Here is a 288,358-nt window from a genome sequence, read left to right on the forward strand (position 1 = left end):
CACCTTCGGCCTCCTGAAGGCCAGGTTCAGGTGCCTCTATATGACAGGTGGATCCCTATTCTACTCACCAAAGAAGGTGTGCCAGATCATCGTGGCCTGCTGTATGCTTCACAATTTGGCTTTGCGACGACAGGTGCCCTTTCTGCAGGAGGATGGTCCAGATGGCGGTGTTGTGGCAGCTGTGGAGCCTGTGGACAGTGATGAGGAGGAAGCAGAGGAAGAAGGCAGTGACAACAGGTACTCAGTCATCCAGCAATATTTCCAGTGACAAACAGGTGAGAAAACATTCCTGCCTACTACAAGTACTTTTACACTTCTACCTCTATCCTGTCTGTCGATTTCAACCAGTGTATGGTCACTGAGTTGTCATTTCCCCTTACGGTTTCACAGGTGTGGTTTTTAACGTGTGTCATCTGCTTAGATTTCTCATGGACTTGAGATGTGTGACATAGGTATGTTGACATTACATTTGAAAAAGCATTTTGTCACTGTCATTGCTAATACACAATTTCGAAATCACAGACTGACTCCAGATTGTTTTGTGCTTCAAGGGTGTTTATTGAAGTGCTCAAAATTGGAGGGGGTAGTAAAATGGTGAGGGGGGATGGTGGAGGAATGTCCATGGCAGAGTCCAGTCTATTAGTCTCACAGGTGCATTGCCCATATGGGCATAGGAAGTGGAGCTGGGGCAGTTCCAATATAGACAGGGTTACAAAGTGGGACAGTGGTTTGACAATCAGGGTGGTCCCATTTCTTGGAGGGGGTCTTGGCATCATGCTCTGTCTTGTTCCTGGATCTCAGGGACTGCTTGCAGGGTGGTTCTCCGTCTGCAGGGGGGGGGTGCTGGTGTGGTGGTCCTGTGGTGGTGCCTCCTGTCCACCAGCGCCGGCGGAGGTGGTGGGTAGTTCATCGTCCATGTTAGTGTCAGGGGCCTCTTGTAGTGCCACAGTGTCCCTCCTGGTGTTAAGTATTTCCTTCAGCACCCCTACGATGGTGCCCAGGGCGGAGCTAATGGTTCGGAGTTCCTCCCTGAACCCCAAATACTGTTCCTCCTGCAAGCGCTGGGTCTCCTGAAACTTGGCCAGGACCGTTGCCATCGTCTCCTGGGAGTGGTGTAATGGTCCCATGATGGAGGAGAGGGCCTCGTGGAGAGTTGGTTCCCTTGGCCTGTCCGCCCCCTGTCGCACGGCAGCCCTCCCAGTTCCCCTGTGTTCCTGTGCCTCCGTCCCCTGGACTGGGTGCCCACTGCCACTACCCCAAGGTCCCTGTTGTTGTTGGGGTTATCCTGGGTTCCCTGTAGTGGTGGACACACAGCTGATTCACGTGTACTGGGGACGGAGGTATGGGCCCGCATGGTGGGTGCTGTGCTGGTGTTACCAGAGGGTAGAAGGTCTGTGGTGGGCTGTGCCTGTGTGAGGGGAACCGACTGTCCCGAGGTCCCAGATGGTCCGGGCTGGTCATCTAGATCCAGTTGGACAGAGCTGCTGTCATCACTGTGGGCCTCTTCTGTGGGTGGGGTGGAGATGTCTGGACCCTCCTGTCTGGTGACGTTGGGTAGTGGTCCTGCAGGGGTGTATAAGCATGATTATTACATCTGTGTGTGTCATGGTGTGCAATGGGTGGGTGACCATGTACCCCAGTGCTAGCATTCCTGTGTGGGGGCTTGTGTGATGCTTGGTTGAGGGTGGTGTTATGGGTATGTGCAGTGGGCATGCTTTAGTGATGGGTGTCCATGCTTTGTTGTGTCATGCAGGGCTTGGTGTTGGGATGTGTGTATAGTGTTATTAGTACATTTGTGAGGAGTTGGAGTGATAGGGGAGGGGGCGAGGATGGGGTTCTGTGATAGCATGCAGGTATGGTGGGGGATATGATAGTTAAAGGTTTGACTTACCAGAGTCCATTCCTCCACCGACTCCTGCGAGGCCCTCAGGATGCAGAATCGCCAAGACCTGCTCCTCCCATGTTGTTAGTTGTGGGGGAGAGGTGGAGGTCCGCCGCCAGTCCGCTGTACCCGGATGTGGTGTCTTGAGACCACGGAACGCACCTTCCCCCGTAGGTCGTTCCACCTCTTCCTGATGTCGTCCCGATTTCTTGGGTGCTGTCCCACTGCTTTGACCCTGTCGACTATTCTTCGCCATAGCTCCATCTTCCTAGCTATGGAGGTGTGCTGCACCTGGGATCCAAATAGTTGTGGCTCTACCCAGACGATTTCCTCCACCATGACCCTGAGCTCCTCCTCCGAGAACCTGGGGTGTCTTTGCCGTGCCATGGGGTGGCGTGGGTGATGTGTGGGGTGGTGTATGTGGTGATAAGTATTGTGATATGTAGTGGTGTGTGGTGTTTTGTGCGTGTAAGTTGTGTGGGTGATGGTGGTGAGTGCCTGTGGCTGCTAGTTTGTGGATGGTGGTGACTCTCTCTGGCCTTCTTTCAGAATTTTTGGTAGTAGGGGTTTGTGGGTGATATGGGTGTGTGTGTTATATTGTATTGGGTGTGTGTATTTCGAATTGTCCAATGTGGCTGTGTTTTGTATATGTGTGTGTATTTTGAGCGCGGCGGTGTGTACCGCCAATGGAATACCGTGGTTGAAAGACCGCCGCGTGGGTTCGTGGGTCGTGATAGCGTGGGCGTATTTCTGTTGGCGTGATGGTGGAGGTTTTGTTTTCGCCAGTTTATCACTGACCTTTGGTATGGCGGGCTTGTGTGGGTGTCTGAATTTTGTCGGATTTCGAGATGTGGGTCATAATAGCTGTGGCGGAATTCCGCAGCCGCGGCGGTGTGTTGACGGTGTTCTGCACGGCAGTAAGCGGCTTTTACCGCCAATGTTGTAATGACCCCCATGTGATCAGAGGAGAATGAGTGAAAAGTGGAAGATAGCAATCACTGTTAAATATTTGTCTTCAAAATTGATAAACGACTGCTGAAGATTCAAACATATGTTTCTGCTGCTTCTTCCTCACATGATAGGCATTTATTATTGGTTCTACGTCCCCACTTAAAAAACTCAGCTGGGCATAATAAATCCAAAATTGAAAAAGTAATTTTATAATGTTGCACTTAACATTTGAAGGAGAATAAAAGCTGGCAACACCGTTGTGGGGATTGTTGAATCAAACTGTCACTGACTTCGATAATGAGCTGATCTCTCTAATAGGTAACCTGTGTTTCTATATCATCCGTTCTAAGATTGTTAAATTGGGTCTAGCCGTATGTTTCCTAATGTTGTCATTTCCATTAGTTAAAAGATCTGTCAAAGGGATTTGATCTATATACATACATATGTTTGGACCTAATTTTATTCTAAAATCTTGAAAATATGGTATTTAAAGAGATCCATTTTGGGTAAGTGAAACCGGTCTTGTAATTGTGTAAAAGGGGGGTATTATCCCATCCAAAGCTGTCCTAGTGGACTAATCCCATGGATCTTTATTATTGCTATTATATTTACCAGGCTATTATTATCCACAGAATGGACAAACTGTAATCCACTTACCCTTGGACAGTGGTGGGCGAAATATTTTGACTGTTATTATTAGTTGGTTCTATATAAGTAATAAAAAGGTAGAGCTAGACAAAAGAAATTTCAAATGATTTGGGGCCCACTAGAGGTTTAAATGCATATGCTTTCAAGTGGGAACTCACCTATAATCAATTTAGCACTATTACTTTTGGGAGGCATAGAGTTCAGGCCTTCCGGTCTAGAGTTCTCACACCTATCCCATAAAAATGGCATTCTAAGGAAGTCAACTGGCTGGACTCTTCTTATTTTCTATGCTTTCAAGTATGCCTGGAATAATGTATTTGAAAATCAATTGTTATTTATTTGATTAATAAACTTCTATTTGCTGACTACATTCTGTAATGAGATTAGTATTTTAATAAATTAAATTTATGACTTAGATTATTCTTAATTTACTTTCATAACAAAAAAAGTAATGAGTTGTGTCCATGACCACAATGCACGTGGTAGTCAGGTCATAAGTTGGAAGCACACCTAATATTCTAGAAAGTAGCTAATTCATATTCATATAATAGAGTATATAAGAGCAATGCAATCGCTAGAAACTGCATAGTTGGAGCAGGTTTGCCACATTCACTTAATGGACTCTAGCCAAAGGTAGGCACTTCAGGGTGCTACCGCAGGCCCCTGGGGTAGCGCCCTGAAGCACCTAATGTTACAGAGTCAGGGTGAAGCTGGAGTCTTCGATAAACCTCTTAGGGGCTTATTTAGAAGCCCCTTGCATTGCTGATGCATCACTTTTTCCCATATAAAAAGTGACGCACCGGCAGCGCAATGTGCTTGTAAAAAAAGCCCCTTGTCCAAAGTAAAACTATCTGATTAGCCAATCAGGATTACTTACTTTGTGAGGTAATATCTGATTTAACCTGCCACAGAAATGATGTACCTTGAAATGGGGAACCTTTTTCAGAACTAGGCAGAGACACCTCCTCTACCCAGACATAAACCATGCTAATCTCCCCCAGTGCTTGCTGGCAGTAATACTAATCAATTACAGGGTTGGCCAGGCCAAAGTCAGAAAATATTGGGGTAATGGCCAAATTCACTAGGCACTGGCAATGTCCTTGTTCCATCCAGCCCTATAAATAAATTATTTGTGGAATACAAAGTTGGCAAGAAGCACCCTGGGATCAACAGCATTCCCATGATTCAGGGACTCCCTGGGGTTCTTCACCCTAGTCTGTCACTCAACCCAGTTGCACATCACAAAGTGATGAGGCGCTACAGCACAATGTGATGAGGGAGCCCTGAGACTCCCCTATCTCACAGATATTCATAGGTTTTAGACTAAATGGGGAGGCCCATGAAGGTTGAAATCCCACCAGATTCACAATATCTGTAGGGGCCTGAAAACACCTTGACTCCCACCTCCCTTCACCCGCATGTTCTAACATAGCAGGAGTTTGGAGGGCTGCAAGCAGAGATGGAGTTGGGAGAATGCATGCGCTGGCCTGCCTTGTAACTTTGAGTCAGTGGAAAAGATGGTTGAACCCTAGCAGATTGTAGCTCCCTCTTCCAAGGTTTAAAAAGGGGTGTTATTTCCTCTACAATAATGTGTGGGTTTGTGAACTTAAATATATTCTAAAATACCTTTTTGTGTGTTTTGTTTTCATGGAAACATGATATTCCGATTTAGGTGGGGCATTGGTAATTAGAAAAGCTTCTGGTTATCTTGACACTCAAAGGACGGATAATTTTGGCACATGTCCAAGCCATTCAATGGGTAAGTGTTTCAAAGCCAGGAAACTCCTTTTCATTCACTGGGAACAGTGATATTCAAATTACTGACACACAAGAGCAGAGTGTACCTATGTTTTACTAAGTCATGATTACACTATGATGTCTCATTTAGATTCGTATTTGAAGTAATTCTCACTCCTGCGCACATAGTAGCCTAAATTGACAGCACAATTTTTCACTAGTAGGGGCCTAATTTAGAGTTTTGCGGACGGGTTACTCCATCACAAATGTGACAGATATCCCATTCACCATGTTACAAGTACAATATATCCAGTGGTGCTTGTAATATGGCAGGCAGGATAACTGTTACATTTCTGAAGAAGTAATCCATCTGCCAAATTCTAACTCATGCTCTAAGTTGTTAACAACTTGTTCTGGGAGGAGATCTACTCAGTGAGGAAGTGGTAACATGAATGAAAACATCCAGGGCAAGATTAGCCAAGATCTTTGCATTGCTGTGCCGAAAAATGCAATGTTGTACGAATCACAAAATATGGTTCAACACCATATTTCCTCCATATCTCCCAACTATGATGTTATTGAGGAAACTTGTGCTAACAATTCTAATTTATTGTGGCACTAAATATGATTTAGCATTGTGCTGTATGTCAAGGGCAATTGAGCAAGTTCTCACATGAGATTTGTACTCGCCCTCTGCAACACCTGAGCACAACCACTGTAGAAATCTGGCCATGCATATCTTGTGGGAAGGGTTCGATCAAACCCATTTTAAAATCCCCCACATTTATTTACTCAGATGCACATGTCACAGACATTGAAGAGGGTGCAACAGGTTTGTTTGAAGTTTCAAAGCCAGTTATCCAGGTGCTTACACCACACAATGTAACGCTGACTCCTCCTGAACATTTTTTTGGGGGAAATCATCTAAGTTTGTCACTTTTGTAAATCAATGCCAGTTCCATTTTATGAGCAAACCCATGTGTTTTCCGAATTACCAATCTCGATGTGACATTCATCCTTTCCTACCTAGGGCAAATCGCAGCTACATGGTCAATTCAATTAGTAGAAAAAGAAGATCCAATATTATATAACTACACAGAATTTAAAACCAAAATGAGGAAATTGTTTTATAAACATACATGTAGCAGTCTATAGAAACCTAACTATTGAATTTGAAACAGAGAAACAAAAAGATTTTACCACCTATTTGACTGTCTTTAATAGGCTAATGGCAGAATAGGGTTGGACTAAGAAGAGAACTTCTCTATTTTATAGATGATTGTGAAATGAACTCAAGGATTTGCTGGATCAGTTGGTAGACCCATCTGATGAGTGTGATGAACTGATTGACCTGGTTGTTGGACAAGACCACTGATTGGGTGTAAGAAAAGCTGAACCAGGGAAAATAGACTCTAGAATCTTTGTAGCTTGAGAGAAAATGGCAGAGAATAAGGTGATAGAGGAACCAGAACTGATGCAAATAGGTCGATTCCCTGGTCCCCTTGAGAATGAAGAAAGCTAAAAGCATAAAGACAAGAGATTATGGTAAAGCTGGTCATTAACTTAAAGATTGCATTAGTAAGCCTAAGGAGGTGTCCAGGACAGTATTCTCAGTCACAAAGTCAGCAGAAAATGTGTAAGTCTGGTAATTGTAGAGACCAACTTACCGGGTAATTTGAATGCAAGGGTCTTCTCTGATTTAGGAAACACTAGTTGTGAACTCCCCATCACACATTTTCGCATGTCTGTATGTTTAGAATGGGAAATGAATAACAGCATTTCAATTGTTCTATTAAATAATTCTGGTGGCACTTTATTGATGCATCTTTCACAAAAGATTGGATATCCCTATCATGTCTATGAACAAGATGGAGAATATTCATACTATAGTTGGGAGAGAAATTTTGTCTGGGCCAGTAGATTCGCAAACCATTGTTTTGATGTTAAAAATGGCTAAGGGACATCAGGAATCAATTGGCTGTGATATAATAGCTGCCCCCCATTTCAGGCTATCCTGGGGGGTAGTTTGGCTATCTCGGCATAATCCAACTATAGATTGGGTTTCTGGGATGCAGCCTTCCTTTCCCTTTCCTTCCCTTCATTGCCAACAAAACTGTTTTCAAGAAACTCCTATAGTGTAGGAAAAAATACAATTTACAGTGGTGAACAATAAATTAGTGGTTCCTGTGGAATATCAGAATTTTAGGATGTTTTTGATAAAAAAGGGCAGGTGTTTTACCTCCTCACAGACTTTTCGATCGCCAGATTGATCTGCAGCCTGTGGCTCAGTTACTAATGAGGAAGAAAATCTTCGTTTGAGGAAGTATTTGGATGAACTTTCAGAAACTGGGTTCGTCCATCCATCCTGCTCTCCAATGTATTTGTGTTTTTGTCCCTGAAAAGGAATGAGAATCCCAGATTTGTATTGACAACGGAGCTCTTAGCACTGTTACTATTAAAACATGTATCTTTTACCTTTGTGGTATCAAGTGAAAAATGCCACTATCTTCTCTAGGTTAGATCTTACAAGGACCTACTATCTGGTGCAGGTTAAAAAGGGTGTTAAATGATGGACTCCTTTCCGCACTAAGTTTGGTCTTTTTAACTATTTGATGATTCCCTTTGGGCTTTGTAATGCTGTAGGATTTCAATTATTTTGTCAATTAGGTGTTATGAGAATACATTGAAACCTTGCTGTTGTGTGTATTGATGATATACTATTCTTTCCTAATACACATGAAGAACATGTTGACCATGTTAAAACATTTTGAGAAACCAAGAGAACATCAACAGTTTGCCAAGTTCGAAAAATTCATTTTTCATGTTGAAGAGGTTGAGTTTTGGGGCTTTATCATCTTCCCAAAGGGAATGCAAATGGATACAAAGAAAGTGGAAGCCATTAAGGTTTGAAAATCCCCTCAGTCAAAGAAGGAGGTATTGTGTTTTTAAGGGCTTTGACAACTTCTACAGATGTTTTATAAATCAGTTTCCTGCTTTAGTCTCTCCAATTACTAGACTCCTGCAAAAGGGGTGTTCTTTCACTGGGAAGTGGAGGCTGAGAAGGCTTTTCAGGCCCTTAAAGAAAGATTTGTCACAGCCCCAATTCTTAGGTATCTAGTGCAAGCACAGCCTTTTGTAGTGAAGGCAGATGCATCTCAAACTGCAGTGGGAGGGGTTTTATCCCAACATCATTAGCTTATTGGACAGTTGTACTCAGTCGCTTCCTACTCACAGAAACTGAGTGCTTTTAAAGTTAACGGTTGCGGAGAGGGAGCTTTTGCTTATTAAATTTGCTTTTGAAGAATTGCAGGTTTTGTTTGTTGGGAGCCCTACACACTGTAACCGTTCTTACTGGCCATCACAATCTGCAGTTTTTGAGATGTGCTAGGGTCTTGTTGGCATGTAGACACAGATTTTTTCCAATTTTGATTTTGTTATCAAGTTTCAGCCTGGAAGAAAGAATGGGAAAGCAGATGCCTTCTTTCGTTATGGTTATGAGTCATGTGAAAAAATTATTGATCCTCCCCATAATTCCTGCTGATAAAGTGCTACAAATTGTAACTACTCCAGACATTTTAATTCAAGTGCAACAGGAACCCAACACAAAGGAAAGTAAAGAAGCCTAAGAACAAAACAGCATTGCAGAAAAGGATCAGCTACACTATGTCAAAGGGTGTTTATATTTGCCGGCCCGTAATCTGCAGGTACAGGTACTTGATTTGAGTCCTGCTATTAAATAAGCTGGTCATCTAGGTGAAAAGAGAACTCTTGACCCGTTATGTAGAAATTTTTGGTGGCCCATCCTAGTGAAGTATTCACAAAGATTTGTAGCCACATGTGCTATAAGTGCTCAGGTTAAAAGTGTACGTGCGGCCCCTACTGTACTACTTTTGCCTATTCCTGTTTCTCCGCAGTCTTGGCACACAGTGCTGTAGGGCTGAAGGTGGCGTAGGGACTTGGCTTCTGTAATTTGCACCTCACTCCCACAAGATTTGCACAGCCAACTTTCTACAGTGGTTGTGCTCAGGCATTCCAGTATTATAGGTCTAAGTTTAATATTCTTGTCCAGATAATCGTTGGCTTCATTCTGCAGGGAGACTAACACTGCAATTATGTTAGCCAGAGAAGCCCTGCAACCACCAGAGAATTGGAACAAACCTTAGAATGAAAACAATACCCAGGGGAAAAGGAAGGGGAGAAAAACACAAAGGCAGTATTCACGGATTTCTTCAAGGTAACTGCTAGACTTCAAAGGATCCTTCAGTATTCTAAGTACATCATGTGTCTAAAAATATAATTTGAAAAACGTTTTAGAATTTTCACTGCTAATACATGAATTCTTCCAAACACTTTAGAGACAAATGATTTATGTTTCTTACTTAAAACCTCCCACTTTCCCTCTTGTGTTTTATGATAGGAATCCCATGTATGTATTGTAAGCCCAAAAAAAACGGAAGTAGTACTGAATATTGAATTATACAAACACTCACTATCCTAATTAAGTGACCCCTAACTTTAGCTCAATAATATCTCATTATTAAATCTTTCTGGCAGCTAAGAATTACTTAATTCCTAAAAATGTATCTCAAAAAACTAAAGAAAATGATACAAAAAAAGTATTTTAGAAATATTGAACTTTCACTCTTAAAAATTATGGCCCTCATTCCAATGTTGGCGGGCGGCGGAGGCCGCCTGCCAGAATTCCCCCCTCCGAAATACCGCGCCGCGGTCAAAAGACCGCGGCGGGTATTACAAGTTTTCCCCTGGGCTGGCGGGCGGTTGCTGAAAAACCGCCCGCCAGCCCAGGGGAAAACGACCTTCCCACGAGGATGCCGGCTCGTAATCGAGCCGGCGGAGTGGGAAGGTGCGACGGGTGCAGTGGCTGAACCGCCGCGGTCAGAATGCTCGTTGGCGGTGCTCCCGTGGTCGGTGGCCCTGGCGGCCACCGGCCGCCAGGGTCAGAATGACCCTCTATATCTAATAATCAGAACGTTTTTTCAATGTCTTTTCTTTTTGAACTGATTCTACATGTCAGTCTTCATTAACTGTATTTTCTCTTTATGCACAATCCACAATATCCAGTCAGCTACTAGTGAATGCTTTTTTTGTACCCTGTGTCCCCACAGAAATATGAAGAATGAAACAACCTTCGAGAAGGAGTTGAAGAATCTGGTGACAGACAGCAGCTCAAGACAGCAACACCAACGTGGGAGTCTTTCCACAGGTGGCTGTAAAGATAGCACAGTGGCCACAAAACTGAAAAAAGTAAGGAAAAGTAAGGTTGTTAGGGAATCCAGGTAAGTATTAATTTAAAAACTCAATTACAGTCTCCGACGGGTTCCCGAGCACAGCTTTTATGCTTCCATGCTTGAAAACCCGACTGCGTTTAGCACAGCTGCCAGGAGGCAGGCCGACGCAAGAGACTAGACCCGTTTATACCGCATCGACCCCGCTCATCACATCCTTTTTCTTGGTTGCAACACGCACCTGAGACAGGGACACAAAGTGCCACCTTGAGACCCCCTAGTTCAAATCTTTACATGCAGACAATAGTTCATGTGTTAATTGCATAATTTCAAGTAAATTGTATGTTTTATGTGAGGAAACATCACATGATTTTCCCTTTGCCTGCGGTCTAGACTTGTGTGAAATTCTAGGGTTATTTGCACTGTTTCAGCATCCTTAAGTACAATTTGCATGAATCATCAAGGTCACACGTTATCCAATGCACACCATTTCGCACTGCCCTCGCATAAACATTTAGGTGCAAAAATGTTTTTGTGCACAAAACAAAATCAAGGCTTCTCCAACAAGTAGCTCTCCTGTGTGCTGCACAGCCTACTTAAGTAGAAGCCTTTGCTTCTTGAATTACTATATGTATAGCAATATGGAAAAGCATGTATTTGGGACGAAGATGCTGTATTTTCAGAACTCATAAGCTGATGTTTGGAGAAAAATGGTTACATTTCTATTTTTACTTTGGTGCCAGGGACATTGCGGCTATGGCTGCTACGTATTACCCATGAAAAGGTATTGTGAATTGATAAAGGGGGTCATTACAACATTGGCGGTAAAAGCCGCTTACAGCCATGCAGAAGACCGCCAACACACCGCCACGGCCGCGGAATTCCGCCACAGCTATTACGACCCACATCCCGAAATCCGACAAAATTCAGACACCCACACAAGTCCGCCACACCAAAGGTCAGTGAGAAACTGGCGAAAACAAAACCTCCACCGTCACGCCAACAGAAATACGCCCATGCTATCACGACCCACGAATCCATGCAGCGGTCTTTCAACCGCGGTGTTGGACAATTCAAAATACACACACCTGATGCACATACACACACCACTCCCACACACCAAATACAATATAAGACACACACCCACATCACCCACAAACCCCTACGACAAAAAATTCAGAAAGAAGGCCAGAGAGAGACACCACCATCCACAAACTAGCAGCCACAGGCACACAACACCATCACCCACACTCCTTCCACTCACAAAACACCACACACCACTACATATCACCACACCTATCACCACATACACCACCCCACACATCACCTACACCACCCCATGGCACGGCAAAGACACCCCAGGTTCTCTGAGGAGGAGCTCAGGGTCATGGTGGAGGAAATCGTACGGGTAGAGCCACAGCTATTTGGATCACAGGTGCAGCACACCTCCATAGCTAGGAAGATGGAGCTATGGCGAAGAATTGTCGACAGGGTCAACGCAGTGGGACAGCACCCAAGAAATCGGGACGACATCAGGAAGAGGTGGAACGACCTACGGGGGAAGGTGCGTTCCGTGGTCTCAAGACACAACATCGCGGTACAGCGGACTGGTGGCGGACCCCCACCTCCTCCCCCACAACTAACAACATGGGAGGAGCAGGTCTTGACTATTCTGCATCCTGAGGGCCTCGCAGGAGTCGGTGGAGGAATGGACTCTGGTAAGTCAAATCTTAACTATCATATCCCCCACCCTACCTGCATGCTATCACAGACCCCCACCCTTGCCCCCTCCCCTATTACTCCAACTCCTCACAAATGCACTAATAACACAAACCACCCATCCCAACACCAAGCCCTGCATGACACAACAAAGCATGGACACCCATCACTAAAGCATGCCCACTGCACATACCCATAACACCCCCCTCAACCATCATCACACAAGCCCCCACACAGGAATGCTAGCACTGGGGTACACGCTCACCCACCCATTGCCCACCATGACACACACAGATGCAATAATCATGCTTTTATACCCCTGCAGGACCACTACCCAACGTCACCAGACAGGAGGGTCCAGACATCTCCACCCCCCCCCAACAGAAGAGGCCCACAGTGATGACAGCAGCTCTGTCCAACTGGATCCAGATGACCAGCCCGGACCATCGTGGGCCTCAGGACAGTCGGTTCCCCACACCCAGTCACAGGCCACCACAGACCTTCCACCCTCTGGTAACACCAGCACAGCACCCATCCAGCGGGCCCATACCTCCATCCCCAGGACACGTCAATCAGCTGTGTGTCCACCACTACAGGGAACCCAGGATAACCCACCACCCCAACAACCACAGGGACCTGGGGGCAGTGGTAGTGGGCACATGGTCCAGGGGACGAAGGCAAAGGAACACAGGGGAACTGGGAGGGCTGCTGTGTGACATGGGGCGGACAGGCCTATAGAACCCACTCTCCACGAGGCCCTCTCCTCCATCATGGGAGCATACCACCACTCCCAGGAGACGATGGCAACGGTACTGGCCAAGTTTCAGGAGACCCAGCGGCTGCAGGAGGAACAGTATTTGGGGTTCAGGGAGGAACTCAGAACCATCAGCTCTGCCCTGGGCACCATCGTAGGGGTGCTGAAGGTGATACTTAACACCAGGAGGGACACTGTGGCACTGCAAGGGGCCCCTGACACTAGCATGGATGATGAACTGCCCACCACCTCCGCCGGCGCTAGTGGACAGGACGCCCCGCCACAGGACCACCACACCAGCACCCCACCCCCTGCAGACGGAGAACCACCCGCAAACGGTCCCTGAGATTCAGGAACAAGACAGAGCACAATGCCAAGACCCCCGCCAAGAAATTAGACCACCCTGATTGTCATCCTACTGTCCCACTTTGTAACCCTGTCCATCTTGGAACTGCCCCAGCTCCACTTCCTATGCCCATATGGGCAATGCACCTGTGAGACTAATAGACTGGACTCTGCCATGGACATTCCTCCACCATCACCCCTCACCATTTTCCAACGCCCCTCCAATATTGAGCACTTCAATAAGCACCCTTGAACCACAAAACAATCTGGAGTCAGTCTGTGATTTCGAAAATGTGTATTAGCAATGACAGCGACAAAATTAATTTTCAAATGTAATGTCAACATACCTATGTCACACATCTCAAGTCCATGAGGAATCTAAGCAGATAACACACGTTGTAAACCACACCTGTGAAACCGTAAGGGAAATGTACAACTCAGTTACCATATACTGGGTGAAATCGACAGACAGGATAGAGGTAGAAGTGTGAAAGTATTTGTAGTAGGCAGGAATTTGTTCTCACCTGTGTGTCACTGGAAATATTGCTGGATAACTGAGTCCCTGATGTCAATGTCTTCTTCCTCTGCTTCCTCCACATCACTGTCCACAGGCTCCACAGCTACAACAACACCGTCATCTGGACCATCCTCCTGCAGAAAAGGCACCTGTCGTCGCAAAGCCAAGTTGTGAAGCATACAGCAGGCCACGATGATCTGGCACACCTTCCATGGTGAGTAGAATAGGGAACCACCTGTCATATGTAGGCACCTGAACCTGGCATTCAGGAGGCTGAAGGTGCGTTCGATCACCCTCCTAGTCCGCCCATGGGCCTCATTGTAGCGTTCCTCTGCCCTGGTCCTGGGATTCCTCACTGGGGTCAGTAGCCATGACAGGTTGGGGTAACCAGAGTCCCCTAATAGCCGCACCCGGTGCCTCTGGAGTTGACCCATCACATAAGGGATGCTGCTATTCCACAGGATGTAGGCGTCATGCACAGAGCCAGGGAACATAGCATTTACCTGGGAGATGTACTGGTCTGCCAAACATACCATCTGTACATTCATGGAATGATAACTCTTCCGGTTCCTGTTCACCTGTTCACTCCTGTGGGGGGGACGAGAGCTACAGGGGTCCCATCAATGGCACCTATGATGTTGGGGATATGTCCAAGGGCATAGAAGTCACCTTTAACTGTAGGCAAGTCCTCCACCTGAGGGAAAACGATGTAGCTCCGCATGTGTTTAAGCAGGGCAGACAACACTCTGGACAACACGTTGGAAAACATAGGCTGGGACATCCCTGATGCTATGGCCACTGTTGTTTGAAATGACCCACTCTCCTCACATGTCCCAGCGGACTGTGCCTAGGAATGACAACAGCGACCACAGAGTCAAACAACGCAGAGGTATGTATCCACAGTCTACACAGAACACCATTCATACACAAAATCTGGCCTGTATTTGTGTTGCGCGACAAGGCCTAGGTCTATGTGACGCAGTTGGTAATGAAGCCATGTGGGCCCCTGAAATGGCGGCTGCCTGACCTCTAAAGTGGGACAATGGGATGTGAGGTAACTGTGCTGGCGTTGTACACCGTCGCGGTAGGCGGTCGAAGATCGCGGCGCAATGCTGCATTGGTTAACATTGGACCCTATGGGTCCCAGGAGCCAATGATGATGTACGCCGGCGGTGATGGTACACACCGCCGCGGACGTGACCGCCATTTTCTATCTTTTCAATCACTCGATACCTGATCTTCGACAGGAGAGGACCTACACTGCAAGTGCTGCAAGTGCTGCTGTGACCTCGGTCTGGAAGAGACAATGGCTCGTGCGTCTGGGGAAAGGACCCCTGCCTTCACTGCAGAGGAGTTGGAGAAGCTCGTGGACGGGGTCCTCCCCCAGTACACGCTACTCTACGGTCCTCCAGACCAACAGGTAAGTACACAGGGAGCACGTTGTATGGGCTATGCCTGTGTGGAGAAGGCTGGTTGTAAGAATGAAGGGGGCACAGTTCTGCGTGCATGAAGGACTGTGAATGCATGTGCCACCACAGACGGAGCACCCACTGCCGGAAAAGATGGGAGGACATTTGCCGCTGGAGCAAGAAGACGGCGGAGGCTCAGCGGGGGATGCCTCCCAACGTGGGAGGGGTGCCTGTCGAACCATGACCCCCTGATGTTCCGGATCCTGGCAGTGGCCTACTCTGAGTTGGATGGGCGCTTGAGGGCATCACAGCAGACACAAGGGGGTGAGTACAACATCATTCAGCGGACTTTGCGCGCAGTGAAGGTGTCTGGGTGGGGGAGGAGGGCTGTGGGTTTCCCTAGGCCAGGGCGAGTGCCGTAGGCTAGGCCCCTCCGTAATGCAGGCCATGTGACACCCCACCCCACCTATGTAGAGTGCCAAGTACAGGTATACATGCCCCTGTGTCATCTATGTGTGCAGATGTTGACCATAGCCATGTAGGACATATCCCAGGAATTGCATCTGTAGAGCCCAACAGCGCGACGTAGTGCAGGGGGCTGCTGTGTCTGTATTGTCCGCCAACGGTAGCGGTAAGCCATGCACTCAACCTGTCTTTCTTCTGTTGTCCCCCCCCTTTTTGTGGTCTCCCTGTTCTTGTGTGCATCAGCATCATCAGGCGGAGGTACAGTGGCACCGGAGCACGAGGGAGCTGCATCCCACATGGCCATGGAGGGCCACACCACGGACTCGGAATACACCAGTGGGACGGAGGGCGAGGGGAGCCTCATGGCGGGGACAGGATCAGCAACCAGCGTCACGGACTCGTCCTACGATGGGAGCTCCCTTGTGGTGGCAGCAAAATCTGTGCCCACCACTTCTACAGGTACAGCCGCCACCCCCCCTACCAGCACCGCCCTCCCAGCAGCCCCTCAGCCTTCGCCCCATGCCCGCTCACCCAGGAGGGTGGGCATCACCTTCGCCCCAGGCACCTCAGCCCCTGCCCCTGTCACCTCTGCTGCCCTCAGTGAAGAGGCCATTGACCTCCTCAGGTCCCTCGCTGTTGGGCAGTCTACCATTTTGAATGCCATCCAGGGTGTAGAAAGTGAATTGCAACACACAAATGCATTCCTGGAGGGCATTCATTCTGGTCAGGCTGCCCTTCATCGAACCCTGCAAACTCTGGCCTCAGCACAGATGGCAGCCATTGTCCCTGTCTCTAGCCTCCCCCCTCCAACTTCCTCCACCCAGACCCAATCCCCTGTACCCCAGCCTATCCCAAGCACACCATCAGACCAGCCTGCACACACCTCACCACACAAGGGAAGCTCAGGCAAACATAAGCACCACACATCCCACAGGCACTCAAGCAAGCATCACACACATACAGACACACCAACATCCACTGCCTCCACTGTGTCCCCCTCCTTGTCGTTTCCCTCCTCCCTCCCAGTCTCGTCTACACTCTCACCTGCATGCACTACCTCTACAGCCACTACGTCCCGCACCAGCACACCCACCACCACACCCCGCTCACGTGCAGTCACCCCCCCAACTCCCATTTACACGTCCCCTGTGTCCTCTCCCAGTGTGTGTGTGACGCCCCCTCCGAAGATACACAAACGCAGGCACAGACCCACCCAACAGCCATCCACCTCACGACAGCCTCCAGCGCATGCACCTTCACCCAAAGTCACCAAACGTACACCTCCTACAACCACTACCTCTTCCTCCACTCCCAAACCCCCTCCAGCTGCCCGTCTCAGTGTTCCTAAGAAACTTTTCCTGGCCAACCTTGACCTCTTTCCCACCCCCCCTCCAACTCATAGGTCCCATACTAGCACCTCAGCCAAAAAATCGCCGGGACCAGCGGTGCCTGTCACGGGTATGGGGAGTGCACCGGCCACCAGGCCAGCCAGTGTGGCACGGAGCCGCAGCACAGCCAGTCCCCCCCCTGTGAAGCACCAGAAGTTGGACAGTGCCCGGCGGGAGAGGGGGAAGACTCCAGCCAGCAAAGCCGCTCACAAGGGTCCCGGGGGTTGTGTCGACTCAGCTGTGACTCCTCCCAAGGTGGGGAAGGGGCATAAGAAATCTCCGAAGTCTGGGAGGGGCAGCACGGCGGAGAAGACCGCCATCATCCCCGCTGCCCAGGAGGCCACCGCCAGCCCAATCGTCACTGGCCAGGAGGCCACCACCGGAGTCACTGTCCTGGAGGCCAGCCCAATCGTCACTGGCCAGGAGGCCACCGCCAGAGTCACTGCCCAGGAGGCCAGCCCAATCGTCACTGGCCAGGAGGGCCCCGCAAGCCACAGCCCAGCTGACCAATGAAGGACCGCCAGCCACAGGCCTGCTGGGCAATGAAGGACTGCCTTGGCAAGCACCGCTGAACAGGCCAGGGACCGCTGAACAAGGCAAAGGCCGCCATGGCAAGCACCGCTGAACAGGCCAGGGACCGCTGAACAAGGCAAAGACCGCCATGGAATGCACTGCTGAACAGGGGAAGCACCGCTGAACAGGTCTGAAACTGCCAACTCAAGCACCCCTGAACAGGGCAAAGACCGCCATGGAATGCACCGCTGAACAGGGCAAGCACCGCTGAACAGAGCAGAAACTGCCAACTCAAGCACCGCTGAACAGGGCAAAGACTGCCACGGAATGCACCGCTGAACAGGGCAAGCACCGCTGAACAGGTCAGAAACTGCCAACTCAAGCACCGCTGAACAGGGCAAAGACTGCCATGGAATGCACCGCTGAACAGGGCAAGCACCGCTGAACAGGTCAGAAACTGCCAACTCAAGCACCGCTGAACAAGGCAAAGACTGCCATGGAAGGCACTGCTGAACAAGGCAAGCACCGCTGAACAGGTCAGAAACTGCCAACTCAAGCACCGCCGAACAGGGCAAAGACCACCAAGGCGAGCACCGCTAGCCCATTAGCGGCAGGGGCAGTGACGCAACTGGGACCGTCACGGGGTGAGTGCTGCACTCCGGGCACCAGTCCCCCTCCAGAACCAGTGGAGACATGCATCCACTCCGTCTGTCCTGCACAGGATGAAGCACTCTGGGCACCAGTCCCCCTCCAGAACCAGTGGAGACATGCATCAACTCCGTCTGTCCTGCACAGGATGAAGCACTCTGGACACCAGTCCCCCTCCTGAACCAGTGGAGACATGCATCCACTCCGTCTGTCCTGCACAGGATGAAGCACTCTGGGCACCAGTCCCCCTCCAGATCCAGTGGAGACTGTTATCCACTTGAGAGATTGTGGCTTTGCACTCCCCAGGATGGTACAGTAGGCAAACCACCCACTGTAGAGGCTTGTGAGACTGTGGCTTTGCACTCCCCAGGATGGTACAGTGGGCAACCCACCCACTGTAGAGACTCGAGAGACTGTGGCTTTGCACTCCCCAGGATGGTACAGTGGGCAAACCACCCACTGTAGAGACTTGAGAGACTGTGGCTTTGCACTCCCCAGGATACATCAATGGGCATGGAGCCCCCTCGTTGATCTAGCGTGGTGCACTCATCCGGCTGAGGTGCCCCCCCTTCCCTTCCCCCTGAGGTGCCTGTTGTATTTCTATCTGATGCCCCTGCAGTGCTCTCTCCGTTTTGATCAGGTATCTAGTGTGGGCTTCGCCCATGCATTTTGGGCCCAGTGGTCAACGGACAATGAATGGTGCATTACCTGCACTACTAATCGTGGTATATATTTTGTTTAATGTGTAGATATATATGTATATATTTGGTTACTGTATTTTGATATATTACAATGGTTCAACTCATTTCTTTTGTCTTTGCATTCTTCCGGGGGGTTGGGGGTTGTTACTGTAATATTTGGTTATGCATTGGTGTGTGTTGTAGTGGGTGAGGGTCGGGTGGGGGTTGTGACGTTGGTTGTGTGTGTCTCTGTTTTTCCCTCCCTCTCCCCTATGCCGTAGGTGCAGTACTCACCGTTGTCTTCGCCGCCGGCGTTGATGATCGTCGTATAGGAGCAGGAAGACTAGTGCAGGAAGAATATGGAGTTCCGGCTCCATGGTGTCGTCGTTCCTCGTGAGGTGTGTAGAGGTGAGCGTTTTCCCTTTGAAATGGCTGTTTCCGCCGTGTTTTTATCTGTGGTGAATCCACCCCGGAAAAGGTGGCGGATTGGCCTGTTGTGATACTGTGGGCGGTACATTGTCCTCCGCCTGTCTGTTGGCGGTGACCGCCGCGCTGTTTGTCTGTACCGCCGTGGCGGTCGGAGTGTTAAAGTGGCTGTCTTTGTTGGCGGTTTCCGCCACGGTCATAATTCCACATTTTTTACCGCTGGCCTGTTGGCGGTTTTACCGCCGCTTTAACACCGACCGCCAGGGTTGTAATGACCACCAAAGTGTTTTACACATTACTACTGGCAATTCTACCAGATGTCCTGAAGAGATCACTGCTGATAATTTTGCATACACTGGTCCCTAATGTAATCTTCTCTGATATGGTCACTATTACAACACTAATTTTAGTAGCTCTGGATGATTTTCATTGAATATATGTAGCTCTTTTTACAGTAAAGCTTGGATCCCTGACCTACTCAAAGCTGCAGTTTGCTCCTCATTGTGTTGCAATGTACTTTTTATTGTTACAGGCACTCCCTCTAAATAAATCTGGGCTTCAGACTGGTAGGGTTACTTCAAATGAAAAAGAGTTAGATACATAAATATGACTGAAAAACAAAACAAATGTACACAATTTCTTGTAAAACATTTAAAGCTTTCAGGAATTCAGTCAGGTGTGGAGATAAAATGTCAGGGTTTACTTCTTAAAAATAGAAAGTGTATTAATTTAGCTCAAGAGTCTAGATTCAAGATATCTATTTGACTAGTGAACGTCTAGACAAGATACTGGATTGCACTTTATTTGTACATTTTGCGCACTAGCCCGGGTACGTACCCATCATTACAAGGAAAAATTGTTCATAGAAAAATAACTTTAACAGGTCCAAGTCAAAAAGAAATTAACTACTGGGTTGAAAAAGTGCTATGTGAGGTAAGAGTCTTCGTGCGGACATTGGTATGTTCCAATTTCTATTTATTTAAAATACATGCCCACAGTTTCTTCGGAATCCTCCTCTCCTAGCGTCCTTGCCGCAACTGTCAAACCGGTCGCTGCCAGAACGCTATGAGTATCTGACCATTCTCATCTTACATTCTACGTTCATTTCAATTCCGCCTATTTCATCTTCTTCCCCCTTACAACAATAAAACTGAAATAATTTACCTCTAATACATAACATAGTCTTGAAACTTTCTTGGTACTTTAATTTCTCTCAGCCAAGAAGAAACAATTATAGAATGAGCTGTCTGATGTGAATTAATTCTTCTTGAATATTTACATCCATAATATTATGGTTGCCCATTTTCGCTTGCGGTTGAAACCAAGTTTGCCAGTCGCAACCATCTTCCATCCGTCTTTTACTTTTAATAATGTCTGCTTGCTTTGCCGAAATCTTAACCACTTGTCTTTTGTTCCACCAACCTTTCCCATCAGTAGAACAGATTTTTTAAAAAACTTTCAACACATGCAAGGGAATGGAACATTTTGAGACTCATTTATGAACTTTTCCAGGATTTTTGATCAACACCCAATCTCCATCCTGGAAATCCACTATGCGTGAAACCTCATCAATATTCTGCATTTCTTGCTCAACACCAGTTTTATTTCTTAACCAAGTGGGATTTAAGCTTGTGTGTACACTGCGCCCTCTTAACAATTCAAAAGGTGACTCTTCAGTTGTACAATGTGGAATGATATTATAATTCCACACTTTCTCTCTTAAGAACTCCTTTCCATCACGTCTTGAAGTAAGCGCTGTTTGTATCCCTTCCTTTATAATCCTGTTTGCTCTCTCTACTAATCCATTAGACCTAGGTGAATACAATGTGTGATGTCATGTCTTTTCAAAAATGTTGTCATTCGTTCTGAAACAAAGTGAGTCCCATTATCAGTTACAATCACTTTAGGTGCACCTTCTATTTTAAATGCACTTTCCAAAAATGTGATGGCAGAATTTGTACTAGGTGCCTCAACAAACGAATGATAAATCCATTTAGAATGATGGTCGATTAAAACTATGAGGTATCTAATATCAGAAGGTAACACCACAAATGGTCCAGAGAAATCCAAGCCTACCTTTTCCCAAGCACTTACAGGAAAAGGAACAGGTTGCAGGGGATGTCCATTTGTCTTCCAGTGTTTATCTGAGACTAAACAATCAGGACAATTGTCAATCACAGATTTTACATTACTTTCCAAGGATGGCCACCAATAAAATTGTTTTATTCTTTTACATGTTTTAGACATTCCTAGATGCCCCTGGTGCGCTATCATAATCAAATCATGTCTTATATCTTCTGGTGGAGTAAATACTTCTCCACGCATCACTATGCCATTAACTACTGATAATTCATCAGCTATTTTGAAATACTTCTTCAAGTCATTAGGTACATATTTTATTTCAGGCCATCCTTGTGAAATATATTGTTCTATTTTAGATACATTTGCATCAGAACGACATGCTTCTACCCATTTTTTTTCTGTAATCTTGCCACTACTTTCTTCAATTGCATCTAAAATCGCAATCACAAATTCTGTATCATCTAATACTTCTGTATCATTATCCTCTATTGCCACCCTAGATAAGCAATCAGCCTGAAAATGTTTACTTCCATATAAATGTTTTACATCAAAATTGTAATCCTGAAGTTTGAATAATAACCACACCAATCTCAAAGATAGGTTGCTATAAGTTATACCACAAAGAATATGGTTTAAGGGTTTATGATCTGAATACAGATCAAATTCACATCCCCATATGTATACCTTACATTTTTGAATTGGCAATACAGCCACCTGTTCTTCTCTTTCAATAGTACTATACAGTTTTTCCGATGGTGTAAGTGTCCTTGATGCAAACCCAACTGTTTGTTCTTTATTATTGACCCATTGACTCAAAACTGCACCCAAACCTGTTAAACTGCCATCAACAGTGATTATACACTTATATTCAGATTTATAAGGTTGCAATGCAGGGGCTTCAATTATAAATTTTTTCAAATCTTTAAACGTCTCTTCCAATTGTCCCGTCCATTCAAACTTCATTCCTTTCCTTAACAACATTCTCAACGGTTCTACTTTTCGTGAGTACCCTTGTACAAACCTTGCGTAATACTCAGCAAGGCCTAAAAATGACTTAAGACTATCCCTGTCCTTTGGCGCTTTTGCTTCCTGTATGGCACTTAACAAAGAAAATTGAGGTGTTATGCCACATGATGAAATTGTGTGATCTAAGTACTTTAGATCCCTTTCCCCAAACTTGCATTTGTCTCGCCTTACCGTCATTCCAACTTAAGACAATGTTTTTAGCACTTTCTCCAAAATTTGGTTGTGTTCATGAATATGTTTTGCATGAATTAAAATATCATCTTTCTTCCTGCACACCCTGCATATCACCAAATAACTTGTCCATTACTCTCTGAAAAACGTTTGCAGCTGATGCCAAACCAAACAGAAGTCTACAGTACTCAAAGGCTCCAAGCGGTGTTATGAAAGTGGTAAGTTCCCTAGAAGTAGATGTCAAGGCAATCTGGTGATATGTAGAACACAGATTTAACAATTAGAAAATTTCCGCCCCACCTAAGTTTGCAAACAACTCTTGAATCTTAGGTATAGGATGGCAATCCACAGCAATGTTCTTATTTAATGTGCGCAAATCAGCACACAATCTGAGTTGACCTGACTTTTTCTTAGCTACAATGATTGGAGAAACCCATTGAGAAGATTCAGTTGGTTTAATGATATTTTGTGAACACAAATCTTGTAATGTTTTCTTCAAATACTCGCTTATACTAAGAGGTACGCTCCGTACTTTTTGAATAACTGGCTTTGCATCTGATTTAAGTCTAATATGATGTTCGAATCCTTTAACCAGACCTATTCTTTCCTGGAAAACATTTTCAAATTTCTTACAAATAACCTCTACATCATGAGAAATTGAATTCACACTTACAATTTGCTCTTTAACACAATCAATTCTGTCAGAATTGCCTACTCTAATTGGATTTTCAGAACCAGGGACTAGATATAAACCCATCTTGGCTAAGTACTTCCACCCAACAATGTTTTTCCCTTTAATGGCAACATATACTTTCAAATTTGTACTTTGTCCCAAACATTCTATATCAGTTGTAAAATACCCACGCATCTCAATCTCTTTCTCACAAAAATGCCATTGGATTTACATCAGAAGGCAACAATTGAATTTCACTTCCGTACATCTCTAAAAATGTAGAATCTCGTAAAATGGTTATGGGAGAACCTGAATCATCCATAACCTGTATTGTAACATTATGAATTTTTGCATCCACCACTGGTCCTTTAATGCTGCCAGTTTCAGTAACTGAATTGCATTCCACAGCTAGTAGTACTCTTTTTTGGTTTCAAAACTATTGTCACTGGGCTCTCTACTGTTCACTTTAACATTAGTCTTATCATTTCTACACACTACTTGGAAATGACCAACTTTTTTACATAACATACAATGCTGTGTTAGCACTGGACAAGTAGGATTATTAGCAATATGACTCTTGGATCTACATCTAAAACATTGCATGACTTGTTTTCTCACAATTTCCTTCCTGTTTTATCATTCATACTGACAGCGCATAATATTTGTGCAGACTCCTCTAATAAGTTTACAGGAACCTCTTCATTTAGAGCTTTTGAAGAAATCCTGGAGCGTTTGATACCTTTAACTAACTCAATTACCTCTGCAAGTGTAGGATTCCTACATGCTAGTAGTCTTTCTTGAATTTTAGGTGAATAACAATTAAAAACAAATTGATCATGAAGCTATATCGATATTTGCCCCAAATTCACATGTACTCTTCTACACTTTCATCCACATTCTGTTTTATTTTTACAAATGTATGTCTCTCAAGCAAAATGCTTGGTTCTTCACTAAGCCTTTCAAATATTGATCCAATTCCGCTGTGTTATCTTCTGCTTGCCCTCTGATGGTATTCACAACAGGTAAATTAATTGTCAAACACTTCTTGAGCAGCCTGTCCTAAACTACCATATAATAAAGCTAATTTTCTTGCTGGAGAAAATGGAGTTGCATCTATTGCAATGAGATTGTTCTGAAATAGCTTAAACCAGGGGTTCTCAAACTTTTTAAACCGGGGGCCAGTTCACTGTCCCTCAGACACTGTTGTGGGCCGGACTATAGTTTGAAAAATATGAACAAATTCCTATGCACACTGCACATATTTTATGCAATGAAGAACTCTTTTAATCAACATAAACGTATTTCAATGGGAAGTATAGGCCTGCTTTTGGCTAATGAGATGGTCAATATCTGGTTCGATTTGTCACTGCTAGTCGTAGCAAGTGATGCATCAGTTAGTCTGGATCTGGTTGGAGATTTAAGATGTTTCATTCGGGAAAAAGTCTGTTCACAGAAATAAGTGCTGCCTAAGATGGTTGCAATTTTGAGTGCATGGTTCCTGAGATTAAGATATGTCTAAAAGGGGAGAGATGCATAGAAATTAGTAAGGCTGCTTAATTTGAATGCTTCTTTCAGAGAGTCACAATTCTGTAGTTCGGCCAATTCCATTTGGTAAATCGGATCAGCAACTTCAATGTCAACAGAAAATGGGTTCCTGAAAAGCTGTATGTCCTGTTCATGGAAATGAAGCTCTTTAAATCTAATTTGAAACTCATTTTGCAACATTTCTAGTAAATCCACACATGTTTTGTTTAGAAATGCAACTGCTGGTTTTTCCGCCGACAGGTTTTATGTGGGGGGGAGATGGCAGAAATTTAACTCCTTCACTTGTTTAATGAGGAGGTCTAATTTTACTTGAAATGCTTTCACATGTGAATGAATACCACCGATGACCTTCCCCTTTCTTTGAAGTTGAGTATTGAAACTGTTGAGTAGCTCTGTTATATCTGTCAGAAAGGCAAGGTGCCATTTCCAATCTGCATCTTTGAGCTCTGGTACTTCTTTGTTTTTTGAAAGCATAAAATCAGAAACCTGTGGAAGTAAGTCATAAAAACGTTTCAAAACTCTCCCTCGACTCAGCCAATGGACTGGTGTGTGGTACAGAATATCTTCATAGGCAACATTTAGCTCAGACTGAAACTGTCTGTGATTTAGTGCATGAGCTCTGATGAAGTTAACACAAGATACCACAATTTTCATGACAGAGGCCAACTTCAGTGATATACAACACAGTGCTTGTTGGTGGATGAGGCAGTGTATGGCTATTGGATGTGAATGGTTGTGTTTGTCCATCTCTTTCTTAATGCGTTCAACCACTCCTTTCATAGAACCCACCATGCTAGGAGCACCATCAGTTGTCACACTGGTTAGTTAAGCCCAGTCCAGCTCCAAATCATTCACAGTTTGGCAAACTTTTTCATAGATATCCTCTCCTGTTGTTGTTCCTTTGATGCTTTTCACTGCAGCAAGCTCCTCTGTGACTTTGAAATAATCATTTGTCCCACGAATGAAAATTAGAAGTTGTGCAGAATCACGAACATCATTGCTTTCGTCGAGTGCCAATAAACAATAGCAAAGTGTTTTTGAGGAGTTTTGCAAATGCAGATGCTAATTTTCCCCCATTTCTTCAATCCTTTGTGTAATTGTAGGTCCTGAAAGACTCACAGCACTAGATAAGTCAGCCTTCTCTGGACACATCTCTTTGGCAACAAAAAGAAGACATTCTTTAACAAATTCTCCCTCTACAAATAGTTTGCCAGTGCGCGCTATGAGCTTGGCAACTTGAAAACTTGCTCGCAATGATGATATATTTAGTTGCTTTTGCTTCACAAAAGTATGTTGCTGAGTTGTCAATCCATTTTTTCAGTTTTCATATTTTATCTTTTCTTACTTGTCCGACCAAACAATCATATTTATCTTTATGTTGAGTTTCATAGTATCGATGCAACTTGCATTCGTTGAACACAGACACTAAATTCTGGCTCTTTCTTTGTACTGCGTGAAAAAGTAATTGTAAGTCCACTGTTGTTTGAATACCCTGCACTCAGAGCCAAATGTTCTTTTTGTTGACATAATGATTTCCTAGGGATTGAAAATTGCTATTAGTAAAATACCAATAAATACACAGCTACAAAAGAAATATACCAGCAATAATGACTAAACAAAAATAAAAAAAGTGAGCGCTCAGCAGTAACGCAAATGGTCAGCGCTCAGCAGTAACGCACAAGCTCACTCACTAGCAGGCACACACACACACACACACAAGCTCACTCACTAGCAGACACACACACACACAAGCTCATTCAGTAGCAGGCACACACACACACAAGCTCACTCACTAGCAGGCACACACACACAAGCTCATTCACTAGCAGACACACACACAAGCAGGCACTTGTCACAGGTGTAGGTAAAAGGTGGCCCAAGTATGCTAATATTATTAAATTGATCATAGCAATTTCAGTTTAGAGCCGAGAAGACTGAGCTGATAATCATCCCCCTGGGAAGTGGAAGTACAAACCGTGCCTCGGAAATGCCCTAATTCTGGGAGGCCCTTGTGTCCATATATGACCTATATATTCTGGATACGACCAATGCACTTGAGAGCATTCAGCAAGGTTTATAAATAATTTCCAATAATTTTTAAAGAATTACCCCATACACCCCATGGGTGTCATGCTTCATCACTGTCCTAGCTTGCTTGGCAAGGAAGCCTCTAATAGTGGACAAGCTTCCTACGTTCACAGAAAGCACTTATGGATGGAGGGTGGGGAATGGGATCCAGTTAATGCAATACATCAAACATACAGTAAACATCAACATTTGTGTTATGCCCAATAATTGCAAACACCTTGTAGCAATCCATTTTGCTGGATGCAAATAATATTGACAAACAGACATATACATTCACATGCTGACATACATGCATATACATACTGACATACACACACACACACAGGCATACATACATACAGATACATACATACCCACAAACATACATACACATACTGACATACATACAAACACATAGATACAGACATACATACAGATACAGACATACATACTGGCATACATACATATACATACATACTAACATACCTGCATATGCACACAGCTAATTTTTCTTACCTTTTTTTTTTTTTGCAGGAGGGTGGTTGTGGCTCATGGAATTCAGTGTGGCTTTCCTGTCCTCGTGGCTTGTCTCTTCCCTTCTGCGCGGAGGGAGCCAGGAGGAAGTGGCCAGCCGTCACTTCCTCCCAGCATTACTTGGGCCTGCAATTTTTTCATGCGGCCCGGTCGCGCTATATGCAGCAGCGCTGACCGGGCCCCACACAAGCAAAGGCTTGTCTCTTCCCTCCTGCACAGAGGGAGATGGGAGAAAGTGACCAGCCATCACTTCCTCCCAGCATTACCTTGGCCTGCAATTTATTAATGGGGCCCGGTCGTGCTATATGCAGCAGCGCTGACCAGGCCCCAGACAAGCAAAGGCTTGTCTCTTCCCTCCTGCGCGGGGGGAGCTGGGAGGAAGTGACCGGCCGTCACTTGCTCTCAGCATTATCTTGGGGCAGCAAATTTTTAATGGGGCCCGGTCGCGCTATATGCCACAGTGCTGACTGGGCCTCAGACAAGCAAAGGCTTGTCTCTTACCTCCCGCGTGGAGGAAGCAGGGAGGAAGTGACCGACAATGCAGGCAAAATGTCAATTACTTGTATATATATGGCTAGAACATGTTGAAGAAATGCTTCCTGTTATTTTGAACAATTTTTAATTCTTCATTATAATTATTTGTAATTCAAAGATAACGCTGAATCATATAAACTGCGTGGAAAACAGTGCGGGTGTCTCCGATAATGTTGTTACTAGGCGATGAGGAGCGGTCTTGAAATACGTGGCCTTCAGGAATGTGTTGTCAAGGAACGAAACATGCCAGCTTGCAATGTTGCTCGAAGACGAATCGAGAAAGGCGAAGAAAACAAACTTTAACTGCTGCGCGTGTACACGCGCTAACTTCAGAACGATAAAATTGAATTGGGGCGCACCATCTACTCACTGCGTGGTTCCTTTGTAAACTCCGAGGCAGCCGATGCTTAAATGAAAAACTTCGTCCTTGTGGACATGTAAGGCTGAAGACTGCTGAAAATTGTTGCCAATATGAGGTAAGAGTTTTCGTGTGGACATTGGTATGTTCCAATTTCTAATTATTTAAAATACATGCCCACAGTTTTTTCGGAGTCCCCCTCTCCTAGCGTCCTGCCCGCAACTGACAAACTGGTCGCTGCCAAAACGCTACAAGTCTCCGACTATTCTACTGCTTACATTCTACATTCCTTTCAATTCTGCCTATTACATGCTACTTGAGAATTAGCTTATTTCCAATTTGCAGATCTAATGATTACAGCTGCAGAATGGTCAATGACGCAATGAAAAATACAGTTTGCTGTGTCTCATGTAAATAGCAACGCATGCAGTGAAGATGGCGGAAAAGGCGCTGTCTCCCCACAAGCAAGGTAGCAAATGTCCTTGAAAGACTCTGCAGTATTTCTCCTTATCGTGAAAAAGTCACCCTCACAGACATTCTTCCAGCACATAGGTGGCAAAACTCCCACTTCCGAAAAAGGCTCACAGTAAGCAGCCACAAATTCTAGTCCTCACCTATACTTGACTGATAAAGCACCACTAACTGGCGGTGAATCAACCAAACCAAGTAAAAGGATGCTAAGAGCAACACAATGTTCCTACCTTTATGTCATTTTCATATTTTGAAAGAAGAGTACTTGAAAATGTTAGCCCGAGGCCCGCTTAAGACTGGAAAATAAGGGCCTGCATCTGTACTTTTTTGCTGTGTACATTTGCATGTAATTTCACATGTTCTAGTTTAATGAAATGTAAATGCATTTCCACATGACGATATTAGGTAGAAAATGTGTGACTAGAACTTTATATCTATAAATTAAAATTTTCAAAACGTTAAAAATACAAAAAAAAGTTTGGAAGTAAACATACTTAATATAATAATATCAGTAGGTAATAAATATTAACTATTTACCCACTATATATTTAATTTAAAATACATTTAGGAAAGTAAAGCCGACCCCACATCCCAAATGTATGCAGTTTCCCCATGTTTTGGGGAATGGAATTAGAATAGTAAATCTCATTCTCCTTCAACTCCCTCACCCTCAAGTGTAGGTACTTTCACCAATGTTAGTGAATTTGCAGTTAGAATAAATGCTCTCCCCAACATATATATAAGTTTTACCCAATGTCTCTAAGACTGGAGTCAGTACAGTAAATCTGCCCACCCCGACCCCCCACATAATTGCAATTTCCATAATGTTTGAAAGTCTGGAACCAAAATATTAAATATCACTCTTCCCTCACACCCACATATATGCACTTTCCATAATTTATGAAGGACTGAAGTTAGAATAATCCATCTGAAACCCAAATATATGCACTTTCACCAGTGTTTGTAGGACTGGAATTAGAATGTTAAATCAGGCCCCAAATTTAAGCAGTTTCCCCAATGTTTATGAGACTAGCTAGAATAGTAAATCTCATCCCCAAATATATAAAACTTGCTCTGTGTTTATGGGTCTGGAATCAGAATAACAAATCTACCCTCATCCTCAACTCCCAATATATGTAATTTCCATATGTTTTGTCGAAAGCTAGATATGAAATCTAAATATAACCTTGTTAGACCTGACAGCCTTAGGGTGGTCACCCCTAAATTTTTGCCTGCCTCACTCCATGTTTTAGATAGTGCTTTTGCTGGGTTTAAGACTCTGCACACTTTACCACTGCTAACCAGTGCTAAAGTGCATATGCTCTCTCCCTTTAAACATGATAACATTGGATCATACCCAATTAGACTATTTAATTTACCTATAAGTCCCTAGTAAAGTGCACTATATGTGCCCAGGGCCTGTAGATTAAATGCTACTAGTGGGCCTGCAGCACTGATTGTGCCACCCACTTAAGTAGCTCCTTAACCTTGTCTCAGGCCTGCCATTGCAAGGCCTGAGACAAGGTTAAGGAGCTACTTAAGTGGGTGGCACAATCAGTGCTGCAGGCCCACTAGCAGCAACTTAAGTTTCACTGCCAATACGACTTGCCAAGCCTAAATCTCCCCTTTACCTACATATAAGTCACCCCTAAGGTAGGCCCTAGGTAACCCATAGGGCAGGGTGCTGTGTAGGCAAAAGGCAGGACATGTACCTGTGTAGTTTCCATGTCCTGGTAGTGTAAAGCTCCTAAATTCGTTTTTACACTGCTGTAAAGCCTGCTCCCTTCATAGGCTAACATTGGGGCTCCCTCGTATAATGTTTGAGTGGTAGCTGATGATCTGAAAGGTGTAAGAAGGTCATATTTAGTATGGCCAGAATGGTGATACGAAATCCTGCTGACTGGTGAAGTTGGATTTAGTATTACTATGTTAGAAATGCCACTTTTAGAAAGTGGGCATTTCTCTGCACTTAACTTCTTCTGTGCCTTACAATCCACGTCTGACTGGGTTCAGTTGACAGCTCCCTTGTGCATTCACTCAGACACACCCCAAACACAGGATACTCACTTGCATACACATTTTGAATGGGTTTTCCTGGGCTGGGAGGGTGGAGGGCCTGACACTTACATGTCAAAGGACAGTAGCCTGCCCTCACACAAAGGACTGCCACACCCCCTACAGGGACCCTAGCAGACAGGATTGAACTGAAAGGGGACCTTGTGCACTTCTAAGCCACTCTTTGAAGTCTCCCCCACTTCAAAGGCACCTTTGGGTTTTTAAACAGGGCTTTTGTCCCTACAAACTCAGACAATACTGAGTAACACACTCTACCTTAAAGACACTTTGTGGAGAAGAGAACCTGAACCAGAACTTGCATCCTGCCAAGAAGAACTGACTGGCTGCCCAAAGTACTCACCTGTCTGCTTTCTGTGAAGGACTGCTGCCTTGCTTTTGCCCTGCTGTTTTGCTGCTCTCTGACTGTGGTGAGAAGTGCTCTCCAAGGGCTTGTATAGAGCTTGCCTCCTGTTCCCTGAAGTCTCAGGACCAAAAAGACTTCATCTCTACAAGAAGGACTCCTTGTGCAGCAAAAATCGACGCACAGCCTGCCAGAAACAACACACAGCCTGCATCGTGGTGAAAAATTCACCGCACGCCGAACCGGAACGACCCAGCCTAACTTTACAATGAGGAAATCGATGCAGCGCCAGCCTAGTGACCAGAAATTTGACGCACGGCTCACTGGATCGACGCACAGCTGAGACGGAATGATGCAGCCCGACTTCCAGAGAGGAATCGACACAGCGCCTGCAATGCTGTAGAAATTTCCAGGCAACGCCCACCGGATCGACGCAGCACCTGTGACTTCGTCCTGTCAGGGCCGGAAATCCATGCATCATCCCCGGGGAGTCCGAAAAACCCTCAAACCGAAGAAGATCCATGACCGAGTGCCATAAATCGATGCACAGCCATCCCTGTGTGAAAACTAAATGACGCATCATGGTGTGTGGCCCGAGAAATCTACGCACACCTCCCTGTTTTCCACGCACCTCCTCCTCTGCGATTCTTTGCAGAGATTTTGAACGCAAACCAGGTACTTTGTGCTTGAAAGAAGCATTTATTGCTTTTAAAATACTAAAGACACTTTATATCACTTTTACAGTGATATCTCAACATATACTTATTGAATCTTAATCGTTTTGACCTGCATTTTATCAGATAAATATATTTTTTTTTTTAAACACTGTGTGGTGGTGTATTTTTGTGGTGCTATACCATGATATTGCATGATTTATTGCACAAATACTTTACACATTTACTTCTAAGTTAAGCCTGACTGCTCAGTGCCAAGCTACCAGAGGGTGGGCACAGGATAACTTGGATTGTGTGTGACTTACCCTGACCAGGGTGAAGGTCCTTCTTTGGACAAGGGGTAAACTGACTGCCAACCAAAGACCCCATTTCTAACAAACCTCTTTCCCTAATATACATGGGGCTTGAGTTGGAATAGTAACTGTCACTCCCTAAATATATGCACTCCCCCCTTATGTTTGTGGGACTCGAGTAAGAATAGTAAATCTCATCTCCCCAAATATATGCACTTTCACCAATGTTTGTGGGATTAGAGTTAGAATAGTAAATCAGACAGTGCCCCATGATCCAGACTTTCCAAAATATTTGTGGGACATTTGATCTGAACCCCTGAAAATATGCAACTTCCCTAATATAAGTGGGACATAAGTTAAAATAGTATATCTCACCCCGAGAACCCCAAGTATATGCACTTTCCCCAATGTTTGTGGGACTGAAGTTAGAATATTAAGTGTCACCCCACCCCCCAGTATGTGCACTTTCCACCAATGTGAGACCGGAGTTAGAATATTAAATGTCTCCTGCTTAATATATGCACGTTCCCCAACATTTGTGGGAACTGAATGAGAATTGTAACTCTTCCTCCTCTACCCACCCTAACCCCAAATTGAAATATTGGAATAGTAAAGCTGACTCATTTTATTTCTTTAACAGCCCCAATTTGAGATGACTGGAATTAGAATAGTAAATATCAAACCACTATTGCATGCATTTGCCCCAAAGTTTGCTTGCTTGAAATTATAATAGTAAATGACAACACACCATCAAATTCTATATTGTTTGATGTTTGAAGCTTGCAATTAATTAATGATATTTTACAATTTTGTTTTTATTTTCCTTGGTAAAATTTTGTTGTAGTTTAAATGTAAGAATTACTTTACAGATGTTTGTTATTAATGAAAGAGTTTTTAAATACATTATTATTTCAATTATTTACAATGGTTTAATGAATATTGAGTATTTATATTGAAATACATTAATACACATTTAGTTTTATTGTATTTTTCATATTTATTCACCATTAGATTTTTCCATAGTCTTAGTGATTTTTTTTTTGTTTGTATACTTTAAAGTTAGTATTTTCATGAATATGTTATAATTATGTATAAAATGCCATTACAAAAAACTGGTTAAATGTCACTTTAGAACCAGGCGCTCCTCACAAATTATCTTTTCACAACAATTTCTACCTTGCTGAATGTCCAGCTTTAAGAATGGAAGTAGGAGTGGCACTGGGGTTTGCTTATTACTAATTATTACTAATTGCTTTTGGTTACCTTACATTCTTTGGTACTTTTGCTTGGGAAGAGTGGAATGTCCCCAACATTCATCACAGTTTTGCTTTTTAATCAACTTACCTATTTTAGATATACATAGATATGATGTTTTCAGCTCTTTGTCGACACTGGGTGTTATCTTTTGAAACTCACATTACTGGGCTATGTGATTTAATCATTCATGCAGAATCCACCTGTGTAACCTGAGGAACAGTTCCGCTCTCCAACACCCAGACTGCCGGATTAGTGTAGTCAAACAGATATCCCTTTCTTTTGAGGCTTGTCCTTCTGGGATACCTCTAGATGAGCTTGTAAAGTCTCTCACCTGAAGGATGATTCATGAGCCTGCGTGTTAAGTGTAAGTGGTAGGTTTGCATTATAAAACCAGAGCCTGTTTGACTGTGTATTCTAAGATGTGTCTCTTTCTAAGAGCTCATAAGGTAATTTCTGTTCAGCTCTTATGTGTGAGGACTTAGCAAGTGAGATAGCTCAGCTGTCGGGTCTGCACTTCGAAGTTTGTTTTGCTATTTTAGCAGGGGTGGCTGGCATTAAAGAGCAAATGGCATTGCCCCACCAACAATGGGCTGAATGAAAAATCCACCAAGCTGGTTTAGCAAAATGCTCAGTGGTGGTAAGAGCCAGACAGAAACCTGAGACACATTTTATTTAAGTGCAAAAGTGGATGTGATTATGCATGTGACTGCCCGGGTGAGAGATTATTTGCCCTGGAGGCACAAGGCAGTGTTGTGACATCAGACTGGTGACAGCAGCATTTTTTATTGCCAATTAATGTTTTTGAGAGTTGAGTCCTGTGGCCAGGGGTGGGGTTGAAACAATGCCACAGTCATGATAGGCAGGACTGACCAGGTGTCAACAAAAGTGTGAGCCCTCCCAATCACCAATGCTGGTATAGTTCTGTTTGTGAAAGGATGGGCTGGGGGAGGAGGCCACAGTGCATTCGGCACATATTGTTGTGTAGGCCCTCATTGTCCTAATGAGACTACTGGATTTGGGTGGCAGAATCACTGGTGCTGTGGGGGACTGAGGGGGTTATTCTAACTTTGGAGGAGTGTTAATCCGTCCCAAAAGTGACGGTAAAGTGACGGATATACCACCAGCCGTATTACGAGTTCCATAGGATATAATGGACTCGTAATACGGCTGGTGGTAAATCCGTCACTTTTCCGTCACTTTTGGGACGGATTAACACCTCCTCCAAAGTTAGAATAACCCCCTGAGTCTACACCCACACCAAGTGGCACCTGTCGGCCTAATACGGGTTTTGTTCTGGCTAACTAACAGTGCCTCATCTCATCAAGAGCAGGGATGATTGGGCAACCGAGTGCATGACACAAATGACTCCTCAGGGAAATTGTGGTCACTCAGATCATATCCGTTTCTCTCAGTTACATTAGTCTCACATATGCAAGGACAATCAGAGGCAGAGTACAGTTCAATAAGGTTTTATTGAAGTAACTGAATCTTAGATAATAAAGCATGTATTGCAATAACTAGGACGATGAAGCATGACAGGATTACAATTGTGATAAGGAGAGTGAAACATAAAAATAACGCAACCATGTTGTCACTATAGTTTTTTAGAATACTTTCTACCTAGACTATGTTAGACCACAGCATGTTAACCTCTAATTCTGCCCTTCAGGTTCCCCTGGGAAGACATTATCCCTCATACCTGAGCAAGAGGCCTGTAGTCAACATAAGCAGCTGCAGTGAAGCACTCAGCAATCAGCATACAGTCGTGGTCATCTGGCTGGAATCTCCCTCTAACGGTCAAAGTAGTGTCCTTATAATAAAACAGCTGATGTTCCAAGAAAGGATCACCATGTGAGAGTGTGTATGTTTCTGTGAACATTAGAGACAAAGCCTACCACTTTTGCCGGCAACCTATCCTACTGCAGCCTTGAGAAAAGCAGAGAGTAAAAGAAATGTCTTGTTTAAGAATGCAGTACTGGCGTAGGCAAAGAACAGCTAGATAGAGAAAATAAAACAAGACTGCAAATGTGGCTATTGTTCAAATAATAAAAATGAAGCTGACTAAAATATATCTAGTTAAAGTGCACAGCGGCAGGCCTAGTTTGCTAAAATAATGTGTATCAAACTATAGCTTAAATGGCTACACAACATTAGGAAGCAAACTGAGCACTTCAAGTTGTTCCACAAGTGCAACCTTCATTTAACAGTGGGCATTTCGTCCCTGACGCCTTACCTGCCTCAGAGCAGTAGGAAACCAGGACTGCCTACTTGACCGCCTTTTACAGCTGCCTTTGTGGATTGGACTCTGGCTGCATCTCCGGCAGGGTAGGCTCCTCCATTAGGGCGGATGAGTGTCACCTCCCCCCCTTGCCAGCAGCGGCAGCTGTAAAACCTTTAAAAGAGAATGATAATAAACTTTGCTTATTATCTTTTTAAAGGGGTGGGGCCATGTCGCTGCACATGTATGTTTGGTCAGCTGTCTTGAGCCGGCCTGGAGAGAGCCTGCAAAATCTTGATGCTGCTTTGAGCAGCACCAGGATTGGCCACAGGGCAGGCTGGGAGCCTGTGCCTGCAGCGAGACGGAAGAGAGGAGCGGAGCGGCGAGGAGCGAGGTAAGTGTTGTTTTTTAAATTTAATTTATTTTAATGTTTAATTAATTTTAAGGTTCACCCCCTACCCACCCACCTGCATGAAGCCCCGCCCCTTTCACGCCCGTGGGCCGCTTCTGATCCCCAAGCCCACCATTCTCCATTGATCTGCTCTGCTGGTTGCAGGGTGGGACAGCTGGACAGCTCAGGTAAAATCCTAGCCATCTGTTCATGTTTTAAATTGAGTCTGCCCGAACTCGATACACAGAGAATTCTTCTGTATTTAGTTGTTACATCTTTACTTTTTTGGTTTATTTTACTAACTCAGTGATCATTATAGCATCTCTAGAGCCCATTCGAAAGTGTTTTCTGCATGTATTTGGCAACTCAGTGTTCTTTGTGTCTTGTGCGGGTTTGCATTTTTTTTTTGATGGGTTTCCTCGGTCCTCTCAGCTCATTGGGTTTCCATAGCTTATTTCAGTTTTTTTGGTATTTTTGGTTCCTTCACTTTCCTTGGTTTATGTTCTTTCTCCCTGGGTTATTTTAATGCCAAGTCCTTATTTTCATGATAGTTTCCAGTATTTCTTTTCTCTTCTCCCTCAGCTTTCTCTTTGCCATTCATGGATGTTATCTTGTTTTCAGTGTCGGTCTGATTTCCACCCATGGTGAACATGGTCTGTGAATTATGCTCATAGGTTGCATTAGGCACCTGCCATTTTAAAATGATTCACCACTTATAAAGCTGGCAGTTAAGGAATACATTTTGTTTACGTATGTACTGATAAGGGGGAAAATAATGCCTTGTTGTGACCTTCCTAATTTTCCAACCGTCTGGGACATTGAAATGCCAGCATGCCAGTATGAAATTGAACCTGGCCAGGTGGTATCCCTACAGGTAGGTGATAGGCCCTACATGGTTAAAATACCCAGTTGTACAGCCCCCTCCCCAATTATATTTCAAAAAGCTCTGGCTCCTGCAGTGTCAGAAGGAGAACATCCCTGCTCTGCCCCCAACTGGCCCTTCGGAAGGATCACCTTCAGCGCCGCCTCCCGAACTAAGGCAACCCCCAACATTGTTCCTCTGTTTAGCCTGCACACCCCTCCCCAACGCACTGCAGGAGGAGTACTCCCACTGGACTCTGCTTGAATGAGGGGGTGGGGGGTTAGTGCTGCTGCACCTGAGGTCTCAGCTTGCGCGCAGGGTAGATGTTGGAAGCCGGTGAGTGTTGTGAATGTATGAGTGAAGAGTGTGTGTAGCCTTGTTACCCCCACTTTTGGCCTGTTTGTGAGTGTATGTCAGGGTGTTTGTCACTGTTTTCACTGTCTCACTGGGATCCTGATAGCCAGGCCTCAGTGCTCATAGTGAAAACACTATGTTTTCAGTATGTTTGTTATGTGTCACTGGGATCCTGCTGGTCAGGACCCCAGTGCTCATAGGTTTGTGGCCTATATGTATGTGTCACTGGGACCCTGTCACACAGGGCCCCAGTGCTCATAGGTGTGCATGTATATGTTCCCTGTGTGGTGCCTAACTGTCTCACTGAGGCTCTGCTAATCAGAACCTCAGTGGTTATGCTCTCTCATTTCTTTCCAAATTGTCACTAACAGGCTAGTGACCATTTTTACCAATTTACATTGGCTTACTGGAACACCCTTATAATTCCCTAGTATATGGTACTAAGGTACCCAGGGTATTGGGGTTCCAGGAGATCCCTATGGGCTGCAGCATTTCTTTTGCCACCCATAGGGAGCTCTGACAATTCTTACACAGGCCTGCCACTGCAGCCTGAGTGAAATAACGTCCACGTTATTTCACAGCCATTTTACACTGCACTTAAGTAACTTATAAGTCACCTATATGTCTAACCTTTACCTGGTAAAGGTTAGGTGCAAAGTTACTTAGTGTGAGGGCACCCTGGCACTAGCCAAGGTGCCCCCACATTGTTCAGAGCCAATTCCCTGAACTTTGTGAGTGCGGGGACACCATTACACGCGTGCACTACATATAGGTCACTACCTATATGTAGCTTCACCATGGTAACTCCGAATATGGCCATGTAACATGTCTATGATCATGGAATTGCCCCCTCTATGCCATCCTGGCATAGTTGGCACAATCCCATGATCCCAGTGGTCTGTAGCACAGACCCTGGTACTGCCAAACTGCCCTTCCTGGGGTTTCACTGCAGCTGCTGCTGCTGCCAAGCCCTCAGACAGGCATCTGCCCTCCTGGGGTCCAGCCAGGCCTGGCCCAGGATGGCAGAACAAAGAACTTCCTCTGAGAGAGGGTGTGACACCCTCTCCCTTTGGAAAATGGTGTGAAGGCAGGGGAGGAGTAGCCTCCCCCAGCCTCTGGAAATGCTTTCTTGGGCACAGATGTGCCCAATTCTGCATAAGCCAGTCTACACCGGTTCAGGGACCCCTTAGCCCCTCTGGCACGAAACTGGACAAAGGAATGGGGAGTGACCACTCCCCTGACCTGCACCTCCCCTGGGAGGTGTCCAGAGCTCCTCCAGTGTGCTCCAGACCTCTGCCATCTTGGAAACAGAGGTGCTGCTGGCACACTGGACTGCTCTGAGTGGCCAGTGCCACCAGGTGACGTCAAAGACTCCTGCTGATAGGCTCCTTCAGGTGTTAGTAGCCTATCCTCTCTCCTAGGTAGCCAAACCCTCTTTTCTGGCTATTTAGGGTCTCTGTCTCTGGGGAAACTTTAGATAACGAATGCAAGAGCTCATCCGAGTTCCTCTGCATCTCTCTCTTCACCTTCTGATAAGGAAACAACCGCTGACCGCGCTGGAAGTCTGCAAACCTGCAACATAGTAGCAAAGACGACTACTGCAACTCTGTAACGCTGATCCTGCCGCCTTCTCGACTGTTTTCCTGCTTGTGCATGCTGTGGGGGTAGCCTGCCTCCTCTCTGCACCAGAAGCTCCGAAGAAATCTCCCGTGGGTCGACGGAATCTTCCCCCTGCAACCGCAGGCACCAAAAAGCTGCATTACCGGTCCCTTGGGTCTCCTCTCAGCACGACGAGCGAGGTCCCGCGAATCCAGCGACTCTGTCCAAGTGACCCCCACAGTCCAGTGACTCTTCAGCCCAAGTTTGGTGGAGGTAAGTCCTTGCCTCACCTCGCTGGGCTGCATTGCTGGGAACCGCGACTTTGCAGCTACTCCGGCCCCTGTGCCCTTCCGGCGGAAATCCTTTGTGCACAGCCAAGCCTGGGTCCACGGCACTCTAACCTGCATTGCACGACTTTCTAAGTTGGTCTCCGGCGACGTGGGACTCCTTTGTGCAACTTCGGCGAGCACCATTTCACGCATCCTCGTAGTGCCTGTTTCTGGCACTTCTCCGGGTGCTACCTGCTTCAGTGAGGGCTCTTTGTCTTGCTCGACATCCCCTCTCTCTTCAGGTTCAATTTGCGACCTCCTGGTCCCTCCTGGGCCCCGAAAGCGTCCAAAAACGCCAAACGCACGATTTGCAAATAGCAAGGCTTGTTGGCGTCCTTCCGGCGGGAAAACACTTCTGCACGACTCTCCAAGGCGAGTCGGATCCGTCCACCAAAGGGGAAGTCTCTAGTCCTTTTCGTTCCTGCAGAAACCTCAGCTTCTTCTGTCCAGTCGAAGCTTCTTTGCACCCGCAGCTGGCATTTCCTGGGCATCTGCCCATCTCCGACTTGCTTGTGACTTTTGGACTTGGTCCCCTTGTTCCACAGGTACCCTAGATTGGAAATCCACAGTTGTTGCATTGCTGGTTTGTGTCTTTCCTGCATTATTCCTCTAACACAACTACTTTGTCCTTAGGGGAACTTTAGTGCACTTTGCACTCACTTTTCAGGGTCTTGGGGAGGGTTATTTTTCTAACTCTCACTATTTTCTAATAGTCCCAGCGACCCTCTACAAGGTCACATAGGTTTGGGGTCCATTCGTGGTTCGCATTCCACTTTTGGAGTATATGGTTTGTGTTGCCCCTATCCCTATGTTTCCCCATTGCATCCTATTGTAACTATACATTGTTTGCACTGTTTTCTAAGACTATACTGCATATTTTTGCTATTGTGTATATATATCTTGTGTATATTTCCTATCCTCTCACTGAGGGTACACTCTAAGATACTTTGGCATATTGTCATAAAAATAAAGTACCTTTATTTTTAGTATAACTGTGTATTGTGTTTTCTTATGATATTGTGCATATGACACTAAGTGGTACTGTAGTAGCTTCACACGTCTCCTAGTTCAGCCTAAGCTGCTCTGCTAAGCTACCATTATCTATCAGCCTAAGCTGCTAGACACCCTATACACTAATAAGGGATAACTGGGCCTGGTGCAAGGTGCAAGTACCCCTTGGTACTCACTACAAGCCAGTCCAGCCTCCTACATTGGTTGTGCAGTGGTGGGATAAGTGCTTGAGACTACTTACCACTCTTGTCATTGTACTTTTCATAAGAGAAAAATATACAAAACAAGGTCAGTGTATATACACATAGCCAAAAAGTTTTGCATTTCCTCTTTTCACTCTTTTCTAAGTGCTGAAAAGTACTTCTAAAACTTTCAAAAAGTTCTTAAAAGTTTAAAAAGTTTTTTTTCTGTCTTTCCAAAAAGTTCTGAAAACTTTTTTCTCTTTTTCTATCACTTTAACTCCCTCTAAAAAATGTCTGGCACAGGCCAAACTGTTGATCTGTCCAAACTTGCATATGACAACCTTAGCTGGAAAAGAGCAAGGAGTCTCTGTATAGAGAGAGGTTTGAGTGTAGGGAAAAATCCTTCCTTGGAACTGTTACTTAACATGCTTAGAGAACAGGATAAGGCCATAGGTGCCCCATCTGTTGAAAAAGTACCTAATAGTTCCCAATCTGATTCAGGGACTCCCCCAGGAAAAGATTCAGGAAAGAAACTTCCTAGCCTGCCCATTACTAGACAATCTAGCATAGATGGTAATGATGATGAGCCTCACCAAATAAATAGTGTTGTCTCACATCATAGCAAAAGCATTTATTCTCACCATACTGGTAGTAATGTTTCTGTTAACCAAGCTGTTAGGGTGGCTTCTGTAAGGGACAGGTCTCCTTCTGTTCATTCCCATCATAGCTCTGTTTCTAGAAATGTCCCTCCCACCAACCCTGATGACAGAATGTTAGAGAGGGAACTCAATAAGTTGAGGGTGGAACAAACCAGACTGAAGCTTAAAAAGCAACAGCTGGATTTGGATAGACAGTCTTTTGAATTAGAGAAGGAAAGACAGAAGTTGGGTTTAGATACCCATGGTGGCAGCAGCAGTATTCCCCATAGTCATCCTGCAAAAGAGCATGATTCCAGGAATCTGCACAAGATAGTTCCCCCTTATAAGGAGGGGGATGACATTAACAAGTGGTTTGCTGCACTTGAGAGGGCCTGTGTTGTACAGGATGTCCCTCAAAGGCAGTGGGCTGCTATCCTATGGCTATCATTTAGTGGAAAAGGTAGGGATAGGCTCCTTACTGTGAAAGAAAATGATGCCAATAACTTTACAGTTCTTAAGAATGCACTCCTGGATGGTTATGGCTTAACCACTGAACAGTACAGGATAAAGTTCAGAGAGACCAAAAAGGAGTCTTCACAAGACTGGGTTGATTTCATTGACCATTCAGTGAAGGCCTTGGAGGGGTGGTTACATGGCAGTAAAGTTACTGATTATGAAAGCCTGTATAACACAATCCTGAGAGAGCATATACTTAATAATTGTGTGTCTGATTTGTTGCACCAGTACCTGGTAGACTCTGATCTGACCTCTCCCCAAGAATTGGGAAAGAAGGCAGACAAATGGGTCAGAACAAGGGTGAACAGAAAAGTTCATACAGGGGGTGACAAAGATGGCAATAAGAAGAAAGATGGTGAAAAATCTCAAGATAAGCATGGGGATAAGGGTAAAACCAAAGATCCCACTTCAAATCTTAAACACTCTTCAGAGGGTGGGGATAAAACAAATTCTTCCTCTTCTTCCCAACCTGCACACATTAAAAAGCCTTGGTGCTTTGTGTGTAAAAACAGAGGCCATAGGCCAGGGGATAAGTCCTGTCCAGGTAAACCCCCTGAGCCTACCACCACTAATACATCAAGCTCTAGTGCCCCTAGCAGTAGTGGTACTAGTGGTGGGACTGCTGGCAACAGTCAAGCAAAGGGTGTAGTTGGGTTCATTTATGGGTCCATAGTAGAAACTGGGGTAGTCAGTCCCAAGACAGTTTCTGTCACACCTAGTGGCACTGGCCTTGCCACACTGGCTGCTTGTCCCCTTACAATGGATAAGTACAGGCAGACAGTTTCAATAAATGGTGTTGAGGCCTTGGCCTACAGGGACACAGGTGCCAGTTTCACTTTGGTGACTGAAAACCTAGTGCCTCCTGAACAACACATCACTGGACAACAGTATAAGATTATTGATGTCCATAACTCCACTAAGTTTCTTCCCTTAGCTATAATTCAGTTTAGTTGGGGTGGAGTTACTGGCCCTAAGCAGGTGGTGGTATCACCTAGCTTACCTATAGACTGTCTCTTAGGTAATGAACTAGAGGCCTCAGGTTGGGCTGATGTAGAGTTTTATGCCCATGCAGCCATGCTGGGCATCCCTGAGGAATTGTTCCCTCTCATTTCTACTGAAATGAAAAAGCAAAGGAGAGAAGGCCTGAAAACTCAGGAACCCTCTCCATCAACAGGTAAAAAGGGTATCACAGTATCCCCTAACCACCCTACCATTCAGGATACCATTCCTGTGGTGGGAGAAACCTCTCCTGGGGTGGCACCTGTTCCAAGGGAATCATCAGTTGGCAAAACTGAACTCCCTGAGGTGGAAGTACCTCTCTGTGGGATAACTAACATTGGTGAGAAAAAGAGCACCATTTTAGTTAACATGGAGCATCCCTCCAACCCTCCCAGAGAAACTTTAGTGCAGAAACTCTGCACTGCCTCACAACACTTAGGACAGCATCCCTGCCCTAGTGTGGAGCTGATAGGACAGCATCCCTGCCCTGCTCCAACCCAAGAGAAACAGCATCCCTGTTCTCTCTTCCAGCCATATGGACAAAGTTTTTGCCCTGCTATGGCTTTTCTGAGACAGCATCCCTGTCTGGCATTTCCATCACTACAAATAGGTTCAGTGGACAATTCCCACTGCTCTAAACTAAAACTTACTGATAGAAACTCTGAAAATACATCTTCACATTGTTGCTTAGCTAAAAAACTTCAAACAGGGTGGTTTACATCCCCACAGGGAAATAACCATATAGTGGATGATAAAGGGAGTAACCAGTCTATTGCAGAGCTACTCTCTACTTATCACCACTTAGACAATAAAGTCTCAACTGGCCAAGGTTAGCCTTATTGTCCTTCGTTTGGGGGGGGGGGGTTGTGTGAGAAGGTAGCCTCTTTCTAGCCTTGTTACCCCCACTTTTGGCCTGTTTGTGAGTGTATGTCAGGGTGTTTGTCACTGTTTTCACTGTCTCACTGGGATCCTGATAGCCAGGCCTCAGTGCTCATAGTGAAAACACTATGTTTTCAGTATGTTTGTTATGTGTCACTGGGATCCTGCTGGTCAGGACCCCAGTGCTCATAGGTTTGTGGCCTATATGTATGTGTCACTGGGACCCTGTCACACAGGGCCCCAGTGCTCATAGGTGTGCATGTATATGTTCCCTGTGTGGTGCCTAACTGTCTCACTGAGGCTCTGCTAATCAGAACCTCAGTGGTTATGCTCTCTCATTTCTTTCCAAATTGTCACTAACAGGCTAGTGACCATTTTTACCAATTTACATTGGCTTACTGGAACACCCTTATAATTCCCTAGTATATGGTACTAAGGTACCCAGGGTATTGGGGTTCCAGGAGATCCCTATGGGCTGCAGCATTTCTTTTGCCACCCATAGGGAGCTCTGACAATTCTTACACAGGCCTGCCACTGCAGCCTGAGTGAAATAACGTCCACGTTATTTCACAGCCATTTTACACTGCACTTAAGTAACTTATAAGTCACCTATATGTCTAACCTTTACCTGGTAAAGGTTAGGTGCAAAGTTACTTAGTGTGAGGGCACCCTGGCACTAGCCAAGGTGCCCCCACATTGTTCAGAGCCAATTCCCTGAACTTTGTGAGTGCGGGGACACCATTACACGCGTGCACTACATATAGGTCACTACCTATATGTAGCTTCACCATGGTAACTCCAAATATGGCTATGTAACATGTCTATGATCATGGAATTGCCCCCTCTATGCCATCCTGGTATAGTTGGCACAATCCCATGATCCCAGTGGTCTGTAGCACAGACCCTGGTACTGCCAAACTGCCCTTCCTGGGGTTTCACTGCAGCTGCTGCTGCTGCCAAGCCCTCAGACAGGCATCTGCCCTCCTGGGGTCCAGCCAGGCCTGGCCCAGGATGGCAGAACAAAGAACTTCCTCTGAGAGAGGGTGTGACACCCTCTCCCTTTGGAAAATGGTGTGAAGGCAGGGGAGGAGTAGCCTCCCCCAGCCTCTGGAAATGCTTTCTTGGGCACAGATGTGCCCAATTCTGCATAAGCCAGTCTACACCGGTTCAGGGACCCCTTAGCCCCTGCTCTGGCGCGAAACTGGACAAAGGAAAGGGGAGTGACCACTCCCCTGACCTGCACCTCCCCTGGGAGGTGTCCAGAGCTCCTCCAGTGTGCTCCAGACCTCTGCCATCTTGGAAACAGAGGTGCTGCTGGCACACTGGACTGCTCTGAGTGGCCAGTGCCACCAGGTGACGTCAGAGACTCCTGCTGATAGGCTCCTTCAGGTGTTAGTAGCCTATCCTCTCTCCTAGGTAGCCAAACCCTCTTTTCTGGCTATTTAGGGTCTCTGTCTCTGGGGAAACTTTAGATAACGAATGCAAGAGCTCATCCGAGTTCCTCTGCATCTCTCTCTTCACCTTCTGATAAGGAAACAACCGCTAACCGCGCTGGAAGCCTGCAAACCTGCAACATAGTAGCAAAGACGACTACTGCAACTCTGTAACGCTGATCCTGCCGCCTTCTCGACTGTTTTCCTGCTTGTGCATGCTGTGGGGGTAGCCTGCCTCCTCTCTGCACCAGAAGCTCAGAAGAAATCTCCCGTGGGTCGACGGAATCTTCCCCCTGCAACCGCAGGCACCAAAAAGCTGCATTACCGGTCCCTTGGGTCTCCTCTCAGCACGACGAGCGAGGTCCCGCGAATCCAGCGACTCTGTCCAAGTGACCCCCACAGTCCAGTGACTCTTCAGCCCAAGTTTGGTGGAGGTAAGTCCTTGCCTCACCTCGCTGGGCTGCATTGCTGGGAACCGCGACTTTGCAGCTACTCCGGCCCCTGTGCACTTCCGGCGGAAATCCTTTGTGCACAGCCAAGCCTGGGTCCACGGCACTCTAACCTGCATTGCACGACTTTCTAAGTTGGTCTCCGGCGACGTGGGACTCCTTTGTGCAACTTCGGCGAAAACCATTTCACACATCCTCGTAGTGCCTGTTTCTGGCACTTTTCCGGGTGCTACCTGCTTCAGTGAGGGCTCTTTGTCTTGCTCGACGTCCCCTCTCTCTTCAGGTCCAATTTGCGACCTCCTGGTCCTTCCTGGGCCCCGGCAGCGTCCAAAAACGCCAAACGCACGATTTGCGACTAGCAAAGGCTTGTTGGCGTCCTTCCGGCGGGAAAACACTTCTGCACGACTCTCCAAGGCGAAAGGAATCCGTCCACCAAAGGGGAAGTCTCTAGCCCTTTTCGTTCCTGCAGAAACCTCAGCTTCTTCTGTCCAGTCGAAGCTTCTTTGCACCCGCAGCTGGCATTTCCTGGGCATCTGCCCATCTCCGACTTGCTTGTGACTTTTAGACTTGGTCCCCTTGTTCCACAGGTACCCTAGATTGGAAATCCACAGTTGTTGCATTGCTGGTTTGTGTCTTTCCTGCATTATTCCTCTAACACGACTACTTTGTCCTTAGGGGAACTTTAGTGCACTTTGCACTCACTTTTCAGGGTCTTGGGGAGGGTTATTTTTCTAACTCTCACTATTTTCTAATAGTCCCAGCGACCCTCTACAAGGTCACATAGGTTTGGGGTCCATTCGTGGTTCGCATTCCACTTTTGGAGTATATGGTTTGTGTTGCCCCTATCCCTATGTTTCCCCATTGCATCCTATTGTAACTATACATTGTTTGCACTGTTTTCTAAGACTATACTGCATATTTTTGCTATTGTGTATATATATCTTGTGTATATTTCCTATCCTCTCACTGAGGGTACACTCTAAGATACTTTGGCATATTGTCATAAAAATAAAGTACCTTTATTTTTAGTATAACTGTGTATTGTGTTTTCTTATGATATTGTGCATATGACACTAAGTGGTACTGTAGTAGCTTCACACGTCTCCTAGTTCAGCCTAAGCTGCTCTGCTAAGCTACCATTATCTATCAGCCTAAGCTGCTAGACACCCTATACACTAATAAGGGATAACTGGGCCTGGTGCAAGGTGCAAGTACCCCTTGGTACTCACTACAAGCCAGTCCAGCCTCCTACAGTGTGCCTGTGAAAGAGTTGTGGGTGGTGTGCCTATGTCAGCTCTGGTTGTGTGACTGTATGAGTTCTATGTATGAGCAGTATGCCTTCTTGAGTGTGTGGTGAGAGGTGCGAATGCACTCGATGAGCGGAAGGATAGGGTGAGCAGTATGCTTGTTTGACTGCAGGGTGAGCGAAGCAGTGCACATCTGTGAGTGCAGGTTCAGTGATGTGTTTCCGTGACTGCAGGGAGAGCGGTGAGGCTTTGAAAGTCCTCTGTACCATTTAAAAATATATATTGTAGCAAGCAAGCTTTCTTGAAAGTTATGCTGAAATACATCATGCGCAGCCATTTTTCTCACATTTTGTATATATATATATATATATATATATATATATATATATATCAGTTGTCTACAGCTGAAGCTTGTGGCATCTGTGGCACAGTTACCCTTATTATGTAAGTTAAGGGCGTGTAAGATCCATGTGAAATGAGATATAGCTCTGCTTTCCAAGGCTAACATCCCTAAGAACTGAGGAATAGAGAATAGCACTGTGTGTGCTGTGCCTGGTCGTTTTTTTGTATGACCCCAGGGCTAGCTCTGCTGTGTAATGACCGAGCCTGTACGTTCCGTATCACCTGAGGTATAGAACTACTGTCTAAAGCCAAGCCTGTGTAACCTGTGGGATAGTCCCGTAGTGTCTAGCCTCTCACTGTGCGTTCCGTGTCACTAAGCCCAAACAATTACTTGAGGCGGGGAGGGGCTTGAGAGGGAGACCCTCTCAGAAGCATGGTCGCTCGACAGTACCATTGCTTGACATCAGAACTCACCCTGACACACCTTTCAAAGTGCTTTTCGCTTAACGTAGTTTCTCTGTAGCATAACTGTTTTGTTTCGGCTTTTTATTCACAATATTAAATATGCGCTTTCTTTTTTAAGAACCACGGGACTTTAAAAACGTAAATGATGAAGAATGGAAAGGTAGTTATGAATAAGTCTTGTATTCATGCCAAAAAAGGCAGCAAGTTTTATCAATCTATCCCATACCTGCCAACTGGTAGCCCTCTTCGCCGTTTCAACCGCCGGCAGCAGGCCGTTTTGTTGTGATATTAATGGCAAAAACACTCTTCCGATCATTTAAAAAAAAATCAGTCTTTCGCCAAAGCATTGAATTGTATTTTCCCATGGGTCGTCTTCTGAACATTGTTTGACCAAGGCCGTTTTTGTACCATGTGTCTCTTTTTATATACTATAGTTCGTATGTTCATTTAGTCCTTTAGCCTGGCATTTTGCTCCCTCTGCTGGTGCATTGTTGAATCTACAAACGACTACTTTCAATTCTTTAGCAGCCCAGGTGCAGCGTAAGCATTACAAAAGAAAGTGGAGTAAATTCTAAAATCTATTTTATTTTCAAACAAAGGACAGGAGCAAAATTAGAAATTGGCGATCAATTTTTAAAAGGAGTACCCATAAGTACTGGGGATTCAATATTTTATTTAAGGTTTAGTAAAAAGTAAGGACACGTAAAACAAGACAAATTGAGTTAGGGTCATTTGTGGTCAATAAAAGGACATACTGTGTCCATATGATGAACGTGTCCTGCTCCTTCAGAGTTTCTGAGGGCAGTACAAAATGTGGATGCAAATGCCTGGGCATTTAATAAGATTTGCGCGAAAAATCAGATTTCTGGAAGAATCTGGACGAACAAAGATCTAAAGTAAAACGTTTACAGGCACCTCTACTCTTTTGCCTGTATACTGCGGACGTGCTTGCCCATAATTTTCTTCCCAAGCTCGACGCTTCACGAGTTCTTTAGTATCCGGATTGGATGACCAGATTTTGAAAAAAAAAATATATATATATATATATATATATATATATATATATATATATATATATATATATATATATATATATATATCCTCTCTCTCTCACTAATATGAAGGATCAGAAGAAAACAACAGCCAGCAAGATCCCAAAGGATACAATGAGTCACAATAAAATGTAATATCCAAGAAAGAAGTGACTCAAACAGATAGTCTCACTACCTGAGGAAGGCAGAAGTCAAAACATTGCAGTGAAAATATATTTTTATTCTTTGGTGAGACCTCTGTTTGAGTCACTTCTTTCTTGGATTATACATAACCACAAGCAAGATATATAGACAGATATATCTTTCTGAACACACAGAGACAGCCTGTGACTGACTATCATACATTTTTAAGTAAAGTATTTAAACATGGTTTATCAAGTATATTGGTGCCCAGCACAGACAAATTTGTTCTGAGGGTTAAACACTTGCTCTTTTTTTATCTCTTCTGAAGGCTTCATTTACAATAGATTAGCATTGAAAATTGATGGAACCTCCTCCTTGGTCCTGAGCTAACTTGCAGGAAGTGAAGCGCCCGCTAAACTTCCTCTGCGCTCCCTGAAACAAAGAAATTAATCAATAAAGTTGTTTCAGATATTAGAGGCTCCTGTGGAAATGAAAGCCTCTTCACCATTGTAATCCTGAAATGTAAGAACAAGTCTTTGCAAAAACCGGGACATGTATTTAAAATTGTCTAACGTGTTAGGGTGCAGGGACAGACTGCTCAAAACAGGGACTATCCGGGGAAATACAGGACGTCTGGTCACCCTATACCTGGATGATACTGTGTTTCTAGACAACACCATGAGCCAGATCTATCAAGCCTTTGTATATGTGAAGTGTCACCATAAATAACCAAACCAGGGCAAAGACATGAATTGGGATTTACTCTCCAGTAAAAATCCTGATTTGCGCTGGAATGCAGCCCTAAATTTACACAAAGTAGAACTGTGCGCTACTTTGAGCAAAGGGGCATCCTATGGGTGGTTCGTGGGTGTTCTCATGCAACCATCCATGAGTTTTGATGCAAAGCCCTATCTACTGAAAATGATAGGCAGGGTTTTGTGGCAAAAATGTACACCTCCTCAAGGCAGGCTTAACATTGGAGAAAAGTTTCCTTCAAACTTTTTCAACTATGCATATGTGCTGCATAGAACATTATAAATGCAAACATGGAAAATCTTTAAAGTATGTCTAAGCATAGTATTTTGTACTGAAGGATATCCTTCCCATACAATGCCTATTTTGGACATTGCACACACACCCTTGCACTATGGTGTGAGGGTATATGCAAGACTGCTTAATGATCGTTAGCACAGAGGTAGGGAGAAATAGCACCCTATCTTAGTAGATATGACTTTGATCTGCTAACTTCCTTTGACGCAATGCAGTAGCTATGTTGTTTTAGTGTTACTTTCCAGGGCACATCACATTTAAAGTATATCCCCATTCAATACTTTGTGCTGTTTTGCTTCACTTTTTGTGTCTCTGCACTAATAAAAAGCCTCTGTAAATTTGGCCTCCATTTTCTTGTGTTTAGGTGGCAACTCTCCCAAATACGTAAATAGATATTGACTCATGCTCTGGTAGAGTCATCACATTTTGTGTGTTGAAAGATGAAAACAGCGCCCTTCTAGTAAAAAAACTATGTTTTAATACTTTCCCCACTTTGTATGTGTGCTGTACAGTGCATCACAAAAGCAAAGTTTGAAAGGCTTTATGAAAAAACTTTTCTCAAACCTTATCCGAGCCTCAAGGGAGCACATGTTTTTGGTGCAATTTCTTGTCTACCAATGCTAGTAGATACAAGCGTGAATCAAAGCCCATAGATGGCTGCACCCATGGAATGCATCCTTGATACAAAGTACTGCAAAGTAGCAATAGCTCTACTTGTGTTACTTTAGGCAACATTTCAACGCACTTGAATCCAAACAAAACATTTTGCGCAAGTTAGACATAAACTCAGCTCAGTATTGATAAATTTTTCCCAGGGTGCCTAACATATGGCATGGTCATGGGGTTCTGTATAACCAATGTCAGGACTCAGTGCAATTCGGCCTTTATAAACATGGGCATCAAGGGTGAAAATTTCCACTTCACTTTATATAGTCTTGCACTACTTGTGAAAACGCCCTAATATGGTGCTCAGATGGGCGTATCCGATCTTAGGCATCTGACCGGTTAATTTATTAACTGGGAGTCCGTCTCGACAATTCTTATACTTTCAAATCTAGGTAAATGAACATGTGCCGTAGGCTGAGCCAAAAAGTGAACGTTCAGGATCTGTTTTTTAAACCTTACAAATGCTCCTGAGTGTCAAGGAAAGAGGCCATGGGTTCGAGACGACTGATCCGATGCACAGGGCCATAATCAAGAAGTAGCTTATGGGCAATACAGAAGATTTTGATTGTATCTGCTTCTTTCCCGCCTGCATCAGTGAATGCATGATATGGTCATATTGTTTGAGTCCAATGATGAACTACATGGTGTTGCACCCTTTGTCATTTGTTGATTCACTCACATGTAGGTACTTTTACAAACAGGTGAGATGGCAAGACTGTCAGTGCCAGAATATTTTTTTGGGTGCGGAGTGTTTGAGGGAAGATACTGTATTACAGAGACAGATAATGGGCAGCATTTGTAGTCACAGCATTCACTTGATAGCTGATGGAAATATTCTTATGAAGAAAAATGTCCAAATGATGTACCTTAAGTTTTGAACTAAGTGTACAGCTTGTGGAACCATGTCAGACAAGGGGTTAAAAAAAGGATTGGTGGTGCCAACCAGGACCGTCTCAATTAAATTGCTGTTCAGACAAAGCTGGTTTTATTGCAGAGATCTCTTAAGAATTATCACTTAATTTGATATGAATCTGTGTTGTGCACATATATCGGACTGTAAATGTCATTATCTAGACTATAAGCCAATGGAACCAAGTAGATGTTGAAGAGGACAGTAAGAGGGTTAATCCTTTTAATAGCATGGAAAAGACAGGTCCTAATTGACTCTGATGAGTATACTGTGTACCTGGTATGAGTTGTTCTGCTGACGTAAGCAGTTTTTGCCAGGCGGAGGAGTAGGATTTCTTGATAAACTGTGTTAAAAGTATAATAACAGCATAAATGTACGCTTTGTCCATGGCAGCTAAAAGCTGTTCCCTTACGTTTATGGCAAGAGCATGCTGTGGAGTTCCACAGGTGTCACCCTTTTATCCCTCTGACGTTTAAAATCTATGGCCCATATTTATACTTTTTGACGCAAAACTGCGCCAACGCAGTTTTGCGTAAAAAAATTTAGCAACGGCTAACGCCATTCTGAAGCGCCATGCGGGCGCCGTATTTATTGAATGACGTTAGCCGGCGTTAGCCGCCGGCGCTGTCTGGTGTGCGTTAAAAAAAATGACGTACACCAGGCAGCGCCGGCGTAGGGGGAAAATGGCGTATGGGCGTCCAGAAATGGTGCAAGTCAGGCTGAGGCAAAAAATTCGCCACAACCCGATTTGCGCCATTTTTTTACAACGCCCATCTCCCATTGAAATGACTCCTGTCTTAGCAAAGACAGGAGTCATGCCCCCTTGCCCAATGGCCATGCCCAGGGGACTTCTGTCCCCTGGGCATGGTCATTGTGCATAGTGGCATGTAGGGGGGCACAAATCAGGCCCCCCTATGCCACATAAAAAAAAATAAAAAAATACTTACCTGGACTTACCTTAATGTCCCTGGGGTGGGTCCCTCCATCCTTGGGTGTCCTTCTGGGGTGGGCAAGGGTGGCAGGGGGTGTCCCTGGGGGCTTGGGAGGGCACCTCTGGGCTCATTCTGAGCCCACAGGTCCCTTAACGCCTGCCCTGACCCAGGTGCTAAAATCCGGCGCAAATGCAGGTTTTTTAGTCCCGCCCACTCCCGGGCGTCATTTTTGCCCGGGAGTATAAATACGACGCATATGCATCGCAGTCATTTTTTAAGACTGGAACGCCTACCTTGCATATCATTAACGCAAGGAAGGTGTTCACGCAAAAAAATGACGCTAACTCCATGAACTTTGGCGCTAGACGCGTCTAACGCCAAAGTATAAATATGGAGTTAGTTTTGCGTCGAATTTGCGTCGAAAAAAACGACGCAAATTCGGCGCAAACGGAGTATAAATATGCCCCTATGTATTTTGAGAAACTGTAAATTATTATGGTCTGGTTGTGCAACCTCACTGTGCGATAATTAAACAATTTACCATCAGGTCTGTTTGTAAAACCACAGCTCAGTTCTAGGTATCTGTGGCACAAAGCAGTCAGGCTTTATCATAGGAAGAGTGTAAAGCACTAAGAAATACCAAACCATCAAAAAAGAAGAAAATGTGACACAATACAAATCCAACATCATTTTTATAAAATAGGTTATATTTTTGTCTTTTAACAGACACCTAAGGGACAAAAATCCACCAGAGCGATCCAGAGATATGAATAAAAAAAAACACTACCTTTCACTCCATGGAAGAAATCATTGTAATCGACCGTGATTACGGTTTAGGGTTAGCCAGAAAAAGCATTTTTGGGGTGTTGGGCAGCAACTCCAATTGGGAGCCAGTCACAGGGACCAACAGGTCCAGGGGAACAGTAACCTATCTCTTTTAACTGTATCCAGTCCAGTTCTGAATCCCTAGGTTGGACCACTATTGATGTCAATGGGGGTGGTCCGGACACAAGGGATACAGGATGCTGAAGTTGCTGGGGATGCTGAGCTGGTGTGGGTCTTCCTGTGGCCACCCCTTGGTCCTCAAGCTTGGGGGTTTGTCTTTGGGGGATTGATCTCTCAAGGGGCCCAGGTGAAGTCCAGCTCAGGGCCAGTTACCACTGGTCCACTAGTCTCAAACAAAGTGCTTTCTTTTAAATCAGATTAACTGCATGGCAGGGTGACCCGAGCACACTGACATCCTTCACAGGTCAAGTGAACTCAGGTCTACCCTCATGGGGGTCCGGAGTCAGTCACCCATGCTGCACCTCAGCAACCAGCAGTGGGCATGCTTCTTGACGCTGGGCATTCAAGGGTGCAGGCTTCTCAGCTTTTGTGGCCCCGTTGCTGTAGAAGGGAGACAACCAACTGGCTCTTGGAGTCACCTGTAGTGTCTGGGACAGAGTCCTTTCTTTGTCAGTCCTCGGGTGCAGCAAGTGCAGTCCAGTCTTGGATGCAGCCTCTCTTTACTAGGCCCAGGGAATAGTAGGGCAGTCCTTCTTCGGTCTGCCACTCTTAGGCTCACTACATGCCTAGAAAGTGGCAGTGACTAACTAGCTAAAGGGCTACTAGCCGCCCTCCCATTGATGACGACTTCTTGTGTAGTGTGGCATTGAGTTATCCCAGAAAGAGATCCTCCCCACTCCCAACATGAGCAGACTCTTTTCTTGGTGCATGGAGCTTCTAGCCCACCCCAAAGCTGTGACTACCTGGTGGTACACTATACTTGGAAAACCGGTTTGACAATGGCTTTTCCCTTTCTGTTCAAGATGCAAGCCTGTCTGCCTGAACAAAAGAGCATCTCCTTCTTACTGTGATTAGCATGTGTCCTTCACAGGTAACTTCCCCTTTGAAGCTTGCAACCACTCTGGCCGTCCTGCCAGGAGGAGGTTATACCTTTATTCCTCTTCCTGAGACTCGTTACAGGAACAGGAAAACCTAGGCAACAAACTGGCAACTTTCTAAAGCTGTTATCCATAAAATAGTTACATTAAATTCGACTTCAGGTACAATACAACAAGTCTTCATTAGTTGTGGTTCGCGGGAGGGAAAAGAGGTGGGGCGGAGCGGCACGTGGCAGGGAGGGTCCCAAAAAAGAAAGAAAGAAAAATAAAACGTACCTTTTTTTCCAGTGCCACGCCGCTCCATCAGCTCTGCTTCGTCGTTGCAGGCTGCAGGCACAGGCTCCCAGCCTGCCCTGCGGCCAATCCTGATGCTGCTCAAAGCAGCGCTAGGATTGGCTGGGATCACCCAGCCAGGGAGCTTCCAGGCAGACTTGGGAGCTTGTGTACACTCTCTCCGCCCGGCAACACAGAGCCAGGCTGGAGAGACCACAGTGCACATGTATGTTTGGCCTGCCCAAGACAGCCGGCCAAACATACTTGCGTACTGAGGTGAGTGCTGTGCATTCCCACTCCATCCACGTCACACTTGTGGCCCGCCCACTTTTATAGAAACAACATAATAAAGTGAGGCCCTGATTTATACTTTTTGACGCGAACCTGCGTTAGCGCAGGGTTGCGTCAAAAGTTTGCTGCTGGCTAGCGCTATTCCTGGACGCCAGCTGGGTGTCATACTTAAGGAATGACGCTAGCCGGCGGTAAGACCCAGTTAGTGTCAAATAAATGATGCCAACTGGGTTGGGGAGGCGTAGGGTAAACAGGAGGTTGTGCGTTGAAGAATGGCGCTAGTCAGGTTAGAGTCAGAAAAATGAAGCTAACCTGACTAGCGTCATTTTTTGACGCACAACCCCATGGACATGACTTCTTTTTTAGTACAGACAGGAGTCATGCCCCCCCCTCCCCAATGGCCATGCCCAGGGGACTTTGTCCCCTGGGCATGGCCATTGGGCACAGTGTCATGTAGGGGGGCCCAAGTTAGGCCCCCTATGGCACTTAAAAAAAAAAAAACTCACCTGGACGTACCTGGGATGGGTCCCCCCATCCTTAGTTGTCTTCTAGGTGGGGGTAGGGGTGGGTGGGGGTGTCTCCGACCATGGAAATGACCCCACAGGTTCCCTAACGCCTGCCCTGACCCAGGCATTAAATAATGGCACTAAGCGAGTTGAGCAACATTATTTAAGGCCCTCCTCCTCCTGTGTGTGATTTGTGCATGGGAGGATAAATAAGGCGCTAAGGCCTTACAGTCATTTTTTGCCCGGGAATGCCTACCTTGCATCCCATTGACACGCGGTAGGTTTTCACAGTAAAAAAATGACATTAACTCCAATATTTTGACGCTAGACGGGTCTAGCGTCAAAATATAATTATGGAGTTAAGTTTGCACCGGATTTGCATAGAAAAAATGAAGCAAACAGAGTATAAATATGCCCCTGAGTTTATTATGTTGTTTCTATAAAAGTTTTGCAGCTCCTGCTGCTGGCTGGGGGGCAATGCTCCTTCGCCCTAGCGGAGGAGCGGTCCCTGCTTTTGATACCTTGAATTATCAGATTTAGTAGTCTCATACAGAAGTTAGCACTGCTGAGTCGTTAACATCCAATTCCATACTAGCCAATGGGGCTACAAGCCTAACTACAGTAAAAACAACAATGTGGGGATTTTACTATCTGGACATTTAAAGTCGTCAAAACACCTTGTTCTTTTTTACAGAATGCACCCTGCCTTTTGAGCTTTAGGCCTGCCTTGGTTGTGATTTATAAATATTAAAAAGGAACATTTAGGCTCTGCCAAAGGTTGAAATGAGAAAGTCGAAGTAGCAGTTTAAAAACCACTCTGCCAGATTGCAATGGCAGCCTTGGAGTCATGCTTTGCCACACTCATGGTGACACAATAAGTGCTTCAGTCCACGAAGGACATTTATCTTACAGGCCCTTGGGAATTAAAATATATCAGAAGATTTTAGGAGCAAAGCATTGGAATATGAGGAGGCAGTGACCAGGGAGACACACTATTTGGGCAGGTAGGTGGTAGCTAGGTGCTACAGGGAGGGAGACAAAGGAGGCAAATCTCTGGCAAGGCTCCTCAGGAAACCTTGGGTCAGTGTCTATATCATGGAACTTATTGACGATCAGCAGGCAGTCCACACAAGTACAGATGACATCCTACACACCAAGACCAGTTTTTACACTGACTTATATTGCATATCCACAGTACAGGACTCTCCTGTCCTACATACATTTTTGAATAATATACCCCTCTGGCTGGACCATATCCGTCATCAATACCTCAATGTGCCTTTCACGGTGGAGGTCATAGTACAGGTCATCCAGAATATGCATTGGGAGAAAGAGCCAGGCCTAGATGGATTAACCAAGTCTTTTTTATAAGGAATATGCCCAAATTCCCCAGTCTACATTTGCTAGCAGTACATGATGAGTCAATTCTGTATAGAAAACTGACACCTTCTCTGCAAAAAGCAGTCATCGTCACCATACTGAAAACTGGTAAGCCATTGAATCGCTGCGACTCATATGGGCCACTCCCGATGATTAATATTGATAATAAAATCCTTGCAAAATTTAGGGCAACACACTTACAACCTCTTCAGACGGACATCGTTAGACCTGATCAGTCAAGCTTTATTCCAGGACGCTTGCTCCACAGCACATGACCTATGCACCATGTTTCCACCCATACATTCCAGCCGCGGTTCTGCTTGATGCCACCAAAGTGTTTGATTCCCCAGAGTGCCATATCTATTCCAGCATTTGGGTCGTTTCTGGGTTAGCACGAAGGCCCATAATTAGGAAAAATGACGCACAACTGCACTTGCACACTTGTGCTTCATTTTTCTTAATGCAAGCTAATGCCATTCCCTAATGTCAGCCATGCGCCATATTTAAGAAAAGATGCACAATGGCGCTACAGAAGGGCTAGCGTCTCAAAAAAAGACCCTAGCCGGTGACGGATGGCATCAGGGGAAAAGGCGCTAGTGAGTCAAAAATGACAGTAGGCTGATTAGCGGCGAAATATCAGCCGCTAGTCAGCCTAGCGTCATTTTTTCACGCACAAGCAGCCACTTAATGACTCCTGTCTAAGTATAGACAAGAGTCATTACCACAACCCCAATGCCTACCACAGGGGACCAGTGTCCCCAGGACAAGCCCAACATACCCAGTGCCAGCATGAGGCCCCCAGTGGCATACCACACACATACAGTTACCTGGGATGGGCTCCCCCCTCCAGTAGTGTCCCTGTGGTGTGGGTGGTGGTGATGCTGAGGGTTGGGGTGGGCATCTTGGTGCCCATTCAATGGTGTTTCCCCGTGGAAATGGGTCTAACAGCACATTAACGGCTGGTCTGGCCAGGAGTTAAATAATGACGCTAATCGGGCTTAGCACCATTATTTAGGTCCGACTCCTAGGTGCGCGTCGTTTCAGCATTGGGAGTTAAATATGGCGCAGGGGGGCTAGTGTCATTTTTAGGAAGGGCATGCCTACCTAGCATCCCATGTCGCAATGAGACGCAGCGTGGGTTGCCACTTCCTAAAAATGGCACTAACGCCAATATTTTGACGCTAGAGGTTCTAGCGTCAAAATATAAATATGGAGTTAAGTTAACGCCACTTTAGCATCAAAATAAATGACGCTAAGCTGACGCTAACTTTCCTTCAGTATGGGCCTAAATGTTTTCATTGGATCAAAATACTTCACATGCTACTTACAATACATTTTGGAATCAATGATGACATCACTCCTCCTTTCCCTATTTCTATGGGCACCAGACCGGGTTGTCCATTATCGCCCACCCTATTCACTATTGCGATGGAACCCCAAGTTGCCAGTTTATGGCAACATCACTTAGACACAGGACTTGCCTTTACTGCCAGAAGGGTACTAGTTTTCAAGTATGCAGACGATGTTACATTAAACACTGGAGGCCCTCAGGACAACATCTCTCCTATAATTCAAGAGATCGTCAGATTTGGCGGGCATTCAAGGTTTTCATCAACTGGTCTAAATCTATTTTAGTTCCCTCACAGTGGTGACAGATTATTTTGAATCTGAATATCAACTTAACTGGGTGACAGAGCTGGTCCATTATTTCAAAATATGGATCAGCACGAATACTGACGTACTTTAGAGGACGAATTACAGCACGTTATTTAATTGGCTGGAAGAACATGTAATGGTCTGGTCCAGACTGCCACTATTTATGGCAGAGACATCTGCAGTTGCCGAAATGGTAGTTCTCCCCAAGTTTCTCTACCTGTTTATTAATATTTCCCTTCCTCTCACAGTATATTTTCTCAAACAACTCGTTTAGATATGGCCTGGGCCATCAAACATCCAAAAGCTCCTTCCCCTCTGGGTACTGTTTTGTACCTGTATGCCCAATGGCCTTGAGCAGTGAGTGACATCATGACCTGCATAGTGTGGGCATGGGATAGGCTGCACCTGTGCACCTGACTGGATTACCTCAAAGCAGGGAGCATACCGCTGGCCAGGAACCCCATGCTCCCCGCATGGAATGACGACGGTGCTTGCCATCAGGTACAATGACTGCAGCTCCACAATAACATGGGGGAACTAAAGTAGCCATGCAGCACCTGCAAAAGAAGAGGACTAAGATGTATGATGTCCTAGTTGCGGGGCATGACCTCTGCAGTTGACCTTTGATCCACAAAAGAGATAGGCAAGCTGTTGAATAGGTTGCAGGGACATCGTCCGACAACAAACAAGGTGCCTTGAGATGCCCTCTGGAATTTCCTGCATTGATGGAGACCAGCGGGGGAGAGCAGCCCAAGAGAGCACGGAATTGTCCTGCTGTTCTTAAGGCGCTGTTGTGCACAATCTGCCTTATCCCCCCAGAAGTCTGGCTCCATCAAAAGGCATGTCAATTAGGGAGGACTGGACATCTCCAGAAAAAAAACCATTTGCCTGCATTCAGGCATTGCATCAGATAACTGCGCTGGTGTTAATGACATGGCAAAGCAGTCCAGTTTCTGAAGTCTTCAAGGAAAGTGGCAATATTTCACTCTCCATTCCCAACATGAGTATAGAAACCCAAGAGGCATATAATATTTGAAGAGCCAGGCAAGCAAAAGAGAACAAATGGTTACCTAAGATGTCAATGACTTGCCATCCCTATCAGGTGGAACTGAAAGAAAAATGCTTTGGTTGATTTTGCTAGAAGATGCCTGGGGATGTTGCGTCATGATGGATGGATTCCCAAAGGCGGGCCCATACTATGGAGCATTTGGCCAGCATAATGGACACCAGAACAAGGCTTGGACCAGTCCACAGTCAGGCAATTACTCATTGTCACTGACTGAAAGCAAGGGCTCTGAAGAGGAGCTCCAGGTTTCAAATTTTCAGTTATTATGCTGTCTTTGTTGTCAACAGTAGATGGATGCAAGTCTTGCACCTCCACAGCCCTGTGAACCACTAGTGCGAAAGAGGTCCTCTGTGATGGGACACAATAAAGAGTTACGGTCATTTTTGGGTGATATGTCTAGGTGGTTAGTATTTTGTAAATCTAAATAGAGGCTTTCATCTTTATAATGTGGAAGAAGAAGCTGATCTGGTGCCAGATTATCGTCTTGGACTTGCAGGTTCTGATAAAGGCCATGGTCAGTGTCTGAATTGGAGCCGAAAATGGCATTCAGCTTCCTGTAGTATTGACACAGAGAAACCAGAGCAGAGCTCTCAAATATCACAAGTTTGTCTTTAATAATCTTAGATTGAGACAGAGACTCAGACTGCAACAAAGTCGGCTCTGGTTCGGAACCAGCGCAGAATAAGGAGCTAGCTCCAATCCAGGACTAACCAGCAGGGTTTGTGGCAACCGAGGCAAAACATAAGCGGTGCCAGTATGGGGAGAGGGTGGATGGAGTAGTTGGAAGAGGCCAGGTTGTGCCAGGGAAAGACCCACTGGTGGAGTCCCACATGGAGACCCCAAATGATCCATGGAGCCCAAGGGTGTGCCGTAGGGAACTGGAATCACTCAATTGCCTGGGAAACTAGGGAAGCATGGTCTCCAAGAAAGGAATCAGCTATTGTCACAGATGTAACCAGACCTTTGGAGTATCAACTGCATGATCTCTCTCTACAGCAGGAGCAGCAGGCAGGGAACAACTCCCTTTTTTGATTTCTTATGTTTCACCATGACTTATTCCGCAATTTCGATTTGGATTTACCTGATGATGGTGAACAAGACATGGACAGGGATTGCAAACTACTCTAGGACTTTGGGCTCTCTTAGTTTTCTGCCATGCAAATGTTGGTCTCACAGTCCATAATGGCCTTCAGGTCTATCCGCGAGCATTTATTTTATGATATCCATTCGTGCTTGATGCCAAGGCACCAAAGACAGACACTATCCAGGATTATGGCCAACATCTGCTTTTGACACTCACAGCATGGGTTGAAGCCTGTGTGTACGTGTTATATGTTATTTGGAAGTAGTTACATTACATACAAAAAGCTGGGAGCAAATATTAGATCCACAGTGAACCCATGCAACAAGACGAACTGATGATGCACAGTCTCCATGAGAGCCAACTACTACTGCATGGGAGATATTACAAGTTTCCAGATCAAGGCATGAAGGATTCACAAGGTGAAGACTCTGCGGTTAAAAAGTATCCATCAGAAATGATGATATCGGAAGTGGCATTTCTTTTTCCTGTCTTGGAGTTTACTTTTTATGCAGATAGAATAGGATACGCTCTTTGACTAAATTAAATGTTTAGTAATTCTCCATGGAGAATATTTTACAAATTTCAGAATTTGTTTACAAAAGTGTCAAAATTTCAAAGGCTTTTAAAATGCATTTGAAAAAAGTTACTTTTACCTCCTACATTATACTTTGCCAACATTGATTTGTAAAATAGGCATCCAAACTACGTTTATCTTTTTTCCATATTTCCTCATCCCAGTCCTTACTTAATTGAGGCTTTAAGCCTTCTGGGACAGACCACCCTAATTTATGCAACTATGGACATTATAGACATATAATATAAACAAATAACAACTGTATTCCCTTTTCATTATGAGAGCTAGGCCTGCTCACCATTCGATAATTATTTTTCTTTGTTTCTGTCCAGATACATGATCCCACGAAGACTGTGAAATGGATGTCCTTTCCTGGCCATGTGCCTTTCCTGCTATTCCCTTCTTACCTAAGGTGCTGAGGAAGATTCGGAAGGAAGAAGTATCCGTGATATTTGTTGCCCTTTCAGGCCTCATCAACATTGGTTCCCTTCTCTTTTCAATCTGGAAGTAGCCTCTCCCCTCCACCATACCCTCAAGCCCTCTCCTCTTCAATTTCTTACACTATCCCATCTAGCTCTTGCTCGCCTTCATCTCACAGCATGGAAGTTTTAGAGGATACAGCTTTAACTCCAAGACTGCTCTTCTAAACCTTTACTTTAGATATTCAACAATCGCAGCTTTGAGATTCGGGTAGTTCAAATTCCACATTGTGCGATTATTTCCCGGTTTTAACATTTCTTAGAGAAGGTTTATCAAAGGGTCAAGCACCCCCCCCCCCCTGCTTTGACTCCTTGGCAGGCTGTGATTTGAGAATTTTGGTTGCCTAGAGGTTTCTTGCAATAAATAATTCCATTACCCTCTATGCTCCAACAAAGATTTCAAAATAGAAACCTATACTGCACTCTTTGATCCTGCATTTGGATCTTCCCACAATCTTAAAATATCACCAAGGTCTTCCTTTTGAACCCTCATTTTCTACTCCTCTCTCTTGGTTGCCAACTGAGGTGGCTTTTCTGGTACCTGTTACTCCTACTTGCAAATTAGGTCAGTTAGGTTCACTAGTCCTCTATCCTCCTTCCTTCAATTCTTTCATCATTCTTTGACCAGGCTCAGGTTCTATACTAAAAGTTCTACCTATTTTTTACATCTCAGGAAAAATGTCATCCAATATTTCAGGCCCAGGCCCATTGGTGGAGCCCCACATGGAGCTCCCAACTGATCAATTGGGCCCAAGGGTGTGCCAAAGGGAATCAGAATTACTCAATGGTCTGGGAGACTCAAGGGGCATGGTCTTTAAGACCAGAATTGGCTGCTGACCAATGTGTAATTGGGCCATTGGAGTGTCCACTACATGACCTCTCTCTAAAGCAGGAGCAGTTGGCAGGGAATGATTCCCTTTTGGACTTGTCATGTTTCCACCATGACTTATCCCTCAACTTACCTGATGGCTAGCAAGACTGGGACACGGATTGGAAATTACTCTAGGACTTTGACCTGCCACTCTTCTAGTATTCCACCATGTACAGTTTGGTCGTGCACTCCTTGATGGCCATTGGTCTCGCACTCCTTTCAGGCCTCACCAACATTTGTTCCATTCTCTTCTCCGTCTGGGAGTAGCCTCTCCTCAGATTTCAAAATAGAAAACCTGTACTGCACTATTTGATCCTGCATTTGGATCTTACCACAATCTTAAAGGTTTATCAAGGTCCTCCTTTTAAACCTTTACCTTCTACTCTTCTCTCTTGGTTGCCAACTAAGGTGGCTTTTCTGGTACTTATTACTTGTGCTCAAAGATTAGGTCAGTTAGCTTGCCTAGTCATTTCTCCCCCTTCCTTCAGTTCTCTTCATCATTTATTAACCAGGCCCAGGTTCTATACTAAAGATTATATCTATTTTTACACCACAGGAGATAGTCCATCCTATATACTAGCCCCAGAATAATTCAAATCCAGATTTATTCAATTCCTAGATGTTTCCAGAACTCTTTCAATTTATTTGAGAAGATTAAGGGGCCTAATATAGAATTTGCCAGAGAGGGTGCTCAGTCTCAACCAGTCTATTTAGAGTCAGCTGTCATAGTTCTGCCAGCACAGCCACTTTCGTCACTGCTAATGGAAACCTTACAATGATGGTCCAAATGACTTGAGGCCGTCGGTGTAAAAATATTTGACCTGTCTGTCCTATCTAGAGCAGATGGTCTGATGTACTTTCTTCTGTAAAGGACCTCCCAGCATACCCTGTTTGTCACTAACAGAAAAGTGAACCCCACACCCTGGTAGCAATATCCCAGGGAGGAGGGGGCTTTAGTATTTTAGTTTACAAAACAAACTCTTGCTTTGGGAGTTTGCCTTTTTGAAACAAATAAAGTTTGCTGAAAGGCTGCATGAAATATGGCGACAAACTTTAAGTGTCTTCAGAGAAGCTGACACGGCAATAGCTCCTTTAAGATCACAGAGAATCCCACCATGCCAGATCTCTAAATTTAGCAGACAGTGGACTGCCCCCCAACTTCTGAGGCCCTCGATCTTTTTATTCCTCTGAAGCTTTATTTTAAGGCGGAGGTGCTTCAAAAAGGGAAAAATGTCTAGTTATTATAAGAAGATGGGTGAGACTAACCATATTCCAAGCTTACTCACTTTTTGGGTCTGAAGATTAATAAAGAAATCCCAAGGAAGTTTCACAAGATGTACATTCACATGTTGAAGCTAAAGGAGCTCTACTTCCCATCTGGACACTTTTGTTTCCCATCATCGTTTTGAATTTAAATTCATGTGATTTTGCCTCTGGCGTTCTAACAGGAGGTTTGTTTGATTTGTCATTTTCTTAAAAAAAAAAAAAACCTTGTCTGCAAACTAAATGATTTTATTTTTGTGGTGTCTACATTTTTAAGGTTGGGTAGATACTGCTAAGGACTGCTACAGGAAAATGGATGAAGAGGTAATAAAATAATTACTTATAGGTAATCTTCATTAGTCTATGTTTTTCTTGTCCAGTTGTATAGCTGCTCTACTACTCTAATAAACCTTTTATTTTTATTTTCATTTTCGATATTTAGGCCAATTGTTTTACTTTTTGACGCAAACCAGTGCCGGCGCTGGTTTGCGTCAAAACATTTACCGCCGGCTAACGCCATTCCAACGCACCAGGCGGGTGCCTTATTTATGGATTGATGTTAGCTGGTGCTGCGGCCTGGTTAGAGTAAAAAAACAAATGACTCTAACCGGCAGTGCAAGTGTAGGGAAGAATGGGGGTTATGCATCAAAAAATGGTGCAAGTCAGGTTAGAGTAAAAAATCATAGCTCTAACCGGACTTGCGCCATTTTTTGACATACAACCCCCATAGAAATGACTCCTGTCTTAGCAAAGACCATGGAAATGAGCCCAAAGGTCCCTTAACACCTGCCCTCACCCAGGCGTTAAAAAACAGCGCACATCAGGCTGTGTGCCATTTTTAAGGTCCACTCCCTCCTGTGTGTCAAAATGACGCAGGAGTATAAATAAGGCGCACAGGCCTTAAAGTCATTTTTGGGATGGGAACGCCTACCTTGCACGTCATAAATGCAAGGCAGTTTCCCGCATCTAGAAAATGGCGCACACGGAGGAATTTTGACGCTCGCGGGGTCGGGCGTCATAGTATAAATATGGTGTAAGGTTTGCGCCAAATTTGCGTCAAACTTTTAGACGCAAATTCGGCGCAAACACAGTATAAATATGCACCTAATTATCTAGAGAATTGGCTGTTCCAGCTGCCAGGGTAATGAAAAGAGAAGATGCTGTTTGTGTAGTAGAAGTCTTTCTTCCCAACTGTATATACTATTCTGGTCTGTCCTAGGAGGCTGAAAGCCTCAATTAAGTAAGAACTTGGATAAGAAAAAGCTGGAATCAAAGTAATGAAGATTACCAGTAAGTAACAATTTCAATGTTGCCAATGAGATTCACTGAGTTAAGATCCTGCCTATTTGTGTGCCTCACAAGTAAGGACTCAGGCCAAAAAGTACCATTATGTAGGTGGTGTGGGTTAGGTAATATGTGAAGGTATTATGTGCTGGGATATAAAGCAAGTGCCGTACTTAGGAATATATTGATAATGGGCTGACCGTGCTCCAGATCTGACAGAGTTTTATTGTTGACAGCTGGAATGTCTCAATTCAAGGTCTCAGCTGAACAGCTTTGGAACTTCATGGGCCATATTACCCAACATGCCCCCTAGATGCAACAGATGTTTGTGTCTGCTTTTTGCACCCCTGGTAGACTGGTATTACAGAACAAATGTTGTCCCTTCTGTAACATGGATTAAATGGATTTTGGCGGCTTAAAACATGTGCAACCGAGAGGAGGGGGTCACCTTATTTCCATGGGGGTGTGGCCCCATGCAAATAAGAGAACACTTTTACAACTGCACGACATTGCTGACGGGGCACAGAAGCAAAGAAGCTATTGAGAGGCACACAAATGACACATTACATATTAGGTGGTGCACAGTCAGTCTGCCCCAAGTCTGAGTTCACAACTTGGGATGCGGAGCTTAGAGTTCCCAGGATTCCCTCAGGCAAAGCAATCACACACGGTACTCACCTCTAAGGGGATCTCTGCCCCTTCTTGAAACTGTGGTCAGGTCCGCTGACTGAAATATAAGGAGTACCAGCAAACCCAACAGCTTGTCTATCTTTCACTAAAGTACTGTTTCCAGCACAGGCATGCATTGGGGACTGTGCATTTTCGGAACCCAGACACACTGTTCCCGTCAGCGCAGGGTGTACCAAAGGTGCACTCCAAAGCAGACTGGGACACCGTGTCTAAATATGCGATGCAGCCCAAAGGTGGAGTCTTGTGTTGGTAAGTTAAGTATACATGCACTTAGAGCTTACTATAAATATTACAATTTCTGAACATGAAGAATAAATTAATTTAAACATATGAGCAACGTGTGCCTAATCTGTCATTTTAATACTGGTGACAAGGTGTATGTGGAACAGTAACACTGTGTATGTGATGGTTACACAGAGAAGTAATGCATGCGGCGAGGGGAAGACGCTGCAAGAGATATGAATCTCTGACTGGTGATGAGAGATTGGAGTTGCAATGCAGGGTGTGACTTCTGCATAGAGGAGAGATTCGTGGCTGGATCACTGAGGTCCAGTCTGTCTAACTAGTTAGGCAAGAAGGCGCTAGCCAGCAACTAATGTCCAGAGTAGGACTTGAGCCTAGAGTGTGCCAGCTGGTGTGTACCATCGGAGAATGCCAGCATGTTTTGGAGGATGAACACAAGCGGGTGTGCTTTTGTAACAATTCCTACAAAGGAGATGCCTTCTGCCCTTAAAAGGACATTCATTTGCATGGATCTGCATGGACTGGCGCTATGGACTCACAAGTGTACCAGTCGTACTGCTGTAGTGCATGAGCGGCTGCGTTGTCAGGTACCCCGCTCTGAGGAGAGGCGCAGCTGTAGACAGTGTCGCATCCAACGCGTGTTCCATCACATGTTCTGTCTCTGCAGCCACTCTGTGGTTCATGTAGGAAACCGGAGCATGATGCAGTGGGCACTTGGAAAGCACAGACTCAGTGACAATTGAGCTTCAAGAAGGCCCACTCGTATAAGAGTATGATGTAGTAGACGCCATGGCCCATATTTATACTTTTTGACGCAAAACTGCGCTAATGCAGTTTTGCGTCAAAAAAATTAGCGCCGGCTAACGCCATTCTGAAGCGCCATGCGGGCGCCGTATTTATTGAATGACGTTAGCCGGCGTTAGCCGCCGGCGCCGTCTGGTGTGCGTTAAAAAAAACGACGTACACCAGGCAGGGGATATGGGGCTTGGGCGTCAAGAAATGGGGCAAGTCAGGTTGAGGCAATTTTTTCGCCTCAACCCGATTTGCGCCATTTTTTTTTCACTCCCAACCCCCATAGAAATGACTCCTGTCTTAGCAAAGACAGGAGTCATGCCCCCTTGCCCAATGGTCATGGCCATGCCCTAGTGGCATGTAGGGGGGCACAAATCAGGCCCTCCTATGCCACAAAAAAAAACTTACCTGAACTTACATTAATGTCCCTGGGATGGGTTCCTCCAGCCTTGGGTGTCCTCCTGGGGTGGGCAAGGGTGACAGGGGGTGTCCCTGGGGGCATGGGAGGGCACCTCTGAGCTCCTTCAGAGCCCACAGGTCCCTTAACGCCTGCCTTTTGCAGGCTCTAAAAAACGGCGCAAAAGCGGCCGTACGTCATTTTTTTTGACCCGCCCACTCCCGGGCGTGATTTTTGCCTGGGAGTATAAATCCGACGCACATGCCTCGGAGTCGATTTTTTAGACGGGAACACCTACCTTGCATATCATTAACGCAAAGTAGGTGTCCACGCAAAAAAATGACGCTAACTCCATGGACTTTGGCGCTAGACGCGTCTAACGCCAAAGTATAAATATGGAGTTAGTTTTGCGTCGAAATTGCGTAAAAAAACCCGACGCAATTCCGGCGCAAACAGAGTATAAATATGCCCCCATATATCTTTTACTATTTACAAATAACACGGCCTCGAGGGAGGAAATATTTACATTGCTTGAGGTGACGAAGAACCATGGTGAAATGGAAGTGGCTGACATTTTCATGTACCAATGTTGTACATTAGTTTAATAGGATGGAAAAGACTAAGGGGCCAGTCTGTCTCCAATGTCCATACAGCTAGACTTAGTAATCATATAATGAGTATTACATTGCATGACTGTAGAGTAACATGTTTATGGCTTTCAGGCCAGATGTTTAGATTATTTGTGCCATGTTTTTACTTTGCTATTTGCCTCCACTGGGCGTATTTTGACATGGAGTGGTTGAAGCCTATGGTGATGTAAGACTTTGTTAATGTGTTCATCTGTGGACACGCAGGCTTTCCAGTAGTGTTTAGCATGTGAGGATTGCACCTTACAGTATGTGCCTTTCCTCATTTTGTGATTCGTCTTCTATTGGTGGCATATGTCACTGCATCCTCTGATATCTGAGAAATGCCCGATTTCCTTTCTAGTGTTAGTTTTATGTATTCTGGTTGCATAATTTTTAATGATTAAGGAATTGTGTGTCTGGTCCCGTACTGGATGTACAATAAGGTTTTACATTTCGCAATGATATCTTTAACATTCTCCGTATGGCAAACATAATCTATGGTATGAAATGTGTTCTGTATGGTCTTATTACTATATTGCTGGAAGTAGAGGATGTCATCATGGTTCTTCTTTGCATTTTGTTTCTTCTAGTTACCATAAGAATGTACTGTTACACGGATTGTCATACCACCATTAACCATCCCAGGCTGTGACTTTAGTGGTTGTTGGTTTTCTTTGTTCAAGAAGGAACTGGTGATGTATTGGGGTATTCCGGAATGGTAACGAGCTGTGATAGCATGCCGCTGCCTTGATCTGGGATGCTTGGAATGTCGGGCTGAGAATGCTTGATGTCAAGCAGTGTTACAGTGCCTCAGTCAAGGGCTGAAAAGACGTGGAGCTCTGAGAGGAGTTTTTGTTTGTGAACTGAGCCATTGTGAGAAAAGACCTTAATATGATTTCTCTTATTGACCATGAAAAATGAGGTAACATAAGCATATGTGCAATCCGTAGACCATCTGTGAATTTGAATCTTTAAGTAATAGTAGTAAATGCTCCAAGAAGAGCAAACTATTATAAAGCAAATCCAACCAGTCGTATTTCTGTTGTGAATTTATGTTTGAAACATTTTATTGAAGTTTCATCGCACACTAAACAAAGATCACGGAAGCGGACATTACATAATTCATGATCAACATGAGGTATTGAGGTTTAAGTACCAACCGCTTTCTTTTCTTCTGAGGTATAAACATGTCAACACTAACAGAAATCTCCCTCACCACCCCCAAACATAACCTTATTGGGTAGCAATCTGCATTCCTAAGGGCAGATAATGCTCTAGTCCCTCAATAGGTCTAACCTTCCACTGCAGGCAAGTGCAGAAGCTCACTTTCCCAAAGAGATAAGGTCAATATCCGCTGTGGCTGCATTGCAGCAGTATCTTACTGTTCCAGATGTTCAGTCAATGAACACAAAGGAACTATAAAGTGACCAGATAGGTCATATGAGAATTCCCCCTCTTTAAGGGTAGTCCAATTTATGATGCCATCTTGTCTAGGAAGGATATTCCGTTTGCTTCCACCTTGCTGCTCTGTTTCTTCACCACCATTAGCATGTGACTCGGAAGGACCCAAATCTACTCTCTAGATATAGCTTTTAACTTCACCGTGAGGAACTCAAAGCCCCAGCAGTATGATCTCCAGGGCCTCCATTAACAGGCACCCTGAAAGTATTTTAATTTGACTAAAGCTCCTCCTTCAGGAAGTCATTCTGTCTAGGACAAATTCACTATATAAGCAAATTCTAACCTTCTGCCTTCCTGCACACTACCAGGTATATGTCAGGATTAAGGATTAGGATAGAAATACCACTTGCACTTTTTGGGGGCCCCCTCTATCCTTTGGCACTGTCATAATCTTCCTCTTCACTCTTGTCCATTCCATACAAAATGATCCAATTTCCTAACTGATGTCTGCCAGCACCACAGCCTTGAGTGGAGACCAGTTGGCATTAAACAGGGAATAGGTAATAATGATGACTAAAGATCTTACCCAGAGAGCCAGGTAAATGGATAACTAGATCGCAGTGTTAAGATGCAAGAGTCTGGATGAGTTAAACTAAATACTTCCTTTTTCCCTTCTTAATTTTAACCTTCTCAAAATGAGCTAAGTGCTACAGCAGGGCACCCAGAGATGTTTTTGTTTGTTCTGCATCAGAAGTAAGACAGCGGGAAAAATAGCAATTTCTCTTAGGCACTTCTTAAAATTGACTTCCAAAGCCACTTTACTGTCATCTTCAATATCCAATAGTTTCTTGGATTCTTCTACTGACATTTCCTTCTTCATGTTATTAAATTGGAAACCATCTGGGAATTTTCAGCATCATCTTTATCTGTTCTGACACAAGTATGTTCAGATTATATTGGTGTCTCTTTGCTAGCATTGCATCTGCAAGGTCTTGGTACACAGCCACTTGACAGACCTGGAGTAGAATGAGGGAGTGTGGCCCACCTGCTCAAAGAATGTGTTCTTTCATTGAGAATGGCATTGTCACCACCTACCTCTTGGTCGAGCAGTAGCTTTGTTCAATTTCTTCCCCTTAACACGTATACAATAAATGGTGACAGGAAGACTTTCTTTTTCCCCAAATCATGCTGGAAGAGTGACGGATACAGCAATCCACATCATCGTCTTCACCCCCTCTCTTACATATTTGATCCTTATACTGTCCCTTCGAAACCTGCTTTCCAAGTCGGCATGTTTGTCAGTGAGGTCTTTTACCTGGGACTCCAATGAACAATCAAAGTGGTCACAACATTGCTAATTTCCAACAGCAACTGGAGTAGTTGCTTTACAGCATCCGCCCACAAACCCAAACCTTGCATGTCACTTAAGTTAGGTGATACCATGTCCCCAGATCAAGTAGGGTTGGAACAGCCTCTGATAAGGACTGTTCAAAATCCTTTTTAGTTTTGCCAAGGACAATAGCGGGTCATCCCACATTAGAAAAAAATCCTATTTGGCAGCCATGTTACTGCTTTTGTCTTTAGTCATGTTTTTTAGGGGACAGGGATGGTCCATTTGTTTGCACAAGAAAACAGTAAAACCTAAATTGTTTCAGCGATTTGGTTGTGTGCGGTGCCATAAGATGCACTTCTTGGCAGCCAAATGAAGCAATCCAGAATTGTTGTCACCAACTGATTAGACACCTGTCTGGTACTAATAAGAAAATGAAGAACAAAGCAATCATTTATTGTCATCTTAACTGCCAGAGCCAGGAATCTTAGCATTCAATGCACACTGTGTCTTGCTTCAGCTGTGGTAATTGTGGAATCTAGCAGGACACAGATGCATGAGCCAGGACCCGGTTAAGCCAACAGCACATACCCAGTACCACTCTCACAGAACATGAAAGGTGTTAAAGTTATGTTGTCTTAGTTGGACTCTTGCTCTAGGCAAGACTGCTGGCTTAGGGATGACAGCACTTTTGTTTGTAGGCGACTGGGCCAATCATACAACAAGTCGCAATTGTCAGCACAACCTTCCTGGCTCACAACCAGTACCTCACCAAAATCCAAATAGTACAAGGTAATTTGTGGCAGTCTTTACGCATGGACTCAAGAGTGCGACATCTCAGGGGAGTCGTGGTTAAACGGACATTACCCTTTTCTCACATGAGCAACAAGTCTCAGTCACACACAGGCAATGAAGGAGATGCAGTAAAGTTTTCAATAGGTTTTATTAACAAGACTTCAATCTATTGTAAATTGCATGGGCTGCAATGATTAGGATAATAATGAACAATGCAAGAAACAGAATTGTAAAAACAAGAGTCATGAATATAAAGACCCCCCCACCATCTTGCAAAAACATGAAATGTGAAATAAGCCCTTCAACCCTAGCGTGCTGAACCTAATCTCTAACCTAAAGAGACCTAGGTGTGTTAAACCTAATCTGCCAGTACCATGTCCATGAGAAGAGCCTCCAACCCTTGTTACCTTGGAATGAGGTTTCTAGATCAGACTCAGTGGGAAAACAAAGGCTGGGTCTGCATCAAGGCGACGTGTAGCATTGATTGTATCAATGGCATCTGGTAGGAATCCCTCTGATAACATTGTCTTATACAGATCTGGTAGGACCCCTGACGCAGGTATGTTCCCAAACAATATATAATAAGGCATGCCTGGGGCAGCAATTATATAAACAATCCCTGAAAAGTACATTATGTTACTGTCACACGTAAGTAGGAAAGTACTTGATGCGAATACCTACATATATCCATTGTCTTCGACGCTGATAGTGACGCCTTCACAGAGTGGCACTGATAATGTGAAATCAAAACAGCTTCCTAACTATAAACATAGCAGCCATTTTGGAAGAAATAATTAAATAAATGTGCTAAAGCAGAGCAAGCTAAGTAGGTTGAAAGTCACTGGGTACAGGCCTGCAAGCCAGAAGGCTAAGCTATCTCCTGATTCTCAATAAAACCAAATAGGATCCACTGCAAAGTGGGCCAACTCAAAAAAGCAGCCCTGTAGTGAAGTTAAACAAATCCGCATGAACCTACTTTTCAAAAACATAAACGACCTTGAAAAATAGTAATATTTTTTCTGCATAGATTTTTGAAACTTTGCCCCGTCTTTTGCTTTAGAAAAAAGCTTATAGAAAGCAGAAATCAAACTTTCCACAACTTTGCGCATTCTGAAACAGTGAGGATGAGCTACTGGCTGAGTTGGAGCATATGTATAGAAATTCTAATGCTACATTGGATCTGTCCACTCTCTGTCCTCTTCCATCAACTGACAAGCTGTGCTCACCATTGTCTCCACTGCTGAGAGGTCCTAAAAGAAGAAAATAAAAAAGAATGAGTATAATAGAACCCATATTATAAAATCCGTCTGCATTCTCATATAAGCATTATGCCCCTGCTATCCACATATGTCAGGACCCAGCCCTGGACTGTGATCTGGTTCTTCCAACAGAAGCCATTTCAGAATGCAACAGCCAAGTTGCTGAAGAGGTAAGTGAGCAGAACCACAAGTCATACCTGGATTGAGTGAGCTGCAAGGACTGGGATTGTGATAGACACGCTAAACATCTCACTGTACCCTGATTTGTTGCAGATTTATTCAGTCTCAATAACCCAAACAGTTTTTGTCAACCATTGAAGATTGTCCCTTGTTGAGTCATGACTTAATCCCTAACCCCATGATAGGGATCATGGTGATAGCCTGTCCAATATTCAAAATGATCATCAAGTATTGGCCTTCTCTGTATACAAAACTGCCATCAAGACATGATTCAGTCAGTAATATTATTCAAAGTGCCCCATGGGCGGAATGGACTGGTGTTTTCATCCCCGGGGCAGACATTGCAAAAGTGGCACATCTACCCTGGCATTCCCCCAGTTGCTTGAAGACCTTGTGTGGCCCCATGCAAATTAGGGAACCCTTTGCACCTGCACCCCCAACCATATTACAGACGCAGACCTAGGGTCACAAAAGTTGCTGCTGGAGGGTGTGCTGATTGTGCAACCCATGGAGGTAGTAGACAGTCAGTGAGACCCTTAATGCTGCCACTGGGAACAGGGAAGTGGGATTCTCAGGAGCCCCAGGCAATCCTCTGCAAGTAGGTACCATCAGCAACTGCACTCACCTGTATGTGGATCCCTGTACCCTTTGAAAAATAGACCAGGTCTTCTCCTGAAGTAAAAGGCAGACTGGCCGTTTGAAAGAACCAGTCCGTCTTTCAGTGATGCGCTGTTCTGGTGTGTGTTTTTGCTTACACTGTGAGCAGTCCATTGAATGCAACAGGGTGCACTGTATGAATGCATGTATGTGGCATCTCTACTGCACAAACATAGCCAAAAGGCAGCAGTGCACTTTACTTGGTCAAAGACAAGGATAAAGTTTACGAGTAATTGGAGAGGATGCAGGGTAATGGACTGGTAATGCATTGTGATGAAGTGTTCTTTAAATATTTGAATCTTTAATTCTTTATGAGATTGTATTAGCATGGGGGGTAATCCTGATGAATATCAGGATGTTGTTCTAGATCCTCTGTGCATAGAGGGATGGAAAAAGTTCTCTCTTTTTTTTTTTTTTACATTAGGGACCAGATTTATTAAGCTCTTGTGTTGTCCTTGCGTCATGCAAACTGATGCAAGGTGACACAAGTGGTTATGTGACATTTACAAATTTATGTAAATTTATATTTGTAAGCCCTGCATCACTTTTCACCTACAAAGTAACACAATCCAACGTTTTATGCTGCCATGGATTACCCTACATTGGAGAGACATTATTGGGGGAGCATGGGTGCTCCCGCCCATCCACCCATGTATTTTTAGACAAACCCAGAATTACTAAAGTCAGTAAACCCGGGTTTGCTCCACAATGATGTGCCTAACTAACTTTGGCGCAACAAGGAGAAGGAAAATGTTATTTACCCAGTAGACATCTGTTTGTGGCATGTAGTGCTGTAGATTTACATGCTTTGAATAAGTCCGCCATCTAGTGTTGGGCTCGGAGTGTTACAAGTTGTTTTTTTAAGAAGAATATTTTCAAGTCACAAGTCAAGTGACTCCTCCTCTCTTTAATAGTGCGCATGGGCATCGAGTCCTTTGTTAGATTGTTTTCCCGCAGGCAGGAGAGGTAAGAAGTGTATTTATGTATCTATATAAATACATATATACTTTTTTTTAAAGTGAAAAAGACATGTACATGCAATGTATACACATATTTACAATATTTTATACTACAACAACTACACGCTTCCGGGGAGGAGGGAGGATGCATGTGACTCTACAGTACTACATGCCACAAACGGATGTCTGCTGGGTAAGTAACATTTTACGTTCGATGGCATGTGTGGCTGTAGATACACTGCTTTGCATAGACTGTAAAGCAGTCCCCTCCAAATAAGTGGTGGCTAGACTGTAGGAGTTGGAGTAGCTTTAAAAAGTGTCCTAAGAACTGCCTGACCAATGTTTGCTTGTTGTCGAGGTAAAACATCTACACAATAGTGTTTAGTAAATGTGTATGGTGTCGACCAAGTAGCAGCTTTGCAAATATCTGCTATTGGAATGTTTCCTAAAAAGGCCATAGAGGCACCTTTTTTCCTGATAAGTGTGCTTTAGGATGTGCTGGTAATTGTGTTTTAACTTTGTGATAACAAGTTTGAATACACTTGACTATCCATCTACCTAATCCATTCTTTGAAACTGGATTACCTCTATGAGGTTTTGAAAAGCTACAAAAAGTTGTTTAAATTTTCTAAAACTCTTTGTTCAGTCAATATAATAGATAGGAGCTCATTTAACATCTAGTGCATGCAGAGCTCTTTCAGCAATTGAGTCTGGTTGTGGGGAAAAAAACAGGTAACTCAACTGACTGATTAATTTGAAATGGTGAAAATACTTTAGGTAAAAATGTTGGGTTTGTCCTAAGAAATACTTTATTTTTATGTACTTGGAAAAAGGGTTCTTCTAAAGTGAACACTTGTATTTCACTGACGCATCTTAGTGAAGTTATAGCTACGAAGAAGGCCACTTTCCATGAAATAAATTACAAAGAACAGGACTGCATGGATTCAAATGGTGGAATGATACGTCTAGTGAATACATGGTTAAGGTTCCATACTGGAGCTGGTGGAACCCTGGGTGCAATAACTCTCTTAAGTCCTTCCATAGATGCTTTAATTACAGGAATTCTGAACAAAAAGAAATTTGCTTTCTGTTTTGGAGGTAAGCTGCTATGGCTACTAAATGAAGACTAATAGGGTAGTATGCTAAATATGCCTGTTGTAAATGTAGCAAATAACAAACAATGTCTTGTACTGACAGTTTGAGCCGATCAATGTGTTTAGGTTGACAGTAATGTACAAAATGAATCAATTTTGCAGCATTACACTGTCTAGTTGTAGGTCTGCATGCCTCTTTAAGAATGTTCATACATTCCGACGGAAGTTATAAATATACAAAATGTATGACTTCTGGAGCCATATTGCAAGATTGAGTGTTTTGGGGTCTGGATGTCTGATTTGACCTCTCTTTTGAGTCAAAAGGTCTGGTCTATTGGGAAGTTTGTGATGGGGAACCACAGACAGATCCAATAAGGGTGTGAACCAAGGTTAACATGGCGATGTGTAAGCTACAAGGATCATGGTGAGTGCTGTTTGTTTCAATTTGCGTACCAGAAATGGAATGAGTGGGAGACGCGGAAAAGTGTAAGCAAATATCCTGACCAATTCATCCATAGAACATAGCATTGCTCTTGGACTGAGGGTGTGGGTATCTGGATGCAAAGTTTTGGCATTTTGAGTTTTCTACAGTGGCAAATAGATCTATTTCTGGTGTTCCACAGAGGTGAAACTATTGGTAAGGTTCTTGTGGGTAAATTTCCAATTTGTGGACTTGTTGCTGCATCTTGCTTAATAGGTCAGCAAACCAATTGTCCATTCCTGGGAGATATTCTGCAAGTAATTGAATGTGATTGTGAATCACCCACTTCCAAATCATCTGAGCTAGAAAGGACAATTGAGATGAGTGCCCCCCCCCCCCTCCTTTTGCAGATAATACATAGTTGTTATGTTGTCTGTACGGACTAACACCACCTTGTGAGAGGTTTGTGTCAGAAATGCTTTGAACGCTAGGAGGACAGATAGCAACTCCAAATAGTTGATGTGTTAAGTCTGTTGAATGGGATCCCATTTCCCTTGTATTGTAAAGTTGTTGGGGTAAGCTCCCCAACCCATCTGTGATACATTTGTGAGAGTAATCTGAGGCACAGGGTCTTGAAAGGGCCACCCTTTTGAAAGGTGGGTGAGATTCCACTATTGCAGAGAGCGGTGAGTCTGGCGGTCCAATAATACTAGATCCTAAAGAAGACCCTGTGACTGAGACCACTGACGAGACAGGCACTGCTGTAGTGGATGCAAGTGTAGTCTTGCATGGGGAACACTGGCAATGCATGAGGCCCCCATCCCCAATAGCTGCACCCCTAGTTTTACTGTGTAAGTATGATTCTCCTGTAATTGAACCAGGAGATTTTGAAAAGCCTGAATTCTTACTGGGGTTGGATATGCCAGTGTGAATGAGTGTTCAGAATTGCTCCCACGAAAAGGGTGTATTTGTAAAGGCTGAAGATGGGATTTGAGATAGTTTATTGCAAATCCCAGGTTGTGTAGAAGATTTACTGTGTCTTGAGAATGTTGCTGGCGTTTTTGGATGGTATTGGCTTTTATCAGCCAATCTTCCAAATATGGGAAGACGTGGATATGTTGCCTTCTGAGAAATGCAGCTGCTACAGCTAAGCATTTTGTGAATACCCTTGGGGCTGTTGATATCCCGAATGGTAATATTTTGAATTGATAATGTTTTTCGGCAGTGACAAATCGAAGATATTTGAGGTGTGCTGGATGTATAGAAATGTGGAAATAAGCATCTTTGAAATCAAATGCTGTCATGTAATACCCTTGTTGTATTTGAGGACTGACATCTTGCAGAGTGACTATATGGAAATGCTCTGAAAGTATGTATAGGTTGAGAGGCCTGAGATCTAGAATTTGTCTTAAAGGACCATCTTTCTTTGGTATGAGGAAGTATAATAAACATACTACTAACCCCTGTTGGGATTGGGCAACTGGTTCTATAGCCCCTTTGAGAAGAAGGGTTTGTACCTCTTCTTTTAAGAGAATGAGATGGTCGCATGAGAGTTTGTGAACACGAGGAGGTATATTTGGTGGGGTGGAAATGAGTTCTAGACAATAACCATGTTGGATAATTGATAGAACCCACTGGTCTGTGGTGATATTGGACCATTGGGGATAGAAGTCTGCCAGTCTTCCTCCGACAGGAGATGTATGTGCTGTGAGGATTTGTAAAAAGTCACTGTCTTGTATTAGAGGGAGATACTCTTGAGGCAGATGTTTTACCTCTCCCTCTATTATTTGTGCCTTTATAAGATCCTGTAGAGGAACCTCTGTTGTAAAAACGTGTTCCTTGCTCTTGTTGTTGGTTTGCTGGTTGTTGTTTTGAAACCACCCCTAAATTGTGGCCTATGAAAATTACACCTGTTCGTGTAGTTAATAAGGCCCCCATGGCTTTAGCTGTTTTAGAGTCCTTTTTAAATTTTTCGATAGTGGTATCTACCTCTGGGCCAAATAAATGCTCTTTGTCGAAAGGCATGTTCAAGACTGCCTGTTGTATCTGTGGTTTAAATCCTGAACACTTTAACCATGCATACCTTCTTATAAAAACACTAGTGTTCACACCACGTGCTGCTGTGTCAGCTGCATCAATGGCACATCTGATGGAATTATTGGAGATGGCCTGTCCCTTCTGCAACTATCTCTTGCCCTCTTTTTTCATGTTCTTGTTGAAGATATTTTAATAACTCCTCTATCTCATCCCAGTGAGCCCTGTCATACCTCGCCAGGAATGCTTGAGAATTTGTTATCCTCCAATGATTTGCAGCTTGAGCAGCCACTCTTTTGCCCGCTGCATCCAGTGTTTTTCCTCTCCTTATCTGGACTAGGAGCATCTCCTCTTTCGTGCTGCACTTACCACTATACAGTCTGGCGGTAGTTGTGTTTTTATGAAAGTTGGATCTGAGGGTGCAGCTTTATTTTTCTTGTGTACCCTTGGTGTGATTTGTCTTGCCCTAACAGGTTCTTTGAATATGTGAGTAGAATGTCTGAGCATGCCTGGTAGCATGGGTAGAATCTGAGACTTTTTGTGTGTATTGGTTAGTGTGTTGAAGAGAAAGACCTCTTCGATTGGGTCTGTATGAATTTTGCACATTATGATACACTGCTGCTCTTGCAATAACTTGGTTGTATGCAGACGTATCCTCAAGAGGGGAAGGCCTTGCTGGATAAAGGTCAGGGTCGTTAGGGATAATGGGGTCTGGATCATATATATCCCATGGATCCACATCTTGTGGAATATCACTTAAATCATCTCTATGAGGTGATGATGATGATGCTTGTGGAGAGTCGATCCCGAAACAGATTGGGATGTGGTTGCCTGTTTGGTTGGAGCCAAAGGCATTTTTGTCTATCAATTTCAGTGCCAAACCAGAGGATGGGGCATCCGAATGTAATTTTCAGATCCTACCATGGGCAGAGGGCAGTGAAGGCCAAAAGACCAATTTAGAAGTCTTTTAGAATGTCTTTACTTGGTGCAATGGTGCTGGTGTACGCACGTACTGCACAGTTGGAATGGATTGACTCTCAATGTCTGAATCTTGGTCCGACTCAGAGTCTCGAATGGAAAAAGCTGCCTGGTGTCTGACTTCCTCCTGTGCGTGCACTTCTCCGAAGATGTTGGGGGTGTCATATGCTGATTTCAACACCATTTCTAATTGATGCGCTCTTCAATCCCAGAGGGTCTTTTCGGATTGAAAAGACCTATATGTGTCACAGGTCTCCTCTTTATGTTCCGGGTCAGGCACAAATTACACACCAAGTGTTGATCCGTGTATGGAAACTTGGAGTGAAACTGAGGGCAGACTCTAAACGGAGTACGTTCCATTAGCCTATCATTCTCCAACTACATTTGTCGAAGTAGGTTCAAGAAGGGCGTGGACACCCCTAATTGCTTTAAATCGACCCCGACGATAACATTTGGATTGATTCGTAAAAGTATGGAATACGCGATCGAAAACTATACCGACTTTGTTAGAAAGATGGAATTTAAAGTTCGAAAGATACAGAACTGAGATTCATCGGAGCGAGAGGAAATGCGTCTGAACCCGTTGGCAGAGGGAAAACAATCTAACAAAGGACTCAATGCCCCTGTGCACTATCACCGAGAGGAGAAGTCACTTGATCTGGTGACTCAAAAATATTCTTAGAAGAAAAACAACTTGTAACACTCCGAGCCCAACACTAGATGGCAAGCCTATGCAAAGCATGTGTTTCTACAGCCACACATGCCATTGAACATATGTTTATTTTTCATCATTAGTTACTCTTTGCATGTGTGCTGCATTTTGCAGCACAGATACAAAGAGGAATAAGCCTCCAAGGATTGTTTTTTGCAGGAAGGTATCTCTTCATGCACAAAAAGTACTCTGCCTGCAATGCACACACCATTGCTCAGGGTTGCCTGTGCTGGCACAAGTGTGCCAGCAAAAGGAGAAAGGTGAACAGTGCATTATCTTTATCAATATTGTGCAGTTCTGCTCAATACAGCGCATCAACTTGGTGTGCTGCGTTGCATGAAGTGTTTGTAAATCTGGGCCTTAGTCTGCAGTCTGATGGTGATCTAGCTGCAGGTGTGCCATGAACAACCAGAGATGTTGAGCTTGTCTGCAAGATAACCAGGAGAGCTGGTTGTAACTGCAGTGTAAATGATGTAGCTGGTTTTGAAGACACTGCGCCTGGCAAGGGGAGCCAGTTGAGTTGAATAGGGGTTATGTGATCACATTCCTTCAAGCATTGGATGAGATGTGCTGGGTAGAATGCTTCTAAAGTGTGCCAGTATGGAGTCTGATAGGCCATGGAATAGGTCATCACCACCATCAAGAAGCACGAATAAGAGGGCTTGAGCAGCAGTTCTGAAGTCAATTTCTGGAGGAAATGATTTGATTTTCTTTAGAAGAGTGAGCCGGTATCAGTCTCTGGCAATGTGTGTCTTATGTGTGAGGTAGGTGTACAGGGTGAACCCAAGTGACTTCACATTCGGTGAAAGCTGTGGCTCGAAGCCATCAAGATACATGTCATTGATCAAGGCTTGTATTGTATCTTATTTGTTGTTCTGCCAAATAACTGGAATTCTGTATTGGTTGGGCTGATCTTCGTGTAGGTGGTGGACATCCAGTTCTGGATAATGTATAAGGTGTTGCATGTCTGAAGTACAAGAAACTTTCAAGTAGAGTGGTATATCATATCAATGGTATAGCATATTGGTGTATCTTAATGCTGTGTGACAGCATCTTAATTTTCTGACTGGGAAGTGAGGGAACTGATTAGATCTGTTTTACCTTTCTTGCTACCCAAATCGCTAACATGAATGAAGGTATCTGAGAGGACTCGACAATGCCCGATTTGCCCAGCTTTGATGTGAAGAGAGTGTGGGTGAATTAGTTGGAAATTAGGCTGTTATAACGTGAAAATATGCTTCATTCTTTGGAACTGAAAAGAAGCTAAGACCACGTGAATACGTTTGCCTTTTTCAATTAGTTATTTATATTTATAAGGCATTCACAGCCATTTTGTATGCCAATGTCTTAGTTAGGTCTGCACTATATTGATGCTGCTGACGTATTTAGCCTCCTTTTACCATTGACTCTTATACGCGAGGATTCACAATGACTAGCTCAGCATCACAGAATTATCTGTATATTTTGAAGGTCCTCTTGATCATTTTTTTCATGAGAAAGCCCTACAACTACTGAAACTCCTACTGAGTTTAAGTTTCTGTCACGTACCTCTTCCATTGCTACTTATAGGACAAACAATGCTTAGAAAGTCATGTTCTGCAAGAGGGGGGTAGTGTTATTTGTTCCATCTGTCAGGGAGGCGAAGCACGATCTGGCTTATTTTTGCAATAATAAACATTTTAGATTTCATGTAGGTGTGCAATCACTTTTTCTTTCTCAGCCCGGACCAAGTTGAGTGCTGGTTCTCAATTTCGGGTCAGTTCTGAGGAAACAGGTAGAAGGAACAGTTTCTAGATGCTAGTTCTTAAAAGAGGACAAGGTGGGTGTGGCAGTCTTTCAAAACCAACCTCTGCGAAGAGGTGTATTTCTCTCTTCCAGCTGGAATCTAGTTTGTTCTTCCACTGCGTAAGATTGAGCTGCTGCTCCTCTGCTGATTTGTCTCTGATTTTACCATTCCAAAAGAATCATTTATTATTGCCTTCCTCTAGTTTGGTTACCCGCCCGTTTAAGAACTGGGCTATTGGCAGGTTGGAGCAGCACTGAAAACTAACCAGTTATGCTGAGATCTCAAGGAGTGGAAAGGGCTTCTGTGAGGTAAGTACTTAGCTCGACGCAGCTTAATCCTAGGAATGGATTTAACACAGTAACCTTAGGCAAGAGAGATTGACCCAACATCCTGTTTCTGTAAAGCTCTGGGCCTGGACCTATGTCTGCTCAAGGTTCTTCCTCTCCCCTGGTTGCCACTGAACTGCTCTTCTTCAGTGTCACACTGCAGGCTCCCACAATGGGCCACTTCGACCGATGTTAGTGATGCAGAGAGCTGCAGTTTTTCAACTGCCATCGTAGTGCAGAGCCATCGCCCCTCCCCTGTGAAAGGTCAATGCCCTTGTAAACTGCTGCCCAGACACAAGATAGCCCTCTACACAGGATGGAGGGACAAACAAAGGCTCCACTGCATCTGTGAGGCCACTTGTTCCCAGACCTCCATGGTGCACACGCACCACCTATGACACAAAACATAGGTGAATGCTGTAGAACTGCTGAACTTTCACAGTCTAAACCCAGCGTACATCACTTCGACTGCCCTGATAAACCAATGAGCCAGTTTCCGAATGTATGGGCTTTCCTCTCTGCTGCATAGTAGAATAATATGTCAGAAAAAGTCAGTAGTCCCTGACACGGTAGCATTGAGATTTATCTGCTAGTTATCATGTATTTACTGAGCTAGTAAGTTTAAAGTCAATTAAAGCGCAGTATACACTGATGAAGCATCTATTGAAAAGTCTGAGACCGAAAAAGACTACAGAGTGTTACTGAAAGGTGAAGCTAAAGCTCACAAATGTGGCTCTATGAGGTAGCGAACATGGCAGGTATGTGAGAGGGATTCAAACATTACATGGATGAGACAAATCAAAGACACCGGAGGAAATATACTATCGAGTGATTCTGTGGTTGCACACGTTTTTATGATCTTTTTCAGATGTTCTATCGGAACCAACAAATAGGGACTGGACAGGAAATGGGGAGGCTTGTGGGTGACCAGCTTCTACAAAGAAAAGATGTAGAGGAAAACAAAATGTCAGTTTCGAAGCTGACTGAGGAAGAAGTAATTGTAGCATTGCCTCAGGTAACTAGCACGCAAAGTACCCAAACCAGATGGAGTTCCGGATGAACTATTTAAAATATCTGCAGACCTTGAATGGGCCACATTTTGGCAATGCTCCAAGTGGCTCTCTTATCGCCCTATAACACCTACTCAGTATTGAAACTAAATTACGGGCAAATCATCTAATGACAGTTATGGAGCAAGCCTATCAGGTATACCAGGCTGTTTTTGAGCGGAATACTTGTATTTCTTTATTGAGAGTTTATTTTTTATTTTTTATAAACAGACCCCTAACCACCATGTGGAAAACTCAAAGCACACACAGTGGAACCAGTGGTCGACCTAAAAATATCCAGTACAGCCACGGGGAAACGCCAATATTATCACTACTCAAGGAATGAATAGATGATAAGACCTTTTACTGTTGAATTGTCCAGAGGCCGAGTGACAGGCCTCTGACTGGAAAACTGGGATACAATTTGTATAGGTAGTTACTGGGAAGGTGGGAATTTTTACAAATGCCTTGGAGAAAATGCGTGATGTTACAGCAGTAATTTTCCAATCTGAGGTGGCTCTTTAATAGGTTCCTGAGGCACGTGCCTTGTTGAAGAAAGATGCGGCCACCCTATCTTTCATACCTGAATTGAAGGGGTGACAGAAATCTTATTAGCCCACGGGTATGACTGTTAAGAACAAAATGTATGGTGATGCAGTTCAAACTTTGGTTATTTTCTGTCTTGTGAAGAAGTCAGAGGGTTTTGAACACTGTCCTTTCCTTCCTACAGGTCGAGCAGCATAGTTTTGCCCTCACTGGAGTTTATTGAAGAAAGTAATGGCGTCGCCAGTGTTGAGTCCATTAATGCAATCCAAGTGGGCTATCAGCAATGTAGTAACAGCAACATCCCCTTCAGTTGACGCAGGTGGAAGAATGCACTTTTGCACATTGCATTTATTTGCTTGGAGACAGAGAGATCACTAACAAAGATCAACTCCAGATTGGGTGCTTGATTCACCATACTGGGGGTCTGCCGGGTGCCCAAGTCATCAGGCCTCGCTATGGAGATTGAAGGGCTGGCAATAACCAAAGAGGACATTTTCATTTTTCCACCATTAAGGCCTTGCTAGTTATTCTGCATCCACTGTGAATATGACAGTTCAAGTATCTCGGAGTGGTAGTTTTGTGATATACAGAGGAGTTTCATAATTGTAACCTGGGCAAAATATTCTGGAGGACAACGCACACTGTAGGAAATTCCTCCTATGGGCTGGGAAGTACTCACTGTTCCAAAGTTATAATACGGCCAAGGTTTCTCTCATAATGTAGAACAAACCGTTATGGATGCTAAATGATATCTTCAAGAAGCTTGATGTGGTCCATGGGCAATTCTCTGGGATGGGGATGCACCCACGATAGCATGATTCATGTTATTTAAGAGTGTGCATGAGCGTGGAAATACGCTTCTCAGTAACCATATATGGGGATTCCAACTAGTTGTGATTTATGATTCATCATTCACTTCTCAAAGGAATTTGTGCTGACAACTGAGCCAGTACATCCTGGGGAACAAGGGTTTTATACATGCGCTATATGGTGGAAAGATGCTAACCAAACTTCCTAGTCCTTCTGTGGCTACAATTAAATCATGACTGATAGCCGCACTCCTGGTGGGGAGAATGTAGACAGGGACCAGGGAAACCCGGCTCTAGGAGATGCAAGTCTGTTGGACTCAAAGAACATGGAGAGATTTACAAGCTGGGATTTGAGAGGGCTTCCTAAATAAGGAGGTTTATATGGACCGTGGCCTTGAAAATTATTGAACATTTACGTTTTGGCAAGAGACATGATTTGGGTATCACACAACTCTTTATGTTTTTACAGGTCCACCATACCCTCTGAAAACATCAGTGTTTCTAGTAAGTTCCCAGATTTTTCACAGAATTAGGACCGCCTCCTGTCGAGGAAAATAAAAACTGTCTCGTTCACATACAGAATGCTAATGGCCAACTCACCCGGTACATTGACAGCTAAGGTTGGAAAGAGAACCGGGAAAGCTGAAAGACTCTGATTCAGAAGAGTTCTTGATATATCTTCAGAGGCTTACAATTAGTGCTGGGTTCCGATTAAGAGAAGTGAAGATTTTGCACTACACAATAGTTTAGATGAATAAGTTTGAAAGAGCCACTCATGGGTTCTGGCCAATTCGATATCTTTGTTGATAGGATATGGCAATGCAATGGAAATTGGTGACCACCATGGAAGGGTGCAAGGAATGTAGATCGATTTACCTGGTAGTACGATCATTTTTTGGATGTGGGATGAAAAGCACCTGCAAGGGTAAAACAAATCTCTGGTGGATTTGGACATTGTAGGGGCACAGAATGACATTGCATAGAAGGGGAGAACTACGTTGGCACTGACAGTGGGAGGTCAGTCTTCGAACATGGAAAAAAGCATGAAAGGCAAAAGGATACAGTATTCCAGTACTGGATGACCCCACAGGTTTGTGGGCAGTGGAAAGTTATTTTAACTTTGATTCTTCATCACCGTTTTACCACAGATGTTGATCATTGCATACATTGGGGCATTGAAGGACGAAAATGGAAGTTCTAGAGCTTCTCATTTTAAGAATGTGTGACCACTACCCAGGTTCAAACTGCTTATGCCAAACGTGAATTTATGTCAATTTATGAGGATATTATTTTCGTGTATATTAAATTTATGTGAACATTAAAAAATGAATGAGAATACTAAGAAATTAAAGTACTAGTAGCTCTGTTGTGATGCTTAAAATCGAAGATGTGTGCACACCTTGATCTTATTTTTGGTTCTGGCACATCGATTTCTTTTGAGAAGCCATCTGGTTTGTGTGGGTATCTATTGTGGAGTTGTTCAGATTGGCTGACTGCCTCTCCGCTGCACACAGCCATGTGCTACCTGGCATTTGAAAGTGTTATTGTTACAGAAATGGCAAACACTGTTTTGCAATTGAGTAATCAATCTGAGGCTCAAAGCGCGACCTGGATTACACACACCGAGCATGAAGTGGAATGTGCACTACTGACCGTAACAGTGTGCAATATGTACATATTACCCATTTTCTAATATACTGACCAGCCAATGAGAATGAGGAGAAAAAAAGCAGGTGCTTCATATATGTATTTGTATCACACAATATCTGCTATATGGGAGATGTAAAAAGTGGTCAATTTTACCTTCAGTGCATGCCAGCACATTGTGTCATCAGGAAACCGAGGCTTTACTGTGATTTACAATTCATGTTTGTTAGTCAACTTGACTTTATCTGCTTAGTTGTTTTTTTAAAGAAAAAACACAGAGAAGGCTGATAGACAGTGAAAGGTGTTTGAGGAGGAAAAACGGGCACCTAGAGCATTACTAGTTAATGCACCAAATTTGCAGTGTTTGTCACCATACACTATTTTAAAATATGTTTCCCACATCTCAGGCCCATATATAAATGACAGACCCCTTGTATAAACACTTGTATGCGCCATATCTCCTATATGCTTCACGGACTCAGAGGCCAAGGTCAACTAGGAACTTTTTGAAATTCCATCCTAGTGTTAGGGATCGTTTATAATAGCAAATACCTCCGTTAAAACTAGGGAACATTGAGTATCTCAGAAGAATAATTCTTAATCTCAGCCTTTCCTGATCTGAGGCCCTTCTCAAAATTTGCCTGAAGCGTGTTGTAAACCTCTTCTGTTAAGCAAAAAGAAAAATGAAAGTTGTCTTCATCTAAACAACAACAATGATGAGATAAAGTAAACAATATTTTTGTGTTCATAAGTTTCAAAGAGTCTCCATGACACTCTTTATTATCCGCAGGGACAGACGAGGTTGTAAGCTTTATCCTTTAACACAGAGATTAAGACATTAATGCAACTCAAACTAGAATTGTAGGTTTTGGTTGCTCCCACAAAGAAAGAGAAACAGTAAAGAGTACTGCTTAGGCAGAGCCTGCCATTTTGTTGCAAAATCATATTGTGGACTTATGATTTAGAGATTTAGACCTAGAGTGGTTTGGTGCCCGCACACTGCAGACCATTTGTTGGCTTTCTTGTCACTCTTTTGCCAGCTTCTTATTCCTGTGCCAACTTGTTCATTTTTTAGCTGCCATTTTAGCTGCCACTCCCATGGTGCAATGCCTCTTTACCACCTCTTTTGATTGGCTGGCTTATACTCCTTGCTTTTCAAGCACTACTGTTGTCTTTTGAGTGACGCACCCCAGGACAATGCATGTGTTCTCCAGCTGTCTCCTTCATGTATGTTCCTCCACCTGCAGTCTGTGTTGCTCTCTGTAGCCCATGTGCTTCTCCCAGTTCCCTCCATGTTGTGCTCACCCTAGGGTACAGCCCCTGTTGTATTCTTGATGGTGTGCTACTCACCAACTTGCACCCTGTTTCTCCCTGACCTGGTGCTTTTCTATCCACTACTGCCCTCCAGGTTGCCTGCCCCTGTTAACGCAAATGTCTTAATTAGAAATTATTAATGAGTGTCTATGTATTTTATAATCATGAGTTCTTAGAAAATAATATAACGTAGAAAAATAATGTGCCCTTTTGAATTGTGACGGAGAATGGCCACCAGTGTTCACGAAATGAACTAAATGAATGATTAACACATAAGAAATATTGAAGATGTATTAGATTAATGTAGTAATATGTCATACTAAAGGTTATGAATTATGTTTTGCTTATTAATTGTAGGTCTTAACTTAGAAAGTGTGTTGGCCCAATCTTGCAAGGCCTCATGCAGAAGCTGTATTTCTTGGCGGTTGATGAAAAATGCTGACAGAGTGAACTAACTGTTAAATGCTCATTGTTTTAATAAAATGATTAGCAGAAACTTTCCATGAGAACCAACGTCCAGGAGATGAGGTTTCTCGTAAAGTAGCGATTTGTGTGTAATGTGTGCTAGATGTACTTTCCCAGGACGCGAACAATGAAGACACTGACTAGAGAAGAAGATGTAACAATTTTGATACCTAACGAGCCGGATGATGAGGACATCATAAGCGGACCAATCAACAACGTGTGAAGAGTGAAATATTCAAATTCATAGATTTGGTACATGGAAACTATTGGATAGAGTAATAACGTACAATTAATTGACTAACTGGAAATTGGGGATAGTTTGAGTAACTTCGATATAACAACGTGACAGAGGGAAAAGATTCAGAATAGATTCTAGGCAGACCGCTGATGAGAAGAGATTTGAGATTCTGTCATTGGGCTCATAGTCTCTGACTGAAAGCCTGATGTGTTGCTGAGCGACTGATGACCTGGAGACGAACACTGATTCTATTTGCTGACACATACAGCGGATAGGTAGATATGACAATATGACTGAATGTATTTTTGTGCCTTTTCTTTCTAGGTACTAACTGCGCTGTCTAGTTGGTTTTCTTTAGCTAGATGTTTTCTAAATTCTTGCTCTAAATTATTTTGTATGAAGCCCCACATGCTGATGCTAATTTGGGTTAGATGAGGGTCTCCTACCTGAAGATTGACAGATACAGAGACAATTGTTTGACAAGCTGTTTTGGTGAACTTTATGGATAAAGCTGATATTTTGATGCCAATTCTATTATTGATTTGTGCTAATGCTTTAGAATTAATTGTGTTACAAGCCTTGATTAGATTGTGTTTCTGGCATCTGTTGGCTAATTAATACTGTTCGTATATGCATTTGAATCTAAAGTTGAGCATTAATCCATATGACTTAGTATTGTAACCAAAGGGAAATAAAATTACTAAACTTTACTAAAGATGTGGTTATTCATGGCTGAGAAGTCATGGTGTGTGAAGATTACTGACTAAATTGATCGTTGATTATTGATTTGACTAATGATAATTGTTTTTTGGGTAATGATGATTGTGTATTATGCTACAACTCTGGCAGGATTTTTCTAGGCGAGTCAAAAGATTAATCGACCTATACGTGTCTTTCCTAGTAAGTTCACTTACTAAGGCCTGATGCGCTAACACCCCCATCCTCCTTGTCTCGTACCTGATGCTTCTCCTCACCACCTGCCCCCCCCATGTTGCTTCTCCACAACCAAGCCCTCGTTCTCTTTCACCCCTTGCTACTCCACCCCACCCTACTTGTTGCTTCTGTTCCCCCGCAGCCCACTGTACTTTCCCTCTGGAAACCCGTGCCCTCTGTGCAGCCCCCCCACCCGTGTCCTCTATGCTGCTCCTCCCCCATGTGTGCTGTGTTGCTCCTCCCCCACCTCTTTTATGCTATTTAATTTTTTTTATTTACTGATCAAACTTTATAAACTGAAAAGGAATGCTTGTGTCATTTTGTAGGTGTGCACAACTAAAAAATGATACAACCACTTTTTTAAAACTTTGTTTTCTTTAGCCATGCTGCACTGCATCAGTAATGCTGTATAGCATGGCTACAAACCACTGGCAAAGCCAATAGGTTCCAAAGGCGAGACCTATTGGCTTTCCCAAAACTTGTTTAGAGGGAGATATCCAAGGGGCAGGATATGAAGTAAGACTATGCTTTTGAAGCTAAAGGCTGGTATCTTGAAGCTGAACAAAATGCCTCCTTCAGTTAAGACAAAATTGGAAATTATATTCTCTTTTACAGCATAAATATAAAATTTTGCCCAGATGTTGCAAATCATGTAATTTATTTTACAGCACTGATAGTCATGCCTGAACTAAAAAAAAATTTTTAACCTCGAGTGGAGTTCTAAAATGTGTTGGAAGAAAATTCCAAGTAGAGGTCACAATTTTAATAAAAAACCTAGACAAAATGTATTGCATAAAATAACACACAACTTATTTCGGTAACCCTTATTCTAGCGTATTCTCTATCTAACTACAGGTTCCTCAACTTTAGAATATCCCAAGGTACCAGACTTGATCGGAAAGAGTTTTCTAATAGCCCCTACCCTACACCCCAGAAGTGACGACTATAGACGAACAAAGGCACCACCCATGGTGTACGGACAAACTAGCTAATTACTTTTGGCAATGCTCCTTCTTCTAGAAACTCTAGCTGCAGATTCCTCACCTTCTGAATATTTCCCAGGGTCAGACTGCAACCCGAAACTTTTCAGCAGTTCTTATGCGCCAGAAGGTGGTGTCTTGTGGCTCCGCATTGACACCATTCCACATCCGGAAACGATGTGCAGAGCCTATATGGTGCCACTCCTATGTGCTGATGTCATTTGTTTTCAAGACTATTGTGCCCTGAAAACCAGAGCCCCAAAAGCAAATTGGTTGACAGTGTGCAGATTCCCGGACTTGGGATCTTATTAAAGTCCAACCCCAGGACTTGGAAGGATGGAATGGTTGATGAGGAATCTGAAGCTAGACAGATTCTCTAGCAGAAAGAGAGTTTCCGAAGGTAAGCAAATTGTTCTTCTAGTAGCGACCTCTAGCTGTAGATTTGTCACCTTTTGAATAAATACCAGAGCAATACCAAAGGGGAGCAGGACAGTGGATAAACTCAAAACAGGAAGTCCTGCAGAACCAAGTGCCCTTTTCGTTGGACTTGGCTATTCGAGGAGGGTCAAGGGAAAAAGGGCACCACAGTCTATCCCACTATACTGCTGGGTTCCCTGTTGGGGTGGGACAGGCTGGCAGTAGGGAAGGCCTCTATTGAAGCCATGAAATGAATGATGGATGTGCTGCTGGTGAGGGTCAGTGGAATTGCTTAGATAGGAAGCAGTAGCCCTAGTCTCTTCAAAATGTTCGAGGGCCGAGTCAGCCTTGTCCCTGTACAAGTGAGTCCTATCAACTGGATGTTGGCCAAGAACTCAGTGTATTGTAGAAACACATGCTGGGGCATGGCGACACTAGTGCCTATGGCCAGTTATAGAGTCGGTGATGTCCAAGCCACAACAAATCTTAACCTTTGCCACATCAGGACCATTCTGGATGGCCTGTGAGAGAACAGGGCAAAGGTCTTCAGGAACAGGGGGGAGGACTTGTGTCACTGAGTCCCAAAGGGTGTAAGTGTAACGGCCCAGTAACTGGAGGCATTGATTGACTGCAGTGCCAAAATGTCAAAGGAAAATAAGAATTTCCACTCTCTTAGATTCCCTGTCATGGTGAGTGCTAGGAAAAGTGTTAGGGTTTGCCTGGCTAGTGGAAGCCTGCACCACAAGACTCTCTGGACAGGGGTGCTGAGAGAGAGAAAAGTTGGGTTGCTCAGGACAGGGCGGTAGCACCTGGCAATTTGTCAGTAACTAGAGGGCTGGCACAGGCTTTAGCCCAGACCCCTAGGGGGGTTTCAGTGTCCAAGGCCACACTGAATGGGAAGAGGGGTCAGAAGCAGTCTGGCCAGACTGCAGGTGTCTGGTCAGGATGTTCGCTTTGACCTCTATAGTGGGAAGGTGCAGATCGAGGACTTCAGCTGCCCTATGCATGACCTTAGAGTAGGAGGCAGATTCTTCAGTAGTTGGGCCAGGGGGCATTGGTCTACCCGAGCCTGCTATGGTCGTGGGCGCCAGGGCCGGCATTGGTACTGGAAGGTGGAAGTGGCTCATAGGGTCCTCCTGGTACTGAGGGTGAACTCACTGGTGGTAATCCAGGAAGGAGGCCTCTCAGCTCTGTGGGGCCAGAGGCATGCCAGAAGGAGTCAGAGAGTAGCTGTGGTGGGACCAGCTGTGGAGTTGAATCCAAAGTCGGCTGACTTTGGGAGCAGCACCGGGATGTCAGCGCCATCCCTGTGCATCATCAGGATAGTGGAAAAGGCAAGGAGCAGAAATTCGCTTTGAATTCCGATGGTTTTTGTGCTTGCCTGAGGACTTGGAGCAAGATGAAGACTAGACTTACGAACAGCTTTGTCTACTTTGGGAATTGGAGCAGGATCGGGTCTTTGACTTGGAGCATGTCTTGATGGGGTCCCAATGCTGCATCTTCCTGTGCTTGGTAAAATAAGGTTCTGCCTCATGTTTCGTAATGGCCTTCCAGTTCACTTGACGGGCAATCTCCACATGCTTTGGAGTTGTGGCCTGATCCTATAAACCACAGCAAATCTGGTGGGGATCTGTCATAGAAATTTGTGAAGAAGTTCGCAAAAAAAGAGGTCATTGAAAGAGAAGCTTCAGATCCATGTCTGGAGGCGAGGAAAGAAAGGAAATGATGTCAGATTGCAGGAGTGGCCCATATATAGGCTCTGCATGTAATTTATGGAGTGGAACAGCATCAGTATGAATAGCAAGGTGCCACCTTCCTGCTTGCAGAAGCATTGCTGAAACATTTCCAGATCCAGGGTGGCACTTTAGGACTATTCGAAAGGAGGAATCTACAAGTGCAAGTCTCTGTCAGGAATCAGTTTCTTTAAGGTCATCGTCTGCACCATCGGAGCCCAAAAAATGATTGTTTTTGCCAGTGTGCAGATCTCTAATTTGGGACCTTTATAGATGCAAAAGATTTTATTCCACAAAGATGGGAAGGGAGAAGGTGGTGAGAAATCTGTGCTTACATAGAAAATCCACCAGAAAGGTTAATGCAGACACAGAAGAGAAAACAGTCAAGTGACAATGTCAGAAATGCTGTGCATTATATGCTGGCAGACTAGGAGCTCAAAAATGGCACTAGGGGAAGGTTTTTGGCACTTGATGGTCCTGGACAATTAGGTTTGGTTCTCTGTGTTTCCCTCTTACTCTTGTATGCTTTCTGGAAGAATTGAAGGTCTTGAAGATATTTGATAATGTTGACTCTTCACCAATCACCTTCAGCGTTAAACGGTTAATTTTGGAAACATTGAAACCAGATAACTTTGTGGGGCACCAAAGGCCAGAAGTCACTCTGGATTACAGATATTATGTGGTTTTCAGAAAGTAGGCTACTGACCACATCCAGGTTCGTATAAGAGCCTCTGGAAGTCTGTGTGCCATGTTTAGTGTCCAGTGGAAGGTGCTAGAAAGTTAAGACCACAGGATATTTTGAACAAGGCATATGGCACCAGCATATCGTAAGTAAAATATCATCAGACAAAAATACTGGTCCAGATGTACATAGCGGCAGGTTTGCGATTACCAAATAGCGAATTTTTGCAATTCGCTATTTGGTAATCGCAAACACTGCAATTCCCAGTGGGTTGCAAATAGACCTACCTCATTAACAATCATGAGATAGGTCTTGCTTTGTGAACCATTGGGAATTGCTAAAATCACAGACATGGGGGTCTGTTGGGGTCAGCAGACCACTGTGTCTGTGATTACTTTTAAATAGAGCGATCTTTTTTTTTTAAATATAGCCCCATTATCCTTAAAGGAAAATGGGATGTATTTCAAAAGGAAAAATGAAAAGTTTCACTTTCATCTTTTAAGAGTAGGCAGTGGTCCATGGCACCTGCGATTAGGTATTAGGAAGGGATGCCCTAAACATGGCCCTTCCTAATATCGACTCGAAAACCCAATTTGCAATTCGGTAATAGGTTACTGAACCGTAAATATGGCTTTGTACATTAAACAATGCTTTTTGTGATTGTAAACAGCACGATTCTGTGAATCTGGCCATTTGCGACCTCAAAAAAGTTTTATACATCTGGCCTACTGTGTCCTAAAGTTAGTTTGCGCAAATATTCCAGTCAAACAATATTCCTGCTAACAGTATTCTGACAGGTCAACTGGGTGCTATGACCTTCCTGCACAAAACAGCCATGAGGCAAGAGGGTCTGTGGTATGGAAGAGGTCTTACAAAAAATGTGTACATTGAAACCAGTAGAAATGACAACTAGTGACAGAATAAAACATTGAAAATATGTTATTATTATGTGCTGATTTTGTCCCAATGCAAACATGGCCGTGAGGGAGAAAGGAGGGGGAAAAAAAATACAAATTAAACAGCCACATCTAAATTTCCACCATAGGTAGCGAGGCACAGGTATGGGGTCAAACAGCGAATGCTGTATAACAGTAGAGATGGATTACTGAGGTGTTGACTGCAGCACACAAGGAATAAGCAGTTGAAAAGTAGGATCCGTTTACTCTATTACCACAAGGACATCCAAACAAAAGTTTGATGTCAAATTGGTAATGGTATCCGTAGAGCCTGTTCATGACCTCTGGTGCGAATTTAGGGCATTGTTTAGGCTGTGTCTGATTTGGTGCAAGCAGGAGCATATTACCTTGCCTCGTGTCCAGGAAGATATGGCCTGCATGGCAGATTGCCTTGACTGATTTTCTACGATTCAGAGCTTACATACATTGTTGAAGAGTTAGCTAAACAGAGAAAGATATATTTTTATGACAGTATGCATTTCATGGAAGTTGAAGCTTCCTGTTTATTCTGGTACAATCTGTTGATAAACATAATGAAAACAGTATACATCATTCTGACTACATACCTGCTGATCCTCAAAGAAAAGTAATCTGAGCATTTCTTTGAAAGTCTTCTTAAAGACACAAGGGTCTTCACTGTTTAAAAGTCCACTGGGATCAAAGCAGACACCCTGCGACAGAAAAACAAGGATACAATTGAATTCCCATGGCTCAACAAAATATAGTGACAGGGTCAAAAGTGAAGGCACCTTATGTAATCAAATCATAAGCAAGGAGGCCCGAGTTTACATCCCCTGATCTCATTTTCTCTAGGCTGCCTTTCAGTATCTTATAGTAGTTTAGCAGAGATGATTGTAAGTTTACTCCCTGAGTCCCATCTTATCAAAAAAAGATCTCCAACGTATCTATCTAACTGCAGATTTCTCACCTCGTGAATCTCCTCCAGGTGCCAGAATGGATCTGAAACAAATTGTGGAGGTTCTCCTGCACCGATACGTGGAGCCGTGGCTCCAAATCATCGCCAACAGCTTCCCCGTAAGTTATGTCACTAAGGCCCATATTTATACACTGTTTGCGCAGGATTTGTGTCATTTTATTTTCTCGCAAATCCAGTGCAAACTTAACTCCATATTTATATTTTGGCACTAGACATGTCTAACGCTAAAATATTGGAGTTAACGACATTTTTTTCCCACAGAAAACTACCTTGCGTCAATGAGATGCAAGGTAGGCGTTCCCGGGCAAACAATGCCTTAAAAGCCCCAGCACCTTACTTATCCTCCAGTGCAAAAATCACGCATGGGAGGAGGAGGGCCTTAAATAATGGCGCTAAGCTTGCTTAGCACCATTGTTGGACTTGGCCCTTTTACAGGGTCATTCCCCAGACTTTTTGCTTTTGCCTCCTTATTTTTCAGACCTTTGTTTGCTGACGTTTTGACTCTGAGCACTTTTTCACTGCTAACCAGTGCTAAAGTGCATGTGCTCCCTCTTACAAATTTGGTATGATTGGATTATACCTGATTGGCATATTTAATTTACCTATAAGTCCCTTGTAAAGTGGTATCCCTATACCCAGGGCCTGTAAATTAAGGGCCATATTTATACTTTTTGACGCAAAACTGCGCTAACGCAGTTTTGCGCCAAAAAAATTAGCGCCGGCTAACGCCATTCTGAAGCGCCATGCTGGCGCCGTATTTATTGAATGGCGTTAGCCGGCGTTAGCCGACCGGCGCTGCCTGGTGTGCGTGAAAAAAAACCACGTACACCAGGCAGCGCCGGCGTAGGGAAAAATGGCGTTTGGGCGTCCAAAAATGGGGCAAGTCAGGCTGAGGCAAAAAAATCGTCTTAACCCGATTTGCGCCATTTTTTTTTGGCGCCCAGACGCCATTAACATGACTCCTGTCTTAGCAAAGACAGGAGTCATGCCCCCTTGCCCAATGGCCATGCCCAGGGGACTTCTGTCCCCTGGGCATGGTCATTGGGCATAGTGGCATGTAGGGGGGCACAAATCAGGCCCCCTATGCCACAAAAAAAAATGTAAAAAAATACTTACCACATCTTACCTTTTCTTCCCTGGGATGGGTCCCTCCATCCTTGGGTGTCCTCCTGGGGTGAGCAAGGGTGGCAGGGGGTGTCCCTGGGGGCAGGGGAGGGCACCTCTGGGCTCATTCTGAGCCCACAGGTCCCTTAACGCCTGCCCTGACCCAGGCGTTAAAAAGAGGCGCAAATGCGGGGTTTTTTGCCCCGCCCACTCCCGGGCGTCATTTTTGCCCAGGAGTATAAATACCACGCACATGCCTGGGAGTCATTTTTTAAGACGGGAACGCCTACCTTGCATCTCATTAACGCAAGGAAGGTGTTCACGCCAAAAAATGACGCTAACTCCATGAACTTTGGCGCTAGACGCGTCTAACGCCAAAGTATAAATATGGAGTTAGTTTTGCGTCGAATTTGCGTCGAAAAAAACGACGCAAATTCGGCGCAAACGGAGTATAAATATGCCCCTAAATGCTACTAGTGGGCCTGCAGCGCTGCTTGCGCCACCCACTGAAGTAGCCTGTCAAACCTATCTAAGGCCTGCTAGCACAGAGCCTGTGTGCGCAGTTTCCTGCCACAGGGACCTGGCATCTAAATTTACTTGCCAGGCCCAGAACTCCCCTTTTACTACATGTAAGTCACCCCGAAGGTACGCCCTAGATAGCCCTTTGTCCCCTGGGCATGGCCATTGGGGTGGTGGGCAGAAAATGGCGCTACACTGCTTAGAGGCATTCTTTTTTGCCTCTAAACAGTGTAGCGCCATAATTTGGCGCACAAGTCCCGGTTCCCCCTACACCTCCCCAGCCCTGTTTGCGTCCTTTACAAGGACGCTAACAGGGCCTTAGCACGGGCTAGTGCCATTCCATGAATATGGGGCCCGGCCAGCATCATGGAATGGCGTTAGCCGGCGCTAAACTTTTTTGCCGCCCATTGGTGGAGGGGCATAGAATAGAAGCTCTTTAGCACCCAAAAGCATACCAAATGAAGTCAGAGTTGGCCGACCCTAGCTATCAAAGCCTGGATGAAGGGCACCACTGAAATGAGGTCAGCACCAGGTGACAGAAAAGCGAGGAGTGGATATGACAGCACCAGAGTATAGCCGGGCACTGGGCCTCTGTCCAGCTGAGCAAAATTTGAGTTCATAGATGATGTCAAGATCAGAGCCAAGAAGTGACTTTAAACAGATGAACAGCCCCAAGGTCGAGACAACGCAGCATGGGAGGAGCACTTCTCCATCAGGTCGACGTATGAGGGTACGGGGGCATCATGAGAAAGAGGACCTAAATGAGATCTGCCCTCGCTCACCTACATGGTCCATTGGAGTGTCTACCTTCCACCCACCTGAGTCTGCAGAGGAAGGCTCAAACCAAAGAAGATCCTGGATGGCTCTGAGCCCAAACCCTTCTTTGGGGAGGACACCGGAACAGGGAGATACAAAGGAGGAGCCCAACCCGCCAGAAACAGGATCTCCAGCATTGCAAAAACCTTGAGAACAGAAGAAAACCTCAAAAGCAAGTACATTAGATCAGCACCACAAAGAAGGGAAAAAAGCAGACTTACTTCTGACAGTCGGGTGGCATTGTATAAGGATCAGTAATGTCACATCTAGGAAGGTGTCAGATTAGACATGGAGCCACTGTGCCACATGCCAGCATGGGACAGCTATTGAAAAGTTTTCTAGATCAGTCGGGCGCCAGAAGAGATTCATGATGTGAGGAATCTGCAGGTTAACTTATTCATCAGAAATAATATCTTCAAAATAGAATCAATTTTCTTTCCCCTGGTTCGCTGTGTACTGCATGATTGCACTTTTCTGTGCTCACTCGTTAAGCTGTTTGAGGCTGTTGAAAGTTATGCTGAATAAATATCTCCACATGGGTGGAATCATGCAGGGCATTTCCAGTATCTGTTATTAGACTGAACAGTATGCTGTGCAACGAGAATTTCATTCTGCCCAAGCTTTTCTATAAACACAAAAACGGTAAGTAGGGAAATCTATAGACTGTTTTCTACAGTATGTACAAAAACAAAATGTTGTGCACAACAACTAAGGCCCAGACTAAGTGTTCATACTTTCCAGTGTCAACTCCAACAATCCCACTAAATTCAAAACCACTGTTCCATTCATAAATACATGTTGGGAATTAAACAATTGTTTGTCGATGGTATAATACCTGGGGTGTATAAATCATGTTGGTACCATCATCCTCAGGATATATGTTGTTCCATTTGCAATATCGCATGTAGCTCAAGAACTCACCAAAGAGCTTCCCTTTTTCTACAATACATCTATCAGGAGGCGTGCCCACTGCTGAAAATAAAAAGAACAAACAGGACGATGTTTGAAAACCTTACAAATAGTAACTCTCCCTTTAAATTCATGCACCATCATTAAGGTATTCACAACTCCAGATAAGAGTGAAAGTACACGCACATTCTACTTCCTTTATTTAAGCTTATATTCCATACAATAACAAAATTATACCAAAACTACTCAACAAAAAACATAAAGGATTCATGGATGCGCTGAAACCTCCAATCACAATCCTCTGCTTATATGTTCAGGCTAGTGGCATCTACAGCAAACTGAGACAAGGGGGCAGATCTACCACTTTTGACACCTGCTCTAAAATCTTCCTCACATCGCAAATTAGTTTTACGTAAATTGACTACTAGCTGCAAAGAAAGAAAATATTGCTCGTTTTTTATTCAAAGTAAAGGTTTACTTGCCTACAAAAATGCCGGTCTTCCAGCAGTTACATGAGGTTTGAAGTGACCGAAAACAGCACACGAACTGACAGCTTTGTTGCCCTGTGGCTGTTGCTCTGTAATCTAATGGACATTGAACAAACGAGTATCCAACTATATAGATTATAGAACTGTACTGCAATTTGTGAGACAAGTGGAGGCATCATCTGAGTATGTTTTCTTACACAAGTCCAAATATTTCTTCTTTTATATACCGAAGTGTCTAAGCACTCTTGGCGCTACAGATTTTTATTGGGTACTTTATCTTTTAATCTACAGCCTTTACTAACAAAGTTTTTATGAAATTTATGAAGGTAGCCCTATCTCCATCGTACTCACTTCATTGTCTGGGTCTCGGCTTTCTAACCACAGAAATGCAGACAATAAACTTCCATTGTCTGGGAAACTATTCTTGCCCTCCATCTTGTATCAAGCTAAACCAAGGGCATCCAACATGGATCCTACTGGCTTCATTCACTACTCAGTCTCTCACACACAGCCCTACTACGCAGTAGACATGCACAAGGGATCTCATTGGAAAGTTGGAACATAACAGAAGAACTTGGCTAGAGAGGGGTCAATAGGCCACATTCTCCATGGCACACATTGTTTTGTTATTAATGCCATTGGTTTAGCAGTTGCCTAGCAGAGGCAGATCTTTCACCAGTTTCCAGTGCCTGTCAAAAGTATCTAAAGTAGCACTATCTCACTGGCAAATAATGGCAAATAATGTTTCTTTCTTCAGTTTTGCATCCTCCTATTGCATGCTATCCTGAAAAAGCCTTTTCTATAGTACAAAAGCCCTGCATGAACATTGGCCCTGATGACATCTGACTGTGGCTTCGCTTTGTTTTCTTTCAAAGGACCCTATACTCCATCCTCTGCAATCCTCCTCCATCGAACTATGGCCTACTCTAAGTCACATGCATGCTTGCATTAGTCTCTATCATTATAGTTCTCCAAAATGCCCACACCTCAGTTCCTAGACTACAACCGCTATTCTTTGCAACCTCACTTCTTCAGTCTAACAACACCTAATCTTCTCTGGCCTGTCTGTTAATCCCACCAATTGCTTGCATGAGGTTACATACCATTCTCTAGTGATTGCATCTTACCTTATCAATTTAATCTACCACAAAACTGGAGAAAATGCATTATATGTTCTCCCCTAAGAGCACATGACTAATGTCAATAACCAAAAATAACCAATAACCACCAGATTAGACACTGACCTTGGGTTCTGGAACAGTGTAACAATCAACAACGTCTGGTCAGGGGTAGTGAGGGCTATGCAAATGCAATTGCATACAATACTGATGCATTTTGTTGCTTTCGTACATAGGAATAGAGCAAACACACTATGGCCCATCCATATCACATAAAATATGTTTTTACAAGAATAATTAGTTTCATGGCATAGTACATACTGCCAAATGAATTTCCTCATGAGCTGTCATTATTGTAGCATAAGACATATGTGGCATAGGGTAGTTAAGTGATGTTTCTGGATCACATTGATGATTAGAGGAGAAGCCAAATTTCAAATGTAGGTCATCTGGTCACTTAGCCCGCAACATAGGCCTCACAGAAAATCACAATGGCTTGTGAAAACATCACAAAAATTTGACTACTTAGGAATCGTGTTTCTTATGAAGTAAAATGTTAAACAAATTTGGTTCATGAATAACCTTGGTTCTAAAATTAATCAACTGATTTTTATATGTAGGCTACTTACGCAAAGAGAAAAGGAGAAAATTGCTTTTGACTAGGATTCGCCAATGTCACACTGCAAAATGCAGCAAAACGTACATTTTGTTCCTTAATAAGCGAGCTATAAGAATAGTACAAAATCAAACTGGTCCTTTGCTTGCTCTTAAACTAATCGAATGTAATGTACACAATTATCTAGTCTTACGACAGTGCAAAACGTGTTACTGCCCGCCCAATGCCTCCATGCAGAGCGCTTTGGAGACATTCCTAAGAGTGAGACCCCAGAGTATGGAGAATTACAATAGTCTAGCCAAGCTCCGATCACTAATGCTCAGGATTTGTCAGACAAAAATGGGAAGATGGGCTTCAGTTTCCCAAGCTGAAAATTACAATTGCTTGCAACTACGATGACCTGGAGCACCAAAGAAGTATTAGAGTAAAAGGTAAAGACAAAACTGGAGAACACTGAAATTGTAAGAAGTGTAATGACTGATACTGAAAGTCACCATTTGTGATAAAAAAATTAGCTCAGTTACAGTTGAAGATAGTTGGAGGACGACAAAGAACTGTGCACATTTTCTCTAATTTATGCACATGTATAAAGATTTCCATACTATAGTCTGGAAAAGCACTGGATGCTCCTGAGATAATGTACTCATATTAATTAGGGCTGGGGGAAATTGTAATTAGGGGGGGTAATTTACCACACCTACATGGGTAGTGCAAAATGCGCCATGCTAATGTCACTGGTGATGTTTTGTACTTAAAATAAATAAACTAAACACATAATTTTGTTCAAGTGACTAAGTGTTCAAAATTCCAAGCTGCCCTGGCCGACCTTATGAAGGCTCACTTGAAGCTTCAAGCCCATCAAGGGCTCCAGGAGGCTAGATACATTCTCTCCAATATCTCCTCTGTCACTCAGTGTGAACAGATTACAAGAATGGGTACTGCTCTGGCAGGCGAAAGGTGAGGATTCCAAGACCTGGGGTCTGTGTTCCGGTCTGCCATGCCTGCAAAGTGCCTGGAATTGGGTCCAGCAGGCCTGTGGAGGACTTCCATGCTTTGGCAGGTGAAGAAGCTGTTACTGGTCCATGGGCGGGGGAGGGTGAGGCTCAGAGCTCCAGTTGACCCTAGGGTGGATGCACCTGCCCTGCGCTCCATTCTCCCAGCCACTGTGTCACAAAGGATACTGGTTGGGGGTTCCAAAGACCCGGGGAGGGCTCATCTGCTAGACTGGGTGAAGTAGCTCTGGCCAGGCACCAGGTCAGAGCCCCAGATGACTCAGGGGTGGAAGCCCTTGTCCTGGGCTCCATTCTCCAGACCACCATGTCCTGCAACCCTGGGATGACCTCCCCTACTTTTCTGGGTTAATAAGCTCTGACCAGAATCCGGGCCAGAACTCCAGTTGGCCGAGAAGCTGTAAGCCCTCAGCCCTCAGCCGTGTGCTCCAGTCTCCCGCCAGCCTTGTCACTTGCAGCCCAGGACGGATGTTCCACAGGTCTGGCAGCACTCCCTTGCTTCCCTGGGCTACCGTGTCACTTGGAGCTCGGGACAATGCCCTGCAAGTTCGAGAAGGTTTCCGCTGCTTGCCTGGGTTTACAAGCCCTGACCTAACCCGGGGTCAAAGCTCAAGCTGGCCTGGGATTGGAAGGCCCTGGGCTCCATTCTATAGGCAATCATGCCCCCAAGTCTCCCTGTACTTGTCTGGGTGAAGAAGCTCTGACTGGGCCTCAGTTCACAGCTTCAGCTGGCCCAGGGGTGGAAGCCATCAGCCCTGGGCTTCATTCTCTGGCCCACCATGTCACTTGGAGCCAAGTACAAGGTCTGGCCGACCCAGGCAAGGCTACCCTGCTTAGCCCGATGAAAAAGCTCTGATCAGGCCCCGGGTCAGAGGTCTAGTGGACCCTGGGGTGGAAGACTCCAGAACTGGGCTCCCTTCCCCAGCCTACTGTATCACTTAGGGACCAAGACGGAGTCCCACAGGCCTGGGCGGGGCACTCCTGCTTCGCTGGGATAAAAAACACTGACCAGGCCTGAGTCAGAGCTCTGTGATGCCTCCTCACAGCCCCCGGTCTGTTGCCCTGCCCAGGCAATGGGAAAAAGACCTATCAAGCCCCTTCAAGGGCATGCAGAAACTGTTCATACGACATGGTGCTACCAGATTGCCATCCTTCAAGCCTGGCCATCTGGTTACTCTTGGACCAGCTATCTGGTCATGCATACCAAAGGAACGATTGGGTCACAAGATGGCTCTGGATAGTAGCCATGAAATTCTGAATCTGCTAAGGAGTGTGTAAGTCACCTGCCGAATCAACTAGCCCTGAAAATATAGAGAGCTAGAGCATCAGACCCATACCTGGCTGTCCCCTGTGCTGAGAACCAGGGGGTCTAAGCTACAATGTAGAGGAGGGTCGCTGTAGTTCACATGGAAGCCAGGGTTGAGGGCCCAGGTGGAGCTTCCATGGGTGCAGATCTAATTAGTGACACGCCAAATAGATGAAGGAGAGTCCCACTTCTCTATCTACTATCAAGCAGAACCACAGTCAAAGGAACAGGTTTGGCAGATTCAGCAGGAAAACTTTTTCTCTAGAGCTTGGCTCCATTCTGGCACTGTGAAGAAACATGAGATATGTAGGAAAAGTGTGAGGCCATTGGACCATCAGTCAAATACTAAAACTCTTACTACTGTTTTTTCTTTTACTTACCCAGTGAGTTGGCGGGAGGTGGGGGGCGCGTGGGTCTCTCGCTTCTAGAAAACTTCTTCAGGCACAATGACAGGTGGGGAGTTTGACAGGGTGGTACACCTGTCAAACGATAACACACGTATACAAAGGCAATCTCAGGTAGGACAGAAACCTCCCACTCAGCAGGAGGACAAAAGCTCATTTGATTTCAATTTTCAGTATGAATACAGACCATGAAAGTAGGGCTTCATAAACCTCTGACTTTTTGGGTTTCAAGCAGGAGGTGTCAGAAAAGTCACAACAGGGATAACCGGCTCATTGTGGCCACGCACTCATAATAATGTCTCTTCTTGATCCTTCAATGTCAGTTCTTCCTATCATTTGGAAGCAGAATTCACAAAGCATTCCACCTACTAATAGGGAACATGAGCTGGATTTTGAGCGTTGTGAGAGAGGCTAGTTTTACCCTACTGGTGATGAGTTGTTGGAACAGCAATACTATTCATTACAACAAAATTGTCACTTCAGACATTTGGTGTACCTGCTTGACTGAAGAGCCAATGGGGTGATGCTACCATATGTGGGATTATGACTAAACAACTTTCTGTCAGAATCCCCTCTAAACCATAAGGATGCTGCAATGCCATGGAGAGACTAAGGGCTCAAAGAGCTGCTTGCTTGAGAACTGGAGCACGAATGGAAAAGGGCATTCTCCATCGCCCTTAGAGAACTGCACGCTTGTGGGGCACCCGTGCTAACACAACTGCAGATGGTCTGATTCTGGGTTAGGGTTTCATAAGTAGCAGAGCAGCTACCTCTCTGTGATCTATTGAAAGTCAGAGCCAAGCTTTTTACTCTGACTGTGGCCAGTAGTGTCACAGGGAGCCACCCACCAGTGGAGTTGTTGGTGGATGGCTCAGTGCTTCCTGAGCGCTGGTCTCTTGATTGGCTGCCGCATGGGCACTCTGGTTGGTAGATCGACCCAGGCCATCAGACTGCCAGACTGGCTGACCAGATTACAAGTCGTTGGCTGCCCACCAGATGACCAGAGGGCTGGCTGGCACAACTAACCCTAACTTGTGCCCTCCCCCCCCACTGAGTTTTGTAAGGCTCCAGTTTGTGGGAGCTTAATAGTCAAGGAAAACAGCTTCCCAAGCAGACCCAAGAGGTGAGGGCAGGCGTCTAGGCCCTTAACCTTTCTTAGCTCCCTAGGTTTGGGCACAAGGAACACAGAGGCCCGGGGGACCCTTAGCCAATGGGCTGGGGTGACAGTCCCTTCCCCGGGCATACATATTGGCTGCAGACTGGGGAGAACTCTTGTGTCCGTCCGTGGTATGGAGCTGAGATGGGACACCTGTGATGGCCCAGCCACCGGGCAGATCCTAGGGCAGGATGGAATTGGGTGGGGGAGGAGTATGAGGGTCCTACAAGCTAAACTGCTCCAGTAATTTCCAATGAGAGGCAAGTGAAGCCATGGTGTTTGTCTGGGAAGCCCTTTTCCTGAGGGCTAGGGCTACAGGAATCAGGCATGATCACCTTCCCAACCCAGAACACGGTGGCATCAGACAGCGGAGAAGTCTGGGTCTTCTGCTGGCTGAGCATCTCCCATAATCCCCTGTGAAAGGTGGGTGAGGCTGTTGCTTTCACCAGGAAGGCTGGGTTCCTGCCACCGGGCTCCAAGCACCAAGCACAGTCAACTTCTATATCCAACTCAGGATGGCGTTGCGTCATGGAGGAATCTGTGGCACTTGTGGGCTGAACAGCTCCCATTACCCCTGTGAGATGCAGGCGAAGCCATAGCTTTCACCTGGCAGACGTGGTGCTCGCAGGCTAGGGTTTCAGGCACTGGCAGGGCCTCCTTCCTTAACCATGGCAGGGTGGCATTGGACTGCGGAGAAGTCTGGGGCTCCTGCAGGCTGAACAGTTTCTGTAATTCCCCCATGAGAGGCAGATGAAGCCATGGCTTGTGCCTAGGAGGCCCTGTGCCGGCAGGCCAGTGATGCCAAACAGAAGAGCCTGCCCAGAGCAGGTTGGCACCCCAGCCACAAGTGTTTGTTAGGTTTCAAGATGTCCACCAGTTTGCTTGTCATCTTCACTTAGGCAGAAACAACACTAACGGTGTTTATTCTCAAGATAAATCGAGCCAATGACCAAGTATGGGTGTGCCAAATCAGTGAATTACATCACCACAAAACAGGCCTATTTGAATGATGTCCAGGCCTAATCTCAATATGAGTTTTAAATAGTTTTAATATATTTCAGAGGAAGAGTAAAAAACATAATTGTTAATTAAATAATAATATCTGTGTTATATCTGCCTGGGATGTGGAACAGTTTTAGCTGCAAATATCAATTTCTGCCATTTATTTATCACAACTAGATGCATACTACACTATGGACTAGAAGTTGTAAGCCTTGGAAAAAGCTCTATTTGCACTGTGCATATCACACCCAAGCCAATATCACACACACCCACATACTAGTTGCAGATCTTTCCAAACATGTAAAACATTAATGAACCAGCATAATAAGATTTTGTATGTGTTTGATAAATGAATTTATTTGTACTTTTCTCACCTTTTCATTATTAGGTGTTTTAGACACAGACTATAGATAAAAAAGTAAAGATTCGGTTGAAAAGGAATTTGGTTTGAAACTTTTGTCTATAAACTATGTTTTGATGAAGTCACATTAAAAACTCACCATAATATTTTATTGCATATTGTGGTATAAAGAGTGCTATGACCATGATCTGTGACCATCCCTTATTTGGAATGTAATGTGTGTAGTGAATAGTACAATGCCTAGGATCGGTAGCAAGTACTCTGCCCCACACATTCCGGACTGGAGTAGTAAAAGTAATTTCTGCAAGGCCCAGGATGCGGCTGTAGAAAGAAATACTTTATCCTGAATGAAATGTTGATTTCAAAAAGTAATTTTAACAATGTCCTTCAACTAAAAAGACACAAGCCCCCATCCTCTCCGATAGGAAACCCAACATCTCTACAAAATACAATAGGTGTATGAAAAACAACAGATACATGATAAAAGACACAAAAAAGAAAATGGTAGCTGCAATAAAAATGTCTTTGAAATACAAAACTGAATGAAACAGAAAAGAGGTCTTCCAACAGCAAATATACTCTCATAAGAACGAGAAAAGGCTTGCCTACATGTAAGCGTGTTCTAGCATGAAAGTGTTGATGAGCAGAAGGGGAGCACAGCAATGACGCTGGCAGAGAGAGTGCTTGGCTGGAATATTGTGTATGGTGAAACCAGGGAATAACAATGGTAATAGGTAAAACAATCTGTGAATAGAGGTAACTACATATTACATAATACAACGTTCAACCACTGGATAGAAGTATTCAGGCTGCCAGCACTTTAAATGATGAGGTAGGTTTATTAAAAAAGAAAAGGCACTACATAGGGCAGCACCAATGTTGCTCCACTGTGTTGTGCTTGGGGGTGGGGAGCAGCGCCGAGCCATATTCAGTAAACATGGCCTTCTGCAACTCTCTTCTCCTGCTTGGTACACAAACATGCTTCTTAGTATCATGCACACACCTTTGCACCTATTGTAAAACTGTATGTGTGACAGCTAGCACAGGTTTTGACATACAAGGATACTCTTAGGTTTTGTACTGGAAGGGTACCTGAATCACAACCATTTTAGAATACCTAGATTCAGGCCAGGATGCACAAAGGTTTTAATAAAGGTAAATAAACAAGCATGATTTACAAATTAGAGAATCAGAATTGGAGGAAAAGCATTCTAAGACTCCATAAATATCTCCAATATGTTTGTAAATTGTGCCAAACATTGACTAGTCATCTTCACTGAAGAGCTCTTTCAGCTGCGTTTATTGAAAAAGATCACTAAAGATACTTTCCCCTTTAAGACTAAGGACCTCATTTGGAGTTAGGCAGACGCGGTATCCTCTGCCACAAATGTTGTGAAGTACCCTGCCCACCAAAGTCAGAAGGACTGTCATGTTTCTGCGAGCAGTGCCACTGCCGGCTGTACCAGCAGAAACCGTACACTGACTGCCTAGGACATGGGACTGACAGTGGAACTACCTCAGACCATCGACCCTTTTTACAGTGGATGGTTTGATGTACTTTTTTCCCATTTGAAAACTGCCAAGGAAAGCCAGTAGGTCCTGAATATAAACAAAATGACACCAGGATCCTGGCAGAAATCTTCCAAGGTATCACAGTCATTGGCATTCTGTGCTTTTTTTTTAAACAAAAAGGTTTGCTCGGCAGCAGCATAAAACGTGGCAACAGCTCAGTAAACTTTCAGGGTCTTCAGTGGAGCCGCCTTCAAAAGCACCAAGATCGCTGCCACAACAGCAGATATCTCTAAATAAGGCAGGTGTAGTCCACCAAGGTGGCTGAAGTAATGATGCCTAACACTCTGGTGGCTGGTGGGAAGCCCACCAAACTAAATAAGGCCCTAAGAAATTGATGCTGTCAGGGATTGGTCCTTTGGGAACTTCAAAGAACAAAGGAGCCAAATTAGATTTGTCGAAATGAAGGTACACTTTAGCCAAATGAATGTTGCACCTCCTAGGAGCGTTTCCTGACCAGCCTCCAAGGTTCATCCCCTTATGGCTTCTAGCTGAAATACGCTAACAACTTTCTTCTTTACACTTCAGATGTAGGTATCCATACTAATAAATCAGAGTCAATCAGCGTTATGGCTTTGTGACAGACTCAAGGTCACAGGTTAAACTTGTTCAAACACTCTCTTTATTAGCATCATCAATTGTGTTATTTGTCATTCATCAGATTTGCATACAGGCTATATCATACTTTTGAACTAAAAACAAGGGGAGTGCACATCAAAGATCTTAAAATTTAACTATGCAGATGAACCTCTATGGTGAAACCATCTTTTCACAATCAGAAACAATCCCAGATAGCTACCCAAGAGCAGCATAAATTAACATTTTCTTGCCTGCATCCCGTGTAATATTGTGGGTGGTATTGACCTTCACCAAACACGAGTGGCGAGGGAGTAGTCAGTCACCAGACAAGCAACGTCCATAGGCCTTCCAAGAAGAAAAATATCCCAAAGACTATAATGAAACAAAAAAATGAAATGTTCTCTGTTCCTTCACAACTTTAGGAACCCAAAGGAAGGTGGCAGCTTAAATGACATTTCTTTTCAGTGTCCTTCACACTGTCTACACGCATTTTAACATGCATGGTGCTCTGGGAGGGTCTCACCTGCATGTGATGAAGAGGTGATACCTGTGTTGTTTACATTCCTAAATTATGCAGCTATATTGGACAACAGGAATTGGAAATGGCAAACTGCTGTACAGCCACACACTACCACACTCTGTACAACAGTGTTACCTGAAACATGGCGGTCTTCCATCAAGTACAGTATGGAGTCATTTCTATCATACAGAACCGCATATGGAACTAACATCAACGGATGGTGTGGAAGATAAAGGAAGTTTTGTAATAACTTCTTCCAGTTCGAGATTACTGGCACCTGAGGAAAGAAGAGAAAGGATGAAAACCTATGTGAAATAGAACGGAGGATAAAAATCATGTATTGCATATCACACACATCTGAAGTGATACAGTAACACATTTCTGCTGCTGTCGTATATATAGCTATATGGAATGTCCATTACCTTTGAATGTCCCTTTTCATAAACAAGTCCAATCTTTGTGTTTTTAAATATTTTATTTGATGATCAGGTAAAAAAGGTCAATCGCAAAATGATTGTCATGGTTAAAGGTTCAAAAGATTTACATATAGCAAAATTATTATTCAGTCAAACAATGAGAAAGGAAGCCGCACAAGCTAATAAAGGCTACAAACGAAAAATTGGTCTGACTCGTCACACCAAATATCCCTGGATTTTTTAAGGGCCCCGATTCTTTATGTGTACAGTTTTTCCCACTGCTTAATCTGCTTCATTTTGCTTGTCAAAGACTCGAAAGTGGGGATTTCTGGGGGGCTTCCACTTTTGCAATATTAAATACTTGACAAACAAGGAGGCAATATAGGCGTATTGTTGCTGTCTCAAGCTAGACTGCCTGTGTGGGGATGACATACCAAATAGTGGCTCCAGGAGGTTTGGGGTTACGTGAACCTGTACTTTATTGCTAATTTCTGAAAATATTTTATTCCAATAGCGAGCAAGGGCATTTACAACATACATCCAGCCAGTCACCTCTGTCATATCCACATCTGAAACATGCAGCAGAGTTGGAAGGGTACACTTTCTGAATGTGACTCGTGGTGTAGTATAGCAGCCATTGGGAATAAAAGGCCATTCTTTTAAAATGTGCTCAGCGAATGGCTTTATGAGCCATTAGATTGTAACAGCCCTAAGAGTTCAGATCTATCTTACACCCTGTGGAGGTTGTAATCTTGTGCAGTGCTGCGGGGAAAGATCCTTCCCGCAATTGCTGATGAAGCAGACGGTAACAGTTGCCTATTCCAAAGAGTCTGTTCACAAAATAGGCTTTACTGACACTGTCCGCAAGTGGAGTAGTTGTTATCTAATTGTGGCATATATAATGACAAATTTGCAGATAGGAGAAGGTTAGCTCGGCAGAAATAACAGAATTACCAGTGGGTAGCTGTTCCAAGGATTTCAATTTTCCAGCCAGCATAAAATTGCTAAATCTAGGGAACCCTGTCTTTTTCTATTCTTTGATGACTCTGGTTTCTAAGGGTATCCATAACCACGTGAATTCTCAGGGGAAATTGAATTTCTTCTTTAAATTTTGTAAATCTGCGCACAAGAATGTGTGGGAGCTTATATCTGGTACACTTGGGCAACTTAGGGATTTAAAAAAAACACAGATACCCAAATGTCGGCTCCTTGCAGCATTCACTGAAGATAAAAATAATTGGAACTGAAGCTGCCTAAATGAGTCAATCAAAGAAGGCTACTTGATAATACTGTCTCATGTGCAGAAGTGGCAGCCTTCAGTCTTCTATATTCAAGTGTATTGTCGTGAAATTGGTGCGGGCCTTCTTCCCCTGCCATAAAAAGTAATGTATTGCTTGGTCTATCTCATTGACAAAAAAGATTAGTGAACTTTAACTATGACATTCGAAAAGGTGAAAATGAATAATGGGAGAAGGCAATCTCTAATTAAACCTACACACCCCATAATGGTCAAGGGCAGGAGTTGCCAATGGAGCAATAGACCTCGCACCTTATGAAGGGTGGTAGTGTAGTTTAATTTGAAAAGATCAGCAAAATTATGTGCAACATAGATTCCCAGGACGAGTAACAGAGCAGTGCTGCCTCATTTCAATGTGTAGAATTGAGGGAGTACGGTTGAACAAAAGGGCTTCAGACTTAGCATGATTAACTTGTAACCCCCAATATCCATGAATGACTGGATTTTAGGAAATGCGTTGAGGTTGTTTTGCTCTTCGGCGCCTAAATAAAGGGTCACATCCTCAGTGAAGAGCGTGATCTTTAGTGCTCCTAGGAGGGGGCTCTTAATATGAGGGTCTTGCCTTAATACGCCTGCCAAAGGCTTGATGAAGAGGGTAAAGAGGTCAGGAGACATAGGGCAGCCTTGTCTTGTACCTCTTTTGATAGAGACCTACAGCTTGTGAGTTGACTAAAATTTTTGCTTTCATACAAGTTTTCCAATAATTGGACTAGCTTTGAGGGAAATCCGAAAGATAGCAGAATAGCGGACAATACCTCCCACTGTACGAGATTGAAAGCCTTTTTGGGATTGAGCATAATAATGGTTGCCTTAATTTTACTGTTTGAGTCATAGTCAATTGACTGCACTAGAAAACTGGTGTTGGATAAAATCGACTGTGCGGGCAAAAATCCCCTTTAGTCGTAATGTTCTACAGTTTGGGCTGCTGGAGCTAGCCTAGATGCTATAATCTTAGCAAAAAGCTTGTAGTCACGATCTGATAGGCTAATCGGATGGTAGGAGCCAGGTTGTTTGGGTTTCAAGAAAGCTGAAAATAAATTCCTCCGTGAAGGAGGCAGGTACCTCACATCCTTCCAAGATTTAACTGACTAAAGTGGCCTGTATAATGCACAAGCAACACTTTGCCGATTTGGCCAAGTTGCGTGACCCTTAGATTCTTAACCTCTTTGAAGATTGTTTAGATGGACTCATTATTACTTTTTCCCTTCATGGACCAGGTTAGAAACTGCCCGGCGTGCTCGCTTTCCTTGTAATATTTCTGAAAGCAAGGGGCAGATTTATGGAAGAGAGCACTGAGTGCAGCGCCACTTTCCCTGTGCCTCTTAGAACCTCCCTACCGCCGCCATGTGTGCGTCGTATTTAAAATACGGTGCACTATGGCGCGGAGTAGGGGGCAATAGCGTCATTTCTCATAGTGCTTTTGATGTACTCTTCGGGAGTAGTGCCAAAATATTGGCACTACTCCTGCACAGTACATAGGGCCCCATTCTAAAGAATGGAAGCCCCCTTTTAACGCCTGCTTTTGAGCAGGCGTTAAAAGTGCCGTAAAAAATGGCCAAGTTAATCTCATCGATTTCCTTATGCCATTTTTCCGGCTCCCCTACCGGGGGAACGCCCCCTTTGCATACATTATGCCTGGCACAGGCATAATGTAGCACAAAGGGTTACAGAGTGGCGCAATGCATGCATTGCGCCACTCTGTAAATACGACGCAGTGATTTCGGCTGCGTTGGGCCACATTAACATCAAAAATAATGACGTTAGTGTGGTGCAAGGTGGCAGTAGGGCATCATAAATATGCCCCCAAGTGTTCTGGTTAGCTAAGTCCCTTCCAGAAATGGAGCAACATTGGGTCTTTAAATTGGGGACTCACTTTCATGATTTAAATGATGACATACCATGGTTGACCTTTTCCTCTACTCGATGAGTACTTTAAAAAAAACTCTGAGTCATGATACTCCTCCTTTGTTTCCATCAGTTCCCTACCCTTTAGCCTATTTTACCTATTTGGCAGTATTTCACCTTGGCTTGGGCTCTCTTTCTGTGAAGAGGAGGCTTTTATTTTTTGACTCAACACACTGATATTCCATTTTTGGTCATTTTCCCGAGTGGCTACTTTGGTATCTACCCTGGAATGCTCCTCTTCCCTTGCCCCTTTTTGACTATCTTCCACCACTTATTGGATTACCTTCCCAGTTTTTGTTTTTGTTCTTTACCAGTATGTATCCATGGAGATGATTTCCTCTAGGTTCTGTGAGCACCACATATGTTTCCTTTGCTTGGGATACTTATCCTTATTATCCACTTTTTTACCTGTGGTGAAGCAACAGAAGTTCGTTGTTTTCTTATATTTTTCTCTACATCAAAAGATTCCCTTGGTTTTGATATATTCTTACCAAGCAGGACAAACGCCAATGATTGGGCGTTGTAGCCAATTTGATACTTTCTATTTGCATTGATTGTGGTGTCTTGGGCGACACGACGGCAGTCCATCGTTTATTTTTCACTTGTTCGCCGTTATGAGGGCCTTTTGGCCCCTTTTCTATTTTTACTACTGTGTAGGAGACCAACCACCTAGTAGAGGTAGTACGATGATAGTCTGTCGTTTTTGTCTACCTACACGCCTCATTTAGGGATCAATGAGTCCGTTTACTCTGTCCGTTTCCTGATTAGGAGGCCAGCCTTCTTCAATTAGGGAGCGCCACGGATTGGGCTCTCTTCCTGACGTCCTACCAATTTAACCGGGAGCCGCGTTCGCTTCTACACTTTTCGGGAGCGTGGCCCCGGGGTAGGTCTCCGGACTTACTGACGTCGTCAAGTAGTGAGTAATATGAATATTTTTTTATTTACTGGTGTATCTCCATTTAAGACCTTGCAACTCAGTTATGGCAACTTAGCGCCTTAGAGATTATGCATACTTATTGATTTGGATTTGCACCGTGACTGTTCTCTATGTGGTTCACTTACTTGACAGGCATCCATGTAATAAGCGTTTTGCCTTTATTTTGTGGCCATATGTGGCCACAGGGACGCCTCTGATGTTCATATTACCAACGCATGAAAACTTTTTTTGCTGACATTTTTTGACCAGGCAGTGCAGTGGACGGCTTTAACTGCATAACGTTAAAAAAAAAAAATGCCAAATGATTTTTTGTTGACTTCACTCTCAGAGTAGTTCTTTTTGTTGCACAACATACAACTACTTTTATACATTAGGTCCTTTCCTATGACAACAGAGTGTGTTTTTTTTGTCTTTTACCATTTGTCCTTTCCAGACACAACGTCAACCTAGTGGCAGGCCTTGTCCCATGGAGCATACTCTCTAAATTAGGATAGGTAAGCGGTGTCCTGTTCTTATCTTTGTATTTTTTTTACGGATTATCTAATGTGATAAAATTATTACATAGGTTGGTCTGTGTCGAGAATAAACATTGCCGGAAGCACAGTAATTTGTAATTTTGAGTTTATTCTTCAAAAGACACAACCTGGCATCTGGCTACACCTCCACATCCGGCCAACTCCGCCAACTGTCAACCCTAGAATCTCCGCAACCTCCCCCTCCGAGAACTTATGATGCATAGAACCTAACATGCATTATGACACATCCTCTCTCGTTCACCAACAAATTACAAATAAGAAATAACAGAAAAATAAAGAGATACAGAACAAAACTATGAAGAATAAAAATGATAACCCGAAAATGGCACCCCTAAACATATCACGGCGAGGATAAGCTTTTACAATGGAAAAAGCGTAGTTCACCTAATTAAATCTTCCAAGTAAGACAGTGGTTTTCTAATCCTCTTCTCAAGCATGGGTACCTTCACACTCTCAACTGAACCACCACCATATTCATTTTGTACCATCATTCAACGTTATTCCTCTTTTCTCCTTAACAACTTCATCATCATCCATAAACATTATTCCCGAACAACCTTCATCACATTCCATACCAGTCATCCCATCAATCATTCAATTTTTTTGATATAAGGCTACATTTCTGAAATTCCACCTTTCACCATTCTCCAAAATCACAAAATAAGTACTGACTCATTGGACCCTGAAAGGACCCCTGAACTTAGTCAAACCTCCTTATGTCCTTCCCGACTTCACTTTGACCCAGTCTCCCCCCTTAACTCGCACACTAGTTTGTAACACACTTTTCTTGGGCAACTTAACCAAATCATTGGAAACTGTCTGATTATGCAAGATTTCCGTCAACCAAGCTGGCACTAACTTGGTGCCAGATAATCGCTCTCTCATGTCCACAAAAGGAATCCTCTGGGTAACACTATGTGGCATGGTACGGAGAGCCCACACCATGATTAAAACTGTTTCTTTGACATCACATTGGTTCGTTAATGCTAATTGCAAAGTTCCTTTGAGTAGTTTAACAGCTCTCTCAGCCATGCCATTCCCTCTAGGATTATATAATGAAGTGCATGAATGCCTAACTCCCCAAGCCTTTAAAAACTTTATCATGTCATGTGAAGTAAGTTGTGTGCCACTGTCTGTAATGAGTACCAGTGGAGCTCCTTCCTCTTTAAAGATTTTTTTTTAAACTCCAAAGGTGGGTTTTGTAGTGACATCTCTTAAGAACTCAACCACCAACCACTCTGAGTGAATATCTGCAACCACCACTGTGAACTTCATGTCTGGAGGCAATTCCCTTAATGGTCCAATAATGTCTAAACAGATAGTATGCCAAGTCTTTCCAGGCTCCTCTAAGTGTCCACCTTCGCACTTCTCTAGAACCAGTCTTTTCTCACTCTCTTTGCATAAGCAACAATTTCGCACCCATTCCTTAATTTGGTTGTCCATCCCTGTCCACCAAAAGTTTGCCCTCACCCTCCTGGTGGTCAGTCCTTGACCCAGATGGCCCTCATGGGCCTGCTGAAAGATCCGGAAACGCAAACTCACAGGAGGAACAAAACAATCACCCTTCATAATCATAACCCCACTCTGACGCCTCAACAGGCTCAATCACACCATCTTCCAACATCTCTGCTAACAATTTCTTCAAACCCTCATGAACTGATAGTGGTACTCGCCTTAGCTTGTGCTGTGCCGGGGTGGCATTTGACTTTACTTGTACTTTGTGGACATACCCTCTAAGACATCCCAACTTCTTGATAAAAACATTTTTTGCTTCAAACAACACTTTCTCCAGGGAGAGTTTACCCACAACCAACACCTGATTATGAGCTCGGGGATTCAGTATAATGTTCAAATCAAACTGATGCATCCACCCCAGGATTGACGGCCCCTCGACTGATACATACACTTTAGCTTGGGTACATCTTGAATCATACGGTATACTACCTTCCATGTACCCCAAAATGTCTATGGATTCACCTTTATACCCCCCTGGGTTTATGTCCTTGGGCATAAGTTTAACGTTCTGCCACAACTTTTTGAAAACACAGTTGGGTATGATAGTGTACATGGATCCGTAGTCCACCATTAGTTCAACCTTCCTTCTACACACATTAACAATTGCTGATGGTCTAGACAACCTCCCTTTCTCTTCCATAAAGGCCAATTCCCTGGTCTTGAGACTTTCCTTTACTACCAGAACCCTGTCAGTACTCAGACTTCCCATTGCACTCTCAACCACTCCCACACTAGAACCTTTGTTCATTTTGCACACTCTCGCATAGTGGCCTTTACGACCACACCTCCTACACAGTTTGTTACTGGCAAAACATTTCTTCGAGTCAGAATCATGAAAAATGTTACTGCAACAGCTACAGTCCCCTTTGCTCCTAGCACCCAACAAATTGTATTCCCCCTTATTACTGGACGGACCATAGTCTTTCTCCTCTTGATTGCACAGACTTCATTGTCAACACTGTCCTGTTGATCCATGTTGGCCACTGAAACATCAGCTGTCTTGTCTTTTTTATTAAGGCCCTCATTACAACCCTGGCGGACGGGGGAGAAGTGGCGGCGGAAAAATAAATGGAATTATGTCATCTGCCACTTCTCCACTCCGACAGCCAGGACGGTGACGACCGCTGGGCTGGAGACTTCGGTCTCCAGCCCGGCGGCCGTCACCAGAACGCCGGAGGTATCAGGACCCTGCATACCGCCATGGATTTCGGGTGGTTTGGAACCGCCACGAAATTCAGGGCGGTAGGCACTATCAGTGCCAGGGAATTCCTTCCTTGGCACTGATAGGGGTCTCTCCCACCCACCTCCCCCACCCCGAGTCCTCCCCCCACCCCCCACCCCTCTGCCACCCCCCAAAGGTGGCAGGACCCCCTTCCCCACCCCCATCCCCACCATGCACATACACACATCCCCTCCCCACCCCCACCCCCAACATGCACATACACACATCCCTACACGCATACATACACTAAAACAACACATACCCGCACACATACAGACATGCACACAGACTGACCCACACACATTTCCCATACACACAACACACTCCCCGCATGCATACACGCACTCACACACCTCCTCTACATACTCACACGCACACCCCCATGCACGCACACAACACACAACACCCCCACCCCCTCCCCTAACGGACGATCAACTTACCTTGTCCGTTGATCCTCCAGGAGGGGACGGGATCCATGAGGGCTGCTCCGCCACCAGCACCCCGTCACCAGAACACCGCCTCACCGAATCATGGGACGTGATTCGGTGGGCGGTGTTCTGATGACGGGGCGGTGGAGGTGGAGCAACCTCCACTTCCCCGCAGACCGCCAGTATGGCTGCTGGCGGCTCTCTGTCCGCAAAAGGAGAGAGGACTGCCAGCAGTCATAATACGCCACGCGGAAAACCACCTGCACTGGCGGTCTTCAGCACGGCGGTACCTCCGCGGTCTTGAAAAAAGACCGCCGAGGTCAAAATGAGGGCCTAAGTTCTTTCATGCACCTTTGCGATTGTTCGATTATCTTAGCCATTTCAATGGCCTCCATGACAGCGGGGTCTTTTGCTGCCCAGAGTCTCTCTTGTATTTTCTTCTCCCTGCACTGCACAGTTAGCTGATCCCGGATCAACTCCTCTGTCATATTACCAAACCAACATTTAATAGAAAGCTCTCTTAGGGGGTTATTCCAACTTTGGAGGAGGTGTTAATCCGTCCCAAAAGTGACGGAAAAGTGACGGATTTACCACCAGCCGTATTACGACTCCATTATATCCTATGGAACTCGTAATACGGCTGGTGGTATATCCGTCACTTTACCGTCACTTTTGGGACGGATTAACACTCCTCCAAAGTTGGAATAACCCCCTTAGTCTGGCCACAAACTCATCAATGGACTCATGTTCCCCCTGAGGCTGTGTATAAAATTTATATCTGGCCATGACCAAGTTAACTTCCTTTGCAAATCGATTCTCCAACCTTTTCACAGCTTCCTTGTATATGTCATCCATAGGCTGACCATTAGGGCCTAATGCTACTGGAAAGTACTTAAAAATTCGCTGCCCTTCATTGCCAAGAGCACTAAATAAAATCGCTTTTTTCCTAGCCGATGAAAAGCTCTGACCATCAAGTGCTATAATGTAGTTTTCTAAAATTTCAATCCAATCCTCCCAACAAATGTCAAGCTGGCCTGCTTGCTGTCGGAAAAACGGTGGTGTAATAATATTCCCAACATAAGCCATGCCACCACCAACTCTGTCCAATAAATATAGTCTTTGAAAATATAAATGATGAATACTCCTCTTATTACCTTTTCTTTTCCTTTCCTTGTTGTGACATGGCCACCATAGGTAGAATAAGTTAACAGCCTAGATTAAAATATAAGTGCAAACCTGAGTTGAGTTTTCTTACTCTCCTTTAGAATAAGCAAGTTAGATGGCCGCCACAGGTGTACACACACCGAAGAAAGTGAATGTAAGTGCAAACCGGAGTTGAGTTTTCTTACTCTGCTTTAGAATAAACAAGTAAGATGGCCGCCACAGGTGTACACACACCAAAGAAAGTGAGCAGTCAAATCTTCCGGCTCGTCCGTGTGAACCACACGTATCAACACGCAGCCTTGGCGAAGCTCTTTGTGTGCAGACTTTTTTTTTTCAAAAATAAAAGTAAAGCAGAGCACACCCCTGACACTTGTGTAGGCGAGCTCCGACTCTACAGTACCTCTGAGTGAACGGTCGCCGCATGCTTCTCTACCCAGCAAACGTTGACGATGACTTAGCTCTGATGCTATTTCTCAACAGGAACCAGAGGTAAGTGGTCTTAGAGAACAGCTCCACGGCAATCACCGCCGCAGACTCACAAATTGAAATCAGGAACCACAGATATGCATCGTTCTCCCCAGCAATCGTCGAAGATAGCTATGCGGCAATTGCCGCCGCCAAAGCACTGTGTAAGTGTCGACCGCTGGGCCGACCCAGGTTGTGCCTTCAAGCTCGTCGCCAAAAATGTCGAGAATAAACGTTGCCGGAAGCACGTTAATTTGTAATTTTGAGTTTGTTCTGCAAAAGACACAACCTGGCGTCTGGCTACACCTCCAACTACGGCCAACTCCGCCAACTGTCAACCCTAGAATCTCTGCAACCTCCCCGTTCGAGAACTTATGAGGCATAGAACCTAACATGCATCATGACAGTCTGTTACCTCCATAGTTCCATAATTTTGTTTTTTGTACCAGTTGAACTATTGTAATAATATGATGGCTATGCTTTATTTTTTCATCCACAGGCTCTTCTATATCACATCTATTTGGTGTGAAATTATAGTGAGTAAATAATTTTTTTTTTTGTTTTTCACTAATTTCTCAATACTTGGCACACTGTCCATTGAGTTATTATAGTTCAGGAGAATGCATTGTTGTCTTTTGATCCTGAAGAAGCGCCATATGATCCGATTAGACTAATGTGAGGCGTGAAACATGTTGACCTGTCCTGGTGGAAGCAAGTTTCCTCCACCTCGATTTCAGTAGAGTTTGGGTACATTATCGCCTGTTTACTCTACATTGTTTTTTTATCTTGTCCAGGATTCTGCTGCGTTCAATAAACCAAGGCTCCTGCAGAAATTTTAACTTTTCTGTTTCTTTTCTCCTGTCTGTTACTTGGTCTTTGCCAGTAGGTTTGAATGTATTCCTATGTGCTTTCCATCGTGGCACATATCATCAGTGAAGATCTCCAGCCAAGTGCCCCCTAGTGGGGCCTGTCAGATATTGCAGCGCCTTTCTGACGAGGAGCTACCCTATGATGAAGCATGACATCTAATATGATGTGTGAGGGTTCTAGCTCCTATATATAGAAGTGCCTGACAATGTTTCCCCTACCTATATCCTTACTGGAACAGTGTATTTTTGTTTAATATAACTAATTCCCTGGACATATAATAACTCTTTAAGTTTTGCTTGCTTGTGAGACCTTAGCTTTAGACGCTGAAGTACAAAGTACAGAGTGCTTGCTAACAGCTTGATCGAGTTTGCATTGTAAGGCTGCGGCCTCTTCTTGTCTTAGCTTATTAACTTGGGCCTTAAAGGAGACCGCTTCACCCTGAAAAAAAACTTTTCAGGCTACTCATACTGCAAACGTAGAAGCTGTGCCTATATTCCTAAAGAAAAATTCCTCAATGTCTGAAGGCAAAATCATGACCCAGCTTTCCTCTGTTAGCATTTACTTATCAAGTAATCATTGGGGCTTATCAGTCCGAGGACCATTCATTGATATGTCGAGAAAGGGGACTGAGTAATCAGAAAAAGGATTCAAGAGTATGCCTGACCTATTTCTATCCCATTTGTGAGATATTAGGAAAACGTTAATTCTCTGAGCTGGATTGAAACACCTGGAAAAACAAGTATATTCTCTCCCTTTGGGCTGATCGATCCATCAGGGGTCAACTAAAGCAAAGTCTCTATTGAGTTCTGCAAGGAAGAGTGCTTCCCTTGGTTTATTTTGCTGTTTTTTCCTACGAGATATTAAAGTCCTCCTCCCCAATGATCAGTAGACCATTTAGTGGGAGTAGAATATTGTAAACTTCCTTAATGGAAGAGAAATCATCCTCTATTGGACCGTAAAAACGAACAAGATAGATAAACTGATTATTGGCCACAAGACTCACTACTATCCACCTGGCCATAGGGTCTTTCACCACCTGCAGCACCTCACCTGAAAAATCATGAGTGATCAGGATAGCTACCCCCCTAACCACCTCAATGACTGACACGCAGAATGAGTGAGTGATAAAGTTGGAAATTTGAAGTTGCTTTGCCAGAGCCTTAAGATTGAGTCTCTTGGAGAAAGATGATCTGGGTCTTGGAGAAAGATGATCTGGACTTTGGTTGATGTAGACCATGCCAAAATGGACCTAAACTTGGTCCAATTGTTAATGCTGTTGGCATTACAGGAGACTGCCCTAAGGCTTCTAGAGTTTATAATGAGGGGATTCATAAAGGCTAGGCCGATTTCCTCCTGACCTGTTCAAAAGCTAATTGAGCTTGCCCTGACTGAATGTAGAAGTTCAAAATTCCAGCTGAGGCCATTCACTGCTAGTGCTATTTGGGACAGCAATACACTTGTGGACTTCTCTACCAGAACTTTGTTTTAACTAAGGTGACCCTCTGCCCTCCTCCACTCTGCACCTAGAGCCCCAACCGTCCAGGGCTCACTTGGGAGCAGCCCTTCACCCACCCTACAGTGCACCCCCCCCACCTCCACTTACTCACCCCACTCCCTCCCATTACTCCTTGATGAGTGCTCTGACATGGCACTTTTGAGACTGTCCACAGGGGTGTCTAAGTATGTTGCAGTCTGCTATGTAACCAATAAGTCAAAGCATACATCCATAGCTAATTTCGGAACATTACATCATGCACTACATACCTTCGCCCCACCCAGCTCCGTTTCTCAAGCTTTTTGAGTGGAGTATAGAAAGTCCTTTGCCTGGTCCACAGAGTGAAAGATTTCTGATTGTGCCTTATACAGGACTTTCAACGTGGGCTGCTGGAGAATCCTTGCTAGGGCCCACTGATTCTTGAAATTGTTAATCAAGCATTTAAGCTCCTTATGTCGCCTGGCAGCGATTATTGACATATCAGAAAAAAATATGAAGGAGTACTTTTCTGCAGTATGATATGTTTTATCCCAAATGGCATTCAACTGAATACATTCTTTGACTTGAAAGTCACTGAAATTCACCAGTATGGTCCGTGGGTATTTGGAATTTGAGGGTTGTAGTGCAGGGACAAGGTGTGCCCGAGTAATAGTAAGGTTTATGTTTTGGGATACAGCTTCTGGCATACATGCTTGTTGATGAGTTCTGTGATTAATTTGACAACTGCCGGGCCGTATTCATGGCACTTGGGTATCCCAGTAAACCGCAAATTAGAACAGCACAATCTATGTTTTGAGGCATCAAGTTTCATTTGTATCTCAGACAATTCGGATTGAAGTTTGTGGGTTGTGGAATCCTTTGAGGGTCGTGGATTCCTTTTTGGGCCCAAAGTCCTCTTGGTCAGAGACTCTTTGTTCCACTTGGGAAACCGTCGAGGTAAGAAATTTGATTTTGGCACTGATATGGCTCAGTTGATTGTCTTTTTATGGGCTTTCTCTTGGGAGAGGAGATCTTCATTGCACTCAGTTAATATTTGATTCAGGATTGCATCTACTGGAGGTGCCTGAGCCGCGACTGCCCCAGGGTTTTGTGATGGTGCCGTCACCTGTGGTTGTGGGGATGTAGTATCTTCAACAGCATTACTACTTGCCCTTTGGGTATTTTCAAATGTCTTCTGCGAAACTGTAATGGGTGAAGAAGTTGATAGGGCTAATGAAATATGCTAAATCTTTTCAGAGTTCTTGCTGGATTTGCAATTCTTTCTGGCCTCATTTTGTACGGTCACACGGTCTGGCACCTCTCTTTGTGGTCCCTTAGAGCTGGTGGCTGAAAACATGGGATACACTGGCTGTCTCTTAGATGTTGCAGTGTTGCTGAGCAGGGATCCACATAAGGCATTTTTGGAGCTAAGACACACCACAAGATAGTTGTCTGAGGTCTTCCCTTGTCGAACTCCTCCTATGGCAGAGTCACAGGTAACAGCTCTGGTGCTGCAGGATCAGTAAGGTCGGCTTCAGCAAGACCTTCCCCAGAGACAGCCTGATATTGCAGCGTTACTGCTGCCCGTTGTCCATTTCCTGAGGCTGCTGGTCTGGCAATTTGTCAGGGGAAGAGATCTGCTGAACCATTTCTGAGGCCTGAAGTCTGTGTGTCAAGGTGGATGTGAAGTGGCTGTGGTGCTTATTGCTTCTTACAGTCTTTCCAAGCGGGCGTGTTTTTGCAAAGATATCTTGTGAATATTGATGCATTTGTTACTGATGACAGGTAATGGAAGCTTGTGAGGTAAGTGCAAGTTAGGTGACAGACAACAAAGCTCAAAGTTAATCTTGCAAGCACACTAAGAGAAACATCAGTGATGTCCCAAGGGGTCACAAGCCACATCTGTTGATACACAGATCACCTCTGCAACACTCCATAGGGTCACGTCCCCTGCAGGGGTGCCTACTGATCCCACCCAGGCTGCTGAACTGTCTGCAATCACCAACTTCTTATAATACTGGAGCTGCTGTGTATACGGCTGTACAATTAGTTCTGGCTGCGTTTTCCTCTTATGCTGTTTATATGCTGATTGGCAGCTGTTCCTTGCTTGCGCGACCTGCTGCATGCTTACTTGCTCTCCCTTCACCACTTCACCTGTTTACACTTGCATTCTTTAGGTGTTGGCATTCGTTAAAAAGGCTTTAAAAAAACCAATAAGCCACTGAACAGCTGCCATATGCAATGCATTCTTTTTTCATAAAGGGAGTGCCCCTGCTTGTCTTCCAACCCCGTAAGAGCTGCTTTAGGTACCATGTTAGCAGAGGGGAAAAAGGGCTGCTAAGGTGCTGCGGCACTAGCAACAATTGTAGCAGTACCTCACCAGGCTTGACCTCCCTGACCTTCTATCAGTGTAGGCTTGATTCATTTGATGGAGGCTGAAGAGTGCGCGGAGGCAGCACCGCAGCGATTAATCTCGTCCCACCGGATCTGTGACGCTTCAGTTGTAAATTATGGGCTGCGGCACAAAATGACAACAGGGAGTATGCCAGTTTACTCCCTGCAAGCGGCTCCCTCTAGATTTCCTCACAAAGCTCCGGAAGGAGCAGGCGAGTTGGGGGAGCAAGGTCCTGGCAAGAACTGAACTTTCCGGGAACAGCCAGATGCAGCGAATTACACACCAGCCATCTTGGTCGACGCCGTCAGCCACCAGGAAGCAGTCTCAACCACGGAGCATGACAGGTGGTCTACATGGACCCCAATTTTTACACCCACTTTTTAATAGACTATTAGCTCAAGACTGGTTGGTCCTAAGGCAGCATCAACCCAGAAATGTCAGTCAAGTAATGTGAGAAAATAATTTTTCATGACTAAGAGATACATTAGTGAATAACAGGTTTTTACTCTTAGTGAGCCGAATTTAAAAAGGTCAAAGTTGTAGACCTACATTTATGACCATAAAATGGCTCCATATATGCCTGATAGCTATACAAAAGTTACTACTAAAGGTTTTATAAAAAAAATACCTTAAAAATATCCTTGTTGAAGCTTCAATACAATGGGTTGTTAAACTTATAATGAAAGGTCTAAAAACACTTGAAATTCCCAAGCCAGAGGCTTACCAACCATGACTTAACAAATGAAATAAAAAATAACATCAAAGTCATCACCTTATACATCAATGATAGTATCAATGATGTCACAAACAAGTGCGCTTTTACAAAAATGATTGCAGGTATTGGAAGTCCAAACTTTCTTCAGCAGACAATGACATCTATAGGCTGATAAAGATACTGCAGCCTTTACCTGCATTTTCGGTGTGCAAAGGTATGCTGACTTTTTTCCTCTCCCTAGATTTAGAACAAGGATAGCTAAATGTTGATGGCGATACATCTGTTCTACAACAGCATTCTATGTTTTAAAAGTTATCTTTTAATGCAACATGCAAACAGATTAGCCTTTTTTCTCTGTCTAATTTGTACGAGACATGGAAAACGGTACTGCAGCCTCACAAAGACATGCAATGTTTGTGAAAATATATTTAAAATGAGAGTGCCAATGCAACAGCCTTTCTTCTACATACATTTTCTCAGAGATCATTTAGATGCTGACAGTTAACTAAACTGCAGAAGGCTTTTAGGCGCACACATACTCATTGTGAATACGCTTGATGTTGAAAGAGGTATTGTACTCTTATGGCAGAGTTAGGGGCATATTTATACTTCGTTTGCGGCAAATTTGCGTCGTTTTTTTCGACGCAAATTCGGCGCAAAACTAACGCCATATTTATACTTTGGCGTTAGACACGTCTAGCGCCAAAGTATGAGTAAAGAGCGTCATTTTTTTGCGTGAACGCCTTCCTTGCGTTAATGAGATGCAAGGTAGGCGTTCCCGTCCAAAAAAATTACTGCAACGCAAATGCGTCGTATTTATACTCCCGGGCAAAAATCACACCCGAGAGTGGTCGGGTCAAAAAACCCCGCATTTGCGCCTCTTTTTAACGCCTGGGTCAGGGCAGGCGTTAAGGGACCTGTGGGCTCAGAATGAGCCCAGAGGGGCCCTCCCCTGCCCCCAGGGACCCCCCCTGCCACCCTTGCCCACCCCAGGAGGACACCCAAGGATGGAGGGACCCACCCCAGGGACATTCAGGTAAGTTCAGGTAAGTATAAATTTGTTTTTTTTTTATATATTTTTTTTGGCATAGGGGGCCTGATTTGTGCCCCCCTACATGCCACAATGCCCAATGACCATGCCCAGGGGACATAAGTCCCCTGGGCATGGCCATTGGGCAAGGGGGCATGACTCCTGTCTTTACCAAGACAGGAGTCATGTAAATGGCGTCTGGGCGTCGTTAAAAATGGCGCAAATCGGGTGGAGGCGATTTTTTAGCGTCAACCTGACTTGCACCATTTTTAAGACGCCCTAACGCCATTTTCCCCAACGCCGGCGCTGCCTGGTGTACGTGTTTTTTTTCCACGCACACCAGGCAGCGCCGGTCTGCTAGCGCCGGCTAACGCCATTCAATAAATACGGCGCCCGCATGGCGCTTCAGAATGGCGTTAGCCGGCGCTAAACTTTTTGACGCTAAACTGCGTTAGCGCAGTTTAGCGTCATAAAGTATAAATACGGCCCTTAATATCTACAAAGAAATGAATGGATTACGAGTGCAATTTCAGCGGCCTTTTCTATTTGAGGACATCTATATGTTCACAGTGGTACACAGCATTACAGCTACACCTTTTGCCTTTGAGAGTATGAACTAGAAGTTCTTCATCTTCATGTACTGTAAAATGTCACGCTAAATCAATGCTTTCACTCGTCATGTAGGGCGTAAAGGTATAAGCAATGCTCTGCACATTTATGGTCACATAGATAACAAGAAGCTTGGGGCAGAGATATCAACAATTCAGCAGCTGGGGTACTGGGCAGAGGAGTGAGCCGATGGCTCATTTTCCTTGCCTGAATTATGGTCCAAGGGCCCCTTGATATGCCACTGTCATAAGGCTATGTTAAACAGATATGGTTAGTCCATTCAAAAACTTTTTTTATTTTGTTATTAACTGTCGCCCTATATGGAGTTGCAAAAGTTGCTTTTTCCCTTTAAAAAAAGTTTTATTTGATTTTTATGGTCATATTTGCGTACAAGGCCCAACGGGCTTGACAGTATTTTACATTGTGGCAGGAAAATAGAAACAAAAATATACAGATAAATTTAACAGCTAACAGCTGGAAGGCAGAAAAATGTTAAGTCTAAGTACAAATAAAATCAAAAGAAGTCAAATGATGACAGAGTGAGGAGAGGAGATATACAGCACATATCGATGGTTGGTCTTGGAAGATCAGCTGTAGCATATGGAGAACAAACAGAATATGATAAAGCCTCCCTGAAGCCTAGAAAGCATAAGGAGATGTTGAAATCCAGAAATCTGTTGGAGAGGGGGTGTGGTAGCCCAATAATGAAAGCAGTTATAGACAGATTAATGCAGAGAAATGTAGGGATACGTTTCCAGACTTTGGGAGCACAACCAGGAAAGGACTGAGACAGCTGCTTGTTTTTTAAAAAGCAAGAGGTTCACGAAAGAGAATGTTAGAGCTTCGGAAGTAAAAATGATCACCAAGGAATTTAATTTTGGGAGAGGGGTAGCAACGGAAGGCAGAATGAAGGATTTTATGAACCAAAGCCCATATTTGTACTTTTTGATGCAAAACTGCGCAAATGCAGTTTTGCGTCAAAAAGTTTAGCGTCTGCTTGTGACATTTCAGAGTGCCAGTCGGGCGCCAAATTGATGGAATGCCGCAAGCTGGCGCAAAGGGTGGGGTATTAATAAAAAAAAATGACGTTAGCCAGGTGAGGGTGGTGGTATGGGACAAGGGGGCTTTGAACCAAAAATTATGTTTGGCTGGTTACAGGCAAAAAAAATGCCTCTAACTGGCCTAGCTTCATTTTCTGACGCAAAACCATCCATACCACATCTCCTGTCTTAGAAAAGACGAGAGTCATGCCCACCACCCAATGGCCAGCACAGGGAATCATTGTCCCCTGGGCATGGCCACAGCACCCTGTGCCATGCAGGGGCCCCCAAGTTGGGCCCCCAATGACACTTTAATTTAAAAAAAAATACTTACCTATACTTACCTGGGATGGGGTCCCCCATTCTTTGGTGTCCCTCTGGTGTGGGTGGGGTGTTCCTGGGGCTTGAAGAGAGCACCTGTGGACCCATTCCATGGTGTTCAACCATGGAAATGGGTCCACAGGTCCCCTAATGCCTGCTATTGACCTGGCGTTAAATAATGGTTTAAAGCAGGCTTTGCACCTTTATTGAGCCCCTCCTCCCACCTGTGCATCATTTTAGCACGGGGATGAATTTGTGGCTATGGGGTTAGCACTATTTTTTAGATGGGAACGCCTACCTTGCATCTCATTGACACAAGGCAGGTTCATGCATCTAAAAAATGGTGCAATCTCCGATATTTTGACGTTAGGCAGGTCTAATGGCAAAATATAAATATGGAGTTAGTTTTGCCCCGAATTTGCATCAAAAAACATGATGCAAATTCGGTGCAAATGGAGTATAAATATGCGTCTAAATACATCAAATTGAAGGCACTTCTTGCCTCAATCAAGAAGCAGACAAGGGTAATAGAGTGGGGTGATCTGGTTGAAAGGACGGCTGTCAGACATATGGTGGGTTCCTGCACACAAGACAGCTTTCAGAGGAGCAACCTGGATTTTAGGAAAGCCAGTAAGAATGGAACTGCTATAAGTGAGTGTGGAGAGACGTACAGATTTAACAACAAGAAAAAAGACATGTTCTAGAATGAAGGGTCTGAGACCACTAATTCCAGTGTGAAGGTAGAGTCCTGAATCAAAGAAGAAACTGAGAGATATGATGCATACAGTAACGAAAGAAGTGAAGCCATGATTGTATAAGATTAGAAGAGTATAAAGGAACAATGAGAAGAAACTGAGTTGTATTCAACTTTTTATAAGTTTATGTTTCACTGATGAATCGTCCAAGTCTGGACTTTGCCAAGTTGATACCTAAGAGAAAGATGTTACATGGAGAGAAGTATTTTAGGTACAGCTGTCATCAGTATATGTATGATACGTTTTGTGGAGTGTGAATGTGAAATCCAAGAGGTTCTGGGTACAAGCTCAAGAGGATATGGGTGAGAATCAAGCCATGGAGGTACTTTGTGGAATCGAGGAAATATTGAAGCTTTGCTAAGGTTATGGAAAAGGCTGGAGAGATCAACATAAAATCTGGTATGAAGGCTGCAACTGCTTCCTTTGCTGAGTTTTTTTAATCTCGTGTTAATCCGTCAAGCATTTTTGAAGAACTCCTCAGATAATAAACTTCGTACTTGTATAGCGCACTACTCACCGTTAGGGGCTCAAGGCACTGTACGCATACCGCTATGGAACCCCTCCTGGCTTTTCCCTCTGAGATGCCCACTCCTGGGCAACCTCCAAGGTGAAGCCAGGCATCCCAGCGCTGTTGGGGCCATTGTGGAGATTAAGCAAGCTATTGCCCAGAGTTACAGAGTGGGACCCATGAATTAGATTAGGCACCAATGCGAGAAATATCAGGTCCAAGGAAATTGAGCCCAAGACCTGCCGAGGCAGGAATTGAACCCTGGCCCCGGGCCAGATTTCTGCATGAGGGTCTGCCGCTCTAACCATTGAGCCACACTTCTCCACTAGAATAGGTTAAGAAATTATACCTGTTTTAGGCATGAAGCTGTGGACGTCTGTGGACTTCAAAATTCAAATCCAAATTTTGGAATTTGATTGGAAGTTTAGACTACAAGCTGATATTTGAAGTCCATGGACTTCTGTAACATATCATTGCGCAACTGAGGTCTGCAAACCTGTACAGAGTTAGCAGAACTTGAGACAGAACTAAGGGCCAGATATATCAAACATTTTTGCGATCGTAAACGGCCCAATGTTTGAGATCGCAAAAGTTTTGGTATCCAATTTGCGATTCGTAACTTGTTACCGAATCACAAATTGGATTTGACACTATGGGGGTTATTCCAACTTTGGAGGAGGTGGTAATCCGTCCCAAATGTGACGGATTTACCACCAGCCGTATTACGAGTTCCATAGGATATAATGGACTCGTAATACGGCTGGTGGTATATCCGTCACTTTACCGTCACTTTTGGGACGGATTACCACTTCCTCCAAAGTTGGAATAACCCCCTATATACCAATTCGGTATTAGGAAGGGGCATGTCAAGGGGGTGTCCCCTCCTAATACCGAATTGCAGAGGCATGTATGATTATTTTGTGAATGCAGTCGCAAAACAATCGCAGTTACCACCAATTTCAAATTGATGGTAACCCATTCGCAAAGGGGAAGGGGTCCCTAAGGGGCCTCTCCTCCTTTGTGAATGTATGCAAAAACATTTTTAAAGAACAAGCAGTGGTCGTACGGACCACTGCCTACTCTTAAAAAATTAAAAGAGAACTTTTCATTTTTTATTTTTTAAACGCACTTAAAAAAATATATATATTTAAAAGCAATCACAGACATGTGGTCTGCTGTGAGCCCAGCAGGCCACCATCCCCTGTGATTGTAGCCATTCGCAATGAGTCGCAAATTGCGACCTACCTGATGAATATTAATGAGGTAGGTCCGTTTGCGAGCCCTTGAGAATAGTGATTATTTAATTGCGAGTCGCAAAAAATCGCAATTTGGTAATCGCTATTGGAAATAATGATACATCTGGCACTAAATCCCCGGGGGGGTAAATAACCTTCTCTACAAAACAAATACACAAATTTTTATTTATGGTGTTCACAGATTTAACGAAGATAAGCACGTTTTTGGCCAACTTCCTAATCCTCGTGTGATCCCAAAATGTTCTCATTAGTGTCAAAACTCAGCTCAAGTCAGCAACTGAAAACAACAGTGAGTGGTGTACCTAATGGGCATATCCACAGGCGGCCCCACAATGTAGCTAAAGGCCACACCCTATGCCTGCTATGCAGAGTCACAGGCCATGTATAGTGAGTACTGAGGCTGGGGCATTAAACAAAGGGCATGGCCAATGGACACACTCTGTGACCTGTGGGCCAGACTGGGCAGTGTCCTTGATAGGCATGCCCTGGATATTGTGTTTGGAGGACGGAGCACTCTCAGGCCCTTATAATGACTCAGGTGGAGCAGTATGATTCAAAAGTGCTCGGTATACCCGCATCTGTGATTACAAACTGTGGATCATATGGGCCCAGTTTTACTAAATGTGATTTAAAACTCAGTAGCTTAATATCAACCATATCATTTCTGATACCATGTGTGAGGTGATGAGCAATGCCTTATCCTTTGTAATGATTGCCTAGCTGACTGTAAGTAGAAAATTCAGTTGTTTTTTTGGTTTTGGATTGTACCTTTCAGTTGATGAAACTCTGCTTCTTTGGTCCACACTTGAAAGATACAAATCTAGAGTTAACATTTCAAAGACATATGACACACATGCTGGAACACTCTATCCTTCTCCAATATCCCTGGCCTAGTTATACTTTGTTATATTTGACCTGAAAAAAATCAAAAGGTAGGTGTCTGCTCTCAAATGAACTGTGTCTGTAAGACGACATCTGAACAAAAACTCACAATTTCTTACATTTTTGGGCAACTCACTATAGAGATGGTTTTATGTACTGACTGGTTTCATGCTGTTAGGCAAAAATGGGAATATACAACCAGATTGCATGTATAAAATTAGGAATTGCTCTTTTATCACAATGTATTTATCTGTGATTCAGTTTCAAGGATAAAATTATTAATGAAAGGGAGGAGATGCTTCAATCGTAAAATTTTAACTACACATTCGAAGGAGCCAAACAATGCTTGATTACAACAAACCCTCTGGCCATGAAGATAAATGTGGCTCATTTAAAATAATGCGCAGGCGTTCCTGCTGAAACTGATGCGACTAATTCTTTACCAGGAGCAGCTGACTGAAGAGCTTTCCGGGTATTCCACTAGTATTTGCCACTGAGACAATCAAAGACATGAAAACAGTAAACACAGATGCTAAAAAAACACAAATGTTATTGCTTAAAAAATGACTTTTTTTTAAACAATTGGCGAATCCACAGCTTAGGATTAATAAATGTCAAACACAATTGTACTGTAACACTTAAAAAGACTTACCACCACTAAATGGAGGCACTAAGGGCCATATTTATACTTTTCGACGCACAACTGCGCCAACGCAGTTGTGCGTCAAAACATTAAACGCCGGCTAACGACATTCTGAAGCGCCATGCGGGCGCCGTATTTATTCAATGACGTTAGCCGGCGTTAGCCGGCGCTGCGGAGTGGTGTGCGTCAAAAAAAATGACACACACCAGGCAGCGCCGGCGTAGGGGAAAATGGAGCTTGGGCGTCAAAAAATGGGGCAAGTCAGGCTGAGGCAAAATTATCGCCTCAACCCGATTTGCGCCATTTTTTTGGGACGCTCAGACGCCATTAACATGACTCCTGTCTTAGCAAAGACAGGAGTCATGCCCCCTTGCCACATTGGGCATAGTGGCATGTAGGGGGGCACAAATCAGGCCCCCCTATGCCACAAAAAAATATATATATTACCAGCACTTACCTTAATGTCCCTGGGATGGGTCCCTCCATCCTTGGGCGTCCTCCTGGGGTGGGCAAGGGTGGCAGGGGGTGTCCCTGGGGGCATGGGAGGGCACCTCTGGGCTCCTTCCGAGCCCATAGGTCCCTTAACGCCTGCCTGACCAGGCGTTAAAAAATGACGCTAAAGCGACTGGACGTCATTTTTTTTTACCCGCCCACTCCCGGGCGTAATTTTTGCCCGGGAGTGTAAATACGGCGCACATGCCTCGGAGTCATTTTTTAGAAGGGAACGCCTACCTTGCATATCATTAACGCAAGGAAGGTGTCCACGCTAAAAAATGACGCAAACTCCAAGATCTTTGGCGCTAGACGGGTCTAACGCCAAAGTATAAATATGGAGTTAGTTTTGCGTCGGATTTGCGTAAAAAAAAACGACGCAAATCCGGCGCAAACAGAGTATAAATATGCCCCTCAAGCTCTTGTCTACATGGGTAGCATGCTTCATGGTGTGATTGGAGGAGCAGTCTTTGTTCTGATTCTATGTTGGAAGTGTTTCTATGTCCTGCGTGAGGACCACATGGTTGTTATTGAGTTACGGGACGCGGTGTGCAGCAGTGTCATGGCTGAAGAAGTGTGAGAGATAGGCACTTGCAGATTATTGAGCTGTGATGGACTAACAAACACCAAATTTACTACAAAAAAAGGTGCATACCTTCACTGAACACATGTAAAACAATTAGAACCGGTTTGCCTTTCATTTTCGGGCACAGCCTCGCTACTAATCACACTTTTTATTAGTTATAAATTAATAAAAAAATAATATTCATGCAAAGGTTAGACACTCAGAGATAGGTATGCTGTTTAGCCAGCTCGTCTAACACACGCTCTTCTCACCACTGCACTACAAAGCATCGGAACCTTTGTGGAAGAAGCAAAGGCTGAAAACATTAAATCACAGCTAGATAGTACAAGCATTGACAAAGCCATTAGCTTTCTGGGATTTATATGCCAACACATGCAAGTACAAAGTTGCATTTTTGTGTGCTATGTCTGCATGCATCAACAACAATAAGAAGCCAAACGAGAGAGAGCAAGGGAGATGTAAAATGTGTCTTGCATAGCAACACATGCACTCCATTGTATGTGAAAGGGCACATGCAAGTAACCAACAGCATTAGGTGAAAGTCGAATTCTCCTCTGTGCTGAGCCAAGAGGTGATAGACAAATTCTCAAGCAAATGACTGACAGAGGGATCAAAAAGCGAATTGTTAAAAGAGATGAGTCTAAAATGCACCTTAGGGAAGGTAGAAGCATAGGGTTCACTGCAGTGCTTAATTTGTAAATCAATACGTGCCGGTCCCCAAAGCCCTCCTTTTAAACATGCGGTTGCTGCATTTAAATGTGCGAGCATAGAATACTGAGGCGGCGTAATCCTGAAGACATCTCGGCCTCTTCAATCCATTTAAAGCCACTCACTGCGCCTTCAGCTCACTCTTTCAGCTCTCTGCTTTCTACCTTTGTGACGCTTTTTTGTTTTTATCTTCCTCCGTCTTTCCCATATGTGTCTTTTGGTCGCTGTAAATGCTTGAGGCAGAAGAATAAGCGCCGGCCCTCAAAAATAAGTGCCAGTGCTCAGCACCGGAAACAATAAGCACAAATTAAGCACTGGTTCACTGAGACAGCTGCACTGTCAAACCCAGACCTAAAAACAGGGTATTATTTTAATTAGCACTTGTAGCATCATATCTAAGCCAATAACAAGTGTCGCTCAAATGCACTCATTTATATCTTAACCATGATGCAAAATTCTACTCACCAAAGTGGACTTCACCATCCTGACCACAAAGTGTGAGATAATACAGATCCATGCTCCCTCAACCTCCCGCCTGCCCTTATCCATCGTTTAATTCCAACCTTCTCTGTAACTTCTTCCTCAACATACGAAATTTGAGCAGGATGAATATTTAAGGGTGACAAGCCACACATAAAAATCCTCTTATGTGCCTTAAAATCAAAAGTACTCCCTCTCTAGAGAAGTAGGTATTTTCCTTCCAGACCCCTTCTCTACTTTCACCTTGTCCTTATACACCGCTTTGCTCACCGTCTCCTTTCCATAGCCATCTTTTTCACTCCTAACCCATGCTCTCTGTAACTACTCACCCCTCATTTTTACGCATCAGGTCTTTAAAATGCCCATCCTTTTCTCCATTTAGGCCTTCATGGTCTTCTGATATATATCCACCACTTGCCATCTCTCTGCCATTTACTCATTCTCTCACCCTCTCTTTTTATATATCCCCCCCTTCCTTGCCATACCTTTTATATCATATTCTTTACAAATATAACCTCTATCAACTACATCTCTCCTTACCTATCTTCCCCTTATGTTTTACAGCATATTGCTGAACTTCATCTCCTCTCCCTTCATTTCCTCTCTTTAACCTTTGCTATCTACTAACGCATCCTTTCCTAACCCATTCTCCCCTTTATTTAACTTTCCTTACCCATCCTCTACTTTCCTCACCCTTTCTTCCCTCACCATTGCTGTTTACTTCCCTGTTCTTTCCTTTCTTTACTCATCCTCTCCTCGCCTTACCCATCCTAACTTCTCCCATACTCTTAGCTTTACCCATTCTCTTCCAGTATATCCCCTCCTCCCATATCATTTCCTTTGCCATCTTCTCTCAAGTACTCAATGGTTTCGTTAACTACTTCTTTCTACACCTTTTTCCTCTCAGCTAAATCTTCGTTCTTTCACTGTTTCATCTGAGCGGCCTGATTTGCCCAGTGCATCTCCTGATCAGCTTCACACAGGGCTAAATGAGACACAGTGAATACTGAACGTTTGCGCTTTGTTCAACTATAACAAAAGGGAAGCACTAATGCAAAGGAGGGGCAATCCATGGATCGAGGAAGCAAACCTTTACTTTCTGTTTCAGCTAATAGGAGATATAATACTCTGACATACTTTAGTGATATGGGTTAATGCACTCACCTAATGAACACAAGGGACTATCTGCAACCCAAAAAGAAGGAGGCAGAAACTAAAGGGGAAGAAGCAAGTGCAGGAAGGGTGAGCCTAGTAGAGGAATGAAGTAGGAAGGAAGAAAATGGCAAAAGGAAGATGAATGAAAAGGGAGGAAATACAAGTCATAAGAAGAAACAAGCATTTTCAATGCAAAGGGTCTCGCATTAGCTCGAGTTAGAGCTATTAGCGTTGTAAAGAAAAAAAAATGCAGCGCGATCACACTATGTAAAATGCAGAGCGATCACGTTGGGTGGAAAATAAACAGATAAAGTAGTCTGGACACCATGCTGAAAAAATCGAGCCTTGTATGTTTTTAGTAATTTACCGGTGCTGTGTAGGTGGGCTAAACACCAGAAAAGGCATGATGTATGCATGGCTTTCACATATGAAAGCAAGCAGATTTTAAAAGGCAATCCCACGAACCAATGTAAGTGACTGACGTGACATCGGCGTGGTTTGAAGCCCAAAAAGAGATTACAGAATGGGACGGAGTGCTTTGCGCTCGCCCATAAAAAGGGATAAGCAAAAACGTCAGGAAAGAGGAAGAATGAGTGCTGAGAAGAGAGGAAGAAATAAACATTGGCATAGCCAATAGCTCCCACCTTTGATACCTATTGGCTTTGCCAATACCAATTGGCGATGCTGTACAGCACTGCCAAAAGGAAAATGAGATTTTAAAAAAGCAATTACGCAGCCACTAGTAGTCATACGTGTATCACCACACAAGCACACCTATATGACACGGGCCTCATTTTATTTAAATTTACCAATCCGTAGTCAATAGAAAAAAAATGAAAATGAACTAGCACAAAAGTGCTTTTTCAAGCAAGGGAATCGCAGCACTTTGCTAAAAAATTATTTAAAAAAATAAGAACAGAAGGGGGAGAAAAACACAGGCAAAGGGAGAGTACCTGATGGAGGGGGGGGTAGAAGACACGCACACAGGTGAGAGAGCAGTGGCGGTTCTTCTTCAGGAGCGTTTGAGCGTTACCCTGCCACCTGAGACCTGCAACAAACTCTATAGAATATCAACATTAATTATCTCATATTGCCTAGTCTGAGTCAGTTGCAGTCACGTAGGTCAAGAAGTGTAGTCCTCCTCCTTGCACTCTTCAAGAGTGTGAGGAGGCTGCTGTAAGAACGTGCACGTCAGGTTAGGCAAATATTTGGGCACTGCCAAACCGACATGTGCACTCTGAATAGAATATCTATTAGAGAGCCAGGTGGACAGTGACGATAGCCCCAATTTTCCGATGGAGCACTGAGGTGCCCTGCCCAGCCAAAGATCCGGAACAACGCGTCCGGAACCACACCTGCGTTGTTCACGCAAGCGGAACGACGTTTGCCTGAACAAGCAGGTCTTTTTCTCTGCCTTGACCACGCATGTGCTGAACAACACACATGCGTGGTTAAGGCAGAGAAAAAGGACGATCCATTGGGAGAGGACGCATCAGGTAAGTGGGGCTGAAGCAGTGTTGGGGGTAGTTTTTAGAGGCACGGTGAAGGGGTTAGGGTGGTTAGGTTATTTAATTTTTTTAAGGGGCGGGGTGGGGTTGTCTGTACTATGGTTTTTAGGGTGGGTTGGGGTAATTTTGTTTTTAGGGGCGGAGGTGGGGGTCGGGTAGTTTTATATTTAGGGGGTGGCGGAGTTGGGTTTTTAGGGGAAGGGGGTCAGAGTAATTTGGTATTTAGGACGGGTGGGGAGGTCGGGTTTTTAGGGTCGGGATGGGGGGGTCAGGGTAATTTTGTATTTGGGGGTTGGGGTAATTATGTTTTATGGGCAAGTGGGGGGTGGGTTTTTAGGGGTGGGGGTCGGGGTAATTTTGTATTTAGGGCAGGTGGGAGTTCAAGTTTTTATGGGCGGGGTGAGGGTTTGGGGTAATTTTGTATTAAGGGCGGGTGTGGGGTGGGTTATTAGGGGTGGAGGTGTCGGAGTAATTTTGTATTTAGGGTGGGGCGCGGGTTTTTAGGGGAGGGGGTCGGGTAATTTTGTATTTAGGGTGAGTGGGGGGTCAGGTTTTTAGGGGCGGGGTGGGGGTTGGGGTAGTGTTGTATTCATGCCGGGGGGCGGATTTTTAGGGGTTGGGGTAATTTTGTATTCAGGGAAGGTGGGGCCCAGGTTTTATGGGGCAGGGGTGGGAGGTTGGGGTAATTTTGAATTTAGGGTGGGTGGGGGCAGGTTATTAGGGGTGGGGGGTCGGGATAATTTTGTATTTATGGAGGGGACTGGTTTTTAGGGGTGAGGATTGCGGTAATTTTTTATTTAGGGCGGGTGGGGGGTGGGTTTTTTAGGGGCAGGGTGGCGGGAGTTGGGGTAATTTTGTTTTTAGGGGTTGGGTTGTTTTGTTTTTGGGGTGGGGTGGTTTTAGGGCTCAGGTTGGGTGCGGGGTATCAGGGTAGTTTTTAAGGGTGGGGGTAGGGGTACCTCTGTTTTTAGGGGGGGGGGTTGGCATGTGACAACCATGCATGCCGTTTCCACACATGCCTTTACTAGGCATGCCTTTACAATGAAAAATCGCTGTAAAGGCATGGGTGGTAAAGGCATGTCTGCAAACAACGCAGTCGTTGTTCCGACCGCGTTGTTCAGGCATGCATGGTTGCTGAATGCGTTGTTCCATCATACAACCGGCTGAGCAGGTGAAAAGCAGAAGCTGAAGATCCGCTAAACAAGAATAAAACTCAGAGCAGGTTTGTTTGGCTCAGGAACAGTGTGTGCGTGGACAGAAACACACAGTTTGGAACCCAGCTCCAGGACCGCTGCAGTAAACATATTTTCTCCTAAAAGGAAGCTGAGAGAAAAGTATTTTATTTTCAATATGATAATATGTTGTTACACCAAGTTTGTAAATGGGGAACTGGACTCAAGGAGGGAAGGGTGTGTAAAGGGAGAAGAAATGAGGGAGGACTGTGTTGATGACTGTCTTGAGGGGGTGACTGCCAATGTATCCAAAGTAACAAGAATTTATCATTTAATACTGTCATGCAAGAAACTAACAAAGGCCACTGTTATTTTCAGCTTACAAAAAATAACTAAATTATTACTTACTGTTTTACACAATTTTTAATCACAAAACTGAGTGCAGATTATTATGTGTACAATATGGTGGACATTTTTAGTCAGATGTATGTGCAATGCACCACATGAAATGTGTTCCAAAATAATAGGGAGTAATTTGTATGCCTTTCAGTCGTTTACAATTTGACATTTTTGCATCATGCTAAGATGTTCTTATATCTTAAGAGAAAAACAAGTAAAACAGTACGATCTTATTTTTAAATACCTTGAGGAAATCAAACAATGTAACCTTGTAAACTATGAGTATTGCTGCCTAAACCAAAGGTACAGACTATACAAACGCGCTAGGCTGTGCTCATTTTAAGAACTAAAAATTGGAAAAACATAAGTTGCTTTAATATGGAACACACGCGTGAGCCTCAAACTTTAAAGGGACAGGTGCAGAAGGTGAATAACTCCATTGGCATCTCGAACTGACTTACACCCTGCAGCAATTCCTCACACCACCGCTCACTCACTGACCAAGGGATGAGTAGGGTGCTTTACCTCTGAGTGCGCACCTTCGTCTTCAGTAATAAAATAAGCATTTCCCACAACACAAGGTATGTCGAGACTAAAGCATAACATTTCACAGAATTATTATTATAAGCATTCTGACAAATCGATGGTTGTGTAAAAATATATTACAAAGTGCCAATAGATTTTTAATTTTCTAATGAATCCTACGCTATTAAAAATATTTCTCATTAAAGAAGGTAGGCCTTTAATCATGGGTTCAATCACAGAATCGAACAGTCTCCTACTTGAATCCCTCAGACCTTTATAACTTTTGTGTTAATAAGTATAATAGTTGCAACCAATTATTCAGCGAGAAAATTGCCAACCAGACAGCCTTCTACCTTAGTAAAATGGTTAGGTTTGCAAATACTTTATTGTAGCAATTAGGAGGAGTGTATGTCTTCCATGACACGTGAACGGGCAACTAGGTGGTGGAACCCACTGATCTGGGCTAGGAAGACACTGGCACCTACAGGCCAAGGCAGTGGGGTCCTAACACCTCTCCATGTATTTGCTGTACATTCCGCAATGAGCGTGCTTACCTCTAATTGAATATTTAGTCCAACTGACGACAGAAAAAGAGACAGGGCAGAAATTTGCCCCCAGGGGTAGTCTTTCTTTCTAGCTACTCTAGTTTCTGTGTACATGGAGTTTATGCTTTGCGAAAGCATTCGTCCTAAATCTGCTTCCCAGTGGCACAACACAAAGTGACCTTGCAAAATGTGGTGAAGAGCCACTGAGGTTCCCACATCTCAGTAGGGTGGGGTTGCTTAAACGATAAAGCCTCCCAATACCTCATGGGCTACAGAGGCCCAAATTATGCCCATGCACAGCTGCACCATATTACAGATTCTACTGACGCAAGATGGAGTGCTGGAGGTCATTAGGAGTGCTGGTGTTGAGAGTTTATCGTCAGTTTCCAAATAACAAAAAATACGTTTGCGTGTCTTTTGGCTCTGGGTGCCCATAGAAGCCAAAAAGTAGTAAACAGAGCCTTAATGCCTCAATAGTAGTCCACATTACTCCCAACGATAGCTCTTGACAGTGAATTCAACCAATCACTGTGAGGGCGAGCTTACCTTCTCCGCAGCGCAACTGTCCTCATTTCTCACCCTGGTTTTCTACAACACTCTCATGTATCATAAGTGCTGCCTATTCATCTCAGGTGAAGGTTTACTTTTTAATCAAAAGCCTTGGGAGAAATTTAACAAACCTTTTAAACTCTGCTCTTCCTCTGCCGTGTGTAACAGAATGAGGACAACAATTTTATACATGTATGGAGCCCCATCTCCTAATACCTCAAAGCACTTTACAAATAATCTAGGATACATAAAACTGCCATGAAAGGGCCGCCAGAACGGGGGTGGAGACCATATACATCCTCCCCCAGGTGACTCGTATAGCCACCACGTCCAGCAATCTCCTTGAACTTTTCAAATGGCGGTTCTTAATCAGCATACAAAAGGGGAAGGCCTAATCGCCTCCTACTCCAAGGATCTCAAATTTTAATTACAAAAATATCCTCCCCCTCACGCTGCCACACTCCTTTTGGGCCTAAGAGTGCCGAGGAGTGATGGGCTCTATTAGGCCAGGAGCTGTCAGCAGGATTGCATGTTAATGACAGTGCTTAATATTCATGAGTAAATATTTTAAAGAAATAATCACAGGGAAAGAGCCAAGCGTCTGCTGAGATGAGCAAGCGAGCCACATAACTTCCCTCATTGAGCTACAGGAGCTGCAGAACAGGAGGAAAAAATGAATATTAATTTATCATGATTAGGCAAATACAGCAGGGAGACGCGTATAATGAAGGAGGAGGCTAAAAAAGATGAATATGAGCAATAAAATTAAATAAAGGAAACCAAATGGAGCCGTTCCACACTTCTTTTTTTTAATTTGCTTTGCTGATTTCTATCCTTAAAATTTATGAAGTCAATTACAAGATGATGCGGGAAGTTCCTTAGAACTTTTCTCTAAAGTCTTGTCCCTGTAATCCCCGACGGCTTTCGTCGGATTGAACCAAAGGATACTGATGCAGCAAGCGCTGAAGACAAACTAAGCCGACCATTCACGCTTGTGCGCACAACTCTGTTTCGGGTGACACCTAACTATTTCCCCACAACATTTTGCAGCACGGCCTGGCGGGCATTAGCGCGTAACTAACTGCACCAGCCCAAGGGCACCAACCACACCTGGTTGTTGGAATGCGTACAACTCTTAAGTAACTGCTTACCGGAAATGCGCACATTGTGTTCACGAGGGAGGATGCTACTGTGCCAAAAGACTAATAAATCAAAACACACCGCATGTCAGCAACATAAATATAATGTACAAATGTAGACGGACTAAAGTCCTTTAGAGGCTTGTGTAAAGAAGTGCCCCTCTGCAGAATAAAAAAAATGTACAACCTCAAAGTTTCGAAGAGCAATTAAATGTACCCCTTCCCACTCACATACCTACAGCTGACTTCTAAATTAAGGGTAGGCACCTGCATGCACAAGTGGTCTACCTGTCCCTCATTTTACAATTCCACAGCTAATTCACAGGGACGTTGTCTTGAAGCACATCACCACGTCTCATGCAATTACCTGATGCCCTTAGCACAACGCCTCTTAAACAGGTTTGACAGAAACAACACACTGTTCCACTATGCACTTCGAAAGTATTCCCAGACACCCGATGCAAATCGTAGTCCTTACTGACCGAGTCAGCGTGGGAAGGCCAAATACATGTTACAGTGCAATACAGATAGTAGGTGGAATTATTATGTGCCTCTGAACAAATACACTTGGAAGAGAGTACCGTGCGTGCTGACGCTTGCACAGTGTCACGCCCACTGGCCATCGCTCATCTCGAACAGCTGCGCCTTTAGAGGTTGCCCTACTTTATGGAGACCCTTGCTGTGTGTGGCACTGTTCCTAGAATGTATGCTTGCCACTCCCTCGACAATGGTGCACATGCTAGTGGTTGCATGTGATAGAAAGGCACTTTATGAGACGGTGATGGGGTAACATATCACCAGTCATGTTCTGCTTTATTGAATCAGGGCTGATGACTTGAACGGCCGGGGGACTAAGAACATGAGAGATGCCTTAAAGGTAAATGCCACTCATGTAAGACTCTCCCCTGACCACGGGGTACAGATCACCAGGCACAGAAATAATTAAAGGGGGAGATAATTCACTTTAGCCATCTCCTCTTTATGTTGTGAGGGGCAGTTCTGCACAATTTGGCATCATTCCTATATTAGCTGTCCAATAATGAGTGTTTGCTATGGTGTGCAGAAATCTGCACGCGGCTGCACTGTCGCTTACCGTGACTGGAATATGCCTTTATATGGCCATCGACAGTCTTGGAAGGCTGAAGTGAGCATCAATCATTTCTGGTGAGACCAGCAGGATTTCGTAACCAAAAGGCCTAGATATCTGATAGTTGAAGCATTTGTTTCTGGTATGTCTGGGATGTAACCTATGCCACATGGTGAACTATCACCAAGCAGCACTTCTACGTTACTTGTACAACTGGACTACGCGAGAAAAGGAAGGCAGCTGAATGATGGATCACACTTTGAGTGGGAGAAGACCGTGAGAGATAGCGAGGCTGCCAAAACCTCAGCAGAGCTGTTTCCTCAGTCACAAAGGCAAGACCCTCGCCCTCTGTGCAACCTGAATAGTGATTGCTCTTTTCCTTGTATTACCTACGTTCCAGAGTCCAACGCCATCACCTATTACGTTTACTCGGTTTATGTGTTGTGTTTTATCCTTCTTAATGTAGTTACTTTTTATTTCCTAGTACAGCAGAGCTGAAGGGGAGCCTTCATTTTGTGACAGGGGCGACTAAGCTCAAGTGCGGTGATTTTATTTGCCCATTTGTGTTTTTATTAGATGAAAAAGCGTTATTTGTCGCAAACGACGTCCACCCTGCAATTCAGGCTTTATCTTCGCCAAGCCCGCCGGCAGACGTCCACGCGGGACATGGCGCTGCCCTGAAGATGCTGGCCAAATATTCATAAAACCTCATCTTTTGTCATACATAGTGGAGGCACTCCCCACCCTACGACCTTGCGGCAGATACTGCAAACACATCACTCTTGTAACCCCCTCTAAAAAATGCCCGGACTCTTGTAGAACATGTAACATACAATTACATTATTTAAGCAATATGGTCTCACACCTTCACCACAGCCCTCTATGCCTACAGGTCCAACATTAGAGATACTCAATCATAAAACTGCTATGGTCGCCTCTTATGTATTAAATGTACAGTCCATACCCAAACATAGATACAAAATCTTCAATTGCACTGAAACCCACACACTTGATTTATTGTTTCTTACTGAAACATGGCTGGGGAGGCCTTTGTCCCACACATCCAAGTTCGATCCCCGCAAACTATCGCATATGCTGGTGCGACAGAGCCCCTGAAGCTGGGATGTGTCGCAGTGCTTTCTGGTTCCATCCTTTCTTGAAAACTCTTTGAGGACACCACAGCCGGAGTCAAGGGACTCTCCTTTTCATTACAACTCTGCCCTTCATGTAAAATCACAGGAATACTTGTATATCGCCCCACTGGCTAATGCAAAGATTTTTGCAATGATCTCTGTCCACCTGCTTCTTTTTTATCGTTAAACTAGCGCACTGGATAATCCTTGGTGATCTTACATTTCAACAACCTCACCACCCTCGCTCTCAAAATCTCATTGATCCCTTAGTAGTCGTTGGTCTTAATATCCTTCCTCACACGCACATAGGGCTGCACGTATTTTAGATTCCATGTTCAGCAATACCAGCTCAATTATCACTCATTTTCCTTGCACACTAGCATGGTCTGACCATGCTGCTGTCCTGTTTTCTATAATTTATTCTTCACAGTCCGGCACTTCTGTCCATCGCCCGCAGCATCTTCATTAAACTTTGAATACAATTAGACAAGTCAATCTGACTTCTGCCTTGGATTGATCCATGGAGATAAATCCTGCTAACAATAATTCTATGGCTAGCGAATGCAGCAACTAGCTTAATAAAGCCTTAAACCAAGTCGCCCTTAAACATCATTGAAGCCTAACAGAAAGCAACCTGCAGCCACCTGGTACTCAGAAAAATGTAAACCTATCAAGTAACAAGCTATTTCTAATTATAAGTTATGCATAATTGTGGCTAAAACAGGTTATTTTACCACTCTGGCAGGATCTCCTAAATATCCCACTCGTGAGATGTTTTCTATTGTAAAACAACCTAGTAACCCTGAAACGACCAAAAATTGTATTCAACCCTCACAAAAACATTGTGATACTTTTGCCATCTTTTTCAGAGAGGAAGTGTATAATATTTTTCTATCTTGTCTGAACCTACTCTATTAGACGCAACTGACCTCTTTATTAAGCTCTCATCTTCTATTTGCACTTTGTTAAAGAAACTTGCCTCTGCATCAGTCTTGTGTCATCCTTGAGATTTAGTTTGCCTTCTTGTCCATGTCAACCTCATACAATGAAAATAATTAGCAACTCTATTGGGCCTGTTCTGACCAACCTTTACAATCTTTCATTGGAAACAGCGCCTGTGCCAGCCACTTGAAAATCTGCCATCATCTCACCTTTGTTGAAAGATACCTAAGCAGAACTGCCTAATTTTCGTCCCATTTCTGTACTGCCTCTTCTAGCCAGGTGCTAGAGAAAGCAGTACACTCTCAGCGCTCTTCCTAATTAGAGACCAATGACCTTCTGCACCCTTTGCAATCAGGTTTGACGCGTAATCACAGCACAGAGAACGTCATACTTACTGTCACTGACATCAGATGCGTATTGGACAGACGTGGATCTGCTACTCTCGTCCTATTGGACCTTCCAGAACCATTTGATAAAGTTTCACACATTGCTCTCAGATCTAGACTGACTTGTGTATTAGCCAATGTTCGACCTGGCAGCCTTTGGGTGGTCTCTCCTAACGTTTTGCCCCTCCTTCCCAAGCTGTTGATGTGTGCTAGACTCTCTTTTTGATACACTGGGCACTTTACCACTGCTAACCAGTGCTAAGGTGCACGTGCTCCCAAGTAAAATGTATGTGTAATTGGTTATTCATGATTGACATATTTGATCTACTAGTAAGTCCCTAGTAGAGTGCATTAGAGGTGCCCAGGGCCTGTAACTCAAATGCTACTAGCGGGCCTGCAGTACTGGATGTGCCACCCACATTAGTAGCCCTGTAAACATGACTCAGACCTGCCACTGCAGTGTCTGTGTGTGCAGTTTTAAACTGCCAATTTGACTTGGCAAGTGTACGCACTTGTCAGGCCCAGACCTTCCCTTTTCTAACATGTAAGGCACCCCTAAGGTAGACCCTAGGTAGCCCCCTGGGCAGGGTGCAGTGTTTGTTAAAGGTGGGGCATGTACTTATGTCTGTTACATGTCATAACAGGGAAATACTGCTAAATTCTGTTTTCACTGTTGCAAGGCCTATCTCTCTCATAGGTTAACATGGGGACCACCTTTACATATTCTTAAAGTGCAGTTTCCCATTGAGAGCAAATAGAAATTTGGAGTTTGGGGTCTCTGAACTCACAATTTAAAAATACATATTTTAGTGGAGTTGGTTTTTAGATTGTTAGTTTGAAAATGCCACTTTTAGAAAGTAGGCATTTTCTTGCTTAAACCATTCTGTGACTCTGCCTGTTTGTGGATTCCTTGTCTAGGTCAGTTTGACAGTTGGACTGTTTGTGAATCCCCTCTAGGCAGTGGGACAAAGCGAGCTGGAGTGTAGCCTGCATATCCTGATGAGCCATCTGTGCTAGAGTAGAGGGAGGAGTGGTCACTTACACCTGAATGGGCTGTGCCTGCCCTCTCACAGTGCAGTCCTCAACCCCCTGGTGTGTGTCTGGGCCTGGCCTGGGCAAGGCAGTATCTTGTGAACAACAGAGACTTTAATTTGAAGTATTCCTACTTCAAAGGCAGAAAGGGGCATAAGTATTGGACCCAAACCCCCTGAAAATTAGATCACTTCTGGAACCAAGAGGAAGCTCTGCCAAGGAGAAGAGCTGAGGAGAAGTGCTGCCCGTGCCTGTGACTGTGCTTTGCTGGGCTATCTTGCAGTTGCTGCTTCTGCCTGTGAAAGGGGACAAAGACTGGACTTTGTGGTATATTCCTGCTTTTGAAGAATCTCCAAGGGCTTGAACTGAGCTTGCCTCCTATTCTGAAGTGTCAGGGCCATCAAAGGCTTCATCTGCCAGCACCTGGACTCTCTGCTGAGACTCCTGTCCTGTCAAGTGGTGTCCTATAGAGACCCTGGGCCCTTGAAAGGTGAAGTTGGCAGACCAAGAGCTAAAAATCCACATACAGAACGCCGTGCAGGGAAATTTTTGACGCACCATCTGCAACGCGGCTGATAAAAGAAGTGCTGCCGGCTTCACGGCTAAAATCGACGCTCCAACTGCATTGCTTCATATTTTAACTTGTGTATGTTGGATTTATGTTGTTTTGGTCTTGTTTGATTTAGATAAATATTTCCTATTTTTCTAAACTAGTGTGGTGTCCATTTTGTAGTGCTTTTCCTGTATTACTGTGTGTGTTGATACAAATACTTTACACATTGCTTCTGAGTTAAGCCTGCCTACTCGTGGCAAGCTACCAAAGGGGTGAGTGGGGGTTAACCAGGTGTGTTTCTCTGGTGCCCTGACTAGAGTGAGGGCCCTTGCTTGGACAGGGGGCAACCTGACTGCCAACCAAAGACCCCATTTCTAACAGCCAGCTTTTGCATGGTTAGGTTGTTTTTGATAGGAAGATCCCAGACAATCAAGGGCCTGATTTAGAGTTTGGCAGAACGGTTACTCTGTCACAAACGTGACAGATATCCCATCGGCCGCATTATGATGTCCATGGGATATAATGAAATTGTAATACAGCAGATGGGATATCTGTCATGTTTGTGACAGAGTAACCCTATTCACCAAACTCTACATCAGGTCACAATGTCCCTGTTTCTGTCAGGCCCTTTCTCACTCCCCTCTGGGGATCCTCAAGGTTCATCCCTCAGCCGCAAACTTTTCAACATATACCTCCCTCCTCTTACCCCACTAATTCAGTCTTTCGGCTTTGAAGTAGTAACATATATAGGTAACACGCAAATAACTATGTCTATCTCTAAAGACATAGGTATCACCAACACCACCTTCTGTAGCTGTTTGTCAACAGTTGCCAGCTGGATGAAACAACATTGTCTGAAAGTGAATGGGGAGAAGACGGAGACTATTAGTTTTGGAAAAAAACTCATCCACTTTGTCTCCTCAGAGGTGGGATGATGACTTCATTACTCGCCTAGTTCCTCTGAATACAGCAAAAATTTGGGTGTCAAATCTGACAACCAAATAACTTTCACCAGCCAGATTTATCAAGTTGCTGCAAGAGATTTTAGGGACTCTTCTTACAAAATGTTTCCTTTCTTACCTGTAGCATCACAGAAACTGTAGTTCAGGCCTTAGTTACATAGAGGATAGATTATAATTATTCACTCTATCTTGCCCTTCCTCCTCATCTCATGCAACTACTTCAAACTGTCCAAAACGCCTCTGCACAAACTATACTTAACATCCCCATGTTAAGGATGTTAGTTTGCAGCACATCTTTACAAAGACTTCCAGTAGAAAAGCACACCACCTTCAAGATTCTTATTCTTGTTCAAAAAGCCCTCCACAACACTGGCCCCCTTCCACTTAAAAAGGAACTTCTCCCCTACTGTTCTGTTTGCAATCTCAGATCTTCCCATCAGTCACTCTCAGTCATTCCCAAAATTACACTAGTTTTACAACCAGGTAGATCCTTTTACTTTACTCACACCAAAACTCTCAAATTCTTGTCAGCTTGATATCCGAAAAACTCTTTCCCATCCCTTCTTTAGAAAACGACTAAAAACTTGCCTATTTCTACAATCTTATCAACCTGTCTTAGATTCTCTCTGATTGATTTTGTCTGTGCCAGGACGCCCTGTAGAGCAGCTGTCGTGCTTCAGAAATATAATTTCATTTTTTCATTCTTTCATCCATCCACCAAGGGAGTGGGTCTGACTGAGTACAGGCGGGTGAGACCCCATTTCCGTCACCATTCACCGCCCTCTGGTAAAACACAGACTTTACACCAGGCCTAGAGAGAAGAGAGATTGTAGCTTAGAGGAGGGTGCATCATCCAGAGATATCTGTAACGAAGGGTCAGATAAAGACATCTGTACAAGTAAAGAAGGACTTTGGACTGGGAGAGGGGAAGAGATTCAGATATATGCAGGTGAGACACTGGGCCCTGATCCTGGCAGTCAAGAAGCAATCAACTTGGCAGTTTGTGGCATTTACAACTAAATCACGTTTTTAATTCTTGTATGGCTGAATGCAAGCTTACATTTCAGAGGGCACTGGAGGTAGAGCTCAATGTAAACGTGGACCAGGACCAGTGGGATGATCTCCTAGGTAGTGCAATTAACTTTACAAGTACGAGGGAGGGAGACCATTTACAAGATGATATATAGATAGTATTATGCTGAAGAACTCATTCGCTTATTTGGCAAAACATCTAATTCCAGATATTGGAGGGATCTGGGGTGGGGGTCACACTCACTCATATCCTGTACTTATGCCACCCACATCACTCACTTCTGGTAGGAGTTGCTACAAACAATAGAGGACGCCCCAGGATCGAACTTGGCAGCCTGTCCTGAGGTAGGGTTCCTGGGATGCCCATCGCAAACTGAATACCCACTGCACTCAAGGCACTCAAGGAAAAGTAAAATCATCTCCCACTTGCTGTTGGCGGCAAAGCACATGATCCCTTTGGGGTAGAGGATGGAGAGAATACCTATTCAGGAGACCTGTTTGCGTAAGTTATGTTGGACCTTGGTAATGAAAAATATAATAAAGGCAGTGCAGGGGGGGGACACGACTTCAGAAAACAATGGAGCATACCACTAGGGTGCTGAACATCCTGGAGCTGGGGCAGGGGACAGGGGAGGAAAGTGGTGGGTTTGATAACGTATAAAGGATAACGTTTATATCCTTTAGATGGTGATGTTCAGCTATAAGTTGTAAAACTCACATAAAAATGCACTGAAATATAAATCAGATGCTTGGAGACCAGATCAGCTTTTGGCTATGGTAGTTACAATGGCACGTTATCTTTGTGAAGTGCTTTATCTGGTTTGAAAACTGGACGTTTTTGGACCTACTAGCTGAAGTAATTGCCACCTTTCACACACAGCGCATCATTTCATAGAAGCTCAGGCTTTAAAATGATTTATTAATCATCACGGCTTTAAAAAAATTACCATCCTATTGAAATGTTGGTAGCAGAAAGGAGTTAAAATGTGAAATATGTCATACAGTTCTCTCACCTCACTAGCAAAGGGAACTGCCTCTTCTCAAACGTCCCTTTATTAGGTAAAGCCTATTAGACAGAGTGTGCCCTGACTGTATCAAGACATATTGTGGGCTCCCCAAGAACATACAGGAGATTGCAATCCATCCATTGCTTACAATTGGTTGGCTTTCTTGTCACTAATTTCCATGCTTCTTATTCATGTTCCAACTTGTCAATCTTGTGTTTGTCTCTCCCATGAAGAATAACCTCTCTACCATCTCTCCTGATTGGTTGGCTTCCCCGGTTTCATTGCTTGCTTGTGAAGCACTACTTTTTTTTCTTTTTGGTAAAGCATTCCATGAGAGTGCATGTTTTTTCCAGATATGCTCCTTGTGTGCTTCTCTTCCCCTGCAATCCATGTTTCTCTGTTGCCAGTCTGCTTATCTCACCCTCTTCATGTTGAGCTCACTCTTGTCTTCCCCCGTTGCTCTCTCAACTGTGTGCCTCTACCCCATCTCTGTTGCCTGTTGCTTCTCCTCCCCATCCCCTCTGTGTTGCTTTCATCGGCCTGCACTCCATGTTGCTTCCCCCTTTTCTATCACCTGTTGCTTAAATTTTCCACCCCTGTGTTGCTTCGCCCCACCCGCACACTCTGTGTTGCCCTACCCACACCCTCTTTGCTGCCCCTCTCACACCCACTTCAAAAAACACTTTTGTGTAATCTTTCTTTCATTTCAATTGCAGATCCAACTCGCATTGCAGTGTTTTTTCTTATTTAGCCATGACACAAAGCATCAGGGATGCTGTACAGCATGACTAAAAACCATTGGCAAAGCCTCTCAAAGGTGAGACCTATGTGCTTTGACAATGCTTGTTCTATATGGTAACTATGGTAGTAGAATTCATCCTTCCTTCCATCCATCGCCTTTTTAGTAGGGGTGGATGAAGTTTAAAACTTCACATGCAAACTCGGGCGATAGCGCTAAACTTTTCCAAATTTGCAGTTTGCTGAGTTTCCTCATCACATTTTGCTAGTGGGTGAAGTAAATCGCAAAGGAACATTTTTGTGAGACCATTTGCTCACAGGCCTCTGAAACCCTGCGAGGGAGCATACTTCCCAACAATCAAAATTTGCATCATACATACTGTAAATGCAACCAGGGAAAAAGTTCCTGTATCTCTAAAAAAAAATGGCAACTATGGCCCTCATTACAACTTTGGCGGGTAGCAACCACCGCCTGCCAAATCGCACTTCCGCGGTGGCCATTTCAACATACCCGCCGGCCCAGCGGGGATGTCGGCCGCAACACGGGAGCCAGCTCCAAATGGAGCTGGCGGTGTTGCGGCGGTGCGCCGGGTGCAGTTGCACCCGTCGCGCTTTTCACTGTCTGCTATGCAGACAGTGAAAAGCTCCATGGGGCCGTGGCAGGCGGCCCCTGCACTGCCCATGCCAAAGGCAACTCCCCTTTCCACCAGCCTTTTCATGGAGGTTCCTCCCATGGCGGGAGGGGGGACTTATAATCCCCTGGGCAGCGCTGCCCTGGAGGATTACAACCGCCGGTCCCGGCGGTGCGACCGCAGTGCTTCTGCCGCAGTCGTAATTCCATGGATTGCACCGCCAGCCTGTTGGCGGTGCATCCGACGAAACAGCCCTGGCGGTCTTCGACCGCCAAGGTTGTAATGAGGGCCTATATCTTTAAACTGAAATCCCCCAAAACAGACACTGAGATTCTGTCCCTCTATAGACAAGCCTCTAATGTCCCATGCTCAAGCAAAATGCTGGAAAGTTACTCACCTAGGTGACATTTAGACAACATGGAAGGACATAATCTTGTGCACAACTGACAGTCGGGGCCAACTGACCAATTAGGAGAAAAGTGTATGGATGATTATTTGTTATCACTGCAAAAAACTGACAAACTTTTACTGTGATCTACCATAAATGGCACTTACCATTATAGAGACACCTATTTGGAAAAATACATTCAATTGAGCACCATTACTGCAACTCTATGAAATTGATATTTTCTATTTCTTCATTGACTTACTAATGCATGTATTTTTTCTATTTTTCCATTACACATATGTCTACAGTTAATTTAACCGAAACCTATTTTTACTTGAGCTGCAATTAGGTTTATTATAACTGTAAAATGCTTCAAACTTTTATAATATCACAAATTAAATCTTTATTATTTTAAATAATTATTTTTAACTTTAAATATTCAAAATTTGCCACGTGAAGTACATTGAGCAGCTATTTTAATGTATGAATATATGAAGCATTTACTACCTATTATTAATTCACATACTATACAAGAATTATAAATAAGAATGCGATATATTTCTATTAATGATTCATAAATAGATAATGTAGAATATATCCAGTTACCATGTTTTCAACTGTTCACTTTCAACGAAGAATAGTTTTGAAAAACACACTTTCCACATTCTTTTTTCTTTTTCCAAAACTTTTTTACATTCCTATGCTCGTAACGTAAAACAACATTTTGCCGTTTTATTATCACTGGAAATATAAGTCTCAGTAATGGTGTGTCAGAGTAAAACTGTTGAATTTGCACCGACAGCAAGGGACAGCCTTCAAGAGCAGCAGTAGTTCTCTTGATACGCAACAGCTGCATACGGCACAGGTAACCACATGATTCAGGTAAAAAAAATATAGGCATGCTTAAGAATCAAAGGCATGGCTTTGGAGTGAAACCAACATTTCTTCCTAGATCGTGGCCAGCATATCCAGATTGTGGGAGACGAATCCACCTACTGCATAGTCTTATGCAACTTTTCCACAAAGTTCTGCCAAGCCACCTCTTTTGTTCAGGACATTGGATTTAATCATACAGTCTTACAAGCCGCAAACCTTGCTACTGTATTATCAAAAGTGCCCCAGTGGCATAACACACGTGCACCTGCTTTTTCGCATCATGGCACTTTGGTATGATAGAAAAGGCCACAGATGCTTGGGCCCCTTCTGTAACACAAGGGCCCATTCCCCTCATGTGCACTGGGATGTGGCCCTTGCACCACTCTATTTTATAAATGCAGGCACAGACGCAAAGGAATTGGCAGGGTGTACAGACTGTGTACCACACAAAGGTGGCATACAGTCAATGCACTCCCCCAAGGGAGCCCCTAGGAAAGGAGGAAAAGCTGACATCCTCCTCCCAGACAGCCATCTGCAGTCGAGGGAAGTCTCTGACTGCACTCGCCTTCATGGGGGTATCTGTCCACCCCCCAGTTACCACCTACACACTGACAGGCAACGGCAACTTCAAACAATATGTCTTTCACTAATGGATTGCTCCCAGGCAGACAAGAGTATGTGGCTGCACTGCGGGCACAGCATTCATTGTGACAGGGTGCACTGACCTGCCCTGCACACAGTGCACCAAATTAGAGACCTTCGCTGTGTGTGATGTGGGCCCTGATGTTCACATCTACTATCACCTGTGTTTCTTTTTCAACAAGGAATCACTATCAAGTCACATGTAAATGATTTGGTACATAACCCCAAACTGCAATAATATAAAATTTCCTAGCTTCAGTAACAGAAAGCTTCAATTCTATTAAGGACACAGAGGCGAGGATTATGCACTTTCCTTTCTCCACTGTTACACAGCAGCCTTCATAACAGCAGAATTTTCCTTTCCTAGAAACTTTAAGGAATGATCAGAAGAATACAACCAAGATACAGCTAGGGAATTTATCCCAGTAAGTGTTACTTTTCATATTTTGAGACTAAGTGTAATGCCAGAACTGTGTCTTAACCAGCATTTCTTGAAAAACCGAAACTGTGGTTTCACACCTTAAGGCTTATGAAGCCATCACAGAGAAGATTCATCCGGCGGGGGAACGTCAACTCCTCATTTAACTATGTAAACCATATAGGGCAGTGCCATTCCCCACTATCGCCGAATGGGTACGGTATGTCATGCAAGATGCTGCTATTGACATGTCAGTCTTCAGTGCACACTTTGCGAGAGGCGCCATAGCTTCCAAGAACGTCTCTTTGGGGGCTAAGCTGGATAACTCCTTTCATGCAGCAAAGGTTAACTGAATCCACGTTCAAGACGTTCTACTTCAAATCCTTACCTAACAAGGCCACCACGGACATCAGTAAGCTTTGAAAAATCATAATCATCGTCTCCAATCCTGACACAGAATATAACATTTCCTAGCTTTAGGAATGGAAAGTTTCAATTCTGTAATGGCCCCTCCCGAATCAGTATACTTCTGCCCACCCTAAGTTGGGGATACAATGATCTGATGAAGGGCTATGTAAAGCATAAGAATAGATGTTACCGATTTTCAGACCTATAATCCTGAGGGCCCCTGAAGGGAAAAAAGGAATTAGTCACAGCTCATTTCACTAAACCGCCCTATGTCCAATAAAACATGCCTAAATATCAGTATTAAGCATACCAGAGACAGCACTTAATTGTCCTGGCTGCTGAGCAGCGAAGAAAGAGGGGGCATAAACAGTCAGGACAGACTTAATTATGGACTCTCTTTACTGTTTGGTTATATTCTTCTAATCTTTCCCTAAAGTTTCTGGGAAAGGAAATTTTCTGTTTTTATGAAGGCTGCTGTGTAATAAAGTGGAGAAAGGAAAATGCATACCCCTCATATATAGAATTCATACTCAGAATTACTCTTCCATTTCTCCAAATATTTGACTGAGCAGAGTTAAGAAGAGCCATGTTGTTGGCAAGGAGGTTCTACTGCAATACTGAATACACCAATCATCCAAAACATATAATCAGCCATCATAATGGGCAGTCCATTATTGCCACTTAGGCACATCATTAACCTTCCAACACTTCTCATTTCACTCTCCGCCCACACTCCCACTGCTGCGTCACCATCAGAAAACCAAGAAATGTGCCAACTCCTGGATTCAACCACATGCCTTTCTTCCATACTAACCTTTTATGTATGTTTAGAAAAGACCATCAACTTACTTGTGATCTGAAACGGATGGAATGCAGAACACCAGCAGTACACAACAGTCCATTAATCAAAATAACTTAGTAAATAAGTAAATAACTAAATATTATAGCTCTATGGTAAAAATGGAGAGATCTTTCGCCCTCATATGCAAACCAATTAAAGGCGGCTTACACTCCCATCACAATAGAAATACTAGAGGCTAGCTACGTTCTCACATATTGACCTGGTAGACAGCATCAATCTGCTGAGATGTAAGTTGGATGTGGGGGTCTGTAGATCTTTTAAAATGGCTTTCGTCAAGTAGACACGCATATCTCACACTGGAAGCAAGGAGTTTCAGATTTGACAGAGTACACACATTTACAACGGATGGCCAGTAGGCAGCCTTCCTAACTTGGGACACAGATAAAATGTTTGCACTTCTTAACTTGTGAGCCAGGCCTGTGCCACAATCAATCCTTAGTCATTAGCTGGTCATGGGGACAGTAGTCACTAATGTTGACAGGAGGTACACTATAGGAGAGCCACACATCCAACAGAGGTGAGTACCTGGCTAGCAAGGAATATGTTCCAAAACCTGAAAAACACCTGATAGCGGACAGAGGAAGGAAATGAACCCAATGCTTACATCTACAGTTACCTGCCTTTCTTTTTCAACAAGGAATCACTTGCATGTCATATACAAATGATTCCCTCAGTTCAGTGTGTAGGTCTTTCTCCCTCTCCCCCAACCTCCAGCTTCAGGAATGCCAGCAATATACTTCCACTATCTAAGAAAATAACCTCACCTCCCTCTTGTGAAACATGTCAGGCTTGGGGCATCCAAAATGGACCCCAGGGCTTTCGTTACTCTGGCTTATTTAAACACCAAGCATGTAGCACTCAGGCCACATATACAAAACAAATAACCTTGGTTGTTAACGCTAGGATCCTTTTCAGTAAGTGTATAGAAGGTGGAGTGTACATGAGTGGGCCAGTAGGCCTCCATCCAGTGACACCCATAAGGAGTTTCAACTTTGGATCGATATGCTGCCACCAGAACTCTATGTGCTAAAACAATGACAAGGTCATGAAGCCAACAGTCAGTTCAATGAGGGCACGCTTGGTGCTCCCCTCCAGGTCACAGGACTAGTAAAGAACCTCACTCATGTCAAGAGACTGGCCTATGCCTCTTTGCACATACTAGATCAGTGTGAAGCATTTGCCAAAATCAAAACTCACGATACCACTTGGGCACTTGGTGCAGGGGAACATGACTGTACCCGATGTACGAGACATTCCCATCCCAGCACAGCCCACACTCCTCGCCAGCTGGCAGGCACTCCTTGGGAGCAGCAAAATGACAAGGTACACCATTTCATTATGACTGCTCCCTGCGCTACACCTCAGACTTATATTCAAACCTCTCTTGGTCTCTTCTTATAAGGAATGACCTGTTGCCTGCATCATGCTTCATCAGAAACCACGGAAAGCTCCTGAATAATTGTGACTGGGCTCCACAAACGTTTCTGACAGGCCTGACAGTTTTCAAATTGAGATGCATAGTAATTTTACTGGTGCAAAAATGAAACACTGTTCAACCTGGTATGTAACATCAGCCCAGTACCTGTACACCTGCAACTTCCTGGAACAAACCCAGCTGTGAGATTGCTGAATAATAAAAGTTCTGTTTAAACTATATTTGCCTTTGGTGTTTTAATCGGTGCAACAGAGAATAAGGGATCAGTACAGTTCCAAATGCTAATATATGTTTCACTTCAGCCTGTAGAAGTTGAACTCATCTGGAGATCGTCTGCTCCCTATTGCCATGGACCCAGCATTATTTCATTTTAAGGCTGCAGCTTGTTTTGCTTAATTATGGATCTGCCACATTTGGCACATAATTCATCAGCGTCTGCCTAATTTGCAGATTTTTGATTCTAGTTGAAACGATCAAAAGTTACTAAAAATGCACCGACGTGCTGCAGCACAGTAGAAGGCCCTTTCCAAAGATTGACTGGTCACCTTTCAGTACTTTATTGCTGTATTTGAGAATCAAAGTGGTAATAAGAAGGTGAAACATTTGCTAAGACAGTGGGCCTGATTCAGATTTTGGCGTTACTCCATCACAACTGTCACAGATATCCCATTTGTCAAAATATAAATCCATAGGAAATAATGGGATATCAGTCACTGTGCTGACGGAGTAACCCGTCCACCAAACTCTAAATCAGGCCCAGTGTTAACAAGAATGAAAATGACAAAATACTGAACTAATACTGTCGTAAAATATAGCGCGTTATGCTGCATAATTTGCCTTTTCCGCCCACGTAGTTTTGCTGACTCTGCCACATAATTTGGTTCTCTCCTGCTGCTGAATTCTGGTGGCCTTGCCTATGGTTTAGTAACCATGCCAATCTTAGGGGTAAATGTTCTCACAATTCCCATTCCAGTGCAGAGCACACCAACAATTTCTCTTGGTTGAACCCACTGATAGGCAGCTGAGGGCTTTGGACTTCTCTAAGACCCTCCTCCCCTGCAAGACCACAACTCCCAGCAGCCTCCGCTACTGGGAGGAGACCTGCAGCTGTTTTCCCGCCACCAGCCCTATTTAACTGGGCTCTTCCTGATGCGTTCGGACGGTGCCTGGGCAAAGCCGGGCCAAGGGCTTGCCCATCAGCGCCCATCAGAGCCCAGAGAAGGATGGGCTAGGTCACCCCTCTTTCGCCACAGTTTTCAGGTAAAGTCACCCTGCCTTCATCGCTACCTCACAGTTCTTTTCCATGCCTGTGCTAAGCATCTGCCCCTCTTACTCCCTGGCACCTGTTCTTTCCTCGGCTGCTAGCTTCCCTACAGTGCGCTCCCCGGGCCCTGGCAGCCAGTCCTGCTAGGCGTGCCCCTCCGTGTCTGCCTACCCACCCACTTCCCTGGCAGCATGCCTCTGTCCCCGGCCTCTCCTCCTGCCCACAGTACCACTGGTACCCCCGTTACCCTATGGGTAAGAGGTCCCCTGTGCCATTGGTTCCCGCTCACCCTACCCCCGCGGTGGCCAGTACCACTCCCTATCTCCCCATCTCTCCAGCACCCCATCTCCCAAAGGCATGGAGACTGCAGTGCGACCATGCAGCAGACATGTGCCGAGGATACCAACCACGCCTCTCCAATCAGACATACCGCATCACATACACCTGCCAACATAGAAGACGCGAACCTCAACCGTCTGCTGATTAACACATTCTCATTCGGAAAATATGCCACATAAATATGGGACACCATTACGACCCATGCCCTGGATGCAGTTTCTAATCACAGAAACCTGGCTGAATCCTGCATCCACTCCGAATATCACTACAACCACCCCGAAGGATACAACATCACGCACTCGGACTGATCCAACAGATGCAGCAGAGGCATCACCCTAATCTACAAAGAGAACCTTGAATGCTTATCCACCACAGACAACTCTAACGCCTTCATGGAGCACCTCCACTTCCTACTGTGAACAAACAGCAAAACCACCATCAGACGCACCCTCACCTACACATCTCTGCGATTCCGTCCTGCCTTCTGCAACACAATCCCTGACTTCATCACACCTTTTGCCATCGACTTGAATGTGTAATTAGTCCTAGGAGACCTCAACTTTCACCTGGAGAACACCGACAACGCCAACACGGCTGACCTCCTAGAAACCACAGCTAACCTAGGACTCAAGCAGCTTGTCACTGACCCCACCCACAACGCAGGACTCTCACTGGACCTCCTCTTCTCCGCCAGCAACAGAGTTACATACACCCACACTGAGGAGTTCACCTGGCTGGACCGATCACTACTACATCCATTTCATCATCTCAGAACCCCCCCCCCCCAACAACCCTGCCTCCACTGCCAGCGAAACACAGCACAGCTGGTCAAAGGTATCACAGCAACAATGGACCAATGCCCTCAACTTCTGCCTACCCACCACCACCAAAGACACAGAACAAGCGGCGGAAAACTTCACAAACTGGATCAAGGCATGCACTGACGAAGTCGCACCAAGGAAGCCCACCATCCCCAAGAAATGAACACAACACCCCAACTGGTTCACGGCAAAAGTGAAAACCCAGCAACATGACTGAAGACAGAAGAAAAGAAGATGGCACACCAGTAAGATCCTCGAGGACCGAAAATGATTCAAAGATGCCCTCAACCGATACCACCACCTCCTGAAAAACACCAAGATGACTGTCCTAGTCACCTGCATCAATGACAGCTCCAACACCATCAAGGAACTCTTCAACATAGCCATGCAGTTTACCAACCCCTCGGCAACAGAAAAGACCATCACACCCTCACAAGCTCTGTGCAACACCCTTTTGGACTTTTTCCACACCAGCTTACCTTGTGTAACACCCTCATTGAAAAGGAAACAGTATCCATCATGAGATCCATTCACCCCAGAGCCCAATCAGACCCCTGCCCCACCACATTTTCAACCTCAGCAATCATCCCATCAGCAAAGAACTCACGAAGGTCCTCAACTCCTCGATCACCACAGCCCACTTCCTCCAGAAATGGAAACATGTCAACGTGAAGCCGTTGATGAAGAAATCATCCACGGACCGAGAAGGACCCAAGAATTACTGACCCATCTCCCTGCTCCCAATCCTAGCCAAGGTCATCAAGAAAGCTATTAACATCCAGCTAACCAGACACCTTGAGAACAACAGCCTTCTGGACCCTCCAAAGCCAGCTTCAGAGCAAACCACAGCACAGAGACAGCTCTAGTCACATCCACAGATTACATCACAATGCTGCTAGACCACAAACAAACAGCAGTCATCATTCATCACCCTCGATCTCTCGGCAGCTTTGACACTGTATCCAACTACACACTGATCAACAGATTTGACGAGATCTGGAATCAAAGGAGCAGCCCTCAAGTGGATCACCTCCTACCTCACTGGAAGGATGCAGAAGATCATCATTCTGCTCTACTCCTCGCTCTCTACGAACAGAACCTTCAGTGTACCTCAAGGCTCATCCCTCAGTCGAACCCTCTTCAACATATACATAACACCCCTGGCCAACATCGCCAGGAGCTAAGGACTCGCCATCATCTCCTACACCGATGACACCCAACTCATCCTCTCCCGACAAACGACCAAACAACCATTAAGGACAGGTTTCAAAGATGCAAGAAGGATTTGGCAATTTGGATGAACAACTGTCTCAAACTCAACAAAGACAAGACAGAAGTACTCATCTTCGGGAAAGGCAAGGACACCCTATGGAACAACGAATGGGGCCAGCTGAACTTGGCCCTACCCCCAAACCCACGGTACAAGCCCGCAACCTCGGCATCATACTTGACAGCCAGCTATCCATGAAGAAGCAGTTCAGCACTGTCTCCTCTGCTTGCTTCCTCGCACTCCGAATGCTCAGAAAGGTCTTCAGATGGCTACCACCCAACACGAGGCAAACCGTCAAGCTAGCACTCGTCACCAGCAGGCTCGATGACAGCAACTCCATCTATGTAGGATTCACCACCCAGCTCATGAGGAAACTCCAGACCATCCACAGACAGGCTTATCCTGGACCTCCCAGACAGACACACATCACTCCTCACCCCAGGAAACTCCATTGGCCACCAGTTGCAAAGGGATGCCAGTTCAAGATGCTCACCCACACTTACAAGCATTACACAACAAAGGACTTACCTACCAGGGAACTCCGTTCCAGATCCCTCTACCTAGCAGCTATCCAGTGTATCCGCCAGGCATACAGTGTAGGCCGCTCTTTCTCCCGCCTGGCGGAGAAGCCCTGGAACACCCTCGACCTGCACCTCAGAGCCTCTCCATCACTCCAACAGTTTAGGAAGGACCTCAAGATCTGGACGTTCAACCAATAGGAACAGGCAGCATGATCGCAGAGCATGTACCCACAGCACCTCGAGACCCTCACAGGTGAAGCAGCCACTCTATACAAATCCTGATTAGAACAGGAGACTCAAGTCTATTTCCTGCATCATTAATGAGAATATTAAAATAATATGGGACACATTTTACAATGCTGAGGTTTTGCTCAAATTGTGCTGTCAGTTTTCTTAATCCTGACCACACACTACAAAACCACATTTGCAAAACCCCACAAATAGCTTTCTTGCGGATCATGATCCTTTAAGTCATACGTTCCCTTTTTTCCAACAGAAAATAGCAGTTCTCCTGCACTCCTCAGATAAAATGGAAAAATCCTGTGATATTTGTCAAATCAGGCTTCTTTTTTATTACCTACAATCTAAATGGTTTGAAGGTAAATGTTTGAAAGTACAAAGGCGTGAACATCAGTGAAAGTACTTCTGTTTTTGGGGGACTGCTTGATTGATGCTTGATTGATGAAGATACCTCAGCCTTTCATCCTTCTGAGTAACAAACATGATGGGTTATAGTACTGATGCAAACTTTGTAAGTATTTAGATCTTCCATAAGGGGTATTTATGTGCACTGTAACAGTCATTAGGTCTCTCCTACCAGCACACGCTGTTTTGTTGTGAAAGACCTATTGTGGGCTTACCAAGAACTTACAGTGGACTTAAAGTCTTCCCATTGCTTACCACTGGCTGGCTTGATTGTCACCCTTGTTTCCTTGCTTCTTATTTGATGGCCTTCTTGTGTTTGTCCGACCCCTGGAGCATCGCTTCTTTGACAGCCTCTAGACTGGCTGACTTGTGCCCTTCCTCTGCTCACTTTTAGGAAACTACTTTTTATGTCTTGCTTACTAGGCAGCGCAAATGTTCAGGTTGCAGACGACCTACTGTGAACTTACAGAGGGCATACAGCCTGCCACATGCTTACTACTGGCTGGCTTTATTGTCTCTCTCATTTGCTTATCCCTCTGATGAAGCATATCCTCTTTTCAATTCTTTTGGTTGGCTGAAGTGCATCCTCCCATTATTCACATTTAGAAAACAACTTTTATCTTTTTCATTCAGCACTCCAAGAGAGTCCATTTGTTTTTAGCTCTCCCCCTTGCGTGATGCTTCACCCCCTCAAAAAGCCCCACAGTGTGTTGCTCATCACACCTCTCATCTTGTCTATAAAAGCACAGGGATAAGTTTGCTGGGATATGGCTAAAGAGCAGATTTTAAAGATTGTTTTTTAATTCATCTCCTACCTTCCATACACTGCATGAAAGCCTATGTTGAGGCACACAAAGGCATTTTATGGCACTGGGGTAAAGGCTATCTGCTGCACTCACTCAGTTGGTGTCTGAGGCAGAAGGTGTATTTGATCATGACACTATTCCTGGAGGACCATAAATCTGCTACCTGATTACAGGAGGACACAAATGGCTTAATCCTGAGGAAAGTAAATTAGGCATTGGCATACATTTTCTTTTACCTTCTAACACTTCTGTATTATTTTTAAATTCTGCTCAGAGTTTCCAGAGTGAAAAGCATTTGAAGAATAAATTATGACACCTAAAAAAGGACGAAAATATAGAATTTAATGTACAGTGTTGAGATACTATAAAATAGGTGTTTGCTTTTCCTGTCTTTTACTTTTTCTAAACAATATTTTACAGGAAAAAAAACTTGGCAAAGTCAACAGCTCGGCGAGACCTATTTGTTTCTTTTGAGTTAAGCACTCAATGTGCATGTGTTTTCCAGCTCACTCCTGTGTTTCTCTCACTCATCTTGCAAATCCCCACCCACATACACTATGTGCTAATTACGAGTGTGTTGGTCACTAGACCGAGAGACTCGAGGAAGGCGGTCTGACCGCCACCGATGGGGCGGTCTGACTGCCACATTACAACCCTGGCAGTCGGGCCACCACAAAACCACCAGCTCTGCCAGGATCGGAGATCCCGGCGGTCTGGAGGTGGTGGTGGTCCTAATCTGCCAGGCGCTGCAAGCAGCACTGCCCTGGGGGATAACGACCCCTTTCTCCGCCAGCGGTTTAATGGCAGTACCACCAGCATGAAAATGCTGGTGGAGAACGGGTGCAGGAAGCTCCAGGGGTCCTTCACTGGCCAGCACCATCACAATGTTCACTGTCTGCATTGATTTGCACTCTTCCCTCTACAGCGTCGTCGTCGGCTCCATTACGAGCCAGAGACAATGCTGTAGGCTGTTTCCCACTATGCCAGCGGGCGGAAACTCAGGTTTCCGCTCGCTGACCTAGCGGGGAACTCCCAAGGGGGCCGGCAGGGAGGTATCCACTATGGCGGTAACCTCCCCGTTGGAAGTTCGGCGGACGGTGTAAACCGTCTGCCGAACTTATAATCAGCCCCTATGTGTTTGCTCTCTATCTCGTAACTGCTTTCTTTCTCATGTACTCCTCCACGTGTACCCTCTGCTCCAGTCCCTGGTGTGCTTCTCCATTCAACCTCTGTTGCTCTCTCCTTCATGTGCTTCATTTTTAGTTTATAGACTCCCTGCCCACTCCCAGTTGCTTGCATCCCCACAACTCCTGCTGTTTAAAAACAAATATATATCATATATATATATAAAAAAGCACTGGCAACGCAAGTAAGTTCCAAGGGTGAGACCTACTGACTTAGGAAAATGCTTGTTGTATTAGAGCTGTTTTAAAAAAAATACAATTGTCTGTTTTGGCTTGAAACATAATTCTCCTTTTCAGAACAGAGCAAAGTTTAGAACCAAACCCTTTACAACCACGATATTTGTGTGTCTGTATGTGTACAATGGGATTATACTTACTTATAAGATACTTACATTTCCTTTGTAAATGCACGCATAGTAAAGGCATATGCATGGTAGAAAATTAATAGGTAAGTTTGACCCCATTTCTATTTTTGTATTAACACATATCGTTCTCTCTATATCTATACCATTACCATGCATACAAGGGAAATTAAAGTATCTTATAAGTACGTATGAACCCATTACACACACACACATACATATATATGTGTGTGTGTGTGTATGTATCACCCCATTAACCCACAAATTACCCTCAACACCCAACACCCAAAACCCATAACCACCCTGAACCCTAAAAAATACCCTTACCATCCAAAAAAACCATACCCACCCTAAAATTACTCGTCATTTAAAAAACCCATTCTCAACCTAAACCATAAGATCACCCTTATCTCCCAAATACCCACCCTACAATTACCCTTGCCTCCCAAAAACCTAAACCCACCTTAAACCCCTATATTACCATTACCACCCAAAAACCCATACCCTAACCTTAAAATTACCCTTACCACCCAAAACCTATACCCATCCTAAACCTAAAAAATACCCTCGCCAGCCAAAAACCCATACCCACTCTAAACCATAAAATCACCCTTGTCACCCAAAAATCCATTCCAACCCTAAAATTACCCTTGCATTCCAAAAACCCATACCCACCTAACCCTTAAAAATACTGTTGCCATCCCAAAGCCCATACCCACCCTAAACACTAAAATTACCATTACCACCCAAAATCCTGTATCCCCCATAGTAAAAATATATATATATTCATTCTCTCTCTCTCTCTCTCTCTCTCTCTCTCTCTCTCTCTCTCTCTCTCTCTCTCTCTCTCTCTCTCTCTCTCTCTCTCTCTCTCTCTCTCTCTCTCTCTCTCTCTCTCGTTCTCTCTGTCTCTCTCTTGCTCTCTCTCTCTCTCTCTCTCCCCCTGATTTACAGTTTGGCGGATATCCCATGGCACTTGTAATACAGTTGACGGGATAGCTGTTATGTTTGTGACCGAGAATGCCATCTACCAAACTCTAAATCAGGCCTTCAATACTTACCTGCAAAGTACTTACACGCAAAATACAGTCGCAATAAAGTCTGTTTCGTTGCAAAGCCTTCGTTGTAAAGACATTCGTGGTTCTGCCATCTTGGTAAACGATGTTTCTAATTTCTAAGGCTTGGTGAACTAAGTGGCTTTGCAGTTGAAAGTCACAGGATGTGCGATGGTAAAACCCCAAATCACATTGTTCCAAAGGCACATTGCGAGCCGGAAATGTCTGTTCGCTTGTATTTGCTGCTTACATGGAAAACTAGACACTAAAATGGCCACAGAAAATGAAGAGTTCATTTTTGAGGCGCGCTGCCTCATATGTAAAAGAGTCTGGTCACAGTGCAATGTTCACTTTGTGGTGTGAGGGATGTACAATACCCTCAAGCTACTGATCACATTTGTTAACTGCCTGTCACATTAAAGTTAATGAGGTGGGAGGTTTGAGACCTCATGAATCCATTTTGGTATGCTGGCATGGAGGCCTGCATGGAGTAGCAGATCTTTGTCCCAGCATTCATATAAACAAAATGGCATTATATTGCAGTTGATGTCCTTTAAGTGGACATGTGCTCCAATAAAACACAGGTAGGATGCTTTGTGCGTGTGGGGGGGGGGGAGGATTAGGGAGTGCAGCACTCCACAGGATCATTGTATGCTCCCTTTAACTCAACATTCACAGAGTGGAAACACTGCCCTCCTCTTTACAAATCCAAAACACCCCCCTTTCAGGAAGTGTTAAGCAACCAATGGTTTGCGACCACATTTTTCAGAAAACATTAACGAGTGTCATTGCAAATAGTAAGGAGGTACCCCCTTTTACCGCACCCATCACCCACCTCCTTCGGTCAGAACAACCCACAGTAGGGTCACACGTTGCACATGGTATGAGTTCTAATGAATTACCTTTTTCATGAGCATGCTCTCCTGGGTGACTCTATCTCTAATACGGAACCAGTCCTCAGTCAGCTGCTCAGTAACATAAAAATGCATCCCCAAATGGTAGTACGGGAACAAGCTAGACCGTGGGATGGTCAATGCCATCTTTATTCCATTGCACTGAAAAAGAACAGAAATACTCATAATTCTGAACCCTTGTCAAGATCATAAACACAACAAAAATGGATGCCCATGTTTATGTTTTAAAAAAAAGGTAAATGAGTATAACGGAAGACAAAAGGAAGCATAACCATTGCTGAATCGGTATGATGCTCGACTTCCTGCCCTTCGCAGCAACAACAGGTAGCCCCAAGACTTGTAGGGTATGCCCCTGTCTGTATACTTCAGTGTCTGTCTAACGGACTTCACTTATGGGAGGACCATTGCCACATGTGTACTTTCTCATGAGTACATTCACAGGGCTTCAATGATCTGGGTCACTGTTCCAGTGCGTCAATCAATCAGACAGCATTCTTGTGGTTGGTCGCCATCACATGTCAAAGTATCTGGGAGTCTCGCACTGAGATGCATAGTCCTGAAACAGGGGACTACTAGAGATTAATCATGTGCCCTGTAATAATCGGTCACTAAATCACTGGGGAATTCTCACCAAAATATTAACACTATTACTACGACAATGCAGTGATACAATGCTCATAACTCTTACATGAAATTATATCGTTTTAGATTAGAAGAGCACAAACATTAAATCTTGCTTGAACCCCATTCTCTGTCAACAGAGTGAGCTTCTTAATTCAGTTTAAAAGTAGGCTAATTCTGTCAGGAAAGTTGTTGCTTAGAAAAAATGCACTCTGAGCAAGAACTCTTGGCTAGACAATGGCAGAACCAAAATGCAGAGCAAGGAACTTCTGATATTTAACCAGTGCCATAACCAGTAGCCTTGACATTGTCGACCACAGAGGAATTATTTTTGTACAATTCTTCTTCCTAATGTTTTTATCTTCGAATATTTTATCATTTTTACCTTGGTTGTAGATGTTAGCACAATTGTAGGGTGGTATAGTAAATAGATTTGAGGTGGGATATTTCTTTTTTACATCTACCCGTATGGCTTCTTGAAAGATAACAATGATATAAATCAAAATAAATTATGTGCACTTGGAGCCTGGAGCACGCTAGATCATTAAAATGGTTCATCACACAGTATTGCTATTTGTAATACCACTGAGAATCAAACTCACCATGGTAATAAAAGCAGTTCTTCCTTGACCATATTTTTTGCATCTTGATAACACAAGGCCAGAATCCAAAAGTGTAAACCGGTCTCCTTCTGCATCTAAGAAGGCCCTCCTCAGCTCTTCTAGAAAAGAATGACCACATTCTTTGATTTTTATTCCATATGCATCTTGAACAGATATCTTCATCACAATCGCAGAAGTCAAATGTGCTGGTCCTTTTGCTCCTTGCGTCCAGTAGCTTAATGGTTCTGTCATCAGACAGGCCACTCCATAGTCCACGCTTGCTGGACTGATTGCGATCCTCAACAAATCAGAGTTCCTAGGTTGACTCCTGGGGTCAGTGTCTTTGAACCTCATTATAGATTCTTGCACAGGTTCCCCAGGAGTAAGAGGACTCTCTCTTCGAAATCTGTTTTCATTTGTCTTTTCAGAGCCAATATCTGCATCCTGGAATGTTGTTTTTAATACTGTCGAGTCTAACATTAGATTATGTTTCACACTCTCTGAAGATATCTGGTCACTTGGTTCATCCTGGAATGTTGCATTTAATACTGTTGAGACTACCATTAGATTACAATTGACACTCTCAGAAGATTTATGGTCACTTGGTTGATCCAATTTGTGGTCACTAATATCATCAGCACTTAAATAAGAATCCATCTCATCTTTTCCAACACAATTAGCTTCATTTGAACACTTCACACGGTTATAGTAATGGCATTGATTATTAATCTGCACTCCAAGATCCACAATTTCTAAACTTGGGCTTTCGGAAAATTGGTTTTCAACAGCCAGCTCAGGCATCAATTCACATATACTAGTTTTGTTCAATAAGGTCTGATCCAAAATATGCTCATTTACACCACTAGCAAATGGTGTCTTTCCTAGTTCTTGTTGATAGTCTTTGATCTCACACAACTGTGAAGAAATAATTCCAGACGGCTTAGCAAAATGAGGATTCTCAAGTTTGTTGATTTCTGAGCACCAGATGACACCACTATTTTTAAGCACTTCATGAGGGTCCTCTATCAATTGGCCCCCCCCTTTACTTTTTCCAAAAGTCCTACCAGAATTGTCTAGACAACAAACTACCAAGTTTAATCCATTTTGTGGTATTGTCATGAAATCACTCTGTTGTAATGTGGAAGTAGCCTTCTGTAACTCTTCTTGGTTAGTAGTTGATTTTGCTACCGATGGAAAATACACTAAATACTGACATTCCTCCACGCTTTGCTTTATTGCATCTAATGCAGGTGTTGAATTAGATTCACATGTAATGTTTTCAAGATTCAGATCTTCATTAATGAAAGTGTCCACACATACCTCTTCTGAATGGCTCGTGGTGTTCAAATTTGGCATGTTACGCAAGTCACTATATGGTCCTTTGTTCACATGGATGTTGACATTATATATGTCAAAATCACAAATCTGCATGTTTTCTTCTTCGGAGTACACTGTGGGAATTATTCTGCCCTCAAGACTCATTGGCGGTCTGGAACATGGAGTCACAGACTTGATACATTCCACATCATCTATATTCTTCACCACTGAATTTTTCACAGATTCCTCTTTTTGTTGATCTATTAAAGAATGAACACTTCTGATTTGCATTTTTTCCACTTGCGTCTGAGCCTCAAATTTTGATAAATTGTAATCAATTGGCTCCAAAGGCTGCTGCAAAAACGTTGATCTAGAATTATTCCCAAAACTAAACGGTACTGTGGATTTTGAAAAATTGCTCCGTTCAGAGCAATGTGACTGAACATTTGAATGCAGAGAGAGGTGTAAGTGGTGAGAGTCATAGGCATCCACTTCTTGGTGGATTTTACTGAATCCATTATAGAAGCAGGGTTCATATTCTTGGACTTCGGTGGGCACTGTCTCGCTAACTGCAGTCTTGACATGGTGGTGGCTCTGGATCCTTCCAGATGGTAGAAGGGCAGCAGTGATATCAATATCAGTCTCTGTTGTAATAGGAGATATGGGTAGCCGTATGTAACCTTTCAGATCCCTGCACTGCTCCTCAAGTTCTGTTTCTGTTGACCAGTAGAATGTTCCTTTTCTATTCATTTTATAAATGTGGGTATCTTCAACAGCTACAAACTCCAAGTTGCTTTCTGGCAAGGCCCTACAGAGAAATAAAGACAACACTTTTATTCAATAGAACTTCAAGACATTAGTTAAATATCTGATATAATACTCACATTTTATGATGATTTACATTGACAGATATTAACTCTAGGTGTGATGGAGCAGAAGCTCTGGTCTTAGAGAGATTTTTGGGGCGCACATAACATAAATTTTGTGGGGTCCCTCTCTAGTTTTCTGCTAACATTAGCATATCATTGAAAATAAAAAAAAATAGCATGGGACACATTTTGAGGCAGCTCAGCATATAGGGCTACCTAGTGGTGGCCAGCATTACCTGCCTTAGCATGATTTTGATATATAAATAAATTTAGCAGTGGCAGCACGGGGCTCAGACAATAGCGGGCCCTGTGGCAACAAGCCTAGTTACCACTTCTTTTCATTACCCTGTGTTAACCTTTCCTAATCTCCTCTTCTCCAGAACATATCTTCCATTTACAACTTTCTTTGCACTGCTAGTTTTATTTATTACTTCTGGTTTTCAACATGAACAAAGGATTTGTTTTGTGAACTGAATCCAGTGCCAACAAACGGTTTCGGACTAGAATATAAATACTTTAGGGGCTGCAATAAAAGCAAACTAAAATGAAAAGCGTGTACTGGAAGCCTCAAATATGAAGTCAGCAAAATATCCCAAAACCAGCAGATTTTGATGGGACATTGTTAATATCCCACTCGTAGCCATACAGGTGTGAACTATTTGTTGGGGCAGCATTTTTAGTAAGTAAAGTGGCTAGGGAAAGAACTAGCAAAGCAATGCTCGTGGTATTTTTGTGCAGCGGTGAAAGATATGCCCTTTAATTATAGACACAAGCTTTTACATTTTACATTTTTCTATCAGTTACGATACACAGGAGAATGTATTGCTCAGGTTCATGTCAGGTAGCATCATAAAACGCAAGCAATGTACAGCCATAAATGCGGCGTTTCTGCATATAGCATGGTATTGCCCTGCAGTGACTTTACACTTGAAAGAATCATTCAAGACATTAAGGGCCTGATTTATGAAAAGTTAGCGCCGCCTTTGCATAATTCTTTGACGCAAAAGCAGCACAAATGTACAAAATATAATTAAATTGTCGCAAAGGCGGCACTAACTTTTCATAAATCAGGCCCTGAATGAGATGGAGAAATGGATGTAATACCCACCCCAAAGACATTGCTAGGATTTACAGCAGATTTACCTGACAAAGCACGTAGATTTATATCCATGGTATGGCTATTGGCTAAAAGTCAGGTAAACAGAAGAGGCATGGCAGAACGACTGGGCATTTTGCAATACAACAATAGAGGAATATTGTGATTTAGTGCATCCTAAGGCATGGCCGAAAGAGCCTGTATGAGATTGAAAGAAGCAGATTCCATGCAGGACGACAAGTAGGTCTGGAGGTAGAGGAGGCGTTGTATAGACCCCATGCTACAGTGTGTTGAGCAAACTGGGGAATTGTTCCACAAAACTGCACCAAACACGATGTAACATAGTGAAAGGTGGTGCAGAGGAGATTTGGCTGCTAACTTTGATATCACAACGTTAATCTTTACATGTTCATATTGACATTATATTGTGTAAAACTATAACAAGCTAATTGTAAAGTGATGCACTAAAAAGCCTATACTGAGGTGCATTCGCTAAAGACTAGGATTTACATGTGAGTGGTATATCTGACTAGATTGAAAATTAACCACTGGTTTTGATTTTAAATGTTTCCTTACAATGTTAGGAAGTAGTCACACTTGAAACGATAATGATTTTTATGATTAATGTGCATTTAATGTTATAGCCTAAGGTTTAAAAATTGTAGTTCTCCATTATATTTACTGACATGTATTAACAAAGTTATTTCGATTGATACTTTATTGTAACATGTAATTAGACAATATTTATTAATGACAGTTTATTACTGAAAAGTGTGTATGTGAATGTTTAACATGGATAACATGGGCCATTTTATTTCTGTTTTAGTTTGGTAGTGTTAAGGTCTGCCAGGCCCAGCCTCATAGAATGTGAGAAAGCTGTCTTCTTTTTACTGACGTGTCACCTCTTTCAGATTTTGTTCACATGAAATGTTGGTTTGAAATAGATCTGCTTTTGTTTTACTCATAGAGAGCTTGAGAAATTAACCTTGAAGACAGTACACCCATAGACTGAGAACGTGAAGGCTGACTCTTCATAAATTGTTTCAAAAATTTGTTCAGGAGAGCAAAGATGGATACCTTCCCATAACAATCTTGGGAACTTGCCTGGATCCTGTTGTCTGATGTGCCTTGATTGGACAATTTAAATTTTTCTATCAATATGGCGTTATCCATGGACAAATCATCATTCACCTTGGGCTTTAGTTTATCATTCCCAGTTAGCTGTAGTAGGAGACCCCCCTTTAGACTTTAAGAGGTATAGATCTCGTTGCCCTTGGCCCACACTTTTCCAGTGCTTACTGAGTAGACTTGGGGCCTCATTACGACTTCAGAGGTCATTTAAGAAGACCGCTGAAGCCGCTGCAGTCAACAGACCGCCAGTGTTGTTGGTCTGCTGACTGCCATATTAGGAGTCCTGATGGACTTCTGCCCATTTATGGGTGGAAATCTGACTCCGTCAGCCTGGCCGACAGAGCAGAAGAGGCAGTTGCACCATCAGCACCGCCACACCACCAAGACTCTGCCCACCGTATTATATGTAATATGGCTTGGCGGAGTACTTTATGGAGGTGCAGTGCTGGCAGTGCAAAACGCCAGGACCCACCCCCTCCCGGACAACCAAGCTCACCGGTAAAGGTAAGTTGATCATCCAAAGGGGTGGGTGGGGGGTTTTGGGTTCATGTGTGTGGTGTGTGCCTGAATGGGTGTGCGAGAGTGCATGTGTGTATGCATGTGTGCGTGGAGGGCATGTGTGTGCATGAGTATGGATTGAGTGGGGCAGGTGTGGATGAAGGGGGAGTGTGGATGATGGGGGGTAGGGAATGTGCGTGAATTTGGAGTGGGGTACATGCATGAGTGCGGATGAGTGGGGGGGTGCGTGGGGGGGTGGATGGGGGTGTGGAGACATGTGTGTATGTGTGTGCTGGTGACAGGAATGGGGATTCTGGTCACCGGGTGCATGACCACCAGGGTTTTCGTGGCAGGATGACTGCCACAGAAAGACTGGCAGTCTGCTGCCACTTAGTCCAGCCAGCAGGCGGAGGTATTCCACCAGCCCGGAGGAGCTCCCCACTGGCCGCGTCGGTGCGACTGCACCAGTGGGCCAGGCAGCATTGTGGCGGTTTGGTTTCGGCCAAACCCCACAACTTGTCACGTGAGGCTGCCAGTCTGTTGACCACCAGCCTCGTAATGAGGGCCTTAGATTTTTCTTTGAACCATGAGAAGACTCTTGACCAAGCTTCTGAGAGGTTGACACTTTCCCTTTTTGCTTACTTTTTGCCTACCTTAGTTAGCTATATTTTGTCCCAGATGTCATTTTTCCATCAACTTTTTGTCTTTTATTTCCTTTTTACTTTTTGTCCCCATGTCTTATAGCCCATCACATGTCAATAAGCAACTCATTCTCCTTGAGGGAACCCCAGTGTTTAGTTAGCTATTTAGATGATTTTGATTTGCACTAATGCTAAGACAGATTGGACAACGCTTACTTACTGAGTCTCAAGTATTGTTATTGTTGTTTTGTATAGCAGTCATTGAGTTTGTTTGATGTTAATTAGATTGCATTTCTTTCAGAGGTTTGGACATCCAATGGTGTTACTATACCTCTATAGTTTAGGTTTGAGAATTGTTTCCATTAACCTGAGTATTAACTTGTAATAAGAGCCCCTTTAACTTTCTTTACAATATGTCTTTTCATTGTGTGGACAAAATGGTCATACTGTAAATCAAACATTGATTGTGATGTTAACCGCTCTTACACCTTTCAATAGGTGAAAAGATTTGTCGACCTTGTTAAGAACATACTTGAAATGCTTCACCAAATCACTGTGTATTTAGACTGTGAACAGACTGACAAGGGAATATGATTAACGTCATGTGAGCTGAATGTTATTGTACATTGCACAAAACTTTAAATCAAGGTTGGGAAAAAAATCATTTGTAAAGCTGAAATATCAGGGACGGGCTTAATGTGCTAATGAATAGAGATACAGGATTAGCACATTCAAGCTATACCATGTAAGAATCAAAAGGCTTTAGTCTCACTTGCCTTCATTACAATACTATTCTGTCTGGACATCAAATGAATGTCAGATAGAAAAAATATACAACAGGGGCTCTTACACTTTATTTGACATAGAAATAAAGAGGACCGTAACCAAGTTAAGGAAAAGTCATTCGAGGCGGGCTTCCATTTTGACAGCACTGGAGGCAGAGATGTGTGGTCTCATGCAATGTGGACTGAAACAAGAAAGAGGGCTGGGAGGAAGCATACACAAATGTGGATGAGGAAGGACACCCAGGAGAAGGAGGATGTGGTGATCTGTGCTTCTCTTCTTCTATACTGGTATGGCCTGATGCCAGGTTAGTGCTGAAGCCTTGCACAAGCTGGACAGTCATCTTGGGGTACACCCCTTACATGACACATATTTGAGTGCTTTTATTGCACAAAATGAGGAAACTATTGAACATATTTCATATGTTCCCTCAGAAATATGGGTGTCCTCATCCTAATGTCAGTGCCAAAATCAGGCTGCAGAACCCTTCCTTTGCCAGAGCCACCATGAATATGGGGCACTTGGAGGACCAAATTATATAGCAGAATTATGTAAATTATGTGACAGTAAAAAGAAAATGATGCAGCATTACATACCATATTCTCTGGATGTATTACTTTGATTTATCTGAGCTAGAAGCAATGATTTATGTTGAAATCTGCAAAGTAGAAGGCTAATTATGCCAAAAGCCAATAGATTCATAATTATGCATTAACGCAGCAGCCGTAGAATTGCATAATTGCATCGACCATAACCATTTTGTTTTGTCTATAATCCACTCATTAAATGAAAACAAAAACTAAACAAATGAATTATAATTAGAGTCCTATATTAACTGTACTGTGGAGGACAGTTTCAAAACTGTCCCTTCTACAGACAGAGGCCCTCATTATGACATTGGCAGTAAGTGTTGCTTACCGCCATGGTGACTGCTGGCAACATACTACCAGCGGTATAGCGCTACGCGTATTATGACCCACACATAGAAATCTGCCACTATACAGACACACACAAGACCACCAGACCAAAGGTCATTGATAAACAGGCGGTACCAAAACCCACACTGTTACGCCAACAGAAATACGCTCACAGCATTATGACCCAGGAATCACCGCAGCAGACATTTAACCAGGGTAAAACCACTGGTGGTACATACCGCCGCGCTCAAAATACACACACACATACAAAACAACACCACATTGGACAATTCAAACTACACAAACCTGACACACATACACACACCACACCTACACACCCACACCACTTTAAAACACACACCCACTTTACCCACAACCCTTTACCACTACAAACAATTTACAACTGAGAGAGAGACATGCCAGGAGCACCCACAAAACCAGAGCCACAGAACACCATCACCCATACACCATCCACGCACCTCAAAGCACACACCCCAACACATCACCCCACACACACTGACACACCGCATTCACACTACACCCAGGGCACCAGAAAGACACCCCAGGTTCTCAGAGGAGGAGCTAAGGGTCATGGTGGAGGAAATCATCTGAGTAGAGCCACAGCTATTCGGATCACAGGTGCCGCAGACATCCATTGCAAGGAAGATGGAGCTATGGCGGAGAGTCGTGGACAGCGTCAACGCCGTGGGACAGCATCCCAGAACAAGGGATGACATCAGGAAGAGATGGGACGACCTATGGGGGAAGGTGTGTTCCATGTTTGCAAGACACCAGATAGCTGTACAGAGGACTGGTGGTGGATCCCCACCTGCTCCCTCACGACTAACAACATGGGAGGAGCAAGTCTTGGCTATCATGCATCCTGAGGGCCTGGCAGGAGTAGCAGGAGGACTGGACTCTGGTAAGTCAATTCTCTACTATTATCACCCCCCTACCTGCATGCCATCACATACTCCTACCCTCACCCCCATCACCCCACCACCTCATATACACCCCACCATCACACCCCATCCATCCCAGTAATCAGCACTGCATGCACCGCCAATGCATGGACACCACTCACAGCCCTTCATGGACACCCATCACCACAGCATGCACACTAGTGACAATCACTTAGCCAACCAAATCACAACTCACACAAGCCAAAGCTGCCTTGGTAATAACAACAATAGGGGGAAACATACCCATGCACAAGATGTCACACGCAGTAACAATAACAGTGCATTTACATCCCCACAGGACCCCCACACAACGTCACCAGAGAGGAGGTGCCAGCAACATCCAGTCCCCCCACAGAAGAGGTCCACAGTGATGACAGCAGCTCTACACGCCTCTATCAGGATGACCAACCTGGCCCATCAGGGACCTCTGGACAGTCGGTGACCCAGGCACAGTTCCATACCACCACAGAGCCTCCCCTCTCAGGAAACACCACCACAGCACTCACCCAGCGGGCCCATACCTCTGTCCCCAGGACACGTCAATCAGCTGTGTGTCCACCACTACAGGGACCCCAGGCAACCCCACAAACACAGGACGATCAGGGCCCTGGGGTCAGTGGCAGTGGGCACACGGTTCAGGGGACAGAGGCACAGGACAAAAGGGAAGCTGGGAGGACTGCTGTGTGACAGGGGGAGGACAGGCCCAGGGAACCCACTCTCGACGAGGCACTCACCAACATCCTGGGAGCATACCACCATTCCCAGGAGACCATAGGCCAGATACTGGCCAAGTTTCAGAAGACCCAGCGGTTGCAGGAGGGACAGTACCTGGGGATCAGGGAGGACCTGAGGGACATCCACACCACCCTGGTCACCAGTGCAGGGGTGCTGGCAGACATGGCTAACACCATGAGGGAGGCAGTGGCACACCAACGGGCCCCTGACACTAGCCACATCGATGAACAGCCCTCCATCTCCGCTGACGCTAGTAGACAGGAGGCCCGCCACAGGAACAACAAGCCACCAGCACCCCTCCCCCTGCAGAAGGAGAACCACCATGCAAAAGGTCCCTGCAATCCAGGCAGAAGCCAGAAAACATTGCCAATACCCTCACCAGGAAACAGGACTCCCCGAATGTCACCTTTGTGTCCCACTCTGTCACCCTGTCCACCTTGAACTGCCCTTGCCCTACTTCCTATGCCCCCTTGGACAATGCACCTGTGATACAAACGGACTGGACTCTATCCTGGACTTTCCTCCATCATCAACCCAGACCATTGAAATACCCCCTATACTTATTATCACATAAATAAACACCCTTGGAACTAATACAAGTATGGAGTCTGTCAATTGATTGAAATATGTATGCATTTAACAAGCTATAAACATTGCAATTCAAATGTACAGTTACATATAAATAGGTATGACCTGTAGTGGGCAGCCGTAAACACCAGGAGCCAGAGTGGGGCACAGATATCTGAAAATAGACATGCCAAAGGGTACAGTAAGTGGCAATAGAATTTGGAAAATCAGGCTGCCATGTACAATGTCCAACACAAAACTGCAATGGAAGGTGAAGTTACAGTGTCTTACCTGTGTGTCACTGGAAGTACTGTTGAATTACAGTTGTTCCATTGTCCACATTCTCTTCCTCTGGCCCCTCGTCATCACTGTCCACAGGCTCCACCGCTGCCACACAACCACCTCCAGCCTCATCCTCCTGCAGAAAAGGCACCTGGTGTCTCAAGGACAGGTTGTGTAACATGCAACGATGATCTGGCACACCTTCTCGGTGAGTAGCACATCGATCCACCTGTCAGATGGAGGCACCGGAATCTGACCTTCGGAGGCCAAAGGTGCGCTCAACGATCCTCCTTGTTTGCCCATGTGCCTCATTGTAACGTTCCTCTGCCCTTGTCCTGGCATTCCTCACTGGGGTCAGTAGCCATGAGAAGTTGGAGTAACCAGAGTCACCTGTAAATATTGCGGGATACCTGTTAGCCAGACACTCACCCTTAGGGCCAAACCCATACCCATATACCAACAGACACTGGGTGGGGACCATGGGCTCACCTATTAGCCACACTCTGTGCCTCTGGAGTTGAGACATCTCATATGGAATGCTGCTATTCCTCAAAATAAAGGCATCATGCACAGACCTAGGATAATTTGCATTGACATTGGAGATGTACTGGTCCGCCAGGCACACTAACTGCACAGAGAGTGAAAGCTCTTTCGATTTCTGAACACCTATTCATTTCTCCGGGGGGGGGGGGCAAAGGCAATATGTGTATCATCAATAGCACCAATGATGTTGGGGATATGTCCCATTGCATAGAAGTCAGCCTTCACTGTGGCCAAATACTCCACCTGGGGGAATACGATGTAGCTGCACATGTGTTTCATCAGGGCAGACAACACTCTGGTCAGCACGTTTGAGAACATAGGTTTTGACATCCCTGCTGCCATGGCCACTGTCACTTGGAATGACCCACTTGCCAAGAAATGGAGCACTGACAGGACCTGCACAAGAGGGAGGATACCAGTGGGGTGGCAGATAGCTGAGATCAGGTCTGGCTCCAATTGGGCACACAGCTCTTGGATTGTGGCCCTATCAAGTCTGTAGGTTAGGATAATTTGCCTGTCCTCCATTGCTGCCAGGTCCACCAGGGGCCTGTACAAGGGGGTATGTCTCCATCTCCTACTCATCCTCAGCAGTTGAACTCTAGGGTGAGAAACGGTGAGCAGATGGTCATATTCAAAGATATCCTCAGATTCAAATGCCTTGCATTTTTTTACAGAAACAGTATGTGAATGTGTCGGTCCGTTGATGTGCCTATGTCTGCTGTGACGCAGTTAGGTGGCATGGCCTGTTCCCTTCTGAAATGGCAGCCACCTGATCTGTGAGGAGGGACAAGTGGAAATGAGGTAATTCCACTGACATTGTGTGCCGGTGCTGGAGTTGGTCGAAGACCACTGTGCAACACCTCATTGGTTATCATTGGGGCATACGGGTTCCAGGAGCCAATGGTGATGTACGTCGGCGGTGACGGTATGCACCGCTGCGGACATGACTGCCATTTTCTATCTGTTCACTCACTTGCTACCTGACCTTCAACAGGAGAGGAACTACACTGCAAGTGCTGCTGTGACCTGTGTCTGGAAGCAACCATGGCTCGAGTGTCTGGGGAAAGGGCCCCTGCCTTCACCTCAGAGGAGTTGGAGAGACTAGTGGATGGGGTCCTAACCCAGTACACCTCCCTTTATGGTCCTCCAGACAAACAGGTGAGTACACTGTGAGCATGATGCGTGGGGCATGAATGTATGGAGTGCTGTGTGTGTAAGCCTTGTGTAGGGAGGGGGGCTAGGGGTCCTGGGCAGAGTGCTGCATGTTTGGTGGGCAATGTCTGTGCGTAAGGGGATGGGAGAGTTATGGTGGGCCATGAGTGTAACAGTCCGGACGGTATGACTAATAGCTTTTCTTATGTAACGTTTTCTGCAGGTCAGCGCCCATCACAAAAAGGGTATTTGGTGTGCCATCCCCAAGGAGGTGCGAACCCTGGGGGTCTTTGACAGACGGAGCACCCACTGTCACAAACGGTGGGAAGACCTGCGCCGCTGGGCAAGGAAGACGGCGGAGGCCCAGCTGGGGATGGCCTCCCAATGAGGAAGGGGTGCCCGTCGTACCCTCCTGATCCCCCTGATGTTCCGCATCCTGGCGGTGGCCTATCTGGAGTTGGATGGGCGCTTGAAGGCAACACAGCAGCCACAAGGGGGTGAGTACAGTTTCAGAATCATGAAGTTGCGCTCGTTGAGGTGTTACCTGGGTTGAGGATGTGGGTCTGTAGGTGCCCCTAGGCCAGGACGAACATGGCAGGGTAGGTTCCATGATGGGCAGGCTCAGATGCACTCCAACCCTAATAATGCTTGTGGGCATCTACTACTGGGCAGGGTCCTGTGGGTTTGAAGTGTGCTGCTAATTGCGTTAGGCATTGTACCCCATGCCTGGTGACTAGCATTGTAACTGGTAGTGCATGGCCTAGTGCATAGGGCTGTTCCCTGTGAGTTGTGTACGCCAACGGTGTTGTTGTTGCTGGCATTGACCAAGTGTATCCTCTGTCTCCCCCCCCCTTTTTGTTTTGTCACCCTGTCCTTGTGCATTAGCATCAACTGGTGGAGGAGCAGAGGCACCGGCGATGGAGGGAGCTGCATCCCACATGGGCCTGGAGGCCGAATCCACCGACGGTGAGGGCACCAGTGGGATTGAGGGCGAGGGGAGCACCGCGGCCGAGACTGGAGGGGACAGTTCGGACAGCGACACCTCCTCCGATGGAAGCCCCCTGGCTGTGCCGGACACCTCTGTGGCCACCCCAATTACAGGTACAGCTGCCACCCCCGTACCAGCACTGCCCTCCCAGCAGCCCCTCAGCGAGTTTCCCGTGCCAGCTCACCCAGGAGGGTGGGCATCTCCTTCGCCACAGGCACCTCAGGCTCTGCCCCAGTCAGCCCTGCTGCCCTTAGTGAGGAGGCTACTGACCTCCTGAGATCCATCTCTGTTGGGCAGTCAATCATACTGAATGCCATCCAGGGTCTAGCAGGGCATTTGCAACAAATGCATTTCTGGAGGGCATTCACTCTGGCGTGGCGGCCCAACAGAGATCATTCCAGGCTCTGGCCAACTCACTGATGGCAGCCATTGCCACTGCCTCTAGCCTCCCACCTCCAACTTCCTCCACCCAGGCCCATTTCCCTCAACCCCAGCTTATCCCAAGCACACCTTCAGAACAGCATGCACCCAAATCAACACACAGAAGTGGATCAGGCAAACACAAGCACCACACCTCATCCCACAGGCACTCACACAAGCACAATCCAGATGCAGACACACCAACATCCACTGCCTCCACTGTGTACCCCTCCTCCTTGTCGTCAACCTCAGTCCAAGTAGCGTCTCCACTCACACCTGCATGCACTACATCCTCATCCATTACCTCCATCACCAGCACGCCTATCACTACACGCCACTCACTGGCAGTCACCACCCCCACATCCATGCACACGTCCCCTGTGTCCTCTCCCACTGTGTCTGTGCCCCCTCCTCCCAAAGTACACAAACACAAGCACTCAGACACCCAACAGCCATCCACCTCAAGACAGCATCCAGCCCATGCACCTGCACCCAAACACAGCAGACAGACACCTCCTACAACCAGTCCCTCTTCCTCCACTCCCAAACCTTCACCCTCTTCCCGCCCCAGTGTCCCTAAAAGGCTTTTCCTCTCCACCCTTGACCTATTCCCTGCCCCTCCCCCCCACATCCTTCACTTCGGGCCAGGGTGGGCAGACCCCAGGCCAGCACCTCAGCCACCCAGTCCACGGCCACTGTAGTTTCTGCAGCTACTGCATGTGTGAGAGGCTCCAAGGAGGCACCCGTCAGCACTGCCAGGGTGCCTGCACCACCTGCCAAGGGCAAGAAGGGAACACCAGCTGGCAGAAGCAAGGAGGCACCACTAGCTAGCAAGGACAGGAAGGGAACACCAGCAGGCAGACAACTTCTCAGAAGTCCTTATCAGATCAAAGACCAATCACCTTGGTTTACATTTAAATAAGTTACTGGGTGTGATCAAAGCAGGACTGTAGCTGCACAAATTAGAGGTTCCGCCCTAAATAAAGATGTGAGTGTTATCTGGATAAGATGGTAGCACAAACTATAAAGATGCAAGTTGAAATACTCTTTGGGTGAGGGTGACAATCAGCAGGTACTGCCACAAGAGTCTGTGCATCTCACATCAGCCCAAGGGGAGACCAGGCAGAAGAACTGACTCAAGCTTTCACCTGCTAGCAGCAGAGGAGAACAAAAAAGGACAGAAAGTGGAAAAGGAACCTATCGTTATCTACCCGGATTTATTAGCAAGAGAAACAAGTATCTGTAGTATAAAATGATCACATTAGGATTTGGTAGTTCCAGTGACTTGTTAGAAGACAACCTGGATTGACTGACATTTGGGAATGATTCAGCAGTAGGAAGGCATTTGATGCTATCATTGCTGGTTATACTCAGAAGGGAGCATTAGGTGGTACTGCCTTGCGTTCAAGCAGTGCTAGAGAACTGGGGCACAGTGAATGCAGTAGAGTTAGGTGGGACAGTGAAAGGATGAGACATGGGCGGTTTCAAAGAGCAAGAGTCACTGAAGTACATAACAGCTGGTTCATAAGAAGTGGATGCACAAGGAAATATTCTGCTAGGTTTTAAGGACTGTGAGGATGCGCAGATTATGTTAGAATGCACTGACAAATAATATGAAGGCACTGTTTGCCTGTTTTTTTAATAAATTCTTATTTTTAAGACCCTCATTCAATGTGCTAAGAAATGGTAATGTTATCTAATACACCGTCTGTGATATATGTCCAAGCTGACATTCACTGCATACTATTACTGCCATTCCTGTATCTGAGACATCATTTTACTAGAGCACTAATTACAAATGAACATTAAGTAGGTCTGGCTTCCAGCAATGGCAAATCAATATTTCTGTGCAAACCTTTAAATGCCTGTCTTTCAGATTCTAACAATGAGCCATATTTCCTTTTTTATATTTTTATGAGAGCAAAGTTTCATTGTCAAAAGTAGAAACAATTTGGCACGTGTCAAGAGCATAAAATGGATTGAGATTTTCCTGGGAACTAATAACAGCTTAAGAACTAACCATACCAAGGTGCTTCCTTTGTCCTACTACCAAGGCACTTGGGAGACTTTGTGGTTTGCGCAGTAAGATTATAACTGCCTATTTTAAGAATAGTATGCAGATTATAAATTATGTTTTCCTCAAGCATAAGCCTTGCTATGCCCCTTATGCCATCACTGGATATTTACGGTACAACCGACAGTGCCATAAAGGGAATTTAAGGGCCTCATTACAAGTATGGCGGTCTGACGGTAAGACTGCTGTGGTGGCACCCGCCAATAGACCACCATCCAGACTGCCGTATTACGAGTTACACAACCAATCCCGCTGAAATCCAGCCTGAATCCCAACACCTAAAGGGTAGGAAAGAGGCAACCCCACCACCAGCCTGCCAAAAAAACACCAAACTTATTACAACCCACAAATCACAATAGTGGTTCTTCCATGGTGGTAAGCCAATGCCAATGGCGGTGCGAACCGCTGTGTTCGGCGGTCATCACAGTATTACACCACACCACATTGGATAATTTGAAAACCCCACACCTGACACACATCCAACACAACTACACCATGCATTATAAAACGCACCCCTTCACACCCCACAATCCTTTGAAACCAGAACACCGTACACAGCTCAAAAATGGCCACATTCGATATCACTATCCAAAGATTAGGCACCCCCACACACTTCACATTGCACACATCACACACCTGCACAACACACCTAACACAACAATAAGTACCCCACATATTAGACACGACCAGTCATCCACTCACATCACAGCACACACATCATCACCAATTTAAATTCCCTTTTGTTTTAACATGTTTAATGTCTTGTCCACCACTACCATGTCCCCACAAAATATCCCCATTTCACAGATGATGAATTGAGTCATGATGGACAAAAACATCAGAGTGGAGTCACACTTTTTGGAAGCACTAGTCCAGCAAACATCCATCACCAGGAAAATGGAGATGTGGCAAAGAATAGTCGACAGGGTCAATTCTGTAGGCAACTATCCACGCACAAGGGAGGACATCAGGAAGAGGTGGAATGATCTCAGGGGGAAGGTGCGTACCATGGCTGCCAGGCACCAGCTGGCGGCCACCAAGACTGGCGCAGGGCTCCCACCTCCTCCCCCACAGTTCACATCATGGGAGGAGAAGGTTTTTGACATCTTGCATCCTATAATGCTAAACACCTAACTCGGACATAACTTTAAAATGATAATTCATTTAGCAGACAAGATATGAATCTATGAACAGACATCCAACCACCAAGACACTCCAAGATCTTGTAGCAAGGTGTATGATATATGAAACCTCTGTTTTCAACATAGCTCTAACCCAGATTTGGAAGCAGGTGTCAATGTCAGATCAGGGGACCAAGTAAAGTTTTGTGTGCATGTCACATAGCATATCTACCAGTCAAAGTTTGATGTCACTTGTTGCATAATTCACAGTAACTGTGTGTTCCACTTCTCCTACAGGTAACCTACCTATTGTGACAATGAAAGGACACAAAGACAGCCACTTCCCCTCTGGATGAAGCCCTCAGTGAGGAAAACACCCTTGGATGTGTGGACATTGAGGACGATTCTGGCCCATTTGGGACACCTGGTCAGTGAACAACTGTCAACCTCACCCTTCCTACATCAACTCCTCCCAGCCCTGTTGCTACAACATCTCAGGCAACCATTCACCCCCAATCCTGTGTTCCAAGGACAGTGTCAACAAACATGTGCTCCCCAGTACAGGTACCTGAGTCACCAGTCGTAAACCCAGACAGTGATGGACCTGGCACCAGTGGGAGTGGGCAAACAGAACCGGAGGCACAGGCACATGCAGGTAGGGTGCACGGGAGGGATGGTGTGGGCCCGAGGATGAAGGCTTCTAGGGATACAACTGACCAGGACACTATCACCTAAGTCTTAGGAGCTTACCAACAATCCCAAGGCATGATGGGCCAGGCATTTACCATGATGGGGGAGATCAAGCAGCTGCAGAGGGACAACCATCAGGAAGTCATGCAGCAGTGGGAGGCCCAAAATGCCCATTTTGCTTCCATTGCAGGGATGCTGAGAGACATAAATACCACCACCCTTAGTAGGTTATGTCCATAACAGCTGGCCCCTTCCACTAGCAATCTGACATTTCCTTCAACATCTGTGGCGGCCAGTGGAATGGAGACCCTGTCAGGGGAAGGACAAGCCTCAGACACTCCTGCCTCTGGAGCTGACAAACCCCCTGCAAACATGGACATCCACCTAAACATCCAGGAGGAATAGGTGCTAAGACTTTAACCACTCTCAGGAAGTGAACATCTACTGATTGATTCCCCTTGTTTGTCACTGATAGACCCTTTTGACTGTCCTACAACCAATCTCCATTTTCCAGTGGTACAAGAACACTGGACTTGAGACTCCTAATGTTGTTGCAGCTACCCTGATGATTTCATCCACCATGATTGAACCCCTCACTGTTTATAAGCATTTGATTTGATCCAATTCACACATATGAATGTGCACTCCTCATTAAACACTACTAAACCACAGATCAGGTGTGGGTGTAATTTTTCAGCCATATGTAACTGTAATACCTCTTGCATATAAAAGATATGCACAAATGTACCAACTTTTTAAAGTCCTATCTCACATGTACTGTCTAATCAGGGTACATTGCCTTTGATGATACTGATGGACAAACCTATTATCACTTTCATTGCACTTTCCTATATATAGGTTGGGAAATTGCAAATTACCACACAATAAAGTGCTGGTGCTCACTTTAATGACACAGCATAGGTGTGAATAACTAGCACCACACAGACCACAGAAGTAAGAGACATGTCAGTCTTTCACTATCCTAATGGGCAAACAGATTGGTACACTGTATCATCAGCTAAAGCCTTATCAAATACCCATACCATACCTCCACAATTACCATACCCCATAATACAGAGGTCTGTACAAATATCCCCAGTCATGGAACCTTCCCCTTACCATGGACAGGTATCAGTAGGCATGCTACTCACCTATGTCAGTCTAGTTACGCGTGCAGAGTGGCCTGAAATGATGAAACAGTGACAGCTACATAAAAATAAGGTATGACCAAAATCAAGCCATTAAGATGGTTGAGGGTATGGACTGCACAGGATGACGTGTCAGAGACACTAAACCACACATATGGCAGCATTGGGCCCACCTTCTATGGCCAACAGGTCTACAGTGTGGAATAGGACACTACCACCACACTGTAAGGAGAGTCTGGGCATAGAACTCACACCCCACAAATATCATGCCTGACAATACCTGGTTCAATCCATTTTCAATTCACATGTCAGTCTGCAAATCCCAGCTGCCTGTGACACTATTAGATATTGCCAAATGAAGATGACCTTGTGAAGTAATCTGCAAAATGAAAATGTAATACATAAGGTATAGTCCGGAATTGATTGTAGAACATAATACTGCTATGTCCTATATACAATGGTAACTCTGATTGTGCATTGTGACATACTTACACTATAGTGATCAAAAACCTGCACACTACTCAATGTAGCATTCAGCATGCACATCTGAGTAATGTGCCTTGTAACTACTTATGACCTGTCTGATTGTCATACTAAGACCCTTATCAAGCATACCTTACACCCCCAATACCCCACTGAGTTAGTAATAATACTGGACATGAAAAACCTACAGTCAGGTGAAGTACTGATTGATGAGATCTGACTGGACGTCTCCAGCTTCATCCACATCATAGACATCCTCACATTTGCATTCTCACTCACAGGAACTGCTGCCTCCTCCTCATCTGGTACAAATGGGATTTGATGTCTCAGGGCTAGGTTGTGGAGAATGCAGCAGCCAACAATATTCTGACATACTTTGGTGGGTGAGTAGAGGAGGGCTCCACCAGACTTATCAATGCTACAGAATCTTGCCTTCAGGAGCCCAAAAGTCCACTCCATGACATGCCTTCCGTGGGCCCCAATGAAGCAGATTTCCCCTGCTGTGGTTGGGTACCTCACTGGTGTTAACTACCAACGATGATTTGGGTCCCCTGTAAGAAACAGTTACAAAGAGGCAAAATTACATTTTGGGGATCCTAACATTCGACAGCAGCTAAAAGTGGCAGGTACACATGACATATATGACTTACCAACCAGCCAGGCTCTCTCCCTGTACTGTTGTGTCATCAGCATTGGGAAATTGCTGTTCTGCACGATGAAGGCATCATGGATTGACTCCGGGTACTTTACACAAACTTGTGAAATGTAGAGGTCAGTCAAACAGACTACTTGGATATTAATGGAGTGGACATTTTTCCAATTCCTATACACATGTTCATTGCCTTTTGGGGGAACCAAGGCTACATGGGTGCCATTAATGGCACCCATCATATGTGGAATGTGTGCCAAAGCATAAACATCAACCTTCACATGGGCCAAATCCTCACATTGTGGGAATCTGATGTAGCTGTCCAGGTGTTTCAACAATGCACACAGTATAGCCTTCAAAACCAGACTGAACATAAGCTGAGACATCCCTGCAGTTAGGGCCACGGTATTTTGAAAGGACCCTGCGGCCAGGAAGTGCAGCACTAACATGATTTGTACAATGTGTGGTAGGCCATAGGGATTACGAATGGCAGGCATCAGATCAAGTTCCAACTGATGACAGAGATCCATGATTGCATGCGAATCCAGGAGGTAGATTTGGATGACATGTTGATTCTCCATGGTCCGCAGAAAATCAAGATGTATGTATTTCACTCAATCTGTCCATTGTAATTGTTAAAAAACATAAGTCACACAATGCTCCGACATGCCGCATGAAATTGCAGAAACATTGTACATAGTACATACCTAGGCAAAAAATGGCTTCTTACTGCATTCACATTCTCTTTCCTCACTCATGGTTTAGAAAAGGAGGAGGATGTCACTAAAAGTCTCTGAGATAATGACATTCATACCATGTTTCACATTGATAAGACACAAATGCCATATTTCTGATTGCCATTAGTGTGTTGACTATGCCACTAAAGTAATGTTAGTATAAACTCATCAAGTTTACAACTTGTACATAAATCCTGCATATTCCTACATGTTTGTTGGAAGCGTGCAGCGAACACAAGGTTGTAACTATGTCTCTCAGCTTGTGACGCACCTTTGAACAAACCTGTCAGATCAACTATGAGCCTTAAAATGGCAGCTGCCTGATCTAATGTATTGGTCTTTGGGAAATGACCTAACTCCACTGGCGGAAGTCGTCATGGTGGTAGGCGGATACAACCGTGGTGGACATTGCCATTGAAACACATTGCTGCCTCTGGCAGTCTTGCACCAATGGCGATGTCCACCGGCAGTGATGGTGTATTATGTGGCGGACGTGACCGCCATCTCATACTTTATCTCTCACTTGATTCCTGACACTGCTGCCAGCAAGACCTCCATGACCTGAGCTGGTGTGCACTGTCCCTGGGAGCAATCATGCCACATCCTACAGGTGATAGGGCCCCTGCTTTCTCCCCAGAGGAGCTTGATTAGCTGGAGGAGGAGGTCCTACCCCAGTATGAACAGCTCTACGGTGCACCAGAGGAACAGGTAAGTGCACCATGTGCAAATGCGTATATTTCCCCATTTATCCTTTGTTATGACAAGCAATGGATGATGGGTTAAGTTTGTGATGATGTCCAGGAAATGTGGAAGGATGAAGGGTTGTGGTGATATGTATTGGCAGATGGGCATGTGCATATGTGTTCAGGTAGATTTTGAGTACTTAGACATAGTAGAGAGTGTGTGGTGTATGTTCCCTGACCCACCTACTGACTGTAATACATGATCACTGAAGGTGGTATGGCAAACTTTGCCAGGAAGACCGTCTTTAAAGATATGCATGTGGTCTGGTCATATGTAACAAGATGACACCTGTTGCTGGAAATGCATGTTGTATGCCTGTTCCAACATCACACATAGCCTGACAGTATATGTTCATCTACCATTGAAGGGAATGCTGAAGACAACCTGTGTATGGCTATGAGCACTAACTTGTTTTTCACCCTCTTGTTTTGGAATGGTGCATGTGGACATGACATTCTATTCTTGTCTGTGTCATCCATGCAGGCCAACGCTCATAAGGGGCTATGATGTGCCATTGCCAAGAAAGTGCGGGCCCTGGGGGTCCACAGCTGGCGGAGTACACACTGTAGGTAGAGGTGGGAGGACCTGAGACGCTGGGCCTGGAGGACCACAGAGGCCCAGCTGGGGATGTCCTCCCAACAAGGACGAGGTGCCTGTCTGACCTTGACCCCCCCCAATGGTCTGCATATTGGCAGTGGCCTACCCAGAGTTGGATGGGCATTGGAGGGCAGCACAGCAGCCACAAGGGGGTAAGTACAGACATAACACAATTTCAGCCCTATAGCAGGTTGGTGTCTGCTGTGACAGATTGTTAGCTCTAATAATATGCTAAGTGCAAATGGTCAAAGATCTCCAGTCAACGTATTGATGTACAGTTCCCAACACTGGGACACAGGTGTGCACATTCTAATAAGTAAACTCACCTATGTAGTACCCTCTGTACAAAAGCATATGATGATGCACATGTGACAGTGCCATTTGTGTAACACAATACAGTTTTTCATAACCTGGAGGTTGTTCATTTCAAACTACAGATCAATAATCCTGATATCATGAGGATACGTTGTTCAGGTCCTTGCTCCCTGTCCATTGCAATGTCCCTTGAACTATGCCTATGTGCAACATTGAGTCAGACAATTTGAAGACATTCATACTTTTCAAAAGATTTCAGATGAGTGACAACATCATGTGAGGCTGTGATGTCCAGCTAACATTTCACATGACATACTTTCATCACTTATTCAGACCTGTTACAAGGTGAACCACCTTGGTTAGTGAGGGGTGTGCCCAGACCTTTGTAATGTCTCTTATGAGTGGACAACCTACATGTTAGAAACCATGGAGGTACTGCTCAACTACTATTGGATCCAATACATTGATGTCAGGACAATGAATGTTAGTACCATGTTCATGTTCAGTAGGTGTAAGTGCCTACCCAGAATTTTACTTGGCCATACTGTAGTAGGCATGATAATGGGTCATTCCCAGTTTAAATCTTATCATTGTTTGCCAGCATCATGTGTAAACTGAAAGGTACTTGTAGGAAAGTACCATCTTACCTGGCATGTTACCCCAATTTTTACTTTATGTACGTTTGTTTTTGCCTGTGTCACTGGGATCCTGCTAGCCAGGACCCCAGTGCTCATAAAGTATGCCCTGTATGTGTTCCCTGTGTGGTGCCTAACTGTATCACTGAAGCTCTGCTAACCAGAACCTCAGTGTTTATGCTCTCTCTCCTTTTAAAATTGTCACTGCAGGCTAGTGACTAATTTTACCAATTCTGATTGGCACACTGGAACACCCTTATAATTCCCTAGTATATGGTACCTAGGTACCCAGGGTATTGGGGTTCCAGGAGATCCCTATGGGCTGCAGCATTTCTTTTCCCACCCATAGGGAGCTCAGACAATTCTTACACAGGACTGCCACTGCAGCCTGAGTGAAATAACGTCCACGTTATTTCACAGCCATTTTACACTGCACTTAAGTAACTTATAAGTCACCTATATGTCTAACCATCACTTAGTGAAGGTTAGGTGCAAAGTTACTTAGTGTGTGGGCACCCTGGCACTAGCCAAGGTGCCCCCACATTGTTCAGGGCAAATTCCCCGGACTTTGTGAGTGCGGGGACACCATTACACGCGTGCACTACATATAGGTCAATACCTATATGTAGCGTCACAATGGTAACTCCGAACATGGCCATGTAACATGTCTAGGATCATGGAAATGTCACCCCAATACCATTCTGGTATTGGGGTGACAATTCCATGCATCCCCGGGTCTCCAGCATAGAGCCCGGGTACTGCCAAACTAACTTTCCGGGGTTTTCTCTGCAGCTACCGCTGCTGCCAACCCTCAGACAGGTTTCTGCCCCCCGGGAGCCTGGGCAGCCCAGTCCCAGGAAGGCAGAACAAAAGATTTCCTCTGAGAGAGAGTGTTACACCCTCTTCCTTTGGAAATAGGTGTGAAGGGCCTGATAGGGGTAGCCTCTCCTGGCCTCTGGAAATGCTTTGAAGGGCACAGATGGTGCCCTCCTTGCATAAGCCAGTCTAAACTGGTTCAGAGATCCCCCCAGCCCTGCTCTGGTGCGAAACTGGACAAAGGAAAGGAGGTTGACCACTCCCCTGACCAGCACCTCCCAGGGGAGGTACCCAGAGCTCCTCCAGTGTGTCCCAGACCCCTGCCATCTTGGATACAGAGGTGTGAGGGCACAATGGAAAGCTCTGAGTGGCCAGTGCCAGCAGGTGACGTCAGAGACCCCTCCTGATAGGTGCTCATCTTTCTCTGTAGCCAATCCTCCTCTGTGGGCTATTTAGGGTCTCTCCTGTGGGTATCTCACCAGATAACAAATGTAAGAGCTCACCAGAGGTCCTCTGCACTTCCCTCTTCGACTTCTGCCAAGGATCGACCGCTGACTGCTCCAGGAAGCCTGCAAAACCACAACAGAGTAGCAAGAAGACTATCAGCAACATTGTAGCACCTCATCCTGCCAGCTTTCTTGACTGTTTCCTGGTGGTGCATGCTCTGAGGGCTGTCTGCCTTCACCCTGCACTGGAAGCCAAGAAGAAATCTCCCGCGGGTCGACGGAATCTTCCCCCTGCCAACGCAGGCACCAAACTTTTGCATCACCGGTCCTCTGGGTCCCCTCTCATCCTGATGAGCGTGGTCCCTGGAACACAGGAGGTGGGTCCAAATGTCTTCGACAGTCCAGTGGCCCTTCTGTCCAAATTTGGTGGAGGTAAGTCCTTGCCTCCCCACACCACACAGTAATCCTGTGTACTGCGTGAACTGCAGCTGCTCAGGCTTCTGTGCACTTTTGCAAGACTTCCTTTGTGCACAGCCTAGCCCAGGTCCCCAGTACTCCGCCCTGCATTGCCCAACTCGCTGAGTTGGACTCCGACGTCGTGGGACCCTCTTGTTGTTCTGAGTCGACTGTTGTCCTCAGATCTTCTAAGTGCCTGTTCAGGTGTTTCTGTGGGTGCTGCCTGCTTCTGCGTGGGCTCTTTGTGTTGCTGAGCACCCCCTCTGTCTCCTCCTCTAAGGGGCGACCTCCTGGTCCTTCCTGAATCCTGACAGCACCCAAAATCCTCAACCGCGACTCTTGCAGCTAGCAAGGCTTGTTTGCGGTCTTTCTGCGTAGAAACAACTCTGCATCCTCCAGCACACCGTGGGGCATCTTCTGACCAAAGGAGGAGTTCCTGGCACCTTCTGTTGTTGCTGAATCTTCAGTTTCTTCCACCCGGAGGCAGTCCTTTTGCACCTTCATACGGGGTTTAGTGAGCACCTGCCCCCCCCTGGACACTTGTGTGACTCTTGGACTTGTTCCCCTTCCTTTACAGGTCCTCAGGTCCAGGAATCCGTCTTCAGTGCTTTGCAGTCAGTTGTTGTCCTTGCAGAATCCCCTATCTCGACTTTACTGTCTTTCTGGGGTAGTAGGGTACCTTCACTCCTACTTTTCAGAGTCTTGGGGTGGGGTATCTTGGACACCCTTAGTGATTTCTTACACTTCCAGCGACCCTCTACACACTACACTAGGCCTGGGGTCCATTCGTGGTTCGTATTCCACTTTTGGAGTATATGGTTTGTGCTGCCTCTAGGCCTATTTCTTCCTATTGCATTATATTGTGTTCCACAGTGTCTGCACTACTTTTCTAACTGTTACTTACCTGATTTTGGTTTGTGTGTGTATATTTTGTGTATATTACTTACCTCCTTAAGGGAGTATATCCTCTGAGATACTTTTGACATATTGTCACTCTAATAAAGTACCTTTATTTTTAGTAACTCTGAGTATTGTGTTTTCTTATGATAGAGTACTAAGTGATGCAAGTGGTATAGTAGGAGCTTTGCATGTCTCCTAGTCAGCCTAAGCTGCTCTACTATAGCTACCTCTTTCAGCCTAAGCTGCTAGAACACCTCTAATCTACTAATAAGGGATAACTGGACCTGGCACAAGGTGTAAGTACCACAAGGTACCCACTATAAGCCAGGCCAGCCTCCTACAGTACTGTCATGGTTCCACATTGCAAAGAGTTATATACATGCTTTCATTTGCTAAATAGGTTACATTTACTGAGTCCCGGCTGTATGGAAAGCTATTGATTGCACTGACACCAAGGTGGTGCAGGTGTGGTGATTTCATACACATGTGAGTGGCATGGTATGTGTATTCAGGCATTTGGCTTGAATCATGGTAGGTGTACCTGTCATGCTAGCATCAGATGTGGTTTCTCTCTCAGAAATTGTTCACAGATGGAAGGGTAGTCATGTCAGATATGTGGCTAGTGATGTTGCCACCCAGTCAGTAATTTGGCTACTGATGGACTGATTGCATGATTAAGTAAATCTGAATGTCACCTCCATGGACATGACAGTGGTGACTTAGATGCCTTGGCCCAAAATGTATTTCCAACCCTTTCAATCATCACTATTGGTACATCAAAAAAAGATTTAGAGTATGCAATTAGAGGCGTTGCATTATTGCATATATCCATTGTGAATGTTGTTAACTATGTGATATGAAGTGCTTATGGCATGTGTAAACCAGGTTGTCCAGTGTATACTATGTAATATGTTTCATTGCCTGGTACATAACATTAGGCTTACTTGTTAGCATATGTTGAGTTTGTGTACTTGAATTGCGGAACTCGTTGTCACATTTCTGAACTTTTGCTTGATTCTTGCTTGATTATGTTGCTATGGATAGGGACCCTGTAGCATGTGGAAAGACACCTTGTCATGGAATGGTGAGTGTGACAAGTGTACTGATATCATGGTTTTGTAGGTGTGAGATAGGTGGCTTAGCCTGTGTGTAAATATATTTTTGATAGAGGGGCATACATTGTATCTTGTTGTGACATGATGTTGAAACTTAACTGGTACTACCTGGGGGTGTTGGTAAACTGGATGTAATGTTGCCGATTTGTAAAGTATGATAGAAGTGGTACGTAGATAATGTGATGACCATACCTCACTTTCTGTTTTTCAGCACCAGCAGGCAAAGGAGACAGGGCACAGCAGAGTGGAGAAGCTGCTGGCCACAGGACCTCCAGTCACAATAACACCAACACCAAGGGACCCAGTGGCCAGGAGGTCGAGGGGAGTGCCATAGGGGAGATCAGATCCTGTACATCATCCTCGAAATCCTCCTCCAGTGGCCACTCCCTGGCGCTGGCAGACCCATCTGGGACCACCCCAGCACCATCTCTTGTCACCACCCCCCTTTCTATCGCCACCCTCCCTGTAGCTCCCCACCGAGTTGGCAGTGCCCACCCATCCAGGAGGGTGGGCGTCTCCTTTGCCGCAGGCACCTCTGCCCCAACTCCTGTCAGCCCTGCTGCCCTTAGTGAGGAGGCTACTAACCTCCTGAGGTTGATCTCTGTGGGTCAGTCAACCATGGTGAATGCCATCCAGGGACTGGCAACTCAGATACAACAGAGTAATGCATTCCTCCTGGAGGGCATTCGGTGCACTGGCTGTCCTACAGAGATCTTTTTAGGCTGTGGCCTCCACACTGATGGCAGCCAGTCCCCCTTTGTCTACCGTCCACCCTCCACATTCCTCTTCCCAATCCAAATCCTCCCTTTCAGACCCAGCCAAAGCACACAGACAGGCATGCATCATCTCAACATCCAAGGGAAGTGCAGACAAGCCAAAGCACCACAAAGCAGACCACCTGCATTCACACAAGCAACATACACCTGCACACATAGCAACAGTCATTACCTGCCCAGACACCCCCATCACCCCAAGCACCACAGACACAACATCTGACACACCTGCAGACACCACACCAATATTCAGTGATACAGCCCCTAAACCCATCCTACCACAAGCACCACCCCAGCAGACCCTCAGACATTCACCCCAGTCACCACACCTGCAGACACCACAACAACAGATACGCCTACATGCAGCACATCCACCATACCTGCAATCACCACCCGAACAGACAGCCACCCACCCACCACGGCATCCCCCAGCACCCCCACCCATCCTCAGCCCAAGATACATAAATGTAGGAGGCTGGCCTGGTTTGTAGTGGGTACCAGAGGTACTTAACCCTTGTGGCAGGTCCAGTTATCCCTTATTAGTGTAGAAGAGGTGTTTCTAGCAGCTAAGGCTGATAGAAGGTAGCTATGGCAAAGCAGCTAAGGCTGAACTAGGAGACATGTAAGCCACTGGTGTCATATGCACAATATCATAAGAAAACACAATACACAGATATACTAAAAATAAAGGTGCTTTATTTTTATGACAATATGCCAAAAGTATCTCAGTGAGTACCCTCAGTATGAGGATCAGAAATATACACAAGATATATGTACACAAACCAAAATTATGCAGGTTATAGCAAGAAAAGTAATGCCATCAGTGTAAAGTTACAAAAGATTGCAATAGGAGCACATAGGTATAGGGGCAACACAAACCATATACTCCAAAAGTGGAATGCGAACCACGAATGGACCCCAAACCTATGTGAGCTTGTAGAGGGTCACTGGGACTGTAAGAAAACAGTGAGGGTTAGAAAAATAGCCCACCCCAAGACCCTGTAAGGTAGGTGTAAAGTGCACCTACAACCCCCAGAGAGCACAGAAGTAGTGATAGGGGGATTCTGCAAGGAAAACCAACACCAGCAATGCAACAACAGTGGATTTCCGGACCTGAGTACCTGTAAGACAAGGGAACAAGTCCAAGAGTCGCGACAGTGTCGAGAGTGGGCAGGAGCCCAGGAAATGCCAGCTGAGGGTGCAAGGAAGCTGCTACCAGATGGAAGAAGCTTGGTGTTTTGCAAGAACGAAGAGGACTAGGAACTTCCCCTTTGGAGGATGGATGCCCCACGTCGTGAAGAAGCTTGCAGAGGTGTTCCCACGCAGAAGGACCACAAACAAACCTTGCTAGTGGCAAGGGTCACAGTTAGGGTTTTTGGATGCTGCTGTGGCCCAGGAGGGACCAGGATGTCGCCACTTGGATGAGGAGACAGAGGGGGCGCCCAGCAAGTCAGGGAGCCCTCACAGAAGCAGGCAGCACCCACAGAAGTACCTGAACAGGCACTTAGAAGAAAAGTGAACCGGAGTCCACCCGAAGTCACAAAAGGAAGTCCCACGACGCCGGAGGACAACTCAGAAGGTTGAGCACTGCAGGTTAGAGTGTCGGGGACCCAGGCTTGGCTGTGCATGAAGGAAATCCTGGAAGAGTGCACAGGAGCCGGAGCAGCTGCAAATCACGCGGTACCCAGCAATGCAGTCTAGCGTGGGGAGGCAAGGACTTACCTCCACCAAACTTGGACTGAAGAGACACTGGACTGTGGGAGTCACTTGGACAGAGTTGCTGAGTTCCAGGGACCACGCTCGTCGTGCTGAGAGGGGACCCAGAGGACCGGTGATGCAGTCTTTTGTCGCCTGCGGTTGCAGGGGGAAGATTCCATCGACCCATGGGAGATTTCTTCAGAGCTCCTGGTGCAAGAAGGAGGCAGGCTACCCCCAGAGCATGCACCACCTGGAAACAGTCGAGAAAGCCGGCAGGATGATGCGATACAAGGTTGCTAGTAGTCGTCTTGCTACTTTGTTGCGGTTTTGCAGGCGTCCTGAGCAGTCAGCGACCGATCCTTTGGCAGAAGGTGAAGAGGGAGATGCAGAGGAACTCTGGTGAGCTCTTGCATTCGTTATCTAAAGAATTCCCCAAAGCAGAGACCCTAAATAGCCAGAAAAGGAGGTTTGGCTACTTAGGAAGGAGGATTGGCTACTAACAGAGGTAAGAGCCTATCAGAAGGAGTCTCTGACGTCACCCGCTGGCCCTGGCCACTCAGAGCAGTCCAGTGTGCCAGCACACCTCTGAATCCAAGATGGCAGAGGTCTGGGGCACACTGGAGGAGCTCTGGGCACCTCCCCTGGGAGGTGCAGGTCAGGGGAGTGGTCCCTCCCCTTTCCTTTGTCCAGTTTCGCGCCTTAGCAGGGCTGGGGGATCCCTGAACCGGTGTAGACTGGCGTATGCAGAGATGGGCACCATCTGTGCCCATCAAAGCATTTCCAGAGGCTGGGGTAGGCTACTCCTCCACAGACCTGACACCTATTTCCAAAGGGAGAGGGTGTAACACCCTCTCTCAGAGGAAGTCCTTTGTTCTGCCTTCCTGGGCCAGGCATGGCTGGACCCCAGGAGGGCAGAAACCTGTCTGAGGGGTTGGCAGCAGCGGCAGCTGCAGTGGAAACCCCGGAAAGGCAGTTTAGCAGTACCCGGGTTCTATGCTAGAGACCCAGGGGATCATGGAATTGTCCCCCCAATGCCAGAATGGCATTGGGGGGACAATTCCATGATCCTAGACATATTACATGGCCATGTTCGGAGTTACCATTGTGACGCTGTACATAGGTAGTGACCTATGTACAGTGCACGCGTGTAATGGTGTCCCCACACTCACAAAGTCCGTGGAATTTGCCCTGAACGATGTGGGGGCACCTTGGCTAGTGCCAGGGTGCCCTCACACTAAGTAACTTTGCACCCAACCTTCACCAGGTGAAGGTTAGACATATAGGTGACTTATAAGTTACTTAAGTGCAGTGGTAAATGGCTGTGAAATAACGTGGACGTTATTTCACTCAGGCTGCACTGGCAGGCCTGTGTAAGAATTGTCAGATCTCCCTATGGGTGGCACAAGAAATGCTGCAGCCCATAGGGGTCTCCTGGAACCCCAATACCCTGGGTACCTCCGTACCATATACTAGGGAATTATATGGGTGTACCAGTATGCCAATGTGAATTGGTGAAATTGGTCACTAGCCTGTTAGTGACGATTTGGAAAGCAGAGAGAGCATAACCACTGAGGTTCTGGTTAGCAGAGCCTCAGTGAGACAGTTAGTCATCACACAGGGAACACATACAGGGCACATACGTATGAGCACTGGGGCCCTGCCTGGCAGGGTCCCAGTGACACATAGACTAAAACAACATATATACAGTGAAATATGGGGGTAACATGCCAGGCAAGTTGGTACTTTCCTACAATAAATTCCTCCACTGACCCAACATATACCCACCACCCACAAGCATACCTCCCACAAACATGCACCCAAGTCATCCACACCAACATCTTTCACAACTACTCCCTCTACCTTTTCACCCAAACCCTTTTGTTATTACTGTCCCCGTGTGTCTAAGAAAGCTTTCCTCTTGGAGTTTGCCCATCCCCCCGCCAAAACGTCCACCCCTCCCAAGAAGACCCAACCCTCCCCCAAGCCAAAAACAACCCCCCCACCCCAAATGTCCCTGAGGTGCCTGCCTGCCCCTCTTGATGTCCCTACCTGTGGAGGTTATATGGTAGTCAGGAATCAAACTGGGGCACCACTCTGTGCCTTTGGTGCAATGGACAAATGTTTAAAATGGACTGCCAATGACCTTGCACTTTTCTGTGTTTTCAAATATGCTAAATAATATATAGTGCACAAGCAGTTGTTGATTTTCTAGTTACATCTCTGTCCTGTCTTTCCTTTCCTAAGTTTGAGATGTGTCCCAGTGTTTGTGTGTGTGTGTGTGTTGTGCTTGTGCTTCATGTGTTGTTTGAGCAGTATGTGGGGTGTGTGCAGTGCTTTTGTCCCCCAGGGATAGATTGTGTATTGTGTGATGGGCTTGTGTATGATGCTTTCATGATGTTCTCATGGTGTGGGATTGTGTTTGTGTTGACATGTTTTTGTTGTTGTAGTGTGTGGCTTTGTGTGCTCTGTGTGGTTGTGCATGTATTGTCCATGTTATAATAGGTACGATGTGCTGTGTGTGTGATGTGTGCATCGATTGCTAAGTTGAATGAGGATGTAACTGTGTGTGTTTGTTCCCAGTTTGTTGTACATAGTGGTGTATGTGTGATGAGTCCCTGGCCACTGTTGGTTGTGATTGTTTGACAATGTGTTTATGATTGTGCAGTTGTGGTGTAGTTGTGACATGTTGGTATGTTGTATGGGATTATGTGACGCTTGGCCTGTGCTGTGTTTGTATTGCATAACTGTGTGTTCTTGGCGTGTAGTGTGTGTGTGCTGGCTGCAGTGTGCGTGCTGTTTATGTGTGGTGTATTTGTTGCTGTATGTGAATGTGCATGTCGCTGTACTATTATGTGTGAGTATAGCCGTTGCACCCCCTTCCCTATGGTATGTTATGTGTCTATGCAAAATTTGCCATTATACAAATGTAACAGGTGAATGTATGTACTTACGGTTGCTGTCATCCTCGTTGGCGATGATTCTGTTGTCTTTTGGCAAGCAGGAGCAGCAGGATGACGTCTAGTTGTAGTTCCATGGCAGCCCCAGACAAGTATGGCTTCCTTGAGGTGAGTGTCTCCTCTTATCCAGTTTGTTTATGCCTGGGTTTCCATGTGGTCCGACCGTGGAGGACATGTTGGTGGTGTGCAACCTCGTAATAAGTCAGATGGAAACATGGTTTCTGCCAGTCTGTTGGTGCCTCCAATCGTCTGCGGTGGTTTGACCGCACTGTACCGGCAGTGCTTTGGCTGTATTTTGCTGGCATCACGGCCAAACTCATAATTTCTCCTCCAGCCCGTTGGCACTCTGACTGCCAACATGGCAGTCATTGGACCGCCAAACTCGTAATGAGCCCCTAAGTGTTCTAGTTCAGCAATTTACCAAAGCACACTTTCAAATGACTGAAGGCAGCATATAATATGCATGGAGATCCATTTCTGACAATCCATGTAAATGAAACTGATGCTCAAATTGCAATGAACAAACAAATATATTACTAATATAATCAAATAAAAAATGTGGACAGTGCTTTCTGGATTCACTGTGGTCAGGTCCATCATGGGAGTTCCAAAATAACTACATTAGACATATAGCCAGTTACCATTCTTTGTTATATAATGCTATTCCTACTGCAGACCTACTTTGAGCAAATTGACACTGGAATACACACTAGAGTAACTTGCATAAATTGGTTCATAAAAGGCCTATACAGTGCTTCCTTTTCTGTACAGTGCTTCTACAAAATCAACAAAACATTTGGTAATCAGCTTTCACAATGAGATGGCAAAAACAAAAAAATAATAAAGCACATTGCCTCTTAAATGTTAGATAATCTACCGCTGCTCTTTGTCCATCCTACTAACCTACTGCCCCCCAACCTCATACACAGTTTTACCTTGGACTATTTTGATATAATCTGTCACTTACTGGCCTTTACTAACAAACTATTAAATATTGGAAACTTTAACTACTTAGCAGATGAGTCTGCAGACACCAAATAATAGTGCAACCTCCTGACCTTCTTAAAAGGGTATGTGGCTCTTCACATAATAAAGAACACTCCCTTTACCGCATTTAGATTTGAACCCATGATATAGATATTGGGAACCTCTTGACAGAGCAAACCTAGGGTGTGTCCACTTTACAGTCAGATGCACAACCACAGGCAGAGAAATCAATATCAAATCAAAATAAAACATCTCCAGGTTTGTCCCCCCACCACGCCTACTCCAGAGGACTGCAACCCATCAGCACAATGCTCACACCCATTCTGAATGCCTCCACCTCTTCTGCAACCATCCCTGATGCTCGGAAACATGCAACTGTCCTCCTATTGCTGAAGAAACCCTCTGCAGACTCTTCAACTCTTACCAACTACAGACCAATCTCCATACTACCATTCCTGGCAAAGGTCTTAGAACAAAATCATCAATAGACGCCTTACAGAATACTTTAATGAACAGCAACTACTTGACACCACTCACTCTGGTTTCAGACCCAACCACAGAATGGAAACTACCCCCACTACTGCTATAGATGACTTCCGCATGACTCTGGACAGAGAGGACACAACAGCCCTCATCTTCCTGGACCTCTCCGCTGCATTTAGCATTCTCACCCTATCCTCATCCAAAGCCTACACAACATCAGAATCCAAGGGCACTCACTCCGATGGATCTGCTCCTTCCTGACGAAGGACCAAGTCAGTCAGTCTGGTACTGTACACCTAAGATGCCAGAAAATTCATTGGAGGAGTTCTGCAAGGATCCTTCCTAAGCCTGACCCTTTTCAACAAATACATGATCCCTCCAGCCACCACTATCTACTCTCACAATATCAATGTCCTATAATATGCAAGTCATTCTCTCCCTCACGGACAAGACACCCAGTACCCGGAACATGTTCAATGCATGCATGACTGAAATTTCTCCCTGGATGAAGACTAACAGTCTAAAGCAGAACACTGACAAGACCGAAATTGTGATCTTCGGGAAGAGCACATCACCGTGGGACTCCACCTGGTGGCCAACGAAGCTAGAACCGAAACCCACCACAAGACCCTGGAATGATCATCGACAGCAAACTTGACATGACGGCCCAAGTCAATGCCATTACCACCTCATGCTTCCATAATTTGAAGATTGTGAGAAAGATTTTCATATGGCTCTCAATCAGCACCATGAAAACCGTCAAGCACACCCTGGTCACAATCAAGCTGGACTATGGGAACACCTTCTATGCCAAGATCAACAAACAAACTCACCAGAGGGCTGCAGAGCATTCAGAATTCTGCGGACAGATTTATTCATAACCTAACATGCTGCACTCACTTCACGCCATACCTGAAAGAGCTCAAATGGCTCCCCATTCACAAAGGGCACAATTCAGACTCCTCGCCCACACTTTCATGGAGCTACACAACACTGGCTACACCTACCTCAACAATCCTACTTTCCCAAAATACCATTCATACAGAAAACCAGATCTGGCAGTAAAGCTTTCTTCTACACTACTAAAGCATAGAACGTACTGCCAGTCCACATAATAGGCCACTCCTCACTCCTTGAAATCTGCAAGAAGCTAAATACCTGGGTTATCAAGTAGTCCCACTAGGCCCTAGGTGTGCCTGGACTAACACCTGCTCACTGCCAGGATACCCTCCCCAAAGATAGTGTGCTCCACAAATCTGCATAACATAACGAGAAAGAATAGATATTACTTTTTTCTTTTTTTGTTTCACCATTTTTTTATTAGGCAGGATCGTAAAATACAAAATGCCACAAAGGTAAAGTGAGCATTTGTGGTGACTTTGAAAGAAAACATCAATAGCACTGTACATATATAGTACTGAAATATACAATAGTTACATTCGACCTGTTATACAATTGGAGGACAGGGATTACCCTCCCTATGGGAGAACCAGAAAGGCACTACTAGGAAGGGAAAAGCCAGTCAGAGGGGAGTGGGTGATATAGCTCCTGGGTCAAAAATACGGTGTGAGAATTCAGAAGAGGGTGTGTCTTGCTGATGCACTGAAGTATAAGAGCAATGAGGGTCAAAACGCCCGAAGTCGCATCAGTGCTCCAAATAGGCCAGCACTATTGATGAGGAGGAGACAGGAGATGGAGAGGGAACTTAAGGGAAGAGCGGGGAAGGGGTTCTGTCGCAGGAGATCGGCAGAAGAGGGTGGCCGTGAGCGAGTTCTGCTGGGGAAAAAGGGAACAGGATCTGGTGTCTATTATATAGAGTACTGATATGTTGGCAAAGTAAGGGCAGTAGTATGAGAAAGAATAGGACTTACTGGAAACCAGTACAATACAAAATCTCACTATAATGGATGCAGAGCCCTCGTACCGCAGGTGTGGCATAGATGATACTGGGGAGATGGGATGGGATCATAATAGCAGGTACCAGATAAAGAAGAAGAGGAGAATGTGGGAAGGAGGGAGACAAAGATGGGGGATTGACGAGTGAAGGAGGTTCGGGATGGGGATAACAGAGAGAGGGTCAGAGACTCATGTGGGGAAAGAAGAGCGATTAAGTGAGGGTAAGGGGTACGTGTGTATGTGTGTGACCGAGGGGTGGGACAAAAGAGAGGGAGGATGAGGCGGGGAGAAAACATGGGGGGGAGGTGGGTAAAGGTTTGGGGGCTGGTGACTCAGTGTGTCTACTTCATCCTGGAGAAAAGGTGCCCATGTGTGGAGAAATATGTCCACTTGGTCCTTCAAGTTGTAAATGACGAGTTCGTACAACGCTGTTTGATACACTGCTGATATCCATTCATCGTACTTGGGGAGTATAAGGGATCGAGTTTGGCCGTGGCGAGTGCTTTGTGAAGGAGACACATTTGGGGGCATGTCAGATCTGGGGAACCTATGAGATCACAGAGAAATATTAACATACATGGCTGCGGGTCCGGCAGTGGCAGTGATTCCTGCAACTTTCGTCTTACCGCTTCCCAATAGGGCCCAACTAAAGGACAATCACACAGAATATGCAAGAGGTTGCAGTGTGCATGTGGGCAACGCCAGCACTGTGCATGAGGCAGGAGACCAGCCATCTTCAGTTTAACAGGCGTCCAATGCCAATTGTGGAGTGTTTTAAATAGACAGAATTCCGTTTGTAACTTCAATTGCCAGGAGAGTCAAAGGTTATGGAAAAGGGGTAAGAAGTAGAGTTGGCGGACCAAGAGGGCATGGATGCCAGACGAAATCCCAGAAATGTGGACCCAGGCTCTAACATAGGAGGCTGCCGGAGAAGACGACAGGGACCAGGGGTGTGGTCCCAAGCTACAGGTGAGACAATGTTGGAGCTAAGTATATCTGTAGGCCTGCTGTGTGGAGAGATCATATTCCTCTTGGATCCTGCAAAGGGCTTCAGTTGTCCATCGGTTAGGACCTGTTCCAGGTGGGTGATTCCAGCCATCTGCCATACACTCCAATTGAGCATTTTCCCCCAATCCTTAACCTGGTATTACCCCACAAAGGGGCATGTTCGTGGAGATGAGCGTCCATTCCAAGCAATTTGTGAAAGCGTTTCCAGGACTGTATTATAGCTTGCACCATTGGATTGCTGGTTTGTATTCCAGACTTCCCATCTCCCGAAAAGGGTCTTACCCCGGCGGACAACTTAGCAAGGTCTGTTCCATTTGTACCCATTGCGGCGGGTGCTTTATGCTTTGTCCTGGGGAACATATACATCAGCTATGAAAAGTGCAGTGAAAGTGCACACATCTATACCGAGGGCAGACCTAAGCCACCACGGTAACGGTGAGCCAGTAATTTGGCTCTAGTTAGGCAAGGTCAAGAAGACCCCCAAATAAAAGAGTGTATGTTTTCGTCTATGGAAAGCACGACAGGGAGGAGGGGTCAGCAAGGGAAGCATACCCAGGACACATGTAAAGCAGGGTAGTGTCACAATACATACTGCTCGGACACTCCCCCAAAGGCACAGGTCTAGGTGAGACCATGGAAAAATCCAGATGCGTGTGCGCTAGCAGTGGGTCGAGATTGTCTGCAATCGTAAGATCTAGGCCTCTGTTAATGTAAAGCCCTAGGTATTTGAGGTGGGAAGGTGTCCAGCGTACCAGTAGGCCCCCAATGGCTGTCTTTGTGGTGACCCACGAAATGGGCAGTGCCTCGCTTTTGTCACAGTTTACTTTATGGCCTGACAAGGCTGCAAATTCCAAAAGGATGCTCTGTAGACTCGGGACTGAGCACAGAAGATCCGTGAGTGCAAGTAGGACGTCATCCGCATATAAATATATGGTAGACGTACCGCCCAGGAGAGGAATTCCCAATATACTCGGGGTATGTCAGATAATGACGGCCATCGGTTCCATGGAGAGAAGGAACAACAAAGGCAACAGCGGGCAGCCTTGGCGGGTCCCACATTTTGGAGGGAATGGGTCTGATATGAAACCTCTGCAGTTCACCTGTTCGATGGGTGAGTCATAGAGCCAGCGGACCTTGGCAATTAAATCAGCACCCAAACCGAAGCATTGCAGGACTTCAAAGAGATACCACCATTCTATCCTATCAAACGCTTTTTTGGCTTCCAAGGATAAAGCGAGGGCCTCATGCTGCAGGTCCCTCACTGGCCATAAGGTATGCACCAAGGTGCTGAGGTGATTTCTGGATGAGCAGCCGGACACGAATCCCACCTTAGTATGGTGGATAAGAGAAGAGATATCTTTACGTAATCGGGCAGCCAGTACCTCCACCAGGATCTTAATATCTCCATTCAAGAGAGGGATGGGTCAGTAGCTTCCACAAACCAGGGGGGCTTTCCCTGCTTGGGGAGAACAGTTATGGTCGCTTTGTTAGAAATGGGGCCCAGTGTGCCAGTACGTGTCGTGTCCTGAAAGGCCTCATACAGAGAGTTGACTAGGTCTTCTCCCACTCATTTATAGAATTCCGCAGGGAATCCACCTTCCCCCAGTGCTTTATGATAAGATAGCTTAGAGATAGCTTGGGCAAAATATTGTCATTGCTGATTTTGCCCTCCAGTAGGCTCCTGCTGTCTTCTTTGAGGCTAGGTAGGGGACGTCCACTAAGAAAGCAGACAGCGACGCAGAATCTTCCATGGTTTCAGGAGTGTAGAGAAATCGGTAGAAGGCTGCAAATTCATTGACAATAGCTTGGGGGTATGTGAGGACATCTCCAGTGGAGGAGTGAATGGCCGGTATAGCGAGAGCACCCTCCTGTTGGCACAGTTGTACCACCAGTAGTCGGCCTGCCTTCTCCCTGTGTTCGTAGTGGAGAACCCTTCATTCTACTGAGGGCATATTCCGCCTTGGATGCAAAGGGGGCACTGAGATCCATTTTAGCCATCTCGAGGTGACAACGAAGGTTGGGAGAGGCTTTCGTAGGGTGAGGGTCGCTATCGCATTCTCTAGATCTGCTTGTTGTGTTCGCCGTTTGGCATTTACAATGGCCGAATGGTCTCCTTGGCTGCGGCCCACAGAACTCTGCCTGAGGTGACTGAGGTGCTCTATACAACCCTGGCGGTCAGTGTTAAAGTGGTAGTAGGACCGCCAACAGGCCGGCGAAAAAAAAAAATGGAATCACGACCGTGGCCGAAACCGCCAACAAAGACAGCCACTTTAACACTCCGACCGCCACGGCGGTACAAACAAACAGTGCAGCGGTCACCGCCAACAGGCAGGCGGAGGACAATGTACCGCCCACAGTATCACAACCCACCAATCCGCCACCTTTTCCGGGGCGGATTCACCGCGAACAAAAACACGGCGGAAACAGGACTTCGAAGGGAAAATGCTCACCTCTACACACCCCACGAGAAACCAGGACGCCATGGAACCAGAGCTGCAGATCCTGCCAGCCCTTATCTTCTTGCTCCTCTACCAGGAGCACGAACGCCGGCGGCGAAGACCACGGTGAGTACTGCACCTACGACAAAGGGGAGGAGGGAGGGAAAAAACAGGGACACACACACGCAACACCCCCACCCTCACCCACGACAACACACACACTAAGACATATTGATACATTACAGTTACACCCCGCAACCCCCTCGGAAGAATGCAAAGACCAAAGAAAATGAGTGTAACCATTGTAATATATTAAAATCCAGTATGCAAAAATATATATATACACTATAAACAAAATATACACCAAGAATAGTAGTCCAGGTAGTGCTCCATTGAAGTCCGTGGAACACTGGGCCCACACGGTATGGGCGAGGCCCACACTCAATCCCCGACCATGAGGGAGCGAACACTGCAGGGGCATCAGATAGCAATAAAACAGGCACCTAAGGGGAAAGAGAAAGGGGGGCACCTCAGCCGGTTGAGTGCACGACGCGAAATCCGGGAGGGGGTCACATGCCCACTGTTCAATCCTGGGGAGTGCAAAGCCACAGTCTCTCAAGTCTCTACAGTGGGTGGTTTGCCCACTGTTCCATCATGGGGAATGCAAAGCCACAGTATCTCAAGTCTCTACAGTGGGTGGTTTGCCCACTGCTTTATCCTGGGGAGTGCAAAGCCACAGTCTCTCAAGTCTCTACAGTGGGTGGGTTGCCCACTGTTCCATCCTGGGGAGTGCAAAGCCACAGTCGCTCAAGTCTCTACAGTGGGTGGGTTGCCCACTGTTCCATCCTGTGGAGTGCAAAGCCACAGTCTCTCAAGTGGATTCCTTTCTCCACTGGTTCTGGAGGGGGCTTTGTGCCCAGAGTGCTTCATCCTGCCAAGGACTCAGGTAGTGGATGTGATACTCCACTGGTTCTGGAGGGGGCTTTGTGCCCCGAGGAGTGCTTTATCCTGCTCGTGACGGACTCAGTAGCGTCAGTGCCCTTGGCGCTCATGGGCCAGCGGTGCTTGTGGCGGCGGTGCCCTGTTCAGCGGTGCTTGTAGCGGCGGTGCCCTGTTCAGCGGTGCTTGTCGCGGCGGTGCCCTGTTCGGCGGTGCTAGTGGCAGCGGTGCCCTGTTCAGCGGTGCTTGTGGCAGCGGTGCCCTGTTCAGCGGTGCTTGTTGCGGCAGTGCCCTGTTCAGCTGTGCTTGTTGAGGTGGGGTCCTTTGCAGTGACTCAGCTGCTGGCGGTCCTTCATGGCCAAGCGGGGCTGATGCTGGCGGTCCTGTCTGGCCCAGCGGGGCTGGTGCTGGCAGTCCCTCATGGCCCAGCAGGGCTGGTGCTGGCGGTCCTGTCTGGCCCAGCGGGGCTGGTGCTGGAGGTCCTTCATGGCCCAGCGGGGCTGGTGCTGGCGGTGGCCTCCTGGGCAGCAGGGCTGGTGCTGGCGGTGGCCTCCTGGGCAGCGGGGATGATGGCGGTGGCCTCCTGGGCAGCAGGGCAGGTGGCGGTCGCCTCCTGGGCAGCAGGGACGGTGCTGGCGGTGGCCTCCTGGACAGCGGGGATGATAGCGGTGGCCTCCTGGGCTGCAGGGATGGTGGCGGTCGCCTCCTGGGCAGCAGGGGTGGTGGCGGTGGCCTCCTGGGCACCGGGGATGATGGCGGTGGCCTCCTGGGCAGCGGGGATGATGGCGGTGGCCTCCTGGGCAGGAGGGCTGGTGGCGGTCGCCTCCTGGGCAGCGGGGATGATGGCGGTCTTCTCCGCCGTGCTGCTCTTCCCAGACTTGCTGACTTTCTTGTGGCCCTTCCCCACCTTGGAAGGTGTCGCAGCTGACTCCACACTCCCACCTGTACCCCTGGGAGCGGCTTTGGTGGCTGGAGTCTTCCCCCTCTCCTGGCGGGCACTGGCCAACTTTTGATGCTTGACAGGTGGGGGACTGTCCGTGCTGTGGCTCTGTGCCACACTGGCTGCCCTGGTGGCCGGTGCACTCCAGATTCCGGTGACTACAGGCACCACTGGTCCTGGAGATGTTGTGGCTGAGGTGCTAGGTTGGGACCTGGAGAGTCGGGCCCTAGGAGACGGACGGGGTGGGGGAGGTGTGGGAAAGAGGTCAAGGTTGGACAGGAAAAGTTTTTGGGGAACACTGGGACACGTAGCTAGAGGGGGTTTGGGAGTGGAGGAAGAGGTTCTGGTTGTAGGAGGTGTTCGTTTGGTGACTTTGGGTGAAGGTGCATGCGCTGGAGGCTGTCGTGAGGTGGATGACTGTTGAGTGGGTGTGTGCCTGCGTTTGTGTATCTTGGGAGGTGGCGTCACAGACACACTGGGAGAGGACACAGGGGATGTTTGAATGACAGTGGGGGTGGTGACTGCACGTGAGCGGGGTGTGGTGGTGGGTGTGCTGGTGATAGAAGTAGTGGCTGTAGATGTAGTGCATGCAGGTGTGAGTGTAGACAAGACTGGGAGGGAGGAGGGAGACGAGAAGGAGGGGGACACAGTGGAGGCAGTGGATGTTGGTGTGTCTGCATGTGTGTGATTCTTGCGTGAGTGCCTGTGGGATGTGAGGTGCTTATGTTTGCCTGAGCTACCCTTGTGTGTTGACGTGTGTGCATGCTGGTCTGAAGGTGTGCTTAGGATAGGCTGAGGTAGAGGGGATTGGGTCTGGGTGGAGGAAGTTGGAGGGGGGAGGCTAGAGACAGGGACAATGGCTGCCATCAGTGCTGAGGCCAGAGTCTGAAAAGCTCACTGAAGGGCCACCTGACCAGAATGAATGCCCTCCAGGAATGCATTTGTTTGTTGCAACTGCCTTTCTACACCCTGGATGACCTTCAAAATGGTAGACTGCCCAACAGTGAGGGACCTGAGGAGGTCAATGGCCTCCTCACTGAGGGCAGCAGGGGTGACTGGGGCAGGGGAAGAGATGCCTGGGGCGAAGGTGATGCCCACCCTCCTGGCTGAGGGGCTGCTGGGAGGGCGGTGCTGGTAGGGGGGGTGGCGGCTGCACCTGTAGATGCGGGGGGCACAGATGTTGCCGCCACCACAAGGGAGCTCACATCAGAGGACGAGTCCGTGTCACTGGTGTCAGCTCCTGTCCCCGCCGTGAAGCTCCCCTCGCCCTCTGCCCCACTGGTGAACTCCGAGTCCATTGTCTGACCCTCCAGGGCCATGTGGGATGCAGCTCCCTCCTGCTGATGCTAATGCACACAAGAACAGGGAGACCACAAAAAGGGGGGGACGACAGAAGAAAGACATGTTGAGTGCATGCATTTCCGCTACCGTTGGCGGACACGACAGACACAGAAGCCCCCTGCACTACGCCGTGCACTTGGGCTCCACTGTTCAATCCCTGGGACATGGCCTACAAGGCTATGGACGACATCTGCACACATGGATGACACAGGAGCCTGACTAGGTGTACTTGGCACTGTACGCAGGTGGGATGGGGTGCCACAGGGTCTTTCAGAGCAAGGGGACCTAACCAGCACACTCGCCCTGGCCTAGGGAAACCCACAGCCCACCTCCCCCACCCAGACACCTCCACTGCGTGCAAAATCAGCAGAATGAGAGTGTACTCCCCCCCTTGTGGCTGCTGTGATGCCCCCAAGCGCCCATCCAACTCCGGGTACGCCACCGCCAGGATCCTGAACATCAGGGGGGTCATGGTGCGACAGGCACCCCTCCCACGTTGGGAGGCCATCCCCAGCTGGGCCTCTGCCGTCTTCTTGCTCCAGCGGCGAATGTCCTCCCACCTCTTACGGCAGTGGGTGCTCCGTCTATGGTAGACCCCCAGGGTCCGGACATCCTTGGCGATGGGACGCTAAATCTATTTTTTCTGGTGGGCGCTGACCTACATGAATTGTACAGGGGGAAAAGAAAAGTTATTACCAAATGCACCGTCACAGTCATTGGCCCCCACCCCTACCCTTGCCATGATGCACATGCACTCACCGTCGTTTCATGCATGCCTCAATTTCCCCCCCATCTTTCATCCCCCCCACTCCACACAGGCATAGCCCATACAGCATGCTCCCAGTGTATTTACCTGTTTGTCTGGAGGACCGTAGAGTAGCGTGTACTGGGGGAGGACCCCATCCATGAGTTTCTCCAACTCCTCAGACATAGGTATGTTGACATTACAACTGAAAGAGTATTTTGCCACTGTAATTGCTAATACACTATTTCGAAATCACAGACTGACTCCAGATTGTTTTGTGCTTCAAGGGTGTTTATTTAAGTGCTCAATATTGGAGGGGGTTGTAAAATGGTGAGGGGTGATGGTGGAGGAATGTCCATGGCAGAGTCCAGTCTATTAGTCTCACAGGTGCATTGCCCAAATAGGCACAGGAAGTGGAGCTGGGGCAGTTTGAGGATGGACAGGGTGACACAGTGGGACAGAAAGATGACATTCAGGGTGGTCTCATTTCTTGGCGGGGGTCTTGGCATCATTCTCTGTCTTTGTCCTGGATCTCAGGGACCGTTTGCGGGGTGGTTCTCCCTCTGCAAGGGGTGAGGTGCTGGTGTTGTGTTCCTGTGGCGGTGCCTCCTGTCTACTAGCGCCGGCGGAGGTGGTGGGCAGTTCATCGTCCAGGCTAGTGTCAGGGGCCCCTTGTGCAACAGTGTCCCTCCTGGTGTTGAGTACTTCCTTCAGCACCCCTACGATGGTGCCCAGGGTGGAATTGATGGCTCTGAGTTCCTCCCTGAAGCCCAAATACTGTTCCTCCTGCAGGCGCTGGGTCTCCTGAAACTTGGCCAGTACCGTTGCCATTGTCTCCTGGGAGTGGTGGTAGGCTCCCATGATGTTGGAGAGGGCCTCGTGGAGAGTGGGTTCCCTTGGCCTGTCGTCCCCCTGTCGCACAGCAGCCCTCGCAGTTCCCCTGTGTTCCTGGGCCTCCGTCCCCTGGACCGTGTGCCCACTACCACTGCCCCCAGGTCCCTGTTGTTGTTGGGGTGGTGGGTTAGCCTGGGTTCCCTGTAGTGGTGGACACAGTGCTGATTGACGTGTCCTGGGGACAGAGGTATGGGCCCGCTGGGTGGGTGCTGTGCTGGTGTTTGCAGAGGGGGGAAGCTCTGTAGTGGCCTGTGACTGTGTCAGGGGAACCGACTGTCCCGAGGTCCCCGATGGGCCGGGCTGGTCATCTAGATCCAGTTGGACAGAGCTGCTGTCATCACTGTGGGCCTCTTCTGTGGGTGAAGTGGACATGTCTGGACCCTCCTGTCCGGTGACGTTGTGTAGGGGTCCTGCAGGGGTATAAAAGGATGTCTATTACATTTGTGTGTGCCATGGTGTGCAATAGGTGGGTGACCGTGTACCCCAGTGCTTGCATTCCTGTGTGGGTCCTTGTGTGATGGTGGTTTAGGGGGGTGTATGGGTATGTACAGTGGCCATGCTTTGGTGATGGGTGTCCATGCTTTGTTGTTGCATGCAGTGCTTGGTGTTGGGATGGGTGGGTTGTGATAGTGGGACATTTGTGAGGAGTAGGAGTGATGGGGGTGAGGGTGAGGGTGGGGGTATGTGATGGCATGCAGGTAGGGTGGGGGATGTAATAGTAAAGATTTGACTTACCAGAGTCCATTCCTCCATCTACTCCTGTGAGGCCCTCAGGATGCAGAATCGGCAAGACCTGCTCCTCCCATGTTGTTAGTTGTGGGGGAGGAGGTGGGGGTCCGCTGCCAGTCCGCTGAACCGCAAGGTGGTGTCTTGAGACCACGGAACGCACCTTCCCACGTAGGTCGTTCCACCTCTTCCTAATGTCATCCCGATTTCTTAGGTGCTGTCCCACTGCGTTAACCCTGTCCACGATTCTTTGCCATAGCTCCATCTTCCTAGCTATGGAGGTGTGCTGCACCTGTGATCCGAACAGCTGTGGCTCTACCCGGACGATTTCCTCCACCATGACCCTGAGCTCCTCCTCCGAGAACCTGGGGTGTCTTTGCCGTGCCATGGGGTGGTGTGGGTGATTTGTGGGGTGGTGTGTGTAGTGATGAGTGGGGTGATATTTAGTGTTGTGTTGTGTGAGGTGCGTGGAAGTTATGTGGGTGATGGTAGTGTGTGCCTGTGGATGCTTGGTAGTTGTTTGTGGTGTCTCTCTCTGGCTTTCTCTCGGTAATTGTGGTCGTAGGGGTTTGTGGGTAATGTGGGTGTGTGTTTTATATTGTAATGGGTGTGTGGGAGTGGTGTGTGTATGTGTATCAGGTGTGTGTGTTTCGAATGGTCCAAAGTGGCAGTGTTTTGTAAATGTGTGTGTATTTTGAGCGCGGCAGTGTGTACCGCCAATGGAATACCACGGTTGAAAGACCGCCACGTGGATTCGTGGGTCGTGATAGTGTGGGCGTATTTCTGTTGGCGTGACAGTGGAGGTTTTGTTTTCGCCAGTTTATCACTGACCTTTGGTGTGGCGAACTTGTGTGGGTGTCTGAATTTTGGCGGATTCAGAGCTGTGGGTCATAACAGCTGTGGCGGAATTCCGCGGCCGCGGCGGTGTGTTGGCGGTCTTCTGCACGGCGGTAAGCGGCTTTTACTGCCAATGTTGTAATGAGGGCCTGAATCTCTGTTCTTTTCTACATAGGTAGCAACATGAAATCTAAGTTGGGCTTTTCCCTGTGGCTTTCAATAATGCAAGATATTCAGATGCCACAGCTTGTACCCCTGGTTGGCAAGCCCCAAGTTAACAGTGAGGAGGATGGGGGAGTAGTCTGAGAGTGCAGTCACCAATATACAAGAGTCCTTGACAAGGGCCACCATCCTGTGGGTAACAAAAAAATAGTCTAGTCTGCAGGGGTATCGTGTACTGGCGACATGAAAGTGTATTCCCGATCCGATGGGTGGGTGAGGCTAAAAGATCTACGACATGGTCAACCCTTGCCACATTATAGCGTTCTTTTTTTTAAACTTTCAGGCATGATGTAAGCTGTGCAACAATGCAAAAAAATATATTATACCCAACCTGACTGGATGAGTGGGTGGGCGGAAGAAGAAGAAAATGGCACTAAGGCGAGAGATGCCAACTTCGGTAATCAGGAACCAGGGTCCAGTCTCTGCATCACCTCAACATCCTGTGATTTTGGGCAAATCACTTAAACTCTCCTGACTACAAAAACAACCCTTGGAAAAGCCAACAGGTCTCGCCTAAGCAAGAGCTACTGGCTTTGGCAGTCTGTCTCAGCCATGTTGTACACAGTGTGTCTGCTGTTCAGCATGGCTAAAAGTTAGTGGCGTGGAGTGGGGTAGTGTGGATTAGGGTAGAGTGGAGTGGAGGTAAAGCTGGGTAAAATGGAGTTGGTGTGGATAGGGGTAGGGTGGAGTGGGATATATTAGATTGGGGGAGTTAGGTAGATTGGCGTGGTAGACTGAAGTGGGGTAGATTGGAGTAGGGTAGATTGAATTGGGGTAGATTAGGGTGTATTTGGGAGAAGTGGGGGAGGAGAGGGGCAGATCCAGGTAGACTGGAGTTGGGTAGATTGCAGTGGGCTAGACTGGAGCAGGGTACGTAGGAGCAGGGTAGATCGGGATACATTGGGGTGGAGTGAAGTGGGATACATTGGGGTAGACAGGGTTGAAGTGGGTGGTTTGGGGTAGATTGGAGTGCAGTGGGGTAGACTGGGGTGGGATAGGATTGAGTGGGGTAGAGTGGGTGGATTATAGCAGGGTAGAGTGGAATGAAGTGTGATGGACTGGGGTAGTTTGGAGTGGTAGAGATTGGAGTAGGGTAGGTTGGGAGAGTGGGGTAAATTAGAGTGGGGTGGAGTGTGATGATAAACTGAGGTACAGTGGGGTATTTTAGAATGGAGTGGAGTAGACTGGAGTGGGGTAGAGTGGAGTGGGGTAGACTGGAGTGGAGTGGGGTAGACTTGTGTAGACTGGGGTGAAGTGGGATAGACTGGATTGGAGTGAGGTAAACAGAACTAGGGTAGATCAGGGTAGAGTGGAATGGAATGTATTGGGGTAGACTGGAGTGGGGTAGATTGGGAAAAGTAAAGTGTGGTGGATTGAGCTGGACTGGAGTGGGGATGAGAGGAGTGGTGTACAGTGGGGTAGATTGGAGGGGAGCAGAGAAGACAGAGGTAGATTGGAGAGGAGCGGATTGGAAAGGGGTAAATTGAAGTAGGGTATTTTGGGATGGGGAGGGGTAGATTTTTGTTGGGTGGATTGAGGTGAAGTGGGCAGTCTGGCGTGGGATAGATTTGAGTGGTGTGTGTTAGACTGTAGTGGGGTTGATATGGTAGAGTAGAATAGAATGTGGTGGAGTGGGGCAGATTGGGTTGATTAGGAAGGGGGTAGAGTGGAGTGGAGTTGGATAGTTTGGAGTGAAGTCGAAACTGGAATGGAGTGAGAAAAATTGGGGAAGAGTGGAGTGCAGTAGATTGGGAGTGGAGTGAATTGGGATAGATCAGAATGGAGTGGGGTAGACTGATTGGAGTAGAGCATGGTAGATTGGTACTGAGTAGGGTAGGTTGGAGTGGGATCATTGGAGTAGGGTAGTTTGGAGTCGCTTGGAGTGGGGTCATTTGGATCGGAATGGCATAGATTGGAGTAGAATGAGGTAGACTGGAGCATAGTGGGATGGATTGGGGTGGGGTAGAGTGGGTTGAGATAAGACTGGAGTGAAGTAGATTAGAGTGGAGATGACTTGGATAGATTGCAGTGGAGTGTGGAAAATTGGAATGGAGTAGTGTAAATTTGACTGGGCTAGATTCTAGTGGAGTGGGGTAGATTGAAGCAGAGTTTGATAGATTGGAGTAGAGTAGGCAGGCATAGGGTGGAGTGGGGTAAACTGGAGTGGAGTGGGGTAGACAGGTAAACTGAAGCATAGTGGGGTAGCTTTGAGTGGTGTGGGATCGACCAGGGTGGAGTTGGACTAATTGACTGAGTGGCATGGGGTAGACTGGGGTAAACTGTAGTGGAGTCTGGTAGTTTGGAGCAGGTTAGACTGGAGTGGAATGGGATAGATTGGATCGGAGTGGAGTGGGATAGATTGAAGAGAGGAAGATTTGCTGGAATGAGATACACTGGAGTGGAGTAGATTGTAGTGAAGTGGAGCGGGGAGAATGGAGTTGATTTGGATAGACTGAAGTGAAGTGGTGTAAGTGGTGTGGAGAGGCATGTAGTATCAGAGTAGGGTGGTATGTCATAGAGTGGAGCATGCATGGTGTATAGCGCACTGCCATTACAGACAACACATTTTCATCTGAAATGACCATTTGAAGCAAAATATGGTTTTACTGAGCACAAATGATAATGTGACAGGGGTGTGGAATTCCTATAGCCCGATGGTCTGGGGTCAAGGACAACAAGCGTTGATGTTTATTGTGCCCTTGTGACAAACAGGCCCAACTCCTTGCAGCACAAACCCTTTGGCTGCCAGTTTACAATACATGATGGCTCAGGAAAGGGCATTGTCTATGTGTCCATACATTACTGCTGTTTGAACTTGTATTTATGGTTCATGAATGCAAAGCTTTTATTATTAGGGTGCACACTCTAAGGAAATAATGTAAGCTCTGACTGCGCTACTGACAGCGGTTCTAGTATAAAAATGTGTTCACACATTTGCAAAGTTTAACAATATGAAGCTATGTATAATGTTCCCAGAATGCTCTCTGTTTAGATGCAATATTTAGAGAAGCTCCAAATCAAGTCTAATGCTTTGTTGCATTCAAAGTAAAATGTTCTCAAAGAATACAACAGGGAAAAACATGTTTTGCTAAACTACTATGACATTTTACGTATTATTTCTTTGAAGCATCATTTAGGTAAATGTGTTGATGTATAGTAGTTTTTGCAATAAATATTCATAATGGAAAATCAGTGTAACTAGTTTCAACACAATTATGGGAAGCATGAAAAAACAAGCATTGGCAAAGGCAATAGGTCACCATTGGTGGTCAGCCTTTTGTTTTGTTGATGTATGTCTTGTTTTGACATTGTTTTTGTAAACCTTTATTGTTGTGAGCTCTGCTGGGCCCTAACAATCACAACAAACATTGGCAAAAAGCAACAATATGTTTTGGTCTCAAAAGGCACATATTTCCACAGTAGGTCCTACTACAGAACAAAATTATTTTGGGTGCTGAAATGCTGCTTGTGAATGAGCAGAATGCTTTCACACACAGTGAAGCCAGTCGATGGAAATAAATTTAATAAAAACCAAAGGTGTTGGTTAATGCCAGACCTGAATAGGGGGCCCATTTCCTAATGAAAATCACAAAAGTAAACCCATAGTGAATGTCCTAGAATTAGTGCAAAATTACACCTTTAATGAATTCACAAGAATTTACAGAAGTTTGCAGGGAAATTGTACTCCTAGAAAACATTTAGGAACTGCATTTTGGCCTCAGCAAATATAGATGTGTAGATTTGCACACACCAAAATCTGTTGAGTGTTTACAAGCTCACTGTCCCTTTAACCACTTTTTCCACAACACTGCAAGAAGTTTTACTTCTGCCCTTGTCAGGAGTAAATTTCTAACCTTTCTCCATATAAGAAAGGATTAGAGAAGAGCTGGTGGAAACCCCTTAAATGTGCAAGTTAGGTTTTCACAGACCCCAAAGGGCATTCTAACCGTGAAACTATTGCTTTCCACTACCTCCAGCCCCAGTACTTAGATCTTCTGAAAGTGGGAAAATAAGAGAATTGCTCGTTTTCAAACTTTACTAATGTATGAGCCCTTGCACAATCAGAGAGCCTATTATCAGAGCTCTTATATATTGAAAGTGATGCCATAATTTATTGCTGCACTACTTGGCACCATAGGGACAAGTGGATTGTTTTACATGACAAGTAGATTTATGAAGCAACCTGTCTCATGGATAAGTAGATATTTTATTAAATTCCACACCCCTGATGTGATCACCTAGTGTATGAGTTTTGATCATATTCAAATATTTGTTTCCACCACACTTCAGAATTACACACAAAAATGTGCTTTATAAGTACTAACTCTGATATATTCTGAAGCATCAGCACAGATCATTTTTTTGCTGTGTGCTAGTAAAGAAATCATACGTTCTCTCTTCTCACATGGGTACTCAGCAGGACTGTCACATAAATGCTCTCACTTTGAAGTCAGAGAAAGAAAAGTAAACACCAAGCTCCCTTGGAAGACAGAGCCTGTTGATATTTGACCTCTGTCCTTGAATGAACAGCAAATGTGACAAGATAAAAACAAGATTTAATGGCCTGGTTACAGAAAGCGAGTTGGTGGAAGAATACAGTGAGTAAAGTTTGGGCAATGAGAGGGACGAAAGAACTTAAGCTGGAAAGCCTAAAACAAATAAAGCCAGCAAATAGGAAGCCAGAAAATGTGAGTTAATAGAAAGCCAGAAAATGAATGTGAGTTAAAGACCACAAAGCCGATAGCCAGCAATGGACAGAATGCATTCCCAGTGAAGTTTTCAGAATGCCTACAAGAAGTCAAAGCAAACCAGACAGCCACTCAGTCCGGTAGGCTTCAACCTAAAAAGTTAACTATTTCATCTTTTTTAAAGGATTAAAGATATGCACTAAAGGCAACAAAACATGAACAAAACCATAGGACTGATGGTTTAGTTAGTTTTGTTGTAATAGTGCTAAATGAGGCTGGTATCCTCTGTGCAATTTCTAAGAGCTAGTTTTGGAAAACCCTTCATGCACTGCTTTCAAATGTATGCTAATAAAATGGCACATACAGGTTCACAGTCTGGCCCATGACTGGTACATTTACATACAACAGCAGATGGTGATGTGCAACTGAATAGGTTCTACTTATGAATTCCAAGATGCATTGAACAGCAGGAATGATTGAGCCCGGCTCTCCACTAGGCGTGTGCGTGAGTTTGGCCCCAATCAAATCTCTAAAAAGAGTGTTCACAATAAAGTGACTTACAGGAGTCACTGGTGTGTACTCATAAAATATTCTGATCCTTTTAGCGTATAACCTCAAGAAGTCCAACCACATGCCTGTCTCAAAATCTACGCTAGAACCAATCACTGTCCGTGCTATGCTCAAACTCACTTGCTTCACTTTCCAAAATGTTAGATCCTAAAACCTTTGTATCTCGCACCCAAAATCCTACCATATGGGAAGTCTCTGTCGAATGCGAAGCAAATATTTTCTCTGTACCTCCATTCCTCAAGTGAAGCGTTTTCAGCTGCTACTCTGGGACTTTGATACTCCCACCCTCCTCATAAGTCTGAGACCCAACAAACTCACCTACAGAGGTCGACTCAAAACTCTCATATAACTTTTAGCCAGCAGGGATAAGTGAACCAAGCCTCTAGTTCTCTGGTTCCACCAGTTTTCTTTCTTTCTCAATCCTAACCAAAATTAATTGTAGGTCTATTCCATTCAGGCACGCAACGTTCATTGGGCTCCTCCCGTCATGTGCCCTAGCCCATGCTGGAGCTTCATGGGAGTTTGTCTGGAGGAAAGCCTGGGCAGGACATGGAGCAGAGAAAACATGTTCTTTTCTTAAGACAGACACGTTCGGCTTTTCACGCTGCTAGAAAGTGTCTTTGTGGGGGATTCGAGGTCACCAATGATTTATAATATGCTTGTTCATTGACCCCATGCTGGGGGCTCTGGCTGGGCAGGGCCCTATACCATAGCATTCCACATTCTTTAAACGAGAGACAAAGATTGCTCATTAACACTTCAATGACAGAGGCATCATCTGCGCTTGAAAAGATCTCTGCCCTATTCAAAACCTGGCTTTTAACCTCAGGCACAAATGTCTAATTATATTCACAGCTACTGGAATTATGAGGCAGGAGAGGGACAAATTATGAAGCAGGGTTGATCAAATTATGTGGCAAGAAAATGCAAATTATGTGGCGCAATGTGGCACATTTTCTGATTGTATTCACTATTTTGACATGTTTACAGTTGTTAACACTGTCTGCGCATAGGTTGCACCTCATTACTACCAGTTTAACACTCAAACAAAGCTATAAGTAACAGAAAGGTAACCAGTCATCCTTTACAAAGGGTCTTCCACTGCGCGGAAAAATGTGTTGCTATGTATTAAATAACTTTTGAACTGTTCGATCTAGAAAAAAATAGTTTTGGGTAAGATCTGCAGCTTTTGCAGCAAATGATGAATTATATGGCAAACGCAGAAGATTTATAGTTATGTGAAAAATGCTGCAGCTGCACAATCACATAATTCCAGGTGCCCTGATTATATTGTATGCAATTGCACTTACATAGCTCTTATTACCAATGACATGCGGTAGCAAGTGCTATGCAAATGCAAAAAAGTGGGGGTGGGACTTTTTTTTCTTTTTTTAAATGGTGATGCTAAAATGAAGTTCCATAAGGCAGACCAGAATTTGTTTACCAAAATCATCTTGCATTCTCTAGGGAAGCACCTGTAGTTTTGCTTCTAAAAATTCCAAATACTGGCTAAAAGGTAACAACACGCATAGCGATTTTGGTAAATGGGGGTCTGGGCAATTAGTTTGTTTCGGGGTTGATGGTCGGTGGCACCAGCACTTAATAGTTTGGACAGGAATTTTTACAAGATGGTCCAGCAGGCAGCATCTGAGTAAAATGTCCTTTCTGCCTGCTATGCCACAGTTAATCTGTACACAGGCAGCAGCGATGAGTAGCCCATCACTGTGCTCATCTACCTCTTGTTTGTTATGTAGCTCAGTTTGGTTAGAGCGGGACCCATGCATCACAGTAGGGAGATATGTGGGGTGCAATATTTCACTGCACCTTGTTAAGGGTTGCTGACCTTTCACAGTCCATTTCACAGAAGGCTATCACCCTTAGTGAACACTTAGTAGACTGGCAGAGTGGAGCAGCATGGCACTGTGGACGCATTAACAGCACCTTGCAATGCGTCCACCAAAGCTTTCTGTCACAGCAGCATGGTGTACAGCAAATTGGTCTGCCACTGTGTGGTTTACCATTTGGGCCTTCCTACTATCTCAGCGAGTGGCATTTGGTAGTTGGAAGCATGGAGAAGAAGGGTACCCAGTTCAAGCTTAAAGACACAGACACATCTCAAAGGCTGATTTGAAATGCATTTTGGTTGCACAACTTTTGGACATTGTTGTCCCTCAACCTGCCGCACTGTTGCAGCCAGCTGGTGCCCACACTGTCTTCTATTCCCCTATGCCAACTTAAACTGGCAACTGCAGTCCTGTGCGATAATGCACCTTCTGCTGAGAGACAGTCCAGATGTCTCACCTCTTCTGAATGTCTGTCTGAAAAGGGGATTTTAAAGCTCAAGCTTGATGCCAGATACAAGAGTTCTTATTTTATATAAGCGAGAGACCCACCGAGGTTGAGTGGTGATGACATTTGTGTGAACAGAGTAAACGAGCCCCATTCCCCACCCAAGCATCAAACCAATGAAGTAGCTTGAGACTGCCAAACGTGGTTTGGAGAATTAAACACTGTCGGGCTGTATTTATTTTCTAAAAGACACAGACTTATAATTTCTTGATATTAACACACCTCAAAATATATCATATACATTGAACATCCACAATGTTAGACATAAACTTTTCTGACTGAAATTTCATGGTGACCCACAGGACTGGCCCACCAAGCAAGCACCATCAAGATGAAAATTTGATTTGGTCTCCCCAGATTCCCACTAGGGCTTCATACCATGGGAGCCCCATCTGCCAACCAGTAAGTTAGTCTCTAAACAATACCAGGACACCCAAAACTGGACCCTCCTGGCATCCTTTGGAAGATGGACAGGTGAAAGTCAGCCATATCCTGGTCCCCTGGAGCTACTACCACAACCAGAATCACCCCCAGGTCCTGTTAAAGAAGCACCCATGGACAGCTAAAATATAGCCGCTGTAGCACCCAAACCCCAGCCTCCTGCAGACCCCTGCCTTACTACCCCTCTGTCATGGCATAAGTCCTAAAAAAAGAAGTGAAGGACCTGATCTTTTTAGGCAAGGTGCAAATGACATCATGGTGCATAACATCACAGCACATGACATCAGGAAGTAGCATCTGAACCTGTGACCTCACAGGTAGCGACATCACCAGAAGTGACATCAGATCCTAACAACTCCCACATATGGTTAGCAGGTCTATCATGAGTACATTTGAGTGCATTACAAAATTTCAGAAATGTGATTCTGAGTCGGGCTGTGCCAAAAAATTGTTGCGACCCCGCCGAAGCAATATCTGGACCTCAAACTATACATATATGGTTTAAAAATTCTGCCACAAAAAATTGGCAACACAGAGAAATGTGCAATACATCTGTTCTGCTTAATTGGTTGCAAAGTCTGTATTATCCTATGTGGTTAAGGCACCTGCTGCAGAGATATTTGTGTTAGAAGCAGGCAAGCTACAGAAAGCTCAAGCCAGGCTTGAGGCTGAAGCTTTGCTGTGACTCAGCTCAAAGTCCTGTTGGAACCTCAAGCCCATAACAAGCTGTACTTCCTGGTGGCTTCTGCTTGCCACCTTCCCTCCACACAGACTGTGGCATTACGGATAGAGCCCCCGACTTTTGAGTGAGAAACCAGGTTCGAGTCTTGGCATGGCTCTATATCCCATGAGTCCAGGCAAATCACTTAATTGCCACTTTCCTATAATTAACAAACAGGGCCTTCTGTATTGTAACTGGTCCTCACATAAAGCGCTTCAATACCGCAGGGTTGAGTTTGCCCTGTGTAAAAAGTAAAGAAAAATGTGCAAGGACGTAAAAACAAAGTGTGAGCATAAGGAAATCAAAAATATACCCATCTGCTGGCTGATCTGCACAAAGTCAAACCAGAAAACATTGATAAATCATGGCAAATTGTATGATCTTAGGATTTTCTTTTTTTTTTATTTCATCAAAACTCTTTTTTTTTAAATTATTGGGCATGAAAGCCCTTTACATATGGGGCTTCAGATTACCAGTTGTACAAAATCCTATTGAGTTAGATTTATTAAACTATAGTGTTGTACTATAATAATTGGGGCCACGTGCAGGTTTCCATTAACTTTAAGTAAGTACTTCTAGTCCAGTGCCATAATGTGCTGTATTAATGTCAGTTCCACATGTAAAAAAAATAGTTTTTATTAATTTTGAAGCGATTTTACATTGTAAATATTTTCAGGGTTCAGCTCAAGCACAGGCTCAACAAGCCAGACCCTTGGCTCGGCTCTGGCTCGGCTCTCCCTGTTAGTTTTTTAGCTCCCACACCTCTACTTTATGTACACGGTAAACCTCAGGGAATAATAATAATGGTAAGATAACCCTGGAGCTTATCGCATTTGCTGGAGAGATCTGTGCTTTGTCTAGGTTTAGCTTTGAATCAAAGTAAGGTTAATGTGTCTCCTGTAAAGCACATCATGTAACATGCAGATGGTAGATTTTTATTTTACATTAATAGGTTAGTGGATTTCTGCTTTTAGCAAAGAGATCCTTCTGTTACTTGCAGTTCATAAATTGTAATCCTTGAAATATAGCACAGTGAGCTACGACGGACATGTGATTCCTACACCTTGTAAACTGCACTGTCTTATGGTAGCACATCCTGTACATTGATTTACACACGTGCATGATTTATTGTCACTGTATTATGTATGTGTGGTGTAAAGCGCTCTGACATTCTGCATTGGGATAAGTAGAGCTATGAAAGAAATAAAACAAAATAGTGGTATTTATTTTATTTGTGTAAATATTGGGACAGACCAACATATGTGACATTCTTATAGTTCATGCATACCCCATATAGAGGAACTGAACTAAGTCAAACCAATGCCTCTCCTAAGCACCTGTGAAGTGATAACAAGCTGTGTGCCTTTGTCTCCCTTCCAATGCATTTACACCTAGGTGTTAGGCTCCAGATAGCTCTCCGCCACGATGCAAAAGGAGGCTTAATAGCCCCTTAAATCAGGCCTTTGTTGGGCCCAGCTGATATTTAACAAAACAGAGTTCCCTTGCCGCAGACAATGAGCCAGCGCCACTGCATGTGTCCTGGGCTCTGAAAATTACAACAGGACCAGTTCAGCATATTTATTGGGGCCCAGCTTCTTTGCAGGGTGTACAATGTCCACCCTGTGAAAATAAAGAATGGACTCTCTCTACCTATATGCACCCCCGACTTGTGCCTATCCCTCCATGGGGTAAAAATTAGATCCACGTAAATAATTCACCTGACTTTAGAGGGATTATGTTTTTAAGGCTTTGACGTTTGCTTTCTAGCTTCTGCCGAAAGTTTGAATTTTCATACACAATGGTAAGAACTGCCATTGGGCACCACCTCCCTCCTCGGGCTGGCCCCTACCTACATACCAGTAGCCCAAACATGGAACCCCCTTTAATAATAATATTTTTTTGTCTTTTGGTTTCTACTCTTTAGTATATTGGTGAAAGTGAGAGTGCTGCTTCTGCTTTCATTTCAGTAGCATTCTGACAGTATGTGTGTAGGCACACTTGCTAACTTAAGATGCTGTTAGAGATGCTTCTGGCATGACTGAAACTTCTAAAGCTGTCAAAGTGAGTCCTGCTGTAACTACAACTCCTACTTTTGTCATATCCTTGAGCCTTGCTGCTGTCACTGAGTTTTGATTTCAGTGCCTACAGGTCCTAAAGCTGCCATGCCCTGCCTTCTGTGCCTGCAAATGAGTGTTGCTGCTATCATATACTGTCAGTTCCAGCTGCTGTCACTCTGAGTATTGCCGTCAATGGATATAACGCATGACAGTGTCCTGGTTCTTCAGGCCACAATGCACAATGCTAACATCCACTGCTGATACAGTAGTCAGTCCTTCTGCTATCACCTCTCCAATCTAGGTTGTAACAGGCAAATCCCCAAATTGAATCGGATAGAGGTGTGAAGCATAAAGCCTGTGAGAGAAGCTCAACTTCAAAGTTACAGGAGGAGGGAATTCCTTCAGCACCCTCTAGCTCCACTCACAGTTCCATCAGGAGACAAAAGGTCAAAGGTGTAAACACTCCTCAAAATTGCTAGCTATTCCTTCCATCTTCCTGCAAGAGATCATCAGGCATCTACTCAGGTGGAGGAATATGAGCTTCTCAGTAGCTGGTGGTTCAGGGTTTGTCCACCAGCTGGAGCCACAGCATTACTGTGTCGGGGGCAAGCAGGTTCATGGGCATGCTTACACCTTCGCACATACACAAGTCTATGCCGAGGTCTCCTTCTGACTATTCTCAATCTCCCATTCTAATCCTGCAGCAGTGTCTTATGCGGTTGATGCTCACCATAAAACGATGTATTCTAATTTTTCCACAGCTTCAGCTCCTTCATAAACATGGTTGACAAAATTATTTACCATAATAAACTTCTGGTGCAGCATGTGCACATTTAAATGTTGGCATCTTTAGCTAACCCCTTTTCGTTCAGAGAAAAAAAAAATGTGACTGAGTGCAGGTTTGGCCTAGGCATGTGTTTGTATTTTTGGAAATTATTTAACATGCAGCTCAAAACAGTGGCTGGTTTTATAGTTGTAATTTGCAATCTTGGTGTGTTTGTGTCACAGTATTGCATAGCCATCTCAAGAAAGGATTGCAGGGCCAAAAAACTGAAAAAAAGATTCATCAACCCTTTGTACATTGTTTTAAATGATAGAAAATACCATTCATCATCTGGTCCATGATTTCTGTTCCACCCTGATAGGTACAATGGATATTTATCACTATTAATAAACCATTACATTGCTGCAAAATTTATAAATAGTAGTTATATATCATGTTACACTTTAACTCTTAGTGCGTATGCACACAGACAAACCTGAACCTTAAACAAGAGAAAATGTAATAAAGGTGCAACCCCTGCATAATAACTTGATACCACAATATTTTGCATTCGCTCTACTAAATTGACTGCATGGGGAACACAGCATAATGCCTATGGGAAAATATAAAAAAAGAATGTAAGTGTTCCCAAGAATTGGTGAAGGTGAACTTTTGGAGCATTTTCAACTCTTTACCTTTTTGTGAATTTTTTTTGTTTATATCAACTAAGGAAGAAGATATGGCGTAGTAGTGACTAAGTCAATCCGAGCACCTGGTTTTGAATCCACAGTGACACTTCACTAGAAATTGTGCAGTTCTGGGCAAATCACTTAGGGGGTCATTACAACTTTGGCGGGCGGCTACCGCCGGCCACCAAGCTGTAACCGCCGGGCGGCCGCCAATGCAGCGCACTCCTGCGGTGCCCATTTGGACATCCCCGCTGTGCCGGCGGGCGGAAACCAAGTTTCCGCCCGCCGGCCCAGCGGGGATGTGGGCCGCAACATGGGAGCCGGCTCCAAATGGAGCCGGCGGTGTTGCGGCCGTGCGACGGGTGCAGTTGCACCTGTCGCGCTTTTCACTGTCTGCATGGCAGACAGTGAAAAGCCACATGGGGCCCTGTCAGGGGGCCCCTGCACTGCCCATGCCAGTTGCATGGGCAGTGCAGGGGCCCCCAGGGGCCCCACGACTCCCTGTACCGCCAGCCTTTTCCTGGCAGTTCCTACCGCCAGAAAAAGGCTGGCAGTCGGGGACTCGTAATCCCCTGGGCAGCGCTGCAAGCAGCGCTGCCCAGGCGGATTATCACCGCCGGGGCAAAAGTGGCAGAATACCGCCGGCCCCGGCGGTGCGACCGCGGCGCTTCCGCCGCGGTCGTAATAGGCCAGGAAGCACCGCCAGCCTTTTGGCGGTGCTTCCGTCATTTTAGCCCTGGCAGTCTCGGACCGCCAGGGTCAAAATGACCCCCTTAATCTGTTATAGGGGTGTAATTGTGTGTAACTGGATAATTCAAAGATTTAAACCTTCACTTGAAGTATGCAGTCTCACTTCCCAAAATGTACAATGCTCCAGTGATTTCCAGTGTAGTCTGTGCTATATAAACACATACCTGTTTTGCATTGTTTAGTTATCTTGCTTCTTCCACTCTGTAAATGCCCCTTCCTTTTGAGATCTTTGTAAACCCCCTCATTTTATGACATTCCATTGGAAGCCCTTTTATCTCAGTACCCATTCCACACCTTGAATACGGTTCCTAAATGTCTGCTTCTTACAGTCTACTTTTCGAAGTCTGTGGAGACACTTTTTGTGTTTAATAGGGGATTACTCCTTACACATCTTCACATCTTGTTGTTCCATGGAACGTTATGTTCTTAAGTGTCATATGTTGCTTTTAGTATGAAAAGACACCTTTCGATAAGGCTGTAGAGCTTTCTTTTCTAAGTGTCAAACATGCACCCAGGCACAAGACTCTCTCTGTACCAAAAAACTTGCTCACATCCAATGCTTGGAGAAATGGTTGAACTCTCCAAGCACCAGCATTGCTTAGTGTCTGAGTGGATATTTTTGGCAAAGCCAATAGATGTGGCATTAATTTGCTGAGGCATGAAAGTACAGATATGCATAAATGCGGTTTTCATGCATTAGCATATTTAAGCTAGGCACGCTGGCAATGAGTGCTTTCATACTGGCACGGAGGTCATCTCCACCCCCATCGCGTGAAGTGGCAGCTTTACCACTGTGGCTTGAAGTTCTAGCCCCCTCCGAAGTTTGGGTCTGGTTGCACCCCTGATTCCTTTGTTTTTAATATATTCTGCTTCTTGTAAATAACTCCAGTTTCTTTGCATAATGCAGTACTGCATAAAAGCTATATAAAACAACTCTTTCAGCTGTAATTTAATTTCACCCAGAAGTATGAATGTGTTTTGACTGCAAAGAGCACAGGCTGGTATTTCAAGCTGCAAGACTGACTGAAAACCTCTTCACATGCTAGAATGGTAACCATTCATCCAAATGAAGAAAATAATAATAGCATCTTACTCAACAAGCCAGGGTCCTTCTTCCTCCGCAGCGATAATCGTCAGTTGTGCTTCTCCTTGAAATGACAAATATACATGTTTTAGTTATGTTCTCTCTGGGTGTGACAGTCATCCCAATACTGAGCAAGCATCCTTCATGTTTTTGTTAAATTTGTCATGGTGATACTTTAGCATCATTACAATAAGTAAATCGTTTGGAGTGTTCTAAATGAACTTTACATGGCAGAAAGTAGCTAGGTGCATCAGACAGCCAGGCTTTGCCAATGGAGAGCTTTCTTGCTCTGCCTTCATTGTGGTGTAGAGGCACCATTCAAGGAAATGGTGGATTTCCCTTCTGGGAACTGCATGCTCTACATCACCCAAAATGACAGACACCGGAGCAGTCCCAACGTAGTTTTCTGATTCGGGGACTGTGGGTAGAAATAAGGCTGGGTCATTACTGGAAGGGCCTAACCAATTTGAATGATTATAACCTCAAAACAATACACAAAAACCCGGAAATAAGCATTCATCATAAAATACACAAATGATTAAATATTTGATTTAATTCACAAATATATAAAAAAATCATTTATATATACTTTATTTATCTGTTAATTCAATTTCGTTTTCTTAGCAGTTGCAGCCTCCCTGAGTAGGCGTCATGGACCCCCAGGGGACCTCGAGCCACAGGTTAAGAACCACTGCTCTAAGCATCTCTGACATTCAGCAGAATGGAGGAAGATAAGGAGTTTGCTTCCTTGGAGCTGGTCGTGGTCCTCTGTACCCCCCAACCCCTTCCGGCTGAGGGGCTGCATTTGTTTCATCCCCGCCTTTGTAGCTCTTTTGCACCGTAAGCAGAAGAGCTACCGTCTTGTACTGGTAGACTTTCAGTGCCTCACAATCCCAGATCTCCCAGTATTGCAGCCGAATGGGCTTTGGGGATGTCTCCCCTCTCCCCGTGGGGTTTTTGGTGACATGGAGCGGTCCTGAGGCTGCTTGGGCTATCTTGCTATGGAGGGAACAGGAGGTATATAGCCCGACATTTTGTTCCCCGAGGAGCCATTTTAGCAAGGTCACACAGTGTCTGGGTAGCTAGTATGGGACCCCATTAAATTGCTTCCCTTTCAAGGGCTTCAGCGTCAGTATATTAGTAGTGTATCTGCGGTTAGTCAAGCATATAATTACAAGCAGAATGTGTTGCAGGCAAACCGTTTGCAGAGTTATAAGCAGCAGAGCACAAAGTGAAGCAGGCCATGCGCTTACTGGAAGAAGCGGGCAGGCTCGACTTGTTGGTGGAGGGGGCGTGTCCTTGTGTGCTTCTTCCATGGCATGCGACAGCTGGGGTCACGTCGGCACTGTATGTCTGTTTGCCACCACACCTTGGAGCGCTCCATAATCAGGTAAGCGCCCGGAGCTGCTTCCATGTCAGGTGAGCCACCAAGGGGGGCAGGGAAGGCCTAAGGCCTCACAAGACATGTTGGTAGGGGCGGGAAAGTCGCTGGGACAGGGGGAGGAGGGCTACCACATTTAAAGGTGCAGGTTGTTTTTGGGGAGAGAGCACCGGTGAAAGGCAGACTGGGCACCTGGAAGATGGGGAGTGGTTAATATGTTTGAAGCAGGGGCAGAGGTGGAAGAAGTGATGGATTTGCCTAGCGAGGCACTGGATTTGAGGGTGGTGGGTCAGAGGGAGAGGGTGGCTGCACAAACATGGGACCCAACTTCTGCATTGGTGGCCACTATGCTACAGTGGAGCGATGAGGAGGGGCAGGGTGAGTCAGAGGTCGAGGTGGGTGTTTTATGGGAGGGAGACTCAGGGGATGAAGCTTCCTATCAGTGCAATTCCCCTGGCAGGGTTTACAGTAAGCTTGGTAAGGGTCAGACCAGGGGGTGGGCAATGGGGCACAGTTTCCGTCGGGGCGCACAGAGGGCACATTGGCAGGGGGGGGGCGTGGTGAAGGGTAGGGCGGTGGGACATGGGGAGGAGGCATCAGGTCAGGAGCAAGGATGCAGGGAGAAAGTGAGTAAGGACCTGTCCAACCCTCTGGGCCTCTGGTCTATGTTGCAGGAGCCACTGAATAGCAGCAGGAGTGGCACGGGGGAGCCTGGGGCGGCACGCAAGCCCTTACTTGAAGAGAAGGTGGAGCCCAGGGCGGCCGGCTGGACCACCGGGGGACAGGTATCTTCAGCTGCGGTGCAGCGCCAGCGCAGACTCAATCTGGGAAGGCTGGTCCAGGGCAGCCTCCAGCGTCCTAGGTCTGGTGCACTCTCTGCGTTCAGTAGCAGGGCGGGAGAGTGGGCAGGTGACGGCCCCTGAGCACCCCGTGATAGCTGCTGAACCACCTCGGGAGAGAGAGCATCATTATGAGGATGAGAAAGCCGGGCCTTCATTGGCCGTGAGTGGTGATCGGAGTGGTCATACGATACTTGACTATGATGAAGACAGTTTGGAAGAGGGTGAAGTGTGTGGAGAGGAGGCACCGTGCCTGAGTGAGGAAGCAGACTGGTCACACAGAGAAGATGGGAGAGTGGTCTGGAGAGTTTCTGATGATGTTAATTGTGTTTTTCAGGTTTTCAGGAGCAGTGTGTTAAAAGGCAGGACAGTTGCTGGGGTGCGAACAGGGCTCGACCACTGGCAAGGCGGCAAAGTGATGAGCGGCCACTGACTTTGACGCCAGGTAAGACTGCACAAGGGAGCCAGAAGTTTATGACTTTGGTGGCAGTGGAGGCCACGGAGCATGCACAGATGGTACATCTCACCTTTGGAAAGGTATCTACATGGCAGAAAAAGGTGTGGGAATGGAAGAAAAGGGGCGGGCGGGGACCATGCAGGTAAAGACCAACAGTGTCTCTAAAGTGGGGGAAGATACGACAGCAGACGTGGGGTCAGGAGTGGCGAAAGCAGAGGATGACAAGGCGGACAAACAAGATGTAAAGTAAAGAGGTAAAATTTAAGAAGCTACCCTATATGGGGGCATTGAAGCAGTTAGGAGTTCACTTGATGCTATCCACAAAGAAGAAGATATGGAAGAGGGAGTACGTGGAAATGTTAAAACTACTCCACATGGACCTAAGGGCGAAGGAGGGTTCAAAGGAGGAAGAGGTGGAGTTGTCAAAGCGACCTAAGGTCTCAGTTACAACAGAGAACTGGAAGGCAGCATTTTTACTTTCTGCCAGTGTCTATTACGAGAAATATCCAGGGAGGTCGGTGGCATTGTTAAAGTATATGGATGTGATAAGAAAGGCCCAGGGGGATATGCTTAGATACAATACGATCAGGAATTTTGGGCCCATATGGCAGTAGCTAAGGTCAGTCGGGGGATTGATACGGACCCATGGCAGCATACCATGGGCCCTGCAAAGTTTGGCAAGACGGTCTATATGGCCACTGATGTGCGGTGAGGGATGGCGGCTCACAGCAGGTTGGGTGCAACCTGCTTGCATTCAACCCCCGATGCTCACAACCACAGTTTATGTGCAGTACGACTGGCTACCCACAGGATTTGTGAGCAGCACATTGGCTGTGTTGCCTACCCCGCAGCACACAACTAAAGTTCATGGGCAGTGAGGGCTCGAAATTAGCACACTCTTTTAAAAAAAAACACCATATTACCTAAAAAGAAATCATTCAGAAACAGACTCGATAACTCAAGGCACCTGCGCTGCAGAAAACACAAAACAAAACACCCAAAAACACACATTTAAAAATGACACATGACTATCACAAGCAAAACATGGTAGGTGGCATGGGTTATGGTGTGTGATGTATACCACAACTGGCAAATTTCAGTGGTTTTAAAGCTTCCCTGTTAAGTGGATTGGATACGGGTTTGAAATTAACTAAACACTATATATAGCTTTGTCTTGAAGCATGCACTTACAAACAAAAATAGAACAGGCTTTTATCTGCAAACAGCATTTCTGCACGTCTGTGTTTTCATGCATTAGCACACTAAACGCAGATATGGTGGCTTTACCAATGCGCGCTACTGACACTAGCAGACAAAAAGCCAGTTTAGTGACATATAAATATGCAGATTACAAACACCTCTCTGCAGTAGACAAATTTACTGGGATTGGATCATTCCAGCAGCAGAAATTCATAACTATCATGTCTGGGCTTGTCATGTGTGACACGTTTAGCTAGTCGAGGATTTTTAACCAAAAACATGTGGCATTGTGGAAACTGTAGTTTTGATTTTAACATTTTATAATTAAAAGTCAAGCTTGACTGAGGGGATGCAAATGAGCTCGGGCAACTTTCACAGATACACTTAGTCTGAACATAAATCATTCAGCTTGTGTCACTCTACAGCTGTGGCAGGCACCTTAACCCACTAGGCAGTCAAAGTGGCGAATGTGTCCCTAATATCACACCCTAATCTCTGTAGCAGAGATGCAACCCCAAGAACTATTTCATTTAGGCTGGACCACATATGTGAGTTGCTGGCTAGAGGGTTCTTTGCATCATGCGATCAACTCACTGATCTATTGCTAACTTACATAAGCTCATTAAAAAAAAAAAAACGTAGATAATAAAGTATTGGGATAAGATTTTGTTTTATACCCTCTTACCAAATTCTCAACAGTAATTTACACAATCACGTGAGATATTTTAAGGCAACAGCATTTGTAGACATACTTTAAGCAAAATACCCAGTTAATTACAACACTCAGTTTATCCGCACTGGAAGAAAGACTGAATTGGCGCCGATGGAATTCAAAACTATAAACCTGTGGAATTAACACATCTCTGCTGCAGACTTGCTTCAGCACTCTACTGAAATCATTATGCCAAATGAATTTTTAAGAACCCTATAACTCACTATCTCAGAACTGAGAGGATCTCCTAAATTCTAACTTGCATTTTAGTTGCTGCAGTTGATGCACTTATTTGTATATTTTTGAGAAGCTGCCACTCAAGAGATAAGCCACTGTTGCCTGGTATGAGACAACAGGGCAAATGAAGTCTACATTGTGATGAGGAGACAGAGGGATGGGGCACTGCTGAACTTGAGAATTTCTTTCCAGGGGATGGTTGGAAGGCAAACATAAAATACATGCTGGTCATGGTACATTGTGCTGAGAACGGGAAATTAAAAGAGACTATTGAATTGGTTCTTTTGCACATTTAACTACACGTGTACGAATGTTTGCATACACCTACAAAATTTGAAATTTGTATGTTAAAATGTGCACATACACCAAATACTTCTGAAAATACCATTAAATGTCTCACATCTTTGCCATACCGCTAACTCCATCAGCCTTAGTCTTGCCTTTGCACCTGCATTCTACTCGTTTTGGAGACAACTTATTTTCCCCTGTTTAAAACCTGCAGGCAACCATTCTAGAGTCTTGTCAGAAACACAAGGCAAGGAGCAGTAATCCCTGGGCTGAACACAGCTGAGAGGTTAACCAGTAAGGGAATTTAAGAGAGGTAGCTATGATGGACAGTGGTGAGAAAGTCCCAGTCGTGGGCCAGACACATTCCGGGAGAGCTACATTTGCAAATACCAGAGGTTATTTGTTTAGAAGGTTAAGCAGGAGAGGTGTTGGGTAAACCAGCTGAACATTGGACATTCACGAGTTCGGAAAAAGAGGTAATTTGGGATAATGCACAGTGGTGAAGTGGGGAGGAGGGTGACTGGTCATTTTTTTAAGAAGAAGTTGGTAGCATGTGGCAATAAATCATTACAGATGTGGTCCAGAGTGGTTAATAAACCTTTCCAGAACACTAGCTACTTGAAGTCTCAGAGTTTGTTTGGGGTATTCTTTTAGCAGGGTGGCTACGGAGGCAAAGGGGAACCCCCGACAATGGTACTGCACGGCTAGGGTAAAGTTGGAAGTGGATTAGGGATCCGGGACCGGGTAAGTGAAAAAGATTTGCTTAACGCAAACACTGGCACCCCACTTATCAACCCCAAGATCTTAGGAACATCATCCTGCTACAAAGGTATACAGCCTCTCCTGCTTCAATGCGGATGCTGCCAACCTGCTACCTGAGGAGTGGAAGTGAACAACAACCGGGCAACACTAACTGACATATTAGCGGGGGCGCAGGAAGCATAAACGGTGACAAACGAGTCATGTACAGGCCATGGGAAGACAGCCAAATTCAGATAGTCTAAAACACAGCAGCAAGAATTGCTATGGAACCTAGACACGTGGAACACACATCTTTAATTGTCACTTTATCTTAATGCCTACCACAATTCAAAGCCACAAAGCCTTTTGATAATAGTTCACCAGCATCTAATTTATAAAGGACCCAATGGTGTCAGAATTAGTGCAGTTATGACCCTTCCCCACTCAGAGTCTGTTTGCAAAAGCAAAATGAACAACCACAGGCAAAACCTGTAGGATTGGCATTTTGTACGGCGTGTTATTTTTGACCAATGATTGTTTTTGCGTCGAGGGAATATCTCTGTCTAAACCATCTAAAATGGATTGTATAGAAAATAAGGCAATGCTTTATTTTGTATAGCATTCATTATTCTGATGCTTTTATCAGTGCTCCTTCCCCAGGGCTGCGGGGATGATCACAACCCTAGAACTGTCCCTCATGCATTGTAATGGAGGCAGGAGGGCACAACCAAACAGCCAATTGAAAACGACCAAGGTTCCAGAGCACAACAAGCTACTGGTTACAGGAGGCTGAACCAAGCCCCTTAAGGTAAGTATAGTATCCAATGTGTTTGCTTTAAATGCACCGTCGAGTGCACATCAATGGAAATAAAACAAGATGGTGGTGAATGAAAAAGATCCGTGAGCAGAAAATCTAACAACTCTGATTCATATTTTAAGCCACTGCAAACACCTGGATCATGAGCAGGTATTGGTCATAGCTAGAATTTATCAAACACGGCGATCGTATGTGTAAACAAACAGCGAGTCTGTGCCTGCACTCTGATATACCAGGCGTATTATTAAGGGTAGTTAATTTTTTTAGATACTGTAAAGAAAAAAAAATTACTGAGGAAAGCTCAGTGAATGTACAGAAAATACATTTACCTCATCTTCTTAGCCTAGTCGAATTGCATTTGTAGACATCCCATGCTTGTACCTGTTCTAGTAATGTGTAATATATTGGTAGGATTTAAATGAATTACAACAATAAACCTTATTCACTCATTAGAGGTGAATGGGTGTAATTATGACTTGCCAACAGGACTGCCACCATGACATTCATGACACTACTGCACCTGTGCTCAGAACCCAATTGTGCTTGGAAAACAATGGCCCTTGGTGTTAATGTTTGCAAAAGAATGAACTAGACTTGCAATAGCAGAATACAAGGATGTTATTACTCGAGCAAAATTTTGAGTGGATTTTAATTACCGACCTACTAGTAACTCGCAAAGTTTTCTGATTCTCCTTTTTTTTAAACCCGTGTGTTTTTTTCCAGACAAACTCAATATTTTCTTGCTTTGCTAGTTGGGAGAGGAAAGGTATGTGCCGTTTTCTCGAAGGTTATCTTAAAAACCGTTTTTCGCGAAACGCTGACACTGAACAAATGTCAACAATCCTTTTCTCTCAAAAACTTTGAACGGTTGAGAAAGACCCCGTTTAAATTAGAAAACCCATATGTTCAAATCTTTGATGGCAATGGGGTAGTACGCGTAGCATCTGAAAGTATTACAGACTTCTGTTTCAAATAAAAGGATTGCCACTCCTTATAAGGTTTGATAGTCAGATTTGACACCACGTAACTAAACAAATTCAATGAAATAATTCAGACTACGTAGTTTTATAGTACGCCATCTTTTACGCCCCATATGCATCTTGCCCTGCGCCACTTTTGCAAGGAGTGTAACTGGAATGGTAAGTGCCTCGACTTGGAGGCATATTGGGTTCAAACCAGTGGTGTATCACTTTCATGGCAACAGCGTTCGGCACCCTTCTAAATGCAACTCATCTCCTTCATATGTATACTTCACACAAGTAATACTGTTCACTTGAAGTTTATATTGATAACACCCTTGTCCCAAATTCAAGGTTGTTTATTCCCTACGCATGGTTCTCCTCTCTACCTCTTCTAAGTCAGGTCAGTGAGTTTCAAGGTAGCGTGCAACCTGGCCTTTGCGTGAAGCCAAACCCGGAAAGCTCTTCTGCATAATGGTAAAATGCTTGAAGATTTAACACTGGCTCATTACCTAGCTCGCGTTCAGTTTTGCAAGTCAGTAAATGTTGCGGTCACTCTTTCATCAGGGTGACCAAGAATCCCGGATTTACTGGGAAATCAGTTTTCCCCCACTTGCTCGGGCAAATTTACGTAAATTAAGCGAATGTCCTGGTTTACGGTTTACACATCTGGTCACCCTATCTCTTGGATAGATTTTTCTGACTGAGGCAACAGTTTTCGCAAAATCAATATATATTGTCTAGGAAAATAACCGAAGTGTCACAACGTCACGTCGTTCAATTCCGCCAGGGCCTTACCATCCTGAGATAGGCTCTCCTCGGTCGCTGCAGTGAGTGGCTTGCAGGGTTCAGTCTCCATCTCTGTTCAGCATGCGATGAATTCCCAGCAAACCAGAAAGTAGTTGGGGCAAAAGGTCGAGTCGCAAATGTTATTTCTGTCGTCGAAAGGCGAGATAAATATTTTAAAAAAGGCTGAAACCCTAGGGGTAGAGTAAGAAGGAAAACAAGGAAGCGTCTGCAACACGGAAATACAAACTCAAATGGAAACTGAAACCAAGGCTGTCCTGCAAAATTCTCTGAGCATGTGCAACTCCAACCAAGTTCGCTTCTCATCCTTGAAACGAATGAGGGAGGATATGCAGTCTACGCAAGGTGCGAGCCACAGACTAGACCAGAAACGGCATTCATTCCCACAAGTCTGAGTTTAATAACTTTACTAAATAGTCTACTATCTTCGAGGGCGTGCTATTTAAAAAAAAAAAAAAACTGCTTTCATCATAGCTAGCACTCTCTGTTTTTGAAAAGTCAGCTTCGGTATTTATCTAGGGAAACGTAAGCATAGCGCGAAACATGAACCTTTTCAAAACCATGTTGTTGTGACCCATAGGCAAGGCTTATTGTGAATGTAAACAAACAAGCATCAAGTTCTATTACAAAACAAGAGTTGGCAGAGCCCATATATTTGGCTTTAATTTTGAGGCCCGACTACAATATTTAAACAAGCATTGGTAAAGCCAATAGGTCTCCCCTATACAACTATTATTGTGTTTTTGCCATGTTGCACACCAGTGTACCCTGCTAATCAGCATGGCTAAAAGTGGCGTGGAGTGTAATAAAGTGGAGTGGGGGTGTAGTGTAGAGTGGAGTTGGTGGAGTAGAGTGGAGTAGGGGGAGTAGAGTGGAGTAGAGTTTAGTAGAGGGGAGTATAGTTCAGTGGATTAGTGGCAGAGCGTATTGTAGTGTGCAGTGTCTTACAGTGGAGTGATGTAGAGTGGAATAGGGTGGAGTGGGTTGGAGTGGATTGAGGTAGTGGACAGGATTGGAGTGGGGTGGATTAGGGTTGAGTAGGGTGGATTGATTGGACTGGGGTGGATTGTAATGGGATGGATGGAAATGGGGTGAGATGGATTTGAGTGGAGTGGACGAGATTGGTATAGGTGGATTGAATTGGAGTGATATGACTGATGTGGATTGGGGTGGACTTGAGATGGGTGTATTGAACTAGAGTGTTGTAGATTTGAGTGGCATGGAGTGGACTGGAATGGGGTGGGCTGAACTGGGGTGGGGTGGATTGAATTGGTTTAGATTTGGGTGGGTGATGCAGATTGGATTGGAGTGGACTGGGGTACATTTCAGTGGGGTGGATTGGAGTGGCCTCGTCTGGATGGAGTGGAGTAAGGTGGACTGTAGTGAGGTGGATTTTATTGGGTGAGTGGGGAGGTTTGGATTGGGGAGACTGGACTGGAGTGGGGTGGATTAATTGGAGTAGGGTGAACTGGATTGAGTAGGGTGGATTGAAGTAGGGTAGAGTGGACTGGAGTGCGTTGGGGTGGTTTAGAGTGGGTGGAATGGATGAAGGTGGAGTGGACTGGATTTGAGTGGGATGGATTGTGGTGAAGTGGGGTGGATTGAGTGGGGGAATTGGATTGGGGTGAATTGGATTGGTGTGGGGTGGACTTTTTAAATTCGGTAGATTGAAGTGGGGTGGAGTGGACTGGAGTGGGTAGGATTTAAGTAGTTTGGCATGGGATGGATTGGAGTGGGGTGGATTAAAGTGGGGTGGGTTGGAGTGGAGTGGAATGGATAGGGGTAGGTGGATTGGAGTGGGTGAATTAATTTACAGTGGATTTGATTTGAGTGGGGTGGATTGAAATAGGGTGGAATGGATTTGGGTGGGTGATTTGGATTGTAATGGGGTGTATTGAACTGGAATTAGATGGACTGGACTGGAGTGGGATGGCTGAACTGGAGTAGGATGGATTAGACTGGAGTGGGATGGATTGGAGTGTGGTGGTTTGGATTGGTGTGGAGTGGATTGGATTGGAGTGGGTGGATTGGAGTGGGTTGATTGGAGTGGGGTCAATACTTAATTTGAGCGGCTGGTTTCCAGTGCAGGGCACCAGCACTTAATTTTGAGGGCCGTCACTTATTTTTCTGCCTCTACCATTTACTGAGAGCAAAAGACACATATGGGAAAGACGGAGGAAGAGAAAAATGAAAAAACGTCATAAAAGGAGAAAGCAGAAAGCTGCAGAGTGAGCTGAAGGGGCAGGGAGTCACTGTAAATGGATTAAAGAGGCGCGAGATAGCTTTAGGATTACACTGCTTCCGTACTTTGTGCTCAAACTTTTAATTTCAGCAGCCGTGTGTTTCAGAGGAGAGCTTTGGGCACCAGCACATTTTTATTTATAAATTAAACACTGAGTAGGGTGGATTGGATTAGGTGGGGTGGATTGTGGTGGAGTGGGGTGAGTTTATTTGAGTGGTGTGAGTTTGGATTAGAGTGTGGTAGATTGGATTGGGGTGTATTGGATTGGGGTGGGGTGGATTGGGGCGGGGTGAATTGGGATGTAGTGGGGTGGATTGGATTGGGGTGAGGTGGATTGAGTTGGAGTGGGGCAGATTGTGATGGATCAGATTGGGGTGGAGTGGGGCAGATTGGGTTAAAATGAGGTGGATTAGATTAGAGTGGGGTGGATTGGAGTGGGGTAGATTGGATTGGGGCAGATTGGAATTGGGCAGATTGATTTAGATTGGACTAGTGTAGATTGTAGTGGGGTGGATTGTTTTGGATTGGAGTGGGTCAGAGTGGAATGGGTGCAGAGCGTTTTGGATTGGAGTGGGGCAGATTGGAGTCGGGCAGAGTGGAACAGGGCTGATTGGATTGGGGCAGATTGTTTTGGATTGGCGTGGGGCAGATTGTTTTGGATTGGAGTGGGGCAGATTGGAGTGTGGCCAACTGGGGTTTTGGATTGCAGTGGAGTAGATTGTTTTGGATTGGATTTGGACAGATTGTAGTGGGGAAGATTGTTTTAGATTAGAGTGGACAGATTGTTTTCGGTTGGAGTGGGGTAGATTTTTTTCGATTGGAGTGGGTCAGAATGAAGTGGAGCAGATTGGAGTGGGGCAGAATGATTTTATTGGAGTGGGGCAGATTATTTTTGGATTGGAGTGGGGCAGCTTGTTTTGGGTTGGAGTGGGGCAGGTTGGAGGGCTGCAGATTGTTTTGGATTGTCGTAGGGAAGATTGGGGTGGGACAGATTGTTTTACATTAGAGTGGGCGGTTTGGTTTGGATTGGAGTGGGGCAGATTGTTTTGGATTGGCATAGGGCAGATTGCTTTGGTTTGGAGTGGGGCGGATTGTTTTGGATTGGAGTGGTGCATATTATTTTAATTGGAGTGGGGCGGATTGTTTTGGATTGGCAGGGGCAGATTGGAGTGGGGCAGATTTTTTGGGATTGGAGTAAGGCAGATTGGAGTGGGGCAGATTGTTTTGTATTGGAGTGGGGCAGATTGTTTTGTATTGGGGCAGATTGAAGTGTGGCCAACTGCTGTGGGGAAGATTGTTTTGTATTGGAGTGGGGTAGAATAATTTGGATTGGAGTGAGACAGATTGGAGTGGGGCATATTGGAGTGCGGCAGACTGTTTTGGATTGGAGTGAGGCAGATTGATCTGGATCAGCGTGCAGCAGATTGTTTTTGGCTTGGAGTGTGGCAGATTGTTTTGAATTGGAGCGGGGCAGATTGTTTTGGATTGACTTAGAGTGAGGCAGATTGGAATTGGAGTGGGGCCAACAGGAGTGGGGCGGATTGTTTTGGACTGGATTGGGGCAGATTGCTTTGGATTAGAGAAGAGCAGAAACAGAGGCCCGTATTTATACTTTTTGACGCTAAACTGCGCTAACGCAGTTTAGCGTCAAAAAATTTTGCGCCGGCTAACGTCATTCTGAAGCGCCATGCGGGCGCCGTATTTATTGAATGGCGTTAGCCGGCGCAAGCAGACCGGCGCTGCCTGGTGTGCGTGGTAAAAAACCACGTACACCAGGCAGCGCCGGCGTTGGGAAAAGTGGCGCTAGGGCGTCTTAAAAATGGTGCAAGTCAGGTTGACGCAAAAAATCGCCTCCACCCGATTTGCGCCATTTTTAACGACGCCCAGACGCCATTTACATGACTCCTGTCTTAGTAAAGACAGGAGTCATGCCCCCTTGCCCAATGGCCATGCCCAGGGGACTTATGTCCCCTGGGCATGGTCATGGGGGCAGGGGAGGGCACCTGTGGGCTCATTTTGAGCCCACAGGCCCCTTAACGCCTACCCTGACCCAGGCGTTAAAAAGTGGCGCAAATGCGGGGTTTTTTGACCCGACCACTCCCGGGCGTGATTTTTGCCCGGGAGTATAAATACGACGCATTTGCGTCGCCGTCATTTTTTTAGACGGGAACGCCTTCCTTGCATCTCAAATGACGCTATTTGCCCATACTTTGGCGCTAGACGCGTCTAACGCCAAAGTATAAATATGGCGTTAGTTTTGCGCCGAATTTGCGTCGAAAAAAAACGACGCACATTCGGCGCAAATGGAGTATAAATATGCCCCAGAATGTTTAGGATTGGAGTAGGGTAGATTGTTTTTAAATTGGGGTGGGGTAGATTGTTTTAGTTTGGCATGTGGCGGATTGGTTTTGATTGGCGTGGGGCAGATTATTTTGGATTGGGGCAGATTGTTTTTATTGGAGTGGGGCAGATTATTTTGGATTGGAGTGGAGAAGATTATTTTGGATTGGAGTGGGGCAGATTTGAGTGGGGTGAGTTTGGAGGATTGGAATGTGATGGATTGGAGAGGAAGGGATCCGCGGTCTGGATTAAAATGGGATGGATTGGATTGGTCTGTGGTGGATTGGATTGATCTGTGGTAGGGTGGTGTGCATTGAGTCGTGTGGATTGGATTGAGTAGGGTGTATATGTATGGGCTAGGTAGGATGGCTTGACATGGATTGCAATGGGGCATATAGGAGTGGGCTAAATTGTTTTGGATTGGAGTGTGGCAGATTGGAGTGGGGCAGATTGTTTGGGACTAGAGGGGGCAATTGGAGTGGGGCAAATTGTTTTGGATTGTAGTGGGTCAGATTGTTTTGCTTTGGAAAGGGGCAGATTTGTTTGGATTAGAGTGTGGCAGATTTTTTTAAACTTTGAAATGGGGCAGATTTTTAGGGGTTGGAGTAGAACAGAATTTTGGGATTTGGATAGGAATGGTGCATATTAGAGTAGATTGTTTTGGATTGGAGTGGGGCAGATTTTTTGGGATTGGAGTGGGGTAGATTGTGATGGATTGGGGTGGGGTGAGGTGGATTGGATTAGAGTGGGGTGGATTGAAGTGGGGCGAATTGGAGTGGGGTGTATTAGAGTGGGACAGATTGGAGCAGGGTAGATTGGTTTGTGGCAGATTGGAGCGGGCAAGATTGTTCTGGATTTAACTGAGTCAGACTGTACTGGAGTGGATTGGAGTTAGGCAGATATTTTTGGATTGGGACTGTAGTGGAGCAGATTATTTTGGATTGGTGTGGGCCAGACTGTTTTGGATCGGAGTGGGGCAGAGTGGAGTGGATTGGGGCACCTTGCAGTCGAAAAGAATGGAATGGAGCAGTTTGGAGTGGGGCAGATTGTTTTGGAATGGAGTGGGGCAGATTGTTTTAGATTAGAGTGAGGCAGACTGTTTTGAATTGGAGTGAGTCAGATGGGAGTGGGGCAGATTGTTTTGGATTGGATTCGGACAGATTAAAGTGGGGCAAATTAAAGTGGGGCCAACTGGAGTGGGGCAAATTGTTTTGAATTGCAGTGAGTCAGATTGGAGTGGGGCAGATTATTTTGGGTTGGAGTGGGTGTGATTGTTTTAGGTTGGATTGGTGTAGTTTGTTTTCAATTGGAGTGGGACAGATTGTTTTGGACTGGAGTGGGGCAGACTGTTTTGGATTGGAGCAGAATGTTTTTATTGGGGTGGGGCAGATTGTTTTGGATTGGAGCGGGCAGACTATTTTAGATTGAATTGGGGCAGAATATTTTGGACTGGAGTGGGGCATATTGTTTTTGATTGGAGTGGGGCAGATTGTTTTGGACTGGAGTGGGTCAGATTGTTTTGGATTGGATTGGGACAGGTTGTTTGGGTAGAAGCAACACAGAGTGGAGTGGGACAGATAGTTTTAGATTGGAGTGGGGTAGATTGGAGTGAGGCAGATTGTTTTAGACTGTATTTGGGCAGATTAGTTTGGAATGGGGCAAATTTAAGAGGGGTGGGAGGATTGGAGTGTGGTGGATTGGGGTGAGTGGTCTGGATTGGACTGGTCTGGGATGGATTGGATTGGTCTCGGGTGGGGTGCACTGACTCAGGTGGATTAGGCTGAGTGAGGTGGATTGGTGTGGGTGAGGTGTGATGGATTGGTATGGATTGGAGGAAGGCAGATTGGGGTGTACTGCAAGATTATGTGTAAAAGCATAATTTCGGAAATTACACATAAGAAGCAAACAATGTTGCTTTGCAACATTTAGAACAAGATAATCTTTAGAGAACAGTGTCCACAGGCACAAAAATCTGAGTGCAAAGTGAGAAAAGAAGACTTGGCAAAATAAAAGAAACAAGTTAACTGTAGAAAAAAAAACTTTACAATTTTGTTTGTCCTGCTGGGCACGTTTTTGCCATTCACACACCTTTTATTTGCAGGACCAGAGAAGGTAAAAAGAAGTACTTCAGTCATGTCAGGAGTAGCGGATGGGGACGGATTAAGTTGAATCAATCAGTGCTTCGTCCTTGCTCCACAGACAGGAATGGAAATTATGCTAGGCCTGCAGTGACCAATTACAAGGCAGTAAAGACGAGTGCCACGCAAGCTGACAAATGGTAAGCAACAGGCGGGCTCTACGCCCACTGTAAGATTACAGTAGACTCAAAGAGACAGCACATGCGCTGTCTAGCCAAGACATAAAAAGCCAACTTCAGTGATAAACAAGCATTTGCAAACCCAACAGGTCTCACCTTTGTGACCCATTGGCTTTGCCAATGATTTTTATTCATGTTGCACGGCATCCGCAATACTGTGCACCATGGCTAAATAAAAAAAAAAGCCTTTGACATGGCAACTGTATGGTTCAAAATGACGCAGGTGTTTGTTTTCTTTTAAGCTACCTATCCAAGGTGGATAGGTAACTAGCAAAATAAAATAAAACCCATAAAAACTCTTTAAAGTCGATGGGTATGGGAAGCAGAAGCAATATGGTCAGGGTGAAGTTAACAGCGAACAAACATAATGTAGGGTGTGGAGTGAATGGCAAAGCAAAATAGGAGGGCATGCAAATACCCCAGGAGAGAACAGGAGCAAAAGTAACAAAGGGGTGGGAAGAAAGCAGGGAGGTTGCAGGTGAGGGAAAGCAATATGGAGAAGCATACAGGCGAGCGCATGAGGCCGTAGCGTTTCTTCATCAGCAGTAACATGGTGCTGTGCTTCCAGGAAATAAAAATGAGGGAATAACATTTGAAACCTATGTAGAAGCAAGTCTAAACACAGTGTCACTTCCATCACTTGGAGACTCCTGAGAAATGGGTATTTCAGGGAGATGGGTGAACAAGGTTGGATGAACCACTGAATGAGTTACAGAGTCCAGTGCACGAAAAGGAGACTTGGGTCCTGTCATATGACAGGAGTAATGATGAGGTAGTGTAAGCAATGAGCAAGGCTGTGACCATGACATATTAGGTTGTATGTGTTTCATAGAAAAACAATTCCATGGAATGCGACTACTGAAAAATCCTTTCATATTCACTGTACCCAGTGTTGTCACCTCACTCACCACACTACATTAACTATATATTGACACTCTACCATGCACTGTGTTCTCACAAAGGATGTCATAAGTGTTGTTATGATTTCACATGCTATAAGTAATGTAAAATCAACAGTATCACCAGTGCATGGAAAATGTGTGAGTTATAGTTGATGTAGTGTGGCGAGTTAGGTGATAATATTTGGTATGGAGGTGTGCAACTTATAGTAATTTAAAGGTTGTGCATAAATTATAAATTTAAGTTATAACTATAACTTTAGAATTCCTAACATTTGTCTAGTTTAAGATGGGTTTGTAATGAAAGAATAAATACAGTTTTTCTAACTATAACTTATCCATAACCTTTGTCTTTTTTCATTGTATTTCAGTGGTTTTCATTTTTCTAATACCTATGTGTTTGAAATCGTAGTGGTGAATGTCATTTATTAGGGTGTTGTTAATTTAAGTCTCGTACAGTAGAATGGTAGAGAGTGTCATAGGGCCAGATGTATCAAGCTACCAGTTTGCATTTCTTAAATAGCGAATTTTAAGAAATCGCTATTTAAGAAATGCAAAAGGGGATGTATAAAAATTGTGAGTTGGTAATAGCGATTTCCTAAAATTCGCAAATGCAATTTGCGAGTTACAAATACCGAATTGCAAAAAAATGAGCGATACGGTATTTGAAAATCGCAAATTGCGAAAACGACAAACCGGAACAGGCTGATGACATCACAACCAGGAAGTGAGTCAGCCCATGCTGTTTTCTGGAGCCACACCCACAGGAGCAGGCAGAGAGAAACAGCCCAGCACCAGGGAGGCAGTTGTGTGAGCCAGCCAGGACCAAACAGCAACATGGCCAATGATTGGAATGTGAAGGAGAAAGGAGACAGGAAGCGCAAGCTCAAATTTAGTGAGCAGCAATTGGAGGTGCTCACTGAGGTGGTGGTAAGGAACCACGGCAAACTTTTTGGGAAGAGCTCACTCCAGGTACCTGAAAGTGAGAAGAGGAAACTTCTGGTCAGAAATCCAGACCAAAATATGCGCAGTGGGTGTTGTGCAGCGCTCTGTTAAGGAGAAACGCAAGCGATGGTACGACTTGCGTTCACATGCCTAAGAGAGGGTGGTCAGCAGGCTAAAGGAGGCAAGGAGCACCGGAGGAGGACCACCCACTCAGACACCATCTACACCAATAGAAGACATGGTGGAGTCCACACTGCTTCCTGAAGCTGTCAGTGGTGTCACTGACATTGACACCTCAGGGACACCCAGCACCAGCAAAGGTAAGGGCAGTAATGATGTGTAGCCCCATATGTGCATGTACAAATGCCCCTTAGAAAATAGCTATTAGCTTGATGCATTGTGACAAGTAGTCCATTCCACATCTTACATACAATGCAACAATGCATTATGGAAGTGGTAGTCCACACTCTACTAAAGTGCTAATCCCACATGTATAGCAATTTGGTGTACAGCCACACAGAGGAACAACGCAAACAACTCACAGTGATACGATGTTAGTGAACATTCATTACTATTGTGCAACATTTTGTGAAATATTCATAAATGACATGCTGCACATTGTCGTTGTAGATGTCACGGGACCTGACGCAGCAGAACGTGGAAATGTGGGGGATGGTGAAACACAGCCACAGTCTGATTCAAACACCAGTGAGTCCTTCAGTATAGCCCCAACTGGACGCAGGGCAAGGGTGTTACCTCTCCCAGAGTATAACCTGGACTCAGATGAAATGCTGGATGAAGTACCCACACCAATGCCAGAGGCTAAATCCACAGGAAGTCATTGCCCCAGCGTCAGTCAACTCCCCTGAGGAGGTGTCACGATGCAGGCTCTCTGAATGAGAGACAGCAAACAGCAGCAGAAAACACAAATGAGTTGACAAACGCCATTAGGGAAGTCTGCACTGAGATTCAGCAGGAGCATGTCAGCCACCGTGGGCGCCATCACCATTTTATGGGAAGGTTTGATGGGTTCTGCAGATCGGTCAATCGGCTCGCTAGCTCAACTGCCTTGATATCACGACTGCTGTGGGCATACAGGTGGAGATGGCACATTGCAGTTGGGACGTTGTACAGGGATTGGTGCAAATAACCAATGTTCTTGATGCAATGCAGGCAGCACACAGTGCTACAAACAGCGAACTTGGTGGTGGGGATAGAGAGGAGCTCTCTAGCCTCGGCAGTCTTACAGCCTCTGTGATGAATCTTGGAACCTGCAAGAAGAGGTGCCAGTGAGGCCAATGAACACTCAAGTGGAGTGCATGGATGTAGGAAGTAATGTTGATGGCTACAGGGGACTACCTTAACATATAGCAATACAGTTATACTATGATGCTAATAGCGTGACACTGTTACTCGCACATGTTTGCCTATAGTGCATAGCTATGTCCTATTGACACATATGTTACTTGAAGTCAAGGTAATAAAGGTGATTACTACAGAAATACATAAAATTGAAGTGTTGTCATTACTTACATCAGAAATGGTTGCACGTGATCTCAGCACGTCTTAGTCTGCCCTCTGCTGCACTGCTCCTGTCTACTGGGTGAAGGGGTGGTAAGGGATCCTCATCTGAGTCCGGCTCCGTGGGTTCCACAGGTATGCCCCTTGTCATTGCAATGTTGTGCAACATAGCACATGTAGCCACAATTTCGCAGGTCGTCTCTGAGCTGTACTGTAGTGCACCTCCACTCTTATGGATGCACCTGAAGCGGCTCTTCAGCAGTCCGAAGGTCCTCTCCACCACACTGCGGGTTGCCCTGTGTGCAGCATAGTACCTCCTCTCGGCTGGTGTTGCAGGGCTCATGTAGGGCATCAGTATATAGGTCTGCACTGCATAGCCACTGTCTCCTGGAATGAAAAGAGAGTAAAATGAGTACTTGTAATATCTGACGTCACATTTACATCAATGCAACATGGCCAACTATCAAATTACCCAGTAGATATCCTTCGCCAAACTCCCCAGCTAGTAGTCTTCTGTGAATTCCGTTGTGGCGAAAGATGTAGGAGTCATGTGTGCTACCTGGGTATCTGGCCACGAGATCGGTTATGATGTCGGAGGCATTGCTAATCACCTGCATGTTCATGGAATGATGGTTCTTACAGTTCCGATAAATATACTCGGTGGCAGATGGTGGACAGATTGCTACATGTGTCCCATCGATGGCACCTATGACATGTGGGAATTGGGCAATCTGGTAGAAATCATATTTTGTCTGTAGTAATTCCTGTGGGGTGTTGGGGAATCTTATGTGCTGTTGAATTTTGCTCAGCATGGCATTGAGAAATGCATTGAAAAATCGTGAGGGGTTACTCTGTGAGACCCCTCCTGCTATGACCCTTTGATAGCTCCCTGAGGCTAATAGGTGCAGGGAGCATAATACCTGTACATGGGTGGGTATACTATTGGTCCTGTGTGTGGTGCACTGCAGTATGGGTTGTAGATCAGCTATCAGGTCAAGCATCATGGCTGAGCTTAACCTGTACTTCTCATATATCGCCTCCTCTGTCTGGTCAAAAAGGGTTATGTGCACTCTGAAAATTCACGCCTGCCTCCGCCTCCCTCTCCTCAAACCTGCCAGGATCCTCAGTCTCCTCGCCATGACGTAGAGTGCAGCCATTGTGGAAAAGAGGCTGAGTCATTCTGGGCCTCTTTATATAGGTTGTACCTGGTTACCACCTGATTTCAATTTGTGGTAAATTGCATGTGCAAAAGGCCATTCTGTGAATATTCGCTATTTGCAAATTTTCGATGCATTGCATTGTGACATGATTTTGCGTGTCACAATCTGCGGATCGCAAATAGTGACATGATTTTGCAAATTGCTATCTGCGATTCGCAAATCTAGGTCGCAATTTTCGTAACAGATAGCGATTCGCTAAATCAAGTCGCTATTTACGATACGCAGATTGCGACACGCAAGATCATGTCGCAGTCGCAAAGAATCGCTATTTTAGCAATTCCTTATTTTCACACTGTGAATGCCTCTTATACATCGTATTTGCCATTTTTGCATTCACAAACGGATGCTTTTTGCAATTCACACCGTTTGTGAATGCAAAAACGTTTGATATATGTGGCCAATAGTGCTGTGTAGTAGAGTGAAATATAGTAGAGTGCAATTGAGTGCAGTGGAGTAGAGTGGAGTGGGATAATGTACAGTGGAGTAAAGTGTTATACAGTGATGTGACATGGTGTTTCGTATTGTGGAGTGGAGTTTTGTAGGGGACCGCTGTGTTGTACAGTGGATTGGTGTTTCTACAGTATAGCTGGGTGTCGTAGACTGTCAGAGTGGAGTAGAGTGCTGTAGAGAAGAGTAGCATAGAGTAGAGTGTCTTACAGTGGAGTATCGTTGAAAGGAGTGTCATAGAATGCACTGGAGGAAATTGTCACACAGTGGACTGGCGTGTTGTAGAGAGGAGTGGAGTGGCATCTTGTTGAGTGCCATACAGTGTACTACAATGGCGTACAGTGGATGGGCAGAGATTGGACTAAAGCGGCATAGACTGTAAAACAGTCTTGTGAAGTAGAGGTGTATACAGTGTAAGGACAGTTGAGGGGAATAGAGTGGAATATGATATATTGGGATAGAGTAGGATAAAATGTAGTAGGGTGGAGTATGGTGGCATGGAGTACATTGGAGTGGGGTAGCATAGAGGAGAGTAAAGTGTCAGATTGGGGTGTTATAGTGTATAGTAGCGTGGGATGCCTTAGAGTAGAGTGACTTAGCATACAGGTGAGTATAGTGTTATAAATTGGAATATCGTCTTGTACAGTACAGTGGCGTCTCATACATACTGGAAAGTGTTGCTGACTACAGGAGAGTGGCACAGCATACAGTGTAGTACACTCTTCTAGAGTGGAGGAGTGTACACTATAATAGAGTGTGGTAGAGTTAGCTAGAGTGGATTGGCATACAACATTATGATTTAGAATGGCATACTTTGGAGTAGAGTGGAGTGGCATACAGAGTAGTATAGTGGAGTACTGTGTCATAGAATACAGTGGAGTAAAGTGAGGTGCAGTGGCATACAAAGAGTTGCATGCATTATTGTATAGTGGACTACAGTATAATAGCGCAGTATGCAGAAGAGTGTTATACTGTGGCATGCAGTATAGTACAGAGTTGTACAGTGGAGTGCAGGGGTATAGAGTGGAGTAAAGTATGGAGAGTGTCACACAGAGTAGCAGAATATTGTAGAATGAAGCTGCATATGGAATAGTAGTGTGTCATACCATGGAGCTGCGTACAGTGGCGTAGAGTGAAGTAAAAACTCATACAGTGGAGTGGCATATCGTAGTGTGGAGTAAAGAATAACAGATTGCATAGGTGTGTCAGAGTAGGGTGGCATAAAGTTGAGTACAATGTAGTCATATAGCATTGAGTCGAGGAAATTGTTATAAATTGGAGTGTCGTCTCATATGGTAGAGTGGAGTGCTATTTGTAAAAAAATTGTTCGAAAGTGTTGTATAGTAGAATAGAGTGTTGTCCAATGGAGAGTACAACCATACAGTGGAGTCTAAAGTTGGATAGTGGACTGTACGGGGATGGAGTGGAGTAGTGTGTTGTAGAGTGCCATAAAGTGTAGTACAGTTTTACAGAGTGGAGGTTTATAGAGTGGAGGGGAGTGTCGTACAGTGTGGTAACCTAGAGTGGAGTGGCATGCACTATAGTGATGTGAAGTGGATTACTGTACAGTAGAGTAGCATTTATTAGATTAGCGTACAGTGGAATAAAGTGCAGTGAAGTTTAGAAGAGTGGAGTGGACTAGTGTACACTGCAGTGTCATATAGTGGAGTGGTCCACAGTGGAACAGCATGGAGTGGTATACAGTGGTGTCGTAGTTGGACGCTCGCTCCTTAACGATACTGCTGATTTAGGGGTGGTAGCACTTTTGTTTGTAGGTGACTGAGTCACTCCTACAACAAGTTGCAACTCCTGGCTCACAAGCAGTACCTCACTGAAACTCAGACAGTAAAGGTGAGTTCTGACAGCCTTACGCATGGACTCTAGATGAAACTTCTCAGGGGAGTCGTGGTGGAACCGAAGTTACCCTTTTCTCTCATTTGCAATAAGTCTATTACACACATAGGCAATGAAAAAGATGCAGGAACGTTTTCAATATATTTACTGAAAAGACTGCAATCCACGGTAAAATGCATGAATTGCAATGAGTAAGATAATAAGCAATAATAAAAGCAAAATCGTGAAGATGAGAGTTGTGGATATGAAACCCCCACCATCTTGCAATAGACATAAGATATGAAATTCCTAACAAAGAAAGCCTAATCTCTACCCTAAAAAGAGCTAGATGTGATAAACCCTAATCTGCCAGTACCATGTCCATGAGAAGCTCTCCCCAACCCTTATTACCTTGGAATGAGGTCTCTAGATCAGACTCCGTGGAAACACAAAGGCTGAGTTCTGTAGCAAGGTGGCGTGCAGCATAGATGACTTCTGGAAGGAACCTCTCTAATGACCTTGTCCTTGTGAGGTGTATTTATACTGATCATGTAGGATCCTTGACATAAGTATGTGCCTAAATAACTGATTATGTACGCAAACGTGTGTTGCCAATTTCATAAACAATATCTAACAAGTGTGCATTATGTTCCTGTCAAACGTAAGAAAGAAAGGGACATGATGACAATTCCTACATACATCACTGATAATGACGCTGATAATGACGTCTTCTCAGAATGGCACTGATAATGAAAACCAAAGCATTTTGTATAAAATGTAAACAATCGGCAAGTGCTAAAAGAAATAATGAAATAAATAGGCTAAAACACAGCATGCTAAGTGGGTAAAAGTTTACTAGGTAAAAAGGACAACAGGCCTACAAGCCAATGGCTAAGCTGTCTCCTGTGCCTAGTGGGGAACTAAAATTGATTCACCTCACCCCCCCAATTACCGGAACAAGGATGCTAACTCACTAGCGAGGGTGCATGAGTCAAAATTTTAAAATGCTCTGAACTAAAAGCCTAAATTCTAGTTAAAATCTAAGCTAAAAACATACAAAAGAGATATTGGCCCTCATTATGACATTGGTGGGGAGTGATAAAGTGGCATTAATACCGCCAACAGGCTGGCGGTAATTACTGCCAAATGAAGACCATGGCAGTGAGAACTCCCATAGACAGCTAATGTACCACTCCATCCGCCAGGACGTTAACACCACCTACCACGGCGATAGCCATCAACAGCCAGGCAGAAGACAAAGTACCGCCCACCATATCATGACACGTCAATCCGCCACGATTTCTGGGGCGGAATCAACGCCATAAAAAGCCTGAGGGAAACACTGCACAGAAGACCAAAGACTCACCATCAGAGACACAGAGAAGAACAGTGCTGCCATGGAACGGGAACTGCAAGTCTTCCTGATGCTCTTATACGCCATGCTCCACCTGGAACACCAATTCCGACGAAGACGACAACGGTGAGTACAGCTGCCTGGCACACAAGGGAGGGAGGGAGGGAGGAAAAGGAGAGTGACACACACACGGACAACACACACAGTTCACACACACATACCATACACACAACCAGGTGCAGATGTAAACCAATGGCACACGACGCACGTCAGAATAATACAATGACTAGAGTACGGAAGTACTGAAAATATATTTATAAGGCAAAATCCACCACATAAACCAATTTGAAAACAAAGAGATCTGTACAATTGTCCACAAGGTGCCAATGCCCAGTCCAAAGTACTAAGGGCTCACATGGCCACAGGGCACAGTCGAAGGCCCAACTTGTTTCCTGACAACATCTTCACAGAACTCAGTAGGGGCATCATCATTGAAGTGGGCATGCGCCTCGGGGGGAGAGAGTGGGAGGAACCTCAGCCAAAGTCGGGGACTTGCCCACTGGTTCTGGAGGGGGCTCCATGCCCATTTCTCTTTGCTGGGAGTGCAAGGTCATAGTCTCTGAGCTGAGGTACTTGCCCACTGGTTCTGGAGGGGGCTCCATGCCCATTTCTCTTTGCTGGTAATTGCCAGGTCACAGTCTCTGAGGTGGGGTACTTGTCCACTGGTTCTGAGGGGGGGGGGGCTCCATGCCCATTTCTCTTTGCTGTTAAGTGCAAGGTCACAGTCACTGAGGTGGGGTACTTGCCCATTGGTTCTGGAGGGGGCTCCCTGTACAGCAGTCCCGGGAGGATGGCCTACATGTCCCCTGCTGGAGGTGAGGGCTGCACCCTCTCAGCTGGAGGTGAGGGGTCCGTGACCACTGGTGGTAGTGGTGGTGGTACTCTGCCAGCCTCTGCAGGAGGTGAGGGCTGCTGTGTCTCAGCTGTGAAAGGGGCCTCCTGGGCGGCCTCTGTTGGAGACGAGGGTTGCTGTGTCTCAGCTGGAGGTGAGGGCTTCTTCCCTTTCATGGTAGGAGGTGAAGGTTCCTTCCCCTTCCTGGCTGGTGGAGTGGGGTCCTTCCCCTTCCTGGCTGGTGGAGTGGGATCCCTCCCCTTCCTGGCTGGTGGAGTGGGATCCTTCACTGTCTTGCCTCCACAACAAGGTTGGATTGGGATCGTAATTAGGCCCGGGCAGTACCAAAAAAGTGGCCCACATTTCTGGACAGCACCCTTTCATGAAATACTGTTTGCTTAGTCTCACTAGACTAATTTTTAGAGAAATGTGACAGAGTTGGGGGTCAAATGAAGCACACACCTACCATTGCTCCAGTAACAGAGAGGTAGAGGCCAGAGGCCACAAAATCACCTTGCCCCGAGTCATCTCCTTCCAGCCTACCACAATCTCAGGGCAATCGCCTGGCAGGGCAGGGGGTTAAGAAAAACATAGTGCTGCTTCTCTGTGGGGCTGAGGTGAAATGACCCAAGGGTCACAAAATCACCTTCCCGTCCCCTCTCCAGGGAAACCCTGCATAAAGCCTTGCCCTGAATGAAATGGCCCAGCGGGGATGGAGGCCATAAAAAAGTGATTGCTTCTGTGCATGGCCATCCCGCCGGGGGACGAAGTGAGACTGGCCTGAGGACAATATCCTGAAGAGTGATGATCGCCAGGTAGGGGAGGAATAAAAGAAATGGCATGCTGTGGGCCGGTTAACAGCGGCCCTAAAAAAACAAGCCCACAGGTCACCCTTAGGCATTCGCCCATCGGCCAATGCCCGACCGCCCACCTTACCAATCTGACCCTGCTCCACGACTATGAGGTGCCTCCACTGTTCCCGTGAACTGTTTGGCTGAGGTGCTGGGCTGGGTCGTTGGGACTCTGCTCTTACAGGAAGGAAGGGAGCTTCCATCGGGGGAGGTATCTGAGTCAGTGGTGTCACTTCCTGACTCCACCGTGGTGCTCCCCTCGCCTTCCGTCCCACTTGTTCCCTCGGTGGCCGTGGACTCTGCCTCCGGGGTACTGTGGGATGCAGCTCCTTCTGTCACCGGTGTCCCTGCTCCTCCGCTAGATGATGCTAATGCACACAAGGACAGGATGCCAGATGAAAAAAAGGGGGAGAGAGAGAAAGAGAGCACTGGGTCAATTACAGCACCAACACCACAGTTGGCATACACAGCACCGTCATACACAGGGGTCAGGATTGAGCACTATGCATTGCACTGGCATTGATTTGGCTAGATGCCACACCAAGAGGAGGACCAAACACCACCAACTGTACACCTCCTGGGACCCAAAAAGCCCTGACTGACTTGGAATGCAAACGAGCTAGGTTTCCTGCATTTGCCATACACCCATTACCCTTGAGCTGGATCAGGCTGCAGTGTCTGGCCTGGCATTAAGGGGCACCCACTAACTCAATCGCACCACCCGGATCACATGCCACCCACGACTTATTGTAGTAACGCCCACTGTCCTCACCCCCTTGTAGCTGCTGTGATGCCCTCAAGTGCCCATCCAGATCTGGGTAGGCCACCGCCAGTATGCGGGCCATCAGGGGGGTCATGTTCCAACGGGCACCCCTTCCTCATTGGGATGCCATCTCCATCTGGGCCTCCGCGGTCTTCTGTGCCCAGTGTCTCAGGTCCTCCCATCGTTTCCTACAGTGGGTGCTCCGCCTGCTGTAGACCCCCAGGGTCTGCACGTCCTTGGCAATGGCACACCACAATCCCTTCTTTTGATGGGCACTGACGTGCAGAGGGAATGCAGACAGGAGGACACCATTACACATACAATGCAGCCTGTCACACATATGGCCCACCAATCCTGTTTGCATCACCATTGCACACACATCGTCCGGTGCCCACCATGTACACTACCACCAGACATTCCCCCCGATTACATGATACTTGCACACACATCTCCATGCATCCTTCCCACATGCATCGTGCACAGTGTGTACTCACTTGTTGGTCTGGAGGCCCATACAGAAGTCCATACTGGGGTAGGACCCAATCCACCAGTCGCTCCAACTCCTCCGAAGTGAAGGCAGGTGCCCTTTCCCTGGTCACACGGGCCATGGTAGGTTCCAGACACAGGTCACAGCAGCACACGCAGTGTAGGTGCTGTCCTGTGGAAAGTCAGGAAACAAGTGAGAATTTAGTTAGAAAATGGCGGTCACGTCCACGGCGGTGTACACCGTCACCGCCGGCGCTGATCCCCATTGGCCACTGTACTCCATAGAGCCCCATATTAGCCAATAAGGAATTACACGGCGGTGCAAGACAACCTTCCGCCACGACATCCAACGCGGAGTTACCTCACTTCTACCTGTCCCAAGATACAGGACAGGCGGTCGCCATTTCAAGGTGGTAGACCACGATCAGCTAAACCATAGCTGCGTCATTGCCTAAAATTGCACATACATTGCCATTCCCACTGTCCCATCACATTGATGCTGTATGTACACTGAGGTTGTGGTTCCACTGATCAAATTGTGACAGCCTACTCACTCTTGTGTCCCTTAGACACCTACCGCTGTGGATGAATAGGAGGAGGAGACAAACCCCGTGTAGAGACCCCTTGTGGACTTGACTACACTGGAGGACAGTCACATTATACTCACCAATAGCCTGGACAGGGCCACAATCACAGAGCTGTGTGCCCAATTAGAGCCTGATCTGATATCAGCCATCCGCCATCCCACTGGGATTCCCCCTCTTGTGCAAGTGGTATCAGTGCTCCATTTCCTGGCAACTGGTTCTTTCCAAGTAACAGTGGGCTTGGCAGCAGGAATGCCACTGCCAATGTTCTCAATCGTGCTGGCAAGGGTCTTGTCTGCCATGGTGATACACATGTGCAGCTACATTGTTTTCCCCCAGGTGGAAGATTTGGCCACTGTGAAGGCAGGTTTCTATGCAATGGGGCACACCCCCAACATTATTGGGGTGATTGACTGTACACATATTGCGTTTGTCCCCCCTGCCAGAATGAACAGGTGTTTAGGAATCTGAAGAGTTTCCACTCACTGAATGTGCAAATGGTGTGCCTAGCGTACCAGTACATCTCCCACGTCACTGCCAATCATCCTGGGTCGGTGCATGATGACTTTGTCCTGAGGAATAGCAGCATCCCAAATGTGATGGCCCAACTACAGAGGCACAGGGTGTGGCTAATAGGTGAGCCAGAGTCCCCACCCACTGTATGTCAGTATATGCCTTCAGGTGTTATCCACAAAGCATTGTGTTAGGCTAATGTTTGTCCCTCAATACTTGCAGGTGACTCTGGCTTCCCAAGCCTATTGTGGTTCCTGACTCCTGTGAGGAATGCCAGGACAGGGGCTGAGAACCATCATAATGAGGCACATGGATGAACCAGAAGAATAATCGAAAGGACCTTCGGCGTCCTCAAGGCCAGGTTCAGGTGCCTGCATCTGACAGGTGGATCCCTGTGCTACTCACCCGGGAAGGTCTGTCAGATAGTAGTGGCATGCTGCATTTTGCAGAACCTGGCCCTCAGACAACATGTGCCTTTTCTGCAGGAGGAGGAGACTGGAGATGCCCCTGTGGCAGCAGTGGACCCTGAGGACGGACAACAAGGATGAGGATGTGGACAACAGAACATCAGTTATACGTCAATACTTCCAATGACACAGGTGAGACAGTGGAACTGATCATTGTTCTGACTATTAATTGCATCTGTGTGACTGTAGCATGATGGCATTCACTTCCTTTGCATCTCAACTTACTGTCCTCTAAGGCTTGTCATTTTACATATGTTGGTGATATGACAACAGTTTCCTGATGTGATTAATACAGACAGTTACAGGTCATTAATTGTATGCTATCAAAGTGTTCATATCATTTTCACTTGATGCACCTGTTCTCCTGAATGCATAGTCTCAACACATAAAATACTATCAGTCAAGTTCTGTTCAAGGGTGTTTGTTGTAGTGCTATAAAATTTAGGGTAAAGTGCAATGGAATGGGGTGATGGTAGAGGAAAGTCCAGGGTATTGTTCCAGTCTGTTTGTAGCACAGGTGCAGTGCCCAAGGGGCCATAGGAAGGGGAGCAAAGGCAGTTCAAAGTGGACAAGGTGACAGGGTGGGACAGAAGGGGGACAATCCAGAGTGTCATGCCCAGAGAAATATGCAAATCTATCTGCATATGTTGTAGGACACAATGTTCCCATTGTGTATAATTAAATACTGCTCTAGTTCTTTTAGCTTGGTGCAGAAAGTAATGTACCCAATGATGATAATAGAACATTTCCCCTTAATTAGTTGTGTCATATACACATCTCACTTTCAAATACAGTGTAATACTGCAGTTTGGACAGCATTGAATCATCTGTTTTAACATCCCAGTCATCAGAAACCGCACAAGGTGTAATTACATCAGTCATTAAAATCTTAAATACATAACCTCAGTAGGGCCATATAAATCAAATGGTACTTTAAACCAAACAATCCCATCAGGAATTGGTACTGCTGAAATATTCACAAGGGTCAAGTCCCTTCGGACCTCATGTGAGGACAGATATGGTCTTAAAACTTCATCCAGTAGCTCAAGAGCAGAGCGTTCAGGGAGATAATGACCATTTATCTGGAGAAAGAAAACAGTCACAAAACCAATCCATAACAGAAAGGCAGGCAATGTCAGTAATATCCACAGATAATACCATAGATAGACCAAATAGTTATTCTTAAGCCATATGTACAGCTTACGTGTCTTTGAAAGAGTTTCAGTTACAGATATAGATGAAGTTGAAGAAAAGTCATCAAAGTTGATGAAGTAACCAGAAGCAGTCTGTGCAAACACAGGAGCCGGTGTACAGCTTGTGGATGGGTCCACTTCCTTTGGAGGTTCATAGTAGACGATGTCATCAGTTTGCGTTGCATTGGAATAATAAACAGCCACATCTTGGACAGTCCTTGTCAGTGAAGAGGTAACAGGAATTAGCAGAAGCTCATTCCCTACCCTCCCTCTGCTCGAGGAGGATTTGTAACATTGATGTACATGCTGGTATATTCAGAAGCGTTGTTCCTTCTTTGAAGAGGTATATCCTGTTGTGTAGTGAGAGAGGACCGGGAACTACAAAAGGGACCACTGGGTCTACTATGCAGGATCGGCCACATGGTGCAATTTGATGTTGTCAACAGAGAGTAATCTGTTCTTTTTGGGACCTGGCAGTGGTGGTAGAATGACAGTTCTGTTGTCTTGAATTTCTAGGACTGGAACTGGTGCTCTGTAGGATGGCCAGAATTTCTTCTTCACAGCAATCTTCTCATGAACCAGATCCCCAAACTTTAGGAATCCAGCCTGTAGATGTTGTTGGTAAATCCCTTATTCCCAATGTGGCGGCACGGGCAGGTAAATTGTCATCACTAAATTGTTGAAGCTCCTGTAAGGCAGTGAGACGTTCATTTATGTCAAATGGTGTGTCTACCGCTACCATACTAGGGCCATCTAGATCTGGCACATACATAGGTGTCCTAAATAGGACCTCATAAGGAGTGCATCCCCCCAAGGGCCATCTTGGCAGATTATTCAGTTCTCTCTGGACCCCATATAGGTGATGAAGTCAATTGCAGCCAAAACATAATACTCTTGCTGTTAAGGACTGCTTTAGATCATGATTCCTCCTCTCCACAACAGAATTACCCTCGGGATGATATGGAGAGAGTAATGGAGTTCAACACCTATTGTCATCTTTGTGTCCTTGAATACCCTAGAGGCAAAAGCAGGGCCCTGGTCCAAGTGGAATACTGCAACTGCATATGTACCGATAAAGACTAGCAAGTCTTTAATAACATTTTGAGTGTCAGCCGACTGCTGTTGCCATACCCACAGGAATCTAGAACAAGAATCAACGACGACTAATATGTATTTGTGTGCAACATCAGGTTTTAAGGGACCACAATGGTCCAGGTACACCGATTGTAGTGGCCTGTTGGACACTAAGGGCCACATGTAGCAACATTCAGATTTGTGACCCGCAAATTGCGAGTCAGAGCGACTTGCAATTTGTGAGTCGCAAATCCGAATGATGAATGGTGCTGTTGACACCATCTGCGATTCGCAAGGGGGTCGCAAATGCCCACCTCATGAATAATCATGAGGTGGGTCGCAATTTGCGACCCCCTTGCGAATGGCGGCCCTCACAGGGATGGTGGCCTGCTGCGGACAGCAAACCACCATGTCTGTGACTCCTTTTTAATAAAGCAGTTTTTTTGTAATGAAGCCTGTTTTCCTTAAAGAAAAACGAGATGCATTACAAAAATAAAAAATGAAACGTTTTCTTTTCATTTTTTCAGAGCAGGCAGTGGTCCATAGGACCACTGGCCGCTCTAAAAAAATGTTTACAGTGCCATTCACAATGGAGAAGGGGTCCCATGGGGACCCCTTCCCTTTTGCGAATGGGTTACCACCCATTTGAAAAGGGTGCAAAATGCAATTGGTTTGCAACTGCGGTCACAAACCAATCCTACATTGCACTGTGACTCGTAATTAGGAAGGGAACACCCCTTCCTAATTGCGAGTCTCAATCCCGTTTTGCGATTCGGTAACCAGGTTACCGAATCGCAAAACGGGGTTTGTGCATTGCGATGTGCTTTTTGCACGTCGAAAACAGCGAAATTCGCTGTTTGCGACATGCAAAAAGCTTGCTACATGTGGCCCTAAGAGAGATGTCTGTGGTGGGCATTTGACGTTGGAGCCCCTTATTTGCTGGCAAAGGACATATGGCTTGGTCTGTTTGTATAGAACCGGCCACCAGAAGCGTTTGTGGCCGCCACACCAGTATGAGCAGATGCAACACCCTCATATGCTGCTTTCTAATCTCTGGTCTTCTTGGGGATCACTCGATCCTCCCCCCCTAGGAATTGTCGCAAAGCCAATATTCTGTGCCCTGATATGGTAGAAATATCTTGCAGGGTATGCTTTTGGAAGAGGCTTGCCCTCAGCCGAAGCTTTCATGGCAGCCTGAATCTTATTATCCAATCTCACATGAAAATGAGTCACTGCAGCAACAAAAACTGTATCTTCTGCAGATCTGGCAGCTTCAGTAGCCAAAGTATTTATTACAACGTGTACTCTTACACATTGATGACCTAGTTTATGTACCACCTAAGCATCTGGTAGCTTATCCTTTAGATCAGCTACCCTCCCCCTGAGTTCTGTGTTTTTTGGTGTTCCCCTTTGAGTTTCTGAACCCGTTCAGCCGCCAATGATTAAGATAATCCTTGTAGGACTGAACACAGTAGTACGAATCACACACAACAATGTGAGCTGTTCTGGATCCGTATTTTCCAGTGCCAAGATCAGAGCTTTAAGCTCAGCCAACTCTGCTGTGCAGTCCCCCAGGGTCTGCGTGTAGGTGTTTTGAGGGTGGAATACCTTCCCTCATCACTCCACTCACGCTGTGCAAGCGGCCAAGTATTCATGCTTTGAATCTATAGTTAGTTGTGCTGAACCATCAACGTAAAAGACAGTTTGGTATCTGTCAAGTGGCCATATGTTAGTAGGTGTGGGGTATTCCTTTTCATGTTGGATAAATTATTGCGTTTGAAGTTTTGGGTCCAGAATGTAGTCAACATCAGTTGGCAGTCAGGGAGGTTGCCCATTGAATCCAACGTGGATGTGATGCTTTACCGTTAGGAACGCTTGCTTTGGTGACAGCCTCTAAGGCAGGCAGCAGAGTAACAACATTTAAGAGTTTCCCTTGGACGAGTGGCCTCTCCTTAATGACAGCCATCTGTACAGCAGTCAGATTTGTTTCTGTGGGTACAAAACATTGTTCTTCGTTTCAGTACAAATATGATTTGTATGCTATGGCAACCATGTTGCCCTCATTAAAGATGACATGAGTGAACCCAGTGGCACCAGCAATTATTCTGATGACCAAATTTGTTTTGTTTTCACATGTGTGTAAGTGTTTTGCTTCTAGCATGTCATTCTGCATTTCTCTAAGAATGCATGTGTGTTCTGATGTCCAGTGTTTTCTTGAAAAATCTGGGTGAATTAAATCATATTGTGGATTTATGTGTTTTGCATAATCTGGAATGTAAGTTCTGCCTGAGTTAAAGAAACCAGGTAATGACTGCAGTTTCTTGATGGTATTTGGTGATTGAAGCTGAACGCATTTCTCTAGAAAGTGCGAAGCCAGGCTCTTGCCTTCATCTGATAGCTCGTATCCGAGGAACAATACACGGAGAAAGGCTATTTTAGTTTTCTTAAAATTGAATTTGTAGCCTAAGGCTGCGAATCCTAAGAGGATCCGATCGACCCTGGCAAGATGAATGTTGAGGTTGCCATCTGTGAGATAGATGTCATCCACATAGGACAACTCCTCAGGATCAATACCATGCAATATTGATGTTACAGGGGCAGAAAACAACCCTGGGCTGTTCTTATAGCCCTGTGGTAATATACAAAAGCGTTTTTCTGAGCCAAATAAGTATGCAGTCAGGCCCTGACTTTAATGAGCTATGCTTTGGCAGAAAAAACCTTTGGAAATATCCAAGGTTGTTTTGTATTTCTTACGTACTATGTTGTTAAATAGTGCGGTACTGTGAGCATTTTGTATCACGTATGTATGTGTGAAGTCGTTTACGTGTCTATAATCTAAGACTATTTTATATGAATGGTCTGCTTTTGCAACACGGGAATAACGGTTTATTTATTGCAGAGACACAAGGCTAAATTACTCCCTGGTACTCTGGTTAAGTGAGGATTTCACTCACTGGGGCTCTAGCCTCATGTTTGACTGGATATTGAGGTTGAGGCTGGGGTTTAGACCTAATAGGTATTACATGGTAGGAGGAATCCTTATCCCACCCTATGTGATTGCAGTACAGCAAGGTGCCGGCGCTAAAGCCTAGTCAATAGCATAGGTTTCCTTTACCGCATCTGGAACAAGATCTGAGAAAGAATGCAAAATTACATCTTCTCCATGTGGGAGCTTGTGGACGTACTCGTGTGGCAAGTCATTTTCTGCCAATAGGATATCACAATTAAGTTCTTCCCCAAAAAATTGCACTAATAGTGCATTATATGTCTCCCTCAATTTGGATATTTAAATCATAAATCCTGTCAGGTTGGAGGACGCGCCCGTCCGCAGTCTCGATCACAAGAAAGTCGTTAGTTGCCGACACATCCAGATGATCTTTCAGACACCGGTGACAAATCGTGACCTGTGCTGTGCTGTCTAGCAGAGTCTCTGCCCACGTCTTGTTCCTCAATAGACTCCTCAATGTTGCTGGCATGTTTAACTGTTATTGCTGTCACCTTCTTCATTTTAAATTGGAGCTTCTGTTGGGGAGATTTGCCCCCTTTCTTGTCTGAGGAACGCTGTGAATCTTTTCTCTGCTTCATGTAGTCAGTGCGTTGCTCTGACTGGGCTGCTCTCTCACTCCATTTATCTGGCGTGTCCTGGAAGGAACTCGAGGAATGTGTATCAGTATATCTGTGAAGAGTCTTTAAAGTTTCTCTATTTCTGAGATTATGGCCCTCATTAAAACATTGGCGGTAAATGCCGCTTACCGCCGTGCAGAAGACTGCCAACACACCGCCGCGTAATTCCTCCACACCTATTACGACACACAGCTCAGAACCTGCCAAAATCTAGACACCCACACAAGTCCGCCACACCAAAGGTCAGTGATAAACTGGTGATAACAAAACCTCCACCGTCACACCAACAGGAATACGCCCACACTATCACGACCCACGTATCCATGCGGTGGTCTTTTAACCGCGGTATTCCATTGGCGGTACACACCACCGCGCTCAAAATACACACACATTTACAAAACACTACCACATTGGACAAATTGAAATACACACACCCAATTCACATACACACACCACTCCCACACACCCAATACAATATAAAACACACACCCACATTACCCACAAACCCTTACTATCCAAAAAATTGAAGGCCAGAGGGACAGCAAATCAAAGACAACTCCAGCATACAGAGGCACACAACACCACCACACATACACATCCATGCACAAAACACCACACACCCCTAAATGTCACCCCACACATCACAACACACACCACCTCACACATCACCCACACCACCCCATAGCACTGCATAGACACCCCAGGTTTTCTGAGGAGGAGCTCAGGGTCATGGTGGAGGAAATCATCTGGGTAGAGCCACAGCTATTTGGATCACAGGTGCAGCACACCACCATAGCTAGGAAGATGGAGCTATGGCACAGAATCATGGACAGGGTCAACGCAGTGGGACAACACCCAAGAACACAGGATGACATCAGGAAGAGTGCGGGGGAAGGTGCGTTCCGTGGTCTCAAGACACCACATTGCGGTTCAGAGGACTGGCGGCAGACCCCCACCTCCTCCCCCACAACTAACAACATGGGAGGAGCAGGTCTTGGCTATACTGCATCCTGAGGGCCTCGCAGGAGTAGCAGGAGGAATGGACTCTGGTAGGTTAAATCTTTAACTACTTCATCTCCCACCCTACCTGCATGCTATCACATACCTCCACCCTTGCCCTCACCCCCAACACTCCAACTCCTTACAAATGTCCCACTATCACAAACCACACATCCCAACACCAAGCCCTGCATGCAACAACAAAGCATGGACACCCATCACCAATGCATGTCCACTACACATACCCACACAGACCCCTAAACAATTATCACACAAGGTCCTGCACAGGAATGGAAGCACTGGGGTACAGGGTCACCCACCGATCTGGGAGGGCTGCTGTGCGACAGGGGGGAGGACAGGCCCAGGGAACCCACTCTCCACGAGGCCCTCTCCAACATAATGGGAGCCTACCATCATTCGCAGTAGACGATGGCAACGGTAATGGCCAAGTTTCAGGAGACCCAGCGGCTGCAGGTGGAACAGTATTTGGGGTTCAGGGAGGAACACAAATCAATCAATACCACCCTGAGCACCATTGTAGGGGTGCTGAAGGACCTCGTGAACACCATGAGGGACACTGTGGCACAACAAGGGGCCCCTGACACTTGCCTGGACGATGAACTGCCCACCACCTCCGCCGACGCTAGTGGGCAGGAGGCACCGCCACAGAACCACGACACCAGCACCCCACCCCCTGTAGATGGAGAACCACCCCGCAAGCGGTCCCTGAGATCAAGGACAAAGACAGAGAACAATGCCAAGACCCCCGCCAAGAAATGAGACCACCCTGATTGTCATCCTTCTGTCCCACTTTGTCACCCTGTCCATCCTTAAATTGCCCTAGCTCCACTTCATATGCCCCTTTGAACAATGCACCTGTGAGACAAATAGACCGGACTCTCCCATGGACATCCCTCCGCCATCACCCCTGTCCATTTTACAACCCCCTCCACTATTTATCTCTTAAATAAACACCCTTAAATCACAAAACAATCTGGAGTCAGTCTGTGCTTTCACAATTGTGTATACGCAATACCTGAGGAAAATAGCAATGTCCATTGTATTGTCAACATACCTATGTCACACAGCTCTAGTTCATGAGGTAACATAGCAGAGGTCACACAGTGGGGCCCACATCTGTGAAATCGAAAGGGATAGTGACAAATCAGGGTCCATACACTGGGTGAAAGTAACAGACAGATGAGAGGTCGAACAATTTTATCAGATGTAGGAGGCAGTGAGGTCTTCTAACCTGTGTCTCACTGGAAGTATTGATGGATCACGGTGTTTCTGTTGTCTATGTCCTCTTCTTCTGTCTCCTCTTCTTCACTGTCCACAGTCTCCACAGCTGCCACAACACCTCCTTCAGGACCATCCTCCTGCAGAAAAGGCACCTATCGTCGCAAAGCCAAATTGTGCAGCATACAGCTGGCCACGATGATTTGGCACACCTTCTTTGGTGAGTAGTATAGGGAACCACCTGCCATATGGAGGCACCTGAACCTGGCCTTCAGGAGGCCGAAGGTCCTCTCTAGAACCCTCCTAGATCGCCCATGTGCCTCATTGTAGTGTTCCTCCTCCCTTGTCCTGGGATTTCTCACTGGGGTCAGTAGCCATGACAGGTTGGAGTAACCAGAATCACCTGCAAATGTTGAGGGACAACTGTTACACACACACTAACCCTTAGGGACATCCCCAGACCCAGACAACTATTCACACTGTATAGGGTCCATGTCCTCAACTAATAGCCACACACTGTGCCTCTGGAGTTGCCCCATCACACAAGGGATGCTGCTATTCCTCAGAATGTAAGCGTCATGCACTGAGCCAGGAAACTTGGCGTTCACATGGGAGATGTCCTGGTCGGCCAAACACACCATTTGCACATTCATTGAATGGTAACTCTTCCGGTTTCTGTATGCCTGTTCACTCCTGCGGGGGGTACCAAGGCCACATGTGTCCCATCAATGGCACCTATGATGTTGGGATATGTCCCAGAGCATAGAAGTCACCTTTCACTATAGGCAAATCCTCCACCTGAGGAAACACGATGTAGCTGCGCATGTGTTTCAGCAGGGCAGACAACACTCTGGACACATTAGAGAACATTGGCTTGGACATGCCTGATGCAATGGACACTGTTGTTTGAAAGGACCCACTTGCCAGGAAATGGAGTACTGACAGGACCTGCACTAGAGGGGGGGATTCCTGTGGGATGGCGGATAGCTGACATCAGACCTGGCTCCAACTGGGCACACAGTTTCTGGATTGTGGCACGATGAAGTCTGTAGGTGACTATTACATGTCGCTTTTCTATTGTCGACAGGTCCACCAGCGGTCTGTACACCGGAGGATGCCGTCATCTCCTCACCTGCCCCAGCGGACGTGCTCTATGGATGAGAACAGCAATCAGAGGGTCAGCCAACACTGAGGTACGAAATAAACAACTTTATTGCACACATTTGTCAATCCGCTATGTGCCTGTCGTAGTGTGTATGCAAGGCCTAGATATGCGTGACGCATTTAAAATTAATGCCATGTGGCCCCCTGAAATGGCGGCTGCCTGACCTGTAATGTGGGCAAGGGGATATGAGGTAACTGCGCTGGCGTTTTATAATGTCGCGGTAGGCGGTCGAAGACCGCAGCACAATCCTGCATTGGTTAACATTGGACCCTATGGGTCCCAGGAGCCAATGACGATGTATGCCGGCGGTGACAGTACGCACCGCCACGGGCGTGACCGCCATTTTCTCTCTGTTCACTCACTTGATACCTGATCTTTGATAGGAGAGGACCTACACTGCAAGTGCTGCTGTGACCTCAGTCTGGAAGCGACAATGGCTCAAGTGTCTGGGAAAAGGGCCCCTGCCTTCACATCGGAGGAGTTGCACAAGCTAGTGGATGGGGTCCTCCCGTAGAACACGCTACTCTACGGTCCTCCAGACAAACAGGTGAGTACACTGTGAGCATGCTGTATGGGCAATGCCTGTTTGGAGTGATGTGGATGGGAGATAGGGGGGTGGAGAATGAGGCGTGCATGAAACGACGGTGAGTGGATGGGCATCAGGGCAAGGGTGGGAACATGGGCCAATGACTGAGACGGTCCGGACGGTTATAGTTCTCCTTTTCCCCAGTACTATTCCTGTAGGTCAGCGCCCACCAGAAGAAGGATATTTGGCGTGCCATCACCAAGGACATCCGGGCCCTGGGGTCCACCACAGACGGAGCACCCACTGCCGTAAAAGATGGGAGGACATTCGCCGCTGGACCAAGAAGACGGAGGAGGCCCAGCTGGGGATGGCCTCCCAACGTGGGAGGGGTGCCCGTCGCACCATGACCCCCAGATGTTATGGATCCTGTCGGTGGCGTATCCGGAGTTGGATGGGCGCTTGAGGGCATCACAGCAGCCACAAGGGGGTGAGTACACTCACATCCATCTGATTCAGCGTGCATTGTAGATGTCTGGGTGGGGGAGGTGGGCTGTGGGTTCCCCTAGGCCAGGGCGAGTTTTGTAGGCAAGGTCCCTTAGTGAGGCAGGCTATGTGGCACCCCACCCCACCAGTGTTAAGAGCCATCTACCCCTAATCAGGCTCCTGTGTCTTCCATGTGTGCAGCAATCGGGCATAGGCCTTGTACCCCATGTCCCTGTGATTAATTAGGGAACTCTAAGTGCATAGCGTAGTGCAGAGGGCTGCTGTGTCTGTAGTGTCCGCCAACGGTAGCGGTATTAGATGCACTGAACATGTCTTTCTACTTTCTTTCCCCCCTTTTTGTGGTCTCCCTGTTCTTGTGTGCATTAGCCTCATCAGGCGGAGGAGCTGTGCCACCGGAGCAGGAGGGAGCTGTATCCCACATGGCCCTGGAGGGCGAGACTACGGACTCAGAATTCACCAGTGGGACGGAGGGCGAGGGGAGCTCCACGGCGGGGACAGGAGCTGAGACCAGCGACACCGACTCCTCCTCTGATGGGAGCTCCCTTGCGGTGGTGGGCCCCTCTGTGCCCACCGCATCTACAGGTACAGCCGCCATCCCCCTACCAGCACCGCCCTCCCAGCACCCCCTAAGCGTGTGCCCCAACTTCCTCCACCCAGACCCAATCCCCAGTACCTATCCCAAGCACACCATCAGACCAGCATGCACACACCTCAACACACAAGGGTTGCTCTGGCAAACATAAGCACCACACATCCCATAGGCACTCACACAAGCATCATACCCATGCAGACTTACCAACAGCCACTGCCTCCACTGTGTTCCCCTCCTCCACGGACGTCTCCACTCACACCTACGTGCACTACATCTTCAGCCACTACGCCCAGCACGCCCATCACCACACACCGCTCACGTGCCATCACCACCCCCACTACCATTCACACATCCACTGTGTCCTCTCCCAGTGTGTCTCTGAGTCCTCCTCCCAAACTACACAAACACAGTCAACACCCACCCAAAAGCCATCCACCTCACGACAGCCTCCAGCCCATGCACCTTCACCAAGTCAGCAAACAAACACCTCCTACAACCACTACCTCTTCCTCCACTCCCAAACCCCCTCCATCTACCCATCCCAGTGTGTCTAAAAAACTTTTCCTGTCAAACCTTGACCTCTTCCCTTCACCTCACCCACCTCTCCCATCCCCTAGGGCCCCGCCTTTCCAGGTCCCAACCCAGCACCTCAGCCACCACATCACCGGGAACAGTGGTGGCAGCAGTAACCGGCTTCTAGAGTGCACCAAGCAGCAGGGCAGCCAGTGTCTCAAGGAGCCAGGCCAAGGACATTCCCCCACTTCCAAAACAAAAGAAGGTGCCCACAGCCCGGAGGGAGAAGGCCAAAACACCTGCCACCAAGGGCTCAGCCAGGACAACTGTTGGGAGTGGCAAGACAGCTGCGCCACCATCCAAGGTGGGGAAGGGCCAGAGAAAGAAAGGGAAGTCAGCGCCAACCTGCACGCCGGACAAGACCGCCACTGGCACCGCCACATGCACCGCCGCCATGAGCTCCGCCGCTCAGGACACTGCCACCAGCAGCACGCTCAGTGAGCCCCTCACCAGCACCGCCGCTCAGGACACCGCCGCCAGCAGCACGCTCAGTGAGCCCCCCACCAGCACCGCTGCCCAATGAGCGCCGCAAGCACCGCCGCTACTGAGGCCGCCGCCAGCAACGCCAGCGGCCACGCCACATCCTGTGCCAGTGGCACCACCGCAGACATGGCTGCCATCCCCAGTGGTCAGTCGTTCGAGGCTGGTGGTCAGTTCCAGGGGCCTGGACAACTTCCATGTTGCCCCACCGTCAGTGGAGAATGACATCCACTACCTCTGTCCTTGGCAGGATGAAGCACTCTGGGCACAAAGCTCCCTCCAGAACCAGTGGAGACTGTTATCCACTTGTGAGACTGTGGCTTTGCACTCCACAGGATAAAGCAGTGGGCAAACCACCCACTGGAGAGACTTGTGAGACTGTGGCTTTGCACTCCCCAGGATAAAGCAGGGGGCAAACCACCCACTGGAGAGACTTGAGAGACTGTGGCTTTGCACTCCCCAGGATAAAGCAGTGGGCATGGCGCCCCCACGTGGAGCTGGCGTCGTGCACTCATCCGGCTGAGGTGCCCCCCTTCCCTTCCCCCTGAGGTGCCTGTTTTATTTCGATATGATGCCCCTGCAGTGTTCTCTCCGTTTGGATCGGGTATTGAGTGTGGGCCTCGCCCATGCATTTTGGGCCCAGTGGTCCACGGACTATGTAGGTGCAGTACATGGACTTGAATTCTTGGTGTACATATTTATTAATAGTGTATATATATTTTTGACTAATGGATTTTTCCTGATTACAATCGTTCACCTCATTTCCTTTTGTCCAGGGGGGTGTAAATGTAATGTTTCAGCATGTATTGGTGTGTGTGTTATGTGTGAGGGTGGGGGTGTTGCGTGTGTGACTCTCTTTTCCCTCCCCCCTCCCCTGTGTCGTAGGTGCAGTACTCACCGTGGTCGTCGCCGCCGTCGGTCATGCTCCTGGTAGAGGAGCAGGAAGACAATCGCAGGGAGATTTTGGATATCCGGCTCCATGGCATCCTGATTCCTCGGGGTGTGTAGAGGTGAGAGTTTTCCCTTCCAAGTCCAGTTTCCGCCGTGTTTTTGTTCGCGTTAAATCCGCCCCGGAAAAGGTGGCGGATTGGCCTCTCATAATGGTGTGGGTGGTACATTGTCTTCTGCCTGTCTGTTGGCGGTGACCGCCATGCTGTTTGTTTGTACCGCAGTGGTGGTGGGAGTGTTAAAGTGGCTGTCTATTTTGGCGGTTTCCGCCGCGGTCATAATTCAGTTTTTTTTAACGAAACATGGTCATACAGTTCAGTAAGTTGCCTCTACCAATATGTGCAGGACTGTGCAATTTTGCTGTCATTGAATAAGGATACTTATCTGGCAGCATTGGATCACATCACAGTTTCATTCATGCATATATTTTCCTCCTTTAAGCTAAAACAAGCTTAGTGGCAAAGAAGTATAGATAGAAATAATGAAAGCATTAAGCTTCATTTTGTGGGGCTAACGCAAAAACATTTTACATGTATACAAAATCAGAAGGCATACTCATGTAGGGAATTATCTAGAACAAAATGAACGCACCGTTCTTTAGCAGTGCTGGCAAGTAACAAATCATTTATGCACTGCATTAATGTTGTACTGTGTTGACATGTAAGTGTATCAAAACCTTTTTCAAATACCAAACTGTCAATATACCCATAAGGAGATAACAATAATTTCTAGCTGATCTCAACATTAGCTCGATTTCAGTCCTTTTATCTAGTGCAGCAGATGAAGATGTCTGTCTGCACCTTCTGCATTCTGATTGTTAATTTGTTCTGTCTATCCTCCTGTTAACCATTCTTGTTGTTGCAGCAAATGTTCTACTTTAAATCCTGAAGTGTTGTAGTTGGACAATATAATGATGCCTTTTCTATAAATTTGCCCCTACCTGTGTCTTCTAACAGAGGCACCATTGCCTTTGTATCTTGTCCCTGTTGTACAAAATATCTTTCTGCTGTCAAGTCCTCTTCTTGAGAGGCTGGATCATGTACCTTTCCATCGTCTCCTTTCCTATGTCATTACTTTTCCAAAAGTACCTCTGGACTCAATCCACTCTCTCCCTCTTGCATAATCTTTCCATGCATGAAATGCCTCCCACTGTAATAACTTTATCCTCTTACCTTTTTTGTCAAATTCTCTCAGACAATATTCTAAACAGTGTATTCTACTTTCCCCAAATGGCCTTCTTTTTGTCCATTATTTTTGTGGGTCTTTGCGCGTGATATAAACCCAATTGTTTAAAAACATAGTCATAAGATAACCCTTCTTTTTGACCACATACTATGCTGGTGTTTGAGGGTCTGGTGGTAGTAGAGTATCATCAAGTTTCTTACCTCTGTTACATTACTTAAACATGTAACAAAACATTTTATTAAAACAACCCAGCAGTGTAACAACAATTAGTTTATACTTCAGTTTCAAGTTTAGCTACATCTAGTTTGCAACCTGTATCTGTTATGGGAATGCTGGAGCTATCTTCACCCTTTTATACCTGAGGACTTCCATATGTAATATTAATTCAGAGTCTTGCAATCTCTCTTCTGGGGAGATGTCGCTGGTAATGAGACAAATATTTGGTGTAGGGAACTTAGTAACTCTGTCTCCCTAATGAATATGATGGACTAAACAATATGTATCTCCTCCTTACTCATGGAGAGATATTCATTCATGAACTTATGCGCTTTTCAGATTTTTCAACCAAGGGTCTGATAGTGCTCAGGGAAAAGTCAATTGACACCAACTATCTGGTTATCCCCTTAACAAAACATCAGCCCACCACTGATGCCTCTGCCTTGATCGGTTTTCTCTTAAAGGTGCTTTCCTCATTTCTTAAATCTGGGAACCTGGGAGTTGAGTGTCTGACCTTGCTTAGACTAAAGCCTGCTGGCACTGGTCATGTGACCATCTCATTACTGAAATGTCAGACTTAACACCAGTTGCCTAGTCCCTAACTCACAACTCCTACTCTATACTATCAGGCTGTCTTACAATCTGACCACTCCCTCCCGGTCTGTGTACTAAGCCTCTGACTGTGCTCAGAGTAAAGTATGATGACACCAATCTTTTGATTGTCTCAATACCAAAAACATCAAAAGCCACCAAGCACTGGTTTACCAGCCTCAGTCACTTTCTGGGGCAAATGCCCCTTCTAGGTGAAAACCCCTGGGTAATACACTAATGCATGCATGTATTTAGAGCTTGTAGAGCTTACTAAACCCTATGGTGTAAAAGGGTTAGCGGGAAAAACCCTGGAATGCGACAGAGGCAGTACTTAAGGAATATTGAGGTTAAAGAGCCATGTTTTCAGCTGTTGTTTCAAAACTGTATAGGACCCCATGTCTGCTATAAGAGCCAACAATGTGCTTCAAAGCTTTGCAGCTGCCACCGAGAGGGCCCTACCTCCTCACCTGGCTTTACACAATCTGGTGGACCTAAGCACCATTGATTTCTTATCATTCAGCTGGAATCGGGATTAATAGATTTCATCCAGCTAGAACTGGGATTTCCACATTTCACCTGGCTAGAACCAGGATTACCACATTTCATTTCCTACATACATTATAGTATTAGGAAGTAGCCAAACAATCATGCATGCATTTCCGTAATCTTCCATATTGTAATTGCCAAAGAATCATGCAACTGCAAAATTTAAGGTATGGGATCCGAGTTGTCCTCACCCATATGACCACAACTCTGGAACTTTCCTGCCCATCTGAATAGGTAGATCTTTAGTGAAACAGGGCGTCTGCTTACTTTATTGTCTGCACAGTAAATTATTCAGTCAGGGCAGGAAGTCTATACTGACAGCAGTCAGTGAAGACAAACTGGACTCTTGGCTGGCTTGCCAAGTGTTAACTAGAAAAAAAAATAAGCCACAATTATTTTGGTAATACAATATGGGTTTATTCACAATACTGCCAGGTGGTCAGTGAACTCTGCAGAACCGAAACTGATCTCAAAGTGCTTCTTGCAGGCAGCTCATGTTACACTCAAAAACGACAATGACTTTATGCATGTTATCTTAAAGAAGCAATAAACAAGTCATGGAATAAAAGACGTTGCCAAAATAATTCCACGTAAACACCCCACAACATGCATCCTTGAACTTGTGTCCTTCTCATATCAGTTCCCCTTATCCTGCAATCCTAACAGAACTTTAAAACATTAACCTTTCCTCCCTGGATGTGCGAGTGTTCTGTTGTGCTGTTCCCAGGATTTCTTATCTGACTTTCTGCACTGCTGACTAAAACTACCTTGACCACATATTTTCTGAACAGCATCTCTGCTAACAGTGGGAGTGGGGGTAAGTGCTTGTGTGTTGTGACTGTAAATTCTTCAAGGATTTGTTATCATATTTTCCTGTTTAAGTGAACTTGCTGATTTTGTGTTCTGCTTTTCCTGTACTCACCTACTCTGTGTCCTTGTGAAACTTAGGCTTGTACAGTTCTACAGTGCTTTCTGCTGATGTTTGTGGTGGTGAGATTTCCTCGAAGTTTATATTTTCCTTAACAACTTACTATTGTCCTGTTCTCCATTGTTTACCGAGCTCTGAAATGCAAGGTTCTAAGACACAACCCCTATGTTTTGGAGAACAGGATAATACAAAAACACAGTCTGAAGAGTGAATATTGCAGAATAGCCATAACTCAGTATCTTACAAGCTGATATATTTTTATGCTTTCTGACCTTTTAGCATATTCTTTCTCTATTGCAGAATCCTTTGAAATAGAGTTGTGTAAATTAGACGATTATGGGCATATTCTCGTTGTTTTTGTTCGGCGAAGGCAGGGGTCACATCTGAACAAGCCAGTCTGGAGAGTTTGTGGGGTCTGGACCAAAACCTAGTTGTGGGACACTGACCCCAAAAAACTGGTTTCAATTTCATCTTTTCAGTTTGACCAACTGTGTGACACTGAGTGATTACCTTTTCTTCTTTATGCCTTTATTCCTTTTCCGTGATAATCACATTTGAGTGAATATTGAAACAATTCAGCTCAGCATGCATGCCCCCTTTGCAAAAATCGTTTTGCATATTGTTTAACAGATCATAATGTTGATCCTCGTATAACAACAAGAGAGGCCTTATATGGGAGGCACAAGACAACCTGGGTGCCTCTTTGGTAACTGATAAAGTTGTCATCAGGGAAGAGTGGGGAGAGAATGAAATACTTATCCTGTGATTTAACTGCATAATGTGTAATCAAGAAACCTGGCTTCAATCTAAGTTTGACAAAACTGTGTGACACTAGGCAATTAACTTTCCTGTCTGTGCCTCATTTTTCATGATCATCACATTTTAAAACACCATGAAATAATTTAGTTCAGGGTATGCACTGTACAAACCTCTCTTTTGCATATGGCTTAATAGACAATGATTTTAACAATAAAGACTTATATAGGTGGCACAAACCAAACGATTTGCCTCTTGAGTCATTAATAAAATCATCAGGTCAGAAGGGTGTTGTTCACTCATTCTAATTAAGACCACTGAATCAGTACATTGATATAATCTAATGTGGTTAAATAAAATATTACAAAATACACTTTTTAATGTAACATTTCGTACCTCAGTTATAAAGTGAAAGTCAGCAACACTTGCAGTAGGTTGAGAAGTCCAGAGAGACTTAAGAGCTGTGCTCCACAGCACCCGCAGCACTCCTCTTCCTGATAAGATTCCACAGAGGTTGAGCTGTGGACAGTTATGTTACATGGACTTCAGTTCCTCACTACCACTGTCCTATTGGCTCCGGTTTTGAGGCAGGATTCCATTCTGTGTGGAGCATGTGGCTCGCAGTCTGAAGTCCCATGGATACCTTCCACCTTCCACCCATGCTCAGTCAACTATGAATGCATACATCAGAAGGGCGCATCCAGTTTTACAGGGCAAAATATGATTACATTGACCCATGCCGTTAAACGTGCTGCAGGTGCCTACAGTCTTGACCAAGACATGACACAGGGCCTCTTCAAAGAGCTGGCCTGGAGAAAATTGCTCATATGTCCACTCTTCTGATAGTGCTACATCTGAACACTGAGGTCCAGCTGCAAGCTCCTTGTGGTTCACAACAGGCAAGGAGGACTGTAAGGTCTCTGGCAGAGATTTTGTAACACAAGTATTTGAGTGACACTTGAAAAAGAGAAAAGCGATGCAGTCTTCATCTCAGTATTACCTATATCTATTCCCCACAAGCATGTTCCTAACCCATTTCCGCCACGGGCTGCGACCATTATGTTAGGTTATGCTCATCGTGGCAGTCTGAGTGTCAAGTGATTGTAGGCTCAGTTCACTGCTCTTCCTCCATTGATACTAAAATTTGAAATGCTGTCAGATCAAGAAGTGTTATTACATTACAATAACTCTCTAACTGTAATTGAAACTTGGACTGGTCGATGTCATATGTGAGGTTTACCCTGCCTTTTGTCACTGTTGTGACAAGCAAGATGCTTAAAGCCTCGGCTTGAACATGCAATGGACCATTGTGAACCATACCGTTATCATTAGTTTGATGAGTTTGTGATGCAGACCGCTTTCTCATACTTGTCTATGAAATTATTTAAAGAAATTATTTTGTAATAACTTCTTTCATTTACTTTTGTGCACAGTCTACTGCATTTTGAAAAAGAAAATTAGAATTTACAGATGATAAGCTGCGTTTTCGCATAGATGGTGTAAGAAAGAGACATCTCATATTAATTGAATTAAAAGCTATGAGTACTCAATACCTCCATGCCTCTCTGTCCACCTCCCAGTCACGCTGCTCCCTCAGAGATACTCTTCATTCCATTCAACGCACCTCCTTAATCAACTAACTCTCTTCTGCCCTCTCTTTTTTTTTTATAACTCTGAGTGCCAACTCACCTGCTCTGTTCACTTCCCTCACGTCATTGCTCACCTACTTCACTTGCCCCTTGAGCCAATCCCTCACAACTCATTCTCTCAGTACCCTGCGCATCATACACCACCTTTTTCCTCACTTCTTATGACCTTTACATCATTTATTCTCTCTAGTTGGATCACAGTATCTGCACCCTTGTCCCCACCATCCTCCTCCTACTCTCCCTCCTTCCACTCAAGACTTAGGGCTTGATTTAGAATTTGGTGGAGACAGTACTTTATCGTACTCCTACGGAGTACTATCCCCGCTAAACTAAAGTTCCGCCCGTCTCATTTAGAGTCAGTGGAACTTAAGCGTGTCAGTGACAGAGACTACTCCAATGGGCAGTCTGAGGTTCGGCCACATGTCCATCCACCCTATTTGGAGAGGGCAGACAAAAGGTCAGTTTTTACTTTTATTCACAACAATACAAAGAGATGGTAAGTGAAAGCAAAAACATTTTACTAACTCCCACCCCAATGGAGAAAACTACCATTGTGAGGGGGTCTTTGCTTGTTTTAATTCTCAAACTGAAAATGCAACTTTGTTTTTTTGTTTTTTTAAATAAATAAAAAAGATATTGAAAGTGTGCCATATGGCACCATCATGTTGGCACAATCATCTGACAATCTGTAGAAAAGAAAAGTTGCTTTCAAAGAGAGGAAGGACAAGAAAACAAAGAAGAAACGGAAAGAGAGAAAATACTTCAATTTCTTCTTCAGGATTTAAGGCTGGAAGAGGAAGAAAAAGAGAGAGAAAGCACTATGTGCTCAAGATATGTGACCCAATATCAGCAGGTCAGCCAGGAGGAGGATCCATGGAGTGTGGCCACTGAGAGGAGCCTAGGACGCTGACCCTTCTCAACACACACCATGAGGGAGGGGAGCCAAGGAGGGGAACTCAATAGCAGATAATGGGAAGTCCTGAGCAGGCAAGAGACACAACTGACTCCCGCCACTCTCCTTGGCAGGTGTTGAACACCCAGTTAGGTACCTGCTGGCAAAACTAGAAACGTGGTGGGGACGGAATCCTCCACTCCGTAAGATCACTGTGGCAAGGTAGGGAGGAAGGCTTATAGTGAGGAAAGCATTATAAGCACTGCTTACAACTCCTGGCTGGAGTGTTTCAAAATAATCTTTTTTTGTTTTCCCCAGAACTTGATCTTTAATTAAAAACGAAAGAAAAACAATCCCTCTGAAACCGGAACCATCCACACATGTAGGCCACAATAAACATACGAGAAAAACACTCTACCCACGAGACATAATGAGCTCAGTAGTGGGAAAAAAAGGAATAGCTAAGGGCCATATTTATACTTTTTGACGCACAACTGCGCCAACGCAGTTGTGCGTCAAAAAATTTAACGCCGGCTAACGCCATTCCAAAGCACCATGCGGGCACCTTATTTATGGAATGACGTTAGCCGGCGCAGCTGACCGGTGTGCATCAAAAAAAATGACCCACACCAGGCAGCGCCGGCGTAGGGGAAAATGGAGCTTGGGCGTCAAAAAATGGGGCAAGTCAGGTCTGAGGCAAAATATTGGTCTCAATCCGATTTGCGCCATTTTTTTTGACTCCCAACCCCCATTGAAATGACTCCTGTCTTAGCACAGACAGGAGTCATGCCCCCTTGCCCAATGGGCATGGTCATTGGGCATAGTGGCATGTAGGGGGGCACAAATCAGGCCCCCCTATGCCACAAAAAAATAAAAAATAAATTACTTACATGATCTTACCTTAAGTTCCCTGGGATGGGTCCCTCCATCCTTGGGCGTCCTCCTGGGGTGGGCAAGGGTGGCAGGGGGTGTCCCTGGGGGCATGGGAGGGCACCTCTGGGCTCCTTCCGAGCCCACAGGTCCCTTAACGCCTGCCCTGACCAGGCATTAAAAAATGATACAAAAGCGGCTGGACGTCATTTTTTTTTACCCGCCCACTCCCGTGCGTCATTTTTGCACGGGAGTTTAAATAAGGCGCACATGCCTTGGAGTCATTTTTTAGACGGGAACGCCTACCTTGCATATCATTAACGCAAGGTAGGTGTCCACGCTAAAAAATTACGCAAACTCCAAGATCTTTGGCGCTAGACGGGTCTAACGCCAAAGTATAAATATGGAGTTAGCTTTGCGTCGGATTTGCGTAAAAAAAAAACGACGCAATTCCGGCGCAAACAGAGTATAAATATGCCCCTAAGTGCCTCATGAAACAGAGAAAGGGAAAACCCGCTAGAAGAGAGAAATGAAAGTAAATAAACTATCATTTTAGTTTTATTTCTGGACAATCCACTTACTTGTGACTCCTTTTATGATTTTTCCAAGGCCTATTTAGTACCACACAGCAAACCTGTGGAGAGTAAAGTTGGAGAGGAAAAGGTCAATCCCAAGCTCTAAATAATAAAACTCCTTAAATGACCCTTAGGGTGTAATTTTTCCTTTTTCAATTGCATCACCTAAGAACCCATTCTTATAACAGCAATCTCAATCATGCGCTTAATTTTCCATCCGGTTCTCTGTGGTCTTCTACTGCTACCATCAGCACCAAATGCTGCACTATTACAACAAGCTCAATATTCACTAATTGTTAACTCGAACCACTCTATCCCCAGTTTCTTGCATTTTTTGTTTCACTGTAGGAGGCACCTACACCTTAATATATTGGTGCTTTGTAAACATGTAAAATATTGAAAACAAAAGTTCCTCACAATTCAGTCTTTCAAAATACTACATGTTCAAGGACATGCCAACTTCCTAATTTGTTCATGTTATGCACAAGGCCTAGCTAATAAACCTCAGGAAAAAATGTCGGAGGTAATACATTATTTGCAGTGTCCCTCCTCCAAGAGGAACAATCAATGGCAAAGTCAATATGCCTAGTGTTGGCAGTCTGCCTTTTGGCTTCCTTAAAACGTATATTATTTTGCCATCGTTTTAGCAAAACTGTATTGCTGGGGAAGCTGTTGGGCCCTCATCAATCAAAAACTTGGCTGAAACCTAAATTATTATTTGGTCTCAAAATGTACACATTGCCATAGTGGTCCCTGGCAATTATATGAACTAATCTGTGTGTGCTACTTGTGAAAAGGCAGAAGTAGGCTGACCCATTGCACATCATTTAGTGATTGCGCTTCTGCATTACATCCACCACTTTGTTGCTTATTGTTGTATCCTACAGGGTGAGAATAAAGATGTGTATGGCACAATAGCAGACCAATGGATAAAGAGAAGTGAATGAAAGCCCTTCTAAGTATATTATATATGTATACTCTTAGTAAAAGGTCTTGGTTAACATAAGACCTAAAAACAAACCTTGTCCTTTCGTCAAAACACATATTTTCACGTGCGCATTCGTTTACTTCACACTTAGAGCAGAACAGAGCCATACCTGCATTAATAACCCTTTTCCAGTATGCACAACTAATAGCATAGCTACCAAGGTTTCAGATTTCTATGCGTGACATTTTAATAATTTCAGTGTAATTAGGAGTGACATTTTAACGACTAAGAGTGACACTTTCTTACGATAAAACTCAGGCCTGCCCTGTGCGTTCAAACAACATAAGTATCCATCCAACCCAGTTAACTGAAGCCACTCTGACACCAGACACAGTGACCAGAACCAGCCTAAAACTTGCCTATCTGTCTGTTCATGTTTTTTATCTGCCTGACGGGTATTTTAATGTGGCAGCACAAAAATCACCTACGGCTGGTACTTTGTCCTCTTACCAGTGCACATTTAAAACGGAAAACATGTCAGTAACGAACTTTAAAATGTTTTGCAGAGCTGCTCTGATGGTTCATGACTGATAAAGTAAAGTAATAAAAGACAGAAAAGCAATATTGAAAATGAATTTAGTATAAAGAACTATTTACTGTAACGTCCTGTTTACAATGTGTGGACTTTTGCAGAATCTTAAAACATGAAAAAGGTGCTGGTATTACAGCAGCAGCTCTCACTTACTGATGATGTCTGCATGATTGATGACCTCGGCGCCGTGGCCGGTGGGCTGGGTCACAGTGCCGCTTGCGTTGATGCATGTGATTCTGCCGCAGTGCTGCTCACGCAATAAGTGAGCACTGGCGGCTGCATCACTTCACAGTGAGCCTCAGTGATTGCGAGAGCCGCCCTGCCAAGCACCGAAAATCATGCAGTATAGCGCTTCCTCAGCTGTCAAGCGGCGCACTTCTATAAAGCACAGAGATCAGCTGAGCTGCAGTGCAGCGGGCCCGAGTGTGCAGTGCGCTACCTGTTCCCAGCAGGCTAAGGGGCTGCTGGCTCTAGATCTACTCGCAGTCGAGTACTGCTACAATGTATCTAAGTTAACAAAAAGAGACACACACCCCGCTGGGTTGACAGAAGTGCAAAACGTAAACGGACATGACAGACAGAGTCCAGTGACTTGACTAGTAAGAAAACAGTACTCTGAGTGAGTGCATTTATTAGGGCAGTGCTAGCCGGCAGCATTTCAAGTTTTTGCTGTGTTTTCTTTGGCGGCAAGTTTAGTAAATGACCCGCCATGCAGAGCGAGGCAGCTCTGAGTCCTCCAACGAACTTCCTCGCTGGAGGGCGGCCCTGAGGCGGTGGTAGTATGGATGAGGTTGGATCAAATCATTTCCCACGACAACCCCCACCCCCCATGCCCGAGGCCACGTCTGACTTTCGCTGGATTGTCTCTACGTGGCTGTGCAGGGAAACCCTAGCTGAGAGCTGCTCACCGCCTCCAAGAAGATGGAATCCAATCTATGGATCACACCACAACCCCTTAGAACTGTGTTGTCGGGTACCACCAAAATCAACTACAACCCACTAGTGGGTTGCGGCCCACAGTTTGGGAAGCACTGTTCTAGACAAGTACATAATAGTGCTGGAAATCGAAAATCATATTTACATCGGGAACTCACCATCGCGCATTATGCTTAGGAAGATAGGGTATCCACGGGGCAGACCTATGTACCCCACCGTTGTTGCACACACCATAGTGGATTTGGTGGTCTGTTCATTCTCACCGTTTTAGTCGCTTATGCACAACACACTTGGGACTAATGGTCAGGGAGTCCCGCCTTGTGACTTCCTGTGCATAATGCACTATGTTAGGTCCAGGCCCCAGTCCTGGCATGTACATGATGATGTGGCTGAAAGAGGAGTGTCCCTGGTTGGCAGCACTCTTCCTTGAGCAGGCCGAATATGCCCACATTAGATATCCACCTTGCTTCCGCATCCCGAAAACCACAGCCAGAGTAAGATTCTTCTATCACTTTGCAGCCAAGACCTGGAACACCCTCCCCATCCATCTCAGGCAATCTCCCACCCTGTCGCAGTTCAGGAAGGACCTCAAGACCTGGCTGTTCGACTGATCCTCAGCAACCCCCTACCCCTCCCAGTGCCTTGAGACCCTCATGGGTGAGTAGCCTCGCTTTACAAATCCCTGATTGATTGATTGATTGACTAGCCTAACTCCTTAGGAGTCAACATCTAGCTCATCTGGTGTTGAGGAGGGCATGCAGTGGCCCTTGGCTCAAGGTGAAGTAGGTAGGTTGGGATGTAGTAATGTTATCCTCTTTCATTTGCCTTTTTTTTTAACCATGTAATTTCCACTGGAAGAATGAAGCAGTGATGGCCGCTCCACTCCCTCCTTTTGATATCCTGACAGCAGCATTGTTGCTGGTGCCATGCCGGAGGCTAGAGGTATAAAGTGGTGAAACTAATTTCACAGCCATAAAAGGTTGATGCAGTGGGCAAAAGATCCAACCTTCTCAATTCTACACACGCTACAAGTACACACGCTTTTCCTGAACCTCACTACCACATGCCAGTGAAATGACTATGATGATGTCCAACAGGCTTTGAACATTAATTTGGCAAAAAAATAAACCCAGTATGTGAGAGGTTTATTCTCAGTCTTCAAAAACAGGAGGAGCAGGGTTTCATAGATGCATTCCTTGCCCACCTGTGAAAACTCAATCGCACAAGCAAATTCTCCAGCTCTGAAGAAAAATTGTGGGTATAGATAATTTGGGGCTGCTGCTTAAATAGAACACTTTATCCAACAGGAAGTAATAGCATCTTTCGAAAAGGTGCTGACATTTAAGTGATCCTGTGAACTGCCAGAAGCAGGGACAACACACAGCGCAGTAATTTTTCCCAGAAGTTAACATCAAGATGACCGGTAGAACTCTGTGGACCAAACCACAGCAGGAAAAATAGTTGGACAAATGCCTTGTCAACACTAGGGGGTAGTAACCACACCTATCTCACCGGCCCACACAAGGAAAAATCTGCTGTGCATGTGACAACACAAATCAATTGAATAAGTTATGTTACTTCAAACAATAATCCCATAAAAAACACAGCTAGACAGTAGGTCTGTGCAACATCCAGGCAATCTAACCAGACAAAAACGGAATGCTCATAGGTAAGATGAATGAACAAGATGAAGAACCCATATGTGTAATCTGAGTGGATGGAAAGTGATGGAGCATTTTCATCCATCGCAGAAATCAACGTCTGACGAGGTCAATGGATCTTTGGACCCAGCACAAGGGTGTGACAGAACCGAACACCAATTTTCAATACAAACCAATTACATTGCTCAATATGACCTGTGTGTCAATTCAAGGAAAACTCCAGTCAGAAATAAAGTTAAAGGGGTTTTATTACAAACTTAATCTTAAAGTAATGTAGACAATTCTCAAGACAATATTAATAAGGTACGGTACCACCAAGGATTGACCAATGCTACAAAATAAGTTCAGGCAAACTAACATTAATAAAATCAGGCATTCGATAAAAACAACACAGAACAAATATAAAGTTATCTGATGTACAGAAAACAAATGTTGCTCAGTTTTAACAAGCTGGAAGGCTTATCATCAAAATTCAGCAAGTTTGAGCATATGGAAAATCCTATAACTGATCAAATCAGGGGTAACGTGTGGAGCGGAACACATGCCGGCAAAGCAAAAGCACAAAAAGGGGCAAAAAGAATTTGGAAAAAAAACTCTTGGGCATAAGGTCACTAGCTAAAGTGGGCAAAAATAAGTAAAAAGGGAAAGCGTCAGCATTTCAGAAGCTCAGCCAAGGGCCTTCTTCTCTAAGTCTCAGCAAAACATTTCAAAGAGGCAAGGGTAGAGAGAGCAATAACTCTCCGAGTCCAAGGGGTTCGGCATGCAGCACAGAATGGCAAAAAGGATTTTTCTTGGGATCTCCAGGTATTCTGACCAAAGTCCAACTGGAGAATGACATATTAAAGTTCACAGGGCAAGCTGATTTGTTAGTCTATCACTCCATTTTGACGTTGTAGGGATAACATGCAATAGAAATCAATCATGCAACTCCAACTTGAAGCATCCTCATAGTTTCCCAGGTTTGTCATGAGAATAGAACCCATCAATATATTTCTATGTGAGATCGAAACATTTGTAGAATTTGACAGTCCACAGTCATATATGTTTCCTATTCAAGGATGAATTTACAAACTCTCTATGTGTAGAAGAGAAGATATGTAAAATCAAACCAGCATTCTCATAGGAATGAAGTCTGAAAAAAAAAGTTCATGTTCGCATGATGACATGACATTTTCTGCACATAACTTTTGTCAATACATTTTCATTACTGTGGAGCAGAGCTGCATTTTCTCTTATTCTGCACATGTACTAAAAACACTTAGGCCCTCATTACAACCCTGGCCGTCGGTATAAAGCGGTGTTAATACCTCCAACAGGTGGGCAGTAAAAAAAATGGAATCACAACCACGGCGGAAACCACCAACACATACAGCCACTTTAACACTCCGACCGCCACAGCGGTAGCAACAAGCACCGCAGGAGTAACCGCCAACAGACAGATGGAAGTCAATGTATCGCCCACCCCATTACAACCCGCCCATCCGCCAGCTTTTCCCGGGCCGTACCAACACCATCAAAAGCACGGCAGAAACAGTACACAGAAGGGAACCCACTCACCTCTCGACACTCAACAAAGAACCAGGATGCCATGGAGCCCGAGCTGCAGGTCCTCCCCATGCCGGTCTACCTTCTCATCTACCAGGAGTACGAACGGCGGCGGCGGCGGCGACGACCACGGTGAGTATTGCACCTAGCACACAGTGGGGGAGGAAAAAAGAGAGTGACACACACACACCCAACACGCATCACCCTCACCCACAACACCATACACACAAACATATGCATCAACATTACATTTACACCCCGTAACCCTCTGGAAGGATGCAAGGACAAAAGAAATTGAGACAAATCAGTGATATATTAGAAATAGTCAGATATACGTTATCATTTGAAAAACAGTATTTACAAAAATATACAATATGTACATAAGGCGGTACATTGTCCACTCAAAATGTCCATGGGCCACTGGGCCAAAACTCATAGGCCAAGCCCACACTTGACTCCTGCCTCAATACGGAGAGAACACTGCAGGGGCATCAGGTCAAAAACACACAGGCACCTCAGGGGGACAGGGAAGGTGGGGGACACCTCAGCCAGAAGATGGAATAACGCCACTGCTCCTGGAGGGGGCTCCATGCCCACAGCAATGTCCTGGGGAGTGCAGGGCCACAGTCTCTCAAGTCTCTCAAGTGGGTGGTTTGCCCACTGCTTGGTCCTGGGGAGTGCAAAGCTACAGTCTCTCAAGTGGGTGGGTTGCCCACTGCTTGGTCCTGGGGAGTGCAAAGCCACAGTCTCTCAAGTGGGTGGTTTGCCCACTGCTTGGTCCTGGGGAGTGCAAAGCCACAGTCTCTCAAGTCTCTCAAGTGGGTAGTTTGCCCACTGCTTGGTCCTGGGGAGTGCAAAGCCACAGTCTCTCTAGTGGGTGGTTTGCCCACTGCTTCGTCCTGGGGAGAGCAAAGCCACAGTCTCTCAAGTGGATGCCTTCTTCCACTGGTTCTGGAGGGGGCCTTGTGCCCAGTGTGCTTCATCCTGCAAAGGATAGGGTGAGTGGAAGCCTTTCTCCATTGGTTCTGGAAGGGGCCTTGTGCCCAGCATGCTTCATCCTGCCAAGGATAGGGTGAGAGGATGCCTTTCTCCACTAGAGGGGGCATTGTGCCCAGTGTGCTTCATCCTGCCAAGGATAGGGTAAGTGGATGTATATCTCCACTGGTTCTGGAGGGGGCATTGTGCCCAGTGTGCTTCATCCTGCCAAGGAAAGGGTGAGTGGATGTATATCTCCACTGGTTCTGGAGGGGGCTTTGTGCCCAGTGTGCTTCATCCTGCCAACGATAGGGTGAGTGGATGCCTTTCTCCACTGGTTCTGGAGGGGCCCTTGTGCCCAGTGTGCTTCATCCTACCAAGGATAGGGTGAGTGGATGCATATCTCCACTGGTTCTGGATGGAGCATTGTGCCCAGTGTGCTTCATCCTGCCAAGGAAAGGGTGAGTGGATGCATATCTCCACTGGTTCTGAAGGGGGCTTTGTGCCCAGTGTGCTTCATCTTGCCAAGGATAGGGTGAGTGGATGCCTTTCTCCACTGGTTCTGGAGGGGGCCTTGTGCCCAGCGTGCTTCATCCTTCCAAGGATAGGGTGAGTGGATGCATATCTCCACTGGCTCTTGAGGGGGCATTGTGCTCAGCATGCTTCATCCTGCCAAGGAAAGGGTGAGTGGATGCATATCTCCACTGGTTCTGGAGGGGGCTTTGTGCCCAGCGTGCTTCATCCTGCCAAGGATAGGGTGAGCGGATGCATATCTCCACTGGTTCTGGAGGGGGCTTTGTGCCCAGCGTGCTCCATCCTTCCAAGGATAGGGTGAGCGGATGCATATCTCCACTGGTTCTTGAGGGGGCATTGTGCTCAGCGTGCTTCATCCTGCCAAGGAAAGGGTGAGTGGATGCATATCTCCACTGGTTCTGGAGGGGGCTTTGTGTCCAGCGTGTTTCATCCTGCCAAGGATAGGGTGAGCGGATGCATATCTCCACTGGTTCTGGAGGGGGCTTTGTGCCCAGCGTGCTTCATCCTCCTAAGGATAGGGTGAGTGGATGCCTTTCTCCACTGGTTCTGGAGGGGCCCTTGTGCCCAGTGTGCTTCATCCTGCCATGGATAGGGTGAGTGGATGCATATCTCCACTGGTTCTGGAGGGGGCATTGTGCCCAGTGTGCTTCATCCTGCCAAGGAAAGGGTGAGTGGGTGCATATCTCCACTGGTTCTGGAGGGGGCTTTGTGCCCAGTAATGCAACACTTGGGGTGTGGCAGTTAACAGTCCCTCACCAGGATGCATGATAGTCCATGGAGGCAGGGCTAGATTCCATCCAGTGGGGCTACAGCTGCAAACTGGGGGTAGTGCCGGTGCTGGTGGGGGTGCTGCCAGTGGTGGAGGGAGGCTCCAGCCCCTCTCCTGCAGCCTCGGACGGCTGCCCACTGGGGCTGCTGCTGCTGGTAGTGGTGCTACTGTCAGCAGTGCAGGTGGCGGTGCCTGCGGGAGTGCTAGCAGCGGTGCTGGCCGTAGTGCTGGTGGGGGTACTGCCAGTGGTGGGGGAAGGCTCCAGCCCTTCTCCTGCAGCCTTGGACAGCTGCCCACTGGGGCTGCTGCTGCGGACAGTAGTGGTGCCTGCAGCGGTGCAGGTGGCAGTGCTTGCGGCGGGGCTGCTTTCGGTGCTGGCCGCGGTGAAGGTGGCGGTGCTGGCGGTTGTGCTGGTAGCCACCAGGCTTTCACTTGCAGCCTCGGACGGTTGAAGTGCCTTGCCTGCTGTGTTGTGCCCATTCCTTACCTAGGCAGATGGTGGTGTGACTTTGGGTCTGGCAACTGGAGCCTTTGAGGTGGCCGTTGCGGGGTGGTTGTGGCTCCTTCCCCTTGGTGGATGCTATCCACTTCTTCACCTTGCCAGGTGGCGGAATGGTTTTGGCCTTGACAGGGGTTGGTGACACACTGGCTGGGTTGCCGGGTGCCCCCTTGGAGCCTCTGAGAGCTGCAGGAACCACAGCGGGCGTGGACTTGGTGGCTCAGGTGCTTGGCTGGGTTTTGGCCACCTTGGCCAGAGGGGAAGGACTGGGGGGAAGGGGTAGGGAAGAGGTCAATGTTTGCCAGAAAAAGCTTCTTAGGGACACTGGGGCGGGAAGAGGGAGAAGGTTTGGGAGTGGAGGAAGAGGGAGTGGTTGTAGGAGGTGTCTGTCTTCTGAGTTTGGGTGCAGGTGCATGGGCTGGATGCTGTTGTGAGGTGGATGGCTATTGGGTGGGTAGGTGCTTGCATTTGTGTACTTTGGGAGGAGGGGTCACAGACACAGTGGGAGAGGACACAGGGGATGTGTGCATGGATGTCGGGGTGGTGACTGCTGGTGAGGGGTGTGTAGTGATGGGCATGCTGGTGATGGAGGTAGTGGATGAGGATGTAGTGCATGCAGGTGTGAGTGGAGATGCTACTGGGAGGGAGGTGGGTGACGAGGAGGAGGCAGACACAGTGGAGGCAGTGGATGTTGGTGTATCTGCATAGGGGTGGTGCTTGTGTGAGTGCCTGTGAGATGACGTGTGGTGCTTGTGTTTGCCTGAGCCACTTCTGTGTGTTGATTTGTGTGAATGCTGGTCTGAAGGTGTGCTTGGGATAGGCTGGGGTTGAGGAGATTGGGTCTGGGTAGAGGAAGTGGGAGGGGGAGGCTAGAGACAGGGACAATGGCTGCCATCGGTGCGGAGGCCAGAGCCTGAAATGCTCTCTGTTGGGCCGCCATGCCAGAGTGAATGCCCTCCATGTATGCATTTGTTGTAAATGCCTCTCAACACCCTGGATGGCATTCAGAATGGTTGACTGCCCAATAGTGAGGGATCTCAGGAGGTCAATAGCCTCCTCACTGAGGTGCCTGGGGCGAAGGAAATGCCCACCCTCCTAGGTGAGTGGGCACAGGAAACACGCTGAGGGGCTGCAGGGAGGGCAGTGCTGGTGGGAGGGTGGCAGCTGTACCTGCTGTTGGGGTGGGCACAGAGGTGTCTGTCACCACCAGGGAGCTTCCATCAGAGGAGGTGTGGCTGTCTGTGGTGTCCCCTACTGTCCCCGTCGTGGTGCTCCCCTCACCCTCCGTCCCATTGGTGCCCTCACCGTCGGTGGATTCGGCCTCCAGGCCCATGTGGGATGCCGCTCCCTCCGTCGCCGGTGCCTCTGCTCCTCCGCCAGATGATGCTAATACACACAAGGACAGGGTGACAAAACAAAAAGGGGGGGGAGAGACAGAGGATACACTTGGTCAATGCCAGCAACAACGCTACCGTTGGCGTACACAACTCACAGGGAGCTGCCCTATGCACTAGGCCATGCACTACCAGTTACAATGCAAGTCACCAACCCATGGGGGACTTGGCCTAACGCCATCAGCTGCACACCTGAAACCCACAGGACCCTGCCCAGTAGTAGATGCCCACTAACACCATTGGGGTTGGAGTGCTTCAGAGCCTGCCCAAGAAGGGACCTACCCTGCCATGTTCGGCCTGGCCTAGGGGCACCCACAATCCACATCCCCCACCCAGGTAAAACCTTAACACGCACCAACTCATGAATCTGTATTTGTACTCACCCCCTTGTGGCTGCTGTGATGCCCTCAAGCGCCCATCCAACTCCGGATAGGCCACTGCCAGGATGTGGAACATCAGGGGGGGGTCAGGGTACGACGGGCACCCCTTCCTCCTTGGGAGGCAAGCCCTAGCTGGGCCTCTGCCGTCTTCCTTGCCCAGCGGCGCAGGTCCTCCCACCGTTTGCAGCAGTGGGTGCTCCGCCTGTCAAAGACCCCCAGGGTCTGCATCTCCTTGGCAATGGCATGCTAAATACCCTTTTTCTGATGGGCGCTGACCTGCATGAAAAAACAGCAGAAAAGGGAATTAGTTAACCGTCCGGACCGTCACACTCATGGCCCACCATATCCCTCCCATCCCCTAATGCACATTCATTGACCACCCTACATGCAGCACTCTGGCCAGGACACCTCAGCCCCCCCTACATGTGGCTTACACACACAGCACTCCATACATTCATGGCCCACGCATCATGCTCACAGTGTACTCACCTGTTTGTCTGGAGGACCGTAGAGTAATGTGTACTGGGGTAGGACCCCATCCACCAGTCCAACTTCTCCGCAGTGAAGGCAGGGGCCCTTTCCCCAGACACATGAGCCATTGTCGGTTCCAGACACAGGTCACAGCAGCACTTGCAGTGTAGGTCCTCTCCTGTTGAAGGTCAGGTAGCAAGTGAGTGAATAGATAGAAAATGGCAGTCACGTCCGTGGCGGTGCATACCGTCACCGCCGGCGTACATCGCCATTGGCTCCTGGAACCCATAGGGCCCAATGATAACCAATGGCACCACTGATGTTGGGGATATGTCCCAGGGCATAAAAGTCAGCTTTCACTGTGGCCAAACCCTTCACCTGGGGAATACGATGTAGCTGTGCATGTATTTCAGCAGGACAGACAACACTCTGTTCAGCATGTTTGAGAACATAGGCTGTGACATCCCTGATGTCATGGCCACTGTCGCTTGGAAGGAACCACTTGCCAGGAAATGGAGCACTGACAGGACCTGCACTAGAGGGGGGATACCTGTGGGGTGGCGGATAGCTGACATCAGGTCTGGCTCAAATTGGGCACACAGTTCTTGGACTGTGGCCCAATCAAGTCTGTATGTTAGGATGATGTGTCTGTCCTCCATTGTCGCAAGGTCCACCAGGGGTCTGTACACTGGAGGATGTCTCCATCTCATATTCATCCTCAGCGGTTGAAGCCTAGGGAGGAAAACGGTGAGGAGAGAGTCACATTCACCATCTATTGCAATAATGATGCATCTCTTCATTTACAGAACCAGAATGTGAGTTCGAGAGTCAGTTGATGTGCCAATGTCTGCTGTGATGCAGTTAGGTGCCATCGCCTGTGCCCCCCTGAAATGGCGGCTGCCTGACCTGTGAGGAAGGACAAGTGGAAATGAGGTAATTCCGCTGGTGTTGTGCACCGTTGCGGTAGGCGGTTGATGACCGCCGCGCAACTTCACATTGGTTATCATTGGGCCCTATGCGTTCCAAGAGCCGGTACTCACCGCCACGGACGTGACCACCATTTTCTATCCATTCACTAACTTGCTACCTGACCTTCAACAGGAGAGGACCTACACTGCAAGTGCTACTGTGACCTGTGTCTGGAAGCGAAAATGGCTCATGTTTCTGGGAAAAGGGCCCCTGCCTTCACTGCGGAGGAGTTGAAGAGACTGGTGGAAGAGGTCCTACCCCAGTACACTTTACTCTATGGTCCTTCAGACAAACATGTGAGTACACTGTGAGCATTTGCCATGAATGTATTGCGTGCTGTGTGTGTAAGCCACATGTAGGGGGGCTGAGGTGTCCTGGGCAGAGTGCTGCATGTACGGTGGTCAATGTATGTTTTTTAGTGGATGGGAGGAATATGGTGGCCCTTGAGTGTGACGGTCCAGACGGTATTACTTATCCCTTTTCTGCTGTATTTTTCCTGCAGGTCAGCGCCCATCAGAAAAAGGGTACTTGGCGTGCCATCGCTAAGGAGGTGTGGACCTTGGGGGTCTTTGACAGGCGGAGCACCCACTGCTGCAAACAGTGGGAGGACCTGTGCCGCTGGGCAAGGAAGACAGCAGAGGCCCAGCTGGGACTTGCCTCCCAAGGAGGAAGGGGTGCCCGTCGTACCCTGACCCCCCCTGATGTTCCACATCCTGGCGGTGGCCTATCCGGAGTTGGATGGGCGCTTGAGGGCATCACTGCAGCCACAAGGGGGTGAGTACAAATACAGATTCATGAGTTGGCGCGTGTTAATGTTTTACCTGGGTGGGGGATGTGAATTGTGGGTGCCCCTAGGCCAGGCCGAACATGGCAGGGTAGGTTCCTTCTTGGGCAGGCTCTGAAGCACTCCAACCCCAATGGTGTTAGTGGGCATCTACTACTGGGCAGGGTCCTGTGGGTTTCAGGAGTGCAGCTGATGGCGTTAGGCCAAGTCCCCCATGGGCTGGTGACTTGCATTGTAACTGGTAGTGCATGGCCTAGTGCATAGGGCAGCTCCCTGTGTGTTGTGTCACCAATGGTAGTGTTGTTGCTGGCATTGACCAAGTGTATCCTCTGTCTCTTCACCCCCTTTTTGTTTTGTCACCCGGTCCTTGTGTGCATTAGCATCATCTGGCGGAGGAGCAGAGGCACCAGCGACGGAGGGAGATGCATCCCACATGGGCCTGGAGGCCAAATCCATTGAGGGTGAGGGTACCAGTGGGACGGAGGGCAAGGGGAGCACCACGACGGAGACAGGAGAGGACAGTACAGACAGCGACTCTTCCTCCGATGGAAGCTCCCTGGCGGTGGCGGACACCTCTGTGCCCATCCCAACAACAGGTACAGCTACCACCCCCACTACCAGCAACGCCCTCCCAGCAGCCCCTCAGCCTGTTTCCCGTGCCCGCTCACCCAGGAGGGTGGGCATCTCCTTCGCCCCAGGCACCTCAGGCCCCGCCCCAGTCAGCCCTGCTGCCCTTAGAGAGGAGGCTATTGACCTCCTGAGATCCCTCACTGAGGGCAGTCAACCATTCTGAATGCCATCCAGGGTGTTGAGAGGCATTTGCAAAAAACAAATGCATACCTGGAGGGCATTCACTCTGGCGTGGTGGCCCAACAGAGAGCATTTCAGGCTCTGGCCTCCGCACTGATGGCAGCCATTGTCCCTGTCTCTAGCCTCTCCATTCCAACTTCCTCTACCCAGTCCCAATCCCCTCATCCCCAGCCTATCCCAAGCACCCCTTCAGACCAGCATTCATACAAATCAACACACAGGAGTGGCTCAGGGAAACACAAGCACCACACGTCATCTCACAGGTACTCACACAAGCACCATCCCCATGCAGACACATCAACATCCACTGCCTCCACTGAGTCCCTCCTCGTCATCCACCTCCATCCCAGTAGCATCTCCACTCACACCTGCATGCACTACATCCTCATCCACTACCTCCATCACCAGCACGCCCATCACTACACACCCCTCAGTGGCAGTCACCAACCCGACATCCATGCACACGTCCCCTGTGTCTTCTCCCACTGTGTCTGTGACCCCTCCTCCCAAAGTACACAAACGCAAGCACACACCCACCCAACAGCCATCCACCTCACAACAGCATCCAGCACATGCACCTGCACCCAAACACAGCAGACTGACACCTCCGACAACCACTCCCTCTTCCTCCACTCCCAAACCTTCACCCTCTTCCCGCTCCAATGTCCCTAAGAAGCTTTTCCTAGCCAACATTGACCTCTTCCCTCGTCCTTCCCCTCGGGCCAGGGTGGCTTAATCCCAGCACAGCACCTCAGCCACCAAGTCCACGTCCGCTGTGGTTCCTGCAGCTGTCAGAGGCTCAAAGGGGGCACCCGTCAGCCCAGCCAGTGTGCCACCAACCCCTGCCAAGGCAAAGAACATTCCGCCACCTGGCAAGGTGAAGAAGGGGACAGCATCCAGCAAGGGGATGGAACCACAACCACCCAGCAAGGCCACCTCAAATATTCCAGCTGCTAGACCCAAGGTGACACCACCATCTGCCAAGCGCAGGAAGGGGCACAAAATACCAGCCAAGGCATTTCGGCAGTCCGAGCCTGCAGGTGAAGGCCTGGTGGCTACCAGCACAACTGCCAGCACCGCCACCTGCACCGCGGCCAGCACCGCCACCTGCACTGCCGCAAGCACCACTACTGTCAGCAGCAACAGCAGCCCCAGTGGGCAGCTGTCTGAGGCTGCAGGAGAAGGGCTGGAGCCTCCCCTCACCACTGGCAGCACCAGCACCGGCACCTGCACCGCTGCCAGCACTGCCACCTGCACTGCAGACAGTAGCACCACTGCCAGCAGCAGCAGCCCCAGTGGACAGCCGTCTGAGGCTGCAGGAGAAGGGCTGGAGCCTCCCCCCACCACTGGCAGAACCGCCACCTGCACCGCGGCTAGCACCGCCACCTGCACCGCCGCAAGCACCGCTACCTGCACCGCTGACAGTAGCACCACTGCCAGCAGCAGCAGCCCCAGTGGGCAGCCGTCGGAGGCTGCAGGAGAAGGGCTGGAACCTCCCCCCACCACTGGCAGCACCCCCACCAGCATTGGCACTACCACCACTGTGCAGCCATAGCCGCTGGCGGATGGACTATCATGCATCCTGACCACTGCAAATCTTGTGGCTCTGACACCCAGGTGAGGGACTGTGACCTGGCACCCCCCAAGTGCAGCATCACTGGGCACAAAACACCCTCCACAACCAGTGGAGAAAGGCATCTACTCACCCTATCCTTGGCAGGATGAAGCACACTGGGCACAAAGCCCCCTCCAGAACCAGTAGAGAAAGGCATCCACTCACCCTATCCTTGGCAGGATGAAGCACACTGGGCACAAAGCCCCCTCCAGAACCAATGGAGAAAGGCATCCACTCACCCTATACTTGGCAGGATGAAGCACACTGGGCACAAAGCCCCCCCCCCTTCCCCCAGAACCAGTGGAGAAGCCATCCACTTGAGAGAGTGTGGCCTTGCACTCCCCAGGACCAAGCAGTGGGCAAACCACCCACTTGAGAGACTTGAGAGACTGTGACTTTGCACTCCCCAGAACCAAGCAGTGGGCAAACCACCCACTTGAGAGACTGTGGCCTTGCACTCCCCAGGACCAAGCAGTGGGCAAACCACCCACCGCCAGTTTATCACTGACCTTTGGTCTGGCTGACTTGTGTGGGTGTCTGTATAGTGGCGGATTGCTCTGTGTGGGTCATAATACCCATTGCGGTATACCGCCGTGGTCATGGTATGTTGGCGGCCGTCAGCACGGCAGTAGGCGGCATTTACCACCAGGGTTGTAATGAGGGCCTTAGTATCAAAAATCTAATATTGTTTCAATGAAGATTATTAGTTTAGACTCTAAAATATAACATCATGACAGAATAATTCTCCAAACTTGTCCATTTTCCTCTATCCCATTAAGGTTCAATGATTAGTCTCTGGCAAATGCACGCTAACACAAGTACTCAGTGCATCACTTTACAGTCAAACTATTAGTACTTTGATCAACATAATGATTAAACTGTCGTGCATAAATGATTAATGTGACATTCGGTTAGTACTAAGGTTTCGACTATATCAATTCCCCCCTTTGATGGCAAATCTAGCCATCACAAAAACGTCATCTCTCATTTTCAATGAGACAGCTCAAAATTTCAGAGGGTGATCCAGGTAAGGTCTTCTGGACTCCTCTTACTGCTTGATTAAACTATAACATATGCTCCTACTAATCTCCATTTCAATCTCCTCTTTTCTCCCCTTGATTTTGGCTTGTTTCACCTTCAGCTTCTTGAAGAATTTATAAGGACCAACTGCAACTAGGGCACACAAAACCATTATCAATAGGGGTCTCAAAATGGTTTCAACAATTTCTTTCCCTAAACTTCCAAACCACCTTCCAATTGCTGAAAAACCATCACCTATTGCTTCCCAGGCATCTGCCACTGTTAA

General features: G+C 45.6%; 1 protein-coding gene across 1 annotated transcript; it reads right to left on the minus strand.

The window, feature by feature from the left end:
* Positions 1-71,113: 71,113 nt before the first annotated feature.
* On the minus strand, positions 71,114-231,635 carry LOC138300326 (uncharacterized). Its single transcript, XM_069239556.1, has 8 exons — positions 231,383-231,635; positions 222,963-223,017; positions 164,131-166,255; positions 162,896-163,048; positions 107,688-107,829; positions 97,350-97,486; positions 93,705-93,809; positions 71,114-72,213 (listed from the first exon to the last, which is right to left on the minus strand). Exons 1-8 carry the CDS (start codon positions 231,441-231,443, stop codon positions 72,133-72,135), a joined length of 2,859 nt encoding a protein of 952 aa, XP_069095657.1. The 5' UTR covers positions 231,444-231,635; the 3' UTR covers positions 71,114-72,132.
* Between the last annotated feature and the right edge of the window lie 56,723 nt (positions 231,636-288,358).

Source organism: Pleurodeles waltl, chromosome 6 (assembly GCF_031143425.1).
Source record: "Pleurodeles waltl isolate 20211129_DDA chromosome 6, aPleWal1.hap1.20221129, whole genome shotgun sequence".
Lineage (NCBI taxonomy): Eukaryota > Metazoa > Chordata > Amphibia > Caudata > Salamandridae > Pleurodeles > Pleurodeles waltl.

What these genes read in the sequence shown, in the direction of transcription:
- LOC138300326 (XM_069239556.1), bottom strand. Translation starts at nt 231,443, where the DNA reads ATGGAGACTGAACCCTGCAAGCCACTCACTGCAGCGACCGAGGAGAGC. An exon ending in GAACTGCTTTTATTACCATG is followed by an intron (nt 163,049 to 164,130) that starts GTGAGTTTGATT and finishes GTTCTTTTTCAG; the next exon opens with TGCAATGGAATAAAGATGGC. An exon ending in ACATGATTTATACACCCCAG is followed by an intron (nt 93,810 to 97,349) that starts GTATTATACCAT and finishes TTTCTGTCGCAG; the next exon opens with GGTGTCTGCTTTGATCCCAG.